The sequence below is a fragment of the Carassius auratus genome, chromosome 9 (assembly GCF_003368295.1).
Source record: "Carassius auratus strain Wakin chromosome 9, ASM336829v1, whole genome shotgun sequence".
NCBI classification, from domain to species: domain Eukaryota; kingdom Metazoa; phylum Chordata; class Actinopteri; order Cypriniformes; family Cyprinidae; genus Carassius; species Carassius auratus.
Window position 1 is genome coordinate 26,713,104 of NC_039251.1, and position 288,358 is coordinate 27,001,461.

At 37.7% G+C, this 288,358-nt stretch overlaps 1 protein-coding gene and 1 long non-coding RNA gene across 5 annotated transcripts; one reads left to right on the top strand and one right to left on the bottom strand.

The window, feature by feature from the left end:
- The first annotated feature begins 11,050 nt into the window (after positions 1-11,050).
- Positions 11,051-233,420, top strand: LOC113108919 (unconventional myosin-XVI-like). 4 transcript variants are annotated; one of them, XM_026272344.1, is made up of 36 exons: positions 30,018-30,122; positions 67,851-68,111; positions 92,016-92,086; positions 95,851-95,994; positions 114,332-114,440; positions 115,390-115,514; positions 115,650-115,775; positions 119,298-119,373; positions 121,901-122,051; positions 123,547-123,697; positions 124,245-124,355; positions 128,809-128,874; positions 131,604-131,731; positions 136,267-136,372; positions 141,530-141,647; positions 142,503-142,650; positions 143,555-143,672; positions 148,275-148,392; positions 149,796-149,867; positions 151,649-151,790; positions 154,083-154,155; positions 168,311-168,463; positions 169,528-169,728; positions 169,931-170,006; positions 170,903-171,075; positions 176,738-176,818; positions 184,536-184,741; positions 194,399-194,501; positions 196,020-196,116; positions 196,201-196,447; positions 198,647-199,017; positions 199,730-200,899; positions 205,382-205,534; positions 208,477-208,562; positions 218,241-218,329; positions 230,960-231,096. In XM_026272344.1, the coding sequence occupies exons 1-35, from the start codon at positions 30,089-30,091 to the stop codon at positions 218,286-218,288; spliced, it is 5,613 nt and encodes a 1,870-aa protein (XP_026128129.1). In that variant the 5' UTR covers positions 30,018-30,088; the 3' UTR covers positions 218,289-218,329; positions 230,960-231,096. The 4 variants fall into 4 exon arrangements, with proteins under 4 accessions (XP_026128128.1, XP_026128127.1, XP_026128129.1 ...); XM_026272343.1 differs by lacking the exons at positions 30,018-30,122; positions 218,241-218,329 and adding an exon at positions 11,051-11,208 and having other exon boundaries at positions 230,960-233,420; XM_026272342.1 differs by lacking the exons at positions 30,018-30,122; positions 218,241-218,329 and adding an exon at positions 26,728-26,846 and having other exon boundaries at positions 230,960-233,420.
- LOC113108921 (uncharacterized) lies at positions 29,917-43,022 on the bottom strand. Its single transcript, XR_003292822.1, has 3 exons — positions 42,942-43,022; positions 30,148-30,316; positions 29,917-30,022 (listed from the first exon to the last, which is right to left on the bottom strand). It is a non-coding gene; the product is annotated as an uncharacterized LOC113108921 (long non-coding RNA).
- Positions 233,421-288,358: the final 54,938 nt, after the last annotated feature.

The window sequence follows — 288,358 nt, forward strand, 5'->3', positions numbered from 1 at the left end:
GTAGTCTAGTACAATTCATCCATTAATAATCCATTAAAAAATCGTTTAGACCAGAATATGCTTAAAATAATGTGAAGCATAAATTCAGTGAAGCGAATCCAAATTCATAACTGCAGCCTTTTGGAGACGTATGCTTGTAATGACTGGATAATAACATGCTGGCGAATGTAATGAAACGTTCATGTATGGTCCGTGTCTTTAAACTTTAAGATTTTGTTTGTATCTCTGCTGGTTGTTTATTCATGTGCTGTTTGTGGTTTTACATTTTCACCGCCGCCGCCAGAGCCGCTGAAATTGGATTTAATAATTCATGCGTCTGTGAGGAGGGGAAGTTAAAGCCTATTTATCAAACTCTCTGTCACAGGACAGAGCAATGAAAAAAATCACTCTCTCGCCACACTTCCATTCAAGGCCTTTAGCTTGAAGGAAAGGATAGAGAGCAGCAACACTGGGGAATGAATATAAAACAACAAAAATGGCTGCTTTGACATTTTTCTCCAGTTTCTCTTTCATAGCTGCTTGTAGATACTCTTGTCCAGGTCTGGCACTTTTTACTGACGCCCACGTATACTCTCCAAATCTAATTTCAAACAGACAAACAAATTATTAAATGAATTAATAAATAAATTAGTAAGCAAGCAGTTAAGCACCTTCTCATAAAACAATTAAAATGTGCATATTTATACCATGTAATACCACTCCATAACATAAAAAAATGTTTTAGCAGCATAATGAAATGCAATCAAATTCTCATAATTTGATGTCTTCCTGCCTCAGAGAGATTGTTGCTGCACACTTGAGAAACCTCCCTTACACCACTAAGGGAATGAAAGTCGTAAAAATAGATTTGTGTGAAGTGTTGGGGGAGAGGGGAATAGCATAGATCAAAGGATTTTTTTTTTTTTTTTTTTTTAGAAACTGAAATAACATGCTTTTAATCTTTGGTTTTTAATATTTGGTTTATTGTCCTTGTTTTTAAATGAGTTTATTTTTGCGCAATAAGCTTTAATACATTTGTATATCATATTATGTATTTCATTATTATTATTTTTATCGTCTTATAATATCTTGTGCCCTGTATGCTGGATGTGCTCAACAAATCTGTTTCTTAAAGAGATTGATAATATAAGAAAACAAATAATTATGTATTTCAAATAGTCAGAAAAGCAAAAGCAAACTCACTTGTAACGATTGTCTAGGAAACCCACAGCTATAATAATGAGAATGAGTGGGTGATGAAAGAGAGCAAAGGTTATTTCACATAATGAATGCTCTAATAAAGTGGGTGTAGATGTACTCTTAGCTAAAAGCACAGCATGTAGTTACTCAGGTCATTATTGACCATGACCTGCTGAAATAATGAAGGTTATTCAGCAAACACAGAACACAATTGAGCATTTTAGAAATTAAGTTTATTATATATATATATATATATATATATATATATATATATATATATATATATATATATATATATATATATATATATATATATATATATAGCTCAGATGCCAAATCTGTCACATGTTGATTTCTGTTCAGTTTCTGTCTGTCTTCAGTTGGTTAATTTCCTTTTCTCATTTGAGTTAATCTTCATTCATTTAGATCAATTGTTCCTGGTTTTTAGCTATTTTCATCACTTGTTTGTCCCTTGTTATCCCCCCTTTTTGAGTTTGATGAGCCTGTTATGTTCTCCCTTGTCCTTGATTGATGTTATTTTTGAATGGTCAAAGTGTGTTTATTAAAAACTTCTTTTTTCCTACTCCTTCTTTGTGTGCCTTTTACTGAAATCACGACTGCCTGACAGAATCAAGGACCCAAAAGAAAACAGACAATGATGATGGCTGAGAACAAGCTGTGGGTTTGGGGGTTGGAGCGGTATGTGGAGGCTTTCCTTGAGCTTGCTAAAGAGCTGAGCTGGCACATAACGCCACCCTTGTGGCGTGCTTTCAGCTGGGACTGGACAACGAGACGATCCACTGTGATCTTCAAGTAATTATCTCCTGAGTTTCTTTTGCCTCCGCTGGTCTCGTCCAGCCCTCCTTCGTCTCCTGAGTGCCCCCCCAGAGCCGACTCCTCAAAAGCACCTGACCAGGGTGCCCTCCAGCGCCAGCTCCTCCTGAGAGACCCCCAGATTTCATAGATCTCACCAAGAAAATTGGGGTGGGGGCAGATACCTGTGGCCAAGTCAGCTAAGGCCACGGAGGACCTGCAATGGACTCCCCAAGTCTCCTGATCTGCCATGACAAAATGAACTGCCTGAAGGCTCTCCTCGTCTCCACCTGGTTCCTGTCCTGCACCAATCTCTAGGGTGCCCGCCCCCCTCATCGATGTTACGCCTTCCAGGAGAGGTATGATTATCTGTCACGTTGATTTTTTAATTCCGTTTAGTTCCTGTTTCTCCTCATTTGGTTGATTTCCTGTTCTCAATCTTCGTTGATTTAGATCACCTGTTCCTTGTTTTTAGTTATCCTCATCACCTGTCTGCACCTCGTTATCTGCCCTATTTGAGTTCCAGCTCGTTATGTTCTCCCTTGTCCTTGATTTTATTTTTGCATGGTCAAAAAGTGTTTATTAAAAACTTCTTTATTTCTGATCCTTCTTCATGTGCCTTTTACTAAAACCATGACCACCTTACAACAGTCTTTATAAGTGCTGTCTGAAACTATTAAAATGTATGACATACTGTACACCCTTAAAATACAATATTAAAGCTGCAGTCGGTAACTTTTGACGCTCTAGCGGTTAATAAACAGAACTGCTTGCGTCTTACGGAAGAACATTGTAGCCGGAACTACTTCTCTCTGTTTATGTCTATGAAGAATCACAAAGGTACTGGGTTACTCCGCCGCGGTACCCCCGACGCAATCTAAATTAGTCAGAATATAAACACTTATTATATATGTGCACCTTAGTGATTCAGGACAAGCTAAAAACATGGTTTAGAAAATGTATTCATGGTGTACTCGCTTATTATATACATTTTTCTACATTTTGAACACAAATAAAGTTACGGACCGCTGATTGGTTGATTTCTTACCGGGAGCGATGGACTTTCTGCAAATGGCAATAGGACCACTGGGAGGAGCCAGAGGAGCTTGATTTTTTCACAGATTATCTGTATCATATTCTACTGTCAGGACATAATGACAGGTTGAAAAGCACTTTTAACATTTTTGATGAAATTATTATAATTTTTGGAGAAATTACACAGAGAGGTTTAATACCATTGATGCTGTGTATTGACTGATATCTGTCAGTACAACCATTTATTTTGAGGCTTATTATATGCACAGATGACATTATTTTTGCTGAGTGCCAAAGAGACTGACACATTTTATAGTCCATCATTTAGGAATTTAGTGTCGTATCTTCAGCCAAGTTGAACCAGGCAAAAAGCAAAGCTGTAGCAGCTGGAGATCTCTGGGAATGAGAAGGTAGCATCTGTGCTGCTTAAGCTTATCTTGGAATTTATTCAGAAAGAATTTTTGAAAAGTGCAGTCAGCTAGAGAAGTGGAAATGGTGCATGTACTTTTATCCTGTATTCCTTTTTATAATTGTTTATGATTATACTGTCAGCCGCCAATTATTATCCACACAACACAATATTTTGTCACAAATTAGTTTTTGTTGCAAGTGATTACAGATTTTGATATACTCTTGCTCTATTTATTTGTTTGTTTGTGTGGTTTGTTGGCCATACTTTTCTGTTTTTAATTACATTTATTTATTTGTATGTATGTATATTTGTTGTTTCTTTCTTTTTTTGTGAACTCATTTATTTATGTACTGCATATGTATTTTATATACTTTTTGTTTGTTTGTTTATTTGATTGGTTGGTTGTTCATAGTTTTCTCTATGTAAATATATATTTTTATTGATAATAGTTTTCTTACTGTACATTTATTTTGTTGTTTTTGTTGTTCATATTTGTTTTGTGAACGTATTTGTATATTTTTCATACTTTTTGTTATTTAATATTTTTATTTATTCAATTATTTGTTTGTTTATTGTTCATAGTTTTATTTTGTATTTGTATTTATTTATAGCCTGGTCTTATTTAACTAGTTCAGAGGGTAGAAATTGGTGAGGTTCTTTCTTAGGAAATACTTGTTAAAAATGGGGTCCCTCAGGGAAGTGTTTTAAAGGGGGGGTGAAATGCTCGTTTTCACTCAATATCCAGTTAATCTTGAGTACCTATAGAGTAGTACTGCATCCTTCATAACTCCAAAAAGTCTTTAGTTTTATTATATTTATAAGAGAAAGATAGTCTGTACCGTTTTTTCCCGGAAAAACACGAGCGGCTGGAGGCGTGGCATGTGGGCGGAGCTAAAGAATCACGAGCGCCAGTAGGCTTTTGCGTTTAGAGCATGTGGAAGCTGTGACATTACCGTGAGGAAAAAAACATCATCCAAAACAAACCATGGCTAACAGTCAGATTCAGCTGTTTATTTATGATCCAGAATCAGATCCAGAGGCTGAAACTGAACGAAAGCAGCAGCAGCAACAACTCGCTCCGAGCGGGGCTCGAACCCGGGTCTCTGGCATGGGAGGGGACGCACTAACAAGGAGGCAGAGATATTTGAAGCAGTTTTACTCACCGCCTGCGGTTCCAACACACGATCGTGACCCTTTTTCCTTGGGATTGCATCATCCTTAAGAAATAAACGATACGCAAATCCGTCGTCAAACTGGTCCTTGTGAACAAGCATCTTCGAAATGCAGGGAACAAACAAAAACACTTGCACAACTCCGTTGATGCTCTGTAAAAATAAACTCCATCCACTGGTCCCTTAATGCTGTTTTTTCTTTGGTAATCTGTGCAGGGTTGTCTTGCCCTGGCAACCAAAAACACACTTCTTTTGTGCTTTTCGCGATGCTCTCGCTCTGATCAGTGAAAGTCTGTGCTGCTCAGCCTCGCTATACGGGAGCGCGCGCTCTTCCGGCAGAAGTGCCCTCAGGACCCATATAAGGAAATTCCGCTCCATCTAACGTCACACAGAGCCATACTCGAAAAAAACTTTCCGAAACTTGTGACAAACCGGAAGGAGTATTTTGGGAACAAAAATACTCCTTCAAATGTACAACTTAATTTTTGAAACTTTGTCCATGTTTAGCATGGGAATCCAACTCTTTAACAGTGTAAAAAAACTCAGTATGTATGAAATAGCATTTCACCCCCCTTTAAGGCCTGGTTCACACGGGACGATTTTAAAATTGTCGGCCGATTTTCCAAATATGAGAGACCCCACACACAGCGATAAAAAATCACGGATCTAACAGTTTTGGTCGTTCCGTGTGTGGTGTGCAGCCACACGGCAAAATCAACACATCACACACGAACCGATTTGACTCCCGAGCATTCCCAGGTCAGACTGGAAATCTCGCAAAATCCCTCGAGATCAAACGTGACTTTAGAGTAAACAATCATGGCGGACGAAGAGGATGCAGTGGTCATAGTTTGTGCTTTGTTTTTAACGGGAAAAATATCATAATATGGAGATAAGTTGTTGTTTTATCTCATAGAAATGTTGTTACGTACTACACAGATTAATAACCGTTGAAATAAACGTTCATATATTCGTTTGTACTCTGGTGGACTGCAGTTGTGGATGTAGTTATGCCCATCGACTTTATTTGTATTTGTTATATTATATACGCCGGCTGTTTTGATTTTGTTTCCCGGTACTATCACTGCCTCGTCACCTCGCTTTCTGATTGGCTACACCCACAGTCCACAGGCTGCGTGATTGTTTGTCCTCGGGGGACACCACAAACGAGAAGAAATCGGGCCAAATAAATCCAACATGTTGGATATCCCCGATTTGAGATCGGAGCGGTCCCGACATTCTTCCGAGCAGAGGAGAGCAGTCTTAACACACCACACACGGCAGGAATATTTGATCAGATTATTTTACGATAATCGGAGCATCCTAAAATTGTCGGAAGGGGTGAATCGGGGCTAAAATCGGTCTAATTATCCTGCCGTGTGAACCAGCCTTAAGTCCTCTTTTGTTTCTTATGTACATAACTGACATGCAAGCAGTTTGTGATTGCAGTTTGTTTTATATGCTGATAATTCTTCTTTATTAATTTCAGACAAGGATGTTGGTTGTTGGGATACAAGTGAATTTAGGTAAGGAGCTTTGTAAGGGTAGAGACTGGCATTCTAAAAACAAACAGACGTTCCATTTAGGAAAAATGGAATCCATACTATTTGGGTCTAAAAAGAATTTGGATACGGTTGCTAAGATGTCTATTAAGGTAGGGGATTGTTTAATATCCGACAGAACTATAGTTAATTATCTCAGATATGTGCTTGATTTAAGTGGTGTAACTGTGGTTAAGAAAATTCTTGGTAAGGGTAATGCGAGAGCAACATTTCTTGCCAGACATGTTTTCTCGATAAACAGAATATATATTTTTTTTAGTGTTATGTCATTTTAAATATGCATGCATCAATTCTTTTTATTTTATTATTTTAGAGGGCAGATAGATGTAGAGATTGAGAATAAGAACATCCTAACTACTGTATGGACAACTTATGTGGTTTTATTAACAAAGTTCGGGAGAAGCACGATCAGATAATCATCCAATTTGGCACAGGTGCATCACGTTTAGCTAATCATCTTCAATAGCACACAAGCGTATATATATATATGTATCCAGTCTTCCTACCTCCTGTCCCACGAAAGTTTTTTCAGCATGGACCTTTTTGTCAGCATTCGGTTCGCTCTGTCAGCATTCGGTTGGCTCTGTCAGCCATCTTATCACAGGCCCAGTCTTCCTTCCGACGAAGATATCTATCCGATGAACACCATCAATAGTAATCGCGTCAGCTGCTCTTCTTGCCAAGCCACACGTTGTGGCCAAAAGATCGTGCAAATCCCCGAGCCCGCCTCACTCACACGATTGTTCCGCCAGGACCGGGCTCTCTTATAATGCTGGATCGCAGCCGTGCTCCAGTTTTCACCGCAGCAAGCCTCTCTCGCTTTTTTCAGCCGTGGCGCCACTCGATGCTGCCTCCACTAGCGGCGAAGACCGTGCGTTGTAGTGATATGTCGTTCGTGAAAGAATCGTTTTCTGAATTAATCTTTTAGACGAGCGAATCGTTCTCAGTTTACACTCATTCATGAAGAATCTTTCAGAGTTGTCATCCATAATGAGCGAGGTTCATATGAGTCTCAGAGATCAAGGGCTCTCATTCGTGGACGAAAGGACTAAACCAGTATATATATGAAGACGCCAAAGTTTTTTAAACGACGTTATGACTTAACTCTGTCCAATGACGATGCCACTTTTTAACCACGAAGCAAAGGCATTTATCCAGAGTTGTCATCCACATCGAAATGTCTAAAGACATTAAATACATTAATTTAATGTGCATGTTTATACCTCACTGAGATGATACAGACATAAGTTTTATGCAATTATTCCGGCAGGATCAATTATTTAGGGACATATTTCACCATTTACTGGCATGATTATTCAGAATTTTTCAAAAAAACGCAACTGCCTCGTGTTTGGCTGCAGAACAGCAAGTGTGAGTAAATTTTCTATTGTCTTTTTAGGACTGTAATATGAAAAGCATGCAAAGTAAATATCTTTAGAAACTACTTGAATTTGAATATCACATTACTGCAATTAATGTTACTGCTATAGACATTTCTATTGGTACAATGGTTTATAAAACGAATGCTACATTGTTTCAAAAGGGCCTGAAAGCCAAAACGAGAGGAAAAGATGCTTTTCCAACAGGATTGTATTAATTTAGACAAGGTTTGAGCAATTGTCAAATCAGCCAACAACTACAGCAGCCTAAGCAAGCACGAAGCTACTTCTACTTGCAACACGGGCCTGCACATCCAAGTATTTCCATCCTGTTACTTCTGCTAGCAGTGCAGGCTACACAGGTTCTTCAAGACATCACACACCCCAGCCCTTTGCCACGACCCACAGCTACAGCAGCTGAAGCAAACGTGAGGCCGCCTCCATTTGTAAACGTGCCCTCAACTCTTCCGCTCCCTCATGCTACAAACCATTTTTCTGTTCAGTGGCCTCCAGCTCCAGATTTGCCGATTATTTATTTATTTATATGTATGTATGTATGTATTTTTATGTATCAAACCCTCTTCAGCCAACCCCTCTAACGCCAGCCCATCCCCTTTCACTAAAACTCCTTATCTACCATAGCTAACTTTCCTAACATGCCCTGTCTATCTATAACGGTCAATCCTCACTTCACTATTTTTCACCACTGCCGCAGCAGTGTCTGCTCCCGCAGGAGCCTTTACCTATATTTTCACCACTGCCGCAGCAGTGTCTGCTCCCGCAGGAGCCTCTACCTATATTTCACCACTGCCATAGCAGTGTCTGCTCCCGCAGGAGCCTTTTCCATCCTTCCCTACTTTGGATTCTCCAATTCAACCTCATCAGGCTCGCTTTTATGTCCAACTCTGGAACGCTCAATCTAAATTCGCGCTGGACCCTGCCTTCATCAACGACTCTGGATTAAAAAATATTAGTAATCGAGTATTCTAAAAAAAAAAAAAAAAAAAAATCCATTGAGTAATAAGAGAAAATGTGTTTTAGCTTAATTATACTGATGTGTGCATGCACAGTAAATCTGATGGGTAGGATAAAATGTCAGGACACCCGACTTTTATTTCGATGGGTTGACGTACCTTTTCAGTTCTGTGTATGTGATGTGACGCTAGTTTTACTTAAATCAAATGGTCAAATGCTCATGAACTGACTGTCAGAGCAGTTATGGAGATGTTGTTCATGTGTTCAAGTCCTTATTTAGTGAGTCCGCAGACGCAGATATTACTGCGAGCGTAACGCGCGCTTCAGTGTGCGTGATAAAGGAAGTCACACTTCTGCTCCATTCATTAACAGAGAGATGACGCAGAACATGCAGGATTTACAAAAAAAAAATAATAATCATTGCGAAAGAACCTGACGTGGGATTTAGAATAAATTAAAAGAGGCTTCCAGGCAGAGGAATTTGCCTACATCATTTTTTTGTAATCGTATTACTTGAGGAATCGTTTCAGCCCTAAACTTAAGCAACTCAAAAGGGGCCTCTCACATAATCCGATAGATGCCCTCGGTTGTTGTTCATCAGAAAAAATAAAATAAAATAAAATAAATAAATAAATAATAATAAATAAATAAATATTCCTCCTTAAGTCATGTTGTGTACTTGAATAACAGAAGCCTCTCAGTCATTGTTTCTTCGGCCAAAGTAAGGGCCCTCCAGCCATCGTTACAATCTCCTTGCCTATTTCAGCATCGGACAAGAGGGACTCTCCCTTCCGGTGAAGCATAGCTGCAGCTTCCTTCGGACGCAGCGAGAGTCCCTCCATCAGTCGCGTTTTTCTTGCCTACTCCGCATCGGACGGGGTTACCCTACCGGTGCAGCAGACCCACGGCTCCCTTCGGTCGGAGGGTGAACCCCCCCGTCTGAGTTATGTTGCATGCTCAATGGCGGACAGGGATCTCCCTCCCGGGGGAACACAGCCGCTGGCTCCCTTCGGTCGCAGCAGGAGCCCTCCATCCGATGCATCAAACCGTGCCTCGAATCTTCTTGCCTATTCTGCCTCTGATGGGGCTCTCCCTTCCGGTGCAGCAGACCCACGGCTCCCTTCGGTCGCAGGGTGAACCCCCCCGTCTGAGTTATGTTGCATGCTCAAGGGCAGACAGGGTTTTCCCTCCCGGTGGAAACGAGCTGCTGGCTCACTTCGGTCGCAGTGAGAGCCCTCCATCAGACGCATCAAGCCATGCCTCGCATCACAAGGGGGACTCGCCTTTCCGGTGCAGCAGAGCCGCAGCTCCCTTCTGACGCAGCAAGAGTCCCTCCAAAAGTCATATTCCAGTTAGCGTCAATCAGGGCTCTCCCCTCTGGGGCAGCACTCCCGCTGCAGAGTTGCAAACCCCCTACGGAGGCTGGGAGAACCCTCCGAGCCGAAAAAAACGTGCCTCACATAAACCCGCAATGGGGGACTCCCCCCTCCGGTGCAGCAGAGCCGCAGCTCCCTTCGGAATGCAGCGGGAGTCCCTCCAACAGTCGCGTCTCTTTGCCTTCTCGGCATCGGACTAGGGCTCCTCTTCCGGTGCAGCAGACCCACAGCTCACTTCGGTCGCAGTGTGAACCCCCCATCTGAGTTATGTTGCATGCTCAACGATGGCTAGGGATCTCCCTCCCGATGGGGTACAGCCGCTGGCTACCTTCGGTTGCATTAGGAGCCTTTCATCCGACGCGCCAAACCGCAGCTCGAATCTCATTGCCTATTCAGCATCTGACGGGGCTCTCCCTTCTGGTGCAGCAGACCCACGGCTCCCTTCGGTCACAGTGTGAACCCCCCGTCCGAGTAATGTTGCATACTCGATGGCGGCCAGGGATCTCCCTCCCGATGGGGTACAGCCGCTGGCTCCCTTCAGTCACAGTGAGAACCCTCCATCAGATGCAACAAACCGCGCCTCGTACTCAGCCGCAAGAGGGACTCTCCCTTCCGGTGCAGCAGAGCCACAACTCCCTTCGGAGGCAGCAAGAGTCCCTCATTTCTTGATATCCGGCATTGTGCTCCTCTCATAATATATATATCCAGTCTTCCTACCTCCTGTCCCATGACAGTTTTTTCTACTGCTATACCAGTTTACCGCTAATCTCTCCTGTCCTGCACTGTTTGTTTGCTAACTGAATTACATATTAGTGTATACAGTATGTTTGCGCGTTAGACGTTTCAGCAGCCCTCGTCCCTCGCCCCCCTCCCTCCCCCGCTACAGTTTCATGGCCAGCAGAAGTCCTGTGTCACTGTTTTAGAGCAGCTGCTCTTCACTAAGCAGATGTAATCAGAGATTTGGAGTGCCTGTCAATCTCAGTTCGTCTGTAGTCCAGCACACAGCTCTGTTACGATCAATGTGCTCTTCTTTTTTAAATACAGACTCATTCTTATCAAATTGGATTCCATTGTGACTCCTCCCCCTCTCCTCTCTCTCTCTCTCTCTTTCTAAAACTGCTCACTCAGTGGGATGAGTTAGTTGTGGAAGACACCAGCCCATGGGAGCTGTGTGGAGTGGAAGCAGCTTAGTATAAATCACAGATCTCTCTGTGCATGTGACATACAAAGAGTTGAGGTGTCTCAAGCAGTGCAGAAGATCTCTGGATTATAAACTGCACAAGAAGAAGAGATCAGGATTAAGAGGTTAGTGTGCGTTTTACTGTATTTATGTGGCTATACTTTGGGAACAAAACGATCCACACTCACAAGGTTTAGGGAACAAAACTGCAATGTGATTCAAAATTAAAATGGTTTATGGTTATTCACCTTTAAAATTAGGTTTAGGGTTAGATCTAAGGTAAGTCTATTACTCAGGGTGATAATTATGACTAATTATGTCATTTTTATGTTAGTTAATCCTTGATAGTGAATATAAAATTGTAAAACGTTTGGGGTTGCTAAGAATTTTTTTGTTTGTTGTTTTTATTTTTAATAGAAAGTAGTGAAAGTAGCATGTTATGTTCACCAAGGAAGCATTTATGTGATCAAAAATACAGAAAAATATTACAATTTAAAATAAAATGTTAAAATGTCATGCATTTTTTTTTTTTTTTTTTTTTTTTTTATCAACCATTGCTGCATTCTTCAGTGTCAATTCTTCTTAGTATTATCAATGTAATATCTTTTGTGGAAACCATAAGTTGTTTGTTTGATTGTTTGTTCTTCAGGATTTCTTGAAATATAAATAATTTGTAATATTAATAAGGTCTTTACTGTTAAGTTTGCTCAATTTCCTTACTGAATAAAAGACTGTATATGTATGTGTATATATATATATATATATATATATATATATATATATATATATATATATATATATACACTCCTGGCTATATAAATTAAATAAATAAATGTGAATATATAAAAAGTAAATATTTTTTTTTATTATTATTGAAAAAAGTTTTATGTTAGGGTAATGATTCTTTCCCTACTATGGAAGTCAATTGGGACCAACAGCAGTTTGTTTCTTCAAAATTCTTTAAAATATCTTTTGTGTTCAACATATGAAAGAAACTCAAACAGGTTTGGAACGACATGAGGGTGAGTGAGTGAATGATGACAAAATGTTCATTTTGGGTAAACTATTCCTTAAATAAGCATGTGTATATGATAACTTTTCTTGGAGGCTGAATGGAAACTTAGCTCAACACAGGAGGAGGTCCCTCTATCAGCACTGCTGTGTTTCTGCTCTTATTGAATTGTATGTTTGTTTGCTTGTTCAAATGAATTTTGCAGAAGAAGACTATTTTTTGTCCTGTCTGCAGGGTCCTCAAGCCCCCTGCCATATGCTCAGAGTGTCCAAATATATAATAACTGAATACTATCAGAGCTTAGCAGCCCTAAATATCCCTAGTTGGTTAGGCATGGTTATGTATGAATAGTACTTCTCATATTTAATTTTCTCTGTGCATTTTCAGTTGAATCCATATGGCTGTTGAGTAACATCATTAAGATTATTGTCCGGTCTTGACTGCTGCAGCAGATTGAAAGGGTTGACGTGGTACCTGTTATTTTTCTCAGCGCTGGTCAGGCCGCACTAATCACAGTGGATTTTGATTACTGAAGCTCACTTTATGAGTTTCTATGTTTTGAATTAATTATGAGCAGCTATGATGTGTTCATGTCTAGCAGTTGTTATTAAATTGGTGTCGACAGAGGCATAGTGTTTTGTTTATGCTCATTAAGGTGTCGACAGAGGCATAGTGTTTTGTTTATGCACATTAAGGTGCTGCGTTTTAACCGTGTTCTCTCTCTGGAGTGTAATGTTGCAGCACTGATGGGAGACACAATATGCTGGAGAAACACAGTATCAAAATTTGCAAATGAGTCAAGACATTCCTCTGCTTTTATGACTGTCTAGCACCTTATGACTTACGAAAAGTCAGTATGTAATTGAAACTGCTATCACTGCATTAACAAGTAGTAGTTCAATTTATGACTGTCATTTTTGGGTATCAAATTGTGTTCTTGTAACCTAATTTCTGAATATAATAAACAGAACTGGGTTTGAGGACTGATAAGCACATTCAGCAGCAGTGTGTACCTGGTTTAAGAGTGTGTCACTAAATATTCAGCCTTAACACAGAAGAAATGTTCTCAGAATGCAGCATTTTGGTGTACTAAAGTAGGTCAGGAGTAATTGTGCGTGTGCTATCATGGGTGGTGGTGGTGGTGGAAAGGCAATATCAGTGAGTGATGGTTTCTACAGATGCCTTCAAACTCAAAATCTGGAGGGCCTGGAACAAATCCACCACATTAACCTGATTTAGAGGGTCGCTTGCAACTAATGCAAACCCTTTTTTCAGGTTTCACACTCCCTCACTTGCTTTCCTCATTGTCACATAAACAGCGTGTGTGCTGTCAAACAGTTCATCATCATGATCCTGAAACACTATCTTACTTTGAGTGGAACATCTCAATAGGCTCAGTGGATATTCACTATTGCATACTACAACCAAAAGTGTACACGGCTTACAAGGAAGATGAAACCGTATAAGCAGTTTACTGAAAGACAAGGCACATGTTCACTGTTTTCCTTGCCACATATTTATTTATTTTTTTATTTTTTTATTTTTTTTTATTTATTAAATTGTGTCATTTAGTATATTGATCATTTAGTATATTTAGATTTAGTATATTGGTGTTTTAGTATATTGATTTACATGTTGTGTTTTTTTTTTTTTTCTTTATCACTTTATATTTTGATTTGGTGTAATTTAATATGTTGATTAACTGATTTCTATTCTTATATCTTTATATTTTGTAATTTAGTATATTGATCAATTATATGGTGTGTGTTTTTTGGAACAGTGCTTGTTCTGATTGATCATGTGATTTCTTAAATCAAGATGCTTCTTGTTCCAACTTTGTTAGCTTGGCATTGAAAGTGGTGAACATATAAATAGCTTACATCTCTCTTGTGACTTTTAGATTTTAGATTTTTGAGTATGCAGAATATGACTTTTTTTTCTATTATTTTACATCACATCACAGATACAATCATGTTATTAATATTTCCCCCCTCTTTCACACTACTTTTTGTCCTCCATCTCATTCTGTATCAGCTCAGGCATCTGAGACGCCATGACAGTCTAATCAAATTCTCTCCCTCTTCCCTCCGATTGCCTGTGAGGAATATGTTTCTCTGAAGTTACCAGAAGACTGATATCTTCCTTTCTTTCTTCAAGCCATATTCTTCACATCCCTCCTCAGTTATCCATAAACAGCGGCTGTTTGGAGACCTGTTGTTAGTTTAGACTTTAACTCATTGTTTACAGTGTATGCTGTTTTTCTCCAGTCAGCTGTTGACCTTTTTTTTTTTTGATAACGGTATTATTTGTAATGATAAATTCGAGCAGAGAGCTCAAAATAGGTCTCAGCCTTCTCTCTTTCTTTCTGAAATGGACAGAAAGTAGAGAGTGGGTGATGGATGGCTACTTGAGAGAAATGTGGGAATTTTCTGACGGATTATGCTAGTGCTGAAGGAGGGAAATGTGCGGCTTAATTGCTCTGAATTAGAGTTTTGTAGCTGAGAACTTTGTATAAACTGATAGTGTGATCAGAAATATGTTTGCAATCCTGAGAACGCTTCAGGAGTTTGGCCATTTGTTACATTCCTGACATGGCACACACAGACACTTTTTTGGGCTTGGGCTGCTTTCTATTATTGGTCTTCTGGGTTGAGTGGATCAGCTTACTGTGTTTCCTGCTGGGCTTCCTACATACTGTTAATACTGTAAAATATGATTTGGTCAAGATCAGGCACTTCAGATTATTTACACTTGCACAGAATAGAAATAAAGCGATAAAGATAGAAACTGTTTTTTAATATAATTCTGTTCTCTTATAATTGTTCTGTTGTGTTTCAAACAAATATTATTCTACTTCCTGGAAAATGTTTTCATTAAAGGGATAGTGCATAACTTATTTTCAATGGTCATGAAAACTGTTTGGTTGCCAATATTCCTCTGAATATCTTATTTTGTGTTCCACATAAGAAGGAAAGTAATACACATTTGGAATAACATGAGGAATCATGACATTTTGCTACAAACTGTGAGTTTCAAATGTATCCATTATTTTTATTATCTATATGGAGATACATAAATGTACTGCATAACAGGAATGGCACTAATATTGGTTTTACAGACTATGCCTTTAGGCATTAATCTTCCTTGCCCATTCAATCAAGGCCAACTTTTATTTTTAAAGGTATCCTATTATGCTTTTTTACTTTTTGAATTTTAGTCAGTGTGTAGTGTGCATGTTTGGGCATGAAAAAGATCTACAATGTTACAAATCCCAAAGTCCACTCCAAAGGGAGTTAAAGAATAAAAAACAAAACCCCTTTTCAAGAACTAAAACAAACGGCTTGTTTGTACTACAGCATTGTTTTCCTTGACCAATAAGATATTGTCTTTGCTTGGGGTGCTGCAATGTTTCTCCACCCCTATAGATAAATCAAATGTTATCTTATCAATCACGTGGTCCGGAATTTCCCGCTCTTACAGGGCATAATTTTGGACTTGATTCCTATAACAAGAATATGATACATTTGACAAATAATTGATTGTCAGAAACGTTTCAAACAAGAAGATTCAAACACACACATACTAAACATGAATATGAATCCTTAAGCTATTCAATAGTTATTAAAAATGTATACACAATAAGTGATTAGAAACATGATAGTCAAATGTGTGGTTTGCATATAAATGAATATGGATTAAGCAATGGATTTATATTCCTTAAGAAGTTTTTTGAGTTCATTTTGGTGCATCTACATCTGTAAAAGACACTTTTCTGTGCCATTCTTTGACATAAGGACGTTCTAGACCAGAGGTTAAAAGGTTCACTTAGGAATTTCAGTCTGGTTCTTTTCTTCTAGTTGGGGGGGAAGTCAATCCAAAGAGCTTGTGATCATGATTACTATCATGGATTTATATGTGATGGTCATGCTGTGCATCTCTTTGACCATCAATCTTGATTACTTGCCCCAAATTTGACAATCTCCTTTCTGAATTGGAATTGTTAATGATTGTTTTGTTCTAATATTGAAATCTGTTCAAGCTGCTAGTTAGTGGACTTGCTTCCGACTTGTGGTGCTAGGAATTGATTTACAACATCCTGTTGTTTTGAGCCTTTCTGTGGAATTTGGCTCCTCATATTTCAACCATTTTCCCGATCAAATCTTTAATTTGTCTGGTTCGGGTCTGATACCCTACACAATATTGACACCATCCTTAACTATACCGGATTAGACAGAACTTTCTGCTTTGGCAGTACTGAAAAACTGTCTAAGATGTTTGTCAATCACACTGCACTGAGACAGCTAACCAATCACGAAACACTTTTTTTTTTTCGGAAGGCGAGCTTCATCAAACCAGAAACCAATTGAGCCATTTATGCCAGACTGGGGAGAAAAGTATTGAAATAATGTAAATTATGAGAAACATAATGTGTTTTTTGAACCATCAAGCATGAGGGCATGTTCTAGTACAACCCTAAAACAAAATCACTTTGTAAAAGAGCATAATAGGACCCCTTTAAAATGATACTCTACCCAAATATGGACATAGTCAATTACACTTCTTATGCATTTCATGGATATATTTTGAAATGTTTTGCCCACACAATGTCATCCATGGGCTCTAATGTTTGGTTTCCAAAATTCTTCAAAATGTCTTTTTTTTTTTTTTTTTTTTTTTGTGAAGAGATAAAAGCCTACAGTTTGAACAGATGTAAGGGTAAGTAAATGATGACCGAATTTTCATTTTTTATTTTATTATTTTTATGTGAAAAAATTTCAAGTGAATAAAATTTAGATTCTGAAAGTAAATGTTCTAAAGGAGGCAGAGATATGTGTACTAAAGCAGATTTTAGCTCCTGCAGAAGGTATGAGAGAATAGTCTCATGGTTCACCTGTTCCTGGCAAGTGATAGGTGGCCTCGCTAACTCTGTTTCCCATTCCAGGCTAAAATTGGTGACTGTCTTGGCTGGGTAACAGTGTCAGGGCTGACGTCTGGGCCCGTCTGGACATGCAGAGAGACTGAGAGAGGGTCATGTTTGTTATTGAGTGTTACATTAGGAGATACTTTTATCCACAGTGACGTACGTTACAAAGACAGTCTAATTTAGCTGAGAATCTGACTCATTTCTGAGACAGGCCTAATGGAGTAATCAGTTTTTGACTGTTGACATAAAATTCATAAATTTACTAAATTTGTTGTAATTTGGATGGAGCTATTTGAAAAGTTCTGGGTGCCAACAGGAGTGGTGTGTACAGTATGTGTGTGTGTGTGTGTGTGTGTGTGTGTGTGTGTGTGTGTGTGAAGAGGGGCTCTGGGAGCAGCTGGCAGCCTCTCGGGGCTTTGGAATGGTATGTAACTATGGGCAGGTGTGTGGAGCAGATTGGCAGAGTATCCTGCATCATTGATCATACACAGACTGTCCACAGAGCAGACGGCCCACACACACCCACATGTACACAGTTAAAGCAACCTCCTTTGTTTACACTTCTAGGATAGAAAAATCAGTAAAACAATAACTCTAATATAGACTACTATTCAAAAGTTTGGGCTCTGTAACTTAAGGATGACCATACGTCCTCCATTTTCTGGACATGCCCTGGTTGGGATTTTAAGGTCCAGTTCTCACTGTTAACGAACTACTAACTGCTTATCAGGTTAGTTAGATAGTTGTAAAGGTTTAGGTATTGGGTATGATTGAGGAATTTGTGCTTTATCAGTACTAATAAACAGCCACAATGCTATGCATGTTAATAAACAACTAAATGTTCCCTATTCTAAAGTGTTACCACTTACCAGATTTATAAATTGCCTTAAATGACCAGGTTTTGGCTTTGTTTTTCTTAATGACATGCTCATCTCTATCCTTAGGCAATACTGTATATGTACAGTATATTACAGTCTATTTATTTAGGTGTGACTGATCCCTGTAGACTGCATGCAATGATTGGAAGATTAGATCAAATGCCTGCTTGCTATTTATTAAACTATTTGAAAACAATTGAAAAAAATACTGAAAGCTTATTGGACACTTTTGAAAACCTAGTCAGAACATGTCCAGAAAAAAATAGGATTGTATGTTAACCCTAGGTAAGATTTTTAAATGTTTTAGAAAAAGAAGGCCCTGTCACAATATGCAAAACTACTACTTTCAAACAGTTTTTTTTTCTAACATCCCCATCTGCCATTGATCAGTCAAACATAGCCCTGCCCCCAAAAGCTTTCCATTGGTTAAAAAAATGTGTATGCTTTGATCTGATTGAGATGCTCAGAGAGACATATTTTTTTATGTTTTTGTAAAGAATGGCTTAATTATAAAGGTCTCTGGGATATAAGTATTTTAATAAAAATAAAAAAACATGCTTGAGCTTTAAATTAATCATAACAGAGTATGCTATTAAGTCTCATGAGTGATGCAATAGTAACCTCTGAGCATCACATCTTTTCTCTGGGTACTTGTTTCAGGCTTGAATCAGTTTCATTTTTAAGATAACAAGGTACATATTCCAGCTCTCAGCGGCGTCTCTCTTGAGTTTAGTGATGGTTGGAGGAACGATGGGGATGGACAGAAAAAAGAGAGAATGCCAGATGATGGCGGAATGAGCTGAAGATGGAATATGAAATGAGAGGAACTAAGTGAAAGAAGATGAAGAGAAAGGCTCACGTCAGCTCTCAGAACTCACAGCAATGTGGGTGACAGAGAAATATGAGGAACAAAGTCATGAGGAATATGTTTGTGTGTGTGTGTGCGTGTGCATGAAACAGATGGGTATGAGCAGAAGAGGCATAGCTGCCTGGATAAAGGAGGGATGAGGAGATTTGGGATGCATCTGTCTTCTTTACATGTTCATTGCATGTTGTGATCTGGCCACTCAAGCCCAACACACATGCAGAGCAATGAACATTCTCCTCTATGAAAGAACAGAGAGTTAAGGGGGCGTAGTCACACAAAATAAGCACAATCATATTCATATATTGTTTCTAGAGTCTTGCTCTCTCGGTGTCTTTATCTGTTTCTCCGCTCTTACACTCTCCATGTGAGTGACATGTTAAATGTTACTCAGACAATCAAACATTTAAGGAGTTGCTCACCCACGAATGAAACAAAGGTCATTATTTACTCACCCTCGGGTCATTGTAAACTTGTATGTTGTAATTTATTTTAATGTCTCACTCCCAATGCACCAAATAATGCATTTTGTGTGTTTACCTAATGTGTATTTTAATGCTTTCAGTGAGAAACCTTGAGCATCTACGTAGACTGAATTGAAGAGCATCAACATTCTTATGATCATAAACCCAGTTTCTCAACATATCTAGATCATTTTTATAGCTAAAATGTACCCTTTCAAGGTAAATAAATACATAAACAAACACATAAATAAAAATTAAGTATTAGATATTATCATTAGCATTTCTTGTGTCTGGAAATTAAACAATGCAATATGATGATATTATAAAATAGAGTAATTTTTTTTTAGAACCTAAATGACCCACCACTAAACACTAAAACACATAATAAACAATAAAACGAATGTAGTTTATATATATATATATATATATATATATATATATATATATATATATATATTTATATATATATATATATATTTATATATATATATATATATATATATATATATATATATATTTATATATATATATATATATATATATATATATATATATATATATATATATATATATATATATATATATATATATATAGTGTATAGTACTTATTTTTCATTTATTTAAAAAAAAATAGGTTTAGGGCTAAGGATCAGGTTAGGTGTTAAAAAATATCTAAATAATAGTGTAATGCGACTGTAAATATTGTGGCTGTTCAAAACGATCCATACAACATCTAGTCATAAAGTTATACCTCAGCATATGAATTCATGATAATAATATTCCCGTGTCCTTCGTGTCATAATTCCAAAGATTTTCAAATGAATAACTATTTATAATTCAGTTTGCTGCTTTATTCCTTACATAGGGCCCTATTTTAACGATCTGAAACGCAAGTGTCAAAGCGCGAAGCGCAAGTAACTTTGTGGGCGGGTCTCGGCGCTGTTGCTATTTTCCCGGCGGGATAAATGGCTCTTGCGCCCGGCGCAAATCTAAAGTGGGTTGGTCTGAAGTAGCTTCATTATTCATAGGTGTGGTTTGGGCGTAACGTGAAATAAACCAATCAGAGCGTCATCCAACATTCCCTTTAAAAGCAGGTGCGCAAGTTCCATTATGGATTGCTATTATTATGGCGTATTTACCAGGCGCACGCCAGGAGCGGTTCACAGCCGAGGAGACTGATGTTCTTGTAAGAGCAGTGAAAGACAGAGAAGTTGTGTTGTATGGGGATGGGAGAATAATTAGCCTGAATAATTTGTAAGCTAGACTTATGCCTATTTTGTTCACATCTTCGTGGCACACCACAATGATTTCCGTCATCTCATGTGTTAATATTTTTTTAGTGTAACAATTTATGATTTGCAAAAATAACTGTTGCATCTGTGTAGATTACATGAGCAAAGTGTATGCGCATTGTGCACGCTATACATTATGGTCAAGCATGCGCCCTTAAAATAGCATAATGAACAACGCGCAACGCGCCACTGACTTTAGACTAGTTTTTTTCTGGTCAGTGGCGCAATTGTTTAATGGAACAGCAAAATAGCACCAGGGATTGTTTGCGCCGGAACACGCCTCCTTTTTTGCGCTGAACCGCCCAGGGAGCGCAAGTTCATTCACTAGTTTAGCGACGTGCTTCTGTGGAGGGAAAAGCGCGCTTTGCGCAGGTGCAAAATAGGAATGACACAAGCGTCGGTGTACAAAGTCAATTGCGCTGGGTGCAAGATAGGGCCCATAGAGTTATTATATATCTTCAAAACACATATATAGAGCATAAGTTGAACTGACTACATTAATACTTTTATGTTTCTTTTTTTCTTTTTTTTGTATTTGTGTTCTATATAGAGAAGGAGCTCCATTAATAAAATATCCTATTCCTGTAGAACAGCTTTACCCTCAGAAAATGAGTTTCACTGTGACAGATCTTTTACTCTTCTCTTGTCATCTTATTCGGAGGGATTTTGAAGAAATTTTACGAAATTTTCCATGATCGCCCTCTCAGTCTTGCCGTTTCCTCTGAAGTACTCTAGCTAAGTTTCTAATCTTCTTGATGTGAAATGAAGTCCTCTCATTTAATCTCATTAGTCAGTGAACTATCTGGTGATATAAAATGCATTAGCACGCTTGGAGAAAGTCTGTCATGATATGATAGAATATCCTTTTAGATCTGATACAATAACAGGGATCTACGCTCACCTTTTCCAGCACCGTCCCATGCGCAGCCATAACAAAAACAGCAGAGAAATCAATCCTGTCACATAACAGCAGGGCAAAAGCATTCGCATGGGAGGGAGCGTGTCACTGCAACAAATCAAAACACAAACCCTTATCACACAGCAGACACTGACAAGGAACATGAGACACTTGGAATTATGGGATAAATATGCTGATTAGATTTTATTGAGCAGCATTTCACATACACTTGCATTTCATGTACAGTATGTGGCATTCACACATATTTTTATGATATCAGGGCAGCTGTATCATCCTGACATATGACTCAAGCCACTGAAAATCACAAACACTTTTTGAAATGATCGACTTTTGGTTGCTGTGTCTTTGTTTTCGCGCTGACACCAGCCGGAAATATTTTGTGTTCATTACAAACCTAGAGCTTGTCCATTCATCGTGCCTTAAAGGCTTCATCTTCTCATTAAAACGCTGACAGCAAGCCAATGTTCCCCCAGTCATATATCAGCGTTCTGGTGTTTAATGACAGAAATGGGTTTTTGATTGGTGATGCAGTGCTTTGCAGACTACTGATGCAGCAAAACAGCTTGCTGCAGAATTTCTGCTTGAAATGAATGAGTGAACTGGGAGTTTTCATCTGGCCATTTACCCACTTCAATACACATCTACAAAATAGGCTATCATAAATAATCATACATTCATCATTGATTACGGACTGTGGAGCACCTGTGTAAACAAACAAAGGTTTAGAAAATGATTTTTAAGTTTTTTTTTTTTTTTTTTGAGATATACAGCTTTCCATTGATGTATGGTTTTGTTAGAATAAGAATATTTAAATATCTGGATTCTGGGGGTGCATATAAATCAAAATATTGGCAAAATTGCCTTTAAAGTTGTCCAAATTAAGTTCTTAGTAATGCATATTATTAATCAAAAAATTTACTTTTGATATAATTAAGATTTTACAAAATATCTTCATAGAACATGATCTTTACTTAATACCCTCATGGGGATTTTTGGCATAAAAGAGAAATCGATAATTTTGACACATACAATGTATTTTTGGCTATTGCTACAAAAAGCTATACCCGTGCTTCTTATGACTGGTTTTGTGCTCCAGGGTCACATATGTTAACTGCACATATACACTAGTTTTATACAGTAAATGAGGAAATATTCCTGTTGCAAATTCACCAGTTCCTGTCTGTGGGGACTTAAGGAGTTTGCATTACAAACTGTTGCAAATCCTGGCTGCTGGGAGAGCCATTATCAATTTAACACAACTAAAACCTGAAATGTTTTTCATTTGCATTTTTGAAATTTTTCACATGCAGACAAGAATGTTGTAAAATGATCCCTGTTCACGCAGATTTGTGATAACAACTAAAAACATTGTATTATGCATGCTAGGCCAGTAATTGGTGTTGTCACCCAGTAAAAAAACACTACGCGTCTGTGCCAATACAGTACCTATACACTGAACACATAATATGCATGCCCATGTCATCACCATTTTCACGAAAGTCATATTTTTTTGTATCTCACGCACAGACAATGATGCTGTTTTTAAAAACATGCACTTTAAAACACATTTTCAAAAGTTTGGTCAAATGGTCAAAGCCCATAAAAAGTTTTCAGGTTGTGTAAGCACCCCCTTAATGAGCACCGAACTCAGATGAACCCAGTAGCGTTTCATTTTCTTTAACTCAACAAGTGCTTATGAACAAGAGTCCCAGGAATGTGAACCCTTGAGAATTTAGGATCCAGGGAATTATCTGCATAGGAGATATTCTCTCTGGTCTTGTTTAGCTGGTAGAATCTGAAGCTCAAAGCGACTGATCAGCATCAATTCATAAATCATTCACATCTCTGAGCTTTAGCTCCCGCTCTCCTACAATCCGTTGTTATTTGATGTCTTTTCACTCTGCTGTGGGTTGGTTGGGATGTGTATCTGACCTACTTTTGTTCCGTTATATCTCTTCTCACCATTTTGTAGTGTTTTCCCCCTCAAGAAGTGCTTTGTCTGTAGCTTTCATAAAATACATTGTTCCATTCCCACTGAGGTTCAGATTTATGGACATCAATTTCATAAACACTGTCCTGGGAGGACATTATCTCACTATGAAGAACACTGAATCTAATTTAGCCTGCCAATTTAGTATATAACTATTCATTCATGCGTGACTGAGAGACAGAATCTGTTGTGTTATTGGTATCAGAGGCACAGCACTGGTACGCTAGATGAGAATTGATGGACAAATGAGCTTTGTTTACATGTCATGTAAAAGGTCTAAACGACCCATCAGGCTTTGTTACTGCTTGCTGGGATCGTCTTGCAGTTCTCTTGCAAAACTGTCAAGTAACTTTCACAGTTTCGCAGTTTGCTCAGTGTGGTGGCAGAGAAAACACGAGGAGATTCTTGCTGAAGGTAATTTGTACACTAGCTTGTTTGTGACAGAAATATTTCTGACAAGCACACATGCATTACTGGCATTGAAGGTCATGAATAAATCTCTTGTCTTGAATATAAATAGTCTTTTAGTGAGTGTATACTCACTAAAGTCTGTGTTTCCTCTTATTACTATGAATATGAGAGCGTACTGAACACAGTGTTGTGGAATAAGTCCTGCCCTCTAAATAAACAAGCCAATCATCAACTGGTGAAGTCATGAGATGCCAGTTCAAAGAGAAACAATCAATGTGCTCAACGCACACTTGGGACTGCACTGTGTGTACCAACTTGAAAATGCATGCTTTGTAATGCTATTTGGGCATAAGAAACAACATTTATGGATACATTTATGAGTTTTCAGTATTTCAGACAGGAGTTGGACTTGACTGAAATAGCTTTTCAGTTTCATTGCAAATAGAGCTTAAAACTTGCTTTACTTAAAAAGGACTTTGATTACAGCGCGATTCATCTTGTAAAAAATCTTTCATTCCTTTATTATTAGGCAAAGTAAAACCCCAAAATACATCAGAGAGGTTTTTACCCTTATCACACTTCGAAGAAAGGCAAAGTTTGAGTTCTACAGTACTTTTCTCTAAAATAGAGCATGTTCATACACTTGATGTAGACTTCTGTTTCTTTATGCCAAGTTCAAACTAATAGACTAAAGCTTGTCACCCTGTGCAGAGACACTGAGTTTTTTGTTTGATGTCATGTCAGTGCACACTTTACACAACTTATCACAGGTTTAGCGTGTCAGTTACAAGATCATTTTCATCCTGGCTGTAGTTATGATGATGTAATACGTTCTCACATTAACTCCTACACAAATCAAACATGTGAATTGATTCTTGACCAAATATATGGTCAATTGTAGGCTACTAAACACACGTAAACCATTTTTTGACTGATTATGACATAAGAAAACCATTAGAGGGCCAGTGGAGTCAGAATGACCCCAACGTTGGAGAATTTATGAAAAATAAAAAGGAAACGTAATGCTTTGTTTTAAATCCTTTTGTCTGTCTGTCTCACACCATTTGTTATTGCATGCTCTGTCATCCATGCATTGCTATTTAGTTTTGGTCAATGCGTGATAAAGAGCTGTGATTGATTTCCTTTCTGCAAGTGAGACTTTCTCTTACAAAACAAAAGTATTTTGGAATTTACTGGAAAATACATTCAATAATGCATGATTATATTCTAATATAATACTTATACTATACTTACTATACATTATATTATATATAATTATATAAACAAATATGTACTATTCAATATATTATTAATATATTCTGTGGCACAGATGGGAGAGCGCCAAGCAGTTGTTTTAGTGGGTTTCCGTAGTGTAGTGGTTATCACGGTCACCTCACACGTGAAAGGTCCCCAGTTCGAAACTATATAGTGTATATTTTTTTTACTATATATATATTAATTCAATATGTTGTTAGTACTTAAGGAAATGTGGTATTCTTTGCGAAAGATTTCCTCTGTCAGACAGCTGAGGTCAAAGGTGGTTTTTGGTCAGCTTCACCAAGATAGTATTGTTGCTAGGTAGCAAGAAAGCAGAAGGTATAAATAGTTTCACAGTGAAAATGACATCTTTGTAAGCTTAAAGGTCCTGGTTTGATTCTTATTCTTCTTCAAAAAAGGAGTGATTCAGATGACAGCTTGCCAAGGGATGAGACCGTATTAAAAATGAATAAAACAATAAAGGAAATGGGGTAGTAAAGCATCTCATTGGTAATATTAGGACATCCAGGTACTTTTTGTCTTATAAATACTTTGAATCTGGTCATACTGTTTTTCACCTACTATAAAGTAGGGAAGTAAGAATATTTAGATGCAGCTATTTGCTGTGGTTAAAAGGTCTGGGTCAAATAGGAGCAAAAGATTCATACAGTACTATACTTCAAATGAACGTCTCTTTACAATGCTCGGTTGGCATGCAATGTGAAGCCTTCACTGTTCACAACCAGGTCTTTTTAGATAAAGAATAGAAAAATGTCCTCCAGTTCTTTTTTGAACAAGGTCAATGCTATCCACATTATATTATATTACCGTAATGTAGGACCAGTGAGGAAATATGGCTTTACGGTTCCAGAATCAATTTTCTTTATTCCACAAGAAAATGTAATTTACTCTTCTGCTTGGAATTATTCAGACTGATGATATTCTGGTCCAGACAGTAATAAGTGGGTGGGAGGTGGTTCCTGGTGGGTCTCTTATCTTTTTTACAGACTATGATTAATATGAGGAAGTACAGGGTCTGTATGAAGATGTAGATCCCCCAAGGTCAGACTCGAGACTATCAGAGAGTACACCATAATGAAGGGGGGCAGTCCCATTAACTATTCATTACTGGAGACTTGGTGGAGAATGTCGGAGCTTAACCTGAGCACCCAGACATGGCTGTAGGGGGTCTTTGTGGTCTATTTGTGGGTGACTGAATAAAATGGACTAATCAATAAGGTGGGGTCAGAATGAGGAGTCTATTTGTGTTTGTATGGGTTTTTGAAGTAAGGGATAATGAGACTCGACCCTGGATGAGGAATGTAGGGGGTCTCGATTAGAGGTTGGATAAAACACACCGTCTTTGAGTGCCTCGGGGGTTTTACCCCTTAAAGAGTCCAGCTTTTGAACAAGGACACCCACCTACATGCCTCCCCCCAACATACAGAATCCACGTGCTGACAAAGGATTGGGGGGCGACTACACTACACCTTACAGAGAGGGAGGGTCGGATATGCTCAAGGATAACAAACAGTGTCACAGAATGGCCAAACCAAAACCACGCCATCCAGGGTTTCCATGGCAACGCCAAACTGATGAATGAATGACATCATGGTGACTGGGAGGTGAGAGAGTGTGAAATTGATTTGGTGGAGCAGAGCGGAGGCGTACACAGGCAGGCACGTTTTTCTCCGTCTCCCTACCTTTTCTCTTCCGCTCCCTCTTTCCTCTAGCACGGGACAGGATTGCCGGTAGGAAGCGTTCTTTGCTGTGTACTTCTGTGTTTGGTGTGCTTGTTTGTAAAACTCTACTGCTTTTTTCCTTCCTGAAAACATGAAGGTAGAAGATTAAATGGGTGCATGTGGAAAAAGGGGTGAGTGAGTGCAAGAGAATCTATCCGGTGGGTCAGGCTGACTTTGAGGACTGATTTGAAGTGCAGTTGGTTCGGCTCTAAATATATCATGTGTAACGTGAGGGCTGGCGTGTGTGTGGATGAGATCACTGTGGGGACTTTAGACCCCAAAAATGCCATTGGACTGTGTTGATGTCATATCGCCATCTAATTGCTCCAAGGTCATGAATATTAGTGGATATTTATTAGTGTGTGCACTTGGATTTGTAGTGCTCCATGATAGTGAATGTGTTGTATGCGTCACTGGATGTGTGTACTGTAAGCGTGCAAGCACCATGTGCACACTGTATGAGCCACCATTTCCCCATACATTCTTCCTTGCCAGCATATAAAAGGTCTGTCAATGTCATGTTGGGCTGTGGGAGGTGTGTGTGATGTATGTTTACGATGCCTGCTTTCTCCGTTTTTTATGCTTCTCCGAATTGCATTAGTGCGTCGTGGGAAAAGGCGCTTGTTCCCAGCCATTATAATGTGTTACAAGCTACTCGCTCGTGATTGATGACAAGCATCGACCTCCGTAGTAGGAGTGCCAATAGCAGGAGTGTCCATAGCAGGATTGCCAATCAGCAAGGGTTAAAGGTCATGGCTAAACCAATCATGATGCTTGATCTGATTACTCTTCTGCTAAATTTTTTTGCACAACACAAAAGTGTGATGTTTGTTTAGGTGCACTTTGGTTACTTTTGTATGTATTTCAGGTAACACTGACACAAGCAGAACAAATTCCTGTGTAAGCTGTTCATGCAACCATTCATATGCAAATTACTGCATTGAATCGAGTGTTTTACGAGCATTTTACACAAATTCATTCCGCTCGTGTTTCATGAGCAAGGCTCTATTTGTGCAAATGTATGTGTATTATTACTGAGAATGTCAGAGTTGGGCAAATGTTCTGCTACATTTGTTCATTGGAGCTACGGTATGATCAGCGTTTTTCACTTCATCTTTTCAATTATTCATTCAGCTCATTATGCATGAGGGTTCATTTAGCAGCTTCATTTGAATCTTTATACAGCGACTCTGAAGACAAGAGAGCAGGGAAATATTCAGCTCTAGGAGAGCCTTTGTTAGAGACATTAGTTAGAGACATAAATTTTCATTGTTTTTGAAAGTGCTTGAGGTTTGCTAAACTAGTTTCTGTAGTTTTTTTTTTTTAACTATTTTTATTTATTTTTTTGGTGGCCTTTTTACACCATATTATATATTTGTTAACAATGGGTTTGTTTGTATAAAATTATTGTAAGCAGTGATGGTGTAGTGAGTGATTTCCTAACATTCCTCAGTCTGGATATACATAGTCCAAACTGTAGCAATGTGGATCTATGGATGATGTATGAACACTGCCACCCTCAGGCTGTGAGAGGGAGTGCAATGCTACTCTTTAAAAATATATACCAATGCTATCTGTTAGCACTTGCTTAGTTAGAAGTAGAATTTCCAGAAGCATGTGATTTGAAATCTGTCTAATTTGCTCTGCTCATGTAGATAGTAGTTCTTCATACAAGCAGGAGACGAGCTAGTCTTGTAGTTTTGATTTTGTTTAGTACATAGCATAAGGGAGGCAAATCCTGAACTGACTGCATAATTGAAACTGAACTTTATAGAAAATAATTTATTTTTTGTTCCACAGACAACAGTTCACTACTTGAGGGTGTTAGATGATGACAGACTTGTCCATTTAAAGCAAACAGTGCAGCACTTGAGTTGTTGTGCTAAAACTTGAGCTGTTTCAAATAATGTAGGCCTACTATAGACAAGTGTAGTTATCCATATAGTTGTTTGAATCTTTATTTGATTTATTTTTTAACCACACACATTTTTGGTTTAAGTTTTAGTCATCAAAGTGTTTGAAGAATGTTAATTTACAGCTAGGTGCTGCTAACTTTAGCATGTTAGCTAACCCAAGTCCATCTTTAACATGAATGCCCAACATTGGCTTTTTACATAATGTGCATACAGCATACAGCTAATTTTTATAACATTCTGTCTTCTTTTTGCAGCCAGTACTTCACACTATGTTTCCTAATCGAACACTATGGAAGTGAAACAGGGCATTTTAATTACTGCATCTTATCTTCAAACAACACTGTGAATTTTAAATTTAACCACTAACTTTTAAATGCACCATTATACAAAAACTTAAAGAGTATTTTGCATGACAGTGATATCTCTCCAATATAGTAGGAAGAAGTGCTTTTTCTTCACAAAATGAGCACTTACTTTTAGAACATAGAAAAAGTGGTGAATTGGGATAGAATAATTCTCTGTCATTATGGTTACAGGCATTGCTTGTGGGTTAGAAAAATGAATCGACTTTGGTCACATGGTTACTGACATTATATGAACTGCTTGGGTCACACCTAATAGAAAATAAAGCTGCCAATCCCAAATAAACATAGCCTGTGCGCTTCTCCCAGTGTTTGCTTTAACACTTGTACTCTAGTATACTGTTATACAAGACAGGCTGTTGCTAAGCAACATGACAATTTTGTTTACACCACCACAGAGGAGTGAGCAAGCGAGTGAGTGTGTGTGGATCATCTGCTGTGCATGGCTGCAGTCAGATCCCTCCTGCCTCACTCTGCTCCCGTCGCTGGGGAGATATTCCCTGCCACCACATTTCTCCTAAGAGCTGTCTTCTGAGAGATTCCTGTGTCTCTGCTTGTTTGTCCCTGAGCAGGAAAATGCAGAGTGTGTGGTAAGGAATATACTGCACATGTTTGGGTGCTCCTCCAGCTTAAAGCTTTAATGTAGGTCTGGAGAGCAAATCGGACATCCTGGCACGAGTCCTGGAATTAGTCACTCAGAATCTCATCCAGTCAGGGTCAGACTCCTCCCTTCATCCCTCTCGCGCTCTCTTTTTTAGGTCTAGTTTTCCATTAGGCTCTGTTGTCAAACAGCTGTGGCTTGAGGGACAGGTGGAAGGTTGAGAATGTTGAATGACTTCAGAGGGGAGCAGCTGTCAAACTGGCTTCACAGCATAACAGGAGGTGTCTCAATAGAGTAGAAGGGATCCTGAGCGAGGAAAAAGAGAAGAAAGAAGAAAAGAAAAAAGTGAGTGAGGCAAGGTCAACCAGTGTGATGCTCACAGTACGACTGACAGATGATGGGGAGGGTAAGATGAAGACGTGAGACTGTACCTTTGACCTTTCATTCTTTCTTTCTTGCGTTCTTTCTTTCTAAATGAGCAAATGAGCATTGAGGGTAAGACTTTTTTTCTCTCTCTTTCTCCCTCTCCTTCTCTCCCCTGGCAGTGGCAGTTAATGGGCCAAATTAATCATGGATCTTTCAGGGCTTGTCTCCCAGCAGCTTGTGTTTGTGAGTGAGAGAGATGGAGAGAAAGAAAATAAATATACATCATTATATTGACTGTAAATATGGAGGGCACAAATATGGAGGGCACAAATTAAACTTTTAAAGGGATAGTTCACCTAAAATTCAAAGCAGATGACGTAGGCATAGCGTAAGCTCTGGTGAGAATATGCTAGTTCTGTGAGAACCACATTTTGTTTACATCAAAGGAAAAAAAAAATCTTCTCTTGGCCTATATAGGTGCTGGTCATATAATTAGAATATCATCAAAAAAGTGAAACTTGTGTATTATATTCATTCATACACACAGTCTGATATATTTCAAATGTTTTTTATTTTTTTATTTTGATGATTATAACTGACAACTAAATTTCAGTATCTCAGAAAATTAGAATATTACTTAAAGCTGCAGTCGGTAACTTTTGACGCTCTAGCGGTTAATAAACAGAACTGCTTGCGTCTTGCGGAAGGACATTGTAGCCGGAACTACTTCTCTCTGTTTATGTCTATGAAGAATCACAAAGGTACTGGGTTACTCCGCCGCGGTACCCCCGAAGCAATCTAAAATAGTCAGAATATAAACACTTATTATAGGTGCACCCTAGTGATTCAGGACAAGCTAAAAACACGGTTTGGAAAATGGATTCATGGTGTACTCGCTTATAATTATATACATTTTTCTATATTTTGAACACAACCAAAGTCATATCGCATATCGCATTTTCCTCTTCAGAATACCCCACAGATTTTCTATGGGGTTAGGGTAAGATGAGTTTGATGACCAATTAAGAACTGAGTTACCATGGTCCTTAAACCAGGTACTGGTGGCTTTGGCAGTATGTGCAGGTGCCAAGTTCTGTTGGAAAATTAAATCTGCATCTCCATAGAGTTGGTCAGCAGCAGAAAGCATGAAGTGCTCTAAAACTTCTTCTATACTGCTGCGTTGACCTTGGTCCTCAGAAAACACAGTGGACCAACACCAGCAGATGACATGGCACCCCAAACCATCACTGACTGTGGAAACTTTACACTGGACCTCAAGCAACGCAGGTCGTGTGCCTCTCCTCTCTTCCTCCAGACTCAGGGACCTTGATTTGCAAAATTTACTTTCATCAGAGAACACACCTTTGGACCACCCAAAAGGTCCAGTCCTTTTTGTCTTTAATGCTTCTGACACTGTCTGTTGGTCAAGAGTGGTTTAACACAAGGAATGCGACAGCTGAAACCCATGTCTTGCATACGTCTGTGCGTAGTGGTTCTTGAAGCACTGACTCCAACTGCAGTCCACTCTTTGTGAATCTCCCCCACATTTTTGAATGGGGTTTGTTTCACAATCCTCTCCCGGATGCGGTTATCCCTATTGCTTGTACACTTTTTTTCTATCACATGTTTTCCTTCCCTTCACCTCTCTATTAATGTGCTTAGACACAGAGCTCTGTGAAAAGTCAGCCTCTTTTGCAATGACCTTTTGTGTCTTGCCCTCCTTGTGCAAGGTGTCAATGGTCGTCTTTTGGACTACTGTCAAGTCAGCAGTCTTCCCCATGATTGTGTAGTCTACAGAACTAGACTGAGAGACCATTTAAAGGCATTTGCAGTGTTTTGAGTTAATTAACTGATTAGAGTGTGGCACCAGGTGTCTTCAATATTGAACCTTTTCACAATATTCAAATTTCCTGAGATACTGAATTTGGGATTTTCCTTCGTTGTCAGTTATAATCATCAGAATTAAAAGAAATAAACATTTGAAATATATCAGTCTGTGTGTAATGAATGAATATAATATACAAGTTTCACTTTTTGAATGGAATTAGTGAAATACATCAACTTTTTGATGATATTCTAATTATATGACCAGCACCTGTATTGAAATCCTCCAAAAGATATCTTTACAAATCCATGTATCCTAATATAATATTTATAGAAGGTTATTTCTGGTGGACATTTGCTAAATTCTGCATATGTTGCATTATTGGTTGGATGTATTTTTCAATAATTTAGCAGAAGTAAACACATTACACAAAGAGAAAAATATCAAGTGAAATGATTCACTGATGGAAAATGATGGCTTAAAAAGGAAAGAAAACAGAGTAATTGATTTTCAGGAGTTTTGAGTCTTTTGTGCTGATGTTCTCCTGAAGGTATCTCATTACGAGAGCTGTGAACGATCTTAATCATGATATGCCTGAGTAGAAACATAAATTAATATTTACAGGTGCATCTCAATAAATTAGAATGTCATGGAAAAGTTCATTTATTTTAGTAATTTAACTCAGATCGTGAAACTTGTGTATTAAATAAATTCAATGCACACAGACAGAAGTAGCTTATGTCTTTGATTCTTTCTTTCAACCCAACAATTTACAAAAAAATAGAATATGGTGACATGCCAATCAGCTAATCAACTCAAAACACCAGCAAAGGTTTCCTGAGCCTTCAAAATGGTCTCTCAGTTTGGTTCACTTGGCTACACAATCATGGGAAAGACTGTTGGTCTGACAGTTGTCCAGAAGACAGTCATTGACCCCCTTCACAAGGAGTGTAAACCACAAACATTCATTGCCAAAGAAGCTGGCTGTTCACAGAGTGCTGTATCCAAGCATGTTAACAGAAAGTTAAGTGGAAGGAAAAAGTGTGGAAGAAAAAAATGCACAACCAACCGAGAGAACCGCAGTCTTATGAGGATTGTCAAGTAAAATCAATTCAAGAATTTGAGTGAACTTCACAAGGAATGAACTGAGGCATCAAGAGCTACCACACACAGACGTGTCAAGGAACCGTTTACCAATAAATTTTGGAGCACTTCATGCTTCCTTCTGCTGACCAGCTTTTTGAAAATGCTGATTTCCAGCAAAAGGAGCCCCTACCAAGTATTAAGTACATGTACACTAAATGAACACTTTTCACTCTTTCGCTTTCAGTGTCTTCCTCACATTCTGTAGCTTGTCCAATAAGTCTAGGCTGTTCATTGCTGTTCTGTCAGGTGACTGTGGTTGTAGATGTGACTGAAGGGTGGTTCAGATTCCTGCACTTTGGGTGCAATGAGAGGCAGAGAGTGTGTGTACTGCTCAATTAAACATTCAGAGACAGCTCTACCCATACTGACTCCAGGCTTGCTGCCTTCACTATGGAATACAAAGTCATCTTAATTGGTACCACATACGATCCTCTTGGGTCTTTGCTTTAAAAAAAAGTTTTTGTCTTCAATAAAGTGTCTTAGTTTAGTTGGGATAACAGAGTTTCAAGAGAGGCTAATTACTCACAGTCAGCCACAGTGACAGTGACTGACTCAGTCCGCTTGATGCTGCCGAATATTGAGCTGCTTTTTGGGGGGATAAAGGATTAAAACATTTAATACTGCTTGCATCTGAGATTAGGATAGATATAGGGGTATTGTGAGGGAATGTACCAGATTTCAGGCATTACAGTGTATATGTGCAGATTAAGATTTATTTGGGCTATACATTTGATTTAAAGCTGCAGTAGGTAACTTTTGTAATAATATATTTTTTAAATATTTGTTAAACCTGTCATTATTTCCTGACAGTAGAATATGAGACAGATAATCTGTGAACAAATCAAGCTCCTCTGGCTCCTCAGTGGTCCTATTGCCATTTGCAGTTACAGACCGCTCCCGGTAAGAAAACAACCAATCAGAGATGTGGTCCGTAACTTTGTTTGTGTTCAAAATGTAGAAAAAATGTATATAATAAGCGAGTACACCATGAATCCATTTTCCAAACCGTGTTTTTAGCTTGTCCTGAATCACTAGGGTGCACCTATAATAAGCGTTCCTATTCGGACTATTTTAGATTGCTTCAGGGGTACCGTGGTGGAGTAACCCAGTACCTTTGTGATTCTTCATAGACATAAACATAGAGAAGTAGTTCCGGCTATGATGTTCTTCCGCAAGACGCAAGCAGTTCTGTTTATTAACCGCTAGAGCGTCAAAAGTTACCAACTGCAGCTTTAACTGTGTGTGTGGTCATATCATGCCCTTTTTATTATTAACAAAAGCAATGCACTTTAAACGGTTCATTAACCATTACCTGGTTTTTAATCAAGCAACCAAATTACTAGACTGATATGATGTGTATCTGTGTATATATATATATAATTTTCTGGATTTGTCAGGTTAATTGTATCAGATCTTTTAAAGATAAAAGACAAAAACATTCTCTTTAGCCCTTAGAAGTAGATATCCACAAGCAGGATTGTATATTCTGCTTTGTTTTTGAGCTATCTGAAATAATCTGTACTTACTGATTTTGTATAGATAAACATTCTAATAATACCTCTTAATCTTTCTCATAGTTTTTCAGTGATCGCTGTGGAACCATTTTCTGAGACTGACACTCCATTATTTATTTATTTCTCACACCAGTGTATGTTCCATTTCAGATCAACCCACCACTTGTGCTATAATGGGTTATTTGCAGTCTTGATGTGTGGTTTTAGGGCAGGATAAACTCAATTGTTGGATTAGACTTTATGCCACAAATCAGATGTCTGGCTCTGTGAAACTAAAAGCTCTCATATCTCTCTTACCACCTTTACTCCTGATCCACTGCAGCAGACTAGCCTCTATTGACTCTGAGTCTCTCAGTCTCAGTCGCGACATTACTTCATCACATTTCTCAAAATGGGCATTGAACCAGTCAAGCTCATTTGAACCAGCCATTTAATCCAATAAGAGCGCTTCAGCTCCAATCATTAAAGTAGGACAGTCAACAGTCACATTAGCACAACCTCCATTCCTGACTCTTAACACTCTCCTTATGTACAGACAATTTGTCCTGCTCTGATGTGGGTGCTAAAGAATTAAATGGATTTTGAAATCTTTCATGCTTCAAACTGGAAAACAAGAGCCTACAACCAAAATGTTCAGTAGAGAATGGACTTTTGTTGTTGTTGTTATCACAAAAAACAGGTATATTGTTTAAAAGCTGCACATATCTGTCAAAATTGTAAACCCTTGTTTTAAGCCAGTGGATGATGATCACATTTCTTACTGTTCATGTGATCCAATATCAAAAGTTTTTGACCCCCCTGTAATTGGGTCACCCAAGATAAACATATGTAAACACAGCCTAAGTTTGGACACTAAACTGGAAGCATCAAAACATTAAAAAAAAAAGAGCAAACCACATATTTGTGGATGAAGGGGTAAGTAAGAAGACAGAGAGACAGATAAAGGGCTTAAGGAGTTAGAGCGAGGAAAGGAAGAGATAAACGTATTAATCCACAGCTTAATGGACCACTAGATTATAAATCTACTGTACCGTTAGTGTGACCTGTAGGTCCAGTAAAACATCTTTGAAGATTCCATAAAATATTTTATAATCAGATGTGAATTAAGCATTGCGCTTGATAGCCAAATGGTGTGTATCAATACAGAGTTTACTGAGGATAACGTTTTAGGATATTTCCATTTGCCAGTTTACTGGTTGGGAAAATGAACCCTAGAATTATGCTAATTGAATTCAGCAGTGAAATTTTGGGGAAAAGAAATATTTAGCAGTGTAAATACAACACAGGGGTTGAATAATTAATGTCATGTAGAGATTGCATCACATGTTTAATTCATTCCTTAAAACCTGGCCCTTCCTGAGGCGCTTGCCATCCCCAGGCCATGAATGCTGCCGTAATTGAAAGTGCTGGTTCAATATGGCTGAACTGATTCATTAGTGTTTGTGAGAACCTTGTCGCAAGCTGCTTTAATTAGTGAAAAGAGCTTCCTCAGGGTATCATCAACAGCTTTTACAGCTGTGGTGTGTGAATATGAAAGCAGGATAGCGAGGTAAGATACACTTGCTGTGAAATACTGCTTGGCTATGCTATGCTTTTTAGATGAACGTTTGATAGTCATTACAAAGGTTTTGCCTGAGCTCTAACGTTCACGCTAGGACCTCAAACCAAGACCAAATTAAGTCTTGTTTTATTTTTCATGAAAAAAAAAAAAAAAAAAAAAAATTATATATAGAAATGCTACTGTCGCCTTGTGACAGATGCTTGATACATTTCATAATGTTGGGTTTTATTATGGGATGCAGACATGTAATTAAATAATGCAAGTAAAGATCATTTTTATGAATGACTGGCACTCTCTCATAACACATTCCAGTGATACATTATTATTGCTAAAGAACAGTGTTTTTCCTCTTATATGCATGAGTTTATCACATTTAAAAAAAACTTGTCTTGTATTTAGGAAAAAGTTTTTAGGACAGCAAGTCTTCAGGAGCCATACATTTTGTGTGAGAAACGGATAAATTTAAGGTACTTAATGATTTACATATGCATTTGGGAGATGCATTTACAACAAACTAACTTTAACTGCATAACAGGAGTTCTAGATAATTTTGCTTTAATTTGTTGAAATTATGATGAAAGTACACCTACTGTACCACTGTGATGAGTGGGTTGGGGCAGAGACCTGTGGGAGCGGATATGAGCAACACATGTGCGTCCCCACTTATCACAACCACATATTACACACTTTAGTGTGTTCCTTACACATTTGTCACAGATTTAGAAGTCTTGAAATATAGCTTAAAGGTTGTAGGCACAGTTTTCTAGTGTTGTATTGTCTTCGCTTCACATCTACTTGTCATTGATTTCTTTAATAATGGAAGAGAGCAGCTTTGACATTTTGCTTAATAACTCATTTTGTATTTCACTGAAAGAGGGAATCATGCAGGTTGGGAATGACATGAGGGTGAGTAAATGATTACAGCATTTGCAAAAAACAAACAAACAAACAAAAAAGCTTGGTGTTGAGTGGAAATTTTACTCATCCATTTACTGAAGAGTAGAAACATGATGGCTTTAGGTACTGCCATTCAGATATTAATTGCTATAGATAACCCAAATACATTTATTGAGCTTTGAGCTGCATTTCTGAGGATATTGATCAGCAAATGACCTTGTGCCTGATCATATTTTATAGTATTTCACTCATCCTTATTTGAATTTTGTGATACATTTCTTTAACTGTATTCAGTTTCAAATTTAGACTTTGCCCTTTTGCTCAGTTTTGCAATTATTTAAATTGACTTGCAGCACACAGCTGTGCTCTCAGAGGTTTTGATGTAGTGATGGCATGTCCTTCATACTCATGATTAGTGTTCGGTTTATTACTATAGTGGCCTCTTCACCCAAAGACAGCGAAAGTTCTGTGAGACTGACAGCTGTAGATAAGGGTGTTTTTCCATGTCCTGACAGCTTAATACATACACCAAGACTCATACCACATCTCATCATCGGGAAATAGGGTAATTTCTCTCTCTCATATGCTTTCTCTTGCTCATCTCTGTTCCTCCCTCTCGGTCTTGACATTTACCTCAAACGACACTCCTCTCTCCGATCCTTTATTGGTCTGACAGAGGAGAGCCGATTTCCTCCCTCCGCTTGGCTTTCTCTCATCTCCAGCTCGAAGGTCTGACATTTCTCATAGCGCACAGATGGAGGGAAACATCACTTCTCATTTCTCTGGGTCCTGACTCATTGGCATTGACACAGTACTCTTTTGTGACCTTTGACCAAGGTGGACTCAAGTGCACGGACTAGCAACTTGCTCATCTTTCTTTTATCATATGTGAACTTTTTTTATTTTTTGTTAAAAATAAAAGGAGAAATTGTAATGATGCATACAGTCATGCTCATAGATTTACTTGTCCTTTTTTTTCATAGGTTTACATACTCCTTGCAGAATCTGTAAGATGTTTAGAAGTTTTTGAGAGATAAAATCATAAAAAAAGGAATGAAAAGCCCTGAAAAAACTGCATACATAACCACTAAATTTACACAAATTATTCAGTTAAGAAGGTCTCATGCACAGCTATCACAAGAGCTACAGGCACTGATGCTTGAGGTAGCAACACACAACATTAAAAATCAAATGTTCCGGAGGCCGAGGCGGTGCCCGATGCTGTTCCGGAGGCCGAGGTGGTGCCCGATGCCGAGGCAGTACCTGTTGCTGTTCGGGAGGCCGAGGCAGTGCCCGATGTTGTTCCGGAGGCCGAGGCGGTGCCCGAGGCCGTTTCCGATGCAGTGCCCGATGCCGCTCCCGATGCTGTTCCGGAGGCCGAGGCGCCTCACGTCTCTACAGGCAGTCCAGAGTCGAGTCAGGTTCCAGTTGACCCTCCAGAGTCGAGTCAGGTTCCAGTTGACCCTCCAGAGTCGAGTCAGGTTCCAGTTGACCCTCCACAGTCGAGTCAGGTTCCAGTTGACCCTCCAGAGTCGAGTCAGGTTCCAGTTGACCCTCCACAGTCGAGTCAGGTTCCAGTTGACCCTCCAGAGTCGAGTCAGGTTCCAGTTGACCCTCCCAGAGTCGAGTCAGGTTCCAGTTGATGTTCCAGTTGTTGGGGGTACTGTCACAGTGTCTGGGTTGTGTTCCCTGGGTTTCCAATAGGTGTCCTCCTTTTCCCACGGTGTCTGTCACCTTATCACTTCCTGTTCCCTTATTTGGTCACCTTCCTCCTTGTTTGAGTAATTGATTGTTCCCCACCTGTCTCCTGTTCCCTCATTATCCTTCTGTGCATTTATACCCGGTCTGTCTGAGTCTGTGTCACGGAGTCCTTGTCTTATATGTGATACTTTCCTGAGTCTGCTCTTGCCTTGTGTTCTCGTCTTTGTTTGTGATGTTATTGGATACTCTGGTTTTGACCCTGCCTGGACTGTTACCCTTTGGATTTGCCCTTTAATAAAATCTCATACCTGCATTTGGATCTCTCCTCGTTTCCTGTATCACCGTACGTGACATCTACTAGGTGATTTTGGCTGGTGAGAGAAAATGGGGTTAAGGGTCTTTTGTCCCCTCAAGTGATGTATTATCTCTATTGCTCATCCATGAAACGTGACCTTCTCTGAGATCACATCCATGAGGGAAGATGTCTACCACCCCTCCTCTGAGCATTTTCAATCTCCTACATTTTTCTTTCTATTAAGTAAATTTCTATTGTTTGTTAGATTAGACTTCCCAATCTAATAAAAAAAAAAAATACTATTAAAGGCAATATTTATGTGTGCTTTTTATTTTTATGAATTGTAAAGTCACAATGAAATAGAAGTAGTGACAGAAGTCTTCTATTGTGATGTAAAGAGTAGATTATTGATAAAAAGAAAAAAACAAATGCAGGGTGGTGACTTTCCATTCAGTTCCATCAGTTGATTGTTGATTGGATTTTGAGATGCAGTCGTTTCTCAAAAATGAATGCGAGCTTGTAAGTAAAGTGCAGGGTTTAAGTGCACTTACTTTTCACTGGAATTTTATGGCATTTTGATTAAAAATGATTGGAAAATGGAACATACATAGATGAACCATTCACAATAAGATATATGACATGCATTTACAAAATATAATTAATTTTCATGACAACTTGCATTAGCTTAGCTCATGCAAAAGTCAAACTTTATTGAATTGAATTAAAAGTCCCATGCACTTTCTCTGAGGATATTATTTATATGACACAAAGATTTGCCTCCTTATGTAGACTGTTCCAAATCAGTCACTTATGAGGTTCCAATTAAGGATGGAATTCCAAGGTAAAAAAAAGTGCACTTCCATAATGTAGCCTACTTAAAGTGCTCTATTTTCATGCACTAATTTTGAAAAGTTATTCTTTACTTATCAAGATAAACTTGAGGACATCTGGGGGACACAATGGATATGAATTAAATGTACTTTTAACATAATGTATTTTACAAATGTATTTAGTTACCATTTGTAGTACACTTGAGAGTATTGGTGTACAATGTACAATGGGTTCAAGTGTACTACAAGTGGTAACTATATATTTTTAAAATACAGAGAGAGTATGTACATTTCTTGTTATCTTTTATCATAGTGAGTTTATCTTACCAAGTACTAATAAACAATATTTTTTTAGTATACATTAATTACATAATAAAGCACTAAAGTACATTATGAAAGTGCACTTTTTTTCAACTGGAGGAGTAGACACCAAGACTACACACACCAAGTCATGAACGGCGAAAGTTTTTTCCCACATACTAACAATTCATTTTTTCCCCACTCACTTTATTTTGTTTATGTTTTTCTAAGATCACCTTTGATGCCAGTGTCTCTAGTCACAAAGTGAATATATTAAAATCAAAAGCTGCATTAAATATTCCTCCAGTCCATTCCTCACCCCACTCGTTCGTCTTTTGCCTTCATATCTCTATCTGTCACCCACCCTTCCATCTGTCTTTCCTCCATACTGCTTCTTTTTCATTCCTTCTGCTCAAGGGCACTGGGTGAGCGCATCTGCTGCAAATGATAGCAGCGAGAAAGACGCATCCTTTCAAATGCGTCCCCTAACCATAAGAATTATTTATCAAGTTTTTTTTTTTATTTAGTAATGTGGTCATAGTGATAGAACTGCTTCCACATCATCTACCATCACTCTGACATGTTATTTTGAAGCCATACTGTGTATGGTCCAAGAGAATAAGTTAATTAACCGTGTAAATGATGTAAATATGGATTAGAGTCTTGTGGATTAATGGGATTTGGGTTTTATGATGCTTTGAATCATTTAAGACTCCCCCAGTTAGAACATTGTTGCAATATCCAGAGTACAAATTTTACTGCAAATGAATCCCGGCACTCCGAGCAGATGCAGTAAGAGGAGGGTTAAATCTGTGACCTGGATACACATGACAGGCTTTATTTTTGGTCTCTTTCTCCATTTTTTTTTTTTTTTTCGTTTCAAAAGGTGGAATTTATGTGTGGGTTCCTGTGGAGGTGTTTGGCAGGAAGACAAAGATATGCAGACATTCATGTATAGTCATAACTGCATACACTCCAACACACACTGAACCAGATTCACTGGTCAAAATGGTGGTGAAAATGCAATGTAATCAGTCTGAAGTGCTTTACACGACCAAATTTGCAGACCTTGCATGTTGGTAATTTCCTGTGCATGCATGAAGGTGTTAACTCAGTGCAGAAGGAAGACGAAACTTGTCAGAAGTAATTTGTGGCCAGTTAAACACTATTGCTGAGCAGTTAAACTGTCAGGTCTCCATCAACACTAACAGCGAGCAATGAGACAATATGCCCTTTATCATAAATTACACTGCATTCTAGGGTTTTTTATTTATTTATTTTTTTCACCTGCATTCTGTCAGTGCTGTTTATTTAAATTGTTGGTTTGTGTACAATATATGTTTCAAACAGATTTCTCACGGTGTATTCACCGTTTCATGAGCTTGATATAATGTTAAAAGTAGTTTCTTAGTTGTTTCCCATTGAAGTATAGACGTGTAATTGCTATCAGAAGTGTTGCTGTGTAGACAGGATCCGACGTCATTCATAAAGTTCTACACAGTTCATTTGATAATGTCTTCAACTACCAATTACATTAAGTCTGAACAAAAATGGCAAATGCTCTATCAGATCCCAAATGCAAACAAAAACCAGTGATAATATACACTCCCAGTGTGCTGCAGTAGTACTGAAAATGAAGTCATTCAAATGTTCTCCATACTGAGATCTCTGTTGGCTAGACAGTGATTCATATTTTCTGAACCAATGAAATGTTGGTGTCTGGACACCATGAGCCTAGAGACTGCAGAGCACACTGTAAGTTTTTTAAAGCTTTGCTTAAAGTTGCAAAGTAAATAGTGATCTTAAACAGCTGTTGAGATGGTATTCACTCCCTGAGTAGACACTTGCACACTAGGGCAAGTCCATATGAGCCAATTGACTTTGTCTGGCTTTAACCAATTGGCAAGATTTTGGAAGTTACCACTGTCTCAAGTCAGACTAAATTAACATATTTGACATTAACATATACTACATAAAAACCAATAAATTGGGGGTATATATGCTTTTACTGCTAAAAATGGCTATAACATGGCGACTACACTTAAAATACTTTTACTGTTTTAAAAACACAGATTTGTGAGCATTGCTGGAATTCAATTTTTAGAATAAGCGAGCAACAGAAGTCGTGCTTGTCATCACCAATGACAATAAAGTGTGTCGTCATCAAGGCTTTCTCAACCGATTTTGAGCAATTGACCTATGTGTCTGGTCTCGTTTTGCTCTTGCAGTACTTTGAGGGCACCTGTGATCATAAGGCGACTTTTGTGCCAATCAAAGTAGGACACATTTTTGAACCAGAATGCTTTGCTTTTGAAAGGTGGCAGCCGATCTTTACGGCACTGCATGAAGTCTAACAAGCCTACTGATGTTATGACGTCATTTTCGCATGGAGTCACTACTCATGTGACATTTAAAAAAAAAAAAAAAAGTCAATTAAACACACATTTAAAAAAAGGATGAAAACTGAGTGACCAATTGTTTCCAGTACTTCCACAGCATCAAGCAAACTATTACAACTGAGATGATTGGAAAGTGTTCCTATAATGTAGATTTCTCCAGATATCTTTCCGCATTCATGATGCAAAGATGTTAGTTAAGAAAACACGTTCTGTATAATTATGTATTCTACATTTAGACAACAAACTATTTATTAATTCGCAGCCTAACTGTCATAATTGTCACCATAAAGCTAATCATAAAATGCTTTCATTGAAATGTGTTAACCGTTCGATATTTTCCCGCGTCGCATCTCTAGCGGTTCAGTCAGAGAGCCGCACTGCAGCAACTTACCTCAGCCTCTCTCTCCCTCAGTCAAAACACAAATTTTATCCACTGCCCTCCCCTCTTCCCTCTCTCCTTCCCCAAACCTCCTACCTCCTCCTCTCATCACTATCTCCTCCACTCTCTCGTTGAGGCGAAAGAGCGCGTGTTTCTGTGTGCGAGGGGTGTGTCGAGTGGTGGGCGGGGTTAAGGACGCGTCAATCAAAGGCGCTACAATAGCACGTGTGGCGGTCATGGTCATAGAGCGGCACGGCGGAGTCGACGCGACTGCAGGCTGCTGATAGGAGAGAGAGCAAGCCGTTACCGTCACCTTATCCATCCAGCGCACCTCCTTCACTACAACCACAACCGCCTCTGCAACCCGATCGCCCTTTAATAATGCACGGGGAGGGGAAGCAAATATCAGCGGCCGGGCTCTGATGTATCGCACCGGTTACTACAGCATCGCACCGGAGAGAACGAACGTGTAGTTGTGTGATCCGCGGAGAAAATGTCACACTATCATTTCATCAAATGCTGTGAGTAACGAGCCGCGAGAGAGGCGTCTTTCCTTACATGCATCTGCCCATGATGTCATTTCGCCAATGATGTCATTTGCCAATAATGCAATTTTGCTGTAGAGTGATTGAGAGGAAGGAGGAAGATGTCTGTGTGTGATGTAGGGTGTGTATCTGCATGCAGGTCAAGGCAGAAGATATTTATCAGAATTCGTGGGTGCTTATTGCATGCATTAAGTGCATTAAAACACTAAATGCATGTAAGCATCCAGTGCATTGAGAGCAGATGATGAGCTGTCAGGATGATGTGTTGGCTTTGGTGACTTCTGTGTATGTGTGAAGTTGCAGCAGGATGCGGCAGCAGTGTAAAAGTTGATGGTGGCTGCTGGATCTAGTGCTGCAGGTGTGTAGGAACCTCCTGAGGGAGTCTGCTCGCTTTCAGACAGACAGCCGGTGGGTGACAGTCTGACAGCCTCTGCAGGATCCCTCTCTAGTGTGTGTAGCTTTGTATTTGTGGTGGGTGTGTGGTCATGAACACGCCTGTACAAGAGAAAGTGTCAGGTAGGATAATGGAGAGAGGGAAGGGGAGTATTTTAGACTGAAACGGATGTAGTGATGGTGGCTGGGAGGATGGAGATGCTGATGTGGGAGAAGGTGGTAATCAGGAAGCATTTGTGTTGCCAGCTGCAGATGAAAGGCAGTTGTTAAACTCGTCCCTTCACCACCCCTCTCTTTTCATCTTTATTCAGATAGTCTAATTCTCCTTCATCTCTAATGTTTTTTCTCTGTATATGTTTTGCTCATTTGAACGCACACCCACACACCCCTCTGTTGCTTTTAATGGATTATATTATGCTTTTGCCTCCGTTTAATTATTTTTTTGTTTCTTTGTTTGTTTGTGGCACTTTTCATGGATACAGTACAAACTGGGTCCAGAAAAATTATTTTGCATAACCTATACAAAAAATGTTGTTGTCAACCTCAGGAGGTCAAAAACATATTGATAAGCTATTTTTCCTATTTAATTTATGAGGTTTGCAATCCTGTTAATATTTGGGGCATGTCTAAGTAACCAGTTGCGGACTAAATTGATAAATTTACATGTGACTGCTTTCTAGTTTGGATCAAATGGTTTGCAGATTGCTAATCTTATATTTCCCATTTATTTAAGACAAATGTTAACTTATTTTGGATAACAAGATTGAGCTTGATAAATTGGCAATACATTTTATTTGTATTTTTTTGTGGAACAATTAATTATTTTTCACACTGTACAAAGTTTCCAAATTATGTTATTTTCTATGTTAATTGAGCTGTAAATGCTTATTGAAATGAGTTCATTGTTAAATTAGTTATTTAGTGAACTGAATATTAGTTTAAAGTATTATAAAATTAGTTTGATGCAGTTGAGAAGGCAGGACAGTTCAGTCTTTATTTAGAGAAGTAGGGATGCAGATATTTGATGCAATTACTCTTATTTTATTTTATTTTTTTGCACTAGATAATAGTTGACAATGCACCAACATTGAAATTACAAAACAATTTGGCCATTATATTTTTAGGAAAGCCAAAAACTGACTGTATGTTTCGACTCTCTCATAACAAAACTTTTTTTGTTTTGGCTAAAAGAAAGATGAAATTTAGATTTTTGTGTTCCAGTTAAACTTCCAATTAGATCTAATGGTTCTCACTGAAAAGAATATTGATTTGTGCCTATACTAATTGAAAAGGGTAATAGAGCAAAATGCATTGTATTCATGGAAAGTGCCTTGTGCTATCACTGACTCCTCCCTCTCCTCCCTTCGCCTCACCTTTACTCTTCCTTCCTGTGTGTTTGAGCGGACGGAGACTCAGCAGTGGCCAATGCCAGAGGCAAACAGTGAGAGAATGCGCAAGGTCGCACACTCAGGTGCAAAGCCAGCAGAACAATGTGTGTGTGTGTGTGTGTGTGTTTATGCGTATGACTAGTGGACTCCCCCTCGAGGTTTGAGATGTAGTACAGGAGACAAGTGCACGCTTACGGAAGTTTTTCACATTTGGGTTTTGTCTGATCCCATCAGTCTTGTGTGAGGAAAGAAAGAAGAGATTTTTTTTTTTTTTTTTTTACAGTCAGTGCATCCTCTGTTCACGAAGTTGAGTATGTTTATGTTTGAAAGACAAAGAGAGAGAGTGCTCTTTTTCTAATTTATGCTTCCCTATTCCCCTGCCTCTTATATTAACAGAAGCTTGTAAGGTACTCTAGTGTAAATTAATACCTGACAGCCTGGAAGCGGAGACAGAGAAGCAGTCAAGAGAAAGAAGGAAACCTCACCCATCTCCCTCTCTATCCCATCATACCTGCCATTCATTGCCTTTCTCCATGACTTTCAGTCACACATGAGCGACATATTTTGGAATCAGTCAGAGATGTCACTAATTCAGCCAGTACCCATGACACACTGCATGTGTGTGAATTTCAGCATTGTGCAAAATAGACTACATTTGACAGTAGTGAATAAGTTTATGCCACAAGAGTCATGTGTATGGAATTTAAAAACATTGTCAAAAATGTCTGGTTTTTGCATTAATTTCTGCGTTTTCATTACAGATTTTTGAAAGACTTTTGCAATATATTATAAATGTAGATAAAAAGCTATTGCGAAATGACAGCGTTTCCATTAACCAATGCTATTTGACTAAAACAAAATTCCTCTCGCGATAAGTCATGGTGACAGGTGTTGGGAGGTTTTACTTATATTGCAGGCTCCGCACTAGCCATTATTTTTAATTCCACAAGATAAAGATGTGTATCTTTTGCGAAGCAAGCATGGAGAGCATCTTGGAGAGCATCTTGGGTGATGCTTCTGAAACATGGCTGGTATAAACACAAGCATCGACTAGAGGGCTGCTTCGGAGCAGTAATGTGCTACAGACATGTCCAGTGTTAATAAGGGGTTATCGAAGCATTAATGGCACTGAAATGCACTTTTACTTGAGAGTGGCCACATACGTGAGGTTCTTGGAGATTATGTCGGGATCATGTGATTTTTTTATATATTCCAGGTGACCTTTAAATGCGACAAAACTGTATTCATTGCAGTTTTGCAAATATTCCTTTTCAAATTGCCTTAAAAACCACCTCATGTGAGCGTAAACACTTGGAGTTTTTGGAAAATTAATGTGTTTCCATTGGGCCTATTTTCATTTAGCAATTTCAGTTTGCGCAATTAAAATGGCAATGGGAATGCAGCTTATGTAAACATACGGGTATTTGATCATTGTTTTTGTGTCCGTTTAGCATAACATTGCATTCTTATAATGTAACGCTCTAGTGAAAAGTCCAACTTTAAAAAAAAAAAATTAAAAAAAACCTTGTTTTTACATGCAAAAATGTATATCACAAACATTTAATTAACTTTATAATGCAGGGTCCAATCTTGAGGAAACAATATATATATATATATTAGTGCTGTCAATCGATTAAAAAAAATTAACTAATTAATCGCACAATTTTTTTAAATTAATCGCGATTAATCGCAATTAAAAGACTGAAACTTTTTGGATATGTAAATGTAAAATGTAAATAATTAATGTAAACTCAAGACAAAGAAACTATTTAAATTCAAAATATGATTGTTTATTGGAATTTTTGTTTAACTTGTAACACAGATTTTCTCATGTAAACAACATACCTGCAATAAACCATCAATATCCTCCAAATTAACTGTTGGCTTGAAAGCCATATTTATTACAGAAATAAAAACACAGGCATGTAAGTACCATTTGAATTTCAAAACAATCAATGCCAATAAAAAACAAAAATGATTTCCATGTTGAAGTCTAAGTGGACTGCAAAAAAATTCCAAAGTGTAGTCATTGCCAGTGCTTTAAGTGGGCCGGTACACACCAGTACTCAGTACCACCACTTCCAAATATAGCTCTTGAGCGTACCGCCACCTCTCCTTGCGCCCAGAACGTGCTTGTAGCGTACCGGTACGCTCATTTGGACATCTGTTTTAATAGAGGTTTTAATCTTTTACCTGCACTGCCGATTTTCAGAGCGACCCTTCATAATGCAAGTTTCCTAATTCATCCCACCCAGAGCAGAAACTACATTACCCATTCACCCTTAAGTTATACAAGAGAATAGCGCATGTGTCGCTTTCCCCACTGTTAAGTGTCAACAACTCAACGTGGCCGGAGAAGGTGTGTGAAACTCGTTGTGAGTTATACTAAAGCAAAATCTTGAGTATTTATTGTCTGATAAACATTAAAAACTGTCTGCGGAGGTTGAGTCGTCCTGCAGCCCCCGCTGGCTGTTCATTGGCTGCAGCATCTTTTTTTCTAAGTTCTAAGTATTTTTAAAAAAATACCGTAGACGGCAAGGCACAAATTAAGATATTCATTTATCTAATTAATCTATAGCCTATGCACAAAGACAATATGATCTTTTTGTCCCCTTTTTGTTTTAAAGCTTGATGAAGAGAGAGAGCGCAAGTTGCTGCAGCTGAGGAGGACAGTGATGCACGCGTACAGGAGTGATTGACAGTTAGCGGCACTGTGTACAAAAAATACTCCGCTACACAATTATTTCGTTTTTTTCGCTTAAGCTTATTAACGTTAGCGTTACAGAAAGGTCTGATTTACGCACTGTTACAGTCATTGTTTTTTTTTTTTTTTTAAACAATGACATTTGAGTTCATGATTTTAATGTTGCTGTTTCTTGTGGCAGACTAAATGAAGAGTAATGTTTCTTGTGGCAGACTGAAGAGTAATCCGGCAGAGTTTTATACTGAAACTTTCCGTCTAAAAGTCCTTCCTTGGTCTTATCCATATTTCTTTGCACGTTGAACACACATAAGCCACAACTGGAAATAAAAAAACTGCAACCGCGTTAATTGCGTTATTTTTTTTTTAACGCGTTAAATATTTCAAATTAATCGAATGCGTTAACGCGCTAATTTTGACAGCACTAATATATATATATATATATATAGATATATATATATATATATCTATATATATATATATATATATATATATATATAGATAGATAGATAGATAGATAGATAGATAGATAGATAGATAGATAGATAGATTTTTTACAATTACTTCCTGCCAAAGCTGAATTTTCTATAGGCTTTTACTGTTTCTACCACACATTTTAATTTAATAGTTTCAAATGGTATCTGCTAATTCATCTATGAATAAAATCTATTTTGATTAATTAGATAAAATTGTAAAAGTAACTGAGCACAACACAAAGCGGACAATTAATGGCCAATGTTTTGCACCGGTCTGTATCAGCAGGTGGTCAAAAAAATTTAAATTAAAACGTTTTTTTAATCTATGTTTGTTCAGAAAAAAGTTAGATGATGTAAAATATTGTAACATGTTGGCTTGGCGTGTCATGGCCTTTTTTACTGTACCTACTGTAGATGGCTGGAATGGTGGGACCAACTCCACACATCTGAAGACTGGCAGCATGTATCAAAATATCTGCCTTAGAAAAACTTTGAATGTCTGTGTAAGCACGTACAGACATGTCAGCTTGGTAAGCCGATCACACACTGTGGAATCAGATATGCGTGATTAGACGTAGATCAAATATCCTTAAATTGCACACATCTCTGATTTAGAACCACATTCGAAAGTGGCTCAGATTGGATGCTTGAATAACTGATCTTGTGCATTTTTTTTTTTTATGTATGCAACAATATCCAGTCTGGGTCAGATATGAGTAAAAAATGTGTAAACGGAGCACTGTTTACTTTCTTAATGCACTTTCATAGTCTACTGTATATTCTCATGGCCCATTCATGGACAACCCTGGACTTTTGAGGTAATGCTAATCAATAGCCAACCTGCTGTTTAGCCATTGTTGTAGGCAATCCAGACTTTCTAAATCCTGTTTTTAAGTCTAGCTAGTCTAGCCAGTGGTTAAAGGTGTTGTAAGTTATATTTCTGTTACTCTCCATAATATATCCAGACTACCTGGCTGATATCACTTAAATAAGTGTGGATGAAATAATATTCCCTTGATGGTAAAACTTCCCAGTCAACATTTCAACTCTCACTGATGTCTTGTATGTAGCACCCACTTCTTACAATCAATTGCAGATGGGTAAAACCAAGTCCTGCCCTTGTTTCTTTCCTGTCCTTTTCCATTTCGAAATGCATCGCATTACAAAAAGTAGCAAATGCTGTTTCAGCAAAGGTCTATGTCTGTAACAAATTTTGGTGTGTGGGTGTGTGTGGGTGGAGGCTGTGTTTGACTTAATGCAGTCCTCTATAAAACGGTTATGGGCTCTCTCAGTGTAGGCCGTAAAGAAGCCAGTAAGAAATAGACAGCAGTGAATGAGGTCAAGAAGAATCCGCTGGAAATGTTGGTGATTGAATGGTTGAATATAAAATGGGTGGATGGGACTGTAAGGAGGCTGTTAAAAGGGAACGAAAAAGGCTGATGGCTTTATTAGACAGAAAGAGAGTTGAAAGGAAAGACTGCAATGGAGAATAGCTGAAGAAAATGAAACTGAGACAGGATTCAGAGAAATACAGGAGTTCATTCCTGGTTCACTCAGTCTCATGCTGGGACTAGCAGTAAAGCAGCATCTAATTTCGGCCTTTTGGCGTATGCAACTGTTCTACTAATGTCCGAAGCCAAACTGCTTTCTGTTCCTCACCACTGGAAATTTATTTGACTAATTATGCAGATAAGCAGTCATACAGCCTTGGTTTGCACTACTACTATTTTATGTTGAAGGAATAGTTCACCAACAAATTTAAATTTCGTCATTTCTTTCTTCTGAGGAGCAGATATTTTGCAGAATGTCTTGCCTCCTGTTTTTCCTATATTAAATCAAAAGTGAAGGTCATGAAAACAGTACACATGGCTTATGTGGATAGTATTCCAAATCTTGAAGCCAAATTACGAGTAAGGATTTTAGACCCAGTTGGGCCAGTAGTTCAGATTGCAACCTGTTCTCTGGCCCTCATACAAAAATGCATAGCCTAAATGTATTTTTTTAATATAATTTTAAAATTAGCTTACATTTTATATTATTTACTTGATTTTCTTGATTTTGTTTTAATAAAAAAAAAAAAAAAATCCTGTTTAAAATAAATTCAAAATGTATGCAATTTTAAATACTTTTTTTGATATTAAAATTTAAATTAATGTTTTTTTAATTTTAGTTAATTACTTAATTTTACAAATGACTTTTCAATATGCTAATAATAAAATAATAATAATAATAATAATAATAATAATTATTATTATTATTATTATTATTCGCTTTAAATGACTTAAACACTTTTGTGCTTTCCCCCATCAAATATTACTCTAAATTTTTGCCATGATACCTGTAAGTTATTACCTTCATAAACACATTAGTTGGCAAAACATGGCAAAACATTTTGTTTGCTCCCATTACAATTAATTTTTGCAGTTTTTACAACCTTATTTTTACTAGCCATCTCATTTTACCTACAGTATAGCTGATAAATAAACATGCACACCTAATGAATTATAAAAAATGGCACCTTTGAGTGAACCATTCCTTTAACTCTGCCTTTAGCCTTGTAGAACCACAGACAGAGCATTTAAGACTTTTTCAGTGTACTTGGCATGCAACATGCAACATACAACAACATATTGTTGTGCTCATATTGCGGCCACCAAAATGATTCATAATGCCTCCCATGTCTTGACCTACATTTAAAATCCTTGCTTCTTGCCAATAGCCAGATGTGTTCAATTCAGGCACTCCAATTTATTTCTCAATTGTATCCTACTTTGCGAGACAACCATCAGCTCCTAATCTTCCTTCATAATTTCACAATTTCTCTTACTGGAACTGCAAGCCCTTACCATTGCCAGGCAGAATGGAGACTATATTCTCAGTGCGAATTTAATCCATATGATCTTCACTCTTGGCTGAGTTTGGATCATGCTTGTTTGATTCCATGACTAAGAAATGGTGTCTCTGAGAAATATAGCTTCATATGAGCTCTGAGCCTGTGCCATACAGTTCTGTGATTATACTGTATGTGCTGCCATGCTACTGTGCCACTGTCCCACTGTCCCACATATCTGTGGCTCACTGATAGCAAGCTGAGGGGGAGATGAAAGCTCATGGCTAATTCTCTTTGTTAATGGAATTGCATTCATGCTTCCCCTCCATGTGTGTTGGGGTGTTTTCTTGGAATATTACACTGACTTCAGCTTATGGTTGAGTCTTGTGGATTCTGTTCAAGGCTTTAAATGTTTTCCACAGCCGTGTTGAGAGGAGCTGTGGAAATCCCTATTTCTCTTAGTGTGTCTGACATTGCTAAGCATTTGAAGGGCAAATGTTAACGACAGTGCATTTAAATCTGTAGGCTTTGGAAGTGCAGCAGTTATAGCACTTACTTGAGAAGCAGCGAGTCTTAAAGGTGTGTATTTATGTGTAGGTTAGAAGATGAAGGTGAAAAAATGGTTTTCTCAATCCTCCTGATGCTTCACGTTGAGAATTGATGACATGAAATAGAGATGTAGTCCCCTGTGTGGTACCAAATAAATGAACATTATGGATTTTGTCAGATGTTAGGTAAGAGGCCAGGAGCGTGAAGACCTTATCTGGTTCCTCTGAGGTTTGTGTTGTAGCTTTTCTTTCTACAGTGGCGTTCCTGGGGAGAGACAAAGGAGAGAAGCTATGGAACTGATTTTAGGGTAATTGGATTCTTTTACAACCAAAGGCTTATTTACCTGCAGTGCCGGAACTTATTTTAAAATGTCTTTAATCTTCACAGTCTTATCAGAGTAGAGACTGAGTCAGCACAGAGGGAGAGAGAGCCTTTCTGCTGCTTTCCACAGTGAGGGCAGCATTAGAAAGAAGAAAGGAACAAAATTGGAGGGTTGAATAATTCTGCTTCGGCATCCGGTTCTGTTGCAGATCTTAGGGAGAGATGCTGAAATGGGAGTGAAATGAGTTTTCCCCCCTTGCTCTTCTGGCAAAGTCAACAGAAACTAAAGCGATTTATCAATGTTTAATATATAAATGAATGTTTTCATTGATAAATAATGTGGTCTTTTGTAAAAAAAAGATGCAGAAGTCTTATTTTTTTAAATAAATGATGTTTGTTTTATATGAATATATAAAAATAAGACTTCTACATTTTTTATAATATATATATATATATATATATATATATATATATATATATATATATATATATATATATATATATATATACAGTAGCGTGCCGTGGGGTTTTACTTTAGGCCTTCATTAAGCAACTGTGAACTACATACCCTTACATATCTATCTGACGCATCTCTGTAACGGCTAAGTCCGCCATATGCATATAATTTGCATATTATGCTGCACACAGGCTCTCACCAAAAATGACAGCTGAACAACACTTTCAACAGTAGACTAGATGGGGTTAAATTTCCCTACATGGGTCAGTAAAAGTAGTCCACAAATACATGATTCACTACGATCATTCACGTCACTCTAAAATGACGATGCGCTCACAGCAGCAGAACTGTACAGATGCTGGACATCCACACACCACACCATAGTATAATCTAACAACTAGGGCCGGGAATTTAACGCGTTAATTGAGATTAATTAATTACACAAAAAATAACGAGTTAACTAAGATTAATTACAGAAAAAAAATTCCCGCATTTTTAATAACTTATTTTTGCACCGCGGAACGGTTCTCACTTGATGAGTTTCGGCGGACCGATTATACTGAAGCACCAACTAGCGTTCGCATATCACCACAGCACATCGAGTCTCAAGTATCACCTCAACGCAAAACATATAGCAGCTAGCGTGGACTTTACACTTTGTTGAACTATGTATTATTTTGTTGGTGCAACAGTTTATGTTGAACTCTTTATTGTTTTGGCCAAGGTTATTGAGAGTTGGACTTAGTATGTTATGGCCTCTGAAGCAACAGAGAGATGTTTTCTAATAGTCAGTGTTTCCAATGTTCTGAATGTAATTGACATTATTGTATTTTACTTAAAAAAAACACTTTACAGAAGGTTCCAGCACCTATAAGCTTCCTGAATTTCTGAAATGTACTATTTCTACACTTCATGGCAAAAATTGCACTGGTCTGCTAGACTTGGTTGAACAAAAATAAACAATATTTTGTTGCTTAAGCTTATGTATTCAGTCATTATTCAATGGTATACTATAAATCCAAGTGAAAAAAAATTACTTCTCACTGTTCTCAGGGCAAATATTTATATGCGATTAAAATGCGATTAATTTCGATTAATTAATTACAAAGCCTCTAATTAATTAGATTAATTTTTTTAGTCGAGTCCCGGCCCTACAAACAACAAGTACACCTCCATAACAATGTGCATTACTCAATACTCATCAAATAATAAAGCATTCACTTGTCACTTGTAAATAGTCTCTGCATCTGTCATTCTATGTCCATTTCCTCGTATAAAAATAAAAGAAACATGGCCAAATAACTTGTGTGTTAGCCACTCATAGATGCAATTTCTCTTTGAAATGGTGCACAAAACCACACAAAAGCGAATTCAGGTTAAGTAGTTTATCCTTCAGTTATTCCTCTTTTGTTTGCAAAAGTGTGCCTTGAAAAAGGCAGATCGGCTTGGAAATTCCCAACTAAACACTGGACGCAGTGTTGCCAAATTGGGCTACTTTAACAATGATGCCGTGGGTTGTTTTTCATATCTGCTGGTTGAAGCAACTTCAGTGCATGATATTTAGCCCCTAGAATGTGAATTTTACCAGGAGAACCCCGGCAAAAATGTGTATTTTTATTTTACTCCTGGGACGCGATTTTTAACGAGGGACACCTCGAAACGCGAATGGGTATTTTTGTTGGGGGAAGCACTGGGCATGTAGTTGGTCCCAGAGGGCATGCTGTCATGGAACGTCAAAATTTGATTGGCTGATGGTTCTGTCACTAATGCTCATTACAAATCTGATTCAACGTCTTTGAACTAAGACAAGCTCTATCTGTAGTGCAGGCCCTGCATTTATAGTCTATGTGCTGGCAACAGACTTTTTTTATGTAGGATATATCTTAAATGTATCCGTATGTGTGTATCTTAAATGTATACGTGTGTGTTTATATGTGTATACAGCTGCGACTCCAAAAATTTGAATATCGTGAAAGTTAATTTTTTTGTAACTTATTTAGAAACGTGAAACTGTCATATATTCTAGATTCATTTAAAATGTTTAATTTTAATTTTATTTTGATGATTAATGATTGCAGCTCATGAAAGTAAAAAAAAATCCAGTATCTCAAAATTACAATATTTACATTTGAGTTTCATTAAATTACCATCCCTACAGTATGAATTCCGGGGTATCTCTTGTTCTTTGAAGCCACGATAATGGGGAAGACTGCTGACTTGGCAGTGGTCCTGAAGAAAATCATTGACAACCTCCACAAAGAGGGTAAATTACAGAAGGTCATTACTACAAGGGGTGGCTGTTCACAGAGTGCTGTATCAAAGCATATTAAATGCAAAGTTGACTGGATGGAAGAAATTCGGTAGGAAAAGGTGCACAAGCAGCAGGGATGACCACAACTTGAGAATACTATCAAGCAAAGTGGATACAAACACTTGGGAGAGCTTGACAAGGAGTGGACTGAAGCTGGAGTCAGTGCATCAAGAGTCAACACACTCAAGACATCTTCAGGAAAAAGGCTACCAAGCCACTTCTGAAACGGAAACAATGTCAGAAGCATCTTAAACGGGCTTATGAAGAAAAATAACTGGACTGTAACTCAGTGGTCAAAAGTCCTCTTTTCAGATAAAAGTAAATTTTGCATTTCATTTGGAAATCAAGCTCTGGAGTCTGGAGGAAGACTGGAGAGGCACAGGATCCAAGCTGCTTGAAGTCCTGTGCGAAGTTTCTGAAGTCACTGATAATTTGAATTGCTGTGACGTCTGCTTGTGTTAGTCCATTGTGTTGTATCAAGTCCAAAGTCAATGCAGCTGTCTACCAGGAGATTTTGGAAAACTTTATGCTTTCATCTACTGACAAGCCTTATGGAGATGCCGATTTCCTTTTCTAGTAGGACTTTAGCACCTGGCCACAGAACCAAAAACACTTCCAAAATGTTTGCTGACCATGATATTCCTGTGCTTGATTGGCCAGCCAACTTGCGTGACCTGAACCCCATTTGGGATATTTTCAAGAGAAAGATGAAAAGCAGTCGATCCAACAATACAGATGAGCTGAAGGCTCAATAGTGCCTCAGCAGTGCCACAGGCTGATCGCTTCCATGCCACACGTCACTGATGCCAGAGTTTGTGCTAAAGGAGCCCCGACCAAGTATTGAGTGCATAAATGAACATACTTTAACAAACTTGCAATTTTCTGTTTTGCAAATCTTTTTTTATATATTTTTTTTTTTTATTGATCTTAGGAAATATTATAATATCTTGAGATACTGGATATTTGACTTCAATGAGCTTTAAACTCTAATCATCCTGAAAAAAAAAAAAAAAAAAAAAACTTTTGAAATGTTTTACATGTAATGGATCTAGAATATATGAAAGTTTCACTTTTCGAAACAAGGTACAAAAAAGCACTTTTTAATAAACTGTGTGTGTGTGTGTGTGTGTGTGTGTGTGTGTGTGTGTGTGTATGTATATATATATATATATATATATATATATATATATATATATATATATATATATATATATATATATATATATATATATATAACCATTAAAACAGTTATATTTCTTTCAGAATCCTCCTTCACATTGGCATGTTCTTGTTTGCCTTAAGTCAGTTGTGGTTTGGGATCAACAGTTTGTCTTTCACTCACATTCTCTGTTTTTATCTTTAGTCCTGAGGCTGTTTTAACTTATAAACTGCCCTTCTGAAGTTCATGCGTTCCATATGCCTTTTGTTTAGCTTCTTACTCCTCCCCCTACAAAGCCTATATACCCCTCAGTGTAATACACAGTAAAGCAGACTATATGCAAATCTTCTCCCTGAATGATGGCATATGTGTTCTTCAGTGTCCGTTTGTAACAGGTGTGATGCTGTAAGCAGATAGTTATCTCTCCCGGAGCAGATTGAAAGCATCAGTCATGCTCTCTTTCTCTCTTCAGCCGGTGTCTGATTATCATCACAGCTCAGAAAACAGAGTAGGCTACAGATCCTCTCAACGCACAAAAAATAAATAAATAAATAAATGAATAAATAAAACGCATTTTCTTTATAATTACTCTTGTCTCGATTTTCAAGAAAACTCCTATACATCCGTTAAGCAAGATAAATTTACTTCAACAGTATTTGTACTAAAAACACCTAGCCTTGGCTTAACTTGACTTAACCAGATCAGCTAGTAAGTATTGACTAGTTTCAGAGCTGTTTTCCCTCAAGGTCTTTTGACATCTGACTGTGGAAATATAATATATATTGGACTTAAAAAGTTAATAGAAAAAGTTTCAGCTGTCTGGCTTTTTGTGCTTTTGGGTCTCTGAAAAAAAGATTAAAGTCATTATCTTTGAAGTTTAAGTAATGTTAATGCATTTTCTTCACGACTTGACCTAGAGATCAAGCAGAGCTCAGCAGTGGTGTTCCATTTTTATGGTTTAGGAGTCAAATTAGGTTACTGAAACACTACTTTCACTCACCGCTATAAAAGGTCCCCATAGTCTATTACATCGAATTGCCTTTTTAAATGCTATGTGCCTGACCTCTTATGTCCTCAGGGACAAGGACTGGGAGAGTAGAGGAGCAGTTTGGACAGGTTTTGAATATGTATTTTGTCTAATAGAATTATCATTTCCATTGTTAGCATCACATTCCATGTTCCATCTTTCAAGGCAGTCATGTTTCAGGAGGCACACCAAACAGCACACATTTTGAATGACTCATTTCACGAGTTCACATCTACGTATATTAATACCGTAAGTTTATGCGTATTTGGCGTGCTGTCCGGGTGGAGGGCTCCGAGCTCGGGATGTGGCCCGAACCCAGAGTACTCCCCCCGGTTGTGGTAAGAGTAGATGGATCTATAAGTGAGGAGAAATGGGGTGGAGGAGGGATGCTGAAAACCGTCAATGAACAGAGATAGGTTCTGCTGTTATTTATACCTTGTCATGAGTTGATTACTGATTGGTCTCCACTTGTGTTAATCAGGTTAATGAACTGCGACTGTTCCTCCCGAACTTTGTTATAAAACAGCATTTCACGAGTTCACATCTACGTATATTAATACCGTAAGTTTATGCGTATTTGGCGTGCTGTCCGGGTGGAGGGCTCCGAGCTCGGGATGTGGCCCGAACCCAGAGTACTCCCCCCAAAAACAAGAGAGCAAAAGGACAGCCACCGGACTACGAACCCCCCAAAACTCAGAGATTTGGCGGGCTGACGTTTTTAGAAGTATGGTCGTTTGACCAGGAGATCTCACATTGCCTCTGGCAGAAGTAGAGGAGCAGGCAGGTCCTGTTGGTTAATAGTTGAGGAAGAAGCGGTTACGATGTCGGGAAGACGGGCTCCACCGTCTGCCTGCGAGGTGTAATGATATATTGACTAGATGCGTAATGTATCTGCTGGGAGGCTGAGGCTCGCTGGACAGATAGAGGAAACAAATTATATTCCTGCATTCACTGGAAGACTGGCTCGCTGGATGAAGAACAGAAAGAGATGGATGCATACTGCGTCCACTGGGAGACTGAGGCTCGCTGGACGGGTAGAGGAATGAATAGGTATTTACTGCGTCCGCTGAGACACTAGTGCTCGTTGGACAGACAGAGGAAACCAATAGATATTACTGCGTCCGCTGGGAGACTGAGGCTCGCTGGACAGATATGGGAGACGAATTATGTCCCTGCGTCCGCTGGAAGACTGGGCTTGCTGGACGAAGAACAGGAAGAGATGGATGCATACTGCGTCCGCTGAGAGACTAGTGCTCGCTGGACAGACAGAGGAAAAATATGTATTTACGGTGTCCCCTTGGAGACTGAGGCCCAATGGACAGGTAGAAGGAATTAGATAATTACTGCATCCACTGAGAGACTGGTGCTCGCTGGACGGACAGGGAAATCAATGGATATTTCTGCGTCCGCTGGGAGACTAGTGCTCGCTGGACAAACAGTGGAAAAATAGATGTTATTGAGTCCGCTGTGAGACTAGTGCTCGCCGACTGATAGAGGAGACAAATAGGTATTTCTGCGTCCGCTGAGAGACTGGTGCTCGCTGGACGGACAGTGGAAACGAATAACTATTTACTGCGTCCGCTGAGAGACTAGTGCTCGCTGGAAGGGCAGTGGAAACGGATAAATATTTACTGCGTCCTCTGAGAGACTGGTGCTCGCTGGACGGGCAGTGGAAACAAATAAATATTTACTGCGTCCGCTGAGAGACTGGTGCTCGCTGGACGGACAGTGGAAACAAATAAATATTTACTGCGTCCGCTGAGAGACTCGTGCTCGCTGGACGGACAGTGGAAACGAATAAATATTTACTGCGTCCGCTGAGAGACTCGTGCTCGCTGGACGGACAGTGGAAACGAATAAATATTTACTGCGTCCGCTGAGAGACTGGTGCTCGCTGGACGGACAGTGGAAACGAATCAATATTTACTGCGTCCGCTGAGAGACTCGTGCTCGCTGGACGGGCAGTGGAAACGAATAAATATTTACTGCGTCCGCTGAGAGACTGGTGCTCGCTGGACGGACAGTGGAAACAAACAAATATTTACTGCGTCCGCTGAGAGACTCGTGCTCGCTGGACGGGCAGTGGAAACGAATAAATATATACTGCGTCCGCTGAGAGACTCGTGCTCGCTGGACGGACAGTGGAAACAAACAAATATTTACTGCGTCCGCTGAGAGACTGGTGCTCGCTGGACGGACAGTGGAAACGAATAAATATTTACTGCGTCCGCTGAGAGACTCGTGCTCGCTGGACGGGCAGTGGAAACGAATAAATATTTACTGCGTCCGCTGAGAGACTGGTGCTCGCTGGACGGACAGTGGAAACGGATGAATATTTACTGCGTCCGCTGAAAGACTGGTGCTCGCTGGACGGGCAGTGGAAACGGATGAATATTTACTGCGTCCGCTGAGAGACTGGTGCTCGCTGGACGGGCAGTGGAAACGGATGAATATTTACCGCGTCCGCTGAGAGACTGGTGCTCGCTGGACGGGCAGTGGAAACGGATAAATATTTACTGCGTCCGTTGAGAGACTCGTGCTCGCTGGACGGGCAGTGGAAACGAATAAATATTTACTGCGTCCGTTGAGAGACTGGTGCTCGCTGGACGGACAGTGGAAACAAATAAATATTTACTGCGTCCGCTGAGAGACTCGTGCTCGCTGGACGGACAGTGGAAACGAATAAATATTTACTGCGTCCGCTGAGAGACTGGTGCTCGCTGGACGGACAGTGGAAACAAGAGAGACTTTTAAATTAAAAAAAAAAATTTTTTTTTATTTATTTCATTTTTTTTTTTTTTTTTTTTATTATTATTTTTTTTTTTTAAATATATGGGGGAGGTAAAGAAAAGGCTCCTGCGGGAGCAGACACTGCTGCGGCAGTGAGGAGATACGAAAGGGGCTCCTGCGGGAGCAGACACTGCTGCGGGAAGTGAGGAGATACGAAAGGGGCTCCTGCGGGAGCAGACACTGCTGCGGCAGTGAGGAGATACGAAAGGGGCTCCTGCGGGAGCAGACACTGCTGCGGCAGTGAGGAGATACGGAAAAGGCTCCTGCGGGAGCAGGCACTGCTGCGGCAATGGGGAGATATGGAAAAGGCTCCTGTGGAAGCAGCTCTGCATTTAACCCATCCAAGTGCACACACGGCAGTGAACGCGCACACACCGTGAACGCACACCCGGAGCAGTGGGCAACCATTTATGCTGCGGCGCCCAGGGAGCAGCTGGGGGTTCGGTGCCCTGCTCAAGGACACCTCAGGTCATGGCATGGCCGGGCCGTGGCTCGAAACCCACATCCCTAGGGTTAGGAGTCCACTCTCTAACTACTGGGCCCTGAGTTCCCCCTCCTTGACTGTGGGAAGAGTAGACAGGTTAGTAACATTTTCAACCTTTGTTCATTTTCAACCAATGTGGAGGAAGTTTTTTTTTTTTTTTTTTTTTTTTTTTTTTGGCAGTATAAAATAAGAGGCAAAAATTATTTTACTATTGTAAATATGAGTTTATGACAGCGTTTATAATTAAACCTCTGTAGCAATAAATTTACCGTTGTCTGAGACGTCATGAAATGTTCTTTAGCATCATGACCATAGAATGTAGTCATGGTTCTGCAAGGTTTACCATGGTTTCCAGAGATCTGGAGCTGATTCTGGGTAGCTCGGTGGTTTGTGACTGTTGTCTCGTGGCGCGCTGTCTTTTAAGGGGCCGGTCACCTATCACCCCTTTTTTTTTTTTTTTTTTCTTTTTTCTTTCTTCCTTCTTCTCAGGCGCGTCCACACCGCATCGAGTTGAAAACATCTCAACTTTTCAGGATGCCGCAGCGCAAGAATATCAGACCTGAACTAGGAAGTTGGTCACCAGATCACAGGGTAACCAGTTAAATTGCATGGAGACACCGGAGAGCGCCTAGATGTTCCTCTGAGGTGCTCGCTCATTGCAGTTGTGCTGCCGTGGTACACCATATCGGTTTTGCAAAGGGAACAAAGAGACGTTTTATTTGTCCTCTGTTTAAAGTATTCTCATACTTTTAATAACAGTGGTCTCTGTTTGTGATAGAATGTACCTTCTTCATTCGCCGTATGCCATTATGCGAGATGTAAACAGTGTGACGCGTCCACGCATTGCACGCATTTTGTAGTCGACGTAAACGATGACGTCGACACGTCTTTGCAGCACTAATTAGTGGTGGAAATTATGATTCTTTCTAGAGATTCGTTCATTTTCGGTTCATTCACCAAAATGATTAGTTCAGAGATAATTTCTTCGTTTTACACAGAATATGCCAGCAGGTGGCAAAAGAGTGTATTATGTGGTATGTCTTACGTCAACGAACGCATTCACTTGTTACAAAAACTGATCTGGCTTTATTAAAATGTGTGTATAATCGTGTTCGATATAGGAAGTCTAATTGAGTTGTTCAGATGAACAAAGCACGGGGTTTCTTGCCTAATTAGCATTTTAATTGTTTGGTCAGACAGTTTGTATATTATTTATTCACATCCATAAATCGGGGATTAACCTTTCTTTTACGGTCTATGGATTAAACGTGGAGTTGCTATATATCAAGACGAGCGTATGTGCACAGTACTGTACCTATAACTGCGCTTTGCATTTTCGAGATTGACATGCTAAAATAGCAGATTAACCCAGTTTACTCTAATTCAAATGTTCGCGAACAAGATAAGCTATGTGCCAGTTCATTTAATTCACAAACGACGTGTATCCGTTCATTCAGTTCGTTCACGAATGACAAGTGTGCCAGTTCAGTCATTTCACTCACGAACGATAAGATCTCTAGATCTAGTTCAGACTCATATGAAACTCGTTCATTGAAGGGCGTATTCGTTACTACATTCAACAAATCACATACTCTGTCACATCTCATACTCGAAGGCTATCGGCTCGATGTTGAGTAATTCTTTGACAGGATGAACGGTTGTTACCCGGTTCACGGAGCTGCGCATGCGCTGCTTAAAGCGCCGCGCTGCTATGAAGGGAGGAACTTTACTGAACGAGAAATATGAGTCCGTGGATAACATGAACGATTTGTTCGCCTAAAAGATTCGTTCACCTAAAAGATTCGTTCAAAAAGAACGATTCGTTTACGAACGACACATCACTAGCACTAATGGATACATCTGGAACACTGGTTTCACGTTGTAGTATAGACTGTGGAAACAAAGGCTTCTGAAAACTATGAGAATCATTATGCAATGAAAATCATTATGTCTGTAAAACATACCAACAGACATGATTATGGCAATAACGTTAATTGCAGTTATGTGCTATTCACTTACAAGCAGTTCTAAAGATATTTACTTGCATGCTTTCATATTACGGTCCTAGAAAAACTCAGAATTTACTCACACTGCTGTCCTGCGGCAAAACGAGGGCATAATGATCACGCCAGTAGATGGTGAAATATGTCCCCAAGAAAATTGGTCCTGCCAGAATAATTGCATGAAACTTGTCTGTAAAACCTCAGTGAGGTTTAAACATGCACGGTAAGGCAGATGATATCTTTGGACATTTCAGTGTGGATGATGACTACCTCATGGCCTGATTTAACAAACTTTAAGCCTCCTTTCCACAGCACGCGACATTTGTACACGATTGTCGCATTTCTCCCTCTCGCGGCAGGCGTGCTTAACTTTCAAACTGGTCGTGCAGTAGCCCTAACTGTTACCTTGACATGTTCACCATGGTAAAGTTAATAATTTGAATGAATAGAGTGTATAATGTATGAATACATCGTCACAAATCAGATTACCCCCTAAATAAAAACAGTAGGTTTTGTGGGGCTAATCACGTAAATAATGGTTTAATAATTATTTCTGCCATAATTATTATGAACCATCATTTTACATAAATTATGTTGAAGAATAATGTCAAGGTTAACAAAATATAGGTAATTCTGACCTCGCACCGAAAGATCACATCCGGTCGGGCGTTTGCACACGGCCTGGTCGCAGAAGTTTAAATATTTGAACGCATCCGAGGCTCAATTTGGATCTGAATTTCCACATACATATGTGATCGGAACTCCACGCAGCTCTCGCACTACTTCTGGCCGCAAACCTGTATTTACCGTCTTCATCTGAAAATGTATTGATTTATGACGCACGGTCTGCACCGCTAGAGGAGGCGGCCTCAAACTTCGCCTCGGCCGGAAAAAGCCGCGGTGAAAGGCTGAGCCGCTGCGGGAAGTGAAAGAGGCTTGCTGCAGTAAGAACTGAGGAGCGGGCTGGTTGAATGCCTGCTGGTGCTGCGATTCCAGCGCTCAAAGAGAGCCCGGTCTTGATCGGATCAATTGTGGTGTCAAGCAAGGCGAGCTTGAACTTCGCACGGTCTATTGGCCACGACGTGTGGCTTGGCAAGAAGAGCAGCTGTCTCGATGACGTTTGATGGTGCTCAACGGCCGTGTTTAATGATCATGGTCAGCAAAGTAGCAGATCTGAGAAATCGCCGGTATGGATCTCCTTGTTGGAAGGAAAATTTCGTCTGTGATAAGATGACGGACTGCGCGAACCGGGATGCTGAAAACCGTCAATGAACAGAGATAGGTTCTGCTGTTATTTATACCTTGTCATGAGTTGATTACTGATTGGTCTCCACTTGTGTTAATCAGGTTAATGAACTGCGACTGTTCCTCCCGAACTTTGTTATAAAACAGCATTTATCTGACCAATCATAGAGTCTCTACTAAAGTAACAAACTGATTAGTTTAACCAGGTGTGTTTGATTAGGAGGATTTAAAAAACAAAATTGGAAATACTGTTGGTGTGCCTCCAGGAACAAGGTTGGAAAACACTCAAAGTTCTATTAAATGGATTTTTGACCTTTTATATGTGTTGTTTTTATTAGTAGAATGGATTAACTTTGTGTCATCATACGTTCTGTTGAATGAATTTAACAGAATAGAATATAGGCCTATATTACTGTCTTCATCAGATGATGGTCTGTGAATTGTTGACAGCAATTATATATTCTAATACATTTTTAAAGATTCTGTTGAATCAGTAAATGCAATAGAAAATAATATTTTTTTTGTCATCATCATAAGTTGTTGCATGAATAGAACTGATGATTTTTGTACGGACTCTCTTGAATAAATAAAACAGAAGGGTATTTCTTCATTTCAAGCAGTTTTTTTTATGTATATAAAACACACTATATAGTTTTAATGATGCTACAGTTTACAAGTTTACCATAGATCGTTACAATTCTTAAACTGTAATACTATCTTACAGTATTACTGTCTCTACTATTTTGATCAAATGAATGAAACCTTATGAGCAAAATAGACTTCATTCAAAAACATTGAAAAATCTTATCGACCCGAACATATCGAATGGTAATGGAAAGAACAGAATTAATGCTTCTGTCAACATAATATATGTAGTTCAAAGAATAGAATAGATCCGACTATTTCCATCATGACGGGTTCAGTTGACTGAATAGAACTGATCCTTCTGTCTACATCAGAAGCAGTTTCATTTATGGAATAGAATAGAATATGATGGATTGCATTATGTCCCTGGGAAAGGCTCCGTATTGTCATTGGGGTTTCTGGCTTTGTTTAACAGGCATGTGAGGAGGACATTTTGACACATAGAGTATGTATTTTTGTAAATAGAAGAGTGTAGATAGAAACATCTCCCACTTCAATTTGTCTACAAAGTCAGAGTTTCAAACTTTTATTTCCCTGGCTAAAGGGCTCCTAGTGACCTGAATCATCCGAGTAATTACAGATTTGCAGAACGCCGTGTCTAAGAGGAAGAGAGAGAAGCCTTTCTTCCTAAAAACAGCCTTGAGGGAGAGATTGCTGTGATAGAAGCGGCCGCATCAGCAAGGTCAAATAAACTCCCCGTAATTCATCCAAACTTTTTAATTCTTATTTGAGCGCTCGTGTACTCGGCCTCTCTTCAAACGTAAGCTCATCTTCTCTGTGGATATTTCTTATTCATCTTTCTCCGGGTGAGATGGGTGGTGAGTGGCTTCATAATGCATGATGTGTGCGGCTGGTGCCGGATGGAAGGAACGTGTGAGAGAATGACTGAGCAGCTCTGTGATTGCAGCAAATGAACCTTGAGGAGAAGGGCCGCCAGTTTGACTCAAACGTTTCAAACCTTAAATTATTTATCAGCATTAAAATTTCCTTTTAAATGTAAATGGTGATCCTTCCACTTGTGTTTGTGAGTGGAATGGAGATGTGTCCAGGGCATCTTAAATAAATGAAATAAAAGTCATGGTCTAATAGTAAGGGGAGAGATTTCATAAGTGATGCAAGTTGTAATCTCAGTGCCTGACCGATATGGCTTTTTGGATGATTGATGTCAATAACAGGGTAATTAAAGATAGTAAATAATGCATGCTATAAAGAAATTTGTATTTTTTTAATGTAATATTTTTTGTTTTCTAAAATTAGAAGTAAACAAATAAAAAGCTAGAAACTGAAATTAAAGATTTTTCAATTTTTAGTGATTTATTTTTTTTAAGTACTCACTCTGTAACCAACAATGCACTGTTAGTGATGATAGAAAGACAAACAGTTATTTTTCATATACCATTTACCACTTGTTTTTAATAATAATTTATTAGGAAGAGTTGGTAAACAAAGACACTATTGAAGACCGATAATAAGAGCTGTCAAAATAAAAGTCCAGCTTCATCCAGTGAAACAGAAAAACTTCTCGGCCCATGCTGATATTAAAAACGTAGTGAATATCGGCTGATATATCAATTGGTCACTAATAGGCTTGTCAAGATAGACAGTGCTGACGGTAAAACCGGTGCTAAGCCACAACACAGGTTACGCCACTTGCCAACTGCGGCACCGAGCCCCTACTGTCATTTAGATTTTTTTTATAGTATAGTAATAATTTAGTTCAGTAAAAGAACAGCACGACAATTATAAACTGAACACGCCAGCTCAATTCAGCATGCCAAACAACAGTCGCATCACATATCAGATTTCATTTGTCCAGTGAGAAGAGTGAGAAGAGTGAGGCGAGACAGACAAGACGATAGCAGAAATGTAAAAGTGGATTTTGGAAAGCCTATTGACTTTTGCTGTTTATCTAAGGTGATTCTGGACATTTTTTTTTACTTTATTTAAACTTTGTGTCATTTATTTACTTTATTTGACATGAAGGTGTAGGCCATGCCGTGCCTCCAAGCTTTTTTACTCATTTTGCTAATAAACGTTCTACGTTTCTTATTTATTTTGTTATATATTACGCATTTACTTTTACTGTTTAAACTTTATGTAAGTTATTTGTTATTTTATATTAGGCATAGACTACCGAATAGCATGGTGTGTTTTTATTTGTTTTGTTTATAAAAGTTCAATGTTTTATATATAGGCTAAAGTGAGTTTGACATTGTATTTTGTTGTTGCATTCAAGCAATTGACACCGAACTGCCACTAATTCGAATATAGAATATGCACCGTACTTTTAAGCTGTTTAAAAGCGAATGAAAGTGAGCAAAAGAGGGAAAATTCTAACAAACTAAAAACAAACAATTGCTTAATGCCGAATTTGAAAGTGAAAGTAAAAGCCCCACCCCCACGGTGATACCAATATTACCGTGTTGTCATATGTCGATTAACAGGTGGTAAAATTTCCTCACCGTCACAACCCTAGTCACTATATGTTTATTTAAATTATTAGATTAGCTTTATTTCTCAACCTTATCACTTAAAAACCATTACTGTCATGGTGCAAGATGGTTAAAAAAAGTGAGACATCAATAAAAGCTATTCCTTAAGACCAGTTCTCTGGAAACTTTGATCATTGCTGGTAATTATGGATACACAAGTTTGAACTTCAGAGCACATTTACCCTTTCCTTAATAACTAACTACCCTCTCTACTATATAGAATTCATGAAGATGCATTAGAGTTGTTGTGGAAGAAGAGCAGGTTGAGACACTTTGACTGAGGATTCACTGATGGTTCAGTTTGTTTAATGGTTGCTGCATCAGTGCGTTTGCTGGATAAATTGTTCTGTGTTAATAAGGGGTAAGGTTTAATAGTCCCACAATGTTTGTTATTCCATATTTCCATAATTTACCCAATTATTTAAGTTGGAAGTTCATGCCAGTGATTGTTTAATAATTGCCTCACAATATCCTACAGTATATGTCTCTCAGTGGGTGCTGTTTTCTCCTTTATTTGCAGATCCTAGAGCATTCAGCAGTTCTTTACAGTGTGAGTACAGGGATGGCATTGGCTTTGTTCCGTGCTACTGCAGGAGAAATGCTGAGTCATGATAATTCAGTCTCGAGTGCCCTATGTAGAGTGAGTCTCGGCTCTCTCAAGGTTAAATGGACGCACCACTCAGATGTGTGTGCCAGATAAGATTTGAATGGACCGAGCTTTGAAAAATACACAGAGCTATCTGTCTGGCATCGGCCTTCTTCTTGTTCTGGTTAAGTAGAGGAGATAAAGACTGCATACTAATTCACCTATTGCCGGTACTATAATAGCATACAAGACTAGAATTAGTGTATCCCAATAATAATATGATGAAAACATTACGCCAAAGGTGTCAAATTGACAACTTTAAAAAGAAGAATGAGATCAAATTCCATTTTAAGGCTAGCAAGTTCACATTGGATTTTTTTTTTGGCAAGATTATGTATCAGTAACATTTAAAGTTACAGTAAAATCTGATGCTAAAATCATAAATGAAGCTTAAATCAGCTTAAATGTGATTATGTTTGTGAAATAATGCACATCCTTCCCTTCTTTCTCTCTGTGTAGGTTGTTTTCAGCTATGTAACGTGTTCAGGCAGAACATGGAGATAGACCAGTGTCTGCTGGAGTCTCTGCCGTTGGGCCAGCGTCAGAGGCTGGTCAGACGCATGCGTTGCGAGCAGCTGCGGGTCTACTATGAGCGCGAGCGGACGCAACAGAAGCAGAGCTTCCCCAAGCCCCGCTCCACAAACCGCAAAAAACAAAGAATCAGCTTCACGCTTTCAGACGTCATCCAGGACGCCATCATCCGACACGATGACAAAGAAGGTAGGAAACTTATGTTTGTTTATCAGTAATGTTATCTTGGTTTCATGTAAACTATACTGTAAAAAAAAAAAAAGTCTGAAGTCTGTTTTAAGAAAATGAAATGAATGAGTGAAAATCATTTCTACAACAATTTTTTTTTCAATGTATAAGCAAGTTAATCATATACTGATCAAAGACCAATAAGTTGTCAATAAAAAATGCTATTTAAGGGGTAATTTCCATAGGGGATGTTCTTAAGTTGAAGAGCACAAAGAAATTGAACACAAGGCTTGTTTACAGACATATTAATTCCAAAACAAAGGAACCTTTATTCAGGGTTTCTGCAGGTTTTTAAAGGGTCTGTGACAAATCAAGACCTTAAAAAGTCAAATCAATGCAGAAACTCTTTCTTAAAGAGTAATTAATTAAATGTTGCATGCGTTACAAAAAATGTACATCTTACTCTGTAGTTTTTTTCCAGTCTTGTTTCCCAGTACAAATATCTAAACATCCTTAAACCAAGAAGTCTGAAAAATTTAACCAAATTAAGTTTTTATGCTTATAGACGACAACAACAACAACAACAACAACAAAACATATATGCATCAGTCAGAAAAATAAACTTGTTTTCCCTTGTGTATTTTTGTATAAATTTATTTTTTCTGACCCTGCTGGTAGTTATTTGTGCTTGTTTTAGTGATAAACGTAATTTTTATTGTTTAATTTCTTTATGTCCCCTTACATTTAGTCAGCCTTAAAGAAGTTGTAAAAAGTCAGTTTACCCTCAATAAACCTGCAGAATCCCTGTTTATTTCTGTAGCACTTTATACAGAACAGATCAAAGCAGCTTCACAGAGATAAACAGGAAAGTAGCAGAATACATTATGGAAACTCAACTATGGAGTTCAGATTCTGCTGAAAAGCAGCTCTAAAAGACAATAGTGTCATTTATTTAGCTACATCCAGTTCAGTTTTGGTAACTTACTAATGTACACCGTCACTACACTCTATTTTGAACTGCATTGTACATGAAGAATGCCCCCCCACTGCCCTCAATCAAGTTTTTGGCTCTTCATAGTAAAAAGTGTAGGCACTTCCTATCTAAATAGTGGCGCTATTTAAAGAAGAGCATTCAAAAGGAATGGGCTGTCTGTTTGTGTGTGAGTGTGTTTGTGTTGCAGAGAGAGAGAGAGAGAGAGAGAGAGATTGATAGGAGTGGCTTAGTCAGAGGGGCAAGCCGGTGAAAAAGGCCAAATTAATTTCCAGAAAGGCGAGCCGTCACAGGAGTTGCCATTAGCTGCTGAGTATTAGATCATTCCTCAAGCTGATTATGGGCCAGTCAAAAAGCTAATATTCAGAGTGTGCCGCGCCATTCCTGCGGGACAGGCAAAAATAATCTAATCAAGAGCGTGTGTGAGACAGGGTGACGATCACAGAGCGGCCACCTTCTGCATCATGAGCAATGGCGGAGGCTAAATGAACTCAACCCAAGTCAGCTATTCCTGTCTGTGACTTTGCGGTTGGGAGTGGCAGAGCTGTTCTCATTCTGCTTATGCAAGATAAAGGTGAGAGGCCTCTCGTTTTTTAATGTAGTGCCATCCATCTGAAGGCGACATAAAACTTTCTCACCCAGCAGAGCTTAAAGTTCTGCATTTTTATAGTCAAACCGACTCATTTCCCAGATGATACAGATTAGGGGTGAACAGTCAGGATCACTGGAACAAAACATTATTTATTAAAAATACCTGCTGTTTGATCTATTATATAATTAGTTTCACACAAGGAATGAGTCTTCTCTCTTTTTAATTGGATGTGATGGCTGTATTCTTTGATTCTGGAGTCTCTCTGTTCCACAGTTTGTTCAATTTTATGGCTCGATTGGTCTTTGATTACACATTTAAAACTGCGTGGTTAATTTGGATATTACTCTGTAATTCCTCAGGTAATTAATGGTGTCATATGAACAACCAGTCGACAGTAATGCTGATTTTAAGTTTCATGAATCTTGAGTACTTACAGTAATATTTGCTTCATTTTAAAACGGACATCGTAGAAAGTAATAACTTCTGATTGATTTGCTGAGTTTGTTCACTGAAGGATTCGTCATACTCCAACCTGTAACTTCTAAATTCCCAAGTCTATTTGAACTTGTGCAATAAACAAGCTCAGAAAAGGGTGGTCACATTTCCCATTGTTTACCCGTTTATTTTTAAAGGGTGAAATCCAGCCATTTGAATCAAATTGGTGACTTGGATTCACTGTGTTGACCAAAAATGTGACTTCTGTGTGAGTTGTACTTCATACCTAACTACACTATTGGCTCTAGGCAATGGATTTATTTAACATGAGTTAATTTGTTTGGGATTTGTAACACTGCTAGTGCTGTGTAGTTGTTTTTGCAGCTCACGTGGATAATAAAAGAAGAATCTTGTTGTCACACTTAAACCTACTCATACCACCAAACCTGTCTTTAACCATACCCACATCTCACCTCAATAGCAGCAAAAGTGCTTTGCAATACAATATGAAAGCAATAAGTACTCGGTACTTTGTTGATGCAAGTACATAGTAGTTAAGGCCACTTTATATAAACGAGGACAACAATAAAAATAAAATACAAATAAATACAGACAATAAAAACAATACTCAGCTTATAATGGTTGGCAAAGTTCTGCCTAGTATGTCTCTCACCGCTATTATAGATATAGTGATAAACTGAAGTTTGACATTAGATATGGAAAATATTTAAATATGGAAGTTAAATGAATGATTTTTGGACAGAGGTGTCTAATCAGAATCTTCCAGGCTGGTGAGTTGGGACATGTTGGAGGTAAACTCTGTAGGATTTTGGCCCTCCAGGAATAGGTTTGGACACCCCAGTTTTACAGGGAATAATTATAAGTGGTTAGCAAAGGGTGGTCAGTTTTGATTGGTGCTCATGAAGTCTGGTGCCGGTATGTGGTGATGTTTTACTACCTCCTGTAAGTCATCCATCTGTTCCTTTGTCTTCCTCTGTGCAGCTTTCCATTTTCATATCTTTCCCGCTCTCAGTCCCTGCCAACCATTTTCCCAGCTGTCTTGGTAAATCGGTGTCTGATATCCCAGCAGCCTTTGCAGGTCACCGTGTGCGTCTGTTTTATTGGCTGTAAGCCGTGTTCAGCTGGTCCGCGGCACCAGCTGGTGTTCCTGTGGCAACGCCTGTCGGAAACATGGCACCTTTGGCTAAGGATGAATGGCAACTTTAGCCCACCTACTAAACACTAATTACCAAACTGGCAATGGCTTTGGCTTTTGTTCTGATCGCTCATCTAAACGTGATCAGCGTCCTGCACAAATGCCTTTTGACCACTCAGTGACTCAGAATATTGATTTCTCATGGCTCCGTGCCTGTGTTTTGGCTTAAGGCGTCAGTATTGCTTGGCTACAGATTACAGTGAAAGCTGATGTCCGACACAGTGTCTGGTTCGTTCAGTGAAATGAGAGAATGCATGTGCACAGACAAATTCACTTATTAAATAAGGGAAAAGATAATGTGACAATTTTTCAAGAACATTATAGAAATTTCATTAACCGTAAAATCCTGAAGGATTTGTTTTTAGCCAGACTTTTTACTATCAACATGTAGTCTTTTGTCCACATTGCAGCTTGTTCTGGCTAAGAATCACCCACAGGTCTATTTATTTATTTTTATGTCAATGTGGAAAAAAAAGAAAAGAATCCAAATAATATTACAGCTGTCTCAGAATGGTGCAAAAGTATATAGTACTGATTACTTTACAGACATACATTAAAAAGCAGAATAGAAAGTGCTTCGGTGCATTTCTGGTTCCATCATCTCAAAGTCAATGAGTTGTTTGAATGGATTAAGTGGGACTAAAAAAGTTTTCAGAGACTTTAAACATCATCATGCTGAAAAATGAAAATGTACTATTCCACTTTTATAGCCTTGTGTTTAGAATTGCACTTTTGTCAACCATTCAAACAAAAAAATAATAATAATAATCTTTTACTTTTTGAAAGTTCTGGGCTGGTACACAAGTACAATATGTGTGCTTTTAACCGAGTTCTGTGTCTGTCACCAGTTTTAGAGATTAGGAATTTAGCTGATGCTTGTACTTAAGAAACTAGCAGTGCACTTTTTATTAGGTCATTGCTGTCTTAGAGGAAGGTTAAATGCTTTCCTCAGTGACACAGTCATGATGGTCCATTGATTTGCCCCTTCTGGGACTTCAACTACAATGTCCTAGATGTTTAACCACTAAGATACATCACCAACAGTGTCACAGTGTCACAGTTTCACTCTGCACATGTAACACTTGCAGATGCTATCCATTTTTGGTTGTATATTTCACAGTGACAGGCCTATATGTCTAATAACATTGATTCTTCTTCTCTATCTGCGTTTCAGAATGCTAAGTTTAAATGTTAGCCTCAGGCTGAAGATATCCCAGAGGAACCCTGGGAACTGTCTGCAATGTTCTTCATCTCCCTCATCTTTAATCAATTGAAAAATCGGCCAAAATGTGTTAATAACACATAATCAGGAGTTTAGGGTTGTTCTAGAGGTCAGAGTGGAAAGGGGCACATTTGGAATTTGCGTTACACCCCTGTGATCGAAATAAAGAATGGAGATCTAGATGGGATTTATTTGGTTTTCTTTTTCGCTTGTAGGGAAAATGTTTTCATCGAATGATGTCATTGATTTGTCTTGCGTGTATTGTCTGTATTATCATTGCATTGTTCACAAATGAAGGTTGATAGATTGTGTCCATACATTTTACTCGGTCAGATCTGAGCCCCGGAGACAAATCAGATCAAGCATACATGAAAAAGCATTGAGACATAGCATCATTGAGCTACCTCCTCAGTTCATGAGAGGGATAGGGAACACACATCCATGATACCGAGGCACAATTAGATTACGCACTCTGCCTCTCAGTCGCTATCCCCTTATACTGTTCACACGGCTTCTCAGAGGTGAACTGAAGCATCACATTTTTGTGACATCAGCTCACGGTTAAACATTAATGAATCTCTAATAAAAATGCAGATCCACAGCCCTTTCTCTTTTATCATATGGGTCTGTGTGTTTATTCCTGTTTAAAAAGTGTTGCCTTTTCCTTAAGTCACAGACTTGCATGCAATACTCGCTCAGACTTTTATTAACATTTTTTACATACTTTGGTTAGAAGTCTGTTCAGATCTTTTATGTTAGACAACTAAAATAGTGTAGTTTGTTGCGGAGAGGAGTGCTGTTGCTTTTCAGAGTGATTGTATTTACTTTGAGGGATGCACTTGAGTTATGTCTTCAAACCCGAATGTCAAAGAGACTTGATGATGGTGTTGGAAACTCAGAAGTGAAGACCAGGAGACGCTGGAATATCTTTCACACAAAAGTTACTCTTTATTGAGGACTCGCTGTGCGTCGCTGTAGTCATCAAAGTCTCACCAACGCAGTGATACTTTGGGTTGCTTGACTTGATCATCTCAGAATGTCATTATCTTAACCTCAAAATGTAAAAACACAATGTACATACTATAACATTGGAACCTAGATTTAAAATTTTATACATTTGCAATCCCACAGTGGGCTCTTGGATCAGTATCTAAACTATGTAATAAAGGGCATCAATAAACATTTGGCTTCCAGTAGGTGCTGGCTACAATATCAGTTTGAATTCTAAATATAATCTTCATGCACCTGTGGATTTGTGTTTCTTATTAGAGGTCCTCCAAGCTCATTGTCTTAACGCGATCAGGCCAGTATGAGAGAGGGAGCAGGAGCATATGGTGCTCTCAGAATACAGAAAGATGAAATCAATTCCAGTTGGACTGGTTTTTGTGCTGTTTCTGAATGCTGATGGAAGCTGTGCTTGCCGCAGGTCTTCGCCTGTTATTGGGCTGGTATTGAATGTTATTCTCAGTGTCAGTTTGATACATTTTATGAGAATTGCACATTAAAGGCTAGAATGTTTTTATTTCCTCCGGAATCCTTTAGTAAAGGCTTGCAAGATACATATCTTAGGATTTTGTCACTTTTTTGAACTGATCCTAGGCTGTTTGTCCATTTTAAATGTAGTTTCATAACAAGGTTTGGGAGAAGCACATCAGATACTTAACCTAATTAGCACAGGTGGAACCACTCAAGATAATCAACCTTAGGGTATAAATACAGCTGAATCAGCCTACCTGTCTCCATTGGTTTATCAGCATGCTGGTTGGCTTCATCTGTCACCTTACCACTGACCCATTTTTCGTACCAACGAAGAGAGCTTCACCGGGGATTTATAAGACCTGCTGCTTTTGCCTGACCCGCGATCTTTCCTACCCAGTCAAACACGACCATTGAGCAGCATTAAGCGTCATCGCGACAGCTGCTCTCCTCGTCAAGCCACAAGTCGTGGCCAATAGACCGTGCAAGCTCCGAGCTCACTCGCTCGACACAATGACCATGCCGCCCGAGACCGAGCTCTCCTCGAGCTGGAATCCAACAAGCCTGGGCCACACCCAAGTTCTCACCGCAGTAAGGCTCTCACTTCCCATGCGGCTCATCCATTCACACCGGCGATCCGGCCGAGTTGCAGTTTGACGCCGCTTCTTCTAGCGGCGCAGACCGCGCGATGTTAACCAACACATTTTCAGGCGAAAACTCTAAAAGCAGGTTCTTCTTCATTGGATTTTACGGTAGTTGGCATCCAAAGTGTTGCATCTAAAAGCAGGTTCGTGGCTGAAAGTTTGTTAAATGACGTCATGACGCAGTTCCGTCTTCTACTAGTGTTTTGTGGTGGTTTTGGCAAACCAGCGTAAAGATGCATTACCGCCACCTGCTGATCTGGAGTGTGGAGTGCGCATAGATTTGGACTACAAATACAAATGTAGATCCGTCAGATGATAATGCCACTTTTAACCACGAACAAAGGCATTATTTCCAGTCTTCATCCACACTGAAATGTCCAAGACATTACATTTGCCTTACCGCGCACGTTTAAACCTCACTGAAATGATACAGTAATGTTCCATGATAAGTTTAAAAAATAAAAATAAAAAAAATAATAATTTTTATCTCCATGCAATTTTTCTGAAATTATAAAAACCAAATTATTTAGGGACTTATTTAGTGATCACTCAAAATTCATGTAAAACGCATCTGCCCTCGTGTTTTGACGCAGGACAGCAAGTGGGAGTAAAATTACTGTTGCCTTTTCAGGACCGTAATATGAAAAACAGGCAAGTAAATATCTTTAGAAACCACTTAGAAGCGAATAGCACATAACTGCTATTAACCCATTTGCTTGCAAGCATCGCCTACTTCCCCAGTTTATTATTATTCACTTCCACAGCACGTTAAACTTCACTCTGACTTGATATGGATAAACCGTGCATCAATTGAAAGTCTAAAGACTCTGGCTTCGATATTTGACCAATATTTCGATAAAACATCTTTTCAGTGACAGTTATTTAGTAAATTATATCAGGAATACGATTCCTATTCCTGAACGGTAAAACGTTGAAGTGTCAGCTCATGGACAAACGTTGATAATGTATCTAGTCAGAAAAAATCATGAGCAGAAACATTTTTATTTTGGGTATGTAATTTCTGTCTCCATGCAAAATGGGGGGTGACTGGTACGTTACTGCTATAATCATGTCCTCAGGTACAATGTCTTGCAAGACTAAACATGCTTCATCGTTTCCAAAACCCTTTTTTTCCACCGTCCATACAACAACGTGAAAACAGCCTTCCAAAACGTATCTGCCCGGGAGACCGCCTAAGAGCCCGGAGGCCAAATGAGAGGAAAGGTGCTTTTCCAACAGTAACATAATAATGTGGACAATGTTTGAGGAATTGTCAAATCAGGCAACCAATTGCTAAGCTGGTAACACAGTAGGCTACCCATTCATTTTTTGCTTGCCCCATCAAATGTTACTAACCCTTTTTACTCTTCCCGCAGCCAATATCTACAGCAGCCGAAAGCAAATAGCCTTTCCTGTACCTCCTCACTGCCGCAGCAGTGTCTGCTCCCGCAGGAGCCTTTCCTGTACCTCCTCACTGCAGTATCTGCTTAGAGCACTTACAGCAGTGTCTGCTCCCGCAGGAGCCTTTCCCGTACCTCCTCACTGCCACAGATCTCCTCACTGCCACAGCAGTGTCTGCTCCCGCAGGAGCCTTTTTTGTATCTCCCCGCTGCCGCAACAGTGTCCACTCCTGCAGGAGCCTTTTCTGCATCTCCCGCATTTGGTCTTGCAGCGAGAACTTTTCTAGTAGAGCTCTTACGTTTTCTCTTTTGTCCAGTGAGCATTGGGTCTCTCAGCGGACACAGTGTGAGAAATCTCCCGGTCAAGCTTTCATTTCCCTCTTTCCCATTTTCTCTTTCTGTCCAGTGAGCATTTGGTCTCACAGCGGAGGCAGCGAGAACTTTCCCGGTAGAGCACTTACCTTTTCTCTTCCGTCCAGTGAGTATTGGGTCTCACAGCAGACGCAGTGTGAGAAAATCTCCCGGTCAAGCTCTCATTTTCTCTCTTTCCTGTTTTCTCTTTCTGTCCAGCGAGCAATGGTCTCACAGTGGAGAAAGGCACAAACTCGCCTGATCAGTCGCTCCAAATTACAATTGCTCCCCGTTGCAGGCCAGCAGGGCCCGTCAGTCCAGGTACAGTGAGCCGCCATCACGGGCCCACTGGACAAACATTCAGACCCTTTCTCGAGGTGCCAGCCCGCCAAACGTGGCACTCATTTGGGGGGGTCTTTAGTTCGGCGGCTGTCCTCCTGCTCTTTAGCTTTTTGGGGGGGTACTCTAGGTTCGGGCCATTCCCGAGCTCAGAGCCCCTTCCCCGGACAGCACGCCAAATACGCATTATAATACTTCAGTTAATTATATGTAAGTGTGAACTCGTGAAATGTAGTTTCATAACAAGGTTCGGGAGAAGCACATCAGATACTTAACCTAATTAGCACAGGTGGAACCACTCAAGATAATCAACCTTAGGGTATAAATACAGCTGAATCAGCCTACCTGTCTCCATTGATGGTTTATCAGCATCCCCCCTCCACCCCATCTCCTCCACTAGAGTTCATTTTACACTTTCATATACGGGGGGGTACTCTAGGTTCGGGCCATTCCCGAGCTCGGAGCCCCTTCCCCAGACAGCACGCCAAATACGCATTATAATACTTCAGTTAATTATATGTAAGTGTGAACTCATGAAACAAAATTTGGCATCAATTCTATAAAACCTGCAACTTTGGTAGGTGTCAGAAACCTAATAATATTATGACATGGATCCATTAAAACATTTCCTTTGTTATCCTGTCTTTTATTCAGGTTATAACAAAAATAAAGTGCTTAAAACAATGGGGTAATAGAGAGAAAATGTTTATTGGGCTACAGATACTGTAGTATTGATCTCCTGCAAGTGTAAATATATTCAACACTTTTTTTTCTTTAAGTATTAACCGGTGCAACCTTTTCAGCAGCTGTCTCTCATTAAAAAATGAAATTGTCGACCTACAGTACAGACCAAAAGTTTGGACACACCTTCTCATTCAAAGAGTTTTCTTTATTTTCATGACTATGAAAATTGTTGATTCAAACTGAAGGCATCAAAACTATGAATGAACACATGTGGAATTATATATGGAATTATATACATAACAAAAAAGTGTGAAACAACTGAAAATATGTCATATTGTAGGTTCTTCAAAGTAGCCACCTTTTGCTTTGATTACTGCTTTGCACACTCTTGGCTTTCTCTTGATGAGCTTCAAGAGGTAGTCACCTGAAATGGTCTTCCAACAGTCTTGAAGGAGTTCCCCGAGAGATGCTTAGCACTTGTTGGCCCTTTTGCCTTCTGTCAGCGGTCCAGCTCACCCCTAAACCATCTCGATTGGGTTCAGGTCCGGTGACTGTGGAGGCCAGGTCATCTGGCTCAGCACCCCATCACTCTCCTTCTTGGTCAAATAGCCCTTGATGCCTTCAGTGTGACTCTACAATTGTCATAGTCATCAAAATAAAGAAAACTCTTTGAATGAGAAGGTATGTCCAAACTTTTGGTCTGCACTGTACATCAAACAGTGTAGTCTCCATAAAATGTAACATTTTAACAGGAGCTTAATAATGACTTGTTTAATGTAGTGTATTCCATCCCAATTACATCTTATTCGGTGCAATAGCTGTTATATTACAGAGTTTTCAGAATCTGTGCTAAGAATCTGAAATGTTTACATTTTGAGAACAACAACAAATCGGAGTTGTTTAACTTACAAAATACTAAGAAAAGGGATTTGCCTTCCGACCCGAGATCTGTTCTAATAAGAATCTTATCTTTCTTATTTAAGTATATTCATACCAAGGTTGCTCCATATACAGGATCTGCTCTGCTTTGGTATGTTCTATCAACATTATTACCTATAAGGTTTATTTAATAACATTGGCATGATAATGCTTTTTCTTATAAGATCTTTACTATCACAGCTGTCCAAGAGTGGCATGACACACTCAGTTTATTGTATTTATATTATACATCTACCACAAAACAAATCTTATGCGTGACCAAGGTCTCACAAGAAATGAAAAAAAATCTCTAGGAATGTCCATCAATATCTATGGTCTAAGGCAGAGATGTAAATATCAGGCATAAGGACAACTGGAGAAATCTTTACCAGTAAAAAAGAAATATATTACTCAGCAGTCCTTTAAAGACCGTATGGGCGGGCATAATTCCTTCCAGCACACTGTGCCTCAGGGTCCCGCTAAATCATAATTTCATCTCTGCGACGCAAATTAAAGATGACCACAAACTACAGTGCCCATTATTCTGAAAGACCAAGAGGTCAGAATCATCTCATCAGTAATGCCCCATGGGAATGATTCTCTGAACCTCAAAAAACTCTGTAGATGCTTTACACAAGATTAAGATTGAAGTGCCGTGTCCTACTTCTGAAAGTCTGTGGAATGGGGCGGAATGATGTTACATATCTTGGTCATGTATTTTGGCAGGTGGTTTGCGGAGGAAACATAAAATGGCTGTCAGGATAATGGAATAATGACAGAGCTCTGGGAGTGAGCGAATGAGAGCGTTTACAAGCCCCTCGCAGCCCACTGTTATGCAGTGCTACTGGCATTTCTGCAATGCGCCATTCGCTCTGTGAGACAGGATGGAAATTAGCAAGAACTAACAGATGGAGGAATAACATTCAATTTCATTACGGAGAGTGAACATGTTGAGCCATGTACAATTTGAACTGTTTGAGTTCTCTTGCACCAGCTTTTTATACTTGCTTTTAACTGAAAAAAATCTTATTGGTCAGTCTTTAACATCTTTCACAGTTGTATCATTGCAGATGGTGTCGTGTGTCCTTGTAAAATCAATCAGAATTAAACCTTGCCTAAATTTCAACATCAAGTTACATATGATCCCTAAAGTACAGTATTGAAGGATGTTGTATTAACCCCTTACTAGTAACCCCCCTTTTTTGGCATGGAGACCGAAATTACATACCCAAAATAAAAAGGTTTCTGCTCATGATTCTTTCTGACTAGATACATATTCAACATATGTTCACAAAGCTGACACTTTAAAGTTTACTGTTCAGGAATCAGAATCACTCAGACTGTTATGATAATAGAGATATATAAGCTCAAACATAAAAACAAAAATAAAAATATTAAAAACATATGTTTTAAATGTATTTAAAAAAATGTTGATGTAGGAAATGAGTTTGAAAACACAGTGTAGCTAAGGCCACAAGTCTTCCAAGACTTCATAAAAAATTTCATAATCGAATCTGTAAAACTGTGAATTTTATTAAATATTTTCTAAGGCCATGTCATGTGTGTTTTTAGAGAAGGCTAATCAGATTGATTTATGGCCCTTGTCATCTCTGTAAGATCTCACATGTAAACACTGATGTGTGTTTTATATGTGTGTTTGGCTGTGAAAACTGCCCGTTTCATGATTGTATTGTTCTCACCAAACGAGTCTTTCACACCTCCGCCAGGTATGACACATTATCCGCATTATTCTTTTATCATTATTCTTTTGTTTTTATTCCACCTTTATTAGCCTTGATTGTGGTTTTTCAGGCTTTACAAAGACACAAAGCAGCAATCTCACTTCAGTCTCTGTTTGCATTTAGCCCTTATTTATCAAAAGTCTTACTATAAAAATACAACAAAACATTTTCTTACGACCTTACGTGAATTATTGAGACAAAAATGCATTATGAAGAAGAAAAGCACCTGCTATTAGTAGCATTGGTGCTAACGTTAGCATCAAGCTACATCTGACAATTTATGAAATTATTAGTACACTTTTACTCAAAACTCACTTTAAACCCCGATCGAGTGTTTATAATAACTTCCTTTAGCGATCAGGGGTGGAATTTGGTCGTTTACTGTTGTAAAAATATGTTATTTGTAGCCTTTTTCATCGCTGCACAAGTTAGCATTTCCGATGTACATTTTCGATTTTTTTTATAAAAACGCCCCAGATCTCAAGAAATTCTCATACCAAGCTTTACTATCGTAATCGCGGGTTTATTATTCGGATATTTTGTGTGTACAGAGGTGTTTCAGTGTTGTTTTGGCCAGATAACTACCAGGAAGTGTGCAGGAAGCATGTGACACGATGGGGCGGTGTCCAGATATGAAACTCTAGATTGACGTTTGAAAGACCCAATCAGAGTCTGAGTCACACACCGCACGAGCTGCCGGCACAGCAAACACATACACAGATCGCTGGGAGAGGCTGTTTATCATCTGATCGCGTAAATCCGTGGAAAATGAATAGAAATGACGATTCTGTCTGAAGAAATATGAAGTAAACATCAGTAAATATATCCATATATCTCCGCAGATATGCATCTTTGGTCTATAAATCCTTATTGACGCTGTTCAGTGAGTCTATGTGAACACAAATAAACCGCTCTTGACGTGACTGAATATGAGTGAGTTATGAATTTCTATTCAAAATGTGGCATAATACTGATTTATTATTTTGCACTCCTGACATAAATCACTAAATATCTGTCACTGCAACAATGTTTTATCAAAATATTGGTCAAATATCGAAGCTTGAGTCTTTACACTTTCCATTGATGCACAGTTTGTCCAGATGAAGTAAGACAGTGATGTTTAATGTGCTGTGAAAGTGAAACAATAATAAACTGGGGCCGTCAGCGATGTTTGCACGCAAAGGGGTTAACAAAACAAATATTATATCAGAAATAAATGATGGGACCTTGTTAAAAGGGAGATATACAATTCAGCCTTTCAAGGAATGCAGAGCTGCAGGTGCTACACACAGTCAGGTAAGTTTGTAAACCTTTATGTATGTTCATTATAATTGACAAGCTGAACTTCTGAACAGTTAATATGGCTTTGACAAGCAAATGAGGGCATTGATATGTTAAGACTGATGTTATGTACCCAATTCTGATTGAGATTGAGATTCTTTGCAGTGTATTTTCAATAGATGGTCTTTTTGGCTTGGATGTTCATTTTAACTCCTTATGACATGATCTCTTTTAAAACCACGGCGAGAAAATGATTGTGATGGGTTTTGTATCTCCAATTGAAAAGATCAAATAAAATTAAACCCAACATTAATAATTTATTCATAGGGTGGTGATTTCATGAAATACTGTATGTCCACTTCTCCGCTGCTGAAGCTGAAATCTAGGTCAAAAGCTGGTGGTTTGTTAGCTGATTTGAAGCAGCCAATCTAACTTGTTTTTCTTGGGTGCCAAACTGGCTTGTGTTCACTGATCCAAAACAGTTTTGCCAGGCATAGGATTGGATGGGATACAATGACATGTTGTCAATTGTCACTTCAGCTCTCTGGGTCAAAAGCTTTCTGTTAGGAATATGAATGGGATAAAAGTACTGACTACGCATGATGAGTTTTCATACTTTTTTTGTTATTAATATTACTTTCAATGAGCTGGAATGATTTTTTTTACCACCCCAGTGAGCCCATTTTAACCTCAACAGTGTCCTCAAATCCTCCTCCTTTTTATACTCAACTTTTCCCTGATCAGGAAAACATAGCCAGGCCTCCAAAAGCCTATTTCAAAAACATGAAGCGTCTATGCTTGACTGGAACTCCCAATGGATTTCTCTCAGGTCTAGAGATTAAGAGAAACTTGCTTAGCTGTTTTCTGAAGGAGAAGACGATTCATTTCAGAGATGAAAGCTCTCTTGTCATTGATGGTGGAACATGGAGCAACATGGGGGTTCAATTGAGGAAAGGATGGAGAGATGGAATAGATGTGAACGTGAAGAATAAAAGGAGAATCCTTGTGGTGATTTCTGTGGAAAATCAAATCAAAATGGCAGATGAGGTGAGGGAAATTTAGGCCTAATTACATTTTGCTTATCGTTTTAAGAGTTCAGCTGATCAGAAGTTCAACTATTTTCTTTACTGTTTATGATATTTCCATGCTTGGCGTACTGAGCTGTTAGCCCAACAACACGCTAACACCACAGTCAGTTGAAATTGAGTTTCACATGAGCAGATCTGCTTGAGTGTGTAGACTTTTTTTCTATCTAGAAATTAGACAGCAGTGCAGCTCACTAGGTTTTGGCACTGAGCTAATGTGTTTCCAATGGTTGTACAGTATACACACTATCTGAATGATTCAATTTGTCTGTTTGTGGTGCCACTGATTGAATTCAAACCTCTGGAGCACATCAATTTGTTGTGTGCTCTTATCATACACTCCGTTTTCCCATTAGTGTTTTACATTAACACAGTCTAAGCCCATCCACATTGCCTAGACGACTGGCTCCTTTTGCCATTATATTTGGGCTAATAGATGACACCTGTATCCTGCTCCAGAACATAATGCACTATTGTAGTGTTTTATGCAAGATACACTCATGCACTTCATTACAGTTCAGCAATGGATTTGATTTAGATCAAAGAACTATGGAGGGTTTGTATATCTGGCACAATATCCTTAGCGACAAAGTCCCCCATATCTCTAACTCACAGCCATACACAGACCAACAGCCCCCACATACATGAGGCAACTGGAACCATACTAGTATTTTAAAAGTGAAAGTGACCCTTCGATTGCGAGTCCGACTCTCTAACCATTAGGGCACGACTGTCGTATTCCCTCTTTGTCCTTCAACTTGGGTGATTTTTAAAAAAAAAATCAGATTTTAAAAGAATAAGAATAAATGTACCAAATTTCTTTTCTTTTTTTTTTGGTATAAAAAAACTTTATTCAGTCAGGATGCATTACATTTATACAATATTACATTAAACATTTTTAATTGCTGCAAAAATTATCTATTAGTTCTTAATAAATGCTTTTTTTTTAACTTTCTATTCAAAGACTCCTTTAAAAATGTATTCAAGGTTTCCACAAAAATATTAAGCAGCACAACTGTTTTTAATACTACTACTTCTGCTACTACCTCTACTACTACTGCTACTGCTACTTCTACTATAAACTATAATAAATGTTTCTTCGGCAGCAAATCAGCATATTAGATTTTTTTTTTAAGTAATATTTCACTGTGTTACTGATTTTACATAAAAAATATCTTACTAACCTGAAACTTTTGAACAAGTGTGTGTGTTTGTATATGTAATATATGTATATGTATATTATTACAGTGTTAATTTTGACACAAAATTTTAATTTAGTTTTAGTTTTAGTTTTTATAATTCTTTTTAGTTTTAGTCAAGTTTTAGTCATCTGATTTGTTTTAATTTTAGTCTTATTTTAGTCGACTAAAATTGCTTGGTATTTTAGTCGACTAAAATTGCTTGGTATTTTAGTCGACTAAAATAAGACTAAAATCAATAACAGATTTACTAGACAATTTTTTACAGCTGGTATAGGAAACAAACTTAACCAAAATATATAAAACACAAATTCAACTTTATTTCAACACAACTGTGTCTTTATTTCGATTCAAAAGCTTTTATGCAGCAACAAACACTGTCATGATAATGTAAACAATAACTAGCTGCCAATTGACCATCAATAAAAGAAAAATAACGTTAGGTCCAGGACCTTAAAGCTTACAGCTGAGCTGAACAATAAGTGCATACATTTAAAGTAAATATTTAATAAGTTGGCAGCTAGGTGGATAAAAAAAGTAACAAGATTTTATAAGGTATTCATTTGTCTAGCAATATTGTATGTTTTAAATACTACAATATTGCTAGAATTGTATGTATAATGATAGGATGTGAACATTCATGTTTCACATGACTAATATAGAAATATTTGTGATATTGTCAACAAGTAGAACATTATAAAATATACTAAACATTAGTATTAATCAAATGTATTTATCATGATATTACGTATTAGTATTGTGCTCGCATCTAATTTGAAGAAGGGGCTATTTTACAGTACTTTTCAGTTCGTAATATTTAATGCTACAACATCTACGCACTGCACTATTCCAATTTTGCTTAGCTCAATAAACAAAAGAACATCGTTGTAAAATTACATTTGAGAAAATGTCCGGGTGGCTCGTCTGTAAATTTCTTTTCAAATTGGTTGTGTTCTTGCCACGAATGAGCGCTCTGCGTGCTTTACACTTTGTTTTGTTTTGTTCGTCGTCAAACGTGAAGTGAGCTGTGGACATTTTGTCGCTCTTTTAGACAGTAGGGACTTTAAGCAACAGCTGCGAATGGAACGGCTACAGCGACCGGAAGTTTGCCGTCACACCGCTGTAGCCAAGAACGTAAAAGTCACTAAGCAACGGTAAAACAGAACAGCGCAACGCAGCATTAATTCATTTATTGAGATCCAAAAAAATATATAATTTAAAAAAGCAAGAGAAGGATTGCTTTTGGCGTTAAATGACAATCTTTTGTCAGAAGAGGAGTTTTTAATATTGTATGATGTAAATAAGTCTAAAAACATAACATTTATTTACCTAACCTCTCACGTTGTAACGACTCTGGCAAATCAGCTGTTCTCCCGTAGTAGACCGTTAAATTAGAACGTCATAAAGTAGCAGTTAAATTCGCGCAGGCGCAATACAACGCCAGAATGGCGTTGCCGTTCCACCAGAGGCTGTTGCTTAAAGTCCCTATCACCTCTTCGAATGCCGACTTCCCGGGAGCTCATAAAAACTGAAAACCTTCGCTTCACGTCTCAATAAGTCAGGCTCTGATTGGTTCTCTTCTCTCATGCAGTCTGTTCTGTTTTGCCGGTTCTTTTGCTCATTCCTCGCATCTCTCCCGTCTGCTGATTTGATTTTCGTCACAGTCTATTTTCGTCTCGTCCTTTATTCGTTGACGATAATGTCAATCAATTTAGTCATAGTTTTAGTCTCCATCAGTGCCTTCTATTTTAGTTTTCGTTTCGTTTTCGTCGGCAAAAATATATTCGTGATGAAAATAATGACGAAAATATTTAGTCAACGAAATTAACACTGTATTATTATTATTATTATTATTTATTTATTTTTGGCAGTTTAAATTAAGTATTTTTGTTTGAAAATAAATATACCATAACTGTCTATATATTTAGGGAATCCTTCAGAACATTATTGAGCAGTCTGTGGCATCTAAAAGTAAAGAGAGCATTTGCGTTATGCCCATATTCCTTATCTTTTAATTTCTCATTCCTTTTTCCTCTCTCGTCCTCTCCTTTCCCCATGCCTGGTTTCCATGGAAACGCCACATATGGTTTCAACAGCTGTTTTCCCATTTTCCCGTGACAGGTTGAATTTCGCCCACTCTTGCGCCCGACATCAAGTCATAGTAAATGCAGGAGATTATCAACCACGCAGAGGAAAACACATATTAGCCTTATCATATGAGTGCCAACAGAGCACATTCCAATAAACCGGAGCTTCCAAATGTTCGGTTTCATCCAGGAGTTGCCGATGTGAATATTAGACTGTCTGTATCTGCTCCATTTGAGTCCTGTAAATGGCCAGTTATGATAACAGCATGTTAGGCCTAATGGTTCATTTGACCCAAATGAGTTGAAATTGGTTCCACCAGTAATACTCATTGACTTGAGCAGAATCAATAACTCAGCATGATTCTGACCACTGTGCAAAGACACCTTATGGGCTGAGTGTGTCTGCTGACCTCTGTTTTCTTGCGGTCTGTAAAGAGGCCTAACTCACTGGTGGGTGGTCTCTGGCGTTTCCTCTAATGCCTGCAGCCGGACCATCTAACAGATGTGCTCATCAGGCTCTGTAGCTTCATGCTAACATGCACAGGTTGTTTTCTCTCTTTACAGTCAGCAGAAAATCTGTACTCTAATGACTACACAGAGTTAACCCATTTTCTCCAAGGTTAAGTGGACCATTTTGTAAATTATAGTCTTGTGCTCATGCAAACATTAAGCACTGTTATTGATAAATGTATCATTCCAGGTCAATTGCTGAACAGCTTTCTGAAGGGAAGGTTCTCCCAAAAATTAAAAAAAATCTGTGATCATCTCCATTTGAAAGCTTGTTTTTTTTTTTTTTTTTTTTTTGTCTGTAGAGCACCAAAGGAGTTATTTAGAGTGGATTATCTAATATAGTCAGTGGTGACCAATGGCTATCCAGCAGGATTTTAAGTGAATGATGATTTTAAATTATGGCCTGTTCCTCACATACATCTACTGTATAACTTCAGAATATGGTATTCATGTTGTATGTTGGACCATTGTTTTGCTACTTTTAAGAGGCCTTTTTTAAGATAATAGTTCCTGGTGACCATTCACTTTTACTGAATGGAAAAGAGTAGCCTGGACATTCTGGTGAACTTCTGATTTTGTGTTCCACAGAAAAATATTAAAATAATAAAATCACTAGACCCTTTTTTACTGGGGCACACGCTCTGTCTCTTTAAAATATTACTGATAAATCCATGACTGAAAATGCCATGCGTACTTTTTCTCTGATAATATTTCAGCAGTCATGTAATGCATGTTTCTTAGCTGTTGAAAACTATAAAAAAAAAAGTATCAAAATGTGCCTTTAAAAAGTATCAAAACTTTAATGTCTGGGTGACCTATCTCTTTTAATACTGGAAAACATTCTAATTTCCAGAAAGCAGGTGTAATGTTGCCCAATCAATGGTGAGATAATGAAGATTGTTGCATTATTATGTTGATTGGGTTTTTCTCAAAGGGAGGCCATTTCAGCAACACAAACTGCACTGAACCTACGGAAAGTGAAATCGTTGTTCACCCTCAGGGAACGGAAACATGCTGAAGAATTTGCCCTGGGTATGTGAAATACTTTTCTGGTACTCATTAGAGCAAAGAGACTTGGGAAATTAATTAAGCTAACTGACTGCTAATGACTGCAGGTCGGACATTTAATTAATAATAGGTCTGAGCGTCGGATTCTATGTGAACAGCATTGATTGAAGTTGATTGGACTCATGTTTCTGTGTTAGAAGCAAATGAAAAAAAAAAAAAGATTCCATTAAGTGTCCATTTTGGATGTTATTATATTCAGTAGCGCATTGTGTGAGGATGTTTGATATTTTTATTGGATTCTTGTTGTGCAAAGCTTAATGGAGGTCACATGGATGTTTACAGCATTCAGCATTCGGGTTTAACAAATGAGCCAGCCAAGCATATCGCTGAGTCAGATCGCTATAACAACACCTCATAAATATGAATGAGTGTAGACTGTATTATTAGCATGAACTGCTTTACCTCACCACAGCTACTCAAACTGGGCATGTTCTCATGTGTAAATACTGTACGTATACAGCCTGAATAACAGGCTGTGGAAATGTGGGCCAACTACTTAACCTCTCATTCCAGCTGTGTTGAAGCACATCTGTTTGAAGTGGTAACCACCCCTGTGAGGGTCATAATATTAAAGCTTGGGTAGGGCTTTATAACCAACTTGATCATATGATATCACTGTAATTAACATTCATTGTGTCCTGGAAAAATAATAAATTGACCACATGTGTGTCATGTGCAAAAATCATTCAGGTACATACTAGATTTATTACCTAGTTTAAGACCTATTGATCTGTTGGAGCTCATCTTTGCAAAGACCTGGTAAGACTTGGTAGGTGTGTGCAATTAGCATTGATTTGCATGTTTTGCAAGGGCTTTGCAAAGATACACAGCCACCATTGTGTTGTGAAGAGCAACAGAAAATGGCCATTAGATGCATCAAGCTAATCTGGCACAATGCATGGCAACCCTTTTTTCGCTGAATAGCTCTTGATTGCTTTGGCGTACATCAGACGGTGTCCTTTACAAGCTTTACACCCTCCCTTATTTCCTCTTTGGGATCTTCATTCATTTTAATTCTTCTGGGTTGGCAGCTCTGTATAATCCAAACCAGTGTTCAATTTCTTGATGGGGATTGCTGAGTGATCTCGGAGATTCACCCATTCAGCCTCCAAGCCATCCATCACACTGACGTGTGGGAACACACATGCCACAGCCAGTGTACTTGTACCAAGGCTACGGCTGTCAAGGAAATGGAGAACTGAAGGGACAAGTCACCCAAAAATAAAAATTCTAGGTAATACTTAGTGTCCTTGTAAAATGCTACATGTACTTACTGTAGTATTAACAGTGCATAATGACCAGTGTTGGGAAAGTTACTTTGGAAAATAAATGTTACAGATTACAAGTTACCCTATTTAAAATGTAATAAATAGTGTAACTATTTCAATTACTTTATTAATGTATTTCTACACATTTTAGAGTGGCCCTTTATTGTGGCTAGCCAAAGGCACACCTGTGTAATAATCATGCTGTCTAATCAGCATCTTGATATGCCACACCTGGAAGGTTGATGGATTACCTCAGCAAAGGAGAAGTGCTTACTAACACAGATTTAGACAGATTTGTGAAAATTTTTTGATAGAAATAGGCCATTTGTGTACATAGAAAAAGATCTTTGAGTTCAGCTCATGAAAAATGGTGGCAAAAAGAAAAGTGTTGCATTAATAATTTTGTCAGTGTATTTTAGAGCAGTCAATGCAATTTATGATAGAAATCAATAAAAACGGTATGTGGAGAAAAATCTAGAAGTAACCGTTAACATTTTCATAATTAACTGTAATTTAAATACACATTTTTTCTCATTAACTCTAACTAATTTACATAATTTAGTTACACATGACTAATTACTTCCCAACACTGAGAAATACTAATCTTAAATTAAGCCCTTAGTAAGCACATGCTGTTATTGCACAGTACCCTACACTCTAACAAGGATACATTAACATAAGGTAACCAATTCCTGTCCTCTCATGTTCTTCTAAACCAGGTAAATTTTTAATTCTGAAGTTTTTTTGTTTTCTAATATCCAGAATGATATTTTTTATACAATAAGAGGGCAATCTCTAATAAAAAAAAGTAGCATAAAATAGTTCATATAATTCATACGCTGTTCACTGAAAATTTTCCTGTCAGATATTGAACCTTGTTTCCACCTCAGAGAATAGAGGATTGGTATTGGAATCTCTTACAGATTTTTCTTTTTTTCCAGCTGATGAAAAATGAAGACATTTGATAGTCGGAATCCTCTTGGCTTTAAAAAGTTTAAGCCTACTATAACTTTAAGCCTGTTATTGGTGTGGATGCTTAAGTAGTTATCATTATTATGATCTTTATAGTAACCGTTCTTGGTGTGAACCTGCCTTTACATTACATTTTTGTCCTCTTCCCTTTTGTGCATTTGTTTAAAAATGTTCCTTTCTGGTTTAGTGATCCGCTGAATGGAGATATTCCTTTCGATATGCCTGAGTGGTTGCCATATATAGTCTCAGAAGGCTAACCTGCTGATGCTAACATTTTTGTTATTGTTTTTGTGTGCACATCTGTCTCTCTTTAGTGATTTAGTGATCTCTGCTGAGATCATATGGGCCTCTGCCATGCATCTTTCATTTCTCTATGTAAGCAGATTTGTTCCCCACCGAGCGTGTTTGAGACACAATTCCAGACCAGTATGTTGTCATGCTATGTAGCTGAAAAATCCCTCAGCAATATACCAACATTTGTGTGAATGCCTGTATGCGCATTCTTTCTCCCTTGGTTATTTGGGATCAACGTCGATTCCCTTTCCTTCATTACTTTGCTAGGAGTGCTCTTTATGCTACATTTTGGTGGGAATCAGTATTAAGTGTCTGATAGGTTCTTCAGTAATTAGAGTCAGTGGGCTTTGCCATGTGTGTTGTAGTGCACTTGAAGTTTGGCCCGTAGGGAAAGATGGATGAGACTGTCAATATGCACTAGACATTGTCACAGAGATTGAGTTAAGGACTGTCAACAGTCTGATGGTTAAGAATAGCAACAAAGGCTGTAGTTTGATCCTTGTTTATAAAGTAAACACCGGGCTAGTAGTCTGAGAAACCTTGTTTTGGCTGAATTTGAAGACAACATTGTATGTATCTTTTGTGGAGAATGAGAAATTTGTCCAAGATTGCGAACACTGTGATTTTTATGTTTTTATTTTTTGACTGGTTTGACAAGATATGTTTGTTAGCTTAGCAACATGCTAACACCAAACTCCTGCACTCCATTTAAGTACATTAGCACTGTTTGTTTCTGTTTATATAGAGTGTTATAACTTACAGTTTTTTTTCAAATGCTAACATCACTTTGTCCAATCTGTAGTCACATTTTCAAAACACTATAATTAGCACAACATCACTCTCTTGTGACCATACCTTTAACACAATTCATGTTGTTTTCACACAATATTCAGTAAGTTGACACGTTTCTAAAATGCTTACATTTTATTTTAACACAAGATTACCCCATACCAAAATCATAGACCTTTCTTATCTTTTTTACAAATGCCTAAACACAGCATGACAGAAATAAAGACCTAATGTTCCAAACTTTAAATATAGTGTAAAACCTTTACTTTCGCAACAACAGCAACTCAAAAGTATTGAAAACTATCTCTTTATAAAATATTGTTACAACTGATAAGCATTTTTAAGTAACAGATCACTAATTATATATAAAGTATAAAAATACCTATTTCAATTGTTTTGTGGATGCAGAACAACACAAAGAATCAGAGAGAGAGAGAAAAAAATAATGCCTGGGAGAGGAAGAGGAATAGTTGGAGGAGGGAGAGGAGTGTGTCCATTACCTATATATCAGAATATAGGTAATGGAAAAGAAGAGGTCTCTGGCATCAGCTAACATCCACATCCAATCTCCACCCACTGGAGAGCAAATTCAATCAAGGTTCCAGTTTAATTTCTGCATAGATGACCACGTTTTTTCTATTGTACATTCTATAAAGTAATGACTCATTCAGTTTTAAACAGTATGTTGCCAAGAATCAACACATTCGACACTTACATTTTTTTAAATTGGTTTCAGTTGAAGGTAACTAAATTCAAATTTTTGAACAGTGAACAATTAACATTTTTTTTATATTGCCTATGCAAGTAGAACTGAAACTTCTATGTAGAAGAAAGTAATGCAGTTTTTGTAAAGCCATCAATTGTTAGTTTTTTGACAGTCACTGTTCTATGATTGACTATATGTTCTTATTGGGTAGAAAAGTAGTGCTAATGTTTTGTCCAAATTACTCTATTCAGCATTTTGAAATGTAGAGTTTGTATTTATTTAACAAAATGTGGTTTGGGCCAGAAAATTAGCTATTTTGCTATGTGTGTGATGTAGTTGTGTTGCTGTGTTAAGAGTTTAGAAAAAGTACTTTTAAGTATTGGTAAATGCTTGTTAGCAAATGAAAAAAGAAAAACTGTAACTTGTGAGGTTCCACAAGAATGTGGCCTTATAAGGTTGGTGCCTGTGTAGGCTGTAGACGGCTAGGCACACTAGGTTTTGGGACTGAGCCAGTATGTGGCTACAGTGTCATAGAGAGTCTATCAATTCATAGTATTTCCTCACTATGTATCTGTGTACATAGAGGGTCACTGAGATTTGATGAAGTGTTCATTTTGCAAATATATTCATCCCCCCATGCTCTCCTTTTGTTCCAGTGCTGAGGCTGTTGAAGGAGGGAGCTGACCTGAACACAGTGATTTCCTCAGGAGGATCTCTGCTCCATCTGGTAAGAACATAAGGACAAGCTTTGACAAATTCAGTTACATGCGTCTGTCTCTTGAGCCGTCATACACGGTGGCTGTAATGTCCTCAGCGGAATATGTAACTGTCCCTTTTTAAAATCAGTTTTGCAAAACTCAGTTCTTTTACCTCTGAGGTCTCATACAACATACAGGTGCATCTCAGTATATTAGAATGTTGTGGCCAAGTTCATTTATTTCAGTAATTAAACTCAAATTGTGAAACTTGTGTATTAAAATAAATTCAGTGCACATAGGCTGAAATAGTTTAAGTCTTTGGTTCTTTTGTGATGATATTGGCTGACATTGAACAAAAACCCACCAATTCACTATCTCAACAAATTAGAATATGGTGACATGCCAATCAGCTAATCAAAACACCTACAAATGTTTCCTGAGCCTTCAAAATGGTCTCTCAGTTTGGTTCACAAGGCTACACAATCATGGGGAAGACTGCTGATCTTACAGTTGTCCAGAATAAAAACATTTACCCCCTTCACAATGAGAGTAAGACACAAACATTAATTACCAAAGATGCTGGCTGTTCACAGAGTGCTGTATCCAAGCATGTAAACAAAAAGATGAGTAGAAGAAAAAGATGCACAACCAACAGAAAGAACTGCAGCGTTAGGAGGATTGTCAAGCAAAATTGATTCAAGAATTTGAGTGAAATTCACAAGGAATGGGCTGAGGCTGGGGTCAAGGCATCAAGAGCCACCACACACAGACTTGTCAAGGAATTTGCTGAACCACAGACAATGTCAGAGGCGTCTTACCTGGGCTAAGGAGAAGAAGAACTGGACTGTTGCCCAGTGGTCCAAAGTCCTCTTTTCAGATGAGAGCAAGTTTTGTATTTCATTTGGAAACCAAGGTCCTAGAGTCTGTATAAAGGGTGGAGAAGCTTATAGCCCAATCTGCTTGAAGTCCAGTGTTAATTTCCACAGTCTTGTGATGATTTGGGGTGCAATGTCATCTGCTGGTGTTGGTCCATTGTGTTTTTTGGAAATAAAAGTCACTGCACCCGTTTAGCAAGACATTTTTGAGCACTTCATGCTTCCTTCTGCTGATCAGCTTTTTGAAGATACTGATTTCATTTTCCAGCAGGATTTGGCACCTGCCCACACTGCCAAAAACACCAAAAATTGGTTAAATGACCATGGGGTTGATGTGCTTGACTGGCCAGCAAACTCACCAGACCTGAACCCCATTGATTGTCTGTATTTTCAAGAGGAAAATGAGAAACAAGAGACCAAAAAATGCAGATGAGCTGAAGGCCACTGTCAAAGAAACCTTGGCTTCCACACCACCTCAGCAGTGCCACAAACTGATCACCTCCATGCCACGCCGAATTGAGGCAGTAATTAAAGTAAAAGGAGCCCCTACCAAGTATTGAGTACATGTACAGTAAATGAACATAGTTTCCAGAAGTCCAACAAATCACTAAAAATGTTTTTTTTTGTCTTTTTTTTTTGTCTTATGAAGTATTCTAATTTATTGAGAGAGTGAATTGGTGGGTTTTTGTAAATGTGAGCCAAAACAATTACAATTAAAAGAACCAAAGACATAAACTGCTTCAGTATGTGTCCATTGAACTGCTTTAATACACAAGTTTCACAATTTGAGTTGAATTACTGAAATAAATGAACTTTTCCATGACATTCAAATGTATTGAGATGCACCTGTATGTAGACTTATTTTAAAAGAATATTATAAAAGTTCTGACTTTTGAAAACTTTTTATTCGACAAACCACACCTGGGACACATGTTCTGTATTCATGTAACGTGTTCTGTAACCCTTATAAGCTGTTAAGCCATTTCTTTTATAGATATTATAGATAGACATATAGATATTTATAGATATATCCGAAATAATAGTTTGATAATATCAAAATAAATATATGTATGTATATATAAATAATAGTAATATAATAAATAATATACATACAATATAATATACATAATTTCTTTGTAAAATCTATAAAAAAAAATAAAAAAGTGGATGCAAAGAAAGAAAGTTTTGTATCTAGATTCCCGCTTTTTCTTTTTTAAATATTTTATTTTACTGTAATGAAGTTTCAAAAGAAGATAAATGTACACAAATCGAAATGACCCAAACTCTTACACTCTTAAGCCCCTTTCACACTGCCATTCCGGCAAATACACAGGTAAAGTGTTCCTGCAATTGTTCCCGGGTCGATAGATTTTGCACTTTCACACTGCCAGTGATGACTGCCAGATATGTGCGTGCTTTCACACACAAGCCTTGAAGATCCCGTAACGACACGTGACATCAGCGTGTGACGTGTAATGTACGAGTCGAAAACACTAGGCACGTTATACTTTCACTGAAGCAAGCAAACGATCTCTGCGTCAGCGCGGAAAGTGAGGAACAAACTGATCTCTGCTTCATTACAGTTTCCACATATGTTTTCGTCGCGAACGTTGATCTTCCTTCAAAACAGCTGGTAAAAGAGTCGGGTTCAATTCGGTAATCAATCCCGGGACGTGGTTGCTTTCACACAGAAGGCGACCCGGCAATGTTCCGGAAATATTGCGGGTCCGACGTGCAGTGTGAAAGTGGCCTTCCTGTTCCTGGTCAAATGTGACTGCAGCCAGCCAGTGTATGAGCCTTTTTTTGTAAAGCTTAAGAGGGTTGAAGCCGTAATTAATTCATTTTCCTTTATTTGACAATGCCTGGTTATTTATGACATCGAAATGTTCTGTTCAGTGCCTGTTTTCCAACTAAATGGTAGGCGTCCATTACACTCTCTTTAGTTGGTTCATTGTAACTCAGGGAAACATTTGACACTATTCTGTGACACTGACTTTAATAGACCCAGTCCGGTGTGTGAGCACTACACTCAAGCAAGATGGATGACTCCATTTTTTGTTAGTTAATTTTGTGACCATAGAGAGGTAAATAAATTTAAAGGGTTCACCAGGGTATAGTACAGCTAAACAGAAACAAATCCAATTTCAGCAGTAATTGGATAGTTTAATTAAGTCTTGGCACTGTCTAGGAGTCAGAGATGCTCAGACAGAAAACAATACATTTTTTTATGGTGCTGCATTTGAAATCAACCATTCATATCCAATGCAATATATGAAATTATTTCTTAATTACAGTTTTGATTATTGCACCTCCAACAGAAATCAACCTGTGCCTCAGTGCAATTAATGCAATTATCTAATGTGAAAAGAGCGAAATCGTTTTCATTAATTTAAATGTCTCATTTAAATGCACATTAGATTAAGCTAAATAATGTCTGAATAGAGTTATTGCACTCATTCGTTAAAGCACTCTGAAAGTTTGTTACTGGGCAAAATGATTTACGTTTGAGGCCGTTGACATATTCAGTGAAATGTCTTTCCTGAAATAACAGTGGGTGCAAAAAGTATGAAGCTACATGAATATATGGATTTAATATGAAATATAAAAACATTACCATGTGTATTTGATGATTTTTGTAATGACTTTTAATCAGTACTGTCAATTTTAAATTGTTTGGTTTTTCGGCAGCCATTACTTCAGACTTTAGTGTCAAATGATTTGTGAATGCACCATTTTTTTCAGTGCAGTGTATAATATTTATTTATATTATACTGAATATATATATTTTTGTGAAACCATGAAAATATTTATTTATATTTTTTGGGGGGAATTGAGATTTCTGTAAGATGAGACGTGACATCCTCTTGCTCCTCTGTGACTGTGAGAATGCTAGATTGCTTTTGCTTTTGTCTCTGCAGTGCGCCCGCCATGACAATGTGTTCACAGCAGAGATTTTGATAGAGAAAGGACTGAATGTCAACCTGCAGGACGAAGACCTCTGGACTGCCCTGCATGTGGCCTGTGCCTGCGATCATGCAGATATGGTGCTGCTGCTGCTACTGGTGAGCAATACACTACAAAACACAGACACCAAATCAAAATGTTAGTTTTGTATCTTTTAGTACATTTGGTTTGAGATCATCTGTACTTAATAACTGACAAATTTCACTTCTAGTAGAGCAGTCTCTCTTCTGGAAAAATTCGGCAAAAATATGAATGATTTAAATTGCAATTAGGGAAATACAAAATCAAAAATATGCTGTAGCTAACAGGTTTCTCTAAGTATTGCAGACGTTTTGGGCCAACACTTAAAGGAAGCCTGCACTTGTCAAGCTTTTTTAGGGGAAGTCTTGTTATTTCTTTTCAACTGTGTCATCTGTGACAACTCTCTTTAATACGATTAAAAGGTTTGTGTGCTGAAGAATGAAGGCAAAAAATAAAATGGAAGAGATGAAATACATGCTTGCCTGCTTGCCTCCTTGCACTCTTCCACCAAGGTATTGAGAATTTAATGAGCTCCTTGAGTTGACACACCACACCCCTGACCAGCCTTGATAGGTGTGTGTGTTTCCCAGTGCATTTGAGTAACACATAGATGTAGGGGAGGGAAGACATGTCCATCGCTCCTGACAGCCGTTGTAACTGGCAAGCACATCACCAATGAGCATGTGGAATAGAGTGGCAATGATTTTCTTAAAAGTTTGTTGCTCCTATGTAAGAAAAGCCACTTTCTCTTCGACAAAGTCACATATGGTTTCTTGACTGTTACGTTTGGGACATGCATTTTTCTGTAACTCTGCTTTGAAACAATATGTATTATGAAAGGTGTTCTAGAAGTAAATGTGAATTGAATTGAACATGCACGTCTCTCCTGCAGGAGGGAATCCGACTAAGACAGCTTTAGAGTAAAGTTTTGTCATGTGTCGGACATGCCGGATCAGTTGAGCGTAATCCTCCGCAGTGCTGCCAGATTCAGGCAGGATCAGGATTTCCCTGCGTCTTTAGACAGGCGGTGTTCAGTCAGCATGCAGTCATGTCAGTTCACTGTCTTTACCACAAACAAACACAGCAAATCCTCCAACTCACCCTGATAGAATGTCTTGTGTATTCCTGCAACAGAAGGATTTTTTAAAAATGGATAAATATCCATTGTTTCTGAAAGGGTTAGTTTAATTAAAATTGTGATTTCTGTCATTAATTACTCACCTCATGTTGTTCCAAACCCGTAAGACCTTCGTTTTTGATGAAAATATTTGATTCTGATAAAACAGATGTGTAGTCTGAATGCACTGTAAGTCGCTTTGGATAAAATCGTCTGCTAAATGCATAAAATGTAAATGTAAATCCGAGAGCATTCTGACCCTGCATAGACAGCAACGGAACTACGACGATCCCTTCACGTGAAATAAAACCACACATTGTTTGCAAAGAAGACATCTTATGAAAAGTCACATTTCAATTTTATTGTGAAAGTTTCCAAAAAAAAAAAAAAAACTTTTTGGCAAAAAAACAAAAACAAATCAATGAATAATGCATTGTTAATGCAAACAAAATGCATTTAAAATACTGTTATGCAAAAAGTATAAAATAACTTGTATCTCTTCTAAATGAATATAATTTTAAATAATGCAATGCAACAAGTAGGAAATAAATGATAACTTGCATCTCCTGTAAGCAAATGTTTTAAATAATGAATATAAATAGAACACTGCTGAATAGGAGAAAAAGCAGGACACCATCTCAGTGATCTTGTCCCTAGACACGCTATATGCGGAAGTACTTAGGTTCTTACTGTACTCTAGGTTCTTACTGGCCATTCACATAAAACATGTTTTTGTGTCTAAAGCCGCAAGTTTTTTATTTTATTTATTTTTTTAAAAGCACAGTTCCAGAATGACTTCTCTTCAAAAGTTGGCGTGCAAACCTGCTACTGTAAACCAGAGCCAGATTTGCTGTAAACAAAATCATGTACCGCTTGCTCCGCCTGGAACTGACATTGATGAGCGGTGCTGCATGTAAAAGTTTAAATTCTTTCTTTTAGCATGGCACTTATGTGTGAGACACTGCAAAAGACGCGAGTGCAACACTCATATTGCACTGACTGCACACTTGGTAGTAAAAATAAATTAATAACCGGCATGGGAAAAATTACATCGGTTAGAGGTTAAGAATTTCGGTTTAATCATCCAGCCCTAGTTATAAGTGACATGGAAACATTGAGTTTGTGTGGAGTAACATCTAGCATAAACCAAGCTGCTCTGAAACTGCGCTGTATTGTGCTTTTAGATTTTATTTTGATACATTGCCTTAACCAGAACACTCACTGACTCCCGCTTGGATTCACAGACAGCAAGACACAAGCATGTCACTGTTGTTCTTCACACTGTTGTGCCAGGGAAAAGCTCACTCCGCGTGCATGTCAGTGGAAACTCAAAGTAACAGAGATATCTAGGTTATTTTTAGCACTGTGACTTCAAAGAGCATCTTTCCTAAGGAGAATTTCTTCTCCAAGTGTTAGTGGAGAGAAGAAGCTCAAGATTATTTCTGTTCATTGGCTCCAGTGCGGCATGCAGATGTATCCTGTTTGCTACGGGCACTGATAGGCCATGAATGTTTGAGTCATATTTATTAAATTAAACTTGGAAGAGTGAGACCACTGCTTGTGATATTTCTCTCAAACTTTGTCACAAATGTGGTGCCCAACGTAGAGCTCCCTCTGTGTACCGTAATACCACCACACCTGGTTGAAATCATTATAAATGATGTTTGTGATAAGTGGGTTTTCATTTGAGAGGAAAATGTTTCACTGTCAGCGATGATATCAAATTTGTTGGATATTTTTGTAGAGTTGGAAAGGCCATTAAATCAGCAGGCTGTTGAATCGTGCATCGCCTCCCTCAGATTCCCCAACGATAATGAAATTGAAGCATATGATTGAAATCGGCTTTAAACACTGCTATGATGCACTGCAGGAAAACAGAGCGACTTAATAGAATCTAAAACCGACTTGGAGAAATAGTGGGGAAAAGGAGCTTCATGCCATTAATTTAATTTGTCATTCAGCAGCATATCCTTCACAAATTAGGGGCCTTGGGGTGTAAACAGACTATGAATCAGTGAGTTTATCTATAAAGAGAATCTAAAAGCAACGCACCAGGGAAAGATACTCGCCCCCTTCAATGCAAATCCATTTACAATGATTCCCACAAAAGCTGTTCCTCATCCAGTGAGCTCCTTCATATTGATGACTGAATCATTTCATTATTATCAAAAGAAAATGAAATCTATGCCAGCTCAAGCATCACACATGCCATGTTTCCTGCTTCTAGACCTCAGGTGAAAGTACAGATCACAATCTTCGTATCTCCATGAAAAAAAAAAAAACGCTCTGATATCTCGAAGAAAACCGTCATCTCGTTATTGATATTCTGAACGTGTGCCACGGAGACACCAGCTTTGCCTGCTCTATTTTTTAGTGCGTTTCTGACTCCAGACCACTTTCGACCTGATTTTCACTAGAGCGTGAAGCAGCAAACGTCTCAGGTTACGAATGTAACCATGGTTCCCTGAGAGGGAACGAGACACTGCGTCCTCTGAAGGGACACTATGGGGAACACCTCGTCGTGACCCGTGTCTGAAGCATACTTTGAAAAAACGCCAACTCGTTGGCCGCGACAGCGTCTGACGTCACTACCGGCGCGACTATAAATAAGCGACCGGAGAGCACGTCATCTATCTTCTTCGTGAAGCTTGCGTCCGAAGCATGGCAAGGGATCTAGAGGACGCAGTGTCTCGTTCCCTCTCAGGGAACCATGGTTACATTCGTAACCTGAGACGTTCCCCCTCAAGGGAACTTCGAACTGCGTCCTCTGAAGGGACACTATGGGGAACAGTATACCCACGCCGCCATGCTGAGGGGAGCGCAGGCCAGACCATGGCGAACACTAAGTACCAACTCTACCATTTCTATGGGAGTTGCCCCTAGGACGTTTAGACAGCTGTCTGTGACACTATCCCTTACGGCCAAAGGCCTAAGCTACATACCCAATATAATTGATCAGGGCCTCGACCCGGGGTAGAGCTTAAAGGCTTGGAATAGGAAGGATTCCTTTAAAGGGATACGGCTAAGAAACCAGTATTATACAAAGTCTTGCCTGTCACACAGGGGCTACCGTTTGCTCTTGCAAAATTTTTCGAAGGAGCTGTCTCAACAGAACCCTGGTAGCAAAACCCTGCTAGATAGGTATTCAAGGATACCTGAATGGAGTGGCGCCCAAGATGAACGGGGCTTTACACCAACTCAAGAAAGGGCACGAAGCAACCGCGCGAAGCCCTTACCATAAAGGATTTTTAGAAAGAACGCAGAGCCTTAGCGTGCGAACTTACCACAGAGTGGATTTCAGAAAGTGCGCAAAGAATACACGTGCACACTTACCATAGTATGGATTTTAAAATACTGTTCTAGGGAGGGGTTCTCGTGGCACTCTGAAGGGGAAAAAAAACAGAGAACACCGTCAAATGAGAGGAACTCTGAATTCAGAGTAGCGTACAAACACGTAACCCTTTTCTGGGAAAAAGGGGCCCGTTGTTAAAACTACTGCGAGAACCGCCCAAATATCCCTTGATGAGGGAAGCAATGCTTGAGTGTAAACAAAAATGCACTCCGGCTGAAAGGAGCCAAAGGAACCAAAGTCTAAACATCTCGAAAAAGGGAACGAAGCTGAGCGCGTAACCCTTACCATACAGGATTTCAGAAAAATGTGCAGAGACTTGCGTGCACATTTACCACTTTAAGAAGTACACAGAATGTAGCGTGCGTACCTACAGGTTCCTAAGCATCGCAGAGATCTGAGCCACACGGGAGAGGCAAGCTCCAAACTCACAAACCTCTTTGGACGAGGGGAGCATCACCTGAGGCAGTAAAAAACAGGAAGAATTCTGTAACTACCACCTCCTCCCTTCCAACTGGATGTGACAGTGCATATAAGCGGTCAGGAGGCCCCTCAGGGTGACCTGGCCAACATTCATGAAATCTCCTGCAGAGCCGTGCCAGTTCTGATGATCAGCGAGGCTCCCACAGAAGCCCGTGATCTCGGCCGCCTAATACCAGAGCACGAGGCCGGAAGGACGGTGCTGACGGGTGTTAGTAGATGCCATAACTGAGCACTGTAAAAGAGACTCACTTAGAAAGTTAGTAGACATATGACCACCAGCAATTCAACTCATAAGTATATACAGAAAAAGGGTTACATACTCACCCATCCTCCTGTAGTGGGACCCTGCTCACAGGGCGCTTCCTTATAGTCCAGACCATCAGTAAGGTGGTTACTATGAACATAGAACCAACCAAAAACATCATAGGTCCAGCATATGAGACTGTTATGAGAGAAATTCTCCCCCACCTAACCTCGATCAGGTGGAGAGCTGGTGGTCGCAGGGGAATTCAGGCAAGGGAGGAAAAGAGCAGAAGTTAAACATAAAAAGCATTTTCTCTAGGTATCGCTCTGATTCGGACGAGAACGCTGCCTCGTCTGAATCACATCCCTCAGGTCCTGCTTACCTCCTCGCGACCCACGATTCCTCTTGCCCCTGCCCATAGGCGGGGGAGGAGCGCGAGTCGCGACACTAGCCTTCTGCGCCCGTCTTTGATCCTCAGAACGAGACGGGCCAGGACCCCTATGTTGTTCGGGCTCGGACCTGGACCTTCGTGGAATGAAGGTTTTAAAAGCAGCTGAGCGCGCCCTTGCCTCCCTGAACTTTTCGACCACCATCTCGACGGAGGTACCGAAAAGCTCAGAAGGCGAGACCGGAGCATCGAGAAGAAAGCCCCTTTCTTTCTTCCCGATGTCTGCCAGGTTCACCCACAGATGTCTCTCCGTTACTACCATGGCAGCCATAGACCTACCCATGGCAGAGGCGGCCTGCTTGGTAGCACGGAGAGAGAGGTCTGTGGTGCGGCGCAGCTCGGCCACCTGATCAGCTGAAAGGCCCTCGCCTTTATCCAGGTCCCTCAGCAGGTCAGCCTGATAGGCCTGAAGCACCGCCATAGTGTGCAATGAAGCCACAGCCTGACCCGCTGCTGCGTATGCTTTGCCATTTAAGCGGGATGTATCCTGGAGGGGCTTAGATGGCAAAGAGGGAGATTTAAGAGAGGATGTTTCCCCCACAGAGAGATAGCTAGCCAGCGTCTCTTCTACAGGGGGCATCTTCTCATAGCCATTTTCGCGCATGCCCTCGATGTTAGCATAACTCGTATGCTGAAACCGATGGATGCGAGAAGAAAATGGCCTCCTCCATTCTTTCTTGATTTCCGCATGTAAATCAGGCAAGAATGGAAGGCTCACCTGGGCTGGAGGGCTATGGTCAGATAAATAACGCTCATCAAGGCGACCTCGCGGCTTTATTTTGCTTGTACGTTTCCATGGCAAGTTTAACTTTGCTGTGGCACGATCCATAACCTCTAACAGCTCCTCATACGCAGGGCAGGAGGATTGAGAAGGCTCAGCCTCAGCTTCTTCGCCAACCTCAGACATCTCCTGCTCTTCCTGGGTAGAACCCAGCAGAGCACTAACTTCAGTATCAGAAAGGGTTAATGATAACACGTCTTCCTCCTGAAGTTCATTCTCGTCCGCCGCCGAAGAGCGAGAAAGGGAAAGTCCCTCTCTAAACTCTTCAACGAGGTCCACCTGTGATCCCCACGAGCTCATTCTCCTCCGTGCCTCAACAGCGGCGGGTCCTGAGCCGCGGGAGACAGATGGCTGTCCCTCTTTCCTTGAAAAGAGAGACAAACGAGAGCGGAGCTTTTTCATGGAAAAACGCTCACAGTGCACGCAGATCGCCCCCTCAAGGACATCGCGCGCGTGCTCTTCGCCCAAACAAAAAACGCAAAGACTGTGTGTGTCATCCGGTGTCAAATAACGCTGACACGGATGCACGCACTGTCTAAACGCCTTGCTAGTGGAAGCCATGATAACAAAAGTAAAGATCGCTCTTACCGTGGTCGTTTCTCAGACGCACACTTCAAACAAAACAGTCAAATGAAGACGAAGAAGATAGATGACGTGCTCTCCGGTCGCTTATTTATAGTCGCGCCGGTAGTGACGTCAGACGCTGTCGCGGCCAACGAGTTGGCGTTTTTTCAAAGTATGCTTCAGACACGGGTCACGACGAGGTGTTCCCCATAGTGTCCCTTCAGAGGACGCAGTTCGAAGTTCCCTTGAGGGGGAACCATGTGCGCCTGCCAGCTTACTTCAATCACATAACCCCTGTAGGAATACTGGCCAAAAATACACTTACTACTACTACTACTACTACTACTACTACTACTGGTACTGTACATACATAATAACATCCAGACTTGATGCAGAGATCCAGTTCAGTCTGTATCAAAACTGAAATATTATCTGTAATGCCATTGTTTAAACTTCTCTGCAGTGCAATATGGTGAGGTTAATCCACCCACCTGAGCATCTTTATTCAGATGATGTATAGGCTCAAACCCCATCTGTCGCCATTTGTTCACATCACCAGCCATAATAATTGTAACAAATGTAACATTAAATGTAACAGTAAAAAACTGCTTCGGAATGAGGTGGCAGCAGTTCTGTCATAATTTACTCAATGTCAAATTTGTCTAGCTTGTTTTGTAGAATATATATATGTGTATGAAAGACCATGGGGCCCAATAATGTTCGGATCCAACTGACTCCCAGAATATCTTCTTTAGTGTTTCACAGAAGAAAGTACTTCATACAGGATTGGAATACATCCACACCAGTAGGTGTCAGTGTGATGCCCATGATCACTCCAAAGAAAAACAAGTGAGGCGTAAACAAAATATACTGTTCAAAATATAGTAACACTACGAAGTTCAAACTTGGCAGAGATTTTCAAAGTGGAACCACTTGGAGAGGTTGTGCAAAAAAATAAAAATAAAATGATAATAATAATATAAATAAATATAATATGTAAAATGGCTAATAGGTTACTCAACAGAACACACCTGAATGTCACATTTTTTAGGATGTTAGCACATGTTTGCATAGAAAAACAATGGGAAAGCAGCATAGGGAAATGAAAAATCTCATTCTTTGTGAACGGTCCCTTAAAATGTTACTATTTAGGCATGTGTATTTGTATACAGTTTGGCAGAAGAGGAAAGTGTGCGATATTCTTTTAAATTGAGGTCAACATTACTGCAGTAAATCCAGCTACATCATCTCCCAGTTCGTTTCTGTGTGTTTGTGTGAAAGTGTTGGAGCATCTGCATGTGAACTGTGCCACTGCGCTTTGAAGCATTCTGTTTGATAGTACTCACAACAGCTTTAATGTGTTTGTGTGTGCGTGTATGTGAACCACTGTTATGTGCTGAATGAATGAATATTTCTAAAAGTAGGTCTCATTTGCATAAAAGTATGCAAGTCAGTCTGTGCAGAACTCTCGTATGGCAGAGATAACGTAAAGACTTAATTAACTGCATGAAGACGTGATCCTCTCACTCGGAAGATTCCTTAATAGTGACCACGACCTCACCTCTTTTTAAAGAATAAGAACAATCTAAATTCAGTGTACCACAACCTGTTTTCCTGTCTGATGCATTAGCATAGTATTTATCTTTGAGATGAATAGTATTTATAGTATTTATCTTTGAGAGATAAAACATGAGCGAGTGTACAGAAATGTTTGTACTCTTAGCATTCTAGTATATTACATTATTTATGCAGTATACTGTAAATACTGCAGTATGCATATGCTGCATTTGACAATGAGCAGTACACATCAGTACTGTTGTACTGCCAATACTAGGGATGTTCATTTTAATGATCGTTAAGATTTTTGATCAATTACTACAATCAATAAAACGGGTAAAAAATTCATTTATTTATTTGTTTTAAGGAATTTATCAAAATATTTTAAAAGGTTTGCTGCATGGTTAAAATAGGCCTATGCTACGGATATATATAACAAAAGTGTAAAAAAAAACAAACAAAAAAACAACAACACATAAGTCACATTTTATTATTTCATTCATAAATAGGCCTAATGCCAATGCGAAAAATGTTTTCAAACATTATAATAAACACTGTAAACATAGTTAGGCTATTTTAGTTCCCTTCACTCCACAAAAATTAACTGTAGGCTATTTAGAAAAGAGCAAGAATTAAAAATATAGAAGCTATAGCAATACAAACGACAAGCCAAAACAAATTCATTTCCGCCAAAACGCAACTGAAACCAATGTTGGGTCTCTCACTCGACACAAAATCAAAAATCAGGCTGCATTGTCAAAGTAACTGTGTGTGTGCGTGCCTTTTAGTCAAAAAGGTAATCGGAATTGTAAATGGTTTGCCTTTATTTGTGGCAAAAAAGAAAAAAAAAATATATATGTAATATTTATTTATTTATTTTTCATTCATTCATTTAAATGTGTGCAATTTTGGATTTTCCAGCATTGAATTTAACACTTCAAATAAAACAAATGAAGGTAAAAGCAGATTTTTTTTTTATTGCAATTATTTTATTTTGCTTTATTTTAGTTTTAATTTCTCTGATATGTAAAAGACATGCCAGTTTGACTTTTTTTTCACTAAGGACAAACGCAAAAATAATATCAGATGCGATTTTTAAAGATAGTGTGAAATCAAAATTGTTGTTTTTTTCTGCTTTGAGTCCATATGTGTTCTTGACTTTTACATTTTTGCAATGATTAATTGTTTGGAAGTTTCAGTGATTACCATTTCAACTATTCAAATGCAATTCATCCCTCATTAAATATATATGTACTTGTATAGTACTCAAATTTTGAGTAAAAATGTAGTTGTCAATAAGCAGCAGGCATCTGCACGGTTATCGTTTGATTGACAACCTTAAGCCTGACTGACATCTCATTATTTGGTTAGCCGTGTGTCAGAAATTGAGAATTAACACAGCTCTCTGTTTGGCTCTGGAATTTTATTGATATAAGAAAAAAAAAAAAAAAAAGACAAGGCTTCCTCTTCAAGCAAGCCCCTTTAACCTCTTTTCTCTGCCTCTGCCTGCGGGTGAGTCACCCCGCTGGAGAAAGGGTCGTCTCCGTTGCTATGGTTACAAATTTTCAATCTCCGTATTACTTTTCACCAGTCTTGCTGTGTCTTTTGTTCCATTTAATGTCAGTTGCAGTACCTGCAGTCGTGTCTTCCACAAGTCAGTCATTTGCAAGAATATCTCTCAATGTATTTCCAGTTATTTGGCTCACAAATACATGTCAATGTTTCAACCCCTAAACAATAAGAATAATAATAATTTATGTTTTTCAAAAGAAAATTAAGACCGTTTTTATGACAATTCATATTTGTTGCATTATGGCAATTATTTCATTATTCAATCTTTATCTATCTTTCTGACTAATAAAGTTTCATATGCTTATAGTAATATGCTTATACATCTTTAGAAATATTGTTGCATAAATGAACTATGTATTATTACACATAGGTAACACTTTAGAATAGGGAACACTCTTTCACTTTTAACTCAATAAACTTCTGATTTGCTGCTTATTAATATTTAATAAGGAAGTTGTTAAGTTTAGGTATAGGGTCGGATTAAGGGATCTAGAATAAAGTCATGCAGAATAAGGCATTAATGTGTGCTTTATAAGTACTAATAAACAGCCAATGTGCTAGTAATATGGAAGCTAATAAGCAACGTGTTAATGGTGAGAATAGGTCCTTAAAATAAAGTGTTAAAATAATTATTAACCTAAAATAATAAATAAATCCATCTTTCATGAAAATAATTTCACGTTGTAAAAAAAACAACAACATATTATTATTATTATTATTATTATTATTATTATTATTATTATTATTATTAAGTATTCATTTTCATTACGCAAAATATAATACGTTTTTTTTTTACTTTTGACTTTTGGGGTGTGTTCTTGTCAGGTATCTGAAACCTGACACCACATTTCCTTCACTAATATGCTGGTTTTATAATGCAAACTGTTTTAGATTAGTTTTTTTGTCTCATGTCGTGCTGTGTTGTCTCTGCTGTTAATGCTCTTATCTCTGCTGTGCAATATGCAGTGCTTTAGGTCAGAATCTCCCACACACACTCAGACTTCAGGCTAGAAGTATCTCTCTCTGTCTCCCTCTGCCTCTGCCTCTCTATTTTTCCTTCCTCCATATTTTACTGCATCCTGCTTCCAAAAGTGGACCATAACGACCTTATTTTATTTGGATTAGTCAGGATTTAGAAGGCACTATGTTAGGCTGCCAATCACAGACTCGTCTTTATTTCATTTAGGTTAGAGATGCATTAGGTAAGGGTTCATTAGCTTAGTCATTTCCTATGAGGATTACTTCCTGAAGAAACAAACCTATATTAAATTGACATCATGGGGAAAAAAGGATTTTCTTTGCTGCTTTTCCAACTAAACAGACATGGCAAATTGTATTTTATTTACCTGCAGTATTTGGTAAAATACCTTTAGTTATGGGTAGTTTTCCATCAGTTACCTTTTTATTTGTTTTTGATGTAGATTTTGTCAGCTTTCTGGATGGCACACCTCACACAGGACGTGCTTTTAATCAACTATAGTTGTAGTTTATGTTCAGTCGTGATTTAATTGTAGGGCCCTATGATTTCTGTGATGCAGAAAACACGGACAGAATCATGGAATCCAGTCTAGTATAATATGGAATGCCTTCACTACAACCTGTCAAAATAAAAGTTTGGTTTAATATGAAGAAACTGTGACAGAAATATACTATAGTTAATGTAATGATAGGATTCCAACTAATAATCAAATTATTGCTATTTATATATATTTACAAGAAAAATAATTGACCAGAATATATTTACCAGAAAAATAACAGGATTTCTGATAAAAGACCATAATAATAATAATAATAATAATAATAATTTTTTTATAAAATCAATTAACTAGAGGTGCTTTAGATTCAAATTTAATGAAACCATTAAAATGGAATCCAGAAAACTAATGGGAAGTACTCAATTTGGTAAAAGTAAAACAGAATTTGAAGGAACGTAAAAACGTGTTTCATAGGGCCGGGAAAAAAGTAATTTTGGTTTTATAAATTGCTGATAAATTGAACAATTACAATGAAAAATCCAAAAAAAAAAAAATATATATATATATATATATATATATATATATATATATATATATATATATATATATATATATATATATATATATATATACATATATATATATATATACATATATACATATATATATATATATACATATATATATATATATATATATATATATATATATATATATATAAAATGGATTTCGAAAAAAAACAAAAACAAAAAAAACAGATTTTATGGGGCCCTACAATTGCTCTTTCCCCAGTCCATTTAAAGAATCAACACAAGAAAGTTTTCAAGTCAGAAAGCTTAATGGTGTTGACATCACATTAACATATCAGTGTTCACGTTTTCATATCAACATCAAGTCATTTCACAGGCTAACGTAGTTAAATTGCTTGTTTCCTGTCTATATGGGTTAGTGAGAGGGTAAAAAGTTATCAAAATTAAACTGGAAAGTAGAGAAAGTGGATAGTTGTCACCTGTTTACAATGCAAGAGTCCTTGAGTAGTTTAAAAAAGGTGTTGAACGCTGAATCCACGTCCGTGAACCATGATGTTCTGAAGTTTGCCAAATTGGTTAGAAAGTCTCATTTACTTTCATTCCTATTAGCCTATTATCATAACAGATTAAATTTAACGAAGGCAATTAAGCCTGAGCTCTAAGCCCTGTAATGGGACGCAGGCAGCCATCATCATGTAGATTAGATGTAATTATGTTACGTGATTGTCCTTGTTTCCTGGTGCAGTCAGAGGAACGAGTCACTGTTGTTTACTCGGGAGGACGTTTCATCTGTTTCTCCTTTGTTGACATGATTCGCCGTTTCTGTCTCCGCAGTCCTCTGTACTGTCAGGTTCAGTTACTGTGGCCTTTGAAGCACACCTGAGCTGAGCTCTACTGACTGTGTGTGTGTGTGTGTGTGTGTGTGCAGATTCCTTGGCTTTTCCTTGTGACCTTGCTTGCACCACACTGTCTCTAAATGAAAGTGAATGAAAAAGGAAGTGAGGTGGAGAAAGGATCAATAGGCATCACTGCGAAAGTCGAACACGCGTTAAAGTGACTGCTAATAATTTGAAAGCTTTTCTGTCAGGGTAAATGAATAATTATTGTTATTCATCATAATACAAGATTGGTTGAAAGAGTCCTGGAGGTCAGCCTGTTAACCCCTTGTGCTGCCCTCAAATGAGTGTGCTGAAAAGGCATGACACAATTGATTGTGTTTTTCACACTTTTTGTGACAATTTATGGCTGCTGTCTAGCCTATGATGATCAATCTTTTAATTACTGCTGTTACTCTCAGCAGGTGTGGATAAACACAAAGGCTTGCGTAGGATGCAGCCTAGAAGCCACACGTGTGCAGGGGCCCCGGATTGGCCAAACTATTTTATCATTTACATCACCACTGTCACTATACAGCATAGCGGCAAAATGTCTGGATGAATGTACAATAGCGGAACACAAAAGGTGGAAAATACAAAGGTTAAAAGAACAACGTGACCAATATATACTGAAAAATGGATTAATTTGATAAAGCAAGTTCCCTTTTCCATATTGTGTTTGCGCACACAAAACAGACATGATGCAAATCATTTTTGTGTGTCTATTGTAGTGCAAAGAAACCATGTTCAAATACTGATCTTATATTAGTGCTGTCAAAATTAGCACGTCAACGCAGGCATTTATATATAGTTTTTTGACCAACTTTATATTATTATTTTTACAAATAACAACTAACCACATAACATCCATTCAGAAAAAAATGCAAGAACAACAACAACAGACATATATTCAATTTAAATATTACAATGAGAAAGATAATTGTTTATTTTATTTTATATATAATCCTGTATTTAAAAAAAAAAAAAAAAAATCTGCCAAACATCAATTGTGCTAGGTTTGATCTTATTAATTCCTGCCGTTGTACATTCACAGGCAACTATTTTAAGAATACTATGGATTCAATACGTTTTCCCACACACGTGCCACACGGTGTAAACCAGTTCTGTATTATTGTCTTTTTTGCAGCTGTAAAACCAACAAACAACATTCTTTTTTTTGTATAAGACATAAACTTGACCATGTAGTCAGTTTGTAGTAAAGAGGATACAACAAAGTTGACATGTGGACACAGATTATATACAATAGGACACTCCCAAAACATATAAAGAAAAGTACCTGATGTATTAAATTTTGAATCTTTTGTATGGAGTTATATATGTCTATTAATAACTTTGAAAATATAATGTATAAGACCAGTTTTTTTAAGTTTTATTCTGAGGTTAGACCACTTCCTCTCCCAGTCGACAGAAAATTGAATGTCAGATAGTAGATTTGAAATGATTTATGCACTCAAAGCACTTACATAGACAGGGGGTATCACCTCATCCACCACCAGTGTGCAGCATCCACCTGGATGATGCAACGGCAACCATATTGCGCCATTGAACGCCCACCTCACACCAGCTTACTGGTGGAGAGGAGACGGCATGATCAAGCCAATCAGCAGATATGGGGATTGTTAGGAGGCCATGATGGTCAGAGGCCAATGGGCGAATTTAGCCAGGATGCCGAGGTCACACCTCTACTCTTTTCGAAAGACATCCTGGGATTTTTAATGACCACAGAGAGTCAGGACCTCGGTTAAACGTCTCATCCGAAGGATATTTATGTCCCTATCTAGGTCATGCAATGCTGGGGTCCGTACAGAGTCTGTCGCATCTCTTGCTGTTGAGGCCACAACTGAATCCAAAGTACTCTGTTGTTCTTTAAGTGCAAGCTTGATACCGTTAGCAATGGCGCCTTCAAGATCCTCTCAGGAGATGGTGGAATCTTTGAATTTTTTTCTTTATTGGTGATTGCTCATTCTCTCTTTTCTGACTGTCATTGACCATAGAAATACTCATGATGGGTCAGATAGAGAGTTTATTAGCCTATAATTGTAATATAACCATAATTGTGTTAGCTTATTATTGTAATATTATTATAATATATTTAAAAATGTATTGCAATTGAAAGAATTAAGTAATGCATGTATTATATTATATTATATTATATTATATTATATTATATTATATTATATTATATTATATTATATTATATTATATTATATTATTGTAACAATACAACTCCATGAACCACGGAAGAAGGAGGCGGGAACCGGGGGACAATCAAAATCACAACTTTAATAACAAATTAAACACAAAACAGCGCGACAGCCCCTCGCGGACGACTGCCACACAAAAACAAAAGCAAACACAAAATAAATACAGGTCTGGTCCTCTCTCGTCCGTCACTGTCGTCGCTCCTGTTTTATATCCTTCCATCTTCTCCGTGGGACTCGAGACCAGTGGGTCGAGCAGGGGTCGCTCATTTCCATTCACTCAACCGGCCTTGTTGTTTATACTCTTTATTGTTACGGTTATATTTTTGTTACCTTCAAATATATGTATGTCTGTATGCAGTGGAAGCCAAGACAAATTCAAATCCAAGACAAATTCCTTATATGTGTAAACATACTTCACAAATTCTGATTCTGATTTATATTAATTTAGTTCTCACATGTTGAGAATCTAGTGTGTAATAGCGTGTAAAAGAGCAAGCTTGCACATCTGTGTGTGTATTGGTTGTTTAGTATTCAGGAGTCTCACAGTGTCACAGAGGACACGGTGCAGTTGGTCGATCAGAGGAGATGATGCTGATATCTTCATCAGCTCTTATCTCAGTGCAAGAGGTCCTTATCAGACCGACATCTCCTTCACAATGACCCCACCTAATCAATTCGCACACACAATAACAGTTCAACTCCAGACGGATCGATGGATCTCCAATACAAACACTCACACACACACAACACATGTCCTCATGTGTCCCCAGTGAGTTGGGAGACTGTGGTGTATTGCGTCAGGACTGTTGTGATTCCTGCGGCATGAGATCTCAGGGAGGAGGTCATGACACGCTCCTGTGGCACACTGTCAGATCCATCAGCACTCTCTGGAGCTTTGAGTGTGTGCGTGTGTGTTTTGTGGGGGTGTGTCCCAAAAACTCATCACTCATAAATTCAGACAAAGGAGCTGCTGATTGTTAATGTTAATTAATACATTCATTAACCTACCGCTAACCTCAGTGCGTGATTGACACAACCTCCACAGTCTGAATGTGCTGATGGCTGGATTTAAAACGCATGCTGGGAAAAGAAACAATAAGCTGCAGATTTGTCACAATGCCTTTGTGCTCCATCCAGTCAGATGGAGATGTGCCATTTGCAGCTTTAATTACACGCAGGCCATCGTGAGAGATAGTTGTAAATTTCATGCAGTGATTTGCTGAAGTTTGGTTTTGTATTTTAAATGTCATGGCTTCCTCCTCTGTCTTAATTTAGCACATTAATAAGGTCTTTGGAATTAATTAATTTATTGCTCACTGCTAATAAAGTATGTCTTAGCTTTTACCTGCATTAGTGACACTTACATTTCTGTACTTTAGACATTTAACAGATCTCTGGTTAAAAAAAAGTTTTTAGTGTTTCAAACCCGTAACCAGGCAAAATTTCTCACCAGTATGTCTTTGTGTCTGTCTGTCTGTCTGCTTGTCTATCTTTTTGGTCTGTCTGTCTCTGTATGTCTTTCTGTCTGTTTGCTTGTCTGTGTCTGTCTGTCTGTCTGTTTGCCTGCCTGCCTGTCTATTTGTCTGTCTGACTGCTTGTCTGTGTCTGTCTGTTTGTCTGCTTGTCTGTCTGTGTCTGTCTGTCGGTCTGTCTGTGTCTGACTGTCTGTCTGTCTGTGTGTCTGCCTGTCTCTGTCTATCTGTCTGACAGTCTGTCTGCCTGTGTCTGTCTGCTTGTCTGTGTCTGTCTGTCTGTCTGTCTTTCTGTTTGTCTGTCTGTGTCTGTCTGTGTGTCTGCCTGTCTCTGCCTGTCTCTGTCTGTCTTTCTGTCTGTCTGTCTGTCTGTCTATCTTTGTCTGTCTGTGTCTGTCTGTCGGTCGGTCTGTCTGCTTGTCTGTCTGTTTGTCTGTCTGTCTTTCTTTCTGTCTGTCTTTCTGTCTGTCTGTCTATCTATCTTTGTCTGACTGTGTCTGTCTGTTGGTCTGTCTGCTTGTCTGTCTGTTTGTCTGTCTGTCCGTCTGTCTGTCTGTCCGTCTGTCTGTCTGTCTGTGTGTCTGCCTGTCTCTGTCTATCTGTCTGACAGTCTGTCTGCTTGTCTGTGTCTGTCTGTCTTTCTGTCTGTATCTGCCTGTGTCTGTCTGTCTTTCTTTCTGTTTGTCTGTCTGTGTCTGTCTGTCTGTCTGTCTGTGTGTCTGCCTGCCTGTCTGTCTGTGTCTGCCTGTCTGTGTCTGTCTGACAGTCTGTCTGCCTGTGTTTGTCTTTGTCTGTCTTTCTGCCTGTCTCTGTCTTTCTGTCTGTCTGTGTCTGTCTGTGTCTGACTGTCTGTGTCTGACTGACTGACTGTCTGTCTGTCTGTCTGTGTCTGTCTTTCTGCCTGTCTCTGTCTGTCTGTCTTTTTGTCTGTGTCTGTCTTTCTGTCTGTGTCTGTCTTTCTGCCTGTCTCTGTCTGTCTGTCTGTGTCTGTCTGTCTGTCTGTCTGTCTTTCTGTCTCTCTGTCTGTCTGTCTGTCTTTCTGTCTGTCTGTCTGTCTGTCTTTGTCTGTCTGTCTGTATGTATTTGTATAATATAAAGTACAAGTGATTTGTTTTATTGTTTGAGTATTTTATCTATTTATTTATTTATTTTTTACATTTTGCAATGCAGTGTGGTCTGGACACGTTTTGTGCGATTCCCTTATGTTAAGTATTTGTTAAGTAACTGTTACAATATCTGAGTGGTACAGTGGTTCTGTTTCTTGCCATTTTCTTGTCTTATACGTCATCTAGTTTATTTGATTGCCCCTGTCTAGTTTTTCTGATTGTGTTCATGTAATGAAGTAGCTATTCATGTGTAACCCTGCATCATGCTTTTCTGCTTATCCAGAGTCTTATCACAGTCTGATAGTCTCTAGAGACCAGACGCTCATAAATCACATCACCCACTGCCACCCAAACACTCGACACTGAACTGGAGACCCTATTAACCTGCTCCTATCTTAATGAGTTAGTTAACGCACTATTTTCTGTTAATGTAGCTCATCCTTGAGCTCGGGGGCCTGGGGAATGCTGGGAAAGTGTGATAATTGGCTGTAGTTTATCATCGATTGCAGACTGATGAATGGGGCAAGAAGGGACTCCATTTGTTTATGTCTTGTTTTGCTTTATCTCATTGCCATCTTCCCCTCCCCCTCACCTCTCCATCTTTCCTCGCCTGTAGGCTGGAGTCAACGTGCTCCTGCAGGATGTGAACGGGAACATTCCACTCGACTACGCCACAGAGGGGACGGAAACCAGCTACATCCTCATCAAACACCTGGAGGAGAATGGTAGGATCCTTCATTCATTTGGTTCTTTATTTGTCAGTTTTATTTGACTACATAAAAAAGTATACTACCATTTACAAGTTTGGTTTAGATTGTGATTGATTTGATTGATTTCGCCATAGCTGCATTTATTTGATAAGGAATGCAGTACAAACTGTAATATTGTGAAATATTAATACAATTTAAAATAATTTAAATATTTCTATTTGAATGTATTTTAAAACTCAATTTATTTCTGTGATGCAAAGATGAATTTTCAGCATCATTACTCCAGTGTTTAGTGTCACATGGTCCCTCAGAAATTATTGTATTATGATTATTTGCTGTTTAGGACATATTTTAGATGGTAAAACTCTTCTGTTCTGTCTGGATTTTTTATTTTTTTTATAAACTGAAACTGCAGCAGCTCTTTTTCATCTTGTCTGGTGTAGGGCACATTCTAGTTAGATTTTTGTGTGACACCGTGTTTCCCATTGCTAACACCTGTAAACAACAAAGCAGTCCTGACAACTGATAACCGCTCAAATATATTTCTACCGACTGAATTGTATGTACAGTCCTACCATTCAGCCGTGTCGTTAACAGTCATCCGTTCTGTCAGCTCACATGCTGGATTCAGTTAGAGTTACTTTAGCCTGAGAATCAATCAGTGAGATCCAGCGAAACAGACACACTTCTCTGGGCTGCTGTCACTTGAGCTCGTTTATCATTAGAGTCAAGCCTCCAACTAACTCTGTACAGCTCCTCATCTTCTGTTATGCTGCTCTGATCTGCTTTGTCTAATAGAGCACTATTTGCAAGTTAAGATGATTTGTATTCTCCAGATGAGACAAAATGAGGACACTGAGAGAGATCCCGTCTTGTCTGATCCCGTACATAATAGCTCGGTCACAATAACTCCTCCTGTCCATCATCTGCTTCTCACCTCATCACCTGTCTTTGTGTTCATCAGGAGTGGACATGAGTTCTATGCACCAGATGAAGACCCAGCGCTCATCCACCATGCTGTCTGACGTGAGGCAGCTTGTCAGCAGCGGGGGCAGTGTCAATCAACAAAATGATGACGGGGTCACGCTGGTGAGAAAATGCATCCATCCCGAAATGTGTTACGGTTGGCTGATCTCTAAATATAGCACAGTCTGTGTAATGTGTACAGATGGTGATTTGAATCGGAAGGCTCAAAGCATGTGACGTGTGCATCTGTGTTTGCAGCTACACATCGCCAGTGCCAGTGGTTATAAGGAGGTGGTGTCTGTGCTGCTGGAGAACGGGGCAGATGTCCAGGTGTCTGACAACAGCTTCTGGACACCATTACATCTAGCTGCCAAATACGGGCAGGTACATATCATTAAATGGCATTACATGTCATTTCAGGATGGACACTGACTCGAAATCACAGTTAAATGTGGACTAAACCAGGGCTTTGCAACTTTAGGCACATGATTGATAGAATATTATATGTATTTGTTTTCTTCAGATATTTTAGAAATGTAGAAATGTTTTTTAACATGCCAGACCTCCCTGTGTTAATTTAATTTAATTTAATTTAATTTAATTTAATTTAATTTAATTTAATTTAATTTAATTTAATTTAATTTAATTTAATTTAATCTGAAGTGCTATGAAATAAAAAAAACACACACACAACTAGAAATTAAATTAAAAATAAATTAATTTAATTTAAGATTAATATTTCACTATATATTAAATGCAAATAAGTTAATTAAAATAATTTTTACGTTATTTATTAAAAGTATTTACATGCCAAGCTAAAGATAGCAGGTAAGTAAAATAAATACATATTACGTTAATCCATAGTGTTATACAAATAAACAAATGTATACTATAAAAGTTGTTTATTTATTTATGTGTTTGTTTGTTTTTACTTCTGTAGCACTTGGTGTCAAAAAGTCTGCTGAATTGGACAAAACAAATGTTCTGGCTAATTTGAATTCGCATGAGTGTAATATGCTATATTTCATTTGCCTTTGCATTTAGCCATTTTATCAGATTTCTGGTCACGGTCTGTGGAACGTATTGAAATTAGTTATCGTAGACCAAATACAGCTAATTAATTCACCTACCCTTCCTGTTTCTGATTAATGTCGCTTCATCATTGCATTGATCTTACCAATTCTCAGCCAGATTGACTCTCGCTTGGAGGATCATATGAAGTACTAATGTGTTTTATAGTTGAATAACACTGCTTACGCTAGAGGAGATTGATTTCTAGAGGAAAGGATGAACCTGCTGACATGGTCAAATATTTGATAATGTTTCAGGTTGCTGATGAAGAGAGTTTTCCTTCTTTCTTCTCCTTTGTTCTTTTTGTCCCTCAGGATACTCCTGCCTACTTGCACACCTTTCTGTTTTCCTTTTCCCTCCCCTCTTTCTTTTCTGAGGCTCAGGTTTTTAGTTTGCTTTTGCAGCCAAGTGTATGGTTTAGTTTTTCTACTAACTATGTTGCTGGTGCTGGAGCCAAAACTTTCAGAGCCCTACTAGGACATGGTGACTTATAAAAATATGGCAATTGTTTTGGTGGCAGATTACAGTTTTTATTATTCTAGTCATTTTGGTGGAAAAGGTCTACAGGACCTCTAGAGATTCAAGAGAGAGAGAGTGCAAGACAATACTCTGCTGAGAGTTACAAAAACTCCTGTGGCTGTGGTAGATTTGACATTATAGTAATCATAAATGCAGTATCATGGTACTTAAGATTCATATCTTCAGTATATCCTTCCATATTCTCAAGAAACCTCAAACTGTAGAATGATGTTCTCATGAAAAAGGATGTAAAATGTAATTAGTATTTGTTAGTGGAGGGTGGGCTGAGATTGCAGTGACTAGTGTTTGATCTGTAGTCTCAGACACCCACACACACACTCGCAAATAATAAACACACTCCGAGAGATGTTTTCTCTGCCCACATCTATAATTCATTGCGGCAGGGCAGAATCTTTCTCAAACACACAGACAGACACATCGAGTCAGTCATTAGCACTGCAGATGGTTGTGTGACTCAGCAGAACTGCCATGCACCATCTGAACCGCTGGAAACATTGAACACTACATGCAGTAAACAGGGTGGGAATACAGTATTACACCCACCACCTATCACATACACATTTATTTGGCAGCGGTGAGTAAATATGTGATGTGTACAAGCCACTATGGTGTTTTTAAAGCCTCTCTGAGACAATTACACACTCTTGTTGAACTAAAACCTTTAGTATTGTATTATGAGAATCAGACTAGATAAAAGCTGGCAAAGCATGTGTCTGGTTGACTTCGTGCTGATCTTCAGGCTTTTCTGCCTCTCATACAGCAGCAGTTTCATTCACGGCTTCATGCATGTTTTCTCTCTCTCTCTCTGATATTAACTTTAGCCATTAAGAGCTTCACAAAAAAATGAAGCAACCCAGGTTTGCTTCTTGACATTTCACTTTTATATTATATTTCTTTTTCATGGATGGATACAAAATAAATGAACAAATTAATGCAAATTAAACCCTTAATAATTAAATAATTAAAAACAAATACAAAACTAAACCTGTAAAATTGATTGAATGGAGGAACCAACAAACAAATAAATAAATTGATGAATTTTTTAGCTATTGAAAAAAAAAAAAAAAAACTATTTGCTGACATTTCGGAAACTAATAAACTACTCAGAAGTTATAGCAATGGTTGTAAGATGATATACATATTTAAAATTAAATTACACACTTAAGGTTTAAGCCATTTCTATTGAATTCAGCCATCTGACAAGTTATTCTGTTGTATTTTCTCCCTAAAGCTGTTTTGAGCTAATTTTGGACACATACATAATACATCAAAACATGCTTTCACTTCAGACATAGTATGCAGACAGTCACGCACACTCCTGCTGCACAAATCCAGTCTGAAACAGTGATATAGTGCCATGTGTGCGTGTGTGTTTGTGTAAAGCAAGCAGATGCACACTAACAGAATTAAATAGACAAGTAAACAAGTGAGAAATAATTTAACAAGTGAGAAATAATTCAACGGCCCCGAGTCAATTATTTCCCACTTATAGTATACTACATTTACCACACCTCAAGACATTGATCAGATGATATATTTAAAGGGGTTCGTCTGGGTTTTGTCCTTAAATTGCTATTGTGAGTAGGAAAACATTTTTCCACATCTCATCCAATGCCTCTTTTGCTAGCTCCAAAACGTCATTTTAAAGCTGGTAATGGAGGCTTGAGCCGTTGATTGCATTCTAATGCAGTTATTTATGAAGTTATTAGAAAGAGAGCGAGAGAGAGACAGAGAGACAAAGAGAAAGAGAGAGAGAGAGCTTGTGTGAATTAGGCTAACGTTACCTTTTGCATCTCTAAACAGTGTTGTGATTACCTTGCTAGTGGGAAATGTCATGCTTTAAGTTTCTACACTATATAGGCTAACTGATAAAATGGTCAAGGCAGTGCTGACAACACCTTTTTGTGCAAACTGCGTGAACATTATTACGGTTTTACTGTGCGAAGTGATATGGAACTAACTGTAATGCGGTCAAGAGAGCTGCCTGGAACTACATTCGCCGTGTGTTTACCAGAAAATAATTGCACACCTCAGAAATTGTGTCAGTCAATCAGAATCAATCATTCAACAGCCCCGTAGTATAAATGTAGATGAATATGTGTGTATCTGTGTGCAGGCTGTGTGAATGTGAGGTGTGAGCATATGTTTGGTGCTGGAAGCAGGAGCGGAGCCAATGCTTTAGATTAGACTCCAAGCTGATGGATGCAGACGTCTTTAAGCTGTGACCTACATCTTTTAGCATTCTCTTTGAGTTCCTCTCAAGATGTGTGTGTGCGTGTGTTTGTGTCCCTGCAGACCCACATAGTGAGCCAGCTGTTGAAGCACAAGGCAGACCCTACTCTCCTGAACTGCAGCCAGGACAAGCCCTCAGGTACAAGCACACACAAAAACTGCACTAGTGGTCAACCTATACAACGTTTTGAGTGACTGATGTTGATATCTAGGAGGAGCTGGTTCTGTTTCACCACAAAGTGTTGAAAAAAGAGAGAGAAATAAAGAAAGAAAGAAATCAAATAAACTTTGGTTTTCCCCATAAATTACTATTAAAAAATATTTTTTTTTTCACTTTAATTATAATAATATATTGTCAATTGTATAATATATTGTAAATGTAATAATAATAATAATAATCATAATATTATATTATATTCCGGACTATATATGTCGCACTTTTTTTCATAGTTTGGCTGGTCCTGCGACTTATAGTCAGGTGCGACTTATTTATCAAAATTTATTTGACATGAACCAAGAGAAATTAACTAAGAAAAATGTAACGATACATGTATTCGTCCCGAACCGTCACGGTACGGACATCTCTGTTTCGGTGCATTAGGCCTTATAATTAATACATTTCAGCGAATCAACTTAGAAAACACTTATTTGTTGTCCTATTAATAATACTTCACTGTAAAAGGTCTACTTTTTGTTTATGTGGCATTACTATCATTAGTACCGTATTTTCCGGACTATATAAGTCGCACTTTTTTTCATAGTTTGGCTGGTCCTGCGACTTATAGTCAGGTGCGACTTATTTATCAAAATTAATTTGACATGAACCAAGAGAAATTAACTAAGAAAAATGAACCAATAGAACCATTTCTCTTGGTTCTTGGTTCTAAATAAATGCGACTTATAGTCCAGTGCGACTTATATATGTTTTTTTCCTCATCATAACATATTTTTGGACTGATGCGACTTATACTCAGGTGCGACTTATAGTCCGAAAAATACGGTATATATTAGTATTCATAATTTCAGACCAAAAGTGTATATGAATGGTGAGATGTGTATCAAGTATCCTCAAAAGATTTTAATATTAATATTTTTTGCTACATCAACCCATGTGACATTAAATTTACCAAACAGCTGCAAAATCTGCTCACATTGCTAACTTTACAGAATATATAGTACATCTCTGTGACTTTCACACAGAAAAGAGATGAAACCAAAGTTGTCTGGGATGTGCTACACACTTGTGCCCCTGAGTTTGAGAGTGTCAGACTGTTCTTCCTCTCTAGAGCTTTCTGTTGGATGTGAATATTTCATAGCTGGGCAGATTCATTCAGTTCAGTCTTTCTCTCTCTTCGCTTCTCTGCTGATGTCTGTGAAACTGCTTCCACTCTCCTGTGGCTCTGGATGGCAAACGAATCAACTGCTGTCACAGCTAACTGAAACCAAGAGATTTAAAGGGAAATATAACGAGAAACAAGAAAAAAAGAGAAAAAAAGTTTGATATGGTCTGACAACATTTCAGAACTTCCATACAGTTCACTTATGGTTAGGAAACTTACCTGAATAAAAGAAGTTATTGAGAAACTCTGTGGTGTGTATACATATATATATACAACTTACAACTAACAATCGTAAGTGACCTGTTCAGCAAATAGTTTGTTGTTGTTATTAGCATAAACCTTAAAATAATAATGATGATAATAATTCTGCAAGAAAAAAACTGCCAGTGGAATAAGAAAAAATAACTTAATTCATGAATCAAGATTCTTTATTTAGTCTTTGTATCTGCAATTTTGCTTCTAGTGACTTGAGGATGTTTCTTTTCTTTTATTTTATTTTTTAAACTGGAAAGCAGAAGTATTGATTAAGAAAATGATGTAAGATTTAATTCTGTCCCCGTGCTGCATGGCTTGCAGGAGCATCAGAGACACTCGTGACCTCATGCTAAATCTCCAGCGAGGTGTTCTTTCTCCTGACTCCACAGACTCGCTCTCCTTTCCCCAGCGCTCCGCATCTCAGACTCCAATCAATAGCTCATTCTAAGACTCTGGCTTAACTCAAGGATGTCTGGGTTGAAACGTAGAGCTCAGAGAGGATGAAAAGTGAATCCTTTCTTTTCACTTAAAGTCTCTTTAGAGAGCAGTGTATATATCTGAAGAGAATGTGTGTGACTGGAGGACCATTCTCTTGGGTGTCACTCTTTCTTGGTAGGAAAGACAAAAGGCTGGTCCCTTACAGTTCCTTTTTTGGGGGACGGATTATCCACCTCCCCGTCCCCCAGTCGGAGCACAGATGGATCAATCTGCAGTAGGGCTCAATGCCCATCACAATACGGCCACATCCATGTGAGAGACAGAGGGGATGAGGGAGTAAATCAATTAGGGAAATCGTGGCCCAAAATGATATAATAAATGCTATGTTTAGTCTCTAATAATTGTCATACTTTGTAGAGATGGAACTGTTTGCCTTCTCTATGAAAAGAAATAGCTTAGACAAAAATGGAAGTTTAGTTATCTTTCTAACCTAATATTTCTTTCCTTCATCTAAAAATGTATAATTCTCTTCTAATCTTCTGCTACAACTGAACAATCACTTCTGACTTGAAGTAAGATGATTTTATACATTGATCCACATTCTTCTTCTTTTTTTTCTTTCTTTTTTTACAGACATAGCTGCTACTGAGCAGATTGCAGAGATGCTGATGAGAGCAGAGGAATTCTGGGTACAGAAACAGACAGACCCCTCAGCTCTGCCTCCACAGTCAGAAGAGCACTACACAGAGACTAACCAGGACAGCAGCCTGCCTGTGAAGAAACTGTATGTGCAGTATTTACAGAATGTATTTATGATTCAGTAAAAAAAAATGATATTTGAGGAAAGATGGTAAAAAAAAGATTAAAAAAAATATATATATATAACATGTTATAAATGAAATCTGTACTGAATCTGTTCTCATACTGGGGCATTAAAATGCAATATAATGCCCCAGTATGAGGGGACAAGATAATGCCCCAGTATGAGAACAGATTCTGCACATTTATAACATGTTATAATTATGGGTTGTTATTATTTATTTATTTTTAAGCATTTTTGCAGCATTATTAAGGCCATTGTTATTATAGCATAAATGCATTCATGCCACCTCTGAGCTGCATTAAAGATTAGGGGCCCTATTTTAACGATCTGAAACGCAAGTGTCAAAGCGCAAAGCGCAAGTAACTTTGTGGGCGGGTCTCGGCGCTGTTGCTATTTTCCCGGCGGAATAAATGGCTCTTGCGCCCGGTGCAAATCTAAAATGGGTTGGTCTGAAGTAGCTTCATTATTCATAGGTGTGGTTTGGGCGTAACGTGAAATAAACCAATCAGAGCGTCATCCAACATTCCCTTTAAAAGCAGGTGCGCAAGTTCCATTATGGATTGCTATTATTATGGCGTATTTACCAGGCGCACGCCAGGAGCGGTTCACAGCCGAGGAGACTGATGTTCTTGTAAGAGCAGTGAAAGACAGAGAAGTTGTGTTGTATGGGGATGGGAGAAACCCACCCAAAATAGCGTCGGTTAAACAGGCGTGGGAGGAAATAGCCACAATTGTTTCATCGATTTTTTTTTCCTGGTTCTTGACGGACAAACCAATTTGTCAGATGTCCTTATATACATATATGACCTCAAACAGGTCTGATCCTTAATTACTACAATTAGCCTGAATAATTTGTAAGCTAGATTTATGCCTATTTTTTCACATCTTCGTGGCACACCACAATGATTTCCGTCATCTCATGTGTTCATATTTTTTTAAGTGTAACAATTTATGATTTGCAAAAATAACTGTTGCATCTGTGTAGATTACATGAGCAAAGTGTATGCGCGTTGTGCACGCTATACATTTTGGTCAAGCATGCGCCCTTAAAATAGCATAAGAAACAAAGCGCAACGCGCCACTGACTTTAGACTAGGTTTTTTCTGGTCAGTGGCGCAATTGTTTAATGGAACAGCAAAATAGCACCAGGGATTGTTTGCGCTGGAACACGCCTCCTTTTTTGCGCTGAACCGCCCAGGGAGCGCAAGTTCATTCACTAGTTTAGCGACGTGCTTCTGTGGAGGGAAAAGCGCGCTTTGCGCAGGTGCAAAATAGGAATGACACATGCGTCGGTGTACAAAGTCAATTGCGCTGGGTGCAAGATAGGGCCCTAGGTGTGTAAATACTGTACACCTAAATGCTACTTTAGATGCAGGTTTTGTGCCACCATGGCAGTGCAAAGATGGGTTTCGTTGATATTGACTGATTTCTTTCTTTTTTTAAATTCTTTCTTCAGGGCTACTATGGCTCTACCCATCTCTAGGAGGGACAGTTTGTTGGAGAAGGAGGCCATGTTCAGGGACTCAGGAGGAGCTCTGACGCAGCAGCCTTCACTTGATAGCGGGCTGGACGGACCGTATCCCAGCGCTGCAGGAAAACTGGAGCAGGTCAGAGGAGAATTGGGAACTTCTCTGGGGAAAACTGTCCTTCAGAGACAGTTTAACATTTCTAGAGTACATATTATGGTCATTCTTCTGAAACAAAGCACTAAAGATCATCTAGCTCTGTTCAAAAACACAGTGATATACTTATATGTACAGCACGACATTTAATGCACAAGCATCTATAAACTGAAATGATCCCATACATTCACTTCTATAAAGCAACTGGATTATGTACTGGTCTTGCACATTCAGGGTGATTTTTTTTTTTTCTTGTTCCTAAAGAGTACAAGACAGGTTTTGGATTAATGCATTTGATAAATCAAACACAATGAAACCCGGACATTTATTAAAGTAGGCTTAACAGTTTCCCTAAAGTAAACATAAAATATACATATTATATATTTACTTGTGTTGGTCCAAATACAAATCCTGTTCATTTGTTTATGTGCAATACAAAAGAGAATTTTACATTGCCTTTAAAATACATCCGAATATTTGAATCATTTGAGTATTTCTGATTTCGTAATAGAGAATGTGTTTTGTGTTTCAGGTGAAACTAATGCCTCCTGCTCCTAATGATGACCTTGCATCCCTCAGTGAACTCACAGACAGCAGCTTGCTCTACGAGATGCAGAAGCGCTTTGCTAACGACCAGATATATGTACGTAAATACTCAAACACACATACAATCATAGGGGCTATAATGAAGCATGCAGTTGTTTTACTCAGAGTTGTGTATTAACCATGTCACTTCCTAAATCCTCAAATTGCGAATAAATACACAGTTCGAAACCCAACCCTCAGTTAGCCCATTCAGAAGCAGCCTTTCATTCTCTGTCTTAACCCACTCTGAAGGAGTCAACGTCCGGTTTCGGGCCTCTATCATACACTGTGATAGATGTGGTCTTTCACCAAGCCATCCGGTCCAGTGTGCCTTTCTCACACACACACACACACACACAAACTGCTGCTGTGTCTCTTGTCTTGAGGTCTTGGAGAGTGGCCAAGGCCTCTGTTTGTAGCGTGGCCGAGGGACTGGTGTTTGGATTGCAGCCCTCTAGGTCTCACTGTATTCAGGCCAAAGACTCGAGCCAGCCCTGGGGAGATGAAAAGACATTCTTACACTGACTCTCTGTTAATGGCTGCTGTCGTTACTGCTACTGTTACCACAATAGCTCTTGCTACTATAAATCTTTAAACATTTATTATATGTCTTAACGGTACTATAATCCTACAGCTGCAATAACTCAGTTATTCTTTATTCTATCTCTACCAAAACAGATACTGTCAAAGCCATTACTGCTACGTATTTATATTTAAAGGGCCATTTCTCCAAAGACTGGTAGTTTAGTTTTATAGGACAGTATTTTTTTTTTAAATCTTTTTCTGACTTTCAATATTTTCTATTTTGCTCTGTGATTTCAATGTGGTTTGTAATTTGGACCTAACTGCACTAGACTTGTTCATTATTAATATATATATATATATTATATATAATGTGAAGGGTGAAAATTTTCAAAAACTCTGGTTGCAGTGTTATTGTGTAGACAGCAAAACTGAAACTGTTTTTTGGTTTGTGACCTCAGAGTCTACACTGTTAACTCCGCCTACTGGAAACTTTTTCAGGCTTCTGATTGGCCAACATGGCTTTACGGTTTGAGATTAGAGCGCCACCTGTTGGTTTGGCATGCTCTTGACAGTGCTTCGTAGCATGTGTTTGCGTTTTCATGTGGACTGAGATTTTTTTTTTTAAACGGAAGAAGATAAAACTCAGTTTATAAAAACAACCGTGTATGTTGGACATGGCCTTAGAAGTAAATCTCGACTATTGACTCTCAACTATTTTTTTATGTCACCATTCAAACATTCACAGAAGTCTTCAGTTGACTATATCAATATATATTGACAATGACCGTTGCAATAATAAACTCCTAATTTATTTATATTATTTAGTATATATTATTAGTACCTAATTTATTTACATTAATTTATTATAACTCCTAATTAGCAAATTAAGTGATTTTTATGGAAAACCCTTCTGCTATAATGTCTCCACCAATGTCAAAAGAAACCTACACCCTTGCGTAAAATTATAATCCAATTGATTTATATGAATGCTTTTATGTCAGAAGAACAATCCTCAGCATGGACAATTCCATAGAGGATCCATTCTTACATGTATACACCCTCACTTCATGTCTGTTACTCCATCTTGATGGAGAGTTATCTTTTTATGTGAATCGATGGGGATACGATTGAAGGAGTAAATCCATAAATCTTCTGTATCCATCTCCCTCCTCAACATGGATCGTTTGAGCAGGCCTGCGGTCTATGTCTGCATGCGGGCAGTAATGCCTGGCAGTCGACTACACACTGTGCCCGTTCATGACCGGAGCCAAATCTATGCTTAATGGCTGCTGCTATTCCCACACTTTACAATGGGGCAAAATCAAGTCTCCCTACTGAGGCCGATATGGAGGGAGAGAGCAGAAATGGGGGTCTTTTGTGTAACACTGTAATGGGGTCTAATGATGTCTGTCATTATGGCAATGATGGATCGAGATGATGATGGTTACTGATCGTTTAGTGAGAGATGGAAAGAGTGAGAAATGCCAGACACACACTTTAAATCGATCCATGTTTCCCTCAGCAGATGAGGGAGTAGCTCTAAAGAATGCTAGTAGCTCTAAAGAATGCTCTCTGATCTCCGTTTTTGAAAGTCTTGTCATGATAGATGGATAAAGCATGTGCACAAATCTCTCAGAACAGGTTCAGGTTTGCCCATATGTCCGTATTCATCAGATGTTCTGTGAAAGATTTGTGAAACTGACACTGAAAGGTTACTGACCTTCAGGGTGTTATTGAGAGCACACTAGTATAGCACAACAGCAGCCTAGTCCTCTATTCCCAGCAGGCATTGCTGTCGTCTTCGTGATAACAGGGCTTGTAATAGAGTAATATAACCAGGAGCGAGAGTTAAGGCTGGTGCAGCTGACCCTCTTGAGAGATAAATTAGCAGTTGGTCTGTACTGATACCCTCAGGACTCACGAGAGCAATTGTACTGCAGCTGCAGTGTTTAAGGGTGAGTTTATCTGAAATAGCCAATGCCACAATAATTGTCATGGAAAAGGAACTTGGCTACAAATAGCAGAGACAGGCTTTGTAATCAGAACGTCTTCCTGTACTAAAGTAAAAGCTCAGAATTTATAGTAATACACTACTGTTGAAAAGACTGTTGCTTAGTATTTCAAGTACCGTATTTTCCGGACTATAAATCACACTTTTTTTTCATAGTTTGGCTGGTCCTGCGACTTATAGTCAGGTGTGACTTATTCAACAAATTAAATTTGACATGAACCTAGAGAAATGAACCAAGAGAAAACATTACCGTTTCCAGCCGCGAGAGGGCGCTCTATGCTGCTCAGTGCTCCTGTAGTCTACACTGAAAACATGTAGACGGTAATGTTTTCTCTTGGTGCTTGGTTCTAAATAAATGCGACTTGTAGTACAGTGCGACTTGTATATGTTTTTTTCCTCATCATGACATTTTTGGACTGATGCGACTTAGGTACTCAGACTTAGATACTCAGGTGTGACTTATAGTCCGAAAAATATGGTAAGTGTTTCTATTAATTTACTATTTAGTAAATTTAGTAAGTTGTAAATGTATAAAAAAGATAGACAACTTTTTTTCAGCATTAATAGTATGAAGTGTTTCTTGCACCAAATCAGAAAATTAAGCCTCTTTTACATTGAGATTCTGGAAAATACACAGGTAATGTGTCCCGGCTATTGTTTCCGGATCGTTAGATTTTGGTTCATTCACACTGTCAGTGATTTCCCGGAATATGTGCGTGCATTCACACACAACCCATAAAGCGCCCGTAATGAAACGAAACATCAGGATGTGACGTGTAATGTACGAGTCGAAAACACTAGGCATTTTAACTTACACTTAAAAAATTTTTTGTCGCGAACATTGATCTGCCTTCAAAACACCCAGTAAAAGAGTTGCACGATTACATGCGTCATCACTACGACACACTTTATGGCATTGGTTCTAGTTTTTGTTCACACAGAGCTTGTTCTGGGATTGAACCCGGCAAATATTACTAGGTCCCCAACCAGGGATCAATCCCAGGATGTGTTTGCGTTCACACAGAAGGCACTCCGGCAATTTTCCAAGACCAACGTGGAGTATGAAAGGGGCTTTAGATTGATCTCTGAAGGATCATCTAACACTGAATCTGGAGCAATGATGCTGAAAATAGAGCTTTGCCATCACAGGAAGAAATGTAATTTAAATTATATTAAAATAGCAAACAGGTATTTTACTTTGTAATAATATTTCACAGTATTACCATTTGCGTTTTTTATTTTTTATTTTATTTTTACCAAATTTACCAGAGTTTTAACATTTAAGAAATTTTACCAGCACCAAACTTCTGAATGGTAGTTTAGCTTAAAACTAATACACAGTTCTGCCCCGCGAAAACTTATCATCGTATCATGTGTCAACTATAGCAAGATATGTTGTCAAAAGCATCAAGTATTTGCAATATTAAGAGGATTTAGCATTTCTAATAAATGTACGTCTGTTACATTCTTCTTCTTATTAGGCCTATCGTTATTAGCTTACTTTTATGATTCTGCACTACTGTACGTCACTGCTTGTGGATATCGAAATTTCTAGCTACTACGTGTCTCAAGCAAAACTAAGATTAGATGCTATTAATCTTACAAACTCTCTTAAAAGGAGTATTGAACACAACAAGAAGAAATTGCGAAGAATGGTAATCAAACAGTCGCTGGTAGCCATTGACCTACTTTGTTTCACATTAAGGAAAGTCAGTGACTACTTGCAACTATTTGGTTATAATTTCTATTTTTGTGTTCAACAGAAAAAAAAATACACTTATTCAGGTTTGTAACATCCTAACTGGCATTTCTGGTTGAACTGTCCCTTTAAAAACTGTGATTATGTCTTCTCTCATTTTAGTGTAGCACAAACCAATCAGAATGAAACTGTTGCTTTCAGCCTGTTCTTGCCATTAGACTGTGGGCATGTCGAGGTTAAACCTTTTTTTTTTTTTTTTTTATTCTGTCTTTTCAGACTTACATTGGGCACATTCTTCTCCTCATTAACCCTTACAAGGACCTACCAATATACTCTAATCTGGTAAGTACAGAGTCACACATTCTTTGTTTGTTAATTTCGTTTCATTTAAATAAATGTTTAATTCATCCACATGGTTGAGAGCATTCATCTGTCTGTCTAGTCATTTTAAGCTGTTCTCTAGTTCACACTCTAAGCACAGTGCAGCACTTTCAGTTCAAACAAGACTTGATCTCATGATAAATTATTCATAGGCTTCCTGACAGTGATAGTCTACTCAACATACAGCTCCCACTTCCTGTGCCCTCTTCATCTCCCCATCAGATCTCCGCTCCTCCTTCCTCTATTTATTATTTGTATCTTCCTTCGACTTGTTAGAGGTCTTCAAGTTTAGCGTCCATCCAGCCCCGACTGCTCTGATATAGAGTCCACAGAAAGGCAGAGTTGATGAGAGCACACTCTTCAGGGACACACAGTGTGTGCCACCCGCTGCTAAGAGAAATAAAAGATGACAAGCTGACCATCTGTCCGCCGTAACGCTTTACTGGCACGTGAAGGGGAGCAGAGGAGTAGATGAAACACACACACCACACACACTTTACGTGACGTCTGTCCCCTGTTGGCCCCCTGCATCAGAGACTAATTTCAGGCATGATTTATCTAGTGTCCCCCAGACTGTGGCTCAAGAGTCAGAATGACGCACTGAGAAAGAAGGACATATGTACCATCATCTGTGATGGCCTCAGACCACCATCATGCTCAAGTCACATCACCTGAACCCCTTTATCACACACTGTATAATCGTTCTCTGTCCTTCAGTACAAAACCAACATCTTGTCCTTCTAAGTTTCAGGTTTCCCATCAGTCATTGTTTTTCTGTTTTTTATTTGTTTTGTTAGTTTTTTGGTTTAGTTCTTTTTATTTATTTATTTATTTATTTATTTCATTTCATTTCTTTGTGTGTACTTGTTTATGCTGCATTGTGGGTACCAAGTGTCCCCACAAGGATAGTAAAACCTGAAATTTTGTGAAAACATTGTGGGGACTGCAGGCCGGGAATTTGTTTTAATATTAAATTGTTATTAATTGTAAATTATGTTTATTTGAAAGTGTAACAATGCAAACAGGTTTTCTGTAAGGGGTAGGTTTAGGGTTAGTTTAGAGGATTCACGCAATTCACAGAAACAAACGTGTGTGTGTGCGTGTGTCTTGATTAGCTTTTTGTTTGGTTTGGTTTTGTGTTTTTCAAATTCAAAATTGCTTTATGAGCATGCATGTAAAAAAAAAAAAAAAAAAAAAAAAAAAAATATATATATATATATATATATATATATATAGCCAAATCTTGGAATATTGTATGTGTGTAGAAATATAATAATAACAATGAAAATAACAAAGTAATAGTAGGAAACATAATAATTTACATTTAAATAAACAGTGTAACAATTATTATTTTTTTTTTTAGTTTTGTATTTTTCCTGTTTTTGTTTTGTTTTTTATCTTTGTATGTTGTTTTTTTTTTTTGTTTTTTTTTTTTGGTTGTGTGTTTTGTTTGGGCATTCATTTTTTGGTTTTCTTTTTGTAGTATGTTTTGTTTTTGTTTGTTGGTTTTTTTTTTTGGTTGTGTGTTTTGTTTGAATTCTCTTTATTTGTTCAGTTTTTGGTTTTATTGTAGTATTGTTGTTTTGTTTTCTTTGTTTCTTTTATTTATTATTTTGGTTTATTTATTTGCTTGTTCGGTTTGAATGTTTTTGGCACATATGGCACATACAATATGCCTGTTAAGGCTGCAATTTTTGTGATTCATTCACCATTTGTCTCGCTCATTCTTCCTCTGTCCTTCATTTGTCCTCTGTGGCTGTCATACAGCTTATGTGTACAGTATGTGTGCTGTGTCTCACTGGTAAAGGGTAATGAGATCTCAGCATTAGCTTTTTCTCTCCTCAAATTGGGCTAAAATTGAGCTTACTCTGCATGTCACACACATACTAACACACATAACCTTTCTGTTTCTAACACCTAGAAATATAGCCAGATACTAAATCTGCAGTGTTGCATGAATTTATTCTTGCTGTATGAAGATATATTTTATGTTTAGGGCTTTTAGTCTTCAGATCTAAATATGGCATCTCTGTTATTACTCAAGACTCTGTGCTTGGCCTTCTAGCTTATTTCATTTTTGCTAGTCTGTGTTTAGATTAGCATTTCCTGCAAAATATACTCGTGTCTGCACGCCAGCAAAGAACAACATTTGAGTTGAGTTCAGGTGTTTGTTTTTTTTCAGGTGGTTGTTTTAATTAAATTTGCATGAAAGCCACTTTGCTCAGCATGTTGTTTTCAGTCACCTGGACAATAATCTAATTTATTTGCAGAAAGTGGATGAGACAAGAACAATCACAGCATGCAAATAAATTTAAGAATAAAGACTAAACAGTGATACTCATTTCACAAATGCATCATTGCTGTTGATTGCATTCAGATTTTTTTAGTTTTAACATTACATTTCTTTAATTGCTTGAGTTCAACGTTTGCATAAGGTAGCACAGCTAAGATTTAAGACCTGAAGTTGTCTAAAATAAAGTTTGAAATGTCTAAAGAGTGTTTAAAGAGGCTTCATGTTAATTGCTTCAGGCTTAATTAACTTCAGGAGCTTAATGCATGGGGGTTTAGAACTAATCCTGACCAGAGCGTTCAAAGAATATCACCACAAACAGTGTAATGAAGTGCACAGGGCATGGGAAATGAGCAGTGGTATGTAAATGTGTAATGTCTGTCTTCTTTCTGTCTCTCAGGTCAGTCAATTGTATCTGAGCTCCAGTGGTCGTCTGTGTTCCTCTCTCCCACCTCATATCTTCTCTTCAGCTGAGCGTGCCTATCACATGATGCTGCAGGAGCGACGCCCACAGTGTTTCATCATCAGGTGCCGTCCAATGACATGCAGAACACTGTCACTTCATTCTTCACATTTACATGTTTTATTTGCACAGTCTGTAGCTTTTTTTGTCCTAAAACTGTTGGCCTTAAACTGTTGTGTGGCTATAAAATAGATGATATTCACTTAGGTGGCTTCATCACTGCTGCAGCCTGACATTTCTGGCCCAGTTCACAACAGTGTTGACCTTCACTGTGTGATACTTGATGAGCTGGGTTAGGAAGTCAAAAGCAATGGGAATCTCCAATCCTGTACAATTGATGAATCTGCCTGGATGAGTGGGCAAAGCAACTCAAATAACGGAGTTAAACTTTGGGGCATCTGAAAATGGAGAGAAAACAGAAAAAAAATGGCAATTTCATAAAAGCTTCATCAGATATAAATACTCACCAGGGGAATATCTGGGTGTTTTAAAATTTTAGGCATAGATAAATTAATTAGAGAAAGAAATTAATAGAGTGTTAAAAATGAAATGGCTTTTTTAAGGGTTACATGTTTAACAGGCTTTTATTTAATTTTATTAAAATTTTATGGCATTTTAAATGTTTTGTTAAGGCTTACATGTTTATAAAATTAAAATATAAAATTAAAATAAATAAAATAAAATAATACATATTTATTGTGAATAATTTACTGTAAGGTCCAACATTTATTAATTGACTTACAATGAGCCACACATTTTACAGTATTTAATCATTTGTGTTAACACTAATTAATAAAAATAAAACTGTTCTTTTTTTTGTTCATGTTAACTTTAGTCTGTTATATAATATTACTGTATAAAAATGTTGATTTAAATAATGTATTAGTAAATATAAAAAATTAACATAATCTGAGATTAATAAATGATTTAGAAGTATTTTTTCATTGTTAATGGTAACTAATGTAGTTTACTAATGTTAACAAATGAAACATTTTATTTTATTTTATTTTATTTTATTTGATACATTCCCTTGTCATGTAATCACAAATTACTGAACATATATTTTTAAATAAAAATAATAATAATAATAATAACGTATATTCATTGGTTGAAAGGTAAATAAACCACAACACAGGTCATGATGATCCCAAATACATTCCACTGGAGATGCACTACCTTCTGTCATTGATGCACCAGCTTGGAGGTTGGTAAAGCTGTCCTCAGCTCAGTTAAGTGATCCTGTGCTGATGGAGAGGTTCAGATAAGATTGCGTTAGAGATGCTTGCTCCCATGTTTGGGAGTCTCGTGCATCACCCCAGCAGTTCTCGCTAAACGCTGTCACGGAGACAAATTTGCTAGGGATGGTGTAAAAACCTGTTAAAAGCTCTCAGCGAGATTAATGGATGCAGGGGCAGCGATGTAGCCCATGCTGTGTCCTGCTTTGCACTCTGGTCATCTCGGATTGCAATTAAGTCCTGTTTCACATTCTGGAGCTCCTCCACTGGCCCAATCCTGGTTTTGCTGAGCTAGAGAGGATCTGACAACTACTTTAATGCCCTCTCTGCGTGGGCTATCAATCTCTCACACACACACAGGTGAGAGCAGATCGCTGCCACCATGCTATAGTAACTACAGAACCAGAGAAACAAAAGTGCAGGAATGCTGGTTCACAAACACACACACAGACACCTACTCGCTTCTGGAATGCATTGCGCCCTTGAGTTCAGTTTCAATCCAGAATGGATTTCCAAAAAGAAATTGAAAAAAACGGGAAGAAAAAGCATCAGACCCTCCAGAAAATGATTAGTGGGAGGCCAAATGACCTTTAAGAACCATCTGCTCAGACTGCTTTTCTTCCATTCACTCTCTCTCGCGGGTCTCCGCTAGCATCCAGGCTCTTAGCACCGTGCTAAGTTATCACTGTGAGCCGTTTGACTGTGCTTTATGGCTCATTTTAAGAGGTCGTAACATTGAACAGTGGAGTAATTAATAAAGTTACTGTACGTTGTCAAGAATATGGAGTGGGATGTATGGCAGTAACGAGACAAGATATATGTCTACCAAAGCCCTTGTTAGATGTTGAGTCGTAGTGTGGATTAACACCCTGTAAATATACTGCTGTAAGACATAGTTTAGAAAAAAACTATATTGCAAATAATTCAAAGCTTTAAAAAAAGCAGTTGTAGCTTGCTAGCCCTTTTCTAAAACCTGCAGATTACCTAGACAGCATTTAAAGCATCAAAAATGTGCATTTAATTTAATTTAAATTACATTAAACAAACAGTCACAACATTGACAAACTCTCTCAACTGAGCAAACTTGCAATTATAATTGTGACCATGGACCACAAAACTTAAAGCTTAAAGCTGCAGTAGGTAACTTTTGTAAAAATATATTTTTTACATATTTGTTAAACCTGTCATTATGTCCTGACCAGTAGAATATGAGACAGATAATCTGTGAAAAAATCAAGCTCCTCTGGCTCCTCCCAGTGGTCCTATTGCCATTTGCAGAAATTCATCCGCTCCCGGTAAGAAACAACCAATCAGAGCTGTGGTCCGTAACTTTGTTTGTGTTCAAGATTTACAAAATATATATAATAAGCGAGTACACCATGAATCGATTTTCCAAACCGTGTTTTTAGCTTGTCCTGAATCACTAGGGTGCACCTATAATAAGTGTTTATATTCTGACTATTTTAGATTGCTTCGGGGGTACCGCGGCGGAGTAACCCAGTACCTTTGTGATTCTTCATAGACATAAACAGAGAGAAGTAGTTCCGGCTACGATGTTCTTCCGCAAGACGCAAGCAGTTCTGTTTATTAACCGCTAAAGCGTCAAAAGTTACCTAACACAGCTTTAAGTGTACATTTTTCGACATTAAATCAGCTTTACATTGATGTATGGTTTGTTAGGATAGGACAATATTTGGCCGAGATACAACTATTTAAATATCTGGAATCTGAGGGTGGAAAAAAGATAAAAATCTAAATACTGAGAAAAATCACCTTTAAAGTTGACCAAAAGAATTCTTAGCAAAGCACATTACTAATCAAAAATGATAAAATTTATCATGATTTTGGCATAAATAAACATACATAAATGTTTATATACATACATAAAAACTGTAATATTGGTAAATATTAGTAAAATTAATGTGTTTTTTATAATATGTTTTAAAATGTCATTTATTTCTGTGATGCAAAGCAGAATACATCATTACTTCATCCTTTAGTGACACATAATCCTTTAGAAATCAGTCTAATACGCTGATTTGGTACCACATAATATTATTAACAATAATGTTTATTATTATTATTATAAATTATATATGAAGAAGATCATTTTATTGGCATGCAAATCATATTTGTAACTTTATATTGACTTTTATGTCACTTTTAATTAATTTAATGCATCTTTGCTGAATATTAATTTCTTCTTTCATTCCCAAAAAAGTAGTATATACTTAAGATGATGCACCGTGGTTGAGAGAGAGAGAAAATGTTGATAACAATGTACTGTTTCACCCAATATCTGTGAGTCTTTAGCTTAGCAACGTTCCAGTGTTAAACTCTGTTGGAGTCGGGTGCGATATGAATAGTTGCAATAGAATTGATGTAATAGTGTAGCCTTCCAGATCAGCCAGGATGATGTAGGTGGTTGGAGGACAAACATAGCAATAGGAGATTTGAGAAAAGTTTACTTTACATTTGTGTAGAGTTTAGAGAGAGAATAAACTGCACAAAAATAAATAAATAACAGAAGCGTGGAGGCAGTATCTGGCATAGATATTGTGGAGAACCGTGTCTTATGAGCAAGTGGTTTGAACAGATCCTCAAGTAGAGCGTTGGGATACGTGAAGGTGTGTCAGAGATGTCCTCTGGATGACTCTGGTCAGATACCTGCCCTCAGGCCAGGCAGAAGAGAGGGATCTGAGGCTCTTGATGGTATATTGCTGTAGGCTGACCGTGTCATCTCATACGATGGAGTGATGTGGAGAGGAGTGAAACAGCTCTCTGACCTACTGTAAGATCTCCCATTGCTAAACATAAATCAGGCTGACAGGAGCACGCACTCACAAGAGACGCTCGCCCTGGGCTCTCTGAAAAAGCTGCTCTCTTGATTTGTTTTGTGTCTTTACATTGACAGAAAAACTTTCAGGCGGTCTGGAGAGTTTTCAGCTGCTCTCTCTCTCTCTCTCTCTCTCTCTCTCTCTCTCTCTCTCTCTCTCTCTCTCTCAGTCTTGAACCTCCCCATGGTCCATTTCACACAACTGTTATCAACACTGATAATCAGAAAATGGGAATATTACAATCATTTCTGAGAAAGGATGATGTGACACTGAAGACTGGAGTAATGATGCTGAAAATACGCAAGAATAAATTACACGTTAAAATATATTCAAATACAAATCAGTTATTTTCGATTGTAATCTTAATATTTTCTTTGGGAAAACAGACAAAATCACTGAAATTTCTAGTAATTAACTACTTTTATGTCATGGTAACATATGTTGTTCTGTCTTTAGCGTATTTCTTTTTCTATTAAACTGAGAACCACAACTTTATTTACTCACGCTTTCAATTTTCTCTCTGTCTAGTGGAGAGAGTGGTTCTGGGAAGTCTGTGGCTTGTAAACACATCCTCAAACACCTGGCTGCTCGCTCGAGTCCCAAAGGCTTCGCTTTAGAGCCACGGATGAAGCATGTAAGTCACACACACACACAACATGCATCTGCTACCTGACAGTAACACACATCTGAAAGCACATTTCAAAATCATTTATCAAAATCATTTATTCCCCATATATACAAATACACTCTACAAACAAACAGAACAAAAAAAATTAAATACAAAAATAAGTTTTACATCTACAAATAATTTAATATTTTTAAAAACAAGAAATGTATTGAGCTGCACAATTATGTATGATAATGTGTAACTCCTATAAGAAGAAATCATCTCAATTATATTCATAATGAATAATAAATCTAACATCAGATTGGTTAATGCTTCAAATATTAGTTTAAATGTCTAGTTGTTGAGCGGTTCCTGTGCAGTGTTATGCAGTGATTGTGTTTCATGCACTCATTGTGTTGAACGTTTAGTGTTTTGGCTGTGGTTTTTCTCATCTGTTCTGTTTTCTGAACCCCTGGAGGTGTTTCTGTGCTTTCAGTTACTCCAGTTATCCTTCAGAGTCATGATAGCCTCAAACAGCTGTTATTCGCTCATTCATGAGAGAATTAGATGCTTTGAATGACTATCCAAAAGCCTGAGGCGGGCGGATTGTGCTTATGGTTGAATCTCAAGGAAAGAGCCATTTCTTGTTAGCTAAAGACATATCCACATACAGAAACCACTAGAGCCGTTTAATGGCCGGGAGCAACGGGTGAATACATCTCTCTCCCTCTCTTTCTCTCTCAACACTAAAGGAACCAGTACACACACATCAGCCTCTCTTTCTTGGCTCTTAATGAGCTCATTTTTATCAAAGGTGGCTTATCGCCACCTGGTGGAGAAAATGCCAAATGCCCTGAGTAGTTGTGCTCTGGTGTAGTGAGCTGCCTGCTGTTTAAATGAGCAGCTGCTATTCTAAGAGTATATTTGTTTGTGTAAGTGAATGAAAGAATTAACATTTTTATTTATAAAAAATAATAATGCATTAATAAGTTTGTATTATTAATGTTATTACAATGTAAAAATATATTTTGCACTATTTAAATAAAATAGAATTTATATAAATAGAATGTATGCAATTTATTTTTGTGATGGTTAAGCTAAATTATCAGCATAATTAATTACTTCATTGTTACACGATCCTTCAGAAACCATTCTAATATGCTGATTTGCAACTCAGTTATTGTTAACTATTGACAATGGCTCTTCTTATCGATGCTGAAAACTGTTTTGCTGCTTAATAATAGTAAAATAGCAACTGCAATACATGTTTACAGAGATTTATTTATTTAACAGCATTTATTTATTTATTTATGCATGTACTGCATTTGGGACTAGTCACAGCACATATAAATTGTTGCTCTTTTTTTGTTTGATTGCTTCTATTGCCCTCATTTGTAAATTGCTTTGGATAAAAGTGTCTTCTAAATAATTAAATGTAAATGTAAAAATATTTACTTATTTGCTAACTAACTTACATATTTACATCTTAATAGTATATCATAGTTTTTTGTTTTTTTTTATCCTTTAAAGGCCTGCGACTTGCACGACTTCACCAAGCAACGAAACATGCAACCCACTTAAGTACTATGTATTTTTCTTCCCTTTATTCATTTTCCTTTCCTTAAACACGAACGACAACACAATGTTGAAAACCTGCATCCTATCTCTTCATCCTCTACTGCACCTCTTCTTTTCTCTGTGGGTTTCTGGAATCGTCAGTCAGCTGTCAACAAACAGACTTCATTTCTTCTTTTTCCTTAAACTCCACACTCAGCATCTTGGCCTTGACTGAGACCTGGATTCATCCAGAAGACTCAGCAACCCCAGCTGCTCTCTCTAACAATTTCTCCTTCTCTCACAGCCCCCCGTCAGGTTGGCCTGGGTGGGGGCACTGGTCTTCTCTTTTCTAACAATTGGAAATACTCAACCCACTCTCCCCTGTGCAGTTATAACTCATTTGAATCTCATGTGATCACTGTAACAGCTCCTATAAAACTCCAGGTTGTGGTAATTTTGCCTCCTGGGCAAATTTTAGGCACCTTCCTAGAAGAGCTGGATGGCCTGCTGTCCTCATTCCCGGAGGACGGGAGTCCACTTTTAGTCTTTGGGGACTTCAGCATTCATTTGTACAAACCTTATGCTACAGACTTCCATTCACTCCTTGCTTCATTTGATCTCAAATGACCTACCAGTACAAGCACGCACAAACAGGCAATCATCTTGACTTAATTAACACACGCAATTGTATTGTAGACAACATTCTGGTAAAACCCCTGCATATCTCTGACCATTTCTTCATTACATTTAAACTACATTTTGGTACCTGTGTGCCCCCACCCCCCATACCAGTTACTTTTATACTAAACTTTCGCTCTCTTTCCCCCTCCCATCTTTCCTCCATAGTATCCTCCTTTCTTCCCTCACCTACCCATTTCTCATCTCTACATGTGAATGGAGCAGCTGACACTTTATTCTCTACTTTAACCTCTTGTCTAGACGATATCTGTCCTCTCTCCTCCAGGCCAGCACGGGCTGCCCCTTCTAATCCCTGGTTATCCGATGTTCTTGGAGAGCACCAGACCAAACTCAGGGCAGCAGAGAGAAAATGATGGTGCAAATCAAAAGATCCGTCAGACCTGATGATGTATCAGTCTTTTCTTTCGGCTTTTTCTGCTGAAGTCAATACTGCAAAATCTTCATACTTACACAACAAGATTAACAGCGCTCCAGACGTAATCTCTTCAAAACATTCAATTCTCTGTTCTATCTCTGGGCATCACCGGGGTTCCACTTTGCTAACTTGAATCCTATCTCTCTGCTAGGTCTTTCAGGGTGGCTTGGGGAGGGTAGGTATCCAGAGCACATCAACTGGTCACCGGGGTTCCTCAGGGATCAGTTCTTGGACCCCTCCTCTTCTCCATATACACAACATCACTGGGTCCCATCATACAGGCACATGGCTTCTCCTACCATTACTATGGTGATGACACACAGCTCTATCTTTCATTTCATCCAGATGATCCAATGGTAGCTGCACGGATCTCAGGCTGTCTGGTGGGCTTCTCGGCATGGATGGATGAACATCACTTACAGCTCAGCCTGGCAAAGACTGAGATTCTTGTCTTCCCTGCCACTCCAACTCTACAGTATGGTTTCTCCATCCAGCTAGGCTCTTCTACCATTTCCCCATCAATTTCGGTCAGAAATCTTAGTGTAACCTTTGACCAGCTGACCTTCAAAGACCACATTGCGAAGACTTCTTGATCTTGCAGGTTTGCATTGCACAACATCAGAAAGATCAGGCCCTTTCTAACGGAGCATGCTGCACAGCTTCTTGTCCAGGCCCTTGTCATTTCTAGGCTGGACTACTGCAATGCTCTTCTGGCTGGACTTCCATCAAGTGCAATCAAACATCTACAAATGATTCAGAAAGCAGCAGCACGAAGTTCAAGACATTGATGCTTGCATAAACAACAGCCACATCCCCAGCACCTGCCTTTCTCTTCATTTATTCCTTCTTTATCTAGCTTGTACTTATTTGAATAAAGTCTTAATGTTGTATTTTTATTAGTGGTGGGCCGTTATCGGTGTTAACGTGCTGCGTTAACACAAGACTCTTATCGGGCGATAAAAAAAAAATATCGCCGTTAATCTATTCTCAAAGTTGAGTTGGGAGCTGGGTCTATACTAAGCAAGCGATGATGACTTTCACCTTGATATTTTATATAACCGACTGGCTGAGGCCAGCCTAAAAAGATGCTCAGGACATTTGACGGGCCACTGCTGCGCATCGTCACGAAAGCTTATCTTTTTCACATGTTTTTACGCCTTACTGCTTGTCGATTTAAACATTAAAGCATCCAAACAAAAGATGCGGAAAAGCTGAACGGAGTAGCTGGTTACTGGTGTTCAGTGCGCACGAGAGAGAGACAGCGACACTGAACTGAGCTCTCTTCTGCGAAGAGAAAGAAGAATTCGATATTCAAAACACTTGAACATAGAATTTGCTTATTTTTGCTCTTGTGCCGACAAATACATACAAAATATGTCCAAATATCCACCTTGGAAATTTTGCTCAAAAAACTGTCAGTTATTTCTTAAGTGAAAGTAAACAATAAACAGCAAGTAAACAGGGAAAAAATGGGATGTGTATTATATTGGATGCATTCATGGTCTCTTAAAGGGACTGCACCTAATTTAGCTACTGGCTGCTGTAATGTTAATCCAAGAAAATGAAAGAAAATCACTCACTGCTCTTGACTTAATTATTTTGTAGTTTTAACAGTCAAACCAAAAATTATTCAGACACCAGGTATAATTTTTGATATATATATATATATATATATATATATATATATATATATATATATATATATATATATATAGCAAAACTGTAATAATGTGAGAAATGTTGAAGGTGTCTGAATAAATGTAGGTTTGATTGTATATTTAATTTTTACATTGAAGACTATCCAGTGCTATTTTACATTTAATTATTTGGTTTCTGTACCTTGACACCTACAAACTTGAAAAAAACTTAAACATTGGTGTGAAACAGGCGTAAGGTTGTTTTCACCTTGTGCAATGTGGAATAAGTTTACAGCTTTTTCAAGCACTTTGTGATGCATTTTGGAAACAGGAGATGAGCCCCTTTTCTAATGCACCATCTAGCTTGATAAACCCCTTCTCAAAGACTTACTGTTTGTCAATTTTATTTGGGTAACACACATATTCTGAATGCATTCGGCAGAATTTGAATGAGCCATTTTAATCTAGATTAATCTAGATTAATTTCAAGATTACAGTGAGATTAATCTAGATTTTAAAAAAATAATCTATGCCCACCACTAATTTTTATATTACAAGCACTTCCTTTGTTTGTTTGCCTCTTTAAGAAGAATCGCTTTAAGTATCCCCCATGTGTAAGTCGCTTTGGATAAAAGTGTCTGCAAAATGAATAAATGTAATGTATATTACATTTAGTCATTTTGCAGACGTATAAAATAAATGTATAATAATACAAGATTTAGACATTGTTCAAATATATTTATGTGTATGGCTGTGTATATATGTATATACAGTGTATGTTAGGGTACACACTCACTACGGAGAAAGAGTCCACATGGGAATCTCTTTCACTGTTTTGTAATCACTTCTTCATTCTTAGTCTTGTCATGTTTGCAGGTGAATGTGATCTTGGAAGCTTTCGGTCATGCTGAGACTCAGATGAACTCCTCAGCAAGCCGCTTCATCAACCTGATCTCCCTGCAGTACTGTGAGAAGAGAAAGACTCTACTCCGAGGTAGTTACACTTTGATTATTCATAGTGTTGCTTTAAAGAGCAGGTCATATGATATTTTAAAAGTGTCCTAATATTGTGTTGGAGTCCCCTACAACAGGTTTAAATGTATCTCAGTTTAGAAAACAATGTCATTTTCTCAAAATATACATTTAATATTGGAGTCATTTGCCAATGATTCCAAAATTATTCGTTCCTAGCAAATTTGGAGCAAACCCCTCCCTTCCATAAGCCTACTCTGCTCTGATTGGTCAGCTGGCCAAGCCTGCTGTGATTAGCACAGAGAGCCAAGATTAGATAAGCAGTCATTGATAAAATGACATGCACAAAACAAAAGGTTTGAACTGTATTTCTGTGGTATCCTTGAGCACACTGTTATCTCAATATGATGTAAACACACTAATAGCAGAAGTGTTTGTGTTCAGGTCAGACTGTTCGTATTTCATGAGCAGGCGGACATTATGCAAATGTATTACCCAGTGACTTATACCGGTAACAGACAAAAGATTCGAAAATATGACTCGTTAAGGCGATCAAAGTCCTTTCAGAACCAACACTCGCTTTTGAGAGACAATATCTTTATTTATCATGCACTTTTTTGATAAACAACTTTGCAGAGTGTTTCCATTTAAGGATAGCTACATTATAAACTGCAAAAGAGATATTTTTCAAAAACCCATATGACCTGCTCTTTAATATACTGCATGTGTAAAAATAGAGAATGTTTTAATGCATTCTTGTGATATGCTGTCGGGTCTCAGCAGAGAGGACTTCTGCTCTAGCATCCTTCACCTATAGAGGGAGACATTGCTCTACTTATCCCTCTACAATTCTTCTCCTACTGTGTTTGTGTTTTAGGTCGTCTGTACACTTACATGCTGGAGAAGTCGAGGGTCATCTGCACCCCACCGCATCAGCAGAACTTTAACATCTTCTACTTGATGGCCGAGGGGCTTTCAGCAGAGGAGAAGAGTAATCTATATCTAAACAATGTCCTGGCCCACAGGTAACACACGCAATGTTGATAGGCATGTTAAATCATTCTGTAGACCCCCTATTTCAAAGATCTCCCTTATAAAGTCATAGCCTGTATTCATAAAAAAAAACATATATGTACGTGTGTGTTACTTTATAACTTAAACATATTGTGAATAAGTATTTTATTTTATTTTATTTTTTTATTATATTATTTTATTTTATTTTATAGTAAGGATTTTGTGTGGTTCACAAACATCAGCAATAAGGGTTTATTTTATTTTATTTTATTTTATTTTATTCACCAACACTGCCAGTAAGTGATTCATATATATATATATATATATATATATAATAAAACATAATGGATTTACCAAGCTTAGAAAACCAAAGCAGGTTGTAATTAGTCTTTCATTTCTTTTTTTTTTTTTTTTTTTTTTATCATATATGATGTACACTGTAGTAAAGGGTACTATGAGACATGAACACTATGAGAAAGACCTGTTAATTGACTGGGGATTATTAAGTTCAGAATTTAATGCATTGAAGTTTCATTGTCAGATTGATGCGGTTTAAGCCTTTAACATCCATTTTCAAAATGGGGAAAAAAAAACATAATATTGGATGATGTCAGATGCCAGTTTTAAACTTGTTTTACCCTGAACTCTCTGTGACCCCAAGTGTACTCCGGAAATCTTGCATGGGGTAAATGGAAGGTTGTCATTAAAAATTTAACATTGACCTTTCTTTGACTTGAATTTGTGATTATGTCAGTGACATTTAGAACATCTTAAACTATACTTAGCACTCTTAAAGGCCCAGAACAAATACTCACATCCAGAATCCGTAGTCAACGTAAAGGCTAAATCGTATATATCTAATCTCAAATCGCACTAATCATGTCTCTTCTGTGTTTGTCTGTGTTTTGTTTCCAGGTGTATGAACACAGCGGCTCCTGGTGAAACTCCTGCAGTAGCTACAGCGTGTCCTCAGAGCAGAGAGAAACTCTCGGCCCTTAAACAGGCTCTGCGTGCCCTCGGCTTCAATAGACTGGTACACACATGTTAAATAACACAGGCATCCTCACACACACACGACGATACAACTACACACGCAAACTTAGGTTTTTATTTAGTTCTGTGCAAAAGAGTGTGTGAGAGAGAGAAATACAATAAAGTCTAAAACCACATTGAGAATCTAGGACTTAAAGTTGAGCTTAAACCTGGAAACAAAACTTAAGTAAACGAACAAACAAACAATCACACAAATAAATAAATGTGGAAATGTATATGCATTTCAGGTTTTACAAATTTCAAAATGGTCCAAAATGTTCAAAAATCATGTTTTTTATGTTGTATTTATTATTATTATTATTATTATTATTATTATCCTGTATTCTAATTAATATCAATCAAACAGCAGTTGAGTTTTTGGATTTACCATATTTTTTTCATAGTTTGACTTATATGAAGTTATTGGCTGGCTAGCCGGCTCAGCCAAAACCTAAATGGCTGCTGCAGCCGCCAAAATGTTCATAGCTGCAAATGGCTGAAACTGCCACTTCATGTCTACAGATGTCTATGTTATACTGATTAACTAGATCTCAATCTTTCCAAGCAATCCATGGCTTACACTATATTTCTACAAAATGCAATAGAATGTAATAAAGAAAACACCAGATTTTACTTTCACAACGTATGCACATATTTATTTTGTAGTCTGTATGCTACTAAACATTTTCAAATAGCCTACAATGTGTTGTGTTTAGGCTAAATGTATGTAGGCTAAGTTGTATACAATAACTTGCCATTATCATGGATGAAGCTTATCATATTACACCTTAAAGGAGCAAGTGATGATAGTTTGCCATTGAGCAGTAGGCAAGTGGAACTAAACATGCATTCCACCGGCACACTACCATTATGCATATATTTATGACATGTACAGTAATTTGCTGTTCAACTTTATAGTTAAGGCGAGACACTACGGGTAACATTTTTAACTAGCAGATATCACCATGAAACTTTCCCAGTTGATTTACTTACATTAAGATGAGAAAAAAATTACAGTGGGATTTATGGATATCTACTTTTGTTATACTGTAAATCAGAATATTATATGACAATAGCCTTGATTTTCGCCATGTTTTTTGGAATAACATGTTATATATATCAGGCTATGAGTAATATATTTACAGATTCCTCTGTAAATGTCTTCATAATATAACTAGGTACTACTGAAGTGGAGATTTCGGACTTGGAGTATGAGAGAAATTACATCTTGAGAAAACGGGCTTTAAAGATTTATCATCCGCCAATGAGATTGCACATTCAGTCTTTTTACTTTCACGATTGGTTGCTGATAAAAAGGAAATGACCATATTTGGATCAAACAGGATTGTACAGAAGAGAGAGAGCTTCCTAACGGTGCATGTGATGAGAGGGTGACAGCAGAGATCGCAGAGAAGTATGTTGATTAAGAACGCAAACTTTTGTTGAATTTATGAGAAATCTACAGACACAAACAGACGAAGTGTAGTAAAATAATGACCTAAATGTGTATTTTGGACTTTTTTCACCACAAGTCTGAAAGAAGACATGTTATTGAAGACAAATATCCAAAAATCTCAAAATTGACCAGAAAAAAAACAATGTTTTTTACTGCCGTGTCTCGCCTTAATATAAACACACACTGTTATCGGTATTATTTTGGACAAAGTTTTGCACATTTCACTTCAATGTACAAGTTTTTTTTTAAAAAGTAAGTGGGAATTAGGAAAGTATGTGAGAAGTGAGATCAAAATTACCTTGCTTGCTTCTTTCCGCCATTTCACCTCAGTGCGAGAAAAAAATGCATCGATTCTTCTGCGAGCAACTTTAATTGGTCGTCAATTCACTGTGAGTCTGTGTATCGTAGCAACGAGCACAGGCTGTGCTGTTATGAAACCAGTGGGGAAATAGATCTCCTGTATTGTTTATATATTTTGTGTGTTAATGTCTCTATGTGAAGAATTATTATTATTATTGATGCAAATAATTCTAGCCGGCTCAGCCAAACTTTATCAGATGGCGGCTCAATTTAGCTTAGGAAATTATTGGCTGGCGGCGGCTGAAATTCTAAATGGCGGCGGCTTCGGGGTCTAGTCAGGTGCGACTTATTTATCAAAATTAATTTGACATGAACCAAGAGAAATCATTACCATCTACAGCCGCGAGAGGGTGCTTTATGATGCTCAGTGCTTCTGTAGTCTACAGTGAAGACATAGAGCGCCCTCTCACGGCTGTAGACGGTAATGTTTTCTCTTGGTTCTTGGTTCTAAATAAATGCGACTTATAGTCCAGTGCGACTTATATATGTTTTTTTCCTCATCATGACGTATTTTTGGACTGATGCGACTTATACTCAGGTGCGACTTATAGTCCCAAAAATACGGTAATAATAATATTTTTTAAAACTAACTAACACAATAAAAATATAACATACTAAACAAACAAAAAACACGATTTATGAAAATTTATAAAAACGGAGTTATCGTTTTTTAGCAAATAAACTATTCATATATAATTCAAGTTATGTTTATTTTATTTTAGAAAATGCAAATACTTTAATAAAGCTTTAGTTTTAGATTCAGTTAACTATAACATCCCTGATTCAGGCATTAATTTATAACCTCAGTAGAATCTGAGCGGTCTTGTTTAGAGAAAGCTAAGACGTTCTGGTTTTAAGTGACTCACATGTACAGAGAGCCGGTATGCCTGTGGCTTTGGCAGACGCTTCAGATGTGTTGTTCTGATTTATGTATGTTTACACATTCTAACTCATTACAGTATGTCTAGAGACTATAAAACACACTACTCAAACCTGAGGCCACACTAACCTGTCAACCTGTGTGTGTTATGCTGTTATGGTTAGGTAAAGACTTGAAGAGTATGTATCATATATATGGTCGCACAAACCCATGCACACCCTTATGGTAATACATGGACATTTTGTTACAGTAAAGCGTGTAATATCAGAGTTAACACTGTGTTCTAAGTCATGCGTTTGTTTGTTTGGTTCAAACACACACATTTGCACTCGCTCACACACCTGACCTCCAGCCAGACACTGTGTTCTAATCCTACCAGGAACCTGTAAATCTGCTTCATTAAAGGAGGATTGTTCTCTCATCCCATCAGTGCAGCATGACCCTCAGTGACCCTCACACACATCAACACACCACAGTCTCTCAGACTGCCTCGTGTATCTGTCTCTGCCTTTTACTTTTACTTTGACTGGATTGGATTCTTTTAGCCTTTTACTTTAAATTATTTCATGTTGTCTGTGTTAGTTCTGTCAAACAATTAATCTTGATTAATTGCATCCAAAATAAAAGTTTTTATGTAATATGTGTGTGTGTATTATACACACAAAAAATACATATTTTTAAATATTTACATGCATTTATATGTATATATTTATATAATTTCTATTATATATACATATATGTAGTATTTTAGAATTTAATTGTCTTAAATACATGCTTGTGTGTGTATTTATAAACGCATAATACATATACACAGTACATAAGTATTATGTGAACAAAAACATTTACTTTGGAGGTGATTAATCGCGATTAATCGTTTGACAGCACTAATATACACACACACTCCTATATATATATATATATATATATTAATTTTAATAAAGCTGAAAAAAGGGAAATAATAATGCATATATTAATTCAAATTTATAAAAATGACAAAAACATTTAGTTACTGCAAATTAAACACCAAATTAATTACTGTAATTAATGTAATTAAATTGCATTTATTTTGTATTTAATTTATTAAATTAAAATATAGAATAAAAGCAAATTCAGCATATTAATAAATACTAATCCTTTTGTTTTGTTAATTGAAATTGAGTTGAAAAAAAAAGAAGTATTAAATAAAACTATTATAAAAAAAAATAAAAATAAAAAATCGTTAGCAAGTAACCAAAATAAAATAAGTACGATTTTACAATTTAACAATTTAACAATTTAAACTGTAAAATAAAAACACAAATTACTACAGCTTGGACTAAAACTAAAATGAAAACTGAAATTCTAAATGAATAAGATATTTCAAAATTTGAAATACTGTTATAGTATATAAATAAAGACTAAACAGACGAATAGTGATCAAAGTTATTCAAAATGGTTGGATAATATTGGATACTTCTTGCTGCGCATTCTAGTGATGAGGTGAATTGAGCAAAACATAACTAATTAGAAATATTTTTTTGTGTACACCCATGTTATAATTTATTATTATAAAAAAAATAAAAAAATTGTTGATTTTGTTTTGTTCCTTTTATTTTTGTTTCAGTCACTTATAGTTGCTGTAAGCAATGTTAGATGTTCTGGAACTTTTACCAAACTTATGCATCCTTTTTCTACAACCCACATTCTACAACTAATTGATATACATAGAAATACAGAATAGAACAGGAGAGTAATATATAGAGAGTAATATAGAAGATCAGCAACATGTCATCTCAGTGTTGTCAAAATTAGTTCAAATGTAGCAAAATAGCACTCCAAACAACATTGAAATTGAATTTGATTCTGTAACTGTGGACCCAGCCCTCAAATGTATCTGTATGACTCTCAGCACTTTTTTTCTCTCGCAGGAGGTGGAGAATTTGTTTGTGCTCCTCTCTGCGCTGCTGCACTTGGGAGATGTGCGCTTCACGGCCCTGGCAGACGCTGACACTGCGTTTGTGTCCGACTTGCAGCTGCTGGATAGAGGTCAGTCATGCAGCTGCGCCACGAGGCCAGCAGAGGCCGATCTGCTCCACCGGGAGGCCTGAAAGATAGACGGGGAAAGTGGGCGGGTGACTACGCAGCAAGAACTGTGTCACACACCATCCTGGGTTGTTTACATCAGTTCTACCGTGGCCTAATAGCAGAATCACTCAGCACGCAATGGAAAATGCTCTCTGCCACTCTAATAAACACACATACACACTCTGCCATGCCATTTTGTACTAATTGCTCTTTTTAGCCACACACATGCTCAGGGTCACCTGTTTCCTTAAGCCCTGCAGAGCAGCAGGGCGGAACAGAACGGCCACTCACTGCCCTCCATGTTACATAATGACACGCATAACACTGAGCCTGGGTAAACAAGTGACGTCAGCATGCGCAAATACACAAACCAATACATTCACATCCGTGTGAGGTTCCCGTCGTTGTGGATACGCGAGATCACATATAAACAAGCCCTATAATACACTAATGGGTACACTCCACCCAAACACACTCGTACACAGAAATGACAGTACACTAGGTACCAAATGCAAACAGTTATAAAAATGCATGATTGGAAGTAAACGGGAGGCCTGGAGTTGAAATGCTGGACTGTGGATGCGTTACAACATGTTATGTTGACTCTGACATCTGATTGGATGAGCCACGTTCAAAGCCGTTGATCAGTGTGCTATTTGTGATTGTAATTATTTATAAGAAACAATATACAGCACCAATAAAATGTTTGGGGTCCTTTTTTTTTTTTTTTTTGGAGAGAGAGAGAGGTTTTTGAATGAAGTCTTGTATAATTGTATAATATTACAAATTAAAATAACTGTTTGAGTATATTGTAAAATATAATTTCTTTTCTGTCTTGTACAGCTGATTTTTCATGAGCCATTACTCTGTTCAAGAGAGAAATATTGTATTATTATATATACACAATATTTTTGTGTAAACAGTGATTGTTTTACAAAATTACTGATTTATTTTTATTTTTTTTCAGTGGTAGTGTAATAATCGTAAATAAAAAATACACAGTAAAATATAATTTATTGTTATATCATTTAATTAAAATAAAAGGGAATAAATTGCTATAATGTGAAGGTAATGCCTGCCATAAATTAAAACCAGAAGATAAAGTTAAATAATATCTGATGGATTCAGTGCATAATTCAGATTTAAAAAGGCATTTATTTATTTATTTTAATTTTTTTTCAATGGCAGACCAGAACAGGGTGCTTTTGAGCTGATTTTTATTTAAATACGTGCATATTTTATTTTATTTTATTTTATATGACTTCAAATGTGGCCAATCCAGTCAGAATTTAGATTTGTAACTGGTTGTAATCATAAAAATGTGTCTGAATTATTATTATTATTGTTATTTGTTTCTCCTGTAGTGGCTGGGATGTTGCAGGTGAGCTCTGAGGATCTCGGCTCCGCCCTCACCTCTGATGTGCAGTGTTTCAAAGGTACAACCTTCTGTTTGCACGTACGCCACGTATCAGCATCAATCAACACACTGACTAAACGCTGTCAATTAAAGTCATCTTGTGTAGCATAGCACCGTACATGGAGTAAATCTCACTGCCAGGAGGCCTGCTGACACCGATCACTGAGATGTACTGGCCTTTGTCCAGTCACAAAATCATCAATGAAAGCGGCCTCGAGCGTTCAGCCTTGGATCATGTTACTGGCGAGCCCAGTTTGGCTCAATTTGACTCAATTGGATAACTGCCTTCTCATTCAAAATACACAGACATAAACACGCACGTCTAGACTGTGTGCATGTTGTGCCATATATAACAAGTGTGGAGTGTGTATGAATCACATGATGTCTGGAGGTTAATCTAATTCAGCCGTCGAGGACACACCGATCTATTGCTGAAAATTACAAGCACACTTGGCATTGTCTTGTGTCTCTCTGTGATTTCTCTCTCTCTCTCTCTCTCTCTCTCTCTCTCAGTCTCCTTCACTTTGTCATGCAGCCATGCCTCTCTTTTAAAGGGATCGTTCACCCAAAAATTTGAAACTTTGTCATCATTTACTCTCTTAAAATTTTTTAAATAAATAAATACTTATTTAATATAAAACCGGTCCATTTCCCAAGTCTTCTGAATCTCTATGTTAGCAAAAGATCAATAATTTAATGCTATTCAAAATAAGTCCTATCTATTTCCATTCCGAACTTTTTGGTGAATTGATTGGTCTGATTTATAAAAGCGGTGTATTATGATTGGTTCTTAAATATGCATGATCCGGTTTATGACTCAATGATCTGAAGGGAATGATAGCAGTGGATAAAACATAATTTTTGCTTTCGTCACGCTTTCTGAAACTTGAAAACTCGAACCCTTTCAGAATTTTACGCAAAAGAGCAAGCAGTATGTTCTTTCTTCAAGGGAACACAAAAGTCATTTCAGTTCAGTTATACAGCTTTGGGAAGACATGAAGGAGAATCAATGTTTAGTTTTAACTTTTGGATGAGCTAGTCGTGTGATGATTTGTTGTTTTGATTATTGTATTTCATAAACAAGTAAACAATTCAGAAAGAATTGTCATTCTTACAATGCCACACTTGTGTAGTTTTAAACTGATATGCGACAAACACAGGGCCCTGATCGACGGTCAGACTTTGGCAGTGTGTGCATCTGGATGTTGACGCACTGTGGCCAGCCATGAATGGCGTAGCAAAAGTGGTGATTCAGTGTCTGACATCATCAGGGTCCAGGCGCTGTGTGTCCTCCACATTAGCATGTGCTGTGTCCCTTCAGCCAGCACCATCAACAATGGGCCGCTTGTTTTTCAGCCTCCTAGTGCGGCGTATATCAATCAAAATGTGCCCCTGTTGATTTGAGCAGTCACTTTTTACTGAAAGGATCGACTAGCATTTAGCTGCTGATCCTGCTACGGTTCCTGGTTAATTCTGGTTCAGTGGCGGTTTATTGATGGGACAGCTTAACAGCCAGCATGCTCTTTATAATTGAGCTGGATGTCCTTGCTAGGTAAAGTAATAATTTACCTCAAAACCTTCTTCTAATGAAATCAATCTTGTATGACTTACACAGAGTTCTTTAGGTTTTATTCAAACATGCATGTATAACTAACAGTAATCCAGATCTTTGCTCACATGCTATTTTACTGACCAGTTATATTAGTGCTACCACTTAAGTTACATCAATCTGTCACACCACATTAAAAGCGTCAACGTGACATTTATTGTTTGAATTTTGACCTTTGCCCTCTGCTTTAGGTGATGTCATAACAAGGCGCCACACAGTTGAAATGTCCAACCATCACAGAGACCTCTTGGCCAAAGCTTTATACGGACGTCTCTTCAGCTTCCTGGTCAATAGCATTAACTTTTACCTCCAAGGCCATGAAGATAGCACGGGGTAAGATGCAGACGTGTGTGAGTGTGAACGTGAGCTTAGATTCATGCTTTTATGTGGACGTGTTTCCCTTTGTCTCAGTGTGAATGAGAGACCTGAATGAAGAAGATTGTTATTGGAAGAACCTAGTTCAAACATTGTTCCTTCATTATTCTGAAGTACATCAAATGTCAGTGATGGTTACCAGCTATTGATCTGTATGGATTTGTTGTCTCAGCTGCTCACAGAACGTATTAGTAGAAACAAGCGCCGAGAGACCTTCTGTGATGAACATCAGTCAAAACACTGTGGAAGTTTTTGGAATAGTTTACATATTGTATGTGAGACATCTGTTATAGAGCACCTGACGGTAAGTGACAGAGCCAGTAGTGTATGAGCAGGGAGACACACCTCCTCTGCTGTTATTGCATGATGAGAACGGTATCTCGCGGCTAAAACTGTAATTTCCACGGAACTCCAAGTATGTGTGCATTCACACATAAACAGTCACAGTGACTCATCTTTCCACACGATTTCACATGCCTCGCTATCCTCCAAAAAAAACATTGTGAGCCTATATTCACTTTTACATACATACGGATGTGCCCTTTGACAAAACGATTAGAAACTCACAGATTCACTAATGACTGAATGCAGGACCCTATATATATGGGTATAAAATATATAATGTGTGTGTTAACCTGGACCGCAAAACCAGTCTTAAGTCGCTGATTTATATTTGTAGCAATAGTCAAAAATACATTGTATGGGTAAAAATGATAAAAAAAAAATTCAGGCTGTTTAAGTAAAGATCATGTTCCATGTAGATGTTTAGTATATTTCCTAGCATAAATATATATAAACTTAATTTTTGATTTGTTATATCCAGTGCTAGGGACCTAATTTGGACAACTTTATATTATACTTCATTTGAAAGAACTTACAACTCTTTTTAGCATGATTATGAATAATTGAATCAATCATATGTTACAGTAAACTCATTTATAATGCCTATACTATAATCATTCCGCAAATCCAGCTTTGCCATCAACTTGTTAAATTTAAAAAAAGAAATATGAAATAGATTTATTTTGAATTGTTCCACAGTATAACCGTTTTTACCTCATTAAAAAAAAAATGTTGAGGTTTGAGAAATTTACAGAAATTTCCAAGAAACTCTAATTATGTTTGTATTCACACATTAACAGTCCCAGTGACTCATCATTCAACATGATTTCACATGCCTTCAAAAAAAATACATAAGAATGAGCCATTTGACAAACAATTAGAAACTCACAGCTCCTTGTGAATGTAAATTTTCACAACATTGCTGTTTTTACTGCAATATTGATATGTAATCTGACTAACTCCAAACGTTTGAATGGCTGTGTGCATATACTTGATACATTCGTAATGCACGTATCATTATTTTTTGGCAATTCATAAAAACTTATAACTCTCATCAGGTCTTAAAAGAGTAGTTCACCTTCAGTTGCTGGTCCCCTTTCGTGTTTTTCTCTCATACTGTGGAAGTCAGTGGGGACCTGGAACTGAAGGTGAATTAACTAACCTTTAATTTTGAGCACTGACTATATGGATTCAACTGAAGTAATAAGAAGACATCCACACAATCAAAACCATTGTCATCTGTTTACAAAAGGTTTACTGTTGTGAAGAAATGAAGGTCTGATGTGTGATCAATAACTGGCTAAAGCAGGCTTGACCTGTGTCCTGGTCAGCAGTTCAATGCAATAGGCTAATGTTTATTGATGTGTAAATGAGAATGTTTATTACAGGGCTTTTAGGGCATGATCACACCAGCACACACTATTATAAAACACAGTCGCTTATTGTGACTTAAAACTCAGCTTTGGCATATATTGTGTAGTTGTTGCTTACAAATAATGTGTATTTTTCACTATGAATCTTTTAAGTTGAAATAATTAAAAAGTTAAAAAATATATAGAGATATTTTGACAGCTGATTGGACCATGTTAGAGAATGTTCTGACATGTCAGACAGCTCCAGTGACGTTGGGTGTTACTGTTGTAGACACGGTGTAACAGTGAATTATGGCAGAATTGTCTTGACATAACCTTTTGTTTCTTAGAAATACCTGCATGTATTTTTTTTTCTTGTCAGTGACCTTTAAATATTGTTGTTGTTGTTGTTTTTTCTCTGCATTTTACACTAGAAAAACTTGCACTTAAGCTATGGTTCAGCACATATTGTCGGCTTCAGATCACTAACCAAGTTTATACTATAGTACTCCTAACCCTCTACAATCCTGAAATATGTTCCTGTCTGTTTTGACAGCGATCCTGCCCTTGAGATAAGCATCCTGGACATCTTTGGCTTCGAGGAATTCCAGCGCAATGGTTATGAACAGGTAAGGGGAGACAGCACAGATATAAAGAGCACAATGATAATTACACTTTTAACATCTTTGTGACCTTTTGAAAGGGTCTTTCCTATCATTGTAACATCACACTGAGGCTAACATTTATAGCCGCCTTTCTAAGTGCAGACTGTTCAGCTTTTCATCTGGCTCTGAAGAACACAAACTGCTCTTCGCCTCTCATTGTGGATTGTGGGCCTCCTAAACCTAGTCTGCTCTGCACTATGTTTGATGTGGATATGCCACAGAGCCACAGACTTGTGGGAATCAAGGCATTGTGCTCATGATCCTGTTTCCCGTACAGGGGAAAGCACTGACCTATTCCACAGTATGTTCCTGCCTGGGGCCATGACTTTTTTAGACTTAACGACACATGGGATGTTCTTACGATGGGTTTTTCCACCACAAAGGCACTTCATTCTAAGCAGGACAGGTGTATTTCTGACTCGTGCTGACTTTAAAGCTCTGTTCCAAAACTAAGTGAGCTGGCTGTGTAAACTGTGTTTTTTTGTTGTTTTTTTAAGGCATCATAAATGTGCTTCCGATGTGTAGGCTGTTCTAAAACTTAGTCAAGAATACATTGCATCAAAGTAAAAAAAAACTAAAAGCAGCAGACAATAGAGTGGTAATTTTGCATGTCAATTCCAGATGTTAACATCCCTATGGTTTCCTTAGCAATTACCCAATAGGATTTTTCCACTGGCTTTTGGATAACTGCAGAAAAGAAGCTTGTGACAAACATGCTGATTTCTATAAAGCCCCTTCTTTTGGAAAGCTCACTGTGCTCTGATTGGCCAGCTGACCCAGTACGTTGTGATTGGCCGAACATCTCAACTGTGTGTCGGAAATGTAACACTCCTTCACGTAAACATAATGCAGTTATAACGCAGTTCAAAAGTTGGTTTCACCATATCAGTTCGATCCCGACTAACATTCTGAAACTATAGATGACCAAGCCAGTCGATCCAAACCGACTTGAGCAGAATGCATCAGAGTGGTAAGCTGCATTACCATTTTTTTTTACTTTTTTTTTTTTTTTACTCTGTTTTATTGGTTAAATTATTTATTCTACAAAAAAAATACATCTAATTAATTGAAATCCTGAAACTTCCAATATTAAACAGCAGTGTATTTTTTTATGTAAATTATTTTAAGGCCCTATGGGATATTTTTATTTTTATTTTTGTATTTTTTTTTTAAACTTTTATTATATTTAGATTTAATTTTAATCAAATTCTGTTTTCCATTATTTTACTTTATTCCATTGTAAAGGTTCTACAAAATATTATTATTATTATTTTATATATTGTGTTTACATCTTTATAAATAAATTCTGATACATTTTGTCTTCTTTAAAATGTTGCTTTAAATAATGTTTTAATAATAATTTTATCATTAGTAGTAGTACTTTCATTACAATAAATAATATATCTGTAATGGTTTCTTCAAGTTAAACTGAACTTTTATTTTGATGGGTTGCTGTGAAGACCTTTAAGTTTCTGTTTGTAAATTATATGATGATAGTTTTACTCAAAACAATAGAACAATGCTCACAAGTGAGTCTAAGAGCAGCTCTGGAGATTATGTTCATGTACTCATATATTGAGGTGGCAGAGACTGAAATCACTGCTTCAGTATGTGTGTAGTAAACGAAACCATGCATCTGCACCATTCATTCACACAGAGACACGCAGATCTTGCAGGATTTATATCTAAATGGTATTTCTGCTGCTTAATATTCACATTCTATATCATGTTTTGATTTAAGTGGATGGACTTACTTTTCATTTATTCATTCAAAATTTGGCCAATTACGTGACTTCCAGTTTTGTACAAAAAAAATCAGTTTTTATGTCTGGATTCCACATTTCCGTCCACATATTCCACATTGTGGAAATCATGCATACCCACAAACTCTGATTCAGAAGTGCCAAATTATCCTAAGCAAAGTTGGCATGATGACATTTAACATCCCATGACATTGGTGGGATATTACTGATGTTGTAGAAATCTGAAAATACCTTATGTTAACCGAAGACCTTATTTCGGTAATTAACCAATTCAATATAACCGTTGACTTAAGGAGGATTCTACAATTAGATCTGATTCACAGGTTTTAGGATGGATTACTGCAGCACTGTATGTATACTGTCTTTAGATAATAAAAATACTTAATTCCATATCTCTCTAAGTAATAGTTTAAAACTGATTGTTAAAGCAGCTTTTAGTACTAATGTATGAGGTTTCATTTCAATTGGGATACCTCCTTAGAAGACAGTCCAAATTGCAGCTTTCTAGGTTTTTGTACAAAGCTTGTATGTTTGACTCCAGATTAGAACTGAAGATCTTTGTCTGGACCGCACTAATGTTGGCATTATTCTTTTATTAAACGTCAGCTACTAGCTGCGAAGCAAATCATTTCGTTATTGCCAAATATTTAATTTGTTGAAAAAATCTGTCTATTTAGAGTGCTGAGATGTTAAGATGTTACAGAGTACTTATTTTATTTCTTTATTCCAACTTCCAAGAGGCCTAGTCTACGTTAGTTATGAATAAATTGTTAAAACATGTATAAATGACTCATTCTTGACACAAGGAAAAAGAGCTGTGTCTGTGCGCACATTTGAATAATGTCGGGCTGTAACCATGTTCGGGCATTTATAAAGCTGTCAATCAAAATGTACCTGTCGGGCTCGGGTCCTGTCGGGCCTAACTTTTAAGGCCCGATTACAGCTCTACTCCAGATACACCCCAGAAAGGTTGGCTGAGGCTACACTGGGTGACAATTCAACCTTAATGTGTTGTGAAAGCATTAGTGCATTCTTCAGAGTAGCCTAGGATTCTCTGTGCAGAGTCAGGTTTGACCCATGAACCATTAGGCACCCACCAATGTCATTGTTGTCATAGATTCTATAGGGAGGATGCATGAGGTTAATTGGGTCCTCTGTGGAGTAATGGTTAGTAAATGAGCTGGTCATCTACTTCTAACTGCTAAACCAGGTGGGGATCTGCAATGGAACTCCTGCTGAAATATTTTTATTTTTTTTTGCCAGCCTGAGTTGATTTGCTGGTACTGTACGATTTTGCTTGATCAGCTGGTCATGACTAGCAAACCAGCGTAGGCCATAACAACTCCATGTGACCAAAAGCCCACAATCTTATTGGTTCATCAGATTTACGCACAGTGGTGAACAGGGGCATTAACCGCACGTCTTTCACATCAAATTTTCAGACTGAACATTCGTCTTGGTGTGAACATATCTTTAAACCAGTGTTCATGTTAATAGCCGATAAAAGCCAAGCTGAACATGGCAGACATTTTGTACAAGAATATTTTTAAAGGTCTGTCCCCATCAGACAAGATGAGGGCCTTTATTTGTGTGTGGACCTCTTCTTTCTGTGACAGATAAGGTAGGCGGGTGGAAGTGTGTGTCTGTGTCTGTATGTGTGCAATTCCTGGATGTCTTTCTTAACAGTGTTGGATAAGGTGTAAATCAGGATTGGTGCTAGAAGAGATAAGTGCATACCCACAGTCCCCTGGGAGATCTCCTTGTGATGGTTTATGTGACGGATTGGGAAATGCTTACAAGATACAGACACACCTTTAATCCACAAGTGAAAGAAGATTTATGGTCCTTGACCTTTCAAGGTCACAAGAATGAGAAACAATAAAATGAAAAAAAAAATTGGGGCGAGTGACTAATTACGAAGCTTGAATGAGGTATTTAATGCCCACTTGGGGTGTACCGATAATATTATAAGTATTAAGTATGTGATTAAAACCTGTAAATCTACAAATAATCTTCAGTAGTTTCTTTAGGGTTTCAATGTCAGTCCTGAAACACTGGGTCAGAAGACCCTGGAGCCGGGGCAAGTGTTGCAAGCTTTTGTTTACCGTAGCAAATTTCATTGCAGCTGCTTTATTTGATGCCAACATGGTGGAGGCAGCACTCATAAGATTTTTATCTTGCAAATTTAAAATCCAGTGCGATATCTTTAGTTTTTTTGTTTTTACATGTTAAAATAGTAACTATCTTTTCTGCTTTTTGGCTATTTTCTATATAACATCACGTTTCAAAATAGACCCTCACCATTCCTGAGTGCTGCGTCTCATGATTTTAGACACAGAAAAGCATTATGTTTGAACAACCACTTAGACACCCCAATATGCAGAAAATGAAGTTTTTTTGTTTTTATTTTTGTATGCTTTTATATAGTTAATTTTTCGAACTCTCCACCTCCCTACACTTATGTGATTTATAAAGACAATGTTGTATCATCTAAGTATTTAAGTGTTGTCTTGTATTGTTGGCTCCAAAAAGTAACACATTTGAGATCTTTTCCCCATGGATGAACTTTTTTTCCCTCAGTGCTCTGGAATTCCCCCTCTTTTTTCTCCAAGCTCTTCATCTCAGCTCTGATCTTTTTCTCTCATGATGTGTGCTGAATTGTGTCAGCGCTTGGGCAATCTTCCTTATGACTTCCTGAAGTGCTGTGAAACCTCATGCTGAGAAATTGATGAGGTGCACCCGGCTTTTCTAATATGCTTGTTTTCTTTCCTCTCCATTGCGACCACTGTTGCCGTCTGTACTTCATCCAGTGTGTGTTCCCACATTAAACTTGGAAACCCTTATATTGATACAAACGAGCTGTATACTTCCCTCCGATGGTCTTAGCTTTTGATCGGCAGTATCAAAACAACTTCATCATATACTGTATGACCTAAGAGCTTCTGAGAAACGAACAACTAGTTGGTGTGTAACTTAATTATTTTGTTTGGTAAAAAGCCATCTACTCTACCCCTACATCTACTGTAGGGGTGTTGTTGGCGTAGTGGATAAGACACATGCCATTGGTGTGAGCGACCCGGGTTCGAATCCACTGTGAGACAACAATGTGTCGGTGAGCAAGACACTTAACCCCAAGTTGGTCCGGAGCATGTGACCTCTGACATATAAAAGCGTCAGATAAATGTAAATGTCAGTTTTATGTGGGGAAGTCGTGGCCTGACGGTTAGCGACTTGGACTCGCAATCAAAAGGTTGTGAGTTTGAGTCTCGGGCTGGCAGGAATTGTGGGTGGGGGGAGTGCATGTACAGTTCTCTCTCCACCTTCAATACCACGACTTAGGTGCCCTTGAGCAAGGCATCGAACCCCCAACTGCTCCCCGGGCGCCGCAGCATAAATGGCTGCCCACTGCTCCGGGTGTGTGTTCACTGCTCTGTGTGTGTGCACTTCGGATGGGTTAAATGCAGAGCACAAATTCTGAGTATGGGTCACCATACTTGGCTGAATGTCACGTCACTTACTCTTTCTAGTCCATCAGTAATTGTACATGTTGTCCACATGGAAAGGCTTCTGTGGTCACCCAAAAAAAAAAAAAAAAAAAAAAGAATCTGCTTACCCCAGGGCATTCAAGATTTAGGTGACTTTGTTTCTTCAGTAGAACACAAACAGATATTTTTAACTTAAACCGTTGCAGTCTGTCAGTCATGTAAGTGGATGGGAATCATGGCTTTAAGTGCATTACCGCCACCTATCTCTCAAATGGACCACTGACCCTCCTAATTGAGATTGTAGATAGCGTGTCAGTGGTCCATTTGAGAGATGGGGTCCATCCCAATGGTCCATCCTCTCATGCAGGCTGAAGAAGAACTTGCTCAGTACAGTTCAGACATTGTGGTGAAAACCAGAGGTAGAAAACAATTAAAAACATCAGGGTTCCCTCTTTTTAACTTTCAGCTTGGCTGGATTAAGGTGATAAATGATTTAAATGAGTCCAGGAACTGCACTGTTACACTGAATTCCTGGAATAAACCTGCTCACTGAAGCATGTGGATTAGTGAGTTAATATGTTGGAGGGGTTAACATTGAATGCTTAGTCCAGCCATGTTCATTAAAAGGTAATTAACATACATGCCAGCTCTTTGTGTGCAGATAAAGCTGCCTGTCATATAGCTATTGTTTTGGAAAATATGTTATTTTGTCTGATAAAACACAAGCTTGCTTGCTTCTTGAAAAGTCATATGCAGCCCTATAAACATTGTACATAATCCTACCCTTTTTGATACAATTATTGTCATATATGTACATGTATGTAATATATACTTAATATATATATATATATATATATATATATATATATATACACACACACACACATACACACACACACACACATATATATAATATATATATATGTGTGTGTGTGTGTGTGTGTGTGTGTATATTATCTATCTTTTGACATTTAATCTTCTGAGTTCAGAAAAATTTTGTTTAATATTATCGCTATTCATTTTTTTTTTAAAGTTCAGAATCAAGATAAATGTATTACTCTTATGTTTCTTATAAGTGAGATAATGCTGCTAAATGTATCTTTACCTTGAATGTCATTGCTTTAATTTATTTTTTATATTTTGATATTTCATATTTTGTTCAAATGTTTAACATATATGCTGTTCATATGTTAATTTATTAGTGTGTTATATGATTAGAACGTTGTCCAGGTTTTAAAATAAAGCACAGCAATGATATTTGAGAGTGTATTTTCCCCTTTCAGGAAAAGTATTGAAAAAGTATTGAAATCGAAATTCTTGACTAGGTATCGGCATCGAAACAATAATTTGGGTATCGTGACAACACTACATAGTTAACACTCCCGATTATGTGAATGTGAATGAACTGTTTCAATAGATACTGCTTGTTCATTGCCCCCTACTCCCTGAGCAGGGGTTTACATCACTTCGGAACATGGACTGGAATTGGGAACCGCTGATGTAGCCTATTGTAGTAATGTTGTCTCTGGTGTTCTGGTCTTTGAGCATAAATGCATTCAGGGGGCGTGGCTTTGGACGGTGATTGCAGGGAGGGTGGGACATTCGCTTTCAGTGCTATCAGGCAAATGTTAGCATTTTACAAGATATACTATTGTACCTTTAACATACCTAGCACTTTCTACTCGTACATTTCATGTCACATTCTGATGTCACGTGTCATTACGGGACCTTTACGGGTTGTGTGTGAACCATAGACTGTATAAAAACAGGAGTCTATGGGTGTTACGACCCGGCTCAAAGTCACAACATAAAGAGGGCACTTAGACAAAAATAGGTTTCAATACAGTTATAAATTTATTTCAAATTAATCAAATAATGTCTAGGGTCAAAGTATTAAAGAATAACCAATGAATCAAATCAAATAGCTGTTAGAAATTGGGTTTGTGGAGTTGTGGAAAACAAATGTGAACACAAAATATCAACCCACTCTTCAAACAAACAAACCAAAAATGAGAGAGAGTGATCACAGCTCCATGAGCCTCTTAAATAGGGTGCCACAGGTGCCAATAATTAACACTGGAATCCCGCCCATCCAGGAGGAACCTGCAACCTTAACCAAAATAAGAGAAAAATAGGCAGGGCTGTAACACCTCAATCAACAAAATGTTAAATAACCTAAAGTATTTAACACAATAAATTTAACAAATAATAAAATAAACAAATATGTCAAAACATTTACAAAAAAAAACAGGAGTATAGAATGTCATACACGAGACAGTGCATCGGCTAAAACATTCTCCTTTCCTTTGATGTGATGAATTTGTAAAGGAAAAGACTGCAAAAAGAGACTCCATCTCATCAACCGCTGGTTAGAGTTGCAACTTCGCTGCAAAAAAACTAGTGGATTATGATCAGTCAACACTTCAATTGGGTTGCCACTACTCAAATAAACCTCAAAATGTTGAACTGCTAAAATCATTGCCAAGGCTTCCTTCTCAATTACAGAATAATTTCTTTGGTGGGAATTAAACTTTTTAGAAAAGAAGCAGACTGGGTGTTCAATACCTTGATCATCGTCCTGCAAAAGAACTGCCCCTGCCCCATTTTCACTTGCATCTACTGCCAGTTTGAAAGCATTTTTAAAATTTGGCGCTGCCAAGATAGGGGCATTAACCAACAGGGCCTTGGCATTATCAAATGCCTGCTGGCAACTGTCTGTCCACACAAAATCAATTTTTGGACTTAACAAGTCTGTAAGAGAACTCACTACACTAGCGAAATTGGGACAAAAGGCACGATAATAGCCGGTCATTCCCAAAAATCTCCTTAGATCTTTACGAGACTGAGGAACAGGGAAATGATCTATAGCTTCAACTTTAGCCCGAATAGTTCGAACTTGACCTTGCCCCACAATTTTGCCCAGATAGGTAATGGTTGCTTTGGCAAACTCACATTTAGCGAGGTTAACAGTCAGATTAGCAGCCAACAAACGGTCTAAGAGCGCTTTAAGCTGAGCTACATGACTACTCCAGTCAGGGCTGTATACCACAATATCGTCCAAATAGGCTTCACAATTGTCTAACCCAGATATTACTTGGTTAACTAACCTTTGAAAGGTAGATGCAGCATTTTGCATTCCAAAAGCCATAACCTGATATTCCCATAGTCCATCTGGAGTCACAAATGCTGACATCTCTTTGGCTCTGTCAGAAAGGGGAACCTGCCAGTAACCTTTTAAAAGATCTAACTTGGTTACATACCTGGCAGAACCCACCCGGTCAATGCAGTCATCCAATCGGGGCAATGGATAAGAATCTACTTTGGTTAGAGCATTAACCTTACGAAAATCTGTACAGAACCTCATAGACCCATCAGACTTTGGCACCAAAATACATGGAGAACTCCAGGCACTTTGGCTTGGTACAGCAATTCCATGTTCAACCATATAAGCCACCTCCTTACTCAACAGTGCACGCTTTTCAGGACCCACCCTGTAGGGATGTTGCTTCACAGGGGCAGCACCTGAAACATCAATATCATGCACTACCAGATTAGTTTGGTTAGGCACATCTGGAAACAGTGGTTCATAAGAGCTAATCAGCTCTACAAGAACAGACCTTTCAACTTGAGGCAAATAAGATAGATAAGCCTCAAGATCAAACAGGATTTCAGAATTATTTAACCGAGGTGTAGGAACCATCACTTCACTGATTCCTTCTGAAACTACTGGAGTACAAGGTAACACCACCATCTTCTTGGTTAAATCAAAACTCCCTTCTCTAGTAAAATACTCTTTCAGCATATTAATATGACAGAGACGACTTTTCTTTCGTCTGCCTGGAGTAGAAATGACATAGTCAAGATCACCAACCTTGCGTTCAACTGTGTAAGGCCCTGAAAAACGGGCCTGCAACGCAGAACCATGGACAGGAAGCAAAGCCAAAACTCGATCCCCTACTGAAAAAGATCGCTTTTTAGCCCGCTTATCATACCAGGCCTTCATCTTTTTCTGCGAGCTAGCGAGATTAGAATTGGCAATTTCACAGGCTTTACTAAGCCGATATCGAAAATGGCTAACATAGTCCAGTAAGTTGGAAGAATCTGTTACCTCAGCCAGCCACTGTTCCTTCAACAATTTCAAAGGACCACGGACATTATGTCCGAAGACCAATTGAGCAGGACTAAACCCCAAAGACTCTTGCACAGCTTCTCTGGCCGCAAAAAGCATGAGATGTACTCCTTCATCCCAGTCCCGCTGAAACTCAAGACAGTAGGTTTTTAACATTGTTTTCAAGGTTTGATGAAACCTCTCGAGAGCCCCTTGGGACTCTGGATGGTAGGCACTAGAATGACAATGTGAAATTCCTAACTGATCCAACACCTGCCTAAAAATCCCAGACATAAAATTGGATCCTTGGTCAGACTGAACAGTCTTAGGAAGCCCAAACATTGAAAAAAACTTTAGCAAGGCCTGCACTACCACGGGAGCTGTTATTTTCCTTAAAGGAATAGCCTCTGGAAAGCGAGTAGAAGCGCACATAACAGTTAGTAAGTATTGGTTGCCATGTTTGGTTTTAGGCAAAGGACCAACACAGTCTACTAAAACTCTACCAAATGGCTCCTCAAAAGCCGGAATAGGATGCAAAGGAGCAACAGGTATAGTCTGATTAGGTTTACCAGCTACCTGACAAATATGACAGGTCCTGCAATATGCTACAACATCTTGTTTTAGACCAGGCCAATAGAAATTTTGCAATATACTATTATAAGTCTTATTCACACCAAGATGTCCTGCCATGCTACAGTCATGTGCTAGCTTGAGTATGTCTTTACGGAAAACTTGAGGTACCACAATCTGAAAGACATTTCCCCACTCATCCTGTCTAGATAATGATTGTGGGCGCCATTTTCGGATTAGGACCCCATCCTTTTGGAAATAACCACATGACAATTCATTTACTTCTTGTTCAGTGCTCACTTCCTCAAACAGAGAAGATAAAGAAGAATCCTTACTCTGCTCTAAAATGAGCTGATCTCTGGTAATTGCAGTCTCTTTAGGAGGAATCTCCTGGGATTTTTCTAGCTCTGCCTTACCTGACACTATTAAAGATTTAACAGGCACAACTTCATCTCTCTTCTTTTCATCAAACACCCTCAAAAAGGTATCAGCTAGATCGAAATTAAAATCTGCTCTTTTTTTATCGGTAGACTTAAAAGTCTGTTTAGACATAGCACGAGTCACAGCACATACTGGAAAAACATCAGGAAAAGATTGAGACAGATCAGAGTTCTCACTTGACATAGGGACCTCAATAACTTGAGCATTAGGTGTGACCTTGACACCAGCCAAATCATTACCTAAAATAAATGAAACCCCTTCAATTGGCAAACAAGATCGTACACCCACCACTACCTGACCAGACACTAATGGTGATTTTATCTCAATGCTATGTAGAGGAACAACAGCAGAACCCATTTCAACTCCCCTTACCAACACTTGAGCTCCTGTAGCAGTCTGGTTAGAGAGAGGCAAAATTCCCTCAAGTAATAAAGACTGTGAGGCTCCTGTATCTCTAAGAATACTCACTGGAACACCACTTTCTTGCCCTGGTAGAGACACAACTCCTGTGGTAAGAAAAGGAGCATAATCTGTTAAACAGTCACTAGTACCCAAGTCTCCAAACTTCAAAGACTGAACCCCAAAACATTCAGCACTTTTTTGTACAGGAAAATGGCTTGCAGCAGCCAATCCAACTGGCTTGGTAGATTTTGCTTTCTTACCAAGAACAAAACATTCTGATATCTTATGCCCTGGCTTCTTGCAATAAAAGCATATGATGTTTGCCTTAGAAGAAACCGCACTAAGCTTGCTAGAGGAAGTTGAAAAAGAGTCAGGTCCGGCCAAAACAGCTTTACTATGATCCTGATAATTTCTTCTTGGGTTATGGTTTCCATATAACCCTTTATGGGTTAAAGCGAACTCATCAGCCATAACAGCGGCATCAAACAATTTGGAAATCTTTTGTTCATTTAAATATGTAGCCAGAACTGCTGGGACACAATTTTTAAACTCCTCTAAGAGAATCAAGTCACTAAGCTGGTCTTTAGTTTCCACTTGCCTAGAAGCACACCACCTAACAAACATGTTCTCCTTTTCCCGCGCAAATTCCACAAACGTCTGCCTATCACTTTTGATGTAATTTCGAAAACGTTGCCGATATGCTTCAGGTACTAGCTCGTAAGCATGAAGAATAGAAGTTTTAACTGTATCATACACAGCACTCTGTTCTAAACTAAGTGATGAATAAACCTCTTGAGCCCTACCTGTAAGCACACATTGTAAAAGCAACGTCCAAACATCCTTTGGCCACTTCAATGAAGTAGCGACTCTCTCGAAGTGGGAGAAATACTTCTCTACCTCTTTTTCAGAGAATGGAGGAACCATTTTAATATGCTTACCAATATCAAAAGCTTGCCCTACACTTTGAGAAGACTCTGAAGGTACTACAAAAGGTGAAACAGGGGGCTGACCCTCAGGTGTCCTACCTGCCAACTCTAACTCCATTTTTTTAAGGACAAAGGCACGCTCACGCTCCCTTTCCTGGCCCTCCAATTTCCTCAACTCAAGTTCTCTGTGCAACTCCTTTTCTTTCAAAGCTATTCTATCATGTTCTAAGCGACACTTCACTGCCTCCAATTCTAACTCCTTTTCTCGTAACACCATCTCTTTTAGCTTTACTTCACTGTCAACGTTACTTGGAACATGTAACTTTGCAACTAGAACTCCTTCTTCCTCTAAAGTGCCCCTCAAGTTCTTTAAGATAGACTCCTTAAGTTTTTTATCACTTTTAGTGAGCTCTATATTATAATGAGCAGCAACCAACAAAAGCTGCTCTTTAGTGCACTTCTCAAGTGCTTCCTCTGAAGGTTCTTTTAGAAATTCTTCCACATTGGAAGCCATTGCTAAAAACCTCTAAGTTTTCAAACAAGTAGCCACTTTAGGAGTTCACACGAATCAGAACAATATCCTTTAAATATACTCCACCAAAAAAAAAAAATTTACCTTATACACAACTCCATTTCCACAAAGTTACTTAATGGTAATTTAATCTACACCAACAAATCAGATTAACAAATCAGAATCAGTCCCCTTATCTTCTCTATGGAGAACGAATACAAAGGTTTAACAAAACCCTCTCCGCAAGTAGCATGCCAACAATATAATACTCTTACAAAAAGAGATTAATTCATAAGTCACGCAATCACTCCTGAACTGCTGACAATATTCAACAAGGTAGCTACCACGAAACTGCATGTTAATTAGTATATTGACTCCCTACGTTTGTTATTGGTGTAAAATTACTTACCAATTTGAAGAAAGTGGGGATGAAAAAAAATGCTCTCTCAAAAGCAAACAAACAAAATAAATTTCACAAGTTCCCAACACTAGCCATTGATTCAAAGTACCACACCAATTGGCATGGATACTAGAGAACCACTCCGGTAAAACACTACACAAACAAAAAAAACGAACCTCTCTAATCTTCAAAGGCTTACCAGGCTCGGGGCCACTTTAAACGCTGAACTTCATGTCACCTGGTAAAAACCAGGCCCTGAATAGCGCACCCCCAACAGAGATTAAATCTCCACCCGGGATACCTTCAAAAATAACAAACTAACAAAACAAACTAACAAAACAAACAGTGCTCCGTTGGAAGGATTGACTAGCAACCCAGCTGGACCACTCTACCTAACCGGAGTCCTCTATTAATCCAATAACTATGAACCTTTTCCATGCTCCACTCTCAAAAAACTTGAAAAACAAGTCACAAAACCCCAACTTCAAACAAGAATTTGATCCCGGACGAGCCCCCAATTTATTTTACGACCCGGCTCAAAGTCACAACATAAAGAGGGCACTTAGACAAAAATAGGTTTCAATACAGTTATAAATTTATTTCAAATTAATCAAATAATGTCTAGGGTCAAAGTATTAAAGAATAACCAATGAATCAAATCAAATAGCTGTTAGAAATTGGGTTTGTGGAGTTGTGGAAAACAAATGTGAACACAAAATATCAACCCACTCTTCAAACAAACAAACCAAAAATGAGAGAGAGTGATCACAGCTCCATGAGCCTCTTAAATAGGGTGCCACAGGTGCCAATAATTAACACTGGAATCCCGCCCATCCAGGAGGAACCTGCAACCTTAACCAAAATAAGAGAAAAATAGGCAGGGCTGTAACAATGGGACTGACTTCCTTTTGCAGCCAGCCTCAAGCGGCCAGTTAATTAATTAAAGTTTTAGTCACTTCCTTATTGGCTTCACGAGATAGAGCGGGAGGTTGCCGCTCGGAGTGAACTCACACACATATTCCGGGAAATCACTGACAGTGTGAATGAACCAAAATTTTGCAATCCAGGAACAATAACCGGGACACATTATCTGTGTACTATCCGAAATCTCAGTGTGAAAGGGGCTATTGATTGTTTATGTTGCTAAGGGTGTTCCTCAGTGATACACAGAACCGTTGGGTAAAGCGGTAATAGCTGTGCTGTATCATGAATAAAACACAGCTGCTGACCAATAAGAATCGAGGAAAAATAAACCATTATATATATATTTTTTTTTTTTTCATTTTTTTTTTTTTCATTATTATTTTTATTCATATTAGCCTATGTGGCTAAATCAACTATTTATGAGTTTAATGAGAATTATTATTCATGCCCAAAGTTCAACAAAGATGTACGAATGTGAAAAATGAACTGATTGCTCAGTGGGTCTGTGAAAGAGTATTCTGTTAATAAGATGGACATCTTAATGCTGTGCTGTGGCTTAACAAAGGCTTTTGTGTTTTTGTGTCTGTAGCTGTGCGTGAACATTGTGAATGAGCGGATCAGGCAGTTCACCGCAGACGTGCTCTTCCAGCAGGAGCAGCAGGAATGTCTGCAGGAGGGGGTTGCCATGGAGACACTACGCTCCCTCGGCAACCAGACAGCGGTGCTGGACTTCTTCTTCCAGGTATGCAGTCGGAGCGGATTTCCAAGAGCTGTGGCGGGAGGGAGGGAGAGGAAAGAAGTTGGAAAGCTTTTTTCCCCACCCTGAGGCTGTTGACCCTGTACAAGAGTCCCTCTGTTGCCTCTTTAATTGCCGTCTCTTCATTTACTGACTCAATAACGGATGTCCTGTTTTATAAAGGCTAGCACACATCCAGACGTGCTGAATTCCCTTAGGTGTCACAAAGATGTGATAAAGCCCATCTTTTAGACTATGACTCTATTAGCCGTTTGTCAGATGTGACAATTTTATGAGTCACGAAATGACTTCTCCATTTGGTCAAGACCAAGTGACACAGCATTGTACACACAGAGGCATGTTTTCCCTTGCCACACACACATTTGTGGTGGACTTCACTACATGTATTATTCTGTGCACATTTGAATGGGTTTTATGGCCTTCACACATCCTTTACAAACAGCCCCACCAAGTCTGCTGCATTTTATTTTGGCATACCAGTGCAATATTAACTGTTCTTTCATAATAAAATATTAAATACTACACAACATGCTATAATAGCGAATCATACTCATTATGTCATGCCACATGGATGTGTCAAGGGAAAGTGCACCCGGAAATGAAAATTCTCTCATTAACTACACACTCTCATGTCGTTCATTCTCGTAGATTCATAAAATTACAGTTTTACTGTATTTTTAAATGACTAAAATTACAATTTTAACAATGTTCTTACTAGCTTTCTGGGCCTTGAAAATGTCAGTAGTGTTACTGTCTATGCAGAGTCAGAAAGCTCTCGGATTTCATCAAAAATATCTTCATTTGTGTTTTGAAGATGAATAAAGGTCGTATGGGTTTGGAACGACATGATGATTTAATTGGTTGATTGATTGAACGTTGTCCAACAGGTTTCCTACATAGCTGTGTTATTATCATAAAAAACCCCACTTCTAACTAAAACGAGGGGCCAGTTTGCCCAGTTTAATTTGAGGAATTGATCATCTTACTGTACATTATTCCTTCCTTATTTTGCAGCTAGAGCCTTCAGTGTAACTGTGTGTGTGTTACAGAAGCCTCAGGGTGTGCTGTGTATCATTGATGAGGAGAGTCAGTCCCTCAGGCCATGTGAAGTCAACCTTTATAAGCGACTGCAGATACAGCTGGACTCTTCCAGTTTGGACGTCATCTCCCTCACGACCAAGGATGGCAACGGGAACCCCCCACCCAAAGACCAGGGGCCATCGTTTACCGTCACTCACTATGCTGGCAAGGTGGGTTACGGGAAATTGCGAGTTCACACATGCACATGCTGAGTTCACGGTCATGTGCTCGGCAGGAGGCTCACTCGCAAACACAAGCCCATAGTCACACGTTTCCGAGAAGCCCTCCGGAGAGACAACGTACTGTCATGCTGAGAGTGAGGGCTATTATTAGCACTCTGAACTCATCTGTGTTTGTGTGTCCTTATTGCAGGTGACCTATGACCTGACCGGCTCACTGGACAAGAACAAGGATGTTCTCCCCCAAAACATCTTGTTTGTTATGAAAAGTAAGGATTGGGAGTTTTGTGTTCTAGTCATTCTCTATATGGTCAAAAAACTCACCATGGTAACAATAGTTCCCATTAAAATAGCTTAGTTACTATAGTTATTGTTACTGTAATAAAAGGAAATTACTGGAGATCACTTATTCATTCACTACCACACAAAGATTGGGGTTTGCGTTTCTGACACCAGAATGCTGCCAAAAGCCTGCCTTTAAAATTCTTATCATGTATTCTTTGCAGTAAATGCATTCCCACAATACATTGGCTTGAGTGAATAATATCCACCCAAGATGTTGAACAATTTGAGAAATGTTGAGTAATAGACAACGTTGTAACACTAAAAGTACTGTTAAACATAATTTAGTGTAATTAAAAATGGATTATGTTATCCAATATTTGTTTGTGCACCGCTTATTAGTATATTCGATTATAGTTTCCCAACATTCTTACTCTGCACTGTTAAATTCAGTGAGTCAAATCGTTTGTGCGCTTCATATAAAAAGCGTTGTATGTAGGACAAAATGTATAGTGTTCAAATTAATTTACTTATGTGGTTCGTTAGCAGTGTTGCTACTGAAATAGTTTCTCCCCAGTATTGGATATGTGAACTCTGTTCTTAGCATTTGTACCTGCTGCAGTGCATTTCATGTATGTTTAGCGTTCCTCTATACAGCTCCTCTTCTCCCCACATTAAGCAGGTCAGAGGTGAACATGGGGCAGGAGCGTGTGCACATGGAGAGATTTGAATGGGGCCTGTTATGTTGTTTGTGAGGGTGTCCGTGGGGGGTGGTGTAAATGAAGGGAGACAATTAGCTCTGGCGCCTGCCGTTATTACTCTCCAAACGGGGGTAGCCTTGTGTTTATTTTTCTGTCTCCATTTTTCTCCCCCCTCTGAGCAGCAAGTGAGAACGTGCTCATCCATCAAATGTTCCAGTGTAAGCTGACTCAGACGGGCTCATTGGTTCCCCACCACCAGCGACTGAAGCTCCGTGGGCCCAAAGGCACTTTACTTAACAAGAGCACTATGCTAAATCCTGCCAGAGACGCCAAGAAATATGTGGAACTGAACAAGGTATCTAAATACACCAGTGGATCCTCCACAGCCTCTTGGCACTAATGACATTTTTAAAATCTTTATTGTAATAAAATTTGTATTTGTTTGTTTGATTTAAATACATATATTTTTATATAAAAAGTGTGTATATATACACAGTACAGACCAAAGGTTTGGACACACCTTCTCATTCAAAGAGTTTTCTTTATTTTCATGACTATGAAAATTGTAGATTCACACTGAAGGCATCAAAACTATGAATTAACACATGTGGAATTATATATGGAATTACATACATAACAAAAAAGTGTGAAACAACTGAAAATATGTCATATAGTAGGTTCTTCAAAGTAGCCACCTTTTGCTTTGATTACTGCTTTGCACACTCTTGGCTTTCTCTTGATGAGCTTCAAGAGGTAGTCACCTGAAATGGTCTTCCAACAGTCTTGAAGGAGTTCCCTGAGAGATGCTTAGCACTTGTTGGTTCTTTTGCCTTCTGTCAGCGGTCCAGCTCACCCCAAACCATCTCGATTGGGTTCAGGTCTGGTGACTCTGGAGGCCAGCACCCCATCACTCTCCTTCTTGCTCAAATAGCCCTTGATGCCTTCAGTGTGACTCTGCAATTTTCATAGTCATGAAAATAAAGAAAACTCTTTGAATGAGAAGGTGTGTCCAAACTTTTGGTCTGTACTGTATATATATATATATATATATATATATATATGTATGTATGTATGTATGTATGTATGTATGTATATTACTAAGCAGCAACAACAACAAAACAACTATTTTTATTAAACTATTTATTTAATGTATTTATTTTTTGTGAAAACATGTCCATACCAAAAAACTACTTTATTCATTATAAAAAAAAAAAAAAAAACAGCATTGGATTTAATATGACGTGTTTGATTATAACAAACATTCAAGATTGCTTGGAACATTTAACAATAGAAATAAACAATATTTTTGCATGCGTTGTTTGGTCACGCACATGGGCTTCCCTCAGTCTGCTTTGACAGATGTTTCAGCACTGGCATTAAATCTGTACTCAGTGGGACTTCACTGTCCTCCATCATCACGTACAGTGACGATCATACCCGGCATGACACTGCCACAAACATGACCAGACCAGCCAGAACAAACTTTTCACCAGCTGTAGTATTTTTAGCTTATCGAGCCTGCACTGGGAAGTGACCTAAATTAGACACCGTTACCCCAAATAGGTTCTGTCCATTGATCAGCTTTCCACAGCCAGATATCCCATTCAGAGAAAACACAGGGTTTAACCGATTGCGTCACACCAGGCACAAACACACATGCGTCACTCGGGGTGTTTTCTCTTCACACAGCTCTATCTCTGCAGCATTTCTCAGTCGCCCTCCTCCCCTTTCTCCTCTCTGTTTGTTTCTCTCATATATATAGACTCAGTTTGTATTTCAGTGATGTGCAGTTTCTCTACTTCTGAGATGACTTATTGGGTGAATCTTACAAAAACGTGTCAACTCAGGGTCCAGAAAACTGTACATCTAAATGTTTTGTAAAACATTTAAAATTCAATTAAAATGTAAGTGTGCATTTATATTTGTGTTTGTGTGTAATAAATAATCTTGCACGTGTCACATCCAATCATACTGTATTGTACAAAGAAAAAAAAAACAGCTGTCCAAATGACTTGTGCTTTGCTTGTTTAGGAAAAAAAACTCATGCATACATACGTGTTTCAGTAACTTCCCTTGTTTAATTACCTTATTAACTTCTGGCCACGTTTTATTAATTCAGTCCCATGTTTTAAGGTCAGTCGTTACATTTAACCACCACTTTCTTCCATTCTGTCTTTCTTCAGTTGCTTTCTCTGTCTTTTATTCATATATGCCATCTCTCCTTTCCTTCTCCTCAGGTCAGTGCTATGGTGTGTGTGTGTGGGGGGTTGGCTTAGTCTTATGTAAGACACCCAGTACATGAGCCGCTGGCACCCCTGGTTACCCACATACCCTCTTACATAAGCAGTGGTTCAGTTCCCATAGAGTGACTGGGACAGTAATATGAAGTAACATGATGAGATCCCGCTGTGGCCTGAAACAGAAAATTACAAATGAGTGGTTTGGTTAGTCTGGTTTGCCCTTTGATGGGTGAAATTAGATGAAACTGTAGCACCAGATTTTATTTTTCTTTCTTTTGTTGTGTGTCCTGAGAATGAGTAGTTTTGGTGTGGTGGTGGCGTTTTCTGGGAATCAGGACGCCCTGAAGAGATTTTGATTTAAAGCAGCAGTTTGCTGTGAAATATAATCATTTTCTTTCCTACTGAGCAGCTAAATGACTGAGCCGTGTCATCAGCGTCTGCCCCTTTTTTCCACCAGAACAGCTGTTTGACTAAGAAAAAACAAATTGTCCCTTTTTACACTGCACAGTTTGAACTGTACTTGTTTTCAAAACAATATTATATCACCTTTAATTGCTTTAATATGACACTTGGGAAAATACTTTGATTATGACACCAGCTGTACTGAAAACAACACTCACCCAACATAGTTACACTCTGTCTCTCCAATTGCTCTGAGTATTGTCATTGTTGTTGTTATGGTTATTATTACTATGATTTTGATTATGATTCATTACTGTACAGTACAGTGCAAAAGTCTTAGGTCACTAGTATTTCCACCGTCATTTATTTCTATATTTTGCTGTAGTGTGTCAGTGGGAAATATCAGTTTTCATTTCCAAACATTATTTTTGCCATTAATTGTAATAATCCAGTGAGATTTGTGTTTGCACAAGGAGCCTGACAACAGTCAGTGCTCCACACAGAGATCTGATCTCATCATCATCAGTCTGTCTGGAATAACATGAAGAAACAGAACAAACTGAGACAGACTCAATCCAGAAGAACTGTAGCAATGTCTCCAAAACACTTCAAGAAACCTGCAAAGCTACAGTACTGTTTTAGGCACTTGTGTTAAAACGCTGTAAAAAGAGGATGCCGTAAAAAAATAATGGCATAAATTTATTTTATTAATTCACTTCTATTAACTTTACTAAATTAAAACAACATTTTGTGCATAAAAAAAAAGCTTTTGTGTGTCTATTTACACTAAGTGCAAATAACCCGCCTAGTTGGCTGAAGCTATTTACACTAACTCCGCCCACCAACGTGTGATTCAGCTAATCAACACTACAAAAGACAGCCAATAGTTGTGAGCTAAATGTGTGATGTTCATTTTGACGTGGTAGACCTGGGTTCCAATCCGACTTTTGCCAAACTTTTTTTTCTCCCTTTTCAAATTTCAAATCACATCAGAAAAGCATCTATTTTCAATGAAAATGAAGAATATAATCAAAGAGTTGAAAAAAGTATCGCATAGGGTCAGGATAGGTTTAGGGAGGGCTTTATTGTCCCAATAAGGTGGCATACATTTATTAATTTGACTTAAAAAAATTTCAGTTTACACTCAGTAAGTTAATTTTGCATACTGTTTTACAATGTTATACAATACTGAGGTGCAGATAATGGCCACTATTTGCAATAAGTATTACAATTTTAAGAGTGTAAATAGAATCTATATAGTTATTTGCACTTAGTGTAAATAGACCCTATTGCTATTTACACATAATGCAAATAGCCGCTGCCAAAAAGCTTCTGTCTTAGGTGCACTTGCGCATTTTTTTATGGTATTTTTACAGGCAGGTTTCTTGAAGTGTTTTGGAGACATTGCCACAGTTCTTCTGGATTGAGTCTGTCTCAGTTTGTTCTGTTTCTTCCTGTTATTCCAGACAGACTGATGATGATGATGAGATCAGATCTCAAGAGCACTGGCTGTTTGTCAGACTCAGTAGACATGAATGTGTGTGATGTTACGGCATGATAAATGCTCGTCACTCCTGCTGCCCAAACTTGGTCAGCCTGTGGGTCATTTGGTCTATTGAAAAACGATTGCGCTAATTTGCATGTTTCTTGATGATGTGCTTTTTTTCTGTGGTACTCACATGCACCATGTCGCTTCACGTCGTATTCTCCACCATGTCCCACAGAAAAACTGCTTTTGAATAAAATGCGAAAAGCTCACTGCTTCGCCATCTACTGCACTGGTATTAACCGAGAGAATGTTGCGGTCCATTCTCTATTAAAAGTGCATCTTCTCTTTTTCGTGGCCATGGCTGCTTAACCTGACTGAACAGTGCACGTGCTCTCCAATTTGAGATTGTTGACAATGTTGACGAGGCGTTCATTCACCAGTCAACAGTTTGATTGGTGTACGACTCAGTCTATCGACAACACTTGCTCTCCTCTGAACTATTGGACATAAGTTAACAGTACGACTATGGACATATCCGTGTATTTATTAGAATGAAAAAGCCGGACAGATGCTCAATTTGCATGACGCGGGACAAAGGGTAAAATTGCTGTACAGTACAACAAAGCGGGACAGGTGGTCATTCTTTAATTGTGCCAGTTATTCAGCCAATAAAGTGTAGGCCTATGTATTTCAAAACTGTGTCTAATACTATATAAATTGCAAAGGTGTAATTGGCATCTTTATTTCAAACGACCCGACCGAAAGCGACCCGAATATCATAAAAAATACTTGTAACCACGGGTGACCGCAGGCACCCGCTCATTTCGCATCAACCCACGCATCACTGCCTTTTAATGGCATTTAACGATTCTTGTTCTAAATATGCCTTACAAGATTTCTTAGTATGTGAACTAATGTTAAAACTGAATGATATTTTAGTGGGTGTCTTCTATAAGTCATTTTTTTCTTAGAAAAATGAAATAAAACAAACTGGACATACCCTGGACATACATAACATAAGCTGCATCAAACCTATAATGTTGTGTTTTGTCTTTGAACCATATACAAATAATTTCTAATTAAAGTAAAGGCTGTTCTTTTCTACATTTTGTTCATGAAAAAAAAAAAAACACTGACTAAAATAGAGAATGAAAGCTGCATGAGTCAAACAAATCAAGACAAGAAATCAGACATGCAATCATAGGTGAAGCATCATTAAATCACCACCTCAATCTAGAATGACTTACTGTGCGTTATTTCCCAGAACAGAACCCCTCCAGGGTTAAAAGGACACAATGATCATATTGAAGAACTACGATCTCTGCAACTTTCCAGTTCCTGAATCACCTTTTGTTCAAATTAAATTTGCTGCTTTTATAGTAGTGACTTACATCCATTAGAGCATTTGAACTTATTTTCCATCAGTGACTTAAATACAATCCATTTAGAGATTCAAGGAGGGGGATGTACTGCATCAGGGTTATCAGGATGAGGAAAAGCATAGACACAGTTAACCTTTAGCTGAAATATTGTTGGTCAGTATTTCCTATTTGGGTGAAAAAAAATCTGAAATCACTGTGTATTTGTGTTTTTGTTTGTTTGCACTTGCATGATCCATTCATAGCTCTCGTACAACTCTGTTGCCATGCCAACATCATCTTAAAAGTGCATGAAGATGAACAGTCACATCTCCTTCCCCTCTCCACTTTCTCCTGATATACAGTAGCCTCGCTAACACTAAAGCCATGAGGCTTTGAAATTTTAGTAAGATGCCAGTGGGGAAACAGTAAAAATATTGAAATAAAAAGATACAAAATGTACACATTTATTTATGTATTTATTTCTTTAATAACAATCCTAACAATGTACTTTCCCCCACTCTGCAGCTCCTGAAGAAGAAGGGAGGGACGTCTTTCCTGCAGAGACTGGAGCGTTGTGGACCGGTCACTGTGGCAGTGCAGCTCAGGGTAAGTCCACGTAAGAACCACTGCCAGCCCCCAAACCTGACCTGAGCCAACCCGGCCCATCCAGGTGCTCGTTGTGCTCCGTGGATTTAACTTCCTGTTTCCAGATGTGTTGGATCTCCCAAAAAAACCTGCAGGCTCACAAAAACCCAAAAGTTGTCTGACATCTAAACATTATAGCTCTGCCAGGAAGACGTCTTAGAAACATCTGTATGTGTGGTTTGTACAACAGGCTTTAGAAGAAGTGTTGTAGTGTTGTGTCAGTCTCATAGGCCCAGTGTGGTTAGTGGGGAGGAAGTTAATGTTTTAGTGATTAGAGTGGGTAATTGTGGAGGGTTGTGGATACTGAATGAATAAACAGAAGACTCACTGTTACTGGGAGAGAGAACAGCTCACTGCCTGATTCAACACACCATTTTCTGACATCTAGAGATGCCAGTTTAGTTTAAGATTTTTTTAAATGAATGTGTTTAATTTAACCCTCATCTTGAAATTATTTATATATATATATATATATATATATATATATAATCACAATATTAGAATGCTTTCTGAAGGATCATGTGACACTGAAGACTGTAGTAATGATGCTGAAAATTTAGCTCAGAATAAATGAGATGTTAAAATGAATTTAAATAGAACACAGTTTATTTGTTGGTTAATCATTTTATTTTATTTCTTTATTTTTTAATTGTTTAATGCAACACTGGTGAGCATAAGGGACTAAGGGACCACACACACACACACACATGGTACCACTTTAGTGACGGTATCAACTATTAAATAGTTGCTTATTAGCATGTCTATTAATAACATATTGGCTGTTTATTACTACATATAAATAGGGCTGAGCGATATATCGAATATTAGCGATAATATCAGAATAATTTTGATGGCGATGTAAAATTAGAAAATTTCAAATTCAAGCATACTTTCCCAAAAGAACACGCAAAACTTGTAAAAAACGGAACATGTTACTCCAGACTGGTCTACACTCCTCTACCACGCGAACTCTCATGAGTGCGGTTGCCAGATATCAAGAGTTCAAAACCCCGAATCAGAGCTTCGCTGTTGCATAGATACATTTTCTTTCTGGTGCTTTGTTTATTTTAAGCAATCTGGAGCAATCTTAAAATCATGCGCATCTGAAAATCAAACGAGCTGAAGTTTAGCCAAAGAGTATAGAAGTAATTTTCTATTTCCCCCAGATTTGTATTATTATTATTATTATTATTATTATTATTATTTAAATCCAAATGAAAACATATCAAGATATATATCTAATATCGTAATATATTTTATATATTATAATATATATATATATAATATATCGCCAGCCCTACATATAAAGCACATATTCTGCGTGACCACATTCTACATCCCTAAACCTACTCAATACCTAACATTAACAACTACCTTACTAACTATTAATAAGCAGCAAATTAGTAGTTTGAGGCAAAAGTTAAAGTTAATGATGAGAATTGGACCTTAACATAAAGTGTGACCAGATATCACACACACATAGCATATTTATCTGTCCACATTGAGTGAAGAATACAGAGGCTTACAGAAAGTCATTCATTTCCCATCGATCCACATCCTTACACTCACACACTGCTCCTTTTCCACCACTGCCATTGGCTCTTTGTAACACACCCATCTATTAAAGTAATGTCACATTCTTGCACACATGCAGGTGTCATCTCGCTCTCGTCCTGACCTCATTCTCATGCTAGTGGTATGCAGGTACTTATATGTACAGAATGTGCTTATGTTCACACGTTCTACACTGCATGACCTGATTTCTGCACCACGATATGTACAGGGTTGTGCAGGGGTTTATGAGAAGAGCACACAGTGTTCCTCTCTAATCTGTCCTCTCTGTTCAGGGCTGATTACATCATAAAACGCATTCAATACATGCCGCTCAGACAAACACAGACGTTATTTATCCACGCCTCAATAGCTCACAGACGAGAGCAATAGAAAAGATATGAAATCCTTCAACAATAGTAAATAACCTCTAGTCTAATGTGTTTTTCATTAGCATTCACCCTCACGGAAAGATGGAACGGTTGTAATTGGCAGCTGTTTTTGTTTATTCCTTTGAATGGGTGGTTGTATGTATTACGGCCTGTGGCGCCGTCTTTCCCCATCTCTTTTCTGTGGGATGGCGTAAGTAGAAATGTCACATGATGATGTCAGGCTCATTGTGGGCCGTACTGACTCAGCACAGGCTCCTTGGGCTGTGACATCATCATTCAGAGCCAGCTTATTTCGGTTTGTGCATCGTAAGTAAGTACAGTGCACACACGGAGTCTGCATGTGCAGGGCTCCGCAGAAACGTATGCAGATTTCCATCAGTCATTTAAAATACTTCCCTTGCATTTTGGCTTATTAAAAATGTCAGCTTTTATAATTATGCTATGGTATTTGTACAGTGCATGCTACATAATTTTATGCTCCGCTTAATTTATTTTCCACTAATGAGTTTGTCCTTAAGGTGGCAACACATTGTTTCAAAAAAGCCCTAACCTCAATTATGTAACATCAATTAGTTTTCGTGTGACATCACACTCTTATAGAAACACCCATGTAAGGTCCACACAATAGGCCCAATGAAGGTATCTAATGGTGGGTGAAGATTTCCTGCTTTGTCGGTCTTATCAGTGCGCAAAGTTATTTAATTTAAGTTAATTTCTGATCTGACTCCATTTTATTGTGACCTCGAATTTAGGTTAGAATGCCAATTATTATTTATCATTATTCTAATTAACTCTTTAATCTGAATCTTTTTAATCTTATTCTTGAGTCTCGTAAAAGCTGGTATACGGATCTCATACTCACAAATTTGAGCCGTCTCATATCCTCACGCTCACAAGCACTTGTCAATATTGTTATTGCAGTCCTAGCTATTTTGTTGTTGTTAACTGAAATAACTTATGCGCATGTGTGACCTAAAATCAGGTGCTGTGCTTACTGATCGTCCCTGATCTTCATGCAACATTTCCTTAAACTTAAGACCAAGACAAACACCTTCCAAACAGAGACAGGAACAAACAATCAAAAATTGTTTTGAACAAGTCCTAGACGTCATCGTTTACACCGGTGGTGCCCAACCCTTTTCCTGGAGATCTACTGTACCTTAATGTAAAGTTCAGCTCCAACCCTGATCAAACACGGCTTATCCAGCTAATTAACATCTTCGGGAGCACTTGGTAATTACATGCAGGTGTGCTGAAAAAGGGTTGGAACTGAACTCTGCAGGTAGGTAGATCTCCAGAGACAGGGTTGGGCACCACTGGTTTAAACCTTTTTGGGGACAGATGGTAATTTGCATGAAAGACACTCAAAAATGGCACACTCTCTACAGTGAGAGAAATATATCTAAACTTTTAGGATCTTTATTTTCTTTCAGTCTGCTTCTTGTAGTATTGAGACCATTGTCCCAGTCGCACTGAGACAATTTAAATTATACCAAACATGACTGTGACTATCACTTGCATTCATGTAGAACATTGTATTATACTATTGACAGCTCTGAGTGAGCGAAGTGGAGAGAGGATGGCTACGGGGAAGGAAGGGGATGAAAAGGAACTGACGCATAGGTGCAATATATGCAAGGTGGCAACTTCCAAATTAATTGTTTTCCCTTAGAAAAACATTGTAAAGAAAATTCTTAACATGCAGTTTAGCTCATTGAGTTCATGTTCTGAGCTCATCTGCTTGCCTGTTTTATTAGTAAGGTGTATATTGAGTTCAATCTTGTTATATCCATTAGTACACATGTTATTGTGTTGTGTTTTAGAAATTCTTACTGTTTTTATTGATTAAAATATTGCAGAGGGTGCAGTATTGACAGGCCTGTGCAGTGCTTCTATAAATGTTTTACCCTCCAGGTCTCCAGTTACGTGACTAAAAATTATGAATAAAAGTTATTTATTCTTACCGACAACTCTAGTGCAAAGGAGTACAAACACATTTTTATTACTCATAACTTCCACAGAGAAATAGCAAAGACCTTGAACAAGGATGAAACTTTCTAGAGCACATACGCTGAGTGCCTGTGCTTTTGTGCTGTCAAATGCAATATTCTTCAAAAGGCTACACGTTTGGTCGCAGAATTACTGGATTCTAATTACTTTACCTGGTAACGCGGGTAATGTAACATTACATTTTAAATGCATATAATTTGATTACAGTTACTAATGCCAATACAATTATGTTACTTAAGCTACAAATGCAATGTTAAAAAATATGAATTAAAAATTATGTTTTATGCGTCATTATGCCCTTTCATAAATCACAGCAGAATAGCTAAAATGCTGACCTACAACATTTAGATGCAATGAAAGGTTGCCATATCATATTTCTAAATGTTGCCCTCAACGTATTTTAGTCTGGCATTATAGTTTAGCAAAAGTTGGTTGTGATTGTGTACAAGTTTGTTACAGTATCAATAATATAAGTAAAAAGAAATGACTCATCAGGATGAAATCATCCGCTGGATTAATCCACATCAGCATCGCATTCTTCTTCTGAGGTGAATTCAAGGCTTATTCTTCACTGCGTGTCTTCTTCAAAAAACTAAAAAAGTAGCGGAGATCATCTTGAATCATTAATTGTTTATGGAGGTGATATGGACAATTACATGCTCCCATGTCTCAAGCTTGATTTCGCTTGGATAATTATTTTATAGTGCATGAAGTGTGTGGGCATTATCACAGTATAGGTGAGCTTGGATGGGAAAGACTGGACCTCAAGTTGGTTTCATACAGATTATTTATCAGAAAATATTTGTTTTCGACGTGACTGATGTAACAAAAATTAGTCGAACCAGACAAATTAAAGAGTCTATCAAAGCTGTGTTTGGAACACGAGCCGGATTCCTCAGGAAGTCATAAAACATTTTGTGCCACAAGTCCCAAGGAAGATAACCAACCAACCAACTTGTTCACACAACAGCTTTCAACATTAACACCACTAGAACAATTATTGACAATTTTAATTCGCAGAAGAGATTGTCAAATTTGTTGTTCGTAATTGAAATGCAACGCTGGACATCACATGGTAACCCATGAGTTAAACACTTCCATTGACTTCCCCCCACCTAGCAGAACCAGACTGAAATTCCTAAGGGGGGAGGGGCTTTAAAGCTCTGTCTTCCCAGAACATCCCTCTGTCAGAGAATGACAAAGAAACTGTCTTTTGTACATATATATGGACCAAAATGAACTCCAAAATGACTTCTAAATGAATATCATTCCATTGCTTAACTCCATATTTATTTATATGTAACCCACACATTCGACTATCATGTTATAATCACTTATTGTGTATGTCTTTTGATAACTATAGGATACATAGTCATGTCTAGTATCGATATAATCGAATCTGCTTTCTTGAATTAGTTCAGACAATCATTTATTTGTCAAATATATCATAACCTGGTTATAGGAATCATGTCCAAAATTAGACCCTGCAAGAGTGGGAAAATTCGGACCACATGCTTGGTAAGATAAACATATGATTTATGATACCCCCGAGCCAAGACAATATCTTATTGGTCAAGACAACATTTGAGGTGTGGCCAACAGGCCACTTTAAATACTTTGGACACCATAAAATCTTGCTTTTAGTCTCTAGCTGTGCTTCTGCTATTAGCTATGTCTGCTTTTAGTTTGCTTTTAGCTTTTAGCTTGTAGCTTTGCTACCTAGCTTTAGCTTTTAGTCATGCTGTTAGTCATCACTGTTCTTTGAGCGCGGTTCCAGCGTGCTTCGGCCTGCAAGCCTGCTGCTACTTAACCACGATGAGAAGAAACACGACTTAGTCTCGTCAAACTTTACTTCTTTTCTTTTCCGTTTGAGAGTTTCGTGTTCTGAGTTAAGTTTTGTAACGTCGACCTCGTCTGCACGTTCAACTTCAACCAGCCACACAACTCCATCTTCAACCAACGCCCCACCACGGGCCTTCCTAAGACGTCACTTCAGCGACTACTGAACTTCCAGCCAATCAGCGACACCGGAATACCCCTTTCAACGGGATTCCCTTTTTCACAGGAGACGCAAGTAACCTCCAGACTGTGACCTTTACTGGTGTATCTAATATAATTTTAACCTCATTGAGGAACTCAATGCGAGGGCTAATTACGTGATTGATGGTTGTTCATGTCTATGCAATTTAACGTATTGCTGTTAACTTGGGATTCCATATTTCCATTCTCTTAAACTCATCTTTCCCTAACTTTCGATCTTCCTGCAACTTGTGTGAATGCGTGAGTGTGTGCGTTTATGTGTTCGATTAGTTTATATGTCTTAGATTTATCTAATAAAGCCTTATTCATATTGAAAAGAGAAGTATCTTGTGTTTTGTGCTTACAAGTCTTAAACTGCCGAACTTGTTACTGTGCTAATTGATCGTGTTTTCACTATACTTTGGATATTAATATCCAGCGCAGATTTGATGTTAAACGGCTTGTTCAGTGAATCGCAGGGCGTCTCCGTGAACAGCCGTGAAACAGTGATTCTGTTCAAATTCCCTTTAAATTATTAAATGATTCCCTTTGAGCTAAATTGACCTGTTTCCCTTACACTGACTTCATTTAACCCTCAAAGACCTATTGTAAAAATGCCTATTGTTCTTAAATGTTTAATAACTTTTGAAACGCTAACCCTATCTGAATGCTTTAAAAAGTATTGTAAAGCTTTTCAGAGATATCTCATTTGTCTTATTTGGATATTCAGAGGCTGAAAACTTATTAAAAAGATATAAGTTTCTCTTTGTAGTGCAGTTCTTTTTTTTTTTTTTTTAGGATTGATAACTTGAAAAACTTAAACTTAAAAGTAACTTGAGTTTCTAAGTAATCTAAGTAATCTAAGTTTAAATGTCCTAAATAAAGGATAATCTGTGCTTAACACATTTTTTGCTTAATTAAGGAAATATAGTTAACCTAAAATGAACATTTAATTACTGTCTTTTTCTAAACCTGGCACGAGCAATGCAAGGGTCATGTGTTCAGCACCCAACAAAATGCATAAACTGATTTAGAAAAGAAAAGAAAAATTAAAAAGTGTACCTTGGAGGTAGTGTTCAGTGCTTTGGGTAGAAGCATATTCCAAATACGTAAGTTTGACTTCGGTGACACAAATTGAGAAATTCTGAGGTCTACTATTCATTCTTCTTCATTTTAAACTGGTTCTTAATGGGAAGATGGGGCTGTTAAAGCTGACAAAAAAGCAACAAAAAAAAACGAAATGTCTATACTGTATAACCTATGCACTACATTTCAAGTCTTCTGAAGTCGTGAGTGACATGCATGACTTGTATGGTTCTTTCATTGTGCTTTTTTGGTATTTTGAAGCTTAACAGTCCGAGTCCCCATTTACTTAAATCATATTGAAAAGAGTTGTCTGTACACTGTCTCTTTTTATGTTTCACAGTAAAGTCATACCAGTTTGAAACAACATGACAGTGTGTGAATGATGACAGAATTGTATATTTTGACTGAACTGTTTCTTTAAATCCATTGTACAGAGGGAAAAAAAAAGGTTCTGTCTGGGCTTTCTTGTAAGTGATGACAGATGGTGAGAGGAGGATGTACCATGACTCATGTTGCTGCAAAAAATGGAAGCAAATGGGAGTCATTGAGATAAATCTGAATGTAACATTACATAAACAACAGCCTCACCTGTCTTTTCCTGCTGCTCTCTCTGGTTCCAGAACTCTCTGTGTGAGATCACCAGTAAGCTGCAGGCGTGTACACCTCACTTTGTGCAGTGCGTCAGGCCCAACAACGCTGGAACGCCTGATGTGTTCGACAGCTTCCACGTGTCCTCACAGCTCCAGTACGTGGGGGTTCTGGAGATGGTCCGCATGATCCGCTATGGATACCCAGTCCGCCTGTCTTTCACCAGCTTCCTGAGCAGGTGAGATCCTCAACCCTTCAACTGGACACTGATGTGATTGTAAGGCACTTTCTACGGCAAGATAGAGTACAGATATGTGCCCCATTACTACCTGTAAGCAGTAAACCATACGTTCTTCAAATAAGAACTTTTGCATGTTAAATAAACACAAAATGTTTTACCCCAAACTTTTGAACAGTATAGTAAAAAAAAAGAAAAAAATTTTATAAACAAGGATATATATATATATATATATATATATATATATATATATATATATATATATATATATATATATATATATATATATATATATAGATATATATATATATAGAGAGAGAGAGAGAGAGAATATATTACTATATAAAGTATATATATAAAGAATATTTTTATTCAGCAAGAGTGAATTAAATTCATGAAAAGTGTCAATAAAGACAATTATTATGTTAAGAAAGTTTGCATAAATGTTTTTTTTTGTTGTTTTTTTCTATTCATCAAAGGATCCTCGTTAAATTATGGTTTCCACAACAAAAAATATGTTTTTAACATTCATAATAATAAGAAATCTTTCTTTAGCACCAAATTAGCATATCATTATGATTTCTGAAGGATCATATGACACTGAAGACTGGAGTAATGATGCTGAAAATTCAGCTTTGCATCACAGGAATTATTATATTATATTATATTATATTATATTATATTATATTATATTATATTATATTATATTATATTAATTATTTTAAACATAAATAATAATCAATAATTAACAATATTATAGTTGTATTGTTTATTTTTTTTTATAAACTAATCAATTAAATTGAACTACAATAGAATATCATATTTTTGACATAATTAGTGCTCAGCAGAATAATCAACTCATTGTAGAATAAAACATTATATTGTATTATGCATTGTTATATGATTATGTAAAATAACTATCTTAATAACTAAATAATTATTTATTTGTTTACTTAATGCAGTATAAGTGAAATGTGTTGAAAATGCAGCAGGTTTAATATTTTCTGTTGTCTGTTTTTAAATCAAGCATATTTTAGCATGTTTCCCATGAGAACATATATATATATATATATATATATATATATATATATATATATATATATATATATATATATAATTACTGAGGTCAAGACGTCTTTTAAACTCTATTTCTGTGGACATAAATTAATGTTTCTATACACTCAGCACAAGAGGCTTTTCAAATCATTTCTGCTGCCAGGTCAAATGAGGTAAAGTGGCATTCCTGCTGGGAATATATCGTAAGTGCACTTTCTCAGATGCTGATATGTGTCTTCCTGACTCAAGCTGTCTGTGTTATATGCTCGAGATGGACTTTCAGTTCAGCTGAGGTTAGGCAGAAAGTATATACCGTGTGTGTATGCTGAGAGCAGCGTCTAGATTGTGACACTGGATTCACGCTATGATTAATGCTCATAGGCCTCAGTAGGAAGGTTTTTTTTTTTTTTTTTTTTTTTTTTGAGTGGCCATTTTTCTGATGGAGTGATAATGGGTCAGTTTCAAAGAGGATGAAGTGATCTCGGAGGGGTCACCCTGATCTCAGCTCAACTTCACATGACTGGAAGAGAGAGAAATGGGATAAAGCATCAAAGAGAAAGACAGAAAATTGGATTGAAAAAAGGAGATTGTAATTTCAAGAAATCTTCTCCGCACTTTTCAGAATGGGAAGAAGATGAAAGAGGAGCAGGCTGTTCCTTCTGTCAAGCAATGGTTCAGTGTGACTCTGGCTTCATCTTCCTCGGGAACACAGTGCCTCTTCTTCATGTCACACTGACACCCACAGAATAGGCTGTTCCCGCTCTTTGCACAAACCAGACTTTATTTTAGTGCTGGAGAGGCTCGTAAAGTTCCCACTCTATCTTTGACATTTTTTTCTCTCATTTCATTCACCTTTCAAACTTAACTTTTGATAGAGGTTCACAAAAGGGTTATTGGTGATTTTTTATTTTTATTTTTATTTTTTTTATACTTCAGTTATCAGTGTAGCTTTAGTTATTTTCAGCAACAGTTATTTTATTGATACTTTAAAATGTTTTATGCATTTTAGTTTTAGTTTTGGTAATTATAATGAAGCAACTTTTGAGACGAGTGTCTCCAGTGTTTACATATTTTCTATGGAAACCGGAAGATTAGAGAGGATTTTATCACATTTTCATGTTGCAATTAATTGCTAATGCTTTTATCACAGTATATGCTATTATCACAATATTGAAACTTAGTTGCAAAATATGGTCATAATGCCGAACACTGAAGAATTGAAACCTTTTCAAACAATATCTAGGGCATATTGTAGTCCAGATTAAAATGAATAAATAAATAGCAAGTTAAGTCTAAATATTTAAGTATTTGACACTGTGATGAACATCACTGTGAATATATAAATCTGAATGGCAATTTAAAGCTGCAGTAGGTAACTTTTGTAAAAATATATTGATTACATATTTGTTAAACCTGTCCTGACAGTAGAATATGAGACAGATAATCTGTGAAAAAATCAAGCTCATCTGGCTCCTCCCAGTGCTCCTATTGCCATTTGCAGAAATACATCACTCCTGGAAAGAAATCAACCAATCAGAGTTGCGGTCCGTAACTTTGTTTGTGTTCAAAATGAAGAAAAAAATAATATAATAAGCGAGTACACCATGAATCCATTTTCCAAACCGTGTTTTTGGCTTGTCCTGAATCACTAGGGTGCACCTATAATAAGTGTTTATATTCGGACTATTTTAGATTGCTTCGGGGGTACCGCGGCGGAGTAACCCAGTACCTTTGTGATTCTTCATAGACATAAACAGAGAGAAGTAGTTCCAGCTACGATGTTCTTCCGCAAGACGCAAGCAGTTCTGTTTATTAACCGCTAGAGCGTCAAAAGTTACCAACTGCAGCTTTAAATCATTCAAACATGTTTCAGAAAGTGGCACAGCTGTTTTGTTTCTGGTGTAACAGCTGCATTTCTGCTGCTTAGCGCCATCTGCTGTCAGAGAGTGAATGTGCTTCCATCCAGAGCGTCTCTCGCTTGCTCCGCCATGCGCTTCTCATCCGTGCTTGTTTACATGAGTGCGATGCGTCTGTGACGCAGCATACTGCGCTGTTGTGCATTGTGACCAGTTGATGGGAAAAGTATTGCCCTTGAGGTTTTTCCTCATCGCTGCCCTTCTCTCTTGAGTGTCTTTCTCACTGTTTTATCATTTCAGATGTACTTAAGTGTCTAATTTTCCAAACTCCTTCCCCACTGTTTTTCTGAGCAGCGTTTGTGTGCTTTCATTAGATCACACGCTGCTCTTTCTCTCTCGCTCAATAAAGGATAAAAGGATTACGGTAACATTCCAGTGCGATAATGAATCGGGACGCTGCTGGTCACATGCCACTGTAAGTTTCCACTACCTGGCTGTAAACATCATGAATCTTTCAGAAAGGGAGAGAGGGAGAGAAAGAACATTTTAGCTCCTAGACAGCAGCTCGTGTTGACTCTGGATTAAATGACCCAGACATTTGTGACATTTGTGTTTAGACTGGGGATAAAATAGATCAGATTCTCCTGTGATTGTTAATATTGTTTTGACGACATGAAATTAAGCAGATAGTCTTCTGATAGGAATAACATTGCTGTTTTGGAGAGCAGTTCCCCTTTAACAAGAGCAAGATGGATCTACTGTGTGCCAGTGTCTCACCTGCTCATTAGCATGAAGGGTAACTTTCCTCTGTGAGACATATGCTTTGCCATTATTTCAGTCAGTCTGTGGTGTCCATTCTCACATTCACGTGATGTGCTGTGTTTATCTGAGCACATGGGTGACGTGGTTTGTTTTTGCCTGAGTGAGTACGTGTGTGTGTGTGTGTGTGTGTGTGTTAGCATCACAATAATGCTACAGCGGGCCAGACAGGGTGAGAGGCTGCTGATGGGATGCAGGGAGACGAAGGCCAGACGATTGTGATGGAAATCTTGGGCTTTTCGAGCTAGAGGTTGTCTGACACAGAGGTCAATTGTCATGGCATTTGATGGGGGGAGCTCTGTTAGCCTTGTGGGTGTTTGCTTTATGATATTCAAGCTTTTCTTATATGTTTTTGTGTGCGTAGCTAGAGCTGTACAAACCTGTTTATTTGTGTTTTTGAGTGATTTTATTTGATTATGTTTATCTATATCTAAATACGGCTTGCTCAGCAGCCACTGTGGCTGGTGGTTTTGCAAATTTACTAGCCAATCAGCATTTTCACTGGCCACAATTTTGTTGTTGGGAAATTTTGTTTTATACGACTTAATACTGCATACAAAAATTTATTTAATTTTGATTTCCATGTAATTTTTGGCCTATTTACAGGACATTTTCCCTGACCATATTAAATGCATGCATGACCTTTCATATCAATTTCTTACATTTTATTAATAATTTCACTTAACAGTAATATAAGACAATATAGGTCTGTTACCAATCAAATGAAATCGGTATCTTCAAAACTGATATTTCCACTGCAGAAGAAACAGAAGTTGCATTTACACAGATAGTTCAATGTAGATGAAATTTACCACGAATGCATTCACACTGTAAAAATTTAATAGCATGAATAATGTTGTGAGCTTGGTGTTTTTATAAATGTGTGTGTGTGTGTGTGTCTGTGTGTGAGTGTGTGAGTGTGTGAGTGTGTGAGTGTGTGTGTGTGTGTGTGTGTGTGTGTGTGTGTGTGTGTGTGTGTGTGTGTGTGTGTGTGTGTGTGTGTGTGTGTGTGTGTGTGTGTATGAAACTATGAAAGTAACCAGAAGGTGGCAGAAAGTGACTGTCTTAATTAATGAGTCATTGAAGCGTGCCTTCAAACATTTGTTCAGACAGCTGATTTATTCAAGAATGAAGCAAGTACCTGTCTTTATGAAAGGAATACTGAATCAATAACTCAAATGATTCAAAATTCAAAAACGTGAATCATTCAGTAATGGAACTTCGCAGTGTGTTGCTCAAAAACTGTTCTGCTGTGGTCTTTGCTTGGAGCTATTTTCATTAACCGAATCGAGCAAAAGCGCTGACTATATATCCTTTCAATAAATTCAAATATGCAACTAAAATGTGTATTAACTGTACCTTGAGTCTGTCTCAGTTTGTTCTGTTTCTTCATGTTATTCCAGACAGACTGATGATGATGATGAGATCAGATCTCTGTGTGGAGCTCTAGCTGTTTGTCAGATTCCGTGTGCAAACTAAAATCTCACGGGATTATTACAATTAATTGAAATAATAATGTTTGGTAATGTAAATTGATATTTCCTACTGACACACTACAGCAAAACATAGAAATAACTGACTTAAAACCATTTTTTTGTTGGTGAAAAATACTAGTCTTTTGCAAAGAACTGTGTGTGTGTGTATACATTTACATATACAAATAGTTAATTTAATTGTGCTAAAAACTAAAAAAAAAAAAAAAAAACATGCAATTCTGTATTATTCATATCTGACCACCTCTCTCAGGCATTCACTTATCATTTCTGTTTGCACTGCCCAGAGCGAACAGCTCACAAATCGCTACAATTTTCCCTTTTCTTGCGCCATGTGCCAGTCTTTGTCCGAGCACACGTGTGTGTTGATTTTCTGTTGACTTGTGGGTAAATAAAGAAGTGAAGCCTTGGATAAATGCAGCTTTGTGTTTGCTTATGATGTGGAGTCCTGTGTATCCTCCATCCAGCACGTCTCTTCCAAAGACGCCTTGACTTCCCGAGGCAGAAAAGAGGCTGTGAGTCACAAAGAGCCCATTCACAACCTCCAGCGCCTCCATCAAGCCATTCATGAGCGTGTGTGAGGGTGAAGGGAGAGTTATTATAGTTTTGAATGGATGTTGGTTTTTATATATGTGTGACGTGCAATTGAGAAGTTCTTGGATGATTTGATTCTTTGAGTAGAGTATTTTTTTTCTCTGTCTTCATGGTCTTTATGAATGGAGTGGGGTGTGTAGCCTGAGGTGAGTAGTAGTCTCTGGCCCAGCACTAATGAATATGACAGGCTTATTTATCACTGTTAAGCTCAAACCTCAGGACAAACTACTCACCCACCTTTAAACGCAGTGCAGCATCCTCGCTGTATCATGAACCATAGCACACACAGACTCAGAAGCAAAAGCGTGGATCTGAGTCAGAGTCCACAGTTTAATTTGATGTGAATGAAAATGAGGCAGTGAGGGATTGAAGTGTCCATTACCATGTTCTTAAAGGGATAGTTTACCCCAAAATAAACATTCTGTCATCAGTTGCTCATCCTTGTGACTTTTCTTTTTTGTTCAAACCTAAAAGATTTTCTTTATTTTTGGGAACAAAAGATTTTTTGAAGGATGTTGTTTTCGTCAATGTTTGTCCAAGACAGTGGGATCCAAAATTACACTGAATGACCCGATGACTATAGGGGGACAAAAACAAAATTGTACAAAATTATCTTATTTTGTTTTCCAAAGAAGAAAGACATGCACACAGAGTTTGCAATGATATAATTTAGATTTTTAAGCATCTTAAACATCTAAAAATATATATATATTAGTAGTAAAAATATTATGATTAAAAATATTATTGCTGAAAAAAAAAAAAAAATTAGAATACATTTTCTCAATAATGTTTTTAGAAAGTTCAAAAAGTTTCAAACTTCCATGTTTATGAAAGAAGTCAGAACTCTTATGCTCACCAAGGGTGCATTTATTTGATCAAAATAGTACTACAATTTAAAATAACTGCTTTTTATTTCAATGCATTTTAAAACATAAACATAATTTATTATTGTGACAGAAAAGCTGAATTTTCAGTTTTCAGTGTCATATGGCTGTTTCTTTCAGAAATTATTCTAATATGCTTTTTATTATAATCATTATTATATTTTTTATTTTCTTATCAATGATAAAAGCAGTTGTGCTTCTTAATATAGTTGTACAAACAGTAATACGTGTTGTTCATGTTTTTTTTAATGAATAGAAGGTTCAGAGGAACAGTTTTTTACAAAAAGAAAACGACAACAATATTTTATAAAAAAAAATTATAATACACAAAAAAAATTTTTTTCATGAATATGCCAAATGCATATATCAGATATCACATTGTGCAAATTTCTTCTCAATCTGAAAAGATCCTCATAACATGAACCACCAGCTGGCTCTGCAATACTCCTTTCATCTTGTTTATTTGTTTTACACAATATATTTGTGTGAAATATATATATATATATATATGTGTGTGTGTGTGTGTGTGTGTGTGTGTGTGTGTGTGTGTGTGTGTGTGTCTGTGTTTACCTAGTGAGAGCTGGACTGTAGTGACGGCAGTGGATAACAGCTGGGAACAGGAAATCCTGCAATAATACACTGATTTACATAAGGCTCTCTGTACATTGCCTTTTTTTTCTTAGCATGCTCAGTTCCAGTACTTTGAAAGGCATTGCTGTTTGATTTCTACATTAATGTACATGCTCGTACACGAGTCTCTGCTTTTTTCCTGACAGCAGAAATGCCGTCAGTGGTTCTTATCACCATAATGATGCTCAGGATAAGAGATGATGGTCTGTTGTTGTCCTCGTTGTTTTATTGTGGCTATTTGCTGTGAATATTGGGGTAAATCTTCCCCTCCCATAATCCCAATTTAGAGTTTAACTGCCAAGCAGTAGACCCTGTTGAGTTCATATGACTCAATCCCCAAAGGTCCTACAAACTGTGAGGGCATCGATAATTTTCATATCCATGTACAAGAGGTCTTTGGTTTCCCCTGGCTCCCTTCATGGTTGATGACTCCTGTGGGAAGCCGTGGGTCTTGGTCATAGCAGAAGGGTTAGGGGAAGTTCAGAAGCACCAGGCTGCTGTAAATCACATTGAAAGGGAGACGCTGGGTTAATTTGGCTTAAGGTTTAAGCAAGTGTTTGACTGAGCGCATGGAAAAGCCCCCCCCCCCCCCCCAATACACTACATCTCTGCAATCCCACCCTCCCATCTGTTCACCATGTGCTACTTTACCAAAGCATGTGAGCTGTGTGCTCAGTGGAAACGGTGAGGGTATTGTGTAAATTATTTATTCATTTTTGTTGAAAGTCAGGATGTCAGTTTTCACTCTCGCATTAAGATTTCTTGCATCACGAATCACCGGCATGACATTTTAATGGCCCATAATGCAGCTGCGTATGAGGAAGTATGCACCATGTTTAATTGTGTTAATAGGCAGGCAGAATAAAGGATCAGTTTTGTGAAGTATTATTGAAAAGTCATTAAAAATGCAAAATGTTTTGGGAATGAGATGGGTAGATGCATATATGGGGCAACAAAGATTTGCTGTGAAATGTTAAAACATATGAACAGAAGATTTCTGTTCACATATTAAAAATGTGTCTCACAATATCACATTTTCGCTGCATGCTTATCATGTCTAAAATAATTCCCAGTAATTTATATATATAAAATTATTATTATTATTTTTTTTTTTATTATTTTTTAATCCACAGTATCTCATTACACTACATTCTTACAATGCAAACACCCTAAGAATTTAAACGGTTATTTTTTATTACAGTAGCAAACATCATGAACGTGATAAACATCAGACGGACGAGACCTTGTACAGTAATTCATTGTTTATATAATTTAGTTATAGTGTTTTTATTCGTACAGTAGCTAACTGCAAATATTGCAACGATTTCGTTAACAACATTCTTTTTAAAGCAGCTAATGATTTAAATGGTTAAATTATTATTACAACATTTACACGGAAACGGTAATAAACATATTTGTGCAATCTTGGAGAGTCTGAAATAGATGTTGCTCAATCAGGACAGTAAAAATATTCACATCATAATTTATTCAGAGAAATAATTGACTATATACAGTACGTATTTAAAGACATTAAGCTTTATTTCCAAGGTGGTATGTTAAACTTTTCATTTCATTATAGAGCAATATTAACAATATTTTTTATTTATTTATTTATTTATTTTTTTGTGACGGGGGGCAGTTGATCACATTCATAATATTTAGGCAAAATTTTGCAAGCAGAATATTTAAATAAATGGACTTCTTACCTTCAAAATTTTGCAGAGCAGCAGTAAATGCGATTTAAAAATATATAATAATATTTAACATGGATCACGCATGCTCGAGTTCTTCCTTTGTGAATTATTTTTGTCTCATTGATTATTAAACACTTTTCCCTTTGCAGCAGATGTTCCATAAAGCATAATCCAAATGCACAAACACACACACACACACACACACGTGTTTGAGGGGTGTGTCTACAGCTCACCCTCTCACACCACAGATGCTTGATCCCTCTACTCCACAACAATGCAGCAAAGCTCTCCAAGTTTGACCCTTCTCTGTGAATGGTTGTCTTGCCAACAGCCAGCGCAGCAGATGCTGAGAAGTCCTCCAGACTCTGAAACCCTTTGACCTTCTCTGTGGGTTTTCCCACCAAGGGAGTGAAGCTGATTGAGCATTGTCTTTTGTAGCTTAACCTCAGAAGTGCTAGATGGTTATTGCATTTGAAAATCACAGCCCTGTTAAACAAGACCAACAGGAAGTGGGTAGTCCTTATGATACAGCCATTAGTGACCAATGTGCTATAACGTAGTAGTAATGGGCTCATAGAGTTCATATGCAGTTGAGTGGGTGACAGTGATGTTCTGTGGGTTTGTGGTGCAGATACAGGGAGCTGGTGGACACCATCCTCACCGACAGGAAGAAAGCATCAGCAGAGGAGAAGTGCCGGCACATTCTGCAGCATTGTAAACTCCAGGGCTGGCAGGTGAGTTACCAAAGATGTCTACAGAGCTTTAGGGAAACGCACATAAGGGGCAGAGATGTCCTGTTCTGAAACTAGTAAGAATGGATTAGAGAGACAGGATTTTAAGGCATCACAGTCTAAGGTAGGACACATAATTGTGTTCTAAGTTACTTATTATCATTATTATTATTATTATTTTTTTCAAATTATAAATCAACATCACATCTACCATTTGGAGAGAAAGCAATTCTGGAATGTATTATGACAATATAATTAAAATCCAAGTGGCAGATGAGTGATTTTGATTCTTGATCTTAATATTAATCTCATATTCCTTTGAATACTACGAAGATATTTAAAGATATACTATTTTACACAACATATACAGTATGTGTGCTTCGTGTTTGTGCCATTAGCATCATGCTATCATCAAATTCTGTTGAACTCAACTGTAAGTTGAGACCGAGCGGCGGTCTTTTGGTCTCTCTCGTGAAACCACCACGGAATTGACTAAAACTGCAATTCATCGATTGGCTCCAAAAGGGAGTCGGTCCCATAGACTCCCCATATTAAAATGCCCAACTTTACACCAGGTCTATATAGGTAATTGCGTTTAGGTATAATTTCTATATAGGTAAAATCGATTTTCTGGGAGTGACGCTAGGTGATGCACTGCCAAGATGGCGTTTGCCCACTCTGCCCACTTTTAGCTTCAAAAATGCTATTCAAAAATCTATGGGTGACGTCACTAACACGAAGTCCATGTTTTTATAGAGTCTATGGTTGAGAGTCATGCGATGTACTGTTATTTGGTAATTATGTTACATATCAATTATGATGCTGTCTTAGCAGTCTTACTCCATTTTTTCTTTTGCATGTTTCTGCTAAAGAAAAGATTTCAGATAAAGGTCACACATGGAATTAAGTCAAATGCATTTTAACCTGGTTAAGTAAAATTAACATTTTGAGTCAACACTTTTTAAAATGTGTCTTAAAATAATTCATAAATGTTTACTTGGCACAGCAGTGACATTAACTGTAACGTTCATCGAATGAACCTGCAAGCTCCATAATCTTAATACAACATAATACAATCTAACCACAATCTCCACAAAAAGAAAAATGTCCCGAATAACTGAACATTAAACACAAACATGTCTTTCCTTTTACTCAAAAATTCATAAAATAACATTTAGTTTTATTATATTCTACCCAATTCAGATATATGTAAATGTATATGCTGTAAACTAAAAATCTATCCATTTCTTTCCATTCCATATCTAGTTTCAGTCAACAATGATTCAACAACAAAGTGGATTAAGTAACCTTTAATTTGACATATTTAAGTGGGCTGTATGAAACTTAATTAAGCTGTGATCATATGTTCAGCAATTGTGTTGCTTTACCTGATTTCAAGTAAATGGGACAAGCAGCAAAAATCTTTTTCCCATGTATATAGCTAGTAGGCAGCAAAACTTGATTTTGGAACGGAGTTAATGTGATTACCTATCTCTCTTCCTCTTTTCTTCTCTTGTTCAGATGGGGAACAGTAAGGTTTTCTTGAGATACTGGCAGGCCGATCACCTTAATGACCGCTGCCATCAACTGCACAAGAAGATCATTGTCTGTCAGAAAGGTAATGTGTTCACAGTGTATGATCTGTCACTAGGCTCATATTTTTACTTAATCGTGTGTGTGTGTGTGTGTGTGTGTGATTCAGTGGTGCGTGGCTGGTTGGCCAGACAATGTGCACGTCGCAGGCTCGCGTCTCGGCAGAAGGAGCAGTGTAACATCCAACGGTTCCTGCAGGGAGCAGAGGACTTGGGCATGCGTGCTTACGACAGCCTGGTCATCCAAAACGCAGCAGATATTGCACGAGAGAACGACCGCCTCCGTGGTCACATCAGTGCCCCTCCACTGGGCGAGAGACCAGAACCTGTGGGCAAAGAAGAAGACTCGCCCAAGAGGTGAAACTTATAGCAGAGAATGTGTTACTTTTTAACTACCCATGAAATGTCTTTTTACAATACACACATCTCAATTTAAAGTTATTCTCAATTATTAAAATCAGCTTTTTCTATGGTAACAAGGTTTTTTGCTTTTCAAAAGTTGAGTGCGCTCCTGTCTCTATTTTTTTATTTTGTATTATTAGTTCTTAAAATAAAATACATATCAAGGAAATAATAATATTCATATTGGTGTCACTTAGAGGATCTCTAACATGAAATCTCGTTTTGTCTGCTGAAATTCAATCAGATGTGGCATTTCAGATTCATCTTAAAGGATTATATTAGACACCCTAACAGTTTAAATTATATTGAAGTATCTGATTAAATCCAAAGCAGGCCTTTTCCACTTGGGTTTGAGGAATCTATAAAAATTCATGGGAGGTTTTAATTGTTTCTCCTTGTTCTCCCTTTGCAAACAAAATGGGAACAGAATGCGCCTTAGTTTGCCACTGATGTTAGAATTACTGGCAATTGTTGAGATGTTATTGGGAATTTAGCAAAAAGGAAGCCTGATCTCAGGTTAGTTGTAGATACTATTAACGGTGGAACACACAGTACGTACTACCATCTCCATCTGAAAAAGTTTGCAAACTGCAAGGTTATATCTGCCTATTCAATTGATATATTATGTACCCAAAACTGATTCCAAAGGCTATATATATATATATATATATATATATATATATATATATATATATATATATATATATATATATATATATATATATATATATATATATATATATATATTAATTGTCAAAAACTTCTGACTGAACAAGTCGCATGGGCCATGGTGAAAAGGTTTCAGGCACTCCACTTCAAGACCATCCCATACCTGAGATAAAATCACAGTAACTCAGAATATTAAGTGGCATGTTGCTTTATTAAATCCAAACACACAGGACTAAGCACATATTTATGTAGAAATTAGGCACAAGCAACTGTCTGACACAATGCAACAGTTGCCAAGGAAGTGCTGATCAGTATCATTGGAAGGGAATATATTCACACAAGCATAAACACAGGTGTATTTGGGTGGCCATTGTCATCAACAGTGCCTCAGTCATTCTGGAACGACCATCTGCCATTATGCAGGGGGTGGGCTTCTTGTTCTTTAAAACACGCACACACATTTATCACCTACATTCACTTTTAGCATCACAAATTAGGGAGGTGCAGGCGATTGAGTGATTAGGGTTTCATAGCTAATCTAGATGTGGCAAACTTAATCAGTGAGGAGTTCCATACTGCTAATCAGAGAGAGAGATAAGACCCACCCCCACTCTGGGCTGCTGAAATCTCCTTAGGCTTTTAAGTCACTGTAACCCCTCGCCTCCCCCTGTTCCCCAAATACCATCCACCCCAATACTCCATCGCCTTTCCTGCGAGAACAACAGATGGCAGGCCCAGATTATAGGGGAAATATCAAACAAGAGTGTGCTTGTCTCATTAGAGTATACCAGGAATCAGCTTAGATCAGCAATGTAAATAATCTTTAGAGTTTAGAATCATAATGCGATGCTAATTTGTTGTTATCGTTTACTGGTATCAAGGAAAAAATGAAAATGAGTAGTCTCTGAGTCTTTACTACTAATGGTTTACGAATAGTTAATATAAAGTGGTTAGCTCTTGTATATGTATATATAATTATGTTTAACCACGTCACTATGCCCCCAGACTACCATGAGGTACCACTTTGTGTATCAATTTGATCTGCATATCATGTTATTATTAAGGTTGCATTTTGATTTGATTGATAAACCTAGTTATTTATTTTATTAATCGTATTGTTAAGGAAACACCCATTCCAGTTAGTGTAGTGTAATGAAATCTTAGCCCAGAAATGAATGGACAGCTTGACATTGGTGTATTGATTTTACGAAGGTTGAGGCTGATCCTCCCACAAATGGCAGCTGCTTAGGACCTTCACTACCCATCATACATTGAGACAGGACATATGCTTCTAGTCTGATAGTGAGTTAATGATTGAAATCATGAACATTTGAATGAATAATGATTTGCTAGATTGGGAAGGGTGGGGGATACCAGTGTAATACCAGTCATGACTAATGACAGAAATGGCACTAGAAATCTTATTTCCACCAGCAGTTGTACCATTTGAATATGCTGAATTATTCATCCCATTCTTTTGTTTAGGGCTGTTGAAAAAAGCGGGAGGGTTAACGATGTTGCGGGCCGTGGGGGGAACAGACCAATCCGGCATTTCCGTTCCAGCTCTGTGCCTCTACCCCTGGTTATGGACAGCTTGGTACACTCCAGCATTGGGACATTAATCAAAGCAGCCCTTCAGCCTGCGCCACACTCCACTGAGGAGGGAAATGGAGGGAGCCTCTCCTCCCCACGAAAACAACCTCCTCCCAAACCAAAACGGGACCCTAATACACGTCTGAGTGCATCGTACGAGGCAGTGAGTGCAGGGCTGAGTATTGCACCCAAAGACAGCCCTGCTGAGGGTCACACCTCTCCATCTGGAAGCCCACCAAAAACCCAGCTCTCTCCTTCTGATCGTACGTATAAATATGAAATCAAAACATTCACTGCATGTCCAAAAGTACGTGGACACCCTCTTCTATTATACATGATGTATTGACCTGCACAAAGCCTAAACCTGAATCCCGCTGATTTACCTTTGTAAGACAGACCGCACATGCAACATTAAGGTTTATCCTCACTGATGCACTTGTGTCAGAATGAGTGCAATACTTGCATCCCTATTTCAGCATCTAGTGTTAAAACCTTTCCTGAAGAGTGCAAGGGGAATTAATGACAGTGGTTTCAATATAATAAATGTAGATTAAATATTAATTAATTGTAAATACAATGTAGGTGTGGTATTCAGATGTCGGTAGCACTTTATTTTACAGTCCTGTTCCTCATGTGCATACTATGTACTTATTATAGTAATTACAATAACTATGTAATAACTAGGTACTAACCCTGAACCTACCCCTAAACCTAACCCTACCCCATGTAGTTACCTTGTATTACCAGAACTTTCTTAGATAAATACACTGTAAGTACACTATAAGTACATGTTAGTACACGTACTGTAAAATAAAGTGCAACCCAGATGTCCACATACTTTTGGGCATAAACGTTTCATGCAACACAGAACTAAATGTTTTAATCTGCTTCAGTATTGAGAATTGTTCCTGGCATTCCGGTAAATAGCTTTTCCCTTTCCTTCCAAAACCATCTATCATCCGACTACACCACCAGCTCTTTCTAAACCTCGCCCTCACAGTGATGACTACAGTACCATGAAGAAAATCCCACCCCCCAAGCCCAAGCGCAGCCCTAATACTAAACTGACAGGCTCCTATGAGGAGATCTCTGTACCTTCTCCTGCTCGGCCCACGGACATGAAACTTGTGAGCCTGTTACGAGGTGGCCACTGCTTGGGCCTCATCCAGCGAGCAGCATCTGCAGATGGCCCCCATTCTTCTGTGCTAAGCCTATACCCCTGTCAGGATGAGGAGGATGTGTATATTGAGATGGTGGGGGCCTCAAGAGCCCTAAGCCTGGCAGACTCCCACAGTCCAGAACTGGGAGAGGCGGTATACGAGGAAATGAAGTACTTCCCACCTGATGAGGTGGGGTCAGTTCCAGTGGTGGTTAAGCCTGAAGCTGTCAATCCCACTACCACTATCCTACCTGCCCCAGTGCTGGAAATCAAAAGGCCTGTGACTTTGATGGAGCACTCTGGCACGCTCGCGGGAAAGCAGCAGGGCAAAGATGGGACAGCATGTGACATTCCAGCTCCATTCCCCAACCTCCTTCCACATCGTCCCCCACTTCTAGTCTTCCCTCCGTCTCCTGTCACCTGCTCTCCTGCCTCAGATGAGTCCCCCCTTACACCTTTGGAGGTGAAGAAGCTGCCGGTGTTCGAGACCAACCTCAATTACACCAGCCAGGATGGGGGCAGCCCACTCTCACCACAGTATACACGACAAAGAGCTGACTCCTCACCGAGTCTTTCCGTTTTAATGCCAGACAAATCTACACCACCCTTGACTCCTCCTCCACCTCCGGCAGCACTTCCGCCTCCTTACCGTCCCCCATCCCACTTCCCCTTCCCCCCTGAACCAAACGTCTTGGCCCTGACCCGTGCAGCTTCTGTGGCTACCTCCGATTCTCCAAAAGTCACCCATAAAATAGGACACAGTCTGGCAGAGACACCCCCAAGCAATTCCAAACCTCCCTTCTCCCCAGTAAAGACCTCGAGGCCAGAGCCCCGCAGAGCTCACTCCTGCTCTTCCTCACCTCTGCTTTTCAACCCTGCCAATGGGAGACCCCTCACCAGCCCTCTAGATGAGCTCAACACAATTTTCAGCTCAGGGCGCAGCCTTCTTCGCAAGTCCACCACTGGAAGAAAGATCCGTGACAGCGGTGAGTGAGGGTGTGTGCGTGTGTTTGGGTACATGTGTTGTAAGTAATTCCAGTGCCATTTTCGGCACCAAAAGGAGTTGCGTACATGTATGGCCATGCAGGTCTCTCAAGCACCTTGTCTATAGTTGTGCCAGTGTTCGACCACGTCAGGCCTCAACAAAATCAATGTTGAAAGTGCCACAGAGTGACAGTATTTATACTTTTTGTTGAAATCTTTTTTGTTTCACAGTATTCATACAGATTTGAAATGAGGTTGAGTAAATAGCTTGATCAGTTTCAGTCTAGTTTCAATCAGATTTGCACAAAACCTTTGCAATATTTGATAAATGTCAATAAAAAACTGTTTATATTGCAGTTTTATGAGATATTCCTTTTTCAAATTGCCTGAAAAACCACCTTATGTGAGCACATTTTTTTTTCTGATATATGGGAGTTTTTGTGAAATTTACTTTACCATTGGACATATTTTCAATTTGTATAGTTTGAAGGGTAATAGAAACACAGCTTATGATTACAGTTTTCATTTATGTGTGAACTATCCTTTTAAACTGTTGTATTGCGTGCTCCAGAGACATGAATCACAGATTTGTCTTTAATCACAGATTTTTATAGCTCATCAAAAGGAGTTTAGCTCACCAGCACACATGGTCATGCTTAATTTGCTGGAGGAGCATTAAAATAGTCTGGTCAAATTATAGAAACTTTCCCAGCTCTCTTCTGGTTTAATGTAATTTCATGTAAGTGGTTACTGAAAGGCATGTCCTGTTTAGTATTTTATTTTTATTTTATTTTTTTTGACTCATCCAGTGCCGTGCTTTGATTGTCAAAAAACAATGAGGTCCGTACTGATAAAACAGACATTTTCCATAAAACCTCCGTGTTCTCTCTCAGAAACCCATTCTGATGCAGGCAGAATGTTTATGTATGATGGAGGTTTAGGCTGTATTTTGCATCTGCTCTGGATCACTTTTACGGGAATGACAAATTTTTTACGCAACAACTACCCTTAAATGCTTCTACACTATGGGCCCAAATCTGGAATGGTGTTCTGGAATCTTTATTTATTTTTATTGTGAACTAATATATAATTCACATTAAAGACATTTAGGAAAAGAGCATTAAATGTCACATTAAAATAAGATAATTTGATGAGAAAGCATTCTTAGGAAGGATGTTGGGTGTGCGTGCCAGTTTAGTTTGCATGCTGTGTCTAACACGGTTTCCCTCACCTCCTCCTCTTAACCTTTGTATTTAATTAAAGATGGTTTATCTACTCCCATCATGAATTTATGAGCATGGGTCCCATATGACCCTGACCCACATGTGCTTGTGTGCAATATAAGTGTAATAAGAACTACAATGTTGTTTCACAAATGTGCAAATGACAAGTTTAATCTAAATATCTTAGTCCATGATCGGTAACATCTAAAGGACAACATGGACAAGCACGTGCACACGTACACATCAAAGGGGGCTTGAGCACCTGCCCTTTCTCTTCCCCAAGAGAAAGTGCCCTTTTTTTCTGGGAAGTGTTTTTTTTTTTTTTTTTGTCAAAATCAAATCAAAAATCAAAATATCAGGTCAGGTCGGGAAACGTTGAGACAATTTTGACGCCTTTATCTCTCCGCGTCTCCGCAGCTCAGCAGTGTAGCACACACTGATCAGCACATGCACATCACTGACATGCAGAGAGCTGCAGAAGTACAGCGGATATTAAAAAAAAATGTATTGAGATATATTTTGTCAATATCGCACACCCCTAATATTTTTAACATTTTGTTTTAAAAAAAAAAATACATGAGAAGTGCCCTTTTTCCACTTAAACCCATGCCCCTCAGCATGTCTGTGCACATCCCTGACCATGGAGGCCAGTATTTATTTAACCGTTTGACTTTTTTTATCTAGAGGTGAGAATCAGCCATATACATTCTGTTTATATGCAGAATAAGATCATGAAAGATCAATACAATTAACTTAGCAACCACTACGACTAATTGCGTGAATCCGAAGCAGATATTTTTTAACTATATATGGATCTAAAGCAAAGATAATTTTAACAATGTGGACTTTCCTTTGATTGCAATGAATGATTGAGATATCTAGTTTGTTCATTACATGTGTAACAATATTGTCTGGGATGTTATGGAGACATAATCAATGAGCTTTAATTACTGGGTGCCTCTTTTTTCTGTCTCTCTCTGTCTTGATTCAGTTTAGTGTAAAGGGCACTGGGTGTATTGGCTCCAGTCACATAAATATTACATGGAAAAGAGATGATGTAGCTATGAAATATTAAATATCGAAGTCTTCCGCTCTGCTGACGGATGTGAAACCCTGCAATGTGTGTGAATCCCCAAATTACAATGTGTGTGTGTGTGTGTGTGTGTGTGTGTGTGTGTTTGCACGTCTTAGGACACACTCAGTGTCGAATTACTTCTCGCATTAATGTACGTTCATGACTGTGTGAAATGAACAAACATTAATCTGTCATAATGTTTTTGTTAGTGTCATGCTTGAGAAATATTTCAAAGCATGTCTGCAATACAACATTTCTGCATGCTACATTGCACCTTTTAAGATTAGGTGTTATAACGCCCTTATATTTTGATTTATTATATATATATATATATATATATATATATATATATATATATATATATATATATATATATATATATATATATATATATATATATATATATATATATAATCTCAATTTAATCTTGTCTAGTTATCTTTCTCTGTTGTTGTTGTTCTTTAATGCTTTAATTTATATGTCCATTAATGTATTAAATACATCAATACTTTAATTCAAGGACTTTTCACATTTCAGTAAAGAAATGTATAAGATTAAAAAAAAAGATTATATTTCAAATAAATGCTGTTCTTTTAAACGTTATATTTATCAAAGAACCCTGAAAACAATTTATCATGATTTTCATAGAAAAATTAAGCAGCACAACTGAGTCAAAATTGTTTCTTGATCACCAACTCAATAATTATATCTGAAGCATCATATGACACTGAAGAATGGAGTGATGATGCTGAAAATTCAGCTTTGCATTTCAGGACAGGAGTACATTTTAAAATATATTACAATAGAAAAGTTATTTTGTAGATATAAAAGTTTGATGTATTATTCCTAATATTTAAAACAAATATTTATGATTTATGATGGAGGGAAAAAAAATAAGAATTTCAGTTTTTAATCAGATCATGTGGCACAAGACGACAACATATTAAGACAGTTTTACTTAAATATTAGCTATTATGTTGATTAGTTATGGAAGCATATGGGTAGCTAAATTAATTTTGAAATGTAGCATGCAAAATGACAGTGCAATATGTAAAATGGCAATGTATTTCTTTATTTAAATGTAAATTTCCCCATACATATGTGCAACATTTATTGTAAATGAAAATGAAAATTCAGTTTAATTATGTACATTTGCCATTTCCTACACTAGTTTCATTATGTAAATGAAAAATATTTTAATGCTTTAAGTTGCAAAAAATCATCCCAAGCCGATCAACCTGTCAATCATTATTACATCAAGGCGAGGTGAGGCAACGACGCGCATTAGGTCAATATTCCCCTTAAACCAAACTCTTTTCACCTACCTTGACATATCTCACTGTTTTACACTCCGGTTGATGCACATAAGAAAACAGACAGTGCAGTTTTACACTTATTTACTTGCCACCTTACACTGTGGCTACATCGGACACGAGAGTTGTAATGTTGCATCGCGCTGCATCCAGTGTAGATAGCATCGCTGATTATAATTGGTTCAATACTTCTGTTTCTCGTGCTGCTTGCATCTAGTGTAGACATAGTTTTGCCTTCCTACTTAATTTGAAATAACATATTTTTAAAGACAAATCATTTATACATCAGTGCTCAGATATACAGTACGTGGTCATAATTGCCAACCTCAAGTGTAAAGCAATGGGACTGTTTTCCTCATGTGAATATATAAGGTAGTGTCAGTAGGGGTCCCAGACACAAAGCTGCAGTTAATGAATCTCTGATAACCCCAGACGCTGGCTGTAAAGTTAGATGCTCATGACATGAGTGAGAGCATGCTGTAATGGAAACAGGGCTTTAAAGGGGCAGCTGACCCCTGTGCTATATCCATCCCTGTGGCGGTCAGATCCAAGCAGGCACACATGCCATGAGGCTTAAACACCCCCCTCCGTTCTTCCGTTCTCCCTGTTGTCAACGTCATTGCTAGACTCAATCATTCCCGTAATTCCTGTCCAGAGCAGCTGCAGATGCCCCTCCAGAAACGTTAGTGACTCAAGGTGGCAGGTGTTAACTTGCATGTCACTTCCTCACCTTTTTTGTCATAAAACTGGGAACACATAGATCGATGGTTGTGGTTAGGTGGTCTGTGGGACCTCATGTTGTGCTGAAGCATAGGTTACACTGGTGAATCAGTGTACTTATTAAATGTTTTTTCTTCATTTTTTTTTTCATAGGACTCTCAAATTCCAACATTAACCTGCCAGGTCGAGAGGATCAAGGCCCCATCTCTCCGTCAGCACAGTTGCAGGACAAAAACGCCAACAACCACACCTCTCCCAACTCTTCGAACCCTGCGCCCATTGAGAACGGCAACCAGATCTCGAATGGTAATGGCACACAAGAGGTTAAGGGTGATGAAGCTTGTAAAGACTGCACACCAAACACTGGATCTCATTTGTAAATATACATGTTTTACAAATCATTTGCAATTGCATGTTTTAAAGCATTCAAACCAAAAAAGATCACATGTTCTAAAATATATATATATATATATATATATATATATATATATATATATATACAACATTGCTTATTACTTTGTGCATTATATAAATTTACCTTATTTAGAATAATAATCAACATGTTCATCAACATTAAATGAGGGTGGGAATAAATATTGAAAATTTGTTCTAATGTAAATCTGAATCTGGTTCTCAAGAACATTGTCTGGGCCGTAAATAAGACTTGTATGCACTTATTTGTGATGAGACCCATTATCACTCGGGTGAAAATGTTAGATCACATAGTAATTCTCTACATGACTTTATAAATGTGATCAAGAGCAGAGGAGGCTAACCCCACAGCACCCCACAATCCCATGTTACATTAAGCCATTGTACGTCTTAATGTGGATCCATCCAATTATGCAAAGCTCAATTGCATGTCATTGGCCTGCCCAGTCTTCCCCCAAGGTTTGTTTACCACGGAGACAGCTCCAATGACTGCATAACCTTTGGCCAGCTGAGCATGACATACACCACAGAGGCACAGCGCTTTACATGCATGAGGAAACATTGGAGATAAAGTGAGAGAATAAGAGAAAATGAAAGTATGGCAGATTGAGAGCAGTTAGTGGAATAAGGGATTGGAGAAATGGACAAGGTAAGATGGAGCGAGATGACCCAGAAGCACTGGGGCAGGCCGTGGTTAAAGTGAAAGGCCTTGGACTTGATAAAGTGCTCTCCTAAAGAGCCATCAGATGGCTTAGGGTCTCTCTGTCTCCCTTCCATAAACACATAAACTCATTGACTTGGCCTTTTGTCCTCTCAGTGAGGCTAATATCTGCGTGTGGGCGGATCTTCCATATTCCACATGATGGGATCTAGTGGGCGGAAGTTTTAAACAGCCATCAGTGACCTATACACTCAGCCATTAAATGTGTGCATCTTCAAGATAATGGTATATGAATTAATGTGCATCTCCAAAAGGAAATACCAGTGCTTGCAAGACAGCGGAATAATAGTGTTAAAGTTTTAGGGTGCTGAGGTTTTAGGCATATCTGTTGTACAGGTTTTTAGTGACTGTGATGGTTTTCAGAATCGGAGATGTTTCTTAATATAATACTAGAGCCTAGTAATTTTTTATGAACATGTCTGTAGTATTGTACACACTGCGAAAGGCCCTGCGATAACCTACCCTTGCTCGGTTGCTTCGAAAGATGATGATCTTGTATCGACGATAGCCAGAGATATTGTCAGAAACATCAATTGTTGGCAATATTAAGATATTTGGCATTTCCAATGAATGTTACATTCTTATTTTTGTTAAGCCTATTATTATTATGAAGTAACTTTTATTATTAAAATAAAATTACAATTAATTTGCCCCGCAATAATGACCAAACAACTGACATGCTGTGAGGATAGCAAAAGATTAGGCTATATATCTACTCCTCAATTAAAATGTAAAAAAAATGTTCTATTATACAATTAATTATAAGCCTATGATTAAAATTAACAATTAAGTCAGCTATAAAAATCAATGACATAAAAAGCTTTTATTTCAAGCACCTACTTACAAAAACAACCTGTTTAACACAAAATGTGTTTCTTCTATTTATTTATTTTTTCACTATATATTAGAACAGTTAACTGTATACTGTTATAAGCATATGTTGAAGTAGATTCATCTCTCGTTGTCTCTTGAGAGAATATGCGGCGTCAGGTGGTGAAAGCTCCGTCATCTTTCTGCATAGTGAATTGACTGAGATTAAGACGTTTACCGTCGTAACTCTTTCACAAAGTTTGCACATTGCATGTGTGATATCCACTGGCTCGCCTTCATGGTTTAAAACAGAAATATTTCCAAAATTGCAATGTAACCAATTACTCCCGGACCGAATTTACCAAACCGAACCATGACAACGCTGTGTCATATCAAACCGTACCATGAATTTGTGAGCCGTTACACACCTACTACTTACCATTTAAATTTCCATATTAATTTATTATTATCATTACTAATAATGCTAATCATATTACTTTTATGTATTAATCATTATAGAGGCTACGTCCACACAAAGCCAGAGCTTTCCCTATCCAATCTTTTGGATCAATGTTGTATACATGCCAGACCAGTATGTGGCACTGTAATTATGCCACAGAGATGCACAAAAAATGAATGTATGAAGACTGATTATGCGTATAAACATAAACGAACATAAAACAATACATTTATTTATATGTGTTAATGCTAATTAATTAAAAGTGTTTTTGTTTCTGTTACGTGACGTAGCGGTGTCTGACTAGGGGCGAGACGTGGCCTGATGAGATCAGATTTGCTGTCCAGACGAAAACGCAAGGGCAGCATTTTCAGATTTGTCCACTCTGGGACCTGGTCTCACAACTATAAGTCGCACCTGAGTATAAGTCGCATCAGTCCAAAAATACGTTATGATGAGGAAAAAAACATATATAAGTCGCACTGGACTATATGTCGCATTTATTTAGAACCAAGAACCAAGAGAAAACATTACCGTCTACAGCCGCGAGAGGGCGCTCTATGCTTTCAGTGGTAGACTACAGGAGCACTGAGCATCATAGAGCGCCCTCTCGCGGATGGAGACGGTAATGTTTTCTCTTGGTTCATGTCTCTTAGTTGATTTCTCTTGGTTCGTCAAATTAATTTTGATAAATAAGTCGCAGGACCAGCCAAACTATGAAAAAAAGTGTGACTTATAAACCAGAAAATACGGTACATTAGAGCAACATAATCCAGAACATGCATGAAGAATGTTTCATTTAACATCCGTATATTTCTCTTTCAATAGGGATGTTGGAAGACGAGGGACATCCAAAGTCTAATGCATCCAGCACCTCTGCGTTACACAGGCACATGGACAGCCACCACACTCAGGTGAAGCATATACACAAACCCACCCTAGCATGCACACACTCTTTTTTGGCATCTGTCATCCACTCTTCCGTGGGGAGAAGGTCTCCAGTGACCCCAAATGGCAGATGTAATCATGAGTAATGAAAGTGAGAGCAGGTCCCATGTCATCCCAGACTAAGCACTCTGCCAAATGAAAAGAGTCGAGGCTTATCTGGAGATCGTATTCAGATGTGCATTAGAGGAGAGGCATGGTGCTCCGGCCCTGTTCTCCTCCACAGGAGCACGCCGAAAGATCACTGTGTGCCCTCTGTGCTTCTCAGCATCTCACTCTTGTGTCCTGAAAGCAGGGTTACCCTCACAAAACATTAAATCTTAATGAGGTTCTCTGAGAGCTTTCTAACTCAATAACATTAACTGTCTTTGTTCTTTGTGTCGCTCTCTAAACACTACAGTATGGGAATCGAGAATTCTTTTTCAGAACTGGTCTGTTTTTAATAAAATATTGAAGCCGAGTGGTTTTCATGAACATGCCTGTAATACCATTGTACATTTTTGGTAATATGATATTTGGAAATTTACCATACTGTAGTAATATTAAGTTTACTATTAGTATTACCAGGAGTAGTAGTAGTAAGTACTTTTTTGTAATGTTTAATTATGGTAGATTGATTATGTATGTGTGTGTGTGTGTGTGTGTGTGCGTGTGTGTGTGTGTGTGTGTGTATATTATTTTTTTTTTTTCCTTTCAGATTTTCATTTATATAATCAGAACTTTAACTACTACTCATCCAACTAAATTACATTCTGTCAGTCTTTCATTTATTTTTCATTCTCCAATAATCTTTCCAAACATGACTTGGAGAAATACAAATATTTCAAATCAGGCAACTGGTGTTAAAGTAAGATTGATGCATGTGTGGTTTGTGATTTTTTGTTCCCAATAAACGCAGGACACATCAATGGTCCTATCTTTACATAATCTTGCATTAAATACTAAATATGACCTTGGCTGTAAATAATACGTGGATGATCGCCACCGACTGCTAGATAAAAAGCTTCAATGAATCAAGACTGAATCTTCCTAAATGTCTAGCTTTGGCCGTGACATTCTGAGCATGGCATGAGCAATATACAATGTACATGACTGTCAGGAACTAACAGGAAGATCATCGGTGAATTCCAAATGGGATATATCGCCCTCCGAAGGGCACTTTGGAGTAAAAAACAACCATGGCTGCCATATTGAATGGTTGTTCCAAACCGAAGTGCCCAAACCTGGCCACTTGGCACCGGGCACCCATGATTGCGCTGATTCTTTTCATGATGCCTATGCCTTCGTGTGGGCACAGGATAGGGCTTTCCAATTAATCAAATGTGATTGTCATGTGCATCTCGTCAGTAAAGCTGGTCCCGCGATTAGTACTAAAATAAAACTAGTTTGCTGACATGCTAGGCGATATCGCATTTAAAATCAAATGTGATTCATCTGCGATTATGAACGCCATATTGCCTAATTGTCAGTGAACTATGGCTCTGTGTAGTGAATGCCGCTCAATCTGAAAGCAGGTGATGGAGATTTACTACTAATCATGGAACCGGCTTCACTGACAAGATGTGCATGACAATCGCATGCAATTAACTCCTCAGCCCTAGCACGGGATGATGATGCAGAAGAGCACTGCAAAAAACAGTTGTTTGGTCCCTTACACCCTTCAACCCTTCAAAGCTCTCACTGGAGGGTAAACCCTTTGAAGTGATTATGGCTTCTGTATGAGCCCTTCCAAGTGGAACGCAGGGCATATTAGAAATAAGGAAGCTGTAACCAAACACACAGGATGTGATGTTTGTAGTTATTGAAAAGACAATACGAATGCATCACAAAGCTACAGCACACACCATCTGTTAGGATGATGGGATTGGGGACAGATATATGGCACTGTCACCTGCTGACAGCAAAGAGAGAATACGTTGATTTATGGCAGTCAGATGCTCATTTTATAAGTGCATATGCTTTGTAGAAAGATCCACAACAGACTGCACCGTCTCGCATAACTGTATCATCCTCTCAATGACTGTGGCTCTGTTCCAAAACCTAGTGAGATGCTTTTGTAAATTGCATAGCCTGTCAAAGAATAAAAGTTAAACATCAACTAACATCAAAATTAGTGGTAATTGATTTATCAAAGGCTATTCATTCATTCATTTTATTGTACATGCAAAATTGGGAAGGCATTCCCAAAATGCATTGGTTCAGGGGACAAAATGAATACAAGATGACAGACAGAATTGTAAATAATAAAATAAAACATAATAAAATTAATTGAGCTAAATAATAATTAATACAATTGAATACATAGAATAGTCATTTAATAAATTAACCTGACATTTTTTATTCACTATTGTATATGCTATGTTTTTTTATGCTTATGAGTACCTTTAGCAAAGTAACATACTAACAGCACACTGCACTGAAATCAATTATAAGTTGCCTCTCAGCGACATGTGAAGTTCCATTTAAGTTCCTTAGAAACGGCATGTTGAGACGGAAAGGCAGCTCACTAGGTTTTGGGCCCGAGATTGAATGTTTTCCCGTTTCATAATTGTTCCATGTCTGCATAATCTTCCCGATTTACTTACCAAGTCGGCTGTGAGTTACAGTAATGGAAATGTGCTTTCATGATAATTGAAAGCGAGAGACCACCACAGTGCACCTGTCACTATAGGTAATTTGTGCCCCCCTGCTGAGGCCCCCACATTATAAAACTTCTGCTGGCCTGTAATGCTTTATGAATATGTAAACTATATGTATAACTCTGGCCCTGAGGTGCTCTTCCATAAAGTGGAACACGCACTTGTCGTAAACCTGTGTGGGCTGGTTGTTATTAAATGCAAAAGAGCTAGCCGCTGTCATTCGACCTAACCGGAGCAGTGTAAGGTTCCTGAGTGGAGTGCTGGGGTCCTCACTCTCTCGCTCTCTCTGACTCAGCTGTGTTGTCATATTGCCCAGTGCTGAGTGCTGTGGATTGTTTGTCTATTAAAAAGGGAGCGTCCTAGTTTCTCTGTAATGGCCTCGGTGTCCTGTGTTTCCAATCCAGTTTATTCTGGCTCAGGCAAAGAATGACAGAAGCCTGGCATTATTCTAATGAGCATACAAACAGTGTAAGCAGTCTGTCCTGCACTGGTCCAAGACCTACAAAAAGACATTTTAGTTTACCTGTGAGACACGCTTGAGAAAACCCACAACCGTATTTCCCAAAGATCTTATATGACTCAAACAGATTCTTATTCAAATCATTATTAGTAGTTATCTTTAAGACCTTTCCACATAGTAGATGGCTTGCATACAGACTGATAGAAAGATGCTTTGACTGTGATAATCAGATCATACAGTTGACTGACAGTCCTTCGGATATTAACACTATTGAAATTGTACCCTTTGTATAGCACGCACAGTGACCAACAGATGATATTACAGAATGATATCATTATGAAAAAAGCAAGCTGTCCCGCTGGCTTGGATGGCACCTCTTCTGACACCAAAAGAGAGCTGGTTTCTTGTGTCCGTGCATGAGAGCCAAACAGTGACACAATGGACTGTTACTACATAACCTGTCTACAAACACATATGCAGTGTTTGGAATAACGGCGTTTAAAAGAACGGCATTAGGTAACAACGTTATTTTTTCAGTAACGGGGTAATCTAACTAATTACTTTTCCCGTCGTTACAACGCCGTTAACGTTACTGAACGTTAAATGTGGTGCGTTACTATGCATTGATTTAATAATATGCAATCCGAACGCACCCCTGGCTCACACAGCGAGTGAGCAGGTGGGTTAATGTCGAGATAAGCGGTTGTGATTGGCTAAGGCAGAGTCATGTGTTTCATGGTAGCCAATCAGAGCCAGTGTTTTTACACACATGCCGTCACACGCGGCTGCGCCAGCGGCGCCAAACACACACACACGCAACAGCTACACAGAGATTCGCAGCAGAGATGGCGAGTCAGGAGCAATCCGATGAAAAGTTGGCATTTTCAAGGTGAAGACATAAGCCCTACTTCAAATTCATTGTGGTCAAAGGCAAGAACTTGCATGTAATGTGTGACACGCATCTACAAAGCTAGTGGCCAAAAACACTTTTCTTAAAAAGATAATACTTGAAGTGCAGGATAAAACTCTTGCTGTCTGTTGATGTGCAATAAATATTGAAAGTTATGTACCTGTCTGTTCTTGTAAAAACTGCAAAAAAAAAAAAGAAAAAAAAAGTACAAATTCTCTGACATGTAGCAACTTTATTTATTTATTTATTTTATTTTTTTACAGTAACGCAAATAGTTACTTTCCCTGGTAACGAGTTACTTTTATTATAGAGTAACTCAGTTACTAACTCAGTTACTTTTTGAAACAAGTAGTGAGTAACTATAACTAATTACTTTTTTAAAGTAACTTTCCCAACACTGCACTTATGTAATGTCATGTCTACTCCAATTATAGACCTAATATTTTTTAGAACACAATTTAACAAATAATTCAGCATTATGACATCACAAGCTGCTTTTAAATGGGTCATCATGTGCAAAATTCACATTTACGTTATTTGAACATAAATTTGTGTTGGCAACCAGTTTTTTTTTTTTTTTTTTTTATATGCATAAATGTAATATCCCCTTTCTTAAATCAAACAGTTCTCACCTTCTTGGCTGTGTGACATCACACAGGCCCAGGCCCCTCCCACGATTGTTGATTGACACTAACGTTTTAGCACAGACCCCCGAATTTGTGCTCTGCATTTAACCCATCCAAAGTGCACACACAAAGTAGTGAACACACATACACTGTAAACACACACGGGGAGCAGTTGGGGGTTCGGTTCCTTGCTCAAGGGCACCTCAGTTGTGGTATTGCCGGCCCAAGACTCGAACCCACAACCTTAGGTTTAGGAGTTAAGTGATTGAGGTGTTTTGTTGTTGGATATAATAATAAACATAGCAGTTGTTTATCTGAGCCACTGAAGACACAGTGGATTACGTTTGTTTTTGAAGGGATACGCCTTCTTTTGATAGAAGACTTTATACTCATCAAGATTGCATTTATTTAATAAAAAATACAGTAAAACAGTAATTATTACTACAAAAATTGCTTGAGTTTCAAAAATATTATGAAACAGTGATATTATAAAATATAATTACAATTAAAATGTAATTTATTTCTGTAATGCAAAGCTGAATTTTCAGCATCATTACTCCAGTCTTCTGTGTCACATGATCCTTCATAAATAATTCTAAAATGCTGATTTGATGCTAAAAAAAAAAAAAAATTCTTCTTATTATAAATGTTTGATAGCTGTGCTGCTTAATATTTTTGTGAAAACATGCTTATTTTAAGTTTCGAAGAAAAGCTTCTTTTTTTTTCTTCTTTTTTTAAACCAGTCTTTTGTAAATGTTTTTATTATACAGTATAATTCTTTCTAGAAAAAAAAATCTTCCTGATCAAAGTTTCTATTACACTGTAGTGTATACAGTATATGATATTTGTAAATAAAATGACTTCTCAATAGACAGAGAAAGTAGCTGGAGTTGTGTACAGCACAACATGCTGTATATAGAAACAAGATGTCTGTTGCGTCACGTCAGGCATTTCCAATGCAGACATCTTCATTGATTTTAATGCAGATCTCATTTTGTTTCATGTCAGTCTAGCCAGACCGAGCTGTCACATTATTCCACCCTGAAGTCTCGAGCATGTATCTTAATGTTGGGTTGTATTTTAGAAAGGTAACAGGGTAGAAGCATTCTGAATTTCACTAGTGACACCCGAGATGCTTTGTACCTCAAGAAGCACTGAATGCCACAGGGTCTCTGGTTACCAGGACCCATTCTATCCTCGGCTTCCTGCCTGTGTCACATAATAGGGGTCAAGGTCACCAGACCACATGTAAACCAGGAAGTGGATGCAGAAAAGACATATAGATGTCTAAAATATCATTGTACAATTGCCTGGCCGCCTTCTACACCGTAAATAAAATGAATTATTCAAATAGATAATGAAATATTTAGAGCGACAGAATAGCCCCCTACAGAGGCAAGTGAATTATACGCTACTGCTCTCTGAAACTGGACACTAACCTTTTTAAACCACATCAACTAGAGTATATACTCACTCACTACCAATATTCAGTCCTTTGGTAACTTAACACCAAAGTTTCAGATTTGCCATGCAGTGCCAGATACGCGCTCATAACAAAACACTGAATGCTAAAATATCATGTGCACCATTTCAGTCTTAATGCATTTATCGATGTGGCGTCAAACAACACAAGGGCTGTTTTGTGCCAGTAAATCCCAGTCCTTTTATCTAAGGCCTGATGTGAAGAAAAACAGATGGCAGTGAAGATGTGCCTCCATCACTCAAATGTAACCCCACCAGAGGTCGTCCTCAAAGGGACGCTCTACCTCTTAATGTCCTTATGGCACTCGGAAGCAGGAAACAGCCTTTTAATGCCCCTTAACATGTATTAGCACACGCCTGGTTCATATTTCCCCATCTCTACTCTCTGTATCTTGCTCTTCCTGCCGTCTGGTCCATCCGCTCTTTATTGATCCACATCACAACGTCTCATAACATGCGGAAGATCATGATGTTTAATTATTGATCAGCTTGGTTTCGCCGGAGACTGCGATTGAGAGCGAGAATGAGACAAGGGCAGATCGGCCTTATCAGCCTTCAGATCCGACGGGTGCGGAAGATTGCTTAGAAAATGACAGCAGGAGGAACGAAGTGTTCCCGGACTGGCACTCTGGTAATGGAGTATTCTTGCTCCATGTCTGTATGCGATAAGGTCTGAGGAGGCCATCTCTTCTGACAGGGCTGCTGTGTATCAAGCAGTCCTGGAGATGCCGACTGACATGTGGGATCCGATGCACAACTGAATAGATACAGTGATCCCTTGTATTTGGACACTTAAGCAAGACTTTCAAATGTACGTTTACCATTACATTAATTAAATTGCATAACAAAGTAGCATCTATTATAAAGAAAGATTGTAAAAACACATAATCAAAGCATTTATTTAATTTCAACCCACAAAAAAAAGCAAAAAAATAAAAATAAAAAACCTAATATTGCAAAATATTATTGAAGTTAAAAGTAATTGTTTTCTAGCTGAATCTATTTAAACATTTTATTTATTACTGTGATGACAAAGCTGAATTTCCAGCATCATTACTCCAGTTTTTAGCGTCATTTGATCCTTGAGAAATCATTCTAATGTGCTGATTTGCTTAAGAAACATTTTCTATTATTACCAGCGTTGCACAAAGTGGAGTTGATTAATATTTTTAGTAAATACTAAAGGACACTTGAATTTGAATAATAAAGTTGAATGTAATCTAATCTAATTTTAAACATAATCTGAAAGCTGATTAAATAAGATTTCCATTGATGAATGGTTTGTTTATACAACTATTTGAAAATCTGGAAACTGAGGTTGCAAAAAAATCTAAATATAGAGAAAATCGGCTTAAAGTTGTCCAAATTAAGTTCTTTGCAATGTATATTACTAATCGAAAATGAAGTTTTGATATATTTACAGTAGGTACATTTTAAAACTTTACTTAGTACAGTACTTCGTATTTACTTTTTGGCATGAAAGGAAAAGAAAAGTCGATCATTTTGACCCATAGAGTGTATTTTTTGGCTATTGCTACAATTATACCCATGCTACTTTTGACTGGTTTTGTGTTCCAGGGTCACAATAAACATGATGCATCAACCAATCTACAGTCTTGTTCAAAATAATAGCAGTACAATGTGACTAACCAGAATAATCAAGGTTTTTAGTATATTTTTTATTGCTACGTGGCAAACAAGTTACCAGTAGGTTCAGTAGATTGTCAGAAAACAAATGAGACCCAGCATTCATGATATGCACGCTCTTAAGGCTGTGCAATTGGGCAATTAGTTGAAAGGGGTGTGTTCAAAAAAATAGCAGTGTCTACCTTTGACTGTACAAACTCAAAACTATTTTGTACAAACATTTTTTTTTTTCTGGGATTTAGCAATCCTGTGAATCACTAAACTAATATTTAGTTGTATGACCACAGTTTTTTAAAACTGCTTGACATCTGTGTGGCATGGAGTCAGCCAACTTGTGGCACCTCTCAGCTGTTATTCCACTCCATGATTCTTTAACAACATTCCACAATTCATTCACATTTCTTGGTTTTGCTTCAGAAACAGCATTTTTGATATCACCCCACAAGTTCTCAATTGGATTAAGGTCTGGAGATTGGGCTGGCCACTCCATAACATTAATTTTGTTGGTTTGGAACCAAGACTTTGCCCGTTTACTAGTGTGTTTTGGGTCATTGTCTTGTTGAAACAACCATTTCAAGGGCATGTCCTCTTCAGCATAGGGCAACATGACCTCTTCAAGTATTTTAACATATGCAAACTGATCCATGATCCCTGGCATGCGATAAATAGGCCCAACACCATAGTAGGAGAAACATGCCCATATCATGATGCTTGCACCTCCATGCTTCACTGTCTTCACTGTGTACTGTGGCTTGAATTCAGAGTTTGGGGGTCGTCTCACAAACTGCCTGTGGCCCTTGGACCCAAAAAGAACAATTTTACTCTCATCAGTCCACAAAATGTTCCTCCATTTCTCTTTAGGCCAGTTGATGTGTTCTTTGGCAAATTGTAACCTCTTCTGCACATGCCTTTTTTTTAACAGAGGGACTTTGCGGGGGATTCTTGAAAATAGATTAGCTTCACACAGACGTCTTCTAACTGTCACAGTACTTACAGGTAACTCCAGACTGTCTTTGATCATCCTGGAGGTGATCATTGGCTGAGCCTTTGCCATTCTGGTTATTCTTCTATCCATTTTGATGGTTGTCTTCCGTTTTCTTCCACGTCTCTCTGGTTTTGCTCTCCATTTTAAGGCATTGGAGATCATTTTAGCTGAACAGCCTATCATTTTTTGCACCTCTTTATAGGTTTTCCCCTCTCTAATCAACTTTTTAATCAAAGTACGCTGTTCTTCTGAACAATGTCTTGAACGACCCATTTTCCTCAGCTTTCAAATGCATGTTCAACAAGTGTTGGCTTCATCCTTAAATAGGGGCCACCTGATTCACACCTGTTTCTTCACAAAATTGATGACCTCAGTGATTGAATGCCACACTGCTATTTTTTTGAACACACCCCTTTCAACTAATTCAACTAATTGCCCAATTGCACAGCCTTAAGAGCGTGCATATCATAAATGCTGGGTCTCATTTGTTTTCTGAGAATCTACTGAACCTACTGGTAACTTGTTTGCCACGTAGCAATAAAAAAATATACGAAAAACCTTGATTATTCTGGTTAGTCACATTGTACTGCTATTATTTTGAACAAGACTGTATGTATAGGAATGTAATGTGACTTAAGTGACTAAATAAAATAAAAAATAATAAAAAATAAAAAAAAATAAAAAAAAAAACCTTGAAGCAATGTATGCCTACTAAATCAAATTATACCATACAGTCTCTTTATGCAAGTCTCCTTGACTTTCAATAACATCTGCGCATCTGCCTAAGGTAATCACGTGTATTGAGCACATGATTTCATGTTATGAGAAGAATGCAAGAAATGCTGTATATGTGTTTTGAATGTTCTCTCTCTGTGTGTCTTTCTCTCCTCTCTTCCAGAGGGGTCACCTCAACTTCTCGCCCTTCGGTGCGGGGGCGGCGCTGTAGGCTGGGGGCTGAATGAGCCCTCAGGCCTGTGTAGGGATGGGGTGAGTCTGGTCTATAGCACAGTACCTCACTGACTGCCCTTCACCTTGCAATTCCCGCCTTTTACGTTATCCTTTTTTGCTTTCCATGCTATTGAAGGAAACTGCAGCTCTGCAACATCTAGGACCCGAAGTGGTAGGGAAACAATGTAGGATAATGCGGTTGTGGTAATCAGTTTTCAAGAAATAGTTCATCTAAAACTGAAGACTGTCATCAGTTACTCATTGATTTATGTTGATTAAAACCTGACTTTCTTCTGAGGAATGAAAAAAAAGAAATTTTGAAGAATGTTCAGGCAGCTGCATTCCTGTCAAACTCAAAACCTAAAAAGTATCTAAAATCATCGTAAAATTTTTCCAAATGTATTTTTTTAATAGAAGGAATAACAGCATACAAGTTTAAATCAACATGCCGATGAGTAAATGGTGGCAGAACTTTAATTTGAGGGTGAACTATTCCTGTAAATGTTATATTATTTAGGATTAAGTGTATTGAAATGATCTATCGTACAGCATGTAATGGAGCTTGTCCACACATGCTTCCTTCTGACTGTCTCAAACTGCAGACAGTCATTGTTTTAAACTCCAGTCTCTGTTTAATTGAAAATGAGCTGCAGTTTTTGTTAAAAAAATTATCCATTCCTCACGGCTAGTTCTTCATTCGTTGCTGCGAACATTTCGACCCTGCTCTTTCCTTGATCCTTCATTCAGTCCTTTCCCCTTTATGTTCTCTCCTTTGCTAAGTTTTGCTTATTGATTTTGCTCTGAGACAGAGGCTCTTTATGGAGTTTGTCCTCATGCTGAGATGCTCATTGTTACCTGCTGAATCATGCCTTACAGAGAGTTTGGAGAAGAGCCACGTCTCTGCACTGAATCAATGGCCCTTGCACTTATGTTTTAGCCACAAATAAATCTTCACATGTGCCACACGTTCAGCCAGAGGTAACTGTGTAAATAATGCAGATATATGCCAGGGATGGCCACAAGTACTCGATTACAAAATGACAACAGTTATTAAACAGATTAACCATTTCCAATTAAAATACAGTGATAACTATACGCTAATGGCCCTGTCCTGAATGGCACCCTAAACCCTTGTGCTCTTCCTCTGAGTCTGTACTTTCATAACGTAATGCCGCTTTGACTGTCGTGTAGAAGTCTGGTGCAGAGCTTGCCCCAGTGTGGGCTCGGTGTATAACGGCCACAAAGGGGACGCTCGCGAGCGCCCTTCTGAATGCTAAAATGACAATTGGGACACCCTACGGTCTCGTAGACTTAACGGACTTGCACACGCGGTGGCCATTGTACGTCTTTAAGACCTTAAGTGCACATGAAGTGTTCCATTTGGGACAGGGCCAGTGTGCACAAGGGAACTTTTCAGTTATGTACAGTGTTGGGGAAAGTTACATCTAAAAGTAATGCATTACAATATTGCATTACTCTGTAAAAAAAATTCTGTCCCGTGGCTGAGCTTGCTTATTTGTGTGTAATAAAAACAAAAAAAAACAAAGGATATATATTTTGGTAACTGTAAATCATTTTCTCACTAAAAGTAAAATTAATAAGCCAGGCTGAAGGCAAAGGGCCTCTACACTTAATTCCCAATTTATTTCAACATGGGGACAGGAGAGATGTCAGTGAATAAATGGGAAAAAGAACTTGCATTATTTATTTTACTGTAAATTTAAAAGTAATGTGTTACTTTACTGGTTACTTGAAAAAGTAATCTGATTCCATGTCTCGTGTTACTTGTAATGCGTTACCCGCAACACTGATTACATTATCAACATTTATTTTCAATGTTTTCAAAAACAGATGCAAAATGACTCTTTTCAAGTATATATTTTACAAAAAGAAGTTAGATATGAAATGCTGAAATACTACAGCCACTATACACATAAAATACTGCATGTATATAGGCCAACAAAAAAAAAAGTGGTGCAGACATTTATTGGGATTATTCTTCTGTACTCAAGTAAACCAAATGTCAATCCTTATTATATCTAGTAATACATATATATAAAAATAGCTTTTTGTGTGGTGGTTAGTATCACAGGGCATTCACCGTTGTCCTTGAGCTCTGTAGCTCACCTTACCTAAGACGTCATTTAACTTCATGCCTGTAAGACTAATATCGGTTTAGGAGTCAGGCAGGGTGTCAGATCATCCTGTAAAACCTTTAAATTATCAGGATTCTCTAGATTTGTCCTGCCTTAACCTGGTTTGATATGCCTTTCAAGGTTTCACGGCCGTTTGCTGTCCTCAAATAGTCTAAAGGCTTTTCAGGAACTTGAAGAGAAACAGCTGAGGAGCGTGCGTTAGAGGATTATGGTTAACCATGGGTCTAGCCTTTTTAATTATCTGTCCTTGCACTTGTAGGAGTTCAGTTACTGCTAAAGAGCACGTACTTGATGCACCCAACCCTGGTGATCATATGGTTGCGTTTATTTGTGAGAGAGCGCGATGTCACCTAAGACATGCTTAAGAGTTTCTCAGAAGATGCTAAAGTACATAGAAGGATAGCTTCAATCTGATACCGGCAGGACTTTTGAAATCTGTTTCCTTATCATGTGAAGGTTGACCATTCTCCTTAACACATCACATGAACATTGATTTATTTTATTGGGTGCTGTGTATTCTAAATATTTTGTGAGTGCACACAATCAGGTTCTGTGGCATCTGATCAAAACAAACTGGCTGATAAAGGTCTGTTTTCTCTTCTTACAGTGGTTGTAATCAGATCAGACTAGCTGTGCACACGACCTTCTCCCAATACTTCTCAATTCTCTGCTACTGCTTGCCAATTGAACCATAGCAATTGCCCAATTTGTATTTTGCTTTTGGATAGCCTAATCTCCAATGAGTACAGTTTGCTTGTTGGTTTAATGGATGACTTTCAGGCCAAGGATTTCCATCAGCTTTGAAAATGAAGCTGTAATGAGATTGCTCTGGGTTACTTATAGAGAACTTCAACAGCTGTATTCCCAGTCTTGCTTATGATGTTCCTCTATGAGGTTAACATCACAACAGTTTGAAGAAGAGAAGCAAAATGAATGAAGCCAAAACAGTTTGAGAAGAACTAGCGATATGTTTGTTAGTGAAAATACAATGAATTATCAGGCAAATGAAACGCCACAGAATCTTCAGAACTATAACATCTACAATTCTTAGAATTATACAGAAACTTCAATGTTTGTTGACTAAATTTTACGGCTAATCTCATAATACATTCCAGATATCCGTAAGATTAGTGTATTCTGTTCCATTTAACACATTTTACATATTTAAATACATTTGTCAGATTTTCAAAATATACAAAAAAGTCCTTTGATTCCATCTGGGTACTTTTTGGTGATATTTTGTAGTCATTAACCATTCTTGGACATGGCACGTCATTAATACTATGGTATTAAACTTTGGATACAGTGCAAGGGAGTTAATAGACTCTCACAAAAAGCTAGTAGTATATAGTACAGTACTTACAAAGTATGGTATCATGTTGTTATATAATGGTACTTCAATATGAACCTGAAAGATTTCCATTTACACTATCCTTCAATTGTTTGGGGTCAGACTGACTGACTGACTGATTGACTGATTGGTTGATACATTTTTTTATACTATTCAGCAATTGTGCATTAAACTAATGAAAAGTGACTTAATATAAATTAAATTAAATTAATATAAATTAAATCGCAAAGGCAATAAATTTGTTTCTGCGTTTAGGCAGAAACTATGATTGTCATGCAGTGAAGCACAGATCTGTGATCAGTAATCTCCATCCAAAGAACCAAATATTCCCTGAAGAAGAAATCCAGGAAATGTCTATTGCTGCAGCTCAATAAACATACTTCATGTGGGCAGAGCTTATATGCTCCGAGAACGGACACTGCTATAGTGATACACACAGGTCTGTTAAGAGTAGAGGTTGACCGATGTATCTGTTCGGCCGATTAATCGGCACCGATAGTTGATTGGTGGAACAATTGGTTAACGGCAAAAATCCATGCCGATAGTTTTCCGGGTTGCGCCCATCGCTGGAGCGGCTGTGAAATCTGTTTTCATTATACAGTGCGAGAGTGAAAAAATGTGGTGATAAAAAATAAAACATTTCATAGGACCCTAAATGTAATTTTTGTTAAACTTTTATTAAATTGATGTGAAAATGTATGTTTCTTGATTTTAATTAATAAGACTTGGCTTTATGGTTAATAAACTTCAATTTAACTATTTAAAAGGAGTGGAGAAAAATTCTAATAGAAAAAACAGAATTCAGAAAAAAAAAATATATATATATATATATATATCAGAATTTAAAAAAAAATCATATGGAATTTAGCAGAGGTGGGGGACTCGAGTCACATTTTCAGGACTTGCGACTTGCTTGATTAAATATGAAAATGACTTGACTTGACTTTGACTTGAACAAGTTACTTATTACAAGTGCAAGACCCGACAATGACGTGAACGTATAATAAACAATCAGCAATAAAATGAATAATAAAAAAAATATTATTATGACGTCAGCACCACTAATCAGCGTCTGTGCCTCTAACGCTGCACAATTCAAACCGCGCCAAACATGGCAGACAGTAGTCAAGCTCCACAAATAGTCTCATTTGGTTATATATTGAACTGGACCGTGCCAATAAAAATGCAAAATATGCAACGCAAGAATATCCGACATGACAATGTCAAATTTCATTCGAGATTTCAAGAACCACAAGGAAACGTAAGAAAGTCCATTTTTCTATCGTCAGTTTCACTAAGATCTATAACGATTACTAATGTACATTAATGAATTAATCTTTTATGTTTTTCATAATTTGGCCTTGGTTGCATATGTTTTTTTTTTTATTATTAGAAATGTGACCATTATCATTACTGATACGTCTCGTAAATAGATGTATTGGGTAATTTGACTATAAAAGATTTTTAATGTTGATGTGCATCTTAAAATGAGCGGGCCGCTCTATATTACATGTAGGCTATAATGTCTGTATTAAATGTGCGCATTTTCAAGTGTTTGTGTGAACTGTGTGTGGAAACTCTTTCGGACAGTTCGATTCAATAAACCGGTTGATAAAAATGGTTCACCGGCAGTGTTGCCAGATCTCAGGAGACAAATAAGCAACCAGGCCTGTGAAAAGAAGCCCAAAACAACGACTTTTTCTACGAAGCCAACCTAGGTTCTGGGAAAAGAAAAATAAATTAACTGTGTGCTAGGTTTTACAATTCGTGGGGACGTATTTTAAACTGTGGGTACAGATTGTCAATTTACATCCATGTGGACTGATTGGTAAGTTTTACAAAACTGCATACACGGTACAGTTTAGTTATCCCCCCCCCACAGAATCAGTTCAGAATCAATTGCCAAAAGAACCAGTTTGGTTCAGACGCTCTGTGTGTCAGTCTGCTTCACACTGTATCACACATGCGCAGTATCATCAGCTCCTCGGTTCTGGAATCGGACGTGTCCGAAGGAAACGGTTCTCGGTTCAGTGTACTGGTGATCCGAAAACCGATGCAACCGGTTCTTGACTCGAGAACGAGTCAATCTTTCATTCGTTATCTGGTAAAAAAAAAACATCTATATTCAAGTGCGAATGAAGACCATTTCACATGGGATGCCAGGTGTAAAAAAAAAAAAAAAAAAAAAAAAGATTATTAGAATCAAAAAATTTCAAATCGAATGCCAACTCAACGAATGAATATTCAAATAATCTAATATTCTGCTCCAACCCTAGTAAGAAGCCACATCATCTCACAGAAGGATTTATTTCAAACACTCGACTGACATTATGAAGTGAGTTTGGAGTGAAAACATGTTATTAAATATGTTTTTTTTATTTTCTTTTTTTTGCAGCATTTACTACACAGAGCAGTAGTTCATCAAGAAGATACACAAACCGCTGTCATTATTGCAAACAATTTTGTTCATTTCCTAATCCTACGATTATATCGTTTGCAATTATGAACGTATATTTGCATAGCTTGTCAGAGAACTATGGCTCTGTGTAGTAAATGCTGCTCCACCTGAAAGCAGGTGATGGAGATTTACTACTAATCACAGAACCAGCTTTACTGACAAAATGTGCATGACAATCATGGTCAATCACTTTTGATTAAAGGTACAATTTGTAAGATATTTGCAGTAAAATATCCAAAAGTGGTGTTATATATTATAGTGTTATATATTTTGTCCAGCTGATTACTAACAATATCTCGTAATGGAGAGTTGAAGGCCCCACACACATATGTACATGACTGGCCACTCTTAGGCGATCCCATGGGATTATGGTTCTTGTAGAGGGGCGGGACATGATAAGGGATGAGGAGAGCTTTATAATCTTCTTAAAGGGTTGATTGATAAAACCACTGTTGGAGAATCCCAACTGCACATCTGCATGGCCTGGATAGAGAGTTACACACATCTCTCTATAGACCACAATGTGTACAGTATATACTCCCTATTACAGCATATTCTCTGAAAACATGTCTATATATAGCACAATGGTTTTATTTTACAACCCAGATTTTATACTGGGCATCCTGTGGCTTTTAAGTTTTTTATCATTTAGAAGTAAAAATGGTTTTAAAATCAAACAGTAAACTACATAGACCAATATTCAGAATTGTTAAACAAGCTGAATAGGACATTTGACAATTTTAGCTTTCTTGAATGTCTACAATTTCATGCTCTCAGTAGTCAGTAATTCATTCAACAAAGCACACTGTGGCCGACAATTACATTTCATTGGAAATTTTTCCCCTTCCTTTTAAAAGTTAATAAGCCTGTTGATTTCACCACCTCAAGTTAGTATATGGTGAGATCCATTTGATAGTTTTTTTTTTTTTTCTGCTTATGATCCTATACGAAAAGACCTACAACACACATTTTTAGGTTGTAAGCCACCAGTTGAAAACTGCTGTCTGTAGCAGACGCTAAGGACATTTTGAGAAATGCTGAAAAGCATATAAGCCATGTAAAGCCATTTTATCTGTTGTCGTTACTGCACCTTAGTATGAAAAGTATCCAGTGTTGCTGCATACAGCACAGATAAGACATAACCTAGATATTCTCTCATATAAAGGACAATAGAAAGAAAATTAAAGGTGGAGAGAGCAAGTTATATGTTGGGCCGAATGCCCCAGCAGAGAAAAAATCCCATAATATGCGTGTTAATAATGATTCCCTGACCTTTGCCCCTTGTATCAAGATTGCTTTAGTAGGTGGTGGGGCTAATGCAGTGCAGGCGCCTCATGGATGATAAGACCGTGATGAGCCTCATGTGTCCCCGCTGATCTTTCACTGCGCTGACATTCAGGCATGACCTGTATTGAGTTCCAGCTCTATATCTCATGAAGGGGTTAGCCGGGCTGAATGTCAGGCCACGGGCCACCCCCTCTCTCCAGGGACAGGATATTTCCATGTGTCCTCCCCTTCTTCTGAAACTACTGACCAGCTGCCCTTATTTAAATGCACACTTTCAAAATTACAGCCCTTTGGTTTGGCACATGCTTTTGCTGTGTGTTCTTTTAGGATTTTCAACTTGCATGCAGTTGAAATGAGAGTTATAAAAGAAAAAAAAAATCGTAATCAGTATTTTGGTCTTGTTTTGCAGTAAACATGTAATTAAAAATCTCACCATAAAATAGTTTTTTTTTATTTTTTAGATTGATTCATTTTTACTTATTTTTTAGTTTTTGGTTTTATTTACTTTAATTACTTTTGCTTAAAAAAAAACAAAGGTAGAGTACATAAAAAATATTTTAACATCATTTTTTAAATGTTGTAAGCTGATCGACTTGTTTTAGAGAAAAAAAGAAACTAAAGCATTAATTATGAATTGTATATGAAAAATAATACTTCATTTCATATAATATGTCTTTGGAATGTGCAATGGCATATTCATGCTTAAAATATTCCCATAATACATTTTTGTTTTCCTAAGAAAATATATCTTGACACTATAAATATATCTTGATTATATTTATATATATATATATATATATATATATATATATATATGTGTGTGTGTGTGTGTGTGTGTGTGTGTGTGTGTGTGTGTGTGTGTGTGTGTGTGTGTGTGTGTATGTATATATATATATATATATATATATATATATATATACATATACATATATATATATACATATACATATATATATACATATACATTTATTTTTATTTTTAATTAATCCATATTGGTAAGTTAATGCTTAAAACAAGATTCAGATTTCAAAGGTAAAATACGTTATACGCTTCCTCAGAAAATATGTATTGACATTATAAATATATAAACATATCTTGTTTTTTTTTCAGCCTTTTTTTAACCATATTGGAAAATTAATGCTTAAACAATAGACAAAATTCAAAGGTAAAATAAAGATAGCAAACATATCTAAACTAATTTAAAAAGGGGAAAGAAAAAAAAAAACTTATTTTCAGAATACACTTTATTTCACTATATTTGGATAAAAGCGTCTGCTAAATGATTAAATGTAAATGTAAATTTCGATTTTTTTTTTTTTTTTTTTTTTCATCATCCTGAAAAATATTATTCTTAAAACAAGACTGACTTTGTTATCTAGGTGCTTTACATGGATTTGAACACTAGCTGTAATAAGGGCCGTTTCTTGTTTGGAAATCCCTAGAGACCCGTTCTCATCTGAATTGCAAAGCCTGAATCACTGAATATTCTGTCAGCTGAATGTCAAAGAACTGGATGTCCCCGATGGTTTGAGAGGCTGGGCTAAATTTGGAGTACAAGTGGTCATGTAGCCCGCCTGTCTGTATCCACATCTCTAAGTGTGCATGTGTGCCCTTTGATGAAGCGCATAAATAATGCAAGGTTAAACATAATGGTTGCTGTGCTTGAATATGAATAGCTGTATGTGATCCAGGTGCTTTGTTTGTGTCTTTGTGCAGCGTCCAGATAGCATTACAGGTGTGAATGCAGTGATTGACACAGATGTCGTTCTTGGTCTCAATGGGTGTGTGTGATTGGCTGACTGTGTGTGCTCACGATTTGTTCGGGTTCAGTACACTGTGTGCCATCGCTGTGTCTCTACTCTGCTAGTGCAGTGATGTCAGAACTGAGAGGCGACAGATAGGTGTAAATTATGGATCAGTACTTTCGAGCAGTGCGTGGGTGTGTGGGGCTCTGTAGATGGCCTGGATTAATACAATACGCTTCTACTGTACTGTAGCATCTCCACTGCACTCACACACTCTCATGATGTTTCCGGATGAGTTCCCTCGCAGAGTGAACCAGTAAATTAGGCCAGGGCATCCCGTTACGTCATTCCAGATAGTCTACCAACACTCTGTACTGCATGATCAGCTCCTGTATCTTCCTAAACGCTCTCTTAGTGTAGAGATAGATAGATTAACAATGATAATCAGATTTATTTCTAAAGGCTCAAGCACTGTAAACTTCCTTAAACCTTAGCAAACATATTTTCCCATTGTAATGAGATGAGGGGTTTAACAAAGTGCAGGGTTTTAATTTTTTGTTGCTTTTTTTTTTTACATAATCAATGAGGTATTATATTGGTTCTTATTAATGGTTAGATTTTTTTCCCCTGTTTTTATTTTATGTATTATATATTGTTATTATTATTTACTTTTGAAGTTTATTTTAGTTATAGTTCCCTTGGGTACCAGCTGAAATACAATTTCAAAGTTTACTTTTTTCATTTCAGTTAACATAAATTTATGTTATAGTTACTTAATGAACCACAGGGAGCATCATAAAAATCTAATCTCCTCATAATTTATTAATTTCTTTTTTAAGTTTATTTTTCTTATCATTCTGGCAAATATTACATTTCAAACAAGAAAGAAAAAAAAAACAGTGACTTAAGAAAATTTTATATATTATTTGAAAATGCATCTATATATTTACCTTTTAAATAATTAGATATTTGCATGGTTGGATTCTTATGCAGTTGCTTCCGATGGATTTGAACACTAACACATAATGGGGGCCATTTCTTGTTTGGAAACCTCTAGAGATCTCAACGCATTTGAATTGCATAGCCTGAATTGCAGTATATTCTGTCAATGTGTTGTTAAAGAACTGAATGTCTCAGATGGGTTGTTTACCCACCCAATTCTGCTGTTCAGCTATAATGGTTATATTATTTAGCAGTAATGGGACAGTTATGGGTTCAGGGTTTGATCCAGTTCAACAGCCCAGATTTGTACTTCTTAAAGGGTTAGTTCACCAAAAAATGTAAATTATATAATTAATAACTCAGCCTCATTTTGTTTCAAACCGGTAAGAACTATATCCATCTTCGGAACACAGTTTAAGATATGTTAGATTTAGTACGAGAGCTTGCTGTCCCTCCATTGAAAACGTATGTACGGTATACTGTCCATGTCCAGAAAGGTAATAAAAACATCTTCAAAGTAGTCCATGTGATATCAGAGGGTCCGTTAGAATTTTTTGAAGCATCGTTCTGTTGTGAGCGCATTCACAGAACAACAGTTTAGTGATATCCGGTCCGCTAACCAATCACTCGATGTAACCAGATCTTCTTGAATCAGTTCACCAAATCGAACTGAAACGTTTGAAACGGTTCGCGTCTTCAATAAGCATTAATCCTTAGAGTTAAAATAAACCAATATCCCGGAGTAATTCATTTACTCAAACAGTACACTGACTGTTAAGTTGTGGATTAATGCGTATTGGAGATGCGAACCGTTTCAAACGATTCAGTTCGATTTGGTGAACTGGTTCAAGAAGATCCGGTTACATCGAATGATTCATTCGCGAACCAGATATCACTAAACTGCAGTGCTGTGAACGTGCTCACAATAGACTCAGAGAAGACAATGCTAAATAAAGTCGTAGTTTTTGCTATTTTTGGACCAAAATCTATTTTCGATGCTTTAAAAAAATTCTAACTGACCCTCTGATGTCACATGGACTACTTTGATGATGTTTTAATTACCTTTCTGGACATGGACAGTATACAGTATACATTTTCAATGGAGGGACAGAAAGCCCTTGGACTAAATCTAAAATATCTTAAACTGTGTTCCGAATATAAATGGAGGTCTCAAGGGTTTAGAACGACATGAGGGTGAGTTATTAATGACATAATTTTCATTTTTGGGTTAACTATCCCTTTAAGCTCCATCTTTATGTTTAAAAGATTGTTTGTAAGGATTCTGTAAGCTTCAACTTCAACAGTAATAACAAATGTCAGTATCTTGGTGCCATCAGACTCAGTTGGGCGTAGTATTAGATAGAGTGAACAAATGGACAGGGGATTTCTCTTTGACCAAACTAAAGCCATGTGACTTTCCTTCAACCCTGCATCCGTCATGAATGGATCAGATGCACAGCAGGAGGTCCTGTTCCATTTGTGGCATTTACCAGCTGCAGATGATTGGGTTGGATTGATTTATCTGTTTATTGATCACGCTTGTATGATGGATGAGAGACGCCCATGGGCTGGTTTTGTGTATGTGTGGATAGCAGTTATGCTGGTTGCATCCAGCAGCAGCTGTTAGGAGAGGGTTTTAGACATCAATGGGCCCTTTGGTAACACTTGAGTTCTGGGAACACATTCACTATTAACCAAGAGTTTTCCCTCAGTAAAATCCCAATTTACGACTTATTAATGGAGTAAGCAATGTAGTTGTTAGTATTAGCGACGTTTAGGTAAAGGGATATGTTTAAGGAATTGCAGAATAAGACATTGATATGTGCTTTAGAAGTACTAATAAACAGCCAATATGCTAGTAATATGCGTGCTAATAAGCAACTAGTTAAGAATGAATAAAGTTCCCTAATCTAAAGTGTTACTGGTTCTGCTTATCCAAGTATTTGCACCAAGTATTAGCCTTTCTCTTTCACCCAGTAAGTGTACAAAAAAGGTCACTATTAATTTAATTAAATAAAACTCAATTTGTCCATATAATGACTTATACCTCAATATGCGTCTGTTTGGTTTTACTGTTAATTGTTTTACTGTATAGAATTGTATGTTCCTTGCAAGTATTTATTATGGATTCATCGTAACAAAGTTAGTTCAGGTTCAGAACTCCTCAAAATCCTAATGATATTTATGGATTAATAATTTGTGATATTTGTAAAGAATACTTTATACCTTGAAAAAAGCATTTTATAACAGTTGTGTGCATTCACATGTATCAAGGTACAGTATACAGAAAATATTTTAAAACCATTGATTGTTACCTTTACAATTAAACCAACATAAATACAAGGATTACATTTTTAAGAACATGGCACATGTGTTTTAACTTTCTTTTTAATAGAATGTTCATCCTTTTTATTTATGACCCAATACCTTTACTGGTCTAATTTCTTTTCCTGATGCTTTGTGTATTACCTATATACCATATTATTTTGCAATCTAAATTATATTGGAAGTCAATGGTATTATGTTAATTGGTGGTAAGTAGTGTAGATCGGGGGTAACAAACCCTGCTCCTGGAGGACTACCATTCTGCAGAGTCCAACCCTAATCAAACACACCTGAACCAGCCAGGTTTGGACCTGAAGTGTGGAGAAAGGAAGCCTTCCAGAAGCAGGGTTGGGGATGCATCCATTACGCACCATACTAAAAATTTACTTTCTGTCATTTTCTCAGGTGCTTCAGAGGTCACGTGCATGTGGGGATCAGCGGGCCACTCTGCAGGAATTGTTGCGCTGGCGGAGGAGTGTTTGGGATGGTCGACCGGACTGGCAGAATGCTTGGCTCCACACAAACACCTCACCCACTCTAACAGTGAAGACCAAAAGTCCCAGAAAGAAATCATCGCCCTAGAGATTGTGGTCTTCCTGAGTTATACCTCAGTTAAACCCCACTCCTTAGGCCCGATGGCCCTTTCTTATGATTTGCCCTTCACATAGGGGTGGAGTCCTCTAAACAGAGACAGACTCTGAACTCAGGAGAGTAGGGCATCTACACTTCTCTTGAAAGAATAAAAGGTTCCTTGGAAAATTGTTCCACACTGTCTCTCCAACTAATGGCCACCTAATAACATGTCAAGTCCAACTTTCAAAATATAAAGTCATTGTCAGACTTTTATGAATCCTATTCGCAGTGTCCTAAACATCACTCTGTTTTGGAAGATAACATTGCCTTGATTGCAACTCATTGACGCTATCTTAGGGCTGTGCAAATGCATCTGAACTGTGTGCTATAGTCTACATTGTGGGCCATATTTTAGTTTTAAACCCTGGTGCTGGTCGCTCCACATGTGCTTATCGTTGACTTGGTTGGGTAAAAAGTGCCAGTTCTTTCCCAACTCGAGACACGTGGATGCGACAGACCTTAAAGTTTACAAGACTTGTGTTGACCTCCTAGGACTAGCTTTGCGAACAAAGTCCTCCTTCAGGTTCAGAGAAGCAGCTACACCTCATGCTTTTTCAGGTGCTTTGGTTACCCTCCATCAGAGGTGGCAACCATCACACACAGGTTGTGACCTTACGAAGAGGTCAGGGTTCAGGGAAATCACCAGTAACATCACAGGTCCACAGCATTTCCACCAGCTTCTGGACTGCATTCATCGTTCATTCTAGGCTAATGTGCGCACACTTCCGCAACACATAACTGAAACGTTTCACAAGATGTCGACAAACTTGAAGACTCCTGATTTATATTGAATGGTTAAAGAGCACAATTTTCCAAATACACCTTAAGATGGAACAGTCATCAATAGTGATAGATATTACTGCCGATGTGACTCTAAAAAGCTCCTATAACCGTTTTTGGACTTTTCCACAAAGGTGCATCTGTACGAAAGCTGGGTTGTATGGTGGCATGTCCGTACCTTAGTAGACAACCTGTACAAACAGCACATGACCTTTAGTCTAACTGAAGTTTCAACTATTTATCTTTCTAAGTGTTCCTAATTTGTGAAGGGACGCAGATGCCTCCAAACAGAGGCCTTGAGGCATTTAGTTTATCCAGACAGTGTGCACATACAGATTTATTACCTGAAAGACCTTGGGTAAATATTTTTGGACCTTGAACAATGGGTTTTCAGCAGGAGACCCACCATAAGCACAGCCATGTACGTGAAGTGCAGGCGCTTTTCTGAGAATAAACAGAACTTGACCTTCTGGTTGACTTTGGTATGACTGACTAGATAGATTATCTACAGATTGCGAGTGTTTATTGGCAAATTATTGTCTTTATAATGGAAACATATTTCTGAATGTTCAAGGATGCAATGACAGAAGGACTAAGGTGGTGGGTTTTATAGTGTGAATATCATTTTAGTACATAATGATTGTTTATTCATGGTGAACTCTTTAGTCGCTGTCCATCTCCAACAGGACTTCGGCCAATCCTCGAAATGTAAAAAGAAATTTAATGTATTGTACAGAACATTTGTGTTTGTGCAAGTATGTTTAAGTTGCACTTTGCTGCTGTGTTTCATTTAGGCTTCATTACTTCATGCCTGTGTCCTTATCCTGAAGGTGGCGTCCTGAAAAACAAGTTCCCCAAAAGTAACACTTTAACACAAAAAAAAAAAGCCAATTCCGCCCCTTTTGACACAATGATCCATGTCAAGGTCTTCGGTCTCAATATTTGAATGTATATACATCTAAGAAAACAGTGACTTCTTATGTATTGGTTATACAACCAGTTGTTTTTAATGATGTATTGAAACACTAATTTATTTTTTGGTGTGAAAAATGATCTACAGTTCATTCAAATCAACAATTGCAGAGACATTTAAGTCCTAGTTTTGTGAGTCATTCTTTCTGGTTCTATAAATCATTACGGACTCTAAACTCTAAAATGGGCTGCTAAGGCTTGTGAATCTCAAATCTTCTTCTGTCTCTTCTCTTCCCAACTAATGTGAATATTCCCTTTCCCCATTCCATTGGACGGTGGGTGGTTTAAAAGCATCTTTCACTGCTGTGCAGTACTGCAGATCAGAGACGCATATTAAAATCACTGTGCAGGCCAGTGCAGACGGAGACCGGAACTCACTTCATGGGTTTGATCCACAGCTGCTTTGCATCGCTACTGCTTAACAGGGTTATGATACTATTATTTGAAACATTTATTTATTGAAACTAAAAAAAAAAAAAAAGAATATGCTATTTTATAATGTCTAGTATTGACTTGCTATCAATACTATAAAGCAAAAAGAAAAAAGAAAAGAACTGTAAAGTATGAGCCCATTTTTCTACTATGTTGTTGAAAAGGGGACATATGTTAACGCATGAGATCTCTTATGTACACGCCCCGTCTGTCTGTTTTTCTGTGCTAAGTATGATACGTTGTGGAGATATAAACATCATTGGATCATGCCCTTTGTCTTAACTGGTGCTGTGGAACCATTCGAACATGATGTTATGAACTTCTTTTCACCCCAATATGGCCTGGATTTAATGGACCTCTTGTTTTGATGGCAGACTAATGGCCATAGATGGTTTGGCCATGATCAGTATGTAGAGAACATCTTCCAGTGTTGTAGTCCAGACCAGTTTATTTGATCCTGAGTCAAAAACGTGTCCAGAATGGGGTTGAGCTCGAGTCAAGAAAACCAAATCCAAAACCATATTTCCTGTCTTGATCTTTACTGAGACTCGACTGTCTGCTGGTCTCGGTCTTCACTCAGTCGACTGATCAGATCTCTACTTTACTACAACACTGACATATTCATCCCAAGATGGTGAAATCAAACTCATTCAGATTCATGTGCTTGCTCAGATCAACAAAATATTAATCATGTCTGTTGCAGCCTTTTTTAGTCAATGTGTTTTCTTTTTTTCTTTTTTCTTTTCCTTCTGTACATTTTATATAAATAGGCGTATTTCTTCAATACATGTTTGTGGGAAAAGGGGAAAAAAATAATGTCTTGGTACATATTTTGTTTCAAAATGTTTCATAAAATTCCTGTACAGCAATAAAGCACAGTTTCAAGTCAACTGGCAAAAAAAAAAAAAGTTTTTGACTATTTTCTTTAAGAGAAAATATATTTGTTATATTTATTTGGGGATGGGAGGTAGACTATATGGAGGCACTTTATAAAATGATGACTATGCATGTAAACAAAAAAACATGGACGTCTCTATGTGTGTGTGTTTCCACATAAAAAAAATAAATAAATCATAAACACTTACAATAAACACGCAAATGGTATTATGTCAAACTCACATATTATTTTTTTTATTATTATATTTCCCTACATGTCCCAGCCCTTCAGAAGGTTTGCATGGACTGTTACCTTGTTATTGTTCATTTCAACATCATGATGTTCTGCAAACTGAACAGTAAATGTAGATTACAATCTCGCAAACAGACAGATATAGAGGCCTTGCTCCCGCCTGACCAAAACAGCAAACATCCGGAGCGGTTGCCCAACACACAGAGTATGTAACCGGTGCTTATGTGAGCATGTAATATTGCATAATGTGGAGATTTGAATGAGGTGTGTGTGTGTGTGTCTCTGTGTGTGTGTGTGTTTACTGTTGGACAGTGTAGGGCTGGGAGCAGTGCTTGTGTAAGCTGATTACACTCTTATAACTCACTGGGTTATAAAGACAAGCAAAGACTCGTAAATCAGACCAAACAGAACAACACACACACACACACACACACACACACACACACACACACACACACACACACACACACAACCTGAGTTACATGTTCAAAACAACACTACATGCTAAATGACAGTAAGATGGATCTGAACACATTAGCAGATCTATTCAATATAACATTGACAAAGCTAACACCTAAACACTAACTAACGCCCTCATCCAGTTTCAGATAAATCGTTAATATCAGCAAGTTTATGTGTTCCATAGAAAGAGCAAGATAATGGAGGAAGGGTTTTGTAGATCTCACAGGCCTTTCATTTATATGGAAATTTACCGACTGTATTGATTATAGATTCAGACATAGCATGCTTCCCATAAAAAGAGACTTTGAAATGATATTGTTGAAATTATAATGAATATTATTAGCCGCAGCTGATTTAATGTGATCACACAGGATAGTCCAGAAAACGGGATGTCTATTACAAGGGTAAGAGGAAGACTTCACACGCCATCTGCTTGTGTTGACACATTTCATATGGAGAGGAGGAAAAGCATTTCTCTTCCATTCCGGTTAGGAGCAGGATTTCCAGGGATTTTCTTCCAATCAATTGGAGCTCATGACTAAAGGAAGGAGTAAAGATTGTGACACCAATCACAGCCACAGATGACACTCGCTACAAGTGGCAATTTACTTTAGACTTCATGGAAATCCTCATATGTTCAAGAAGGAAAAATTAGCCAAACCAAAGGATAGATTTTACAATTTTTTTGAACAAAATTGTGCAAATTTTCTGTTTGTGGTATAAAATCTGTTGAAAAATATTGGTGGTTTAGGTTATTTTAATTATTTTGCTTTGTTCTGCCATTTTGCCACCATTAACCATACTCTCTTTCCAAAGACTGTCCTCTACAGACAAGTATGCTAGTCTAAAGGTGCAAAAGATTCACAGACATACTGTAGAGGCTGCATCCGAATTAGCCTATTTTCCAACATAGTAAGTGAAAGAAACAGTATGCGAAAAGAGTAGTATGTCCAAGTTCACGGTATTCATAAAACAGTAGAAAGTCCCCATAAGACCTACTATTTCTGGTGAAATTTTGAAGTGCACATATGATGGACACTTCACTATCCTATTAGGTCTCAGAGAGGAGTTGTGATTGACAGTGACACAACTGATGCTGGTAGGTCACATGACATTGAGAAGATGATGAATGCAGTATTTTTCACTTGCATTGATATTGCATATGGTTGTGCAGTAAGTACTTACTTATTCAAAAGAAGCAACTTTGGACGTAGCCAGAGTGTTTTTGACAATTGACTGATTTTTATTTTTGGTTGGCTAAAAACATGGGCCACTCCCATTACTTTTTTTTTTAAGACTATGGGGTCATTTACGCGACACACTTAAAATCTATGGGGGAAATGTATGCTATTTGGCCATTCATTTATATGACAACAGCATTTTTGTGGGCTGAAAACATAAACATTTTAAAATATGGTTCAAAGTGCATTTTTTGCACAGATACAGTTATCACTATGCTAATATGCTAATTTGTGAAAATGATGATGTCATGCACATGCATATTACATGTTTTGGAGTGCAATGTCTCTTTTAAGGATGTCAATATTTAGATCAATCAATCAATTAATCATTTACCGTAATAGTGCAAAATATGTATATTGCTGTGACATATATTGTGGCTGGCATGAGGATGTGCAAATGTTTTTAGAACATCGTAGTGTAAAAGTACCCTATAACACTTTTTTTTTGTTTGTTTGTTTTTTAAAAAATATATTCCTACCAAATAAAAGATACATTTTTGTCAATACATTAGAGTATTAAAATTGTACAGTTTCATGTTTCATGTACAGTTTATATTTATAACTATGCATGATTATAAAGTTAGTATGATTTCATTATGCATATTTTGCTGTTTGTTGTGTTTTATTATTTGCACTGTGACCATTTTTGGAATCGAATGCAACCTCTGCTTTTTTTTTTTCAGATCAAGATAACTGCAGCAGTAAATTGAGCATTGACTATTTGCAGAAAAGGACACTGAACGAAAGCACTTAAGTCAGTCAGAAGCATTTTTTTGTCAGCAGTAGTGAGGGGAATTTGCTCTTCCACAGCAGGATAACCCTTGCATTTCTCATGTGGTGGCAAACACTAGAACTGAGCCTGAAGCAACCCTTCAGCTCACAAGTCGGCTAGTTCCCATGAGATAGTGGTTTAGTTAAATCAGATAGGATACTGTGAGCTAGTGAGTGTAGTTTACATCTGAGAATACCCCGGTGCTATATGCATGCTTATGGCAACACAGCAATGCAAACACATTCACACGTTAATATTGCAAAACATCACTGAAGTGAATTAATGCATACACATATTGGATGTATGACCACAGATCAGATTATATTTAAATTGATAACTTTCCCACAATCCACCCATTCCAGTAGACAGAATGCATTGGCCAAATAAACACTCCCACTGATCGCAGACATAAATAACATGCACAGACACGGCAGGAAGCTTCCACTGATGTGCTTCCCCTGAGACTTAAGGATTGTGGGCGGCTTTAGACGTGCGGTTAGCTGCCCTTGATGTCTTTTGGTCCTGACTTAGGTAACAGCTGGATAAAGACAGTTAACCCATCACCCATTCTTACAGCCAGTCATTATCCATATGCCAGTGAGCTTCTCTGAGGGGGCATCCTGCCTACAGGTCAAAGGTCATTAGAAATAGAGTCATAAATGAAGCATGCAGGTGTTATGGATGAAAATGATATGGCCCTGTGTCATTTGACAGTCTGCTCCTCTGCTGTTAATGAGCAGTTAGTCTGTATGGCTTAATGACTCACACTGTTACACACCATGGGACAATAAAAAAGATATAGGACACAGGGAGTAGAGAAACATCATTAGAAAGACCGCATGCATGAGAGGAGTTGAGGGGTCAAGGGTTGGTCATGCTTCGGTCAGAAAGGGGGTCGGAGGCTGGGGTTCAATGTTGAATGCAAAAAGCAACCATTTAATAATCTATATGTTTTTAATTATTATGTAAATAGGCCTATAAAGATAAAGAGGAGGAGAAAATACTACCTACACTGTTTTTTTTCCTATTAAATCTTTTTCAGTGTAAAATTAAGTTCTTAAATATATAAATTTTCAAGTTTTTGTACAAAACATTTTGGCGCTGTATTGGGCCACACTCATGTAAAATGTAAAATTCAGGTCCTGAAACAATGAATGAAACATTGATGGAGAAACAAAAATAATAATTATTAAAGAGTTTTACTTGAATGATGTAGGTAGATAAAAAGATTCTCAGGTCTCCTTAAATGACGAAACCTACTATGATGAAACATCATGTCGTGTTCACACAACTGCATTGCAGGGAATGTAAGCAAACTGAAAAATTAATAAGCAATGGGATTTATTCATACATTGTTTTCTTAAGGCATAGCTCTGTATGTGCTTGTAGGTTTGTATGTTTTTTTTTGTTTTTTGTTTTTTTTTAAAATCCTTTTAAACTACCCAGGACTGAGCTCCCTCATGTCTGGGGTTGAATACTTCTCGGAATGTCACGGGTTTACTTTAGAATGCGATTAGAAATACTGGTGTCTCCAGAATGCTGTGGGTTTGGTTATTGTGGTATTTCCTGAATGCAGCTGCTAATGTGTTAAGCTGAAAGTTGTAAGCTAACACCCATGACATTTCCTCTACTGTTTTGTTAATGGTGTCAAGAGGTATCAGCTTTTCCTTGATCTTTGAATTATTCATTCTACTATGAAAATACTGTCTTTTAGAGCTCAACCACACATTTATATACAAGTCAATGATGTCTATCTATTGCTCAGAAAAACTCAATAAGGTAATATGGAGATATACAATTTTGATCCCAACATGGAATAAGTGGCTGAAATTATCTTTACCAAGATTTCAGTTTGATCTTAACATATTGCGTGGCACATTTCTGCATTGCTTGTTTTATGATCCTGTCACATGGAGGCTTCACAGAGATATTGTTTTTAAAGTTTGCAGTGCAGAGGCTATTGCACCTGAAAACCAGGGCTGGACTGGGACACAATTTCAGGCCGGGAAATCTTACATAGATCCAGCAAATTCTGAACCCACAGACAACCCTATTATTTGTACGGCCATCACATACAAAGGTCTGAATCCTTAGGCTGGGGGCGTGCAAAATAATTAAAGGTTCTCTCCTGAACTGCACCTTCAATTCCCTTTTCATTTTCTTCATTTTCTCTCCCTTGTATCTCTCACCGACAGGTCTACTGTTATGAACAGGACTGTGTCCACCTTGTTGCAAAACAACCACCATCTCATTGTAATTTGTTTATACAGAACATAGTTATTTATCTTAAAATGACTTATCAAACCTATATTTCGTACAAATATATTAAAACAAATTTAAAAATGTCCAAATGTCAAAATTAGTACAATATCTTTACTGAAAATGATCCGATTCTATTACCTATGATAATATGGTGCTACTGAAAGCCTAGCAGTTTAATACACAACCAAGTTAACAAAGACAAAACTACAGTCAGCTAGATGAAACTGACCTGCACTTGAAGCCCTGAAAAGGTCAGAAACCTGGCCAAATTTAACTCCTCCTTGTACTTTCTTGATTACTCTGTTTGAATACTATAGAATAAGTTCGGTGGATAAAAGCTGCCTCACATAGGTTAAACAGGTAGTCAGTAGTCCATTGAAATGAAAACATATGGAGCTCACGTTATTGGCCGCAGGTTAGCGGTGTAGAGCCGCAGACTGGACGGTGTTACAAATGAGTGAAGTGAAGTGACATTCAGCCAAGTATGGTGACACATACTCAGAATTCATGCTCTGCATTTAACCCATCCAAAGTGCACACACACAGGGCAGTGAACACACACACACACTGTGAACAAACACCCAGAGCAGTGGGCAGCCATTTATGCTGCGGTGCCCGGGGAACAGTTGGGGGTTCGGTGCCTTGCTCAAGGGCACCTAAGTCGTGGTATTGAGGGTCGAGAGAGCACTGCACATGCACATGCTTTCAAAATGTGTGAGTAGGTAGCCCTTCAAGTCACAGAAACTCAAACAGCGTCTTCGTATCATCAGTCCAAGCCTAAATGCTGAATGCCTCACATAAAAGGAACTATTTTTAGCGAATGTGAAGACGCGTGGATAGCATTTCGTTGCTCACGTAAGCAACGTTTTAAACATGTCCTGTGAGCCTGAGCCTTAAGTACTTATTTTAGTATTAGATTAGGTGTATCTAAAATGGCATCTAAATGCCTTTATGACGCTTGACCTCTTAATGTGGAAAAGGATGGACTACTGATGCAAAGCATCTTCACCCACCAGCTATAAAATCAGATTTATTACGATGCGTTCATCAGACGATTGAGTTACAGGAAGTGTTGTCCTCAGTGTTCAAAGTTTCAAATGAAATCAGTGTTCTGTAAAAGGCACAGTGGATTCATTTACTCCTAATTTAATCACAGGCATTTCTTCAGTAGACTCTTGTTTTGGGACGCACTAGCCTTCTTCTCCCATGCCTGTTGAGCCTTAATAAATGGCACGTTAAGTTTAGTAGTAATGTGAGGTGGGGCAAGGGTAATGTCTGGGAGGATTTTGAATCCACTTTCAAGTGCGGAGCTTTGGTTCTGATTAAAATCTTAAGAATGGAATACACTACATGATTTTTGCCCCGATTTTCCACCAATATGCAACTTGGAGAAGTTGACGCTAGTTGCTTAAAATCAAAGCCAGTCTGCAGATTTGAGTTAACAGATTCCATAGAAAATCGCATAGTGTATGATGGTCACAGCCTCAGATTTTATAGCTTCAGACTCTAAATCCACACAGTCGGAAGACATCAAACATGTTTGATATTTTCAGCCGATTTTAGAACACTTGTTGTTTGTTAATCATCTCCTGGCAACAAGACGTACGTTTCTGCGTAAGTTTGTTGTGATCGGAACGACTTCAAAGTCAAAGTCTGCATATCACCCTCTGAAATATAGTGTTTGATGACCAGTTTTCCTCCGTCACTGTTTGAAAATCGGTAAGTACATGATGCGTAGGGTTTAAAAATCTGTTTCCGATTTTAAAAGGTGTTCCAGCCTGGTTGCTATGGTCATGGTTTTCAGTGGAGACTTTGAAGATTCTTCATGCTGCTGTTTTGCACACATTTTTTTTTGAATGCTTAATTCTGATTGGTTAATGAGCCTTCTTAGGTGAGTAATTTGTTTTCCAGTAAACTATGAAGAAGTTTAGCTCTGTCAACTATATACAAATCACTTTTCCAATTTATTTCAATTATTTCAAAGGTCTTTACAGCCTACAACACCAACTGAACTCAAACCAACAAAAATACTGACCAAGCAAACAAATATTACCAACAATATGATTTAAATAACAAGTAATTTTTATGTTTTCCTCACTAAATTGCCTTTTATTTTCCATGGAAAGCACACTTTCTTACATTAGTAGCTCTAAAAGGACATTTTGGAATTAGCAACACCTGGTATGAAATGTATGAAATTAGTTCTACATACAGTAGAACATTACAGTAGAGCGTTTTACAAACAAAACCTGACAAGCGTCTTGAATTCAAACATCTAAACAACATCTTTAGGTGTAATAAATAGAATAATTTACTCCAGTTAGTTGAACTATTGAAAATTCAATGCATCACACCACCTTAGATGTGTCAGTTATTCCTTACATCCCAGTATACAGAAATCTAAGGTGGTGGTGAGAAACTATAATATAAGATCATTTTTATGAGTTTTTATGAGTTTAACTTTTTAACTTTTTTTATTTATTTATTTTGTGGATAATACTGTAATTACATACATATAATTTTTCTATTTAATTTCCTAGGCTTCTAGGGGAGCTTTATAGAGCAATATACAGCATAATGCAGAGTAACATAAGGAAAACATTTATGCAAAATTACATCAGATATGAAAACACATTGTTTCCCTTAACAGCAACAATATCAGACTTGCAGAAATAAACTCTGCAGCTCATGCCCTGAGGATCACGGGTACAGCTGTCCTCTTATATGCATTAGGGTTTAAAAAATATAGGAGAAGCTATCAAAGCACACTTATGGAGGGGGGAAAAAAACAAGCTCAAATGAGGGAATGTTTTTCTTCCATGTTACAATTCTTTGTTGTTTTCCATTTTACTTGTGGTGTGTGAACAGATACAGTGAAAATCGTGTGTATGTGTGTGTCTGATTGTGTGGTAAGAGGACACATGCAGGACATGTAAAAATTCTGCAGATCAAAAGAGAATTTCTTGATGTTTGTTTCATGATTTTTTGTTTATTTCAAGCAGAACCACAATGACACTGAATCTTTGGCCTGGCATTTTACCCGGGACAGCGGTCAGATCACACGCACAAATGATGATTGCTTGGATCAGTCATGGTCTTTTGCAATTGACTATGACGTCAGTATAATGTTTTTAAGATTGTGTAATGCAAGTATGAATGTCTGTGTTTCTGTTTGTCTGTATATTTGAGTATGCAAATATATACCTAGGTTGTGTATAAACTATATTTATGAACGTATTGCTTTGCTTTAAAGACTGTATTCTTTTGACCCGTCTGCTTTAAATTGTTCTCCTACAGACTGAGTTTACCTAGAATGCTAGAATGTTTATCTTTTTTTCAGCTTGAATATTTAAAATAAAATAAACTTGCGTGTGTCTGCACTCTAAACTCTGCCATCTGAACCTTAGTGTGCACCAAACCAGTGCTTCCAAATGAAGTATGGTGTGGTTCGACTGATATGTGACTCTGGACCACAAGACCAGTCTTAAGTGTCAACTTTTTGAAATTGACACTTAATAAATAAGCTTTCAATTGATGTATGGTATGTTAGGAACGGGCAATATTTGGACGAGATACAATTATTTGAAAATCTGAAATCTGAGGGTAAAAAAAAATAAAAAAATAAATATTGAGAAAATCACCTTTAAAGTTATCCAAATGAAGTTCTTACCCAAGTATATTTATAATCTAAAATTCAGAGGAAAATCAATAATTTTGTCCCATTTAATGTATTTTTGGCTATTGCTACAAACATACCCCAGCGACTTAGGACTGGGTTTGTGGTCAAGGGTCACAAATATGAATAAAGCTTGACCAAACACATCTGAACAAACCAAAAACAGGATGTGATGATGTCACAAGATGCAACAACAAAAAAAAAAAAGACAAAATGCTCAATCATACCTGGTTCTTCTCTTCATAGGAGCTACTGTAAGATCTTTTTGTAACAGAGGAATACCTGCAGTGTTCTGACTCCAAGAATTTTATAAGCTCTTTTTGATTTATACACTTGTAAAAATACCACCATATGTTCACATACAACAAGTGCATTTAGCCCTGAATGCTAAGTTAAAAACTACTAAATGTATTATTTCCTATAAAAATAAATAAATAATAATAAATAGAAAAAATTCTGAGGCTTTGGGAAAGGCTCTCCAGCATCCTATTGACCCTAAAGGAAGTGATTTGCACAATGGATGGATGAATTAATGTTATTTTATCAAGAGTTCCTGTACTGGCTCTGTTTATTTCCGACCTGCATGGCTATTGGTGTACAGGGTAAACTCGCATCACAAGCTGTGTGTGTACATATACACCTGTCATGCTGACAGTGTTTTACTTTGTTTTGAAGCTTTCATAAAGAAATATGTTTTCTGACTCTCTGCTGTCATAAGGGCAAGCACAGTTTCCTGTGGAACATACACAATGCTATGGGTGAATAATCATGCTTTGTGTGTGTTTGCTATGGATGAAAAAGCATGCATTGTGTGTGTTTCTGTTCTCTCTTGCTCTCTTTATATATATTTAACACTTTATTATTTCAATTTAGCATTTTATGTGGTGGTACTTGCATGTGAAAAAGATTAGGAATAGTTTACCCAAAATGAAAACCTTCAGAAATTGTTTTCAGACTTTCTCACCCTCAGACCATCCAAGACTAGGATGAGTTTGTTTCTTCATATGGACAGATTTGAAAAAACATCTGGATCCTCTGTAGTGTATGGGTACCATCAGAATTAGAGTTCAAACAGCTGATAAAAAGATCATAATACTTCACATGACTCTACTAGTCCAGGATATGTAAAAAGCTGAATGTTTGTAAAAAACATCTATAATCCTCTATCTATAATATTGCTTTCAAGATTGAAAAAGTCATTTGATATGTATCAGGAGAGAAATATGTGTAAATCAAGTGAAAACAGTCCAGAATAGTTCTTTACAAAGATGTCAGTGGATTTTGAAGTGAGGACAACAGAGTTGTGTGTGTGTGTGTTTGTTTGTGTGTGTGTTTTTCACTGGGGGAACAGTTATTATTGATCATGGATGGGTTGATGGGCTTGTTTATAACAAAGACACAGCTTTTAATTTCACAAGACATTAACTGATGGACTGGAGTCATGCGGATTTGTTATGGATTATTGTGATGTTTTTATCAGCTGTTTCAACTCTCATTCTGACGGCACACGTTCACTTTTTTAGATAATATAGAAAAGTTAAAATATGACAATTACAACCGAGCATTTATGTGAACACACACAGCGTTGTAACACGGCTGTTCTTATGTACCTCCCTTACTGCTGTTAGGAGGCCTGTAAACACCACTGACCCTCATCCACCACTCACTCTCAAGCACACGGCTGCACACACTTCAGCTTACTCATATACGGCCTGTTAAATTCATTTATACTGCTGTTAGAGTTCAGTTTATGTCCTTACGCATGAAAACACAGCAACACCAGTTTCAATAAATATCCAGCCTTAGAATTTTAATAAACCTCCTTGTATTTGCTGACAGAAACATATTGCTTTTCCAGCATCGCCAACACTCTCTGCTAGTGTGATAACTTTAAGTGCAGCTCTTTTGATTTTCTTTCTTCATTTTGTTCCTATCAGTCTATGAGTAATTTTTCCATCCTACTTTCTTTGCAGTTGAATTGCTCGTACATTGTGATGGCACATAAGCTTTTAATTGGATTAGCACTTAAAACACGCCGAAGAACAAGGAGACTGCTGGTCATGATAAGATGTTGGAAAATTTGTGAAAGCAGCTATGTCAGAGTTGAGGAACAAAGAAAAGATGAATCTTAAATCCTTTGGGTGAAAAGGGATTCTGATGGCATGTTTCTTTGATTAAAGTTGTTTGCTGACTTGAAAGCTGCCTGCGTGATAACTGCATGTTTGTGTGTGATGAGCCAGGCTGAGATGAATGCCAAATACAGAGTAGCAGGCAACCTCATTGAGGTTTATCCTTGGATAGCAAGATGTTGATTGGTTTAGTCTGGAAATAAACATCATGACTTTTGCACAGATATTTGTTCCAATTTTTTGTCAAGTCAACAAACTTTAAAGTTGTTAGTCAGAAAGATTAAATGTCTGGTAGTGTATGATCCTAGTTGTTTAGTGTATGATTCCCAGTTTTACTCTGTAACCACTTACAAATCCACCAAGTGTGTGTTGCCTATAGTGTTTTAAAATCTGTTCAGACTTTAAAAGTTGTGTGTAAAATTATGATGACTCATATTCCATCAAGGTAAAAGTAAACTAATAAAATTATTTCCAAAGCCACTCAAATTTGCTTGCATTTTGCTCTTGGTGAGTTAATTTGGACCCTCATTGTACTATTCCCAGTGTAATGCAATGCGCTTGTGTACAGTACATCTCTCAGGATGGTGCTTTGACCTTTGAATGCAGCTAAAGGGCATCCGGTGTGTGACTAGCTGTGAGACCCCAGCAGTGGCCCAAGTGACATTTCAGGACTGACAGTGAAGTGGATGCAAAGCACATGACGGACAATGACTGGAAGACCAGTCGTCATTTTCCACTTGAGGGAAGTGTTGGAGATGTATATGCATATGGGTACTCAAGAGTGAAATATGTCTGAGCGCTTTGTTTACGTCCTTCGATCTTGCGAATGACAGTTATGCTTAGAGGAATGAAAATGAAAGAGTTTGTATCTGTTTACGCCACATGAAGACAGCAGCAAAACAACTCCACCCCCATCCAGTTCATTTGAGTTCAGTTCAGTGAGCACAGCTAGTACAGCTAATAGTGCAGACGAACACCTGAATATAAAAAGGTGACTAAAAACTAATCTTATAAAAGAGCAATAAATAATTGGATTTGACAAGTTAATGAAGTATAGTTACTTGCCAATGGGCCTGTGAATCTATTAGGAACTGGGACATTATGTGGTTAAAGTGGAAATGCACAAGCAATAGTCTGACCCTCACTGATGCAAGCTTTTTAAACCAAACACCCAAACATTTTTACTAAAGAAAACATTTGTTTTGCGAAAACTGATGTAATCCTTTTCCAGTTTGATGCCTCCTCTATTCAGAAAGCTGTGCTGCAGATGCCATCTGACACGTTCACATCTTTGATCTGCTCTCACAAGTATGTCCTTGTTTTCTTCGGTTCTCTCTCAAGTTTCCATTCGATTCACGTGAACAAAGTGGGATGATTTGCATTTAAGTGGCTAAATGTAAACCTCATGAACAATGTTTACACCAGGGTTTCTACGATGAGAAGATTAGGTTTTTCATGGGAAAATCAAAACAAGCAACCACACCTGAAGACATTAATGGAACGCTACAACCGTAAAGAGGAGCTTGTACTTTGGGCAGAAATCTTTAAAAAGGTGTCAGTTAAAGAAAATGGGAAACATACAAGGTAATGTAAATGATGATGCAGTTATTTCCATGTTGATGAAGAGGGTTGGTCTTTTTTTAATTATGATAATTAGTCTTGCTTTTATTGTTCATACTTAACAATAAGCCACATTCATGAAAGTTCTGCTAAGAAAAGAGATCTGTTGCCCAGTACTGTACTGCAGTACTGTAGTGATGCAAGAAGCACTATTCACTTTCAAACCAAGCAGCTTTCTGTGTTCAACAAGGCAAATTTGGGTGAAAATCTTGAACCTGATGCAAAATGTTCATGGGGAATTTTCCCTGCCCTTATACAAAATTGCATTATTCTAATTGAAATTGACACTAGATTTTACCTGTGAAATTTCATCAAGCAACAAAAACAATGAACATGCAATGGACCATTAGTGTCAAGGATGTGAACAAACACCTAACTATTTAACTTTAGAAGATATAGGATTGTTTACACCGAGACAAATGTTCAGTTTGAAAATTTGTTGAATTTTTTTTAATACAAATTCAATTTGATTGAACAGCTGTTAGTGCATCTGTTCAGAGTAGACAGAAATTAACATTCACATGCCATTTTTTCACATTGATCTTAGGCCCAAGCATGTGCTTTACTCACCTGCTCTGATCATTTTCATTTCTTATCTAAACACCATCATGCTGGGAGGAAGTCTCCTGAGTGTCACCAGCAATTAAGGTTCCCAGCTGCTTGCGGCCTCATCTATTTACAAGTACTTTTGCATGTCCTCTGGGAATTGATAGACTGTCCATACAGCCTATACTTAAATGGCATAGACATTATAGCAAATACACCCTCACACATGCAAACTTAATGTACAGTTTGAAGCAGTTTATGTCTCCACTGAGGTGTGTTGTGGATGTGTAAACATGACTGCATTATTCTGAGATTATTCCAGTAGGCTAAGGATTTTGTGCTTTGGAAATGTATGTAATGTCTGGCATGTTATTAGTAGTGCATTGTTAATCTTGCAAGCCCTGCATGATGAAATCGTTTTGCTTGGATTATTAACATATTCTGTACCTGTATAATATATGAACTCGTTCTGTTCAAGCTGATCTCAGTGGGAGGTTTTTCATCTTGCAGCATTCTGCATGAGAGATCAGCTGTATCAAAGTAGAAACTTAATTTACTGCAGTGTTAAGCTATTGGAAACTGACCTTAATATTAGAAAGGGCATGGAATTTAAATGTGTTCATTTAGCAGACACTTTTGTCCAATGCATCATAGAAGAAAGGTATATTTCTGAATTGATTTATGATAATGAAGCATTTATATAAGTTATTACACTGTTCTACTATGATTGGTCACATTGTTCTTTCTTTGAACGTTTCATGCCCATCCATGTGTTTATTTGGTAAGTACTTTAGTTGTGCCACAAAAAATAAAGATGTTGATTTTTCTTTTTTTCTTCTTCTTTTTTTTTATGCACCATATTTCATGTTCATATTTTCACATTTTAACTTGATCATTGATACTGGGGAAAAATTGCACTGTATCACTTTTTGGGTAATAATCATTGTATTTTATACATTTTATTTACCTTGGCTTCCATACAAAAAATAAATAAAAATGTAACCAGCAAAATGATTTTAAGTCTGAAAAGAAGCCTCTTTAACCTTGGCAGTAAGCTGAATGAATACACAGTTGCTACCTCCGCTCCTTTAAATCAGTTAGCACTGGACAAACGTTACATAGACTAAATTAATATTCAAGCTAATAAGGTTTATAAAATCTCCCTCACACACCCAATTTAAGATAGCTGGGTCTGTGTCCCTGGTAAAGTGCGATACGCAGGGAATGCTGCATTTGATGGATGGCACATAACGACGATTGGGAAAAGTGGAAAAGGGGGGACTTTACAAACAGGAAATCCTGAGGAAAAAATCAATACAATCGCTCAAGGCCACCATTAGATACCCAGGCGAAGAGCAGGCTGGGTGGAGCCTTTGAGGTAGACACAGAGAGAAAAAGCATGTTAAACCCATCGCTAATACCACACTGACCTGTGGTTAGCCTTTCCCCTACACCTGACCGCTATATCGTTCTATGTCACAAACACTATGCTAAAACCCTCACCCTTCACACTTACAGCTTTGTGGGATAATACGTTTAGAACATAAGCAGCAAAACAGACAAAGGGTTAAAGCGGTGGCCAAAGTGGCAGTGCTGACACATAGACCCCGTGGCATAAAGCTCATTTACACCAGGACCGAAAATCCATCCCGCTAGCCATTCATTGTGCAAACAGCTTGTCCGATTTCCAGTTTTCACCTAAAGCTAATTTATTCTCATATAGTAAAAAGTATGTTACAGCCAAGTGTGTTGACCCAGAATCCATGCTCTTGATTTAACCCATCCAAAGTGCACACACACACACACACACAGTGAACACACACCCAAAGCAGTGGGCAGCCATTTTTGCTGTGGCATCAAGGGAGCAGTTGGGGGTTCGGTGCCTTTCTTCAAGGGCACTTCAGTCGTGGTATTGCCGCCCCCTTGACTCGAACCCACAACCTTAGGGTTAGGAGTCAAACTCTCTAAACTATTAGGCAATGACTTCCCCACTAAAATTTAGTCTAAATTACTAAATTGAGTTGCCGTGAGGAATTTCAAGCTGGCTTCAAGTGCATGTGGGAAGCTCAAATTTAAAAGGTTGTGTTTCCCAAAAGCAATTATAGGGTCGCAAGTTCCGTCATTACCAATATTGTTCAATAGAACTAAATGCCATAGTTAGCTAGGAGCCTGTCCTCCAACAAAAAACGACCATATAAATTGTTTGTGCAAGCACCTTATTACGATCTATATTTACATTTTAAAGTTAAGCGCCCTCTAGCGGGTGTAAAAATAATGACAGTATCGTGTTGCGTCTGTCGTCATGAAATGATGTATCACGTCATTACCAATCAAAACGCACATTTATTTAAATGCAATGTGTGGGCTTTTTACACCAATCTCACAGTATTTCCTACATATTTTACTAGGTTGCTTATTCGTTCGAATGACCACACCAAACCCCACCCCTAAACCTAACCCTCACAGAAATCATGCTAAATGATGATTTATTGAGCATATACATTTTCGTGCATGTCCCTTACCTGAGATCGAACCCATGATAGCATGATTACATAAGGTATAACTCAATAATCTACCAACTGAGCTACACGAAACGCAAACCAGAGGGCAAATAAAAGAATACAAAACATTAATATGAAAACGACCTTTTGCCGATAGGGGCGCAATTGTAGGATACGCTCTGATGGGTCGTATTTCAGGGATTTGGACTAACGACCTATAGGAGTGTATTGGTTGGAGGACAGGTTGTTAGCTAGCAATGCTTTTGGGAAACGCACCCCAAGTTGGCTTGTGAAGCAGACAAGAATGGCTATAGTTTAGCTGCCTTACATGAGGTGTAGCTTAGCTATCTACAGTTTAAAAGTATCTTCTGTTGAGAAATCACATTGGCTCCATTTAGGTTTCTTTGTGTGTGTGTGTCTTCCTTGACTGACCATTGTATTTTAGGAGTCACGACCCTTTGATGCCCACTTCGTAACTGTTTGAAACACCTTCTCAGATAATTGTCAACAACTGCCTTTGTGAGAGCACAGATTTCAGTTTGAGAGGCAAGCAATCGTTGAAACTGTCAACTTTTAATCTTGCAAAAGCTGCAAAAGACCAGAATCAACAGCATTTTGACACTGCGAGTCGGCTATTACAGCACACAACAGCCGTCCGTTCAGAACATGCAGCAAACATGTAAGATCATTTAAGAGATGTCAGTCACTTCACGGGTTTGATTAGTTCTCCCTGCAGCCTTTAGGCCAATATATCCCAATCACACACTCAGAAAGCAACTGACAGCCTCATGAAATTAATCGCGATGCCCCCCAACGCACCATCTCCCCACCATATCCAATATGTGACCAGTCAAATTTATCAATCCATCTCGGTTCAGCGTTCTCCAATTATCCCCTGCAATCCCAAACACACACGCACACATGCGCACACTGTATCGGGCCGCTAGCAGTGGTGCGGTGTACTTTCTTCTGATTTATTTCTGTTTTCATGAGAGTGGCTAGGAGGCCATTTTGTGTAGGTTGAAAGGTCCTCCACTACAGCTGTGTGGGGGCAGGGGGGGAGAGTTATGGTCTTGGGGTGTAATTGCTCTCAAACTGTCCCTCAATGCTGCTGTAATAACGGTCCAGCCCACCCTGGCCCTCCTGGCCTCTTCCGCCATATGGGTCTACCTCTCTAGGTCACCTTTGTTGTAAATTTGCCACGCCTCGTGTTAGTCGTTCTGAACAGCAATAGCCCTTTTCTCACTTTCAGACCCATCGTTCCCTAAGGAGCAGTTAACTGCAAGTGTGTTTGCAGGAGATTACCTGAAAAGGTCAGATTACCGTAAATGCCAGGGGAAGAAAAGTGAGGTGCTTTCCAACTATACTGAAAACACTCCATCTTCTCCCAGCCGCAATCTAATTGACAAACAAACACACAGAGTCCATGTACAGTCACCCAAATAGGCAGCACAAACAGGTGAACTCTCTACTGCTGACAACAAAAAGAAATCAATACACCAGTGAAGCACACAAACACTGCTTACACACATACAGGCTTGTGCACAAAGCTAATGAAATCTGCAGGTGACAAGGCCCCGTTTTTTCTCTAGAACCTGGGTTTTCAATGGAAAAGGTATAGAAACATGTACTGTAGAACTTAATTTGTATGTTTCTAACAAATTATTTATGACACATAGTTGAAAATGAACTAAATTAATAATAAAAGATGTATTTTTTATTTAAATTATATTTTAACATAAAAAGTTGTTTTAAATTGTAATAATATTTCACAATAATATTATTTTTTACTGTATATTTATTTTATTTTTTTTACCAAATAAATGGAACACATGTTTAAAAACATTACAGACTTCAAAGATTACAGCGGTAGTATATGTTTAGGTTACACTTTCTTTACGGTGTCCTTGTTACAGTGTAATTACACATTTATTGTAATTATACAAGTTTTGAGTAATATTAATTAACTACATGTACTTATATGGTTAGGGTTAGGGTTAATGGTTTATTTTAATGTGTCCTTGTTATACATGTGACATGCACTTACTATTAAAATAATGATAAATTATGCATAATAACATGCAAGTAACCCTAAGTCAAACCCTAATCTTAACCCTAGCCATATAGTAAGTACATGTAGTTAATTAATATTACTCAGTACTTAAATGCATAAATACAATGTAACAAGGACACCTTAAAATAAAGTGTAACTGTGTTTGATTTGTGGTCAGCTGTTTCTAATTCTGCATAATTTATTAATATTGGTATAATAAGTATGTGTTTTTTTTCTTCACTTCTCTAATTAAATATTTTGAGCATATAAAATCTTTTTATCAGCCGATGGGTTAGCTGAGATTCTGGCTGGGCCTCCCTGGCTCAGGAAAGGTCAGAAGCCCCTGTTTTTAAGGGAGAGATGCTAAAAGGAGTTTAGCTTTCATCTTCCCTAGAGATGCAGCACATTTCTTGTCAATAAAATCAAAGCTGTAGAGTGTAGAACAGCGTTCACCTGAACATGCTCATCTGAAACCCCTTTAGGCCAGTTATAAGAGTCTCCATTAGTACCAACACCTACGCTGATGGCGTCCAATATTAGACATAGATTGCTAAAAAAATATACTTCATAGACAACTTGTGAGAGAATTTCATGAAGTCTAATGTGTATCGCAAATACAGCACATTTAAATTCCAGGCATTTGCAGTTCGTAGTGAATAAATGAAATAGTTGACCAAATGAATTGGTTAATCAAAGTTTGCCATTGAAAATCATGTTTCAATTCCATTATGGTGAAGAAAATGACATCCCATAACAATTTAGGGAAAGTCAATTCATGCACAGTAGTCCTTTTGAAATTGTGTTAATTGATTGGGTTTGTCTCAATCGTAGTAAAAGTCTTCTGTTTTCTTTGCCTGTAGGGAGTGAAGGGACTGATTGTTGTGAGAGGATTTTAATGGGACATTACTAAGTCAGTATGTCTCCTGGGTAGCTGTCACTAACATGAGCCATGACTGACTTCGTCAAGAGGCCTGTTAGATTGTACGCAGCCTGTTCTGTTCAGACTCCAGTATTGATCTGAACCTTTGTTACCTCCAGCTGTTTTGGGAAATAGGATGCAACACAGGCCTTTATCTCTAAACAATATGATGATGGAGGCACGTAAAAATCATTCAGAGTGACATGTAGCGGTGGAAGGCCTTGCACGAGGAGCATGAAAAACAACACACTCGGGCAACATTGCTAAGGTCAAGGCTGCAGTTACCAAGGAAACAATTCAGCCCTTACAGACTACATATAATGAACTGCCTACTGATTCATGTTTTCATACAGCTTTATGTCTTATGTTTTATGGAACACAACTATTTAAAATAAGGACTCCCAGCACTTGGAAAATATATATGTTGAAGAATACACAGACCCTGGCCTATACACACATTTCAGCCCAACAAAAGGCGTCTTTTTCTACTTCGAGTGAATGTTGTGTTTCGGATTTGCATTAATTACTTTCCTAACATTAACCCTTGCTTATTAAAGCTCGTTATATCTCTCTCTGGTGGTTCTGCTAGTGCCAGACAAAAATCCCCAGACTTCACTATCATTGCTTCTGCCCGTGCTCTGTCAGCACACTCACATCATGCTAATCGCTCTGTTAGTTAGCTTAATTATTGAAGACCTCAGCAGTGATGCTCCAAAGCTGCTGACGATTTACAGCACGCTAAAAAAGAAAGAGCTGCTAACTTACTGCTGTCTATCAACCCAATACCAGACGCACTCAGACAGCAGCGAGATACCTGCCAAATAACATGCACATTCAGCAACCACGGGTCCTGGGGACCATATAATAAAATATTAGTGTTTTTTATTTTTATTTTTTATACATGTGTCCCTGGACCACAAAACCAGTCTTAAGTTGCTGGGGTATATGTGTAGCAATAGCCAAAGATACATTGTATATATGAAAATATTTTCCAGATATAAACTGCATGTGTGAGTATTTATATATACATAAAAATATACACAGCACCCACACATATATTATGCAAACAAAGACTTCTATTTTGAAATATTCTATTTATATAATAGTTTGACAACACTAATATATATAATATATAAACTATAATATATGTCTGCCACTCTTTTTATGATTATATATATATATATATATATATATATATATATATATATATATATATATATATATATATATATATATATAAAAATAAAAAAAGTGGCAGACACATGTGCTTGAGAAGGGGCCAGCAGGGGCCCTGTGATTGACGGCCCATCAGAGCGGTCTGGAGAAACTGTACTCATCTTTAATTGAAAATTGAGACAGTGTTGAAATGAAAATATTGATTCATTCATGGGGCAGACATAGACCCAGCCTGTCTGGATTTGTGGGATTCAAGAGGGAGAAAGAGGAGGGCAGGAAGATTCTTGCATGAGGTTGAGTGGATTCTGACGAAAGTAGCAGAATTGAGAGAGAGAATTAAAAGAACACTCTGAATGATGTGAAATAAAATATAAATAAATTAATAAATAAATAAGGTATGTGATTGTTTTCCACGATCAGGTAATTGCTCATTGAGCATGTGGAAGGAGAGGTTTTTGTTTGTGCCTCACATTTATCTTTGAACGTGTGCTTCTGAACAGCAGCACCTCATGTGGAGTTCAGGGGTCTTCAGATTTTTCACTGCTGTAATCATCCACTGCTGCCTAATTACCACTTGTAATTGATTTCATTAAGTTTTTAATTGGATCTAAAGACAATCAGAAGAGGAGGCTCATCTGAGGAGATGGTTAATGAAATGTGTTAAGCAGAAAACAGGTGAACAAGATCTAACAATATATCTGCAAACTAGTAAGCCGTTCTGCTCGAAAATCAATAGGACAGGAAGCAATTACAGCAGAGAGCTAATGTAGCTATGAAGCAATGAGCCAATTAATGCTGGAGACAAAAAGACATCTGCAACTATCAAAAAAAATATAATCTAAAACATTAAGTATTTATTTTCTTGCATTGTGAGAGTATTTTCATTTTCTCCCGAGCCATAGTTGTTGAATCTTATAGATTTATATTAATTATTAGTTATAAAGTGTGTAAAGCCAAAACAATACAGATTACTGTAAAGAATTATCATTTCATAAGTGCATGCTATTACAAAAGGCCAACCTTTGGTAAATTAAAGACAGACATTTCTTATATGTCAGTCCTATTTTACATTGATGATTTATCCCAACCCATTCTCACTCCAAAGGCGTCAAAAACCGAAGCATGGTCAAGCGCCCCTAGCGTCACTTTTATGACGCCAAATGTGCCTCTCGGCGTCGAATATCGAAGCACTACGACCTTCATTGCTTTCAATGGGAAACTTTTGGCGTCAGAATTCGACACGAGGACATGAGATGTTTATCGCTATGAAATCACGTTCAAGAAGTCTCATTCAGCAAACATCGCGATACTTGCTATCAGTTCCACAGTTTGGGTGAGTAGTCGTATATACGCTCTTTTAATGCCTTTTATAAAATGTATTCTGTCTTATTTATTAATCAGATTAGTGCCATATGTTTAATCGCTGTATTATATCGGTCATCCGCGGCTGTCTTTGAGTTTCATTGCGTTTAAATAAATTAACACAGCTGCTAATTAGTCTGATTAAACTCTATCTGTCACCTGACGTGCCATAGACCTTCGATCCGTTTTATATCATTATTAATTTCAGGATTAATGATGTAAGTTGTATTTGTAGTAAAATCATGGTAATCACGACACTTACAATAGTAATAAATGAAATGTGAAGTTAAAACAGTAAACTGGACATTAGTAACTGTAACTGTAGTTTTACTATGGTATATTAATAATCAATACAATAATCACCAAACCAGCTATGTTTGTATCACTGTAATGTTAGTGTTTTTATGTGCTTTTATATGACAGATATCACAGTAATCATATGTTCTGTAGCATGCTTTTAATACCTTTTAATGTAAATCCAAAAAAAAAATCAAATTAAAAATAAATAATAAAACATGTATTTTTCCATTTTGCAGTTCATTCATATCAGTTTATATTTATATATATATATTTATATTTATTATATCTAAATATTTTGCTCACAGATCATTATTAACATTCTTTATATAATTCAATTTTATTTACTCTCCCCATTTTATTATTTTTATTTTTATTTTTAGCTGAAAACCGTAAAGGCAGTCAGCCCAGTGGTGTTTCTGGAGAGGGATTCCTTCAGAAATGGAGAAGACAGAAAGCTGCGGAGGCAGATATATGCAGTAGTAAGTCTGTGATAGTTTGTCCCTTTTATCAAATATTCCTGCTGTTATAATTTGTACAGCATTTGTTGTTTCTTAAACTGTTGCACTGTCCAAATACCCACACTTGCCATCTTTGCACTTGACCACTTGATTACTTATTTGAAGTCTTTCCTGTATTTTGCCTAGTGTTCGAGTGAGCATGATGACCACAAGTGTGTGTCGAACTTTTCATGAGCTGATGACTGTGTTTCCCAATCCTGATCCTGGAGAACCCCAGCACTGCACGGTTTTGGCGTCTCTCTTATCTGCCTTGGAGTCTTCACTGATGAGCTGATGAGTTGAATCAGGTGTGTTTGATCAGGGAGACATCTCAAATGTGCAGTGTTGGGGTTCTCCAGGACCAGGATTGGGAGCCACTGCCTTATGGGACACTTATGTGTTTACAGAGATTTTTAATATCTAATTATCAATATTTCACATACTGTACATTGGACAGCTTCCCATGACCTCTTGTGAGATCTCGGCAAAAAGTCTGACGATTTATTCCAAAACATGATGCATGATGGGATACACTAAGCTTTGTATAGCGCTCTGGAGCAGTATTGGAGAGGTTTAGTGTGTGTTAAGGACGCTGTGCTTTGGCATTATTAAGACCGGGGACAGTCTCGTTCACACACTGTCATGTACACACACTCTCAAGTGGCCAAGACTGCAAGTGTGGGTATCTGGACAGGGTCAAAGTCTTAAAAATGATCCCTAAACACATCACAGTCTTAATAATCCAGTTTAACACTTGTATGATATTGTACAAGCCCCAGGACGGTCTCATCTGACACTATCAAAAGAATTCATATGACTATAGCTTGCTATTAATTACTTGCTTTCAATAATGGATGCATTTAACATTTAATTATACAGCATCTTTACAGAGGCTGCTTTTATGGTCTAAACAAAACACAGTGTAATGTAGAAGTTGAATGTAATGTAATATTTCTGTTTTACAGGATTGTTTGAGGATAACACTGCAGTTCTCCATCATGCACAAGGACTCACCTCGTTAACTCTTTATCCCCCGCACACACAGATATGGTCCCTGGATCAGTGATTAGACTTTGCAGTGGTTTGATTTTTGCAGAAGATGTAACTTTGTTTTAATTATAAGCTCATAATGAATACATTACAGAACCAGTGATGAAAACAATAGTTAAAAATAGCGCTCCATATTAAAAATATATTGCACACTTGACATGCATGTCTTCATGGTGTTTTTTTGTGAGTTTGAAACATTTACATTGTGTTGTATAGCATTTTGGTCACAACACTTTTTCCAGTGTTCTCTGAAAGACATACTGTATTTACTGTTTTGTTTTTTAATAAAAGCATTTTCATTTGCATACTGAAAATAGTAAATGTTTACAACATAACTGCCTTTTTATTCTTTATGGTGGCAAAAACGAGCTTGGTGACAGAGGATGCAGTGTAGTAATTTGGGCATGTTGTCTTTAAATGAGTTTGACATATAAATAAATAATGGAAGATCCTTACAAAAATATGCATGTTTATTATGCTTTATGTATTTATTTGTTAATTCATTCATTCATTCATTCATTTATAATTTCAGTTTTTATTCCTACAGTTCAAATGGTAGAGAATGGTAAATCACAGAAACACAAATGTGAACAATTTTAACTTTAAAACACAATGTAATATACAATGTAAATTTTAGAAGCACGTCATTTGATTAGTAAATATATTTGTCTTTGGTCAAAAAAAAAAAAAAAATACAAATCTTAAAAATGTGTCTTATATTTATTATAGAGGAATCTGTCTGTTGGATACAACTGCGACTGCTGGGCATGTGCACATCAATATTGCCCAATGTTTGTCAAGCTGAACAGCGGAGGAAGGTGAAGACGTTAATAAAACAGAATCTAATAAGTAGCAAGCTTAATCTATTGTTAACCGAATCTATCCCTTCAGCCGAAAAACGAAAGACGTCGGTCATACATGGATAAGGAAGTGTGACGCTGCTGCTCAGCTTTGATGTCATTGGCTATGAATTTTCAGGACAGTCTGTGGTTGGACTATCTTTTAACCCATATTAAACAGCGCATCATGTTAAAAAGTACGTTTTGCTGCTATCATCACATTAGTAATATATTAAGTCAACAATGAAGTGTTGCTATCTTGACAAAAATGACATCTTAAGCGAGATCCTAATCCTAACCCTAAGCATAACTTCAATGAACTACAAAAAACAGCCCCCTAGTGTTGCCTTTGCATAGATAGAACGACGGAGGCTTGTGGGTAATGTAGTTTAAAACTTTTTATTAACGAAACGAAATAAATTATTTATTTTAAGGAAAACTGGATATCTAAATATGTTTATTGTGCAAACCTCTATGATATATTTGAGAGGCAGGCTGAAATGTGGTATTTTACAGTGAGCAATATTTAAAATGCCTTTATGTCAGCTTTCCATTTATTTCTGAAAACTGAGCTCAACATTATTTTATCAGCATAGCATAAGTAATAATCCTGCCCATTTTCTCTTTGATATGTTAATTGGACTCTGATTTACAGCCATTTGAAAAGTACAGTTTTGGGCTCTTCCGGGGGGTGCTACTGGGCCCCTGGGGGTAGAAGGGCAGTAAAACCTACATATATGTATTCTCCTAATCATGGACAACAAACTGAGCTGAGTCACATTTATATCTGACAGTTTTCACAGTCCTCTGTTTTCTATTCTATTCATCATGACTATTATACCTTTTGACAGGATATTGTGAGGCCATCTGATGAAACATTGAAAAATTAGAAAGAAATGATTTAATAATGAAAATAATAGATTATTTATTTGATTTTTGAAGTAAATGGCAAGAAATATAATGGATGAACCTGCAACAACTTGCCTTTATCTATTCCCCACCTGTAAAGCAGTAATCAAGGACAATGTATACACATTGTGATACTTCACTATTACACAAGGACAAATTCATGCAGTGCTAAGAATATTAATTTATATATATATATATATATATATATATATATATATATATATATATATATATATATATATATATATATATATATATATAACTATTTAGCAAAAATCAGTGTAAAAATGTCCTCCTCACCCCCGTATCTTGCTCCTCAGGTGCTGGACATCAGTAATGTGTGTGCTCTTGGTTTTAATGCAGTACAATATCCCATTGATCATTCCTGCTACATTCTCAGTTATCCCTCAAGTGTTTGTAACAATAAAGCCCATGGCACCATCTTGTAATGCAGAATAATTAATCCCGTAACTCCCTTTATTTCACTAAAAAATGTGCATATTTGTTACTAAAATATAAAAAAATTACTTTCTGGTGTACTGATGTCCCAGATGTTATTAATCCGATCAAAAATGTTTATGTCTTAAATAAAAAAATAATCCCAATAATTAATATGTTGTTTTTCCAAGTCTAAAATAAACACATATGAGCCTACCTAGTAAAATGATGTATTTACCAAGAATCTTATCAGAACACAATATTCACCATTTTCATTTTATTGAAGCATAGACTATAAAGTTGATAAAGTAGCATCAAGACAAATAAGATTCAATGAAAATAATTATCATCAAAGATACATTAACCTCATATATAAAGTTCACACAGATGAGTGATGAAATGTCCTTAAAAGTCACACAGTCCCATCCAGTCAACTGTGATACAGATCATGTGATACATATAAGACATGAGATACTGTTCCAGAAAATAATGATTCCCATCATCACATCTAAACTGATTTCATCTCCCCATCGTGTTCTTCTTCTCTCGTGTCTGGAAACAGTTTGTGGTTGATATCCAGCACTGATGTGGTGTAGCTTGTTCTCAGCCAGAGGATCTCTCAGTCCTAAGATCCCAGACCTGGTCAAAGTGAAACAAGCAATCCAGATGAAGTTGTTTAATGGACAGAGAGCTCAGCTTATGTTCTGTGTGACTTTAGCAGTGTGAGCAACTATGACCCTTGTAGTACTGTACACTTACCATTCTTCAAGCTGTTTTGAGACCTTTTGAGAAGCTTTTTCTCTGAAGAGAATTTAGCACATCCTCTTCTTTCACTCCTTTCAAGAGCATCCCTTGGTCAAAACCCCTCATTTGGCTGATGAGATCATCTGTACAAATTAAAATACTGCAATAAAAATTAAAGAATTAAGAAAAAGTTACAGAGGCAAAGGTCTTGCTCATGAGACTGCATTAGCATGTGTAGTTCTCAGACTCTAGAATTCATCTATTGTTGCAGTAAATGTGTTTTTTTCCTCTAGAATCTTTCTCCAAAGTTCCTGACTTCTCTCACAAATGTGTTTTAGTCTGTGCAGTGTAATGCCTGGCTTCAAACCAATCAACTATCAATTCACAATTTATAACATAACATTTAGAAAACAATGAAATAATGTCAATTGGTGTTTATATGAACTAAACCAATTTCATGATACTTGTCTACTCTTAAACCAGGTGGTGTGTTTTTAAAAACATAATATTAAAAATGTCCAGTCACACTATGCTAACATGCTGTAATTGTAATAGTATAAAACGAAATCAAGGCTGACATGACCAGTTCTGTGAGAGATCATCATAAAATGTTGTATAACACAGCATTGCTTCAACACACACATACCAGAGGACTTCTGTTTGTTTGAGCACAAGATGGCCATCTTCATTCCTCATCCTGAGCAAATCATTTCCTTGGTCTTCCTTCTCTTCTGTGAAACAAGATAATCTCTACTTACTCTGTGTGCAATTAATATTGCTCATTAAACATAATTAAGTTAATTTAAAGTAAGATTCAGACCAGAGCATTTGAGGAGTAAATGTTGATTAAAAAAAATATTCTAAACAAATGTACCTGGGAAGAGCTGATCATGGCAAGATTCGCTGAGACTCAGTAATAGCTCTTTTAGTTTTTAGGAAGGTTTGTGAGGGTTGGCTCTTGAGTGAGCTGTTGAGCTTGATATTTTAGACCTGAAAAAGAAGAACAGCATTAGGATTATCTGCAAAAAATCCTGTAAGACAGAAAGAAGGAAATATTATTAATTACGTGCAACTTGTACATTACACCTCTGTAAAGATGCTGTATAATTAAATGTTAAATGCATCCATTATTGAAAGCAAGTAATTAATAGCAAGCTATAGTCATATGAATTAGTGTCAGATGAGACCGTCCTGGGGCTTGTACAATATCATACAAGTGTTAAACTGGATTATTAAGACTGTGATGTGTTTAGGGATCATTTTTTAAGACTTTGACCCTGTCCAGATACCCACACTTGCAGTCTTGGCCGCTTGAGAGTGTGTGTACATGACAGTGTGTGAACGAGACTGTCCCCGGTCTTAATAATGCCAAAGCACAGCGTCCTTAACACACACTAAACCTCTCCAATACTGCTCCAGAGCGCTATACAAAGCTTAGTGTATCCCATCATGCATCATGTTTTGGAATAAATCGTCAGACTTTTTGCCGAGATCTCACAAGAGGTCATGGGAAGCTGTCCAATGTACAGTATGTGAAATATTGATAATTAGTTATTAAAAATCTCTGTAAACACATAAGTGTCCCATAAGGCAGTGGCTCCCAATCCTGGTCCTGGAGAACCCCAACACTGCACATTTGAGATGTCTCCCTGATCAAACACACCTGATTCAACTCATCAGCTCATCAGTGAAGACTCCAAGGCAGATAAGAGAGACACCAAAACCGTGCAGTGCTGGGGTTCTCCAGGATCAGGATTGGGAAACACAGTCATCAGCTCATGAAAAGTTCGACACACACTTGTGGTCATCATGCTCACTTGAACACTAGGCAAAATACAGGAAAGACGTCAAATAAGTAATCAAGTGGTCAAGTGCAAAGATGGCAAGTGTGGGTATTTGGACAGTGCAACAGTTTAAGAAACAACAAATGCTGTACAAATTATAACAGCAGGAATGTTTGATAAAAGGGACAAACTATCACAGACTTACTACTGCATATATCTGCCTCCGCAGCTTTCTGTCTTCTCCATTTCTGAAGGAATCCCTCTCCAGAAACACCACTGGGCTGATTGCCTTTACAAATAAAAATAATAAAAAGGGGAGAGTAAATAAAATTGAATTATATACAGAATGTTAATAATGATCTGTGAGCAAAATATTTATATATATATATATATATATATATATATATATATATATATATATATATATATATATAAACTGATATGAAAGAACTTCAAGATGGAAAAATGCATGTTTTATTATTTATTTTTAATTTGATTTTTTTTTGGATTTACATTAAAAGGTATTAAAAGCATGGTACAGAACATATGATTACTGTGATATCTGTCATATAAAAGCACATAAAAACACTAACATTACAGTGATACAAACATAGCTGGTTTGGTGATTATTGTATTGATTATTAATATACCATAGTAAAACTACAGTTACAGTTACTAATGTCCAGTTTACTGTTTTAACTTCACATTTCATTTATTACTATTGTAAGTGTCGTGATTACCATGATTTTACTACAAATACAACTTACATCATTAATCCTGAAATTAATAATGATATAAAACGGATCGAAGGTCTATGGCACGTCAGGTGACAGATAGAGTTTAATCAGACTAATTAGCAGCTGTGTTAATTTATTTAAACGCAATGAAACTCAAAGACAGCCGCGGATGACCGATATAATACAGCGATTAAACATATGGCACTAATCTGATTAATAAATAAGACAGAATACATTTTATAAAAGGCATTAAAAGAGCGTATATACGACTACTCACCCAAACTGTGGAACTGATAGCAAGTATCGCGATGTGTGCTGAGACTTCTTGAACGTGATTTCATAGCGATAAACATCTCATGTCCTCGTGTCGAATTCTGACGCCAAAAGTTTCCCATTGAAAGCAATGAAGGTCGTAGTGCTTCGATATTCGACGCCGAGAGGCACATTTGGCGTCATAAAAGTGACGCTAGGGGCGCTTGACCATGCTTCGGTTTTTGACGCCTTTGGAGTGAGAATGGGTTGTTTATCCAGGGTTGTCTAGATTTGTATTTAGAATATCTATGTATTTTTCAGCTGGTTCTTACAGATAACTCATTAAATTCTTCCTTTTTTATCTTCTGGAGCAATACCATAAATGTCCACCTTCAATCACCCATCTAATTAAAATAATAAAGGTCATTGCTTTATTGCTGCTTTCATGACGTTTTTTGACATTTACAAGCTTTCCATCATTTTAAATATATTTGATCTGACTTGGAATTAATTATGCATTTATTTTTTGCTTAGTAAGGCGATGATAATCCATTGCAGAAAAAGCTTAGTGGGTATGATTTGTTTTATGTCGGTTAATGGGTGAGTTGGATTTCCCATCTTTTTGATGTTCCACAATTAAAATAGCCATTACATAAATGAATAGCCAGCACTGTCCAAAAATGAATTTTGTCACAAAACATGGAGAAATTTTATGATCACAGTCATCATGGAAATAGATGTGGGAGAGATATAAGGGACTTATGATGAGACTGTAATTTTGTCTACATGCTCATTTAAACTCTCTTTAATCAGTTAAAACTACATATAAATAGCATTCGTATTGTTTTTCACTCGCAAAATGCTGTCATCATTTAATTACCCTCAATTTCAAGTCCTGTGTCAATTTCTCTCTTCTGCTTAACTTAAAATATTAACATTTTGATAGATACTGGTATCCAGACAGTTTCTGGTCTTCATTGTATTTAATCAACATATACATTTAGCAGAAGTTTTATCCAAAGCTATACAGTGCATTCAGGCTTGACATTTATTTTTTTATTTTTATTTTTTTTACCGGCATGTGTGTTCCCTGGGAGTTGAACCCACAACCTTTTGCACTGCTAATGCAATGCTCTACCACTGAGCAACAGTCAGTATTTTACTACATGCTTATAAGCAACTAGTTAATAGTGAGAACTGGTCCCTATACTAAAGTGTTACCATTGAAACTATATGTGAAACTATATGTAGTTATATCGAAACTGCAATTAACATGCAATTAAGTTGAATACATTTTTATATAAATCAGAAATCAGAGCTGCAAAACAAATATTTAGAACATTATCGTTTTGTCTTCCACATACAAAACAAACAAACATAGTCTGAAACAGCATGATGAATTCATGACATATTTTTTGGGGGGTGGAGTATCCCTTTAAAGTTTCTGTCGCACTAGCCTTGTCCATTGGTTTGTAACATTTTCTAAAGCAAGAGCATAAAATAAGACATTCAGGCTTTAGATAAAACACTTATGATGTCTGGATGGGAATATAATGGTTTTGGTTATAGTGTCCTCTTCTACATTAGACATAATGTGATTGCCATGAGCGGCATGACCATCATTATTTAAAAAAAAAAGCACAAGCGTTCTGGAGTAGTGTGTGTGTGTTTGTGTGGTCAGACCACCATTTTCTTTGTTCGGCTCCTTATCACAGCACATCATTATGCTGTCACACCATACACACACAAACACACAAGAGATCAAACCCACGTTTTGAAGCTGACAGGGTGAATGGAAATGTAAATTGATGTATTGATCTAACTTTTGTTCCGAGGGCTGTATGTTTGTGAATGCGTGCAGGACAATATGTGCACATGTTCCACATTATTCCACAAAATCAATATGAGTGTAAAAATGATGTGAATATCTTCATCCTGAGCTCACTGGCCAGTTTATGTACAGTAACCTGGGTGTGTGTGTGCGTCTGGGTGTGTGTCAGCTTAACGCTTGCTAGACACAAAAATAACACAAGAACAGTGAGTGCACAAAAATACTGTTAACCCTTCATGAAATATGGGGGTTTCCCAAGAAGTGGGAAAATTTGGAGAAGGAGGAATTAATGTGTTTCCTGAACACATGCACCTGTTTGGCAGTTTTTGTGCAAATGTGTGTGTGTGTGTGTGTGTGTGTTGCAGGTTATACTCTGTAAAGGCCTTTCACATTAACCCTTAATGCTGTTGACATTTATAGTCCCCGATGCCTCATGGAGGTCATTGATGGCTTTCTCTTTAAAGGCCACATTGTAAAAATGACACTTTCTTCTCTCTCCTCTGCCATCCCATAACTGCCAGCGATCTGATAAAAGCGGGATTACGACCGACCACCATCCATGAATACTTTGACCTTTCACCTGTCCATTTGCTTTTAACAACTTGTTTTAACTGCGCCTGTCTGACACATAAATATCCCAGCCTTTAAAATTCATCTGAAACCGCGCAAAGCCGGCATGTTTTCCTTATGTATTCAGTGTCTTATCCCTGATCTGATCATGAGACCAGTGTTTTTATTTTCCCGTCTAGTTCTGTGAAAACCTCCAGTTTCTTTTAAGGACTCTTGAGAAGGTGTGACCACTGAGTTTGGCCTCAGGTGGAAAACACCTGAATTCTTCTGTTCTAATGCCATTGGCATGTTTGATTTTAGCAAATATCTTAAATCTAGCTGTGTTGAAACAGCACGAAGATTACTGTGGTTCTGAGTGTTTAATTTGTGTTAATCATAATTACCCAGAATTCAACCAGTCACACCCTGATCTCAAGAAATGTTTAACTGATTAAAGGCCTTTACTTAGGTTAGGTGCAATTTTGAATTCCTTACACTTGATTTCCATCTTGATTAGCTATTATTGCTTTCAAGTCTATGTTGAAAACATTGTAAAAAAAAAAAAAAAAAAAAAAAAAACTCAATTAATGCTGGGACTGATTTTGCCGTGACTTGATTTGCATTCATTCTTCATAACTGCAAGATCATTATTATGTGGAGGGATTGTTGACCTGTAAGCCAAGCCAGCATGGTTTACTCAACCACTCTAGACTCACATGCTGATGCTGTTAAACACACTGTATTTAATGTATCACTTTGGCTTAACACAGATCACTTAGTGCCTAATAATATTTATTAGGAGTCATTTTGGTACATGAGGAGATGATGACAATGAACAAACCGAGAGAGAGAGAGAGAAAGAGAGGATAATTTTTCTTCCTTTTGTTTAGATGCTGAGGTCAGGGGTGTTTATTTATTTATTTACTTGCTCACTTACTTATATTTGCACCAGTGTAAGTCATAGTGAGTAATGACCAAAATCAAAGGAGGAAAAAAGAATAATTATGTAGCATAGCTTTCTTTGTTGTGAATGTTATACTTATAAAGATATGATCACATTTGACACAGTTTTTATTTCTCATTTGGACCCAATATCTATGCAAGCATGTGTCTGTCATGAAATAAAAACATCAAAAAGATAATTTATCCTCTTTACCTCACAATTCTCAATTTCTTCCCATTTTGCGAGTTTCTATCTCACAATTTTGAGTTAACATCTTGCAATTCAGACCTAAGTTCGTACATAGAAGGGTCTGTCTGAATCACTAAATGCATTAAGTTAATAAAATATTCATTTTGTGAATGTATTTGGGGAAAAAAAAATTTAAAACTCAAACACAAGAAAGTCAGAAATGTAAAATAATAATAATAATAATAAAAATAATATCATATTTGTAAGATATGAAATCTCAATTCTGAAATAAAAAGTGAGATTTATGAAATGTTAACTCATAATTGAGGTACATTTTAAATTGTGAAAAATAAGGCCATGAGTGTAAAAAAAAAGTAACAAAAAGGTCTAAGCTAACAATTCTGAAAAAAAAAGAAAGACATTTGCAAGACAATTGTGATATGTAAACTCAAAATTGCAAGATACAAACATAGATTAGTGAGAAATTAAGTCAGAATTGTGAGATTGTTAAATAAATAAATAAATACCGTAATGTATGTCTTGGTGGAAACTGATTAAATGGATAATAAAGCATCCAAACAAAACTGTAACTGAAATGATAATATGGTAATTTTAAGAATTATTCCGAGTTCCTTTATTAAAGAAATACAAACACATCTCCTATATAATACTGTTTATAAAAGAGTGTGTTTCCTCTGTCCTCCTGTTTTTCCTCAATGTCATTTTCCACTCTCATCTTTCGTTATAAGCCAACAGCCAGTTGTACCTTCTGAAGAGCGGCATGGACTGATGAAAATGTTTGTGCTTTGCATGTGATGCACAGCAGGTGTGTTAAGGTAACATTAGTGTGGATAGAAGAATGCCTGGATGGGTGAGTTGTCTTTGTCACTCACAGTGTGAGGTCTCATGCATCATTAAAAGCACCTTCACATTTGTTGAGAAACAAGAGGAGGTTAATGTGTTCCCGTCAATCAAATCACACCTCTTATATATACTTTTTTAAACTTTCCTCTATAACGGAAACCCATGACATGTGCTCATAAACATGTCCCCCAAGCTTTCTTTAAGTGTTCTTTTTATTTCTGCATAAACGTCACTTTTTTTAAATAACGCAAGCACAAGCTGAAAATCTGGATATTGTGTCAAGGCAAACCTGTACAAATAATTGAATCCTGATGCCATGCAATATTTCTATAACCCAGGGGATTTCTCATCTCCGGCAGGGACAGAGCTCAATGTCTTATAAAGTGTGTGATTCCACCTGTCCAGAGCCTAATCCATGTTTTTCCACATGATAAGTCTGATATATCCCTGTCACTTGCAGCTGTATGGTATCAGTCTAGCCATTGCTGGATGCTCATATAGGAAATCATTGGCTTGCTGTAATGGCCTTTTAATAGTTTCTGTGGGAAACGAATGATCCATCAGTTAATTAAAAACGACCCCAACAGGAATGAGTTCTAATAGCAAGAGATATTTGGAGGAGGGTTTCTTTAAATGTACATGATCGTTTCCTCTGTCAGCAAAGCGTTTTGAGCGATTTATTCTAATCCAGTGTTCATTTGATTAGATGGAAAAGGAAATGACACCTTATCAACACTGCAACGGTAAAACGCTCCCATTATAATCAACAAAACCTCAAACATGTGTTTTCATTGTGTGTACTTCTTGTAGACTGCTTGTTTTGTATGGACACTGTGTTTAGGGGTGCTCACATATACAGTACAGGCTTTAAATCACAGGAGGCTGGAGAGGCTCTGAGCTGCTGGCTTCTAGTGGCTGTTTCTGTAATGCAGTGGATTTCATCTGCATTAGGCTGCAGATCACTATAATATTGCTAACATGACCAAGAAGTTAAGAAAGAGGCAATAAAACATATTAATGCAATAGGCCACCCTGCATGTCACTGTATAATGTAAACCAGGACATTATAATACACTTAACATTAAAACAGTGACCAAGTACATCTTAAATTTTCATTTTCTTAATCCCAGATTTTATTACTTGTAATAAACATTATCTACTGACAAAACAATGATACTGTGATCCTTGCAGCATATTATTTATCCCACTCAATTATTGTTGGCTACTGCTACGACTATACCTGTGCTACTTATGACTGGTTTTGTGGCCCAGAGTCACATAATGTAATAATGATATACAGTAAGTAAATTGTCATTTTTTTACAGTTTCATAGAACAGCCTACAAAGTTTTTTTGCTAGTCAACAGTAAAAGCGTACTGTATGTTTGCTAAAACAATGTAATTTCTTATAATAAGACATTTTGTGGTTCATTTATTTCCTGAGAGGTTGTTTCAATATATGTATATATACATTTAATTAATTTAATAATAATGATAGATTATGTTGTTTAAATTATAGATTATTTTTCATATTAAGAAAATATTACATCATTCAAATGACATGTCTTTCTAGTAATAATCATGGCAATTATATTTTTTAACAATACCGTATGGTACCCTGCAAAGTTATTTAGTTGGTTAATAAGTCAAAAGTATTTATGCTGGCACATTTTTTTTTTACCCCCCCCCCCCCCCCCCAAAAAAAAACAAAAAAAAAACAATGTTTTTAAATTATGATGAAATATTTAGTTTTTTTTTTTTCTGAAAAAATTTGATATGTTGAGGAAACTAATTTTTATATTACAAAACAATTATTCTTATAAAATTTTAATTCATGTTTAATTGTTGTCATTTTTTAAAAGTAATGTTTTATTAAATGTTTTATGTTTTATTCTTAGAAAGAAAGAAAGAAAGAAAGAAAAAGATATTATGTCTTAGAAATTACACGCATTTTCTTCCCAGTAAAAGCTCAATCAGTGGAAAGAACAGACAGCTCTGTTGATTGTAAAGAGAGTGTCATAGTCCATCATGTCACATTGCAGTACAGTACATGGGGTTAGGAGTGCATATCAGTTAAATGTAGCGTTATGAACAGTATGACACATGCACTGAGAGGATACTATTTCAAGAACAGTAGTAAATAGGAGATATGTGTGGATATTTTGAGGTGTTTTGAGAGAGCCGGGGAGAAACGACAGCAATGAGGGCAGTTTGTCGTTCTTCGTGATGAAATGGATGAGTGAGATTAATGGCTGCTGTTGCTCTGATTTGTGGCCTGAAACATCAGCAGCATCTCTTGATAAACTGAAATCCTGCACTCGTTCAACCCTCCCCTCCCCTTCTTCTCCCCCCACTCTTTTGGAAATGTAGTGTCTGGGACAGTACCATTCCAGCAGACAGGGTCCATTACAAAAACATCCCCTTGGGTTCTGTGGAAAGGTCTGAGCTGACAATTGCACACACAGCATATATTAGTATGCAGCAGGCATTGCTGTAGTTATATGCCCCTCTCTCAGACACACACTGACGCTGGTGACAGTTTGTCTGCTCAATACTGTCTGCTTCCTCCAGCTATTCTCCATTTACTGGCTGTCTGTTGCCCATGATGTGGATCTGATATCTTTATATGTAGCAAACCTGAACCTCTCTACACCCTTGGAGATTATAGAAACACACACAGGCACAGACTTAACCTTTATACACACATTAAAACAGAGCGCTGTAGCTATAGCTGTGCTAGATGTGTAATTTAGCTGTTCGCTAACTCATTCTTTCTTCCTGGGATTTATTCTTTTTTTTCTAGTTAGTGTTTCATGTTTAAAGTCAAATGACATCCATAACCCATTTTAATTGTGTAACTGATGTAAACTGAAAAGAAAAGAAACATTCTTTCAGGTACAGAGTGAGTTATATTCAGTTATTTATTTTTTTCTTTGTAATGAGGTGCATGAGAAATGAGTATTAAGAAAGTGATTTCTCGTTGACCTTAATTTTAATGTCAACATAAGTTTCCTATAAATTATTTTCAGGCCTCTCTTATTCTTTCAGAAATCACTGTTACAACTTCCTCAGGTACATATGCATGTGTGGGGGAGTAATGAAACTGGGTGTTCTTGGGTGTTACTGATGTGCTGAAGAATCTCATATGCTAGAATGTGTGTGGGCTACAGTAAATGAAATTCAGCTGTCCATCAATTAAAAGACTATAAAATGGTCATGACTGAGAAACAAAATTCCCATGATCTTTTGATATATAAGGGGTCATTATGTTATATATATATATATATATATATATATATATATATATATATATATATATATATATATTAGTGCTGTCAATCGATTAAAAAAAATGAACTAATTAATCGCACAATTTTTTTAAAATTAATCGCGATTAATCGTAATTAAAAGACTGACACTTTTTGGATATGTAAATGTAAAATGTAAATAATTAATGTAAACTCAAGACAAAGAAACTATTTAAATTCAAAATATGATTGTTTATTGGAATTTTTGTTTAACTTGTAACACAGATTTTCTCATGTAAACAACATACCTGCAATAAACCATCAATATCCTCCAAATTAACTGTTGGCTTGAAAGCCATATTTATTACAGAAATAAAAACACAGGCATGTAAGTACCATTTGAATTTCAAAACAATCAATGCCAATAAAAAACAAAAATGATTTCCATGTTGAATTCTAAGTGGACTGCAAAAAAATTCCAAAGTATAGTCACTGCCAGTGCTTTAAGTGGGCCGGTACACACCAGTACTCAGTACCACCACTTCCAAATATAGCTCTTGAGCGTACCCCCACCTCCACCCCAGAACGTGCTTTTAGCGTACCGGTACGCTCATTTGGACATCTGTTTTAATAGAGGTTTTAATCTTTTACCTGCACTGCCGATTTTCAGAGCGCCCTTCACAATGCAAGCTTCCTAATTCATCCCACCCAGAGCAGAAACTACCCATTCACCCTTAAGTTATACAAGTGAATAGCGCATGTGTCGCTTTTCCCGCTGTTAAGTGTCAACAACTCAACGTGGCCGGAGAAGGTGTGTGAAACTCGTTGTGAGTTATACTAAAGCAAAATCTTGAGTATTTATTGTCTGATAAACATTAAAAACTGTCTGCGGAGGTTGAGTCGTCCTGCAGCCCCCGCTGGCTGTTCATTGGCTGCAGCATCTTTTTTCTAAGTTCTAAAAAAATACCGTAGACGGCAAGGCACAAATTTAGATATTCATTTATCTAATTAATCTATAGCCTATGCACGAAGACAATATGATCTTTTTGTCCCCTTTTTGTTTTAAAGCTTGATGAAGAGAGAGAGCGCAAGTTGCTGCAGCTGAGGAGGACAGTGATGCACGCGTACAGGAGTGATTGACAGTTCGCGGCACTGTGTACAAAAAATACTCCGCTACACAATTATTTCGTTATTTTCGTTTAAGCTTATTAACGTTAGCGTTACAGAAAGGTCTGATTTACACACTGTTACAGTCATTGTTTTTTTTTTTTTTTAAACAATGACGTTTGAGTTCATGATTTTAATGTTGCTGTTTCTTGTGGCAGACTAAATGAAGAGTAATGTTTCTTGTGGCAGACTGAAGAGTAATCCGGCAGAGTTTTATACTGAAACTTTCCGTCTAAAAGTCCTTCCTTGGTCTTATCCATATTTCTTTGCACGTTGAACACACATAGGCCACAACTGGAAATAAAAAAAACTGCAACCGCGTTAATTGCGTTATTTTTTTTTTACGCGTTAAATATTTCAAATTAATCGAATGCGTTAACGCGCTAATTTTGACAGCACTAATATATATATATATATATATATATATATATATATATATATATACAAAACCGGATTGGGGGGGGGGGGGTAGAGCGCATTCTCGGGAGTATCCCCCCAGCCTCCGAGGGGCGATAGGGGTAATGTGACGAGTGGGGCGGGGCCGAGAGCCGTGGGAACAGGGCGAGGCCGGGGGAGTGATTGAGAAATGAGCGACACCTGCTCCACTCACCGGTCTCTAGTTCCACGGAGGAGATGAAAGGATATAAAACAGGAGCGACGACAGTGAAGGAAGGGAGAGGACCAGGCCTGGATTTTAGTTTGTGTTTTGGTTTTGTTTGTTTTTGTTCTGTTTTGTGTTTATTTTATTATTTTATTATTATCTTATTATTATTTGATTGTCTCCTTCTTCCCGATGAATGTGAAGTTTGTACATTGTTACACTCTGCAAGCGTTTTACTCATTCTCCAGAAGCTGCAGCTGTCTCCAGCTCATGTGCTTTTATAGCTTCCTGGTCACATGTCACCCCATCCGTGACACCCCATCCATTGGTCTTGTTACACACGATTCAGGGTATAGTCACACTGAAGGCGTTACCAAAGCTTTTGACAAAGCATCTCATTCCCTTAGGCAACTGGAGTTACATACATAATCTTGAGACGTTTTTGCCCAAAGTATATGCATAACACCTGCAAAAAAATAAACAGTAGCTGTCGAACTAGCTAGGGAAGTCACATCACAAGTGTCACATTTTTCTATTTTTTTCATGTGAATCAACAATCCCCATCAGTTGTGGTGGTGAGAATTCAGTGGTGGCCTTTCCTCCAGTGATCCCTTGTCTACAAAATTTGTGTTTATGTTAACTATCCTTGTTTGTGTTTAGAGCATCTGTGTGTTTGCTTCACATTTATGCATTTAGCAGACGCTTTTATCCAAACCAACTTACAGTGCATGCAAGATATATAATTTGTATTCTTTTTTACCAGTATGTGTGTTCCTTGGGAATAGAACCCACAACCTTTTGTGCAGTTAACACAATACTCTACCACTGAGCATGTGTTTACCCAACACAAAAGCAGAAACGGTGACTGAATAATGGTGGACCAAAATAAGTGCAATTACAGACATAGGGCTGGCTCTTAAAATACATTTGAAGCAGTTTTAAACCTGTGCGTCATAAATATAAAATCACATCCTTTCTGCCACACTAGATTCTGTATGATGATTAAATCACTCAAGACTTTAATGATTCTATTTTTCTGCACATGCAAATTTTATCGTATTCTATATAGATCTGTCAATGCCTTAGATTAACATTAACACTGGTGCTGCAACAGAGACATCACTTGAGTTCCAAGTAGGTGTATCTATTTTCACACCTATACATTTACCTCCACATTTGTATATGAGTTTGTCATTGCAAAACTGTAGGATGAGCTAAAGTTATTTACAAAGTTCATGTATCTATAAATAAATAAGATTTGTGTTTATATCTCACAATTTCAGCATTTCTTTTGCATATTTGAATTATAATCTCATAGTTTTGAATTAATAAAAAAAAATTAAAATCTCAGAATTGCGAGTTCATATTTTGAAACTCTCACTTTATATTTTACATTTCTGAGTTTCGAGGAAAAAGTCTGAATTGTGAGATATAAGCTTAGAATGGCAAGGAGTCATTAGAATTGTGATGAAAAGTTGCAGGTACTGGAAAGGTTTTTAACCAATAGCGGAAACAAGCTTTCATATTGACCTGCAATGTGCGATAAATAAAAAAAATATATTTTTAACTGTCATAGTATATGGTCTGCTTCTGTCTTATGATTGCTTACAATTATTTTCAGCCTCAGTTTCCATCTTTTGCGCAACTTGGATATGGTGTGCGTTAGCATTGACGTCTGTCACGGTGCTCTAAAAAAAGGTATTTTGTGCCGCAGCACAAAAACGCGCTGAAGCCCACGCATTCATGCCAGTATCTGATTCTTGTGTGGTGCAGAACGACCTTGAGTCAGAGTGTAGCAGGACTCAAAAGAGATGTTTTATCTGATATATGTGTGTGCAGCGCTAGTGAGAAGTAGGGCTTACACTAAAGGCACTGGAGGAATATAAGCAGGTCTGTGTGGGCAGGGCATGGCAGAACAGAGCAGATCCCTTTGCCACGTCCAGCTGGCACAAACCTGTGAACATTGTCCTGTTGGAACAGCGAGTTCCTTAATAACATGCAGAAACATTACCTAACTGTCTAGTCAAGATAGATGACTATGTTTACATGCACAGATGTTCATAAAATCCACAGTGATTGTAGATTCTGAATATAATGTTTACAAAAGAACCTTTCGATTTTTAGTGTATGTGTGCATTACATGTATTGTAAACAAAATTTCTGTGAATTTGAAGAGCAATATTTTGAATCAAGATTACCATCGCTCTACACACAGGGCAAGTAGCATGAAGGGTACACTGTAAAAAATTTCTTGTTGTTTTTACAAAAACTTTTTGGCAGCTGTGGTTGCCAGAATAATTTTGTAAAAATACAGAAAACTGTAAACACATTTACGTCAAAAACTGTTAATTTTACAATATAAAGCTGTAATTTACAAACAAGAAAATGTGAATATAAACCAGTAAATTCAACAACACACAAAATTAAATCTGTTTTGTACCTTGAAAATACTGACAACCACCATAATAATAAAGATGGTACTGTATAAGAGAAAGCCACATGAAGTATCAAAGCTCATCACAAGTAGCTTCACCACAAGCAGAAGTATATATTAACATATAGAAGGTGCACATTTATGGAAACACAAAACACCATCATGGTAACACACGTGATACTTAAATAATGCAAAAAACTTTCATTAAGCAACAGAAGATGTAACATAAAGCTCAAATGTACATAACTGATAACAAGAACTATTTAAAAACATGATTATTTAAACAAAATACTTTCAAACGTGGAGTGTCACGCAGGGAATTCTGGGAATATCAGTTTACAGTTTTAGACTGTAAATTATACATTGATTTGTTCTTTTTTTACTTCTAAAAGCTGTATAATTAACAGAATTTTACTGTAAATTTACATTAAATGCTTTGTTAGATCTTTTACAGTTTTTCCCTGTATATAGTACGGGAACTTACTGTTAACCTATTATCAGTTTTTTTCCGTAGCGTTTTTACAAAATTTTACAGTTAAAATTACACTTATTTTTTACAGTGTAGTGTTTTAAAGGAAAATCTGCTTTTAGATGTGACAAGAATATGTGGCAATCAAAAGTGCACTTTTATAAAAATTATATAAATATTTATATGAAATGTTGTATTACTTATTACAGTTTTTCTCAGTCGCTTTGGTGCATTTCTCAACTTCTTTTTAACTCCACATCATCTAGTCATTTATACACATCATAAAACCAGTTTCTCATTCTTTTGAATAAGTTGTGTTTGCTTTCGTACTTTCATGCAATTAAGTATGCACATTTATCTGCAGTTTTCCTACATTATCAGTTGCTAATGTCATGTTACTCAAAATGTATTACATAGTATTCTGTGCAATAGACTTATCCCTCAAAACATCTAGGCATTAGTTCATCGTATAAGTCATTAAATGCAAAATGGTTAATCTAGTTGTCGTAAGTTTTGTTTAACACATTATGATAAGACCTTTTTTAAATTTGAATTAAATTGTGCAAGTGAATCTTGACTAATGAAGAAAATGTAGATCAACCAATGATAAACCATTTCTCTGAAATAGCTCAAAGGTTCATCTCATGAATCTTCAGTTGGAAAGCTTATACTGTATAGACAGAGGACAACACAAGAGTTACAAATTTACCTATTTTTTATTTTCATCTTTGTGCCCATATTTCTTTTTCCTTTTCTATATCATAATTACATTGTAAAGGTTTATTTATTTATTTATTTTTATTTTATTTTTTATCAGATTACTAGTAAAAGTGTAACTGGTAATTCCATCAAGTCTCTTTCAGTCAATATCCCACATACAGTAATGTGTAAATTTGTACTTTTGAAATGGATATATGGCATACATAAGCCTATGGCATACTGTTACTACTGTATGTTACTATTACTACAACAGTTACTGTCATCCAAAATGTTTCCATAGTTTACATCAGGTAAAACTAACAAAGTGCACTGTTATATTGACAACATGACTACGCATTTTGACTATCTTGTTTGTGAACAATGACATGATGGCACTGATATGTTCATTGACATGAATACTTGTTTTTGAGAGATGAACTAAAGATTTTCAGTAAGTTACAGGCTTTTGCTGGTAATCTGTTTTACGGTGCTGTTTGTACAAATTGTTTTAAGAAATGCACATACTTTTTTGCAAATAGCAAAGATGATTCAAGAAATGCACTAATGCGACTGAGAAGAACGTCTTGGTTACGTATGTAACCCTCGTTCCCTGAAGGAGGGAACGGAGACGTTACGAATGGGATCTCGCCCGAGAGCCCAATCACCTTCGAGTGGTACAAAACGAGCCAATGTAACACAAAGTACCTTGGTCTGCGCAATTTGCATCGCAAGCTCCGCCCAGCAGAGCGGGTATATAAGGAGCAACGCGAGCAACGCGCATTCAAGTCTTCGCCGAGGAACCGAGCCAATGACCCGGCCGTTCAGCGGAACAGCGATGTGGCAAGGGGACGTAACGTCTCCGTTCCCTCCTTCAGGGAACGAGGGTTACATATGTCTGATGGCCTCAGACTGCTTCTGGGCGGCAGAGAACTGCTGGGCAAAGCTCTCTACAGCGTCACCGAAGAGGCCATCCAGCCCGATCAGACTCCCTCATGTCTGCCAGGTTCAGCCATAGGTGGCGCTCCTGGACGACCAAAGTGGACATCACCTGACCCAAGGAGCGCAAAACCCCTGGGTCAGCACTGCCCTCGTGCAGCTGCCGGAGCAGCTTGGCCTGATAGACCTGAAGTGAGGCCATGGCATGCAGGGCAGAAGCGGCCTGACCCGCAGCTCTGTAAGCCTTGGCCACAATCGTGGATGAGAACTTACAGGCCTTGGAGGGCAGCTTGGGACCACCACGCCAAGCGGAGGCGCTCTGAGGACACAGTTGCATCGCAAAAGAACGCTCCACCGGGGGAATCCCAGCATACCCCTTGGCCACCCCGCCATCGAGGGCAGTGAAGGCGGAGGAAGAACCAGAACGGTTTCGGGCAGTTAAAGGTGCCTTCCATGAACTAGTTACTTCCTGGTGCACTTCCGGGAAGAAAGGAACCAGAGGGGGGTGCTGGCGATCCGCGTGAGCAGCCCCCAGGAACCAATCATCCAGCCTCGACAGTCGGGACAGGGTGGAGGATTCCAGTCAAGCCCGATGCTCTCCGCTGCCCGGGAAGGCATGGCCGTCAGCTCAGGATCGGACTCGGACAACGCTGGCACTCCCGAGGGAGGCAACGCAGCCGAACCCTCATCTCCCGAGGACTCAAGCCCGCCTTGTAATGCGGCGATCGACATACGGTCCTCTTCGCGAGCCCCGAATGAGATGTCAGGAGCCTGAGGGGGTCCAGCAAACTCATCCGGGAACTCAACCGGCTGCGGCGTATATGAGGGGGGTGTTGCCTGAGGAGGTTCGCTCGTCTGGGAGCCCACACAGTAACCCTCAGATCACCCTGGCCACCAGCCGAAGTAGCCCTCTTACGAAAAGAAAAGCTAGAACGGGGTGTGGCAGAGGGGACTTTTAAGGTAATCGAGTCTCGATCTCAACGCCGAGATGGTCATGTCCCCGCAATGAGAACATGAGCCATCCACGAACGCAGTCTCAGCGTGCTGGAAGCCCAGACACGTGACACAGCGATCGTGACCATCACGAGGAGCGATATATTGACCGCACCCAGAAACACACGGGTGAAATGACATCTTTAAAAAGATGCAAATCGGCCCGTATCTCTGTTGTGAGAGAAATTGCTCTTGTAAGGGTGTTGAAGCGCTCAGGAGAACGCGGGAGCTGTCGCAGGAAACCCAGACGAACCGCTGAATCGCGCCGTCACACCAACACCAGCTCTTACTTGTAAACACTCCGGTGCATACTGCATATATTAATAATGAGTAGAAATATATTTAAAAAGTTAAACTATTTTTAACTTGGCATATATACTGTAGAAAATGCAGTGTCATGATGCTGATGATAATAATTATAATAATGATAGTAATAATAATAATAAAAATAATAATAATAATGAGAAGCCAAAAATGTGTCTGCATGCGTATTTCCTGTGTAAATCTTTGATATTTTAGTTTTTTTTATTTACTCATATTTTAAACAAGCATTTATTTGTATATTGTTTGTTTATATGTATTCATTTATCAGTTTTTATTATATTTGTTAGTATTTGTTTAAATCTTTATTTTTGTAGCTTTATTTTATTTTATTTTATTTTCATTTTTAGTTATCAATTTAAAGTTTTAGTTTGCCATTTAATATTTCAGTTTAATTTAAACTTTATTTAAATTAAAAACAATTGTTTATTTTTTATTTATTTATTTTTAGCAATTTATGTTTTAATAAAAAGAAATTGTTTTATATAACAATAAACATATAGTAGTATCTTAGCCCTTAGGACAATCTGTCAGACATACTTTTAGTCTACACAAATTCCACACAAACTTCCCAATCCCACTTTAAGGTAAAAATAATTTTCTTCCCCATGCCAGTGGGGTTGACAGGCCTCGTGTTGACATGTGGTGGGCTTGTCTTGTTCCACTGGGTCTCTATAATGAATTGTACTAGTTGTTCAAGAGCAACATCCAGCACACATCTGACAGGGGTCAAACTCTGGCCTTCTGCTTATTAAATCATGACAATAAGGCTTATATTAGGCACAGGGTGCGCAGGACAAATTGGAACTCTCATTTAAAAAAATAAATAAATAACTAATAATAATAATTGATTCCCCTCCCACGAGATGGATAAGCACTGAAGGAAGGGAGTGTAGTCCGGCCAGGAGATGAGAAGAGAATGAAAGGGGCTCTCCGGAGAGAGCTGTCAATCATACACATGTAAGGCCATGGAGGGAAATATGGACACATATACATTAATATTCATGAACACAAAATTCATCATCATCATTATTATCATCTCATTTGCTTTTTATAATCATTGATTAAATCAATTACTACCTAATCTGCTTGATTTTAATTACAAGTCAAATAAGTTGTTGTGAATGTGTTCATGGATTTTGATTGAAGTCATATGTGAGCATGAGACTGTTCTGTTAGCCTGTATTTATCTCTATCACTTTTCCTCCTCCACCCACTCTTTTCTCCCTGTTGTGCTCTCGAGGATCTGGTTCATGTCTGGAGAGAACGTTGTGTATTCGAAACACTTCCCAAGTTAATTAAGGGGCATCACCGCACACCTACACAGGATTAACAGGGGGACACAAAAGACACAGGACAGCGTGAGGCTCAACAGCTCATATAGAATTACTCACAAAGTTATAATACTTCAGTGTTAGCTGAAGACACCCTGTATTTCACCTTTTCAAAAGACATGTGCATTTTTTCATTAGATTGTATTCCTTTTATCATTTTAAAATTGACATATGCATTCATAAAAAAAAAAAGCCACGATGACCTTGAATGACAAACAGTTTCTTCACATTATATAACACTTGTGATAAAAAATCAACAGGTTAAAAAAAGTAATAGATTTATAAATATGATTGCCTGTATCTGAAATGTAGATAGACAGACAGATAGACAGTTAGAAGGACAGAGATGGATGGATGGATGGATGGATGGACAGTATAGTTAGACAAATAGATAGGCGGATGGATATATAGACAGACAGGTGATAGATAGCCAGGTAATAGATAAATAGAGATAGACAGGCAGTACATACAGATAGGTGATAGACAGACAGGCGATAAATAGACAGAGATGAGATAGGTGATATGAATTATTAAATTGTATTAAATTCCATGCACACCTAAAAAGCAGTCATACTGAGACCCTCCACCATAATGCCTACTAATAACTGAACCCAGAGAAAAGCCCCATCAGCCATCTGGCCTCAAAACAGACTTCACCATCCAAAACCCCAGCTAGGCTAAATCAAATCATTAAAACTCAGAAAGAGAAATATCTGAAACACTGGACAGAAGCAACAGCTCAGCAAAGTAAATGAGAATGTTATCTCTCTCTAAACAGAGAATATAAAATGGCAAAATACCTAAACACAGTGGCAGACCCTAAACTAAGAAAAGTCCTGACCATGTACAGACTCAGTGTACATAACATCACTACAGAGACAGGCAAACACAGACAGACCTGGCTACTAAAAGAAGACACTGCACACAACATGAAGTGGAAATGGAACTGCACTTTTTCACAACATGCCCTGATTGTGTACAAATTAGGGGAACATTCGACTCCCAATTCACAAACCAGCACAAAGACTTCAACCAGATGCAACTAAAGGACAAAGTGCCATACACTGTCCAAAAAACCTCAACAAGCTCTAACCTGGCTGCAAGGTACGTCAAGCTCTGCCATGATAAAAGGACAAGCAGTAGAACAGAACCACAAGTAACATCCAGAAGAAAACACTGTACAACACACATAAACTGATGTGACAGGATCCAGTCCTTCCAGATAGATAGATAGATAGATAGATAGATAGATAGATAGATAGATAGATAGATAGATAGATAGATAGATAGATAGATAGATAGATAGATAGATAGATAGATAGATAGACAGACAAGTGATAGATAGACTTATGATAGACAGTCATGCAATAGATAGACATAGATGAGATAGACAGGTGATAGATAGACAGATAGGTGATAGATGAACAGGTGAAAGATAGACAGGCAATAGAAGGCGATAAACAGAAATTCAGACTGATACAGTAAACAGACAGATAGGTAGATGTATAGAAAAATCAATTGACAGACAGGTCATACACTCTCTTTTTGTTGGTCAGTGTGTGCGTGTGTGTTTGTTTGCCTCAGTTTTAGTCAACAACATTATAGAACAGAAAGTACAGACCTGAGGACAAAGCACACAAATACCTTGAGTCATAGCAATGAGATAAACACCACAAGTTCCTGACACCAGCGGCTGAGTCTATCCGGACAGATCAGTGCCTTATGACATCATCCTTACACAGGCCAACGATAGATATAGCAAGAAAAAAAATAAATAAATACAACAATATACATTTAATCAGTTAAAAGAAGCACTCAGAAACAATTTTACAGTGTATGTAACAATCTCTGTATTTATTCCTCCACTACTAAACCCCTGGTGTGAGCAGAAAGCCTGTTATTGTGTTGATTGTGTCCAGGCGTGTGACTGCAGTTTTGCGCAGTCGTGTGTTTCTGGTACATGGGTCCTCAGGGGCAGCGGTATGCCACACTCTGTTCTGTTCTCAGTCACAAGCTGTGCCAGTGGCTGGCAGCAGTTTTTCCATGCACTTTGCAAAGGAACAGAACATTTCAAAACTCAAATATAATTTCTGTCCAATTCATTCCTGCTGCTGGTAGTCCATGCCCCCCTTAATGTCAACAGCTAAAGTTAAGCCCTTACTCTAGGAAACCTGGGGATGTATGTAAGGAACAGAGAGATACAGGAACTTTCTCAAACAATAAAGTTTATATTCTTATCAAATAGTCCAAATTATGCACAGTTGTCTGGGCCTCTCTTTGAAAAAAAAAAAAAAAAAAAAAAAAAAAAAAAAAAAAAAAGGTGGGGAAGTCGTGGCCTAATGGTTAGAGGGTTGGACTCCCAATCGAAGGGTTGTGGGTTCTAGTCTCGGGCCGGACGGAATTGTAGGTGGGGGGAGTGCATGAACAGCTCTCTCTCGACCTTCAATACCACGACTTAGGTGCCCTTGAGCAAGGCATCGAACCCCCAACTGCTCCCAGGGCGCTGCAGCATAAATGGCTGCCCACTGCTCCGGGTGTGTGCTCACAGTGTGTGTGTGTGTGCTCACTGCTCTGTGTGTGTGCATTTCGGGTTAAATGCAGAGCACAAATTCTGAGTATGGGTCACCATACTTGGCTGAATGTCACTTCTCTCTTTTCTCTCTTTCTCTCTTTGCAGTATTTGGGGTCAGTGCGCTATAGTGTAGTGTAGAGTCCAGCCGTTTTCAATTTGCAATTTATTTTTCTCAAAAACAAAACTGCATGGAGAGCTGGCCCCTGGCCAACCCGTCTGTGGTTTACAGATCAGCCAAATAATGATAGCTCTCGAAAACACAACACACTCCCTGATCACACGCCCCCGTAGCCATGACAACATGCACAGCTCTGTTGAGCCTGCAGCACTTTTGCCGGTTCTTACTGTTGATAGAGCGCTACATGTAGCTCATCTTAAAAGATGCGATTGCTCGACCTGTCTGTTGTCTCTTGCACTCTCTGATTTTGATTTTATACAAAGGTCGGGTCATTTTTGGCATGGCCCATGGGTCAGCTTGACTGACTGGGTCATAATAACCTCTCACTCATTGGGTTCAGTGTTTACAAATATCATAGCACTCACAATGCACACTTAATTCTCACTTAATTTATTCATTCTGAACCTGTATGACTTTAATTTCCTTTTTAGATCACAAAAGGAGATGTTTAGCAGAATGTCTGTGGAGCTGCTACAGTCCATAGACAGTAAGTGACAATTCATAAATCATGTCATTATCAGTTATTCATAACAATGTGATCAGTCATGTGACATCCGAGAACAAATGATGTTAGCTATCACTAAGTGCATACAGAGACAGCAGGCAGTGTTTTCACAGGAACCACCCTGTAGCAGATACAGGTGGAGCTGGGGAATGTGGAGGGTTTTTGAAGCATGCTGCCACAAGAACTAGCCAAGTATTTGAATATTGAGCAAACTCATTTCCTGCTGATACAAAAAAATTTGGATTGCAGTTGGCCTAGCTGTTGTGCATCTGCACTGAAAGGCCGACCAATGCCAATAATTCTATTATAATTATTCTATTACCTTCACATAGCACTTTCATGGCACAAAATTGCCATCCATCGTCACTGATTGTAAACTAGAGATTTGAACATTTTATATATATATATATATATATATATATATATATATATATATATATATATATATATATATATATATATATATATATATATATCCTGATACAGTATGTTTAAAAGAATAGTTCACCCAAAAATTAAAATTGGTTGTTCATTTACTTACCTTCAGGCCATCCAAGATTCTGAAATGAAAGAAAGATAACCATATCAAATTTTTGAATGTATGAATTTAAAATATTATTCAAATATAGTAACCTACTACATAAAAAGGTGGTGTACCATAATCCCGTGTGGCTTTTTATTGGGGCTGATGTTTGTGTGAGTAGGATTCAGCTTTGCTCAGAGAGGCTGTTGACTGTGGAAGAGAGTGTGGAGTGTGTTGTTTTGCACGGCCGGCTGACGCAGATGCTTGCAGACACGGCTGGCGCTCATCCAGGTATGGATTACACACACAAGAGCAAAACGAGAGAAAGCGGAGAGAGAAAAAGTGAGAGACAGAGAGAGCGAGGCCTAGATTGACTGTGTGTAGAGATAATGAGTAAGAGAGAGATGTTGCACCTGTAGCCGCACCTGCTTTTTGGCAGGACTGGGCAGACAGAGAGAAATGTGTTAGCAGTTTGGCTAAAAATAAATTGCTACCCAGGTTCAGAGTCTGTCCTCAAGTATTAATTGCACTGCTATTTCATCCACTGTTTACCACTACCACAGTTCATCGGCATGTCTTTCAAGACCTTTGCTATTTGAAGATTGTTCCTTTCCTAAATAATAGTGTGTGAATGTATGGTGTTAATATAATTTCTTTGTGTTAGAACATACTGTAACAGATTGCACAAATATGGCATCAAAAATGTACAATAATTATTCTAGGTTGTTTCACAGTTTGCTTCCACACACTGACATTTTGACTGTTGAGGACTGTTGAGGACCTAAAAAGGACAATAAAACACGGAAAATACACCATAAGTGTAGTCCATATGACCCATGGATTAAATGCCAAGCCTTCTGAGCTTTGTTTGATCAACAATAGAACAAATTTTCAATGACCACACACTCTATATTGTAAAAAATGGTTAGGATTTACCATGGTTTCCTGCTATTTGGCGTTGACAGTGACTGACACTTGATAGTCATAAAAAAATGACTAAATAGAATAAATAAATAAATCCCTCCTTTATTTTCTATGTGTAATAAATTGTATTACTTTGCAAGTGTTATAGTATGCAGTTGGCATTAGAAGTTAAATTACTAATAACAGTGAGAAATTTAATACTATATAGAGAAATCAGTAAATTTGCCTTAATCGAAGATGCTTCATTTAAAAACACAAGGTGGATTAATTTGCAAAGCTGTTTAGATAGCTGAAGCATTCAGACGTTCTTTACTTTCACTCAGTTTAATAAAACAAACCAAAACTACAAATGAAATAAGAAAAATCCTGGAGCCGCCACTGGCAGTACTGATCAAAGATACACACACATACAGTGCTTAAATGATGAATCCTTGTCTTTGTATAACATAGATGTGAATATCAATGATATTATTTTACATTTATATGTTGAATATGTTCGGAGGTATGTTCTTCCCTATCACTCAATGTCAGCATCCTCTGATACATAAATAATTTGTCAAATATTTAGTATAAATATTGACAAATCTAGCATTCACTTCAACGAATAAATGAATTAATAAATTGAAGACGTTTCAAACTGCCGGATGTTCTTTTTTCTTCAATATTTATGGTGTCAACAAGACACACATTAATTATTGAGAAAAAAATTTATTGATTAAAAGCAAATCTCAGCTATTGTCTAGCTAAGTAGTAGTAACACAGTCAATGTCTGATTCAGATAATAAATTAATTGAGGATTTTCTTGATCTCTTTTTCAGATTTCTTGTTCAGCAAATTACCAAAAAAATTAACCAGCAATTACTGTCAAATAACCATAATTACATAACAACATCAACGAATGAATGAATGAAAGAATGAATGAATAAAAAAGTCAGCACATATTCTTTATCAAATTTAAGATTGCCACGCCCCCCTAAAACGGCTCATTCAAACCCGCCCCCACATGTCTACATCATTATGTGGGAAGATTTGGGTAAATGCTGCCCAAATGTTCACGCAAAGAAAGAAGGAGTGGTTTCAGTAACCGCAGTTAGTGTTGAAGCAGCCATGTCAGGGAGATGCTGTGTGTTTCTAAGCCAAAGCAAATGTGCTTTATTTGGCCTTCTGAAAGTAGATGCATTTAGGAATCTTTAAGATTACTTACAAAAGAACAAATGTTAGGTGAAATGTAGGTCTGGCATACTCTTGTGAGAATATGCGGAAAAAATAAGAAAATTAAATACAAATAATGAAATCCACAAACATAAGGAGAAAAAAAAAGAAGAATTAAATACAAATAATGAAATACATGAAATAATAATAATAAAAATACAAATAAAATAAAAAGATAATTAAATACAAATAATGAAATATACACAATATATTAAACTACTACACAGATACTGTGTAGCGATGCTACAAGAACTGCTATACAGATGATGTAATGAGATATAATGCAGAGATGTAAACAATGTGCAGATGAGTTGCATGATTAGGTTGTCATAAAGCAGTAGTAATTACATAATTTAGTTCACATAAATCTGATCAGTTTCAAAATGGAAATACTTCTTTCCATAAGGTAAAGCTGTGGGGTGTGTTTTGTTTCATTTCTCACGAATCACATGTGTATTCCATAATTGTTTTCCACTTTAGCTTGTTTTCCCCCATGTTCTTGCAGGTTGCAAGACACAAAAGAAGCACACGCACACACACACACACACACACACACAGAGAGACAGACAGACAGACAGACAAAACACTAGGCTAGCAGACAAACACATTCACATGTGTGGAGCTGCGAGCCACCCCTCGAGAGGGGGCTGGGTGGACGAGTGTGAATCAAGCCTTTTGGGAATGAATGTTTTATAGAGTCGCTGTGCTGGGGGGAGGGACAAATAAATAATTAGGAACAACGCCGCTCATCAACCTATACCCACACAAGAGAAAGTCTCCCTCTGGATGCTGGAAAACACATTCACGTAATGAAATGAAAACAAATGACTGCAAATGAAACAGCCATCGATATCTATCTTTCAGGATATGTCAACATGAACGTCATCGACCAGACTATTCATTTCATTCGACGCTGTTCTGTTAGATCTCCTCCCTCTTGCTGGGATAGACTTCCAGCTAAACACACAGCTAATATTGTTCTACAAACAGGCAGGGCCGTGGGGCCGGAAGCTCCCTTTCCTCAAATATTTATTCTAGCCTTTCTGCATCTGAATCTGCTTAAACCCACTATCATGTAACTAGTTCAGAGTGTTTCAGTGCAATTGTTTGGCTTATTATCTTGGCTAATAGCTTTGGGATTTTTTTTTTTTTTTTTTTTTGTAAACACAGGCTGTTTAGAAAAGCACATCACTATGCTATTTCCGGCAGTATGCATTATTAACACTGTACACAGTATGGCAATTTCCTGTTACATACAATACCCATACCTACTACATTAACCAAATGAGTGGTATGTAGTACACATAGTACCATGATAAAACCATGTAACAAACACATGGTCCTGTGATAACAATGTCTGAATACATTATTTATAACATGTAATATCCTCTATACAGTATATCCTGTGCAGTATTTATTAAGTAGCCCAGATACAGGTAACATTCTTAGAACTTCTGGGAATTCTGTCAATGTTCTCTCATAAGTTCCTTTCACACTGTACATTGCCGTAAAATTACGAGAACAACTTTAATGGTACATACAAAAATGCGCTGTTCAAACAGGTAACGGCGTTGCATCTTTTTACCGGTAAAGCACCACGTCGGTTTCAAATTACTGGTAAATTTAGTGACATCATTAACCAGAAATAACCTCCTAAATGGTTGCGCCTCCCGGAGTTGTATTTGTAAACATGGAGTGGTATGTTATACACGGTCATTGTTTTTGTTGATGTTTTCATTTTTTGTGTCAAATTTATGCAGCACATTTGTCCCACTCCCAGACACATAGCATCACACAACTTCAGACCGAACTACACAGCATAGACTAAATGTCATCTGTGACAGAATGTTATGATTGGCCCAGAGCTCTTGAAATTTTGAATTTCAGTGGCTCTTGATTGGCCCAGAGTAGACATTAATCATCAGTTATTAATGTTCTCTCAACATTAGCACGTGCAAAAGAAATGTTATTTAAACATTGTTTAATATGTAACATTGTTTTCTGGAACACATTAGTTCAAAATTATACTACTTGTTTTAGAATGTTCAAGGAACATTCAAAAGTAATGTTCGCATGATGTTGCAAAATCATGAAATGTAATTGTTGCCCAATGTTTTAATAACCAAGACCATTTTAAAACATTTAAAAAACTGGAAATTTTAAATGTGCAAAAAACATTCAGAAATAACATTTTCAAACCTATAGGAAAATATACCAAATAAAATTTTTAGAACATATTTTTGTTAGATGAGAGTACACCAATAATAATATGCTAAAATTCCTCTGTATCAGCCTAAAAAGTAAATAACCAGCATTAAACAGCTAAAGTGGTCCCACTTTATTTTAGGTGGTCTTAATTATGTAATTACATTGTTACAATGTACTGTACTTATTGTGTGCATACATGTTTTACATTCTACATATATTTTTTTAAAATACCTATATGTACTTACATCTGTAATTCATTTCTGTAATTACATTTATAATTACACTGTTGACCCATTCCTTACACCTTAACCAGCCCTTAAACCTACCCATAACACCAAACCTGTGCCTAACCTGTGTTACCCATATCCCACCTCCATAGCAGCAAAAGTGTTTTGCAATACAATATGAACACAGTAAGTACATTGTACTTATTTTTTTGAAGTACATAGTAGTTAAGGCCACTTAATATGTGACTCTGGAGCACAAAACCAGTCTTAAGTGTCAATGTGAATCATATGCAAGCTGAATAAATACGTTTATCATTGATGCATGGTTTGTTAGGATCAGACAGTATTTGGCCAAGATACAACTATTTGAAAATCTGGAATCTGTGAAAATCACCTTTAAAGTTGTCCAGATGAAGTGCATATTACTAATCAAAAATGAAGTTTTTATATATTTACAGTAGGAAATTTACAAAACATCTTCATGGAACATGATATTTACTTTATAACCTAATGATTTTTGGCATAAAAGAAAAATCTATAACTTTGACACATACAATGTGTTTTTGGCTATTGCTAAAAATATACCCCAGCGACTAAAGACTGGTTTTGTGATCCAGGGTCACATAAAAAGTTTGACCGCTAAACCAGTTTCAAACTAGTACT

What these genes read in the sequence shown, in the direction of transcription:
- LOC113108919 (XM_026272341.1), top strand. Translation starts at nt 43,423, where the DNA reads ATGTCACACTATCATTTCATCAAATGCT. An exon ending in AAGAAAGATCCGTGACAGCG is followed by an intron (nt 200,900 to 205,381) that starts GTGAGTGAGGGT and finishes TTTTTTTCATAG; the next exon opens with GACTCTCAAATTCCAACATT. An exon ending in CGGCAACCAGATCTCGAATG is followed by an intron (nt 205,535 to 208,476) that starts GTAATGGCACAC and finishes CTCTTTCAATAG; the next exon opens with GGATGTTGGAAGACGAGGGA.